Source organism: Oryzias latipes, chromosome 22 (assembly GCF_053564925.1).
Source record: "Oryzias latipes strain Hd-rR chromosome 22, Olatipes_Hd-rR_3.1".
Lineage (NCBI taxonomy): Eukaryota > Metazoa > Chordata > Actinopteri > Beloniformes > Adrianichthyidae > Oryzias > Oryzias latipes.
The window spans coordinates 10,117,818-10,406,175 of NC_136258.1; the positions used below are offsets into that span (position 1 = coordinate 10,117,818).

The window sequence follows — 288,358 nt, forward strand, 5'->3', positions numbered from 1 at the left end:
CAATAAAGATGAATGAAAATGGTCTGTTATATTAGCATTAGAATGTTGACAATCCCAAAAAGTGCTGCTCCTCCTCAGATGGAAGCGTCACACAGACGTAGAGACCTTTTCTTTAATGGAGGAAGAAAGGATTGAAGTGGACAGGTGCAGGGACACCGACGCCGTCGATGACACCTTCATCGGGCTGCAGAGATCCTGCAAACCACCCATCAATAAATAAAACATTAATAAATCGTAAATCCAACAAATGAGCTTCCAACATTTGTAATGTTATCAATAAACATTCAGCTCACCTGTTCAACTAAGTTTAGTCGGTCTGCTCTGCTGCTGTGCGGCGTTCACTTGCTGCTGCTCTGTATGCTCACCTCCACTTTAATCTCGTAAAATTACGATTTTTTTTCGAACACTTGCCTACGGAAAAGGATTAGGGCCATGGAGAAAGAAAAAAAAGGGCATAGAAAATTCTGACCTTTTTCTCAAAATTCTAAAACTCTGTTGCACCGAATACTTTGAAACTGATTTTTTTCTCCGCCGGTAGGCAAAAAAGTCCTCATTTCCGTTGTGCTGAGGTTAATGCTATTACTGCGGTTATGTCGTTGTATTGTGGGCAATTTCGTTGTGCTTTGGGTAATGCCGTTGTGTTTTTTCTTTTGTATGTAGTGTGAGCCCTGTCGGCCACCGTAAATTCATAAAAAAGAACAATTATACATAATTAACCCTTGTGCTATCCTATGACCCCACCCTTACATTGACGTGTCATTCCTACCATGACAAAGGTGGATAAAGGTGGAAAGGTTTCATGTAATCCATGGACATAATACATAATACCATCGTCCATCGTGATGGGTGACTGACATCACGATGGGGATATACCATGATATGAGATGAGATGCCACGCCCTCGCCACGCTGCGAGTAGACACCATAAACCGCGGTTACATGTGCAAAATATCTTGATCGGATCAATGGTCGGATTAGAATTCAACCGTGTACATGGGCCCAGAAAAACCATGTCCGATTATAACAAACGTTCACATGGGTCACACTTCCGGTCGTAATGAATCATTCGTACATGCGCAGTAGTGTTTGAAATACTGGAAGAGGAAACAAAGTTCCGCCGAGCGGCTACATAAATAGATATGTCAGCTCCGTAATATACTAGATGAACTTATAAACGTGCTTTTAATAATGTTATGGTTATTATGTAGCGCCTTTTTCGCTCATAGATTGAAATTAAATCAGTGTGGTCAGTGCTTTTTCTGTTGAAGAACGGAGCCGAACAGAAGCCAGGGTTAGCAGTATGCTAACACGGGCTAACAACATTAGCCTTTGATTAACATAAATCCATGAGGGAAATTCTGCTATCTGCAGCTTGGCTGCACGTAAATATGTGGGAATAACATCAGCCTTTATTTAGTCGGGACACGACTGGAAACACAAATCCACGTGATTGTTTGAACGGTTTCTAAGGGCTGAGCGACATTTCTGCTTTGAAAAGCTAACACACTAAACCAAGCAAAGCCGCTGTGTGTGTGCTGGTGGTCCAAGCTCTGCCCGGACACACACTTTTAGACCCGGTTCTCCTGAGTCCTAAGTTCGGTAGCTCGTTCACCTAGAGTTGGGGGACGGATCGCAGTCCTAAATCTCCCAAACACACCGCACATGTAACAAAGCATCCCCCCTTCCCCTCAAACACAAAGCTGTAAGTCATAAAAAATAAAAGCGCAACTTAAAAAGACGATTACAGAATAAAACTGCAACTCAAAAACAGGATTTCAGAATGGCGAGAAAAAAAATCGGCAACAGAGAAATATGATTTTGCTTTGGGTTATAGGTTTTGGTTGCAAATTATAGGTTTTGGTTCTCAATTTATGCATTTTGATTCTAAGATTTGGGGTTTTGATGCGCAGTTTTACGGTTTTGCTGTGCAATTCTTTAGGCGCTAAATTGACACCATAGAGGTTAATGCACGTGCACGGCAAATACGTAAAGACATTCTCAATCGAGCGCCGATTTACGGAGTCACCATTGAGAAAAAGAGAGAGCGCTAAACTCCAGTGGGAAGGAGTCTGAGATTTTAATGACGGCTTATGAAGATCATACGTCCATCAAAAAAGTAGTACGGCTGCATCATCAGCAAAAGAAAGAGTTTCTGCTTGGAGAAAAATAACAGACAAAGTAAACGCAAGAGGTTCTATCTCATTTCTATTTTCATTGTGACGCATATATATATATATATATATATATATATATATATATATATATATATATATATATACATTCTCTCTCTTTCTCTCTCTCTCTCTCTATATATATATATGTATATATGACTTATTCAACTTAAATGAATTACTTTAATCTGTAACACGTATTAAAATATTTTTTTACATCTCAAATTTGCATATTTATTTAACTAAATGTCATATTACTCCAATTCAAATAAATACTTTCCCATCTTAATTTATACTTCTTGAACTCTCATATGTCTAATTTTGAACCTGCAGATATACTCATTTTTATAACAATAAAATGACAAAAACAAAATGGATTTGCAACATGAAACATTATAACTGACATTTTCTCTGACTTTAACATTACACCACTAACCAGTAGTGGTACTAAAAAACCTCATCATTCTCTCCGTCCCTCTCACTCACGGTGCAGAAAGAATTAAATATAATAGGACCAAATAACACGGCAAAACACAGTAAAACAGCAAAACAACTAAACAAATTTAGACAAAAACCCACACAGGGAATGATCTAAAAGTAGCACCAAAGTTACACCTACTTAATTGAATTAATTTGAATGAAAAAAAAACTGTCTGAAAACTACCTGTTATTTTTAAGCTGACTTAACTAAAAAAATATTTATCTTAACTGAAGCAAATAATTAAGTTAGATCAAAGTATAAAAGTTTATTTTTCCAACATCCATACGTGGTCTTATCACCCTCTCACGGTGGAAAAAGTATTATCTGAGCTTCTTCATCCACTAAATCATCTTCAAATGGACACGCCATGCTGCTTCACCTCTCTGAAAACAAACTAACCTTCAACTAAACCTGCTCCAGACCAGGTTATGATCAGAGCATGAGTTGCCATGGCAACTTGACATACCCCTGAAACAAACCTCCATTTCTGGAACCAAAAGCTGAGGTTATCTGCTTCTTCAGCCTCAAACTTACCGTGGGAGCTAGCATAACTGGCTTTCTGGAATACCCCCCAGATTATGTTCAGAGCATGAGTTGCTATGGCAACTTGACATATCCTGAAACATACCTCCATTTCTGGAACCAAAAGCTGAGGTTATCTGCTTCTTCAGCCTCAAACTTACCGTGGGAGCTAGCATAACTGGCTTTCTGGAATACCCCCCAGATTATGTTCAGAGCATGAGTTGCTATGGCAACTTGACATATCCTGAAACATACCTCCATTTCTGGAACCAAAAGCTGAGGTTATCTGCTTCTTCAGCCTCAAACTTACCGTGGTAACTAGCATAACCTGCTTTCTGGAATACCCCCCCGAAATTTCTACTTTTGTAAATTCTCCCATAAATTTTGGAACCAATTGGAACGTTTTGTAAACACCAAATTTAATTGTAAAATTATTATAAATTTCAAACAAATTGTCAAATATTTCAATTCTGATGATAAAAAAGTAGAAAATAGTATTCGTTTGTTACTTTTCCAATCTAAATTTTACATACAAACATGCAGATTAAAAAAAAAAACAATTCCAAATTTTACTGTATTTAAGATAGAGAAGTTTCAGTTTTATGAATACATTAAAAAGATGAACCCAACAAAGGCAAGTAAAACTTGAACAATTTTTGCTTTTTTGTTTGATATTTAATCCCCTCCTCTAAGAAAACTTTGTTTTGTAAATATTATTATTATTTTTTTGTGTATTCTATTTATATATTTTAAGATATTTCTTAGCAAACTCTATTTTTGACATGTCTATTACTTACTGTAATTGAATAAGTTTGGAATGATAACATTAGTTATTGCGGCTGATGTTCTATTTGATTCCTTGATGTTGTGTTTTGTACTTTGATATTATGTTCAATAAAGCTGAAAAAAAAAGAATCCTGTCCCGTCGCCTATTAGTTCAAAGCCCCACATCCACGTAAAATTAGGCTCAGCTCAGCAGTAAAAATGCGAAAAGTATAAATTATAATTGTTAACTGAGAAGTGAAAGCAAAAAAAGGAAAGAAATGAAAAAACAAAAGTTGAAAATACAAGCATGCATTTTTCATTTGGTAGAGTTTAAAGTTTTTTCTTTTTAATTCAAGTTTCATGTGTACTTGTGTCTTTAAAAATAGTGAATGAATGAATAGAAAATAGCCTTGATAGTGCGTTCATTTTTTAAAAGAAAAGAGGAATATTATGATTTGAGAGATATTTTTACATTTAATCGTGTAGAGCAAGAACAAATGTAAAATGGAAATGTCCTGTTTTTGGAATAAAACTTTGGAATTGTTTGGATAAAGATACTAAATTAGTTAATATTGTTAAAAAACGGTTACTGTTAAAAAAGGCCAATTTAGTTAAATCAAAATTTGTATTGGTAAATGTGTATGTATTTTCTATCTGTGTACATATGTCTGTATGTGTATGTATGGGGTTTCATTCACTTTAAGATTATCCTGATTTGACCACATAAACGTTACCTGCACGGTTCAGTACTCAGGTATTTTTCTCTGAATCACTGACTGACATTTGCTCAAGATTTCCTGGATCGATTTTAAGTGAATTGAATCAAATCAGATTATTCAAAATGAACCAATTTCGACTATGAATCGTATCTGCAACCTCAAATTGTGAAATGAATCAAATTATTGTTAATCTGAATCGTTACACCTTTAATTTTAATGTATATCCAAACTCATGTTTGGATATTTTCTCTGCTGGTAAATTAAGCATTGAAATGATTTAATTCACACATTAAATCTACTGTTATTTGGTGAGTGCCCAGCAAGAAACATGTCAGCATCAAGACTGTTTCATTTCTACACCACACTACACATGTGACAATAAAAAAAACCTGCTAACATAAAAAAAATGTGCAAAACAAAACAAAAAACAATTTAAAAAAAAACAGTTGTTTATTGTAAAATAATAGTAAAGACCGCCAATAAAGTTATTTTTAACTGTTGCTGGTTCTTGGTATAGAAAGAAAAAAATTGTATCTTGATTTGTGCAATAACACAAACTTTTATTTTGACTTGTGTTTTTTTTCTTAATAGAAAAATAACAAAACAACTTCTCTTGCGTGAGCTGTCATTGCAAACCGATGCTCTCTCTATCTGTGAGGGGGGGACAGATGCGATCACCTCTCTCCTATGCCCCCACCCCCACCCCCCACTTCAAAGGTGCTCTTGAGTGGGCTCCGTACTCTTGTTCTGCCCGTCTGCTGGTTCCACGCGTCCCGCACCGCGATGCCTCGAGGGTTCTTGGTGAAAAGGAACCGCAGAGGAGCGGTGTTTTACCGCTCCCACTCCCAGAGCACCAGTGAGCGACCCGGAACCACCGAGGAGGGCGCCCTCAATGAAGCAACACGCGCGGAAAAGCCCGGGTTGCGTGGAGTAGAATCCGCGGAGTCCCGCAAAGACTCCGCCGGGGTCAGCGAGGCGTGGAGCCCGCACATCGAGTCCACGCTGGAGGCGGAAGCAGAGCGACGCGCGCAGCTACCGGACACCGAGGAGGAGGTGAGCGTGGTGGACGTCTTGGGTTTGGACGGTGACTTGTCCTGCTTCTACGCTCCTCCGCCTCCAAACGGCGTGACTCTAATCGAGTCCTGCAGCTCGGTGAAACCCGTGAGCGCGAGGCTATTGGAACATCAGAAGCACATCTCCTTCACCGGGAGCTGCCTGACCTCCTCCCCGGTGCCGGAGGTACCGGACCTGGCGTTTTTGAGCAACCCCACACCAACTGCAATTCCCGCGTCCATTGAAAAACTCCTGGGGGACAGCAGCCGTCCCTTTACGCAGCCCCACGGCATCACTGACAAGTATGAGATTTCTCACATGCACGTGTTCCCGCCACTGACTCTGGTGACTCCGGAGCAGCAGCACGCGGCAAGAAAACGCTCATTCCTGCAGGAGCCCCACAGCAAACACCACAGCAAGCAGGGCAACCCATCCAAGAAGCCTAAAATCAACCGGAAACTTAACTTCGAGGATGAGGTCACCACCTCCCCGGTTCTGGGGCTGCGCATCAAGAAGGAGAGTCCTGAGGTGAGGAGGCAGAGGGAAACCACGTCCACTCCCACGGCGCAGCCGCTGGGGGAGTTCATCTGCCAGCTGTGCAAAGAGGAGTACCCCGACCCCTTCTCTCTTGCGCAGCACAAGTGCTCCCGCATCGTGCGGGTGGAGTACCGCTGCCCAGAGTGCGACAAAGTTTTCAGCTGTCCCGCAAATTTGGCCTCTCATCGGCGGTGGCACAAGCCTCGCCCCGTGATCAGCCAGGGAGTAGAGACCAACCGGGTCTCCCCGTTAAAGGAAACCCGCGCGCTCCTGCAGCAGGAGGAGGGTAAGGAGAACGAGCTACTGCGCACCAACCTGCACCACGGTGCCGCTGACAGCTCCCGCAGCAGGCGCGAGCAGCCTCTGCTCCTGTTTCACGGGCGCTCTCGGGAAAGCCCCGACCGGAACCCATACCGGAACCCGTCTGAGAGGTGCGGGGAACTGCAACAACCGCAGATGAGAGCCGCAGACAGCCCGCCGTCTAGCCTGCTTCTGCGGAACGGTGACCCACATGAGCGCGCGGACGTGCTGCCCCCGCCGTCACTCACGCACCCCCATCTCTCCAACCCCCCGTTCATTCAGGCCCTAACAGAAGAGGAAGTGTACGAGTGCCGGTACTGCGGGAAGAAGTTCCGCCGGCAGGCTTACCTGAAGAAGCACCTGGTTACGCACGAGATGTCGCGGCCCACATCGTCATACAACCAGAAGGTGAACGGCAGCCAGAGCCAGCAGGTGTTTCTCTGTCACCTGTGCGGCGCGCGCTTCCCGTCCGTGGAGATCAGGGACAAGCATCGGCTGTGGCACGCAATGAGGGACGAGCTGCTGGTGGAGACGCTCCAGGGACGCAGAGCGGACGTTTTTCATGCGCACGCAGACGAGAGAAGCCCCGGCGAGGGCGAGCACCAGCAGATCTTCACGTGCAAGTACTGCCCGTCCACGTTCTTCAGCTCACCAGGACTCACGAGGCACATCAACAAGACGCACCCCACGGAGAACCGGCAGGTGATGCGGCTCCAGATGACGGTGCGGCCGTGAAGCGCGCACGAGCCCATCCATTCATGGAAACGTGTCCGTGACTGTTTTGCTTCACTTTAAAAACGATAACTAGGTTTCTAAAATGGAAAAGTTAATTTGATCCATAAGTAAAGTTTACGTCATGAAAACAAAAAACGCTTTTATAGGCACAGCAATTCAAAGGAACTGTCCAGAGTGCTGAAACGAAATCCCTCCAAACATTTGCAGTAAATCTATCTTCAATCCTGAAAAGTTTGGGACATTTTTTTAAAGCCCCCAGATTATATATGAGGAAGAAAATACTGTGAAGTAACGCACTTATTTACTGCTTAATTTTAATATAATTAAATAGTGGAAAAAACTCCAAAACACACTCCTTATACTTTGTGTCTGATTTAGAAAATATAAAACATAGCACAATCATAAGAACACAAAAGTTCAGGAAAAGTAGCTCAATACCTGAACAAATTCAAGGAGAAAAAAATGTTGAAGTGCTTTAATATAAAGATAATCCACATTGAAGCTCAGAAACAGAACTTAACTGTTTGTTAAATGACTCAATCAGTTGACCTCTCAATGTTTTATTTTCCAACATAATTATTTTAATGTTCATACTACTAGTCAAAAAGTATCGTCTTTATTGTTATTTTGGTCTGAATATTTGCTAACTGCCTTTAGCTTTAGACTATACCTGGTTCTATGAAGCCTATACAGTAATATTTTAATATGTTAGAAAATGGATGTGGAACTTATGAGTGTTATCAATAAACGTCTGAAATGATCAATGAGCGTTGCCTTCGTTCAAAAAGAAGCACCCATGTTGAGAATCAGGCAGTCGCCACAGATAATTTATTGTCAAGGTCCATCATCACACCTGAAACAGATGATCCACCCTAACAGAGCAGATTCAACAGCAACACTTTGTGTGGAGTATGTGAGCATGTTGCTGCTCAGGACATGCAGTGGGAGCTGAAGTCATGCAGTTTGGACATCAGTAGTGATGCAACGGTTTGTCCTCCAACACACACACACACACACACACACACACACACACACACACACACAGATCTCAGCTCAATTTGCTGTTACAATACTTACAAAAATGCTTTGGAAAACCTGCAGACTTTGGTTTCTGCCTTTCAGAGATCTTAAATAAAACCGAATTTTTTGAGGAATATTTACAGGTTATAAAACTATATTCAGTGAATCATCAAAGCATCATCAAGGCTCAATTTTTGTTATGTATATTCAAAGTGGAAAAAGCATGTAAGAGCATAAACATGTTTTTTGTTCATGCGCTGCGACAAAGGTTGTGACTGAACAGGAGTTATCCGTTTACAGCAGGGTCAGAACCAGCCCAGGAGGCAGCAAACAAACAAACATAACAGTTCAAATCATCCACAGTTAAAAAGAGCAATACTGAGCTGACTTCAAACAAATACATTGGAAAAAATTATTTGACCAAATGTAAAAAGAACATGACACTTTTTTTGCATTCAAATACAGCAAATTCCCACAACATGAAAAAACAAATTAAGATAGAGAGATGACCTTATGAAGATGTAAGCTGTCAATATTTTTACTTTCAAGTCAAGTAGCACAAAGTAAAATCGAGAGGCCCTTTTCAGGTGAGGACAAGAGAGATTTCTTTTCCAAAACTGCAGTTTTCAGAAAAAAACAATGGATCCCAGATACGAACGAATTAAATACTGACATTGAGGTCAAACCTTCACCCAAATCCAAACAAATGTTGAATCTAAACAATGGTTTTCAGTGGTCTTTGTCCTCCAGATTAATATGGAGAACAAGAACTAAAGTGACGTGGGGATGTGAATGTTTGGAGTGGAATGTGTGAACTAATTCTGATAGATGTACCACAAAAACAAACAAATCTTGTAGTGTGAATTTATTATTAGTCGTTTCTTTTCTGTTACAGGAAATTTGGCATTTTTTCGCTCATATTTCTGCAGGTAGAGCGACGACCTTTCCTTACACTGTACATATTTCAACAGATATGCATATATTTACTAATGAGTATGTGCCAATGTTTCACACAAACAGACATATTTTTACGTATGTTTATATATATATATATATATATATATATATATATATATATATATATATATATATATATATATATATAAAAGACAGTATATGACCTTTCTGTTCTGAGTGAAAACACAATTTACAGTAAAAAATAAAATAAAAGAACTAAAAAGAATTGAAAGAACATCAGTACTTGTATATATTTTATAGCAACATTTAACAGAAAAAAGCAAACCATAACCATAAAAAACTGTAACAAGTGCTTCCTCCTTGATCATTTCGTCCTTTTCAGGTTGTAGTGTCTTTTTCTGCTTTGTGAAAGACAAACACCTTTGTCTTTAAGTTAACAGTTTCTAATAATAGCTTCTTTTCAGGTAGGCTGGGGATTTACTTAAAATTCAATTATAACGGCTTTGTTTGGTTGAATATCTACAAATTTATGGAGTTGTGAAGGAAAACTCTGGTTGGAATAAGTGTCCTTTATCTACGAGAGGACTGACCAGAACCAGCCTAATGGTGAATGAACAAAAATAGACTTTTACCTTCCTTTCTTCATACAACACTCTACATCCATGTTGTTGCATGCGCACACACTGATGGCAGCATTAGTACAAATATACAGGTTCCTTATGACCACATTCACAGCGCACACACACACACACACACACACACACACACACACACACACACACACACACACACACACACACACACACACACACACACACACACACACACACACACACACACACACACACACACACACACACACACACACACACACACACACACACAGTTGTCCCTAGGTTTCTCATGTTGACAGTGTGGCAAACATCTGGGTTACATTGGTGTTTACGCAGATCCTCACATGGCACAAGGTTCATTAAACTAATACTGCACTGCTTCAATGTGTCCAGCTTTCCTATGGAGGCATTTCCAGCATGCTGCCTCTACTGTGGCTGTTCTTTAAGCAAAGCTGCAGCTCTAAAATACAGTAACTTGTGTATCTGACAGTGTAACAGTAGCGATAAAGGATATGAACGAAGCTTAGTAACACTTTAGATGGTTATAATGATGAAGCCAATCACTTTTTCACCTTTAGAAAAATCTGAATTATTTTCATTTATTTTTAACCTGTGTCAATTTGATGAATATGGAGCATGGACGGTGTGTGAAGCTTAGGTCTTGTTGGCAGATCCAGACGACCGTCGCAGCTTCATCGACATGCGGCTTTTGCTAGTCCGAGGAGAAATGGGGGACGCTGAGTCGCTCCCGGCATCCCCAAGAGCCGGACTTTCTCCCCGAAGAATCTCTAGGCAGGAGCCTGAGGAGGGGAGAGGTGGGAGGAAGAGGAGGAGGCATCAGGAGTGGGAATGTCATGGAGCAGGAGGAGGAGGAGAAAGGGGATGAATGGGTGAAGGAGCAACAAGAAATTGACATCTCATTCCATGATGCTCTGCAGAGGCAGGCTGTTGTCACATGAGGGACTCGAACACACACACTGTACGGTACAGACACAGACAACACAGGACCTCTGTGAAGGTATCGCTCAAATCACCAGACGTGTTTGTAAAATCTGGAAAATGTTTAAGTATTTACGACAAACTGTTTTAGAAAAATAGATTCCAGCTCATATTTGCAGTTCCATCAGTTGTTAGTGACAGAAACTAAGACTATTTTATATATTTTATCAAATAATCCCTTCTAAATTCAAGCTTACTTAAGGTACAGAACTAAATATAGTTTAAAAAAGTAACCTTACCTTGACAGTTAACGCAAAAGACTAGTATTAAATACAACTCAGAGTTTTTAGGCTAGATTCCAATTTAGTTGCCTTAAAATGGTGGATCCCCCCCCCCCTTTTTTTATACTACATCTGGTTCATTGACTGTATATGAGAACTGGACAGTGACCCCTCCCCCTGGCGTTCCAAACAGGAAGTACCTGCTGGTTCCAAGAAGCAAAAATCCCATAGACTTCTATTGAGAAATAAACAGCTGTTACTCAGTCGATCTATTTGTCAGAATAACCATTCTTGCTCTGATACCTTTTAAACATGTTCTTGCTAATTCTAATGTCTTTTTCTTGATTATTTTTTAAGTTATTTAAGTTATAAAATAACAATCACTGATAAGTGGCTGGTGAGGCACTGATGTCATCGTCAGTTACAAACAAATTAACCTTACAGAGTAGCTTAGTCATCATTTGATTAAAGTGTGTTGTTTAAATTTTAATTTCAACATTTTTCTTCAGTATACAAACTGTGGCATAGGAAAAAAAAATGGAACATTTTATTATTAGGGGGCAGAAGTCGTTGGTAGGGAGGCAAATGGGAACACAGAGTGGAAGGCCATTAAAAATGAAAGGATCAAAAGTACAAATTTCAAATAGTTTTATTTTCGTTACAGTTAATATTAATTTTAAGACAGCGGTTCTTTTAGCTGAAGTGCTATTACTAATGCTTAGAAAATAATGCTAAACAAAATTAAAGAATAACTGGACGGCTGCACTTGACTTGCTACCGCTAATTCTATAATTTTTTAGCCGCAGTGTCACATTCTCTGGGATCATCAAAGTGCCTTTAGACATGCGTACTGCATAACCTCACCTAGTGTATTTTCTAATGTGCATTTTTACCAGATAAAAAGGCTTAAAGGGTCACAAACTGGCACCAACGTTATCAGACAGTTGGCCAAAACTACGGAAAAGAAGTGATTAAAAATAAAGCGTCTTTTATGATGTTGGAAAGACTGAATTAGTAAAGCGCATGCGTCAGCTGCAGCTCCAGTCAGTGTGTGTGGTGCAGGGGGCCTCACCTGCCTCTGTCGTGTTTTTCAACAGGAAATATATAAATTCGCTTTTTTTTTTTTAAACCACAAAAATGTTGAAAAACCACAAAGAAAGTATTCATAGAATACACGTCTACAAATACCTTTTTGATTTTTAATGAAAAAAAAATATTTTCTTTAATTTATGTTTTTTTTTAAGCTGTATTTTTCAGGTGACGCTGTGCCTCACCTGTCCCCCATGACTGCATCTCACCGTGTTGAACGTTCAAAAGATTCTCCCAAGCCCACTGTCAGTGTGGACTTCCAACAAGCTCACTCCTGATTGGTGTGTCGGGCTGCCATAGAAACGTTGACTCTGGCCAACTCGGACCAATCACTACCTCACATCATCTGACTCCAACATGGCAGCGTCATGTGACTGAATTGCCTTCATTTGATTAGCTGGAAGAAATCCATTTTCTTTGGTTGATGTCACTCAGTCCAGTTCTTTTGTACAGTCAATGGCCCGGTTATGAAGAATTTGCAGTTATATCCTTTAATAAAGGATGCTAATAAAGTGGTTTTAAAACTAAATTCTCTATTTGTAGGCATACCATTCACAGCTAGCATGAATAACTTTCTGCTTCAGTCCCTTTCCCTTCACCCTGAGCAGGTCAACGCCTTCTAGTGGTTTAGGGACCAGCAGATAAATAACACCATGGTCCTCTGATGACAGGACTTGAGGAAAGGAAATATACATAAAGGGATAGGAAGTCAAAGATAACAAGGATAGGGAAAGAAATGTAAAAAATAAGAAGACAGGACAGGGAAGTAAAATCAGGAAAGGATGTAAAGTTTGGAAGACAGGACACAAAACAAAAGTAGGGAAAAAAACAAAGGAAATGGAAAAACCAGATAAAAAGCCAAAACAAAAATAGTCAGACATGATGAAAAGGAAACAGCGTTTAACAGAATACATAACAGTTAGGAAGCATGAGACAGAAAAGCTCGGTCTCTATCCCATAACACTGTCAAAAGGGAAAAAGTACACTGAACAAATAAAGACAATAAAAAGGCATTTAAAACAGCCTGTGTTCATGTTCCTTACTATGCTTCATATGCTTACCGGTCCTAGGTTTGCCTAAGTGTGTTTATGTGTGTGTAAGCAGTGCTGCATCATATTAAACCCCAGAACAGAGGAGCATAACAGTGAGGTTAGAGGTAGAGTTTCACAAGGTCAGAGCTTTGTTTCAGGTTTACAAAAACCAAACACCCAAAATTACAGAGCAAGTGAACAGAAAGAAGAGCAGAAACCTCTTAGTGTCCGAGAAGGTTGCGTGTCACCTTCAACCCCCCCCAGAGCCAGTTTAGCATGAGTATGACAATACAAACAGAGCTGGGTATCCAGACAATTTGTAGGACTACTGAGCATTAAAGAAGTCATTTTTGTTCACTATTGATCCCCAACGGAATCATTTAGTTACTGACAGAACAGACAGAAATGCAGGATTTGTGATGTTTAGCAGCAAAAAAATCTCACAAACACCAAATTATTTAGAACTTTTCTAATTTGGTTTCAACTTTGTGCAAATATTGTTTATTTTGTGTTAGTTTCGCCTGTGAAGAGTAAACATTAAAAAAATAAAATGAAAGTTTCTGAGAAAAGATCTTAGCATTCTTACTACAAAAATCCTATAATTTCCTAAAATCAATAATAACGTTTTCTTGTTTGAGAAGTAGTATTGCATTTTGGAGTGAAATCAGTCTTTAGTTAAAGTCAAATCAACACACCGATAATAAGTAGGTACTGGATTTTCAGAGAAAAACAAAAGCAGAAAAAGAATTTTGAAGAAAAAAAAACTTTTTCCTTTTTTTTTTTTTTTTTACAGGAAATTTCAATAATTAAAGATTTGAAAGGACTTTGAACTGACAAATCAATCCCAATACTGAACGGCCCTCAGTGAGGAGCTGAAAGTGACACCACCTTTGAGAAGGTCCCTATGAAAACATGCAGACCTGTTAGAGGAGAAAACACTCAGGAAAAAAACAGATAAGCACAACATAGAGGAATCAGCGGTGAGTATAGGTCAGGCTGAAATGTCAGAAGAAAGAACCGATCAGAATGGAGCGTGCCGATCATGTGACCAGGCTTACCTTTCAGCCACAGGCATACAGTGAGACAAAATGATCTAAAGGAAGGGGGGGGGGGACAAAAAAGATATAAAGAAAAATAAATTAAAAACAAAGGGTTAACAGTGGGGAAAAAAAAAAAAAACAGGAAGAGAGAAGAATCATCATTGTGCTGTTATGGGAGTAAATCAGCTAACACAATAAAATGGGGAGACAGGAATCATAAAGATCAAGGTCATTAAAGTGGCCACGGACTGCTGACGTTTGGATCAAGTGGAAAAGTTGGGTCCACTTTATCCAAATACTGAGGCCACGAGAGCGCACTGGTTAGCACCAATGCCTTGCAGCAGACACACCAAAACTGAAGGATTTAAAGCCCAAATGAATGAACATATAAACAGAACATAAGAGGTTCAGGTTATGCCAGATGTTATAGAGCTTAAAAGCAGCTCAATCATTATTTAGAGGGTCATGAAAATACCTGACAGATACGTTTGTGAAACAAGGAGCAGCTGGTGAAGAAAACCAAATTCACACCATCACACATTTCTTCCATCATGTCATGGAGTCTTTACAAAATGTACAAAAAAAAGCACGTATTTGTATTTATTGTTAAGGTGAGTGGAACAATGGGCGGTCAGCGGTGCTGATTTTTTGCTGGATAATGTGAAACATCGGAAAGCCTTTGCATCCATGAAGTTTCCCTGGTACTTCCTGCTGACAGGTACCAGCTAACGTTTGGAGCAATCGGAGTTAAATACTTACATTTTTTATAGATTTTAGAGCAACAAAAGAAAACATACCAAACAAAAACGTCAAAGAAGAGTAAAAAGCAACTGACACAAAAAAACGAAAAAAATCAATACCAAAGCTTTTTAAACATCTGCATCATCAACACACAACTATGTTTCTTTAAAGTCCCACTCCAATCATCTTTTGATCTATTGTAAAAGTTTTCCCAGTGGTATTTTAATTATGTTAATGGTGGTTTTAGCCAAAATAAAAGAAACTGTGTTATTTCCTAGGACATAGTTGTTGCAGAGCGGCAATAGTTCATTAGAGTTATGGGAGGGACTGTTGGCATGGAGAAAACCCATCCCCTCTTCCCCTCCTGGTTGCTGAGAGCTCAGAGCAGGGAGCTTGTGACGGCCCAGCGTATTTTTTGTCACAAATAAGCTCTTCTTCAAATTTTTAAGCAATTTTAAGCTCAATTTTCTTAATACATCTCCTCCTTTATCAGAAAAATGCCAAAGGAATTAGGGCTGTGTACTGGCACGATTCTGGCCAAATGATACGTATCACGATACGTTACATATTGCGACACATCCAAAGACAGTACCTAAAAATGTTTCCATTCATTCATCTTCTAATCTGTTTGTTCCCTATGGGGGTCACGGGGCTGCTGGAGCCTATCCCAGCCACTTGCGGGCGAAGGCTGGGGACACCCTGGACAAGTTGCCAGTCTGTCGCAGGGTCACGACCACACACCCATTAACACTCACACCTAGGGACAATTTAGAGTAACCAATTAATGCATGAAGCATGTTTTTGGACAGTGGGAAGAAGGCGGAGTCTCTGGAGAAAACCCACGCATATACAGGGAGAACATGCAAACTCCAAACAATAAAAGTCCCCCATTGGTTCTGTTTCAGGTCCCCCAGCAGGGACTTGAACCAGGGGCCTTGTTGCTGTGAGGCAGGAGCGCTAACCACTGTGCCACCGTGCAGCCTTTTCAATATTTTTTTAAGAGTCTGAATTAGAAAAAAACTCGATCTGAAATTTAATACGCCTTTCATTGCAACAAAAATGGCAAAATTAATTTTATTAAATGATCACAGCGTTAAGCACTGCTACTGTATCTCAAGTTGCTTTTTACCCAAGCAAATTCATGGTGCTTTTCTTGTGATTAATTAAGAATTATTTGTTCTTAAAGGGAACAGAATTTAATTTGACTTAACCAATAAGGTTCTAAACGTATGCCTGAGGAAATAAAGTGTTGTTTTTCCCCCAACATTGCTTAATGTAGCTTCTCCAGTACTCCAGTGAACGGGTGCTTCAAAAATAAACTACAAAAAAAGCCAATTCTTTCCAGAAATATTAACTTGTGATGAGGCAGCATGACAGGGTGAAGGATGGTGCTTCAATGTTGCCAAGATGGTTTATAAATTTGACAGTCTGCACTGCAGCTATAGCTCCCCTTTCTCACATGCGGAAGTATAAAGTATTTCACCACTCATCGCCACGACGATGACAGCGTTGTGCACATCACTCTGATCCATCAGATCACTGAATAAGAATCTATTGCTGTGAGGTTCTGCAGAACTTTGGCTCGTATTGCCGACAGCATTTTGAAGGAGGCTCCATGCATGAGTCGCTGCGCAGCTGCACTGTTACACTCGTTCTTATTTTAGCCTGCTACGAAGGACCGCAATCCACGTTTTTATACGTTACTGGCAGCAACATGACACAGAGTTTCAGTTTGGTACCCATCCCAAGTAAAAACTAAGTAGTGCAAGTCTCATAATAAAAACGGCAAGGCTGAACATTTATCACCAGTTGGTTCTTGTGAGATCTTGTAGTTGGTTTGTGCGGTGTAGAGCTGCTCAAAGAGGCTCAGTGTGTTGTGCTGCCAAATAGCGGTGGGGGTTAAAGTGGAAAACAAGATTCAGACACTGAAGGACGCTCATACATAATTAAATAACAGTATTTTAAATCAATATAAATTTTGCCACATGAAATATTGTGATTTATCGCCAAATTGATTTTTACCGACACCCCTAATGTTAAAAACACCAAAAACACTATTTTCATTGGAGTGGCTCTTTAAAGTATCAAGACATATTTATGAAGTGAATCCACAAACTGTGAAAAAGGGCATTAAAATTAAGTTTAGGTAAATAACTTTCATTCATTTGATTCAATGTTAGTCAAAGAATAAAAAACCTGATTTCACATTTAACATAACCCTCCATGTTGGAGACAGATGTGATCAGTATCAATGCAGAGTCAACAGGCTGTGTTTGATAGTCAGACTCAGAACTCCTTTTTGCTCGTCTGACATCTCTTTGTCTGATCAGATGTCAATTAACTCCTCAGAGATGCTCTGTACAGAAAGTATTGGGCTGAAATCCGTTTTGGACAAAAAGCAGAGCTCATCAGCTCCTGGGACGCTTTGAATCAGACTAGAAGTTGGCAAAATTGTGTGTATGGCAGCACTGGAAGCTGATTAGACGAGATTGACTTCAAAATATATTTTAAATAGTTCTGTTTTTTTCCAGGTTGTGACTAAAGTGGTCGATGGGATATTCCTGAAATGCAAACGTCAGGTCTTACCTGCATCTGAGGGTAAGTGAGAGCAGGGAGCTGGACTATACACCCGAGCGGCGTAATCCTCGAATGTAGTTTGCTCCTGGTGGTGCTGCACTATGGTTTCCAGGTAGCGAGCTCGCTCCTCATAACTGGGGTGACAGGTCAAGGTCAAAGTCCAAAGGAGAGGCAGGAGATAGTGACAAAAGAAAGCAAGGTTTAGCTGCAAAGGGGAATGTCTTGGGGAGGGAATTTGGGTAAAAACGGTGACTACAACCCAGCAAACCTTTATCAATCATCAGAAATATCCAAAAACGTTTTTATCTGTAATCTCAGTAAGTAAACATCAATGAGTCACTTTATTTGTAGAGAACCTTTCACTAACATGCTGTAAAACACACGGTGCTTGATATCAAAGACTTATGTCACATAGGTTAACCCAGAAGAACCCAGACCAATTTTTCCTTAAAGGAAAATTATGTAGAATATACCACAGACCAAAAGCAAAAAAACAAAAAACATCAAGAGCTGCTCCAGTCGATTTTTGATTCATCTTCTATAGCCTGTAAATTTGCAAAAGCTGAAAATGTCACTTAAAACATTAAAAACTTCAAAATTTGAGACAAAAGATTACTTTAAAAACAAAAGCACAAAAAAAACAAGAACTAACAGAAAAAACTATGGCTGAAAATTTGGATTTTTGCAAATGTTCTTTTATTACATCCTTGTACCTAAAATTCTATAGTACAGACAAAAAGGTTTCTTTATTTTCATGACTATGAAAATTGTAGATTCACACTGAAGGCATCAAAACTGTGAATTAACACATATGGAATTAGATACATAACAAAAAAGTGTGAAACAACTGAAAATATGTCATATTGTAGGTTCTTCATAGTAGCCACCTTTTCACACTTTTTTGTTGTTATGTATCTAATTCCACATGTGTTAATTCATAGTTTTGATGCCTTCAGTGTTAATCTACAATTTTCATAGTCATGAAAATAAAGAAAACTCTTTAAATGAGAAGGTGTCCAAACTTTTGGTCTGTTCTGTATGTAAATCCACAGAAAATATGCAAATAGGAAAGAAAAAACAACCAAAATGTTTTTTTTTTAAATCCTAAAATCTGTGGTTAGATTTCAGTGTTCAGCAGAGTAAAAGTAAACCAGGACTTCAGCCGTCCATCTATCAGCGATAATCTAACTGGCAGAATGACATTTGCCCTCTCATACATTCAACCATGACAGACATATGCAGGACACGCCTCCAGGACACGCACACAGACAGCCCAGCATGCACACATTAGCCCCATCATCCCCAAACAGCATTACATTTTCGCAGCAAGCTCTTATAATGAAGGATTTTCATTGAGAGCGGAGCGTTTGTGTGTCTGTTTGATAAAGTCGTCCGTCTGTGTGTATGTAAGTGCAGTTAATGTCTTGCGTATGTGATGGGATTAGACCAATGAATCTTCAGAATGAAATCTGTGCATGTGTGGCTGTGTCACAGAGTGGCTCGGCCATCTGTAATAGCGCCTATGGGTTTTCTATTGAGTTAGAGAGCTGGTCTATGGGCCTCAGAAGGGGAAAGATTCAGGTCTAATGGTAACTGATTCAGTTAGACCCAATGATAATAACAGCAATATGGCTCCTTTAAAGAACACTGGCAGAATCCAGGAGAAAGAAGAAGGGTGAAGACGGGAAGAACTTAGGTATACTTCTGATGGACAAATGGGGCTGTCAAGCATCTTTCTCTGCATCCACCATCCTTTATTTCACAGGAGCTTATTGTTTCAAGCCTCTCGTACTGAGAAAGTGAGGAAATTAGGTGGGGAGTGATGTTGGGTTAGAGGTGCAAAGACGGTGAGAGGCTGATGAAGGAAGAAAACTTGCAAAAAAAACAATGGGAGACAGCAAGAGCGAGCAGGAACAAGGGGTGAAAATCCTGCTGAGGACTGCAGAAGAGGTGAGAGGTGAAGGGGAGCATTTACGTTAAAAAACAAAAGGCAGTTTGAGTCCATATGTGCACCTCCTTCAGAGAGGAGTAGGAGGTGCACACCGAGCCACCACCTCTCACTCCATGTGATCTCACCATTTGTGCTTTTCTTGATCTCCTCACCCCCATGCATGGCACTTATTTCCCCCTTTGGAGAGTCAAGTGTGTTGTGTGAAAGAGGGAGGTGTGTGAAAGTAATTCACTTAGGAAAAGGCAAACCACACCTAATCATTTTCATCAAGTTTTAATAACGTACAGCTGTATAGAGCAGCAGGGAAGGGTGGGACAAAGAAGAAGATATCTTTTGATAAGGCTGCAGTTTCATAGTTTCTGAGGCGACCAGGCATAAAGGCAAGGAAGAAAGAGGTCTGAAGACACAGGGATACACAGGGAGAAATCAAGGGGAAAAACATACAGAAACACGGTGCCACTGCTGAGATAAATGACAAGAACATCCCTTTACCTTTCTCCACTCTCTTCCTTTCTGCCTCTGTTCTCCTTTGTTCCTCTCAGTGAGGGTTTCTACCTGTGGACTTATGTCACTGTGTCACAAACTCCCACAGCGAAGAGGCAACTTCAACAGGGGCTGACATGCAAAACCCTTTTTTGGCTGTGATATCACTGTCATCAGTGCTGGAGGCAACACAGAAGGCAGACATAGCACAAGCAACCAAGGTGTTGAGTTTTTTTCCCCCTCTTTTTTTTGTAGTGTGACCAAATTTAAAAACTATTACTGCTTGAAAGTATACTCCTTTTTGTCATTTAGAAATATAAAAAAAAAACACAGAGTTGTGTGGAGGGGAAAAACAGAAGCATCAATGTGGGGTTGTTGTCATGACAACTCCCAATGAGGTCTATTAATACTGTGCTGGTCTCATTTATGATCACCTCACAGTAAATCCTGACATGCCTGGTCACTTCATTTTTCTAAGCAGAAGTCAGATAAAAAGAAAGTCAACTGTTTCAAAAAAATCAAAGATCTCTCCAGCATGAGAGGGCTGAAAAAAGGCAAATGTTTAAAAATACATTAGCAATAAAAAAATGAATTAATAAAAATCAAAGGCAGACTATTTTTATAGGTTTTATAGGGTACAGCTAACATAAAACACAGAGAACCAGATGCAGAATAAACTTCAGCATCTACATGCAAATGATTGAAAGCAGGAATCATATTTTCAGTGAGAGTTCAGTTAAATGTGAAAGAACTTACATACATTCATGAACCCATTTAACTAACTTGAGGAAAAATACAAAAAAATTTAAGCACCACTCCGATCACCTTTTGATCTTTTTTTAAAGTGTTATGATTTTGCTGTTTCAAGCCAAAACTAAAACACCTGCGTCGTTTTCTAAGACATGGTTTCTGCAAAGTGGCCTGGCCTCTTTAGAAATTCATCTCTGAGTTGTCGACTGTTGGCCCTCATATCCCATCATCCATCCCTTTGTTTACAATCTCCCGGTAGTTTCCAGCCCCTCCCACCACCAATCTAACATTACTGGAGCAACAAAAATGGCAGTATTTGAGCTATCCAGCTGTACAGTTTCGAACCAGATGCCAATTTAGACAACGAAAAACAAAGATATTCATGGCTCTAGTCGTCTACAAGTGGATGCTTTAGAATGGAGTGGAGCAGGGAGCTTGTGGCCTGCCAATTGTAGTACCCACATTACACCTACAAGCTTTTTTAAATAGCATTTTTCATCGGCATAAACTATCTTTAAAGTTGTAATTCATGAAAATAGTGCTACAACAGTGACGTGCACAGGATTTTAGAGAGGCAGCAAAAACCCTTTTTTTTGTCCATTACACAATATGTAAATTAAGACAATTTTTAAAATAAACTAGCACCATATTTTCTGGACTATAAGCCTTTACTTTAGGCACATGCTTTGGACCCTGAGGCGTATTCAATGATGAGGCAAATTTATGCATTCTTTTTACGGCCACTAGGGGAGCTCGAGCAGATGAGGTAAGTGTGGGACATGGGGAAGATGATGTACATGTTGCTGCCTCAAACAATCTCAGAGAGGTAGCTGAGTGTATAAACCCATTTCCAGCAACAAGCCCATTTATTTTGACAGACCCACAAGCTGCCAAACAGCATGGAGGTCAATTCTGCTCTTAGACCTCTCAGTCATGGTGCAACAAAAAGAAACACCCATGCTCAGCGGCATCCCACAATCCTTTGGTGCCATGAGACCCAACGTGCACATGACCACCACTACAATATGACGCAGCTTTCAAGTTAAAAGCAATCATTAAAAGCAGGGTGAAAAAATCCACCATCACCAACGGGTTTGTGAAAGATGGTCTGCTGCGTGACGGAGAGGACAGCGCGTTGTCATTAAACAAATTAATGTAAATAAGTTCATTCACTTTATCATAGATTTGGAAGACAACCGAAGCAATAAAATATTGGACGTTATTTATTTTGGCATTGTACTGCAGGCACAATCACCATGAAGTTTAATACAGATGGTAATATTTTAAACATATTTACAAGTTTTATCCCCAGAATGCAGAAATTATTAATCAAATTTAATGGTATTATCATAACCTGCGATCACATGTGTAAAATATCTTTGATCGGATCAAAGATCGGATTAGAATTGAACTGTGTACGTGGTCCCAGAAAAACTTCATCCGATTATAACAAGCGTTTACACTTTAGTTTGGAATAAATCATTTGGACATGCGCAGAACTATCCAAAATGCTGGAAACGACCGTAGAAGAAGAAATAGCGAGTTCCGTTGTAAACAAACAAAGCTGCGGAATAGAGGGAGATGATCTTCTTAACGTGCTTTTATTACTGTTATGATAATTTTTAAGTGCCTTTTCGCTTATAATTTTTTAGATCCTTGCGGATGATTAAATATTAGCGTTTCTGCCTCCAGGCCCAGTCCTGCACTTAGGGTCCTACACCTCCAGTTCCTGACAGCTGCACCCAAGATTGGGATTCAAAGCCAGCTAAACTCTTTTGCATCTGTCTGTCTAAACAGAGACTTCTGTTGCGATTTAAATGGAAAAGATAATAAAACTGAATGATACAAAATTTAAAGAAGGCAATTCTAAATAGAAACTATTGCATAAACACATAAACTTAGTTTCAGACATGTAGCGAGGAAGCTTTGAACTCAGTTGAGCTCCTTGAATAAGTGGATAGCGACTGGTCACGTGTCTTCAAGTCTCCGTTGGGCAGCAGCTTCTCTCGTTGTCCCTCACTCTCTCCCCCTTTGGTGACTCCGAGTACGAGTGGAGCCACAAAGGCAGAAGCGGCTCAGAATCCCCGTATTACAAGAAAATGAGGATGACAGAACACCGGGGGGTGTTATTACCTACGATTTTTCCTTAAATCTCTAACAGGAAATTATTAATGTTAATACTAAATGTTTATACTAAAAATTAAAAAAGGCAAAAAAAATACTTATAATTATGAGGCAAAAAGGACAGGTGGTCAAGCACCCCTTTGGCCCTATTTGTGCATGAGCCTGTGCCACAAGAACACGTTTAGAAACACCAAAAACACAATTTTCATTGGAGTGGATCTTTAAAGTAAAACTCTAATTAAATAATAGATAGCAAATTTTTAAAAGTGGAAAAAATGTATCCAACGTGCCCGAAGGCAGCATTAAATTCAAATACTTTTAACAGTTAAGAGAATAAAAAAGCTGAGATTTGCTTATGTAGGTAATTATTTTAAGTTGTTAGTAATTTAGTGAAGACAAGTTATTCCAAATAGCTCAGTTTAAAGTTTGTTCAAATTTGATTTGATTTCAGACAACATAGCATCCCAGTTCATCTCAAACCTGTTAATACTCTCAGACAAAAACTGGCTCATCCTAAGGACAAAATTCTCAGTTACAAACAGAGCAACGATGTGTACTCTATCCACTGCAAAGAGAACTGCAATGACCAATACAAAGGAGAAAGCAAACAACCTCTACACAAGTGGCTTTACCAACATCGCAGAGCCAACCCAAGTGGACCTGAGTCTGCAGTGCACCTCCACCTGAAGGCCACAAACCACTCGTTCGAGGACAGTGAAGTCCGAATTCTAGCCAGAGAGAAAGGATGGTTTGAGCGACGAATGAAAGAAACCATCTTTGTCAAGAAGGATAAACCTTCTCTTAATGAGAATGGTGGTCTCAGGTTTATTCTTCCATCCATCTACAGCAGTGTTTTGAAACCCAAACAAACCAGTTCCACAGAGGTCATTCACAGCTGAAAGAGATGACCAGGTTGGGGAGGGTAGCTACTGTCGCCCCAACCCCAGCTTAGGACGAAGGACTCCTAACGACCCAAAACCATGTAGACTAAGTAGACAATACTATCCCGTTTCAGGTCTGACTCCTCCCCCATGAGCACATATAAACCAGCTCTTTTAACAGCAATTTCAGAATTGACAAAGCCTCTTGGATAAAAGGTGAAACGTCTTCAAATTTAAAAACTAAGTCCAGATGACAACCTTTAAACCTACTACTATGATGGACTCAACCTGGATGAATGAGAGTCTCCATAGAGATATTTGATTAAATATATAATTATGAATTTTGAAACACTTATTTGAGGTCACATTTGATCATTTTAAGAAAACTCTAAGGCTAAACTAAAAGACTTGTGTTTTATTCATTTTGATGGTGGCTGGGATAGGCTCCGGCAGCCCCGTGACCCCTAAAGGGAATAAACGGAATAGAAAATGAATGAATGGTGGATTACTTCTATTTTTCAAATGAGTTTTCCACAAAACCTACTATCCAAATCAAGTTATCAGTCGCAAACTTGTGAGAGGTCAAAGAAAGTAGACATTCACTGCCTCTCTCCATCAAAATGGTCGTCGACACTAGAAAATCCTCTGTAATTGGATTTCAGATAACTCCTCTTATTAAGTCATTAGTTGAAAAATATCTCTTTTACAGAAAGAACCAGAGAAAAAGGAAAATTATAATGGAAGACAAATAGGGAAAAAAAGAAAAAAGGAGAACAGCAGAAACAGGGGGGTGGGGAGGAGGAGGGGGTGAATAAAGAAGCTCTTTTGTGTCCAGTCAGAAACTCATTTTCTTTTTGGTTGATGAAAAGAGAGGGAAGAGCAAAGTGGTCATGCAGCAAAACCTCCACCACCGCCTTCCACATACACACACATCCACACAGAATCACACTTCTGCACCCCCACTGTACTGTGGTCGACATAATTCTTATGATCACCTAAAACGAGTCAAAAAGATGTTTAAGAGGCCAAAGAAGATAAATTGACCAAAACTGGGATAAGCTCATGTTTTTATGACAGTTTCTTATTTTGAAGTATTTCTGCTTTTAAATGTTATTGAGTTATACCTATCCCACATAGTTTAAATTAAATGTATTTCTTTATTATTGAAAATGATAAAAGATTAATAATTTTCATATTCAGTGTTGAACTTATGTCTTATTTTTCTTATGTCTTATTTATACTTTTGCAAATATATTTGGTGGAAATCATTACATTTCCTCCAGTGCTGTATTTGCAGTACTTTTAACACAAAATGATTATATAAAAAAGAAAAAATACATTCTGCCTTACCTGTTAGAGATGAGACAATTTTAACAGTGGATCTCATAAAATATAACAGAAACTATAGCTTTTTGCAAATGAAAATATAAAAATGTTTTAAAGAGCTAACTGACATTTAGTTGTACATTATTCAAAAGCAAAATATATAATTTTGCTGTACTCATTTTAAAAAGAAAAAAATTCTTATTGTGTTTTGTAGTCATAATGACCTAAACAAATCAATTTCGTTGCAAAAAGACACAAAACAAGATTTTTTTTACTCCTCATCTTTTAAGATTAATGAAAAAAACAATATGTGTCAAATATACTGCTTGTTGAAGGGTTTAATACCTCCAAAAATAGGCTAATTTAATGTTTTTAAATATCTGATTTAGTTTTTACATACAATTAAAAGTTAAATTAAAAACACTAAAAAGAATTAGCTGTTATGTTATTTTCTATTGTATTTTACCACGACAACCAAAACTCATGCAACTCACATGAAGACTGATGAACAGAAAAGAAAGACTTTAAAAATGTACACAGAATAAATCTTTGAAGCCTCTAGAAATGTAAAAGGTAGAGAAACGTGAGCCAGCATGAACAGCACAGAAAAGCCAAATGTAAATAGAATATCAAAAAATATTTAATGTATTGAAAATATGTAAAATAAATCAGTGTACTTTTCATTGGGGTCAGATGATGCATTTCTAGGAGTGGTAAATTTTAAGTTGTACAGACATTTTCAGGAATTGGTTTAGCCAGCCGAAACCGGTCTTATCTATCTGGAACAGCCTCCCTGAAGTCGTAAGACAGGCCTCTTCTGTGTTCATGTTCAAATCTAGACTTTAAACATTTCTGTTTAGCCGTGTATATGACTGAAAGGTCCTATCTGCACTTTTCTTTCCTTTTCTTCCTTTATTTTTAATTCAATTTTCAAATTTTTTCTTTTCTTTTAAAGTAAATTTTACGTTTATTATTTCTATGATGTATTGTGATTTTAATGCATTTTTCTGTTTTGTGATGCACCTTGAATTACTTTGTGTACGAATTGTGCTATACAAATAAACTGCCTTGCCTTGCCTTATCTATATTTCAGGGTTGCCAAAATTCTTTGGCATGCAAACTACTTTTAAAACAAAAGAAGAAGTGAACAGCGGCCCTGCTCGGCGGAAACAGGCATGTGGGTCTAAGCAACACTGCTGCCTGAACAGGCTCGGATCCCTCAGTCGGAAACCGTGAACACGACTGCGGGCGTCGCGGCAGGACGGCTGGGTCAGATGGGGCCTCCTCGTTACGCTTCCGATCGAGGAGGCACACAGGTTGGCCTGGGCTTAAATAAACACTTCTGCGTGCTGTACTGGGCCTCCGCCAGGGACCCTGCACGCAAGAGGCTTTCCAACGGCAGAAAGAATGTGTGCTCAATCGACTTTATTAGCACCCCTGATCTATATTGTACTCTAAATAGGAATTCAGATTGTGACGAAGCATCACATACAGTAGGCGTGCCTCCACACATTTAACTCCCCCCACGTTGAGGCAAGCCTCGCTCTGCAGACTGCAGCCAGGGGCTTCTCGCCTGCTTGGGACTTCTGAGCCTTATGGAACCAATAATAAAGTGATCCACTGGTTTGATTCTTGTTTTTGTTTTTCCCCTCTCGAACTAATGTGGAACAGCGACGGAAAGCGGCCATCAATCAGACCCAGCTACGGCCGCCGGAGTGAAACTCACCATACTAAGAGAGACTGAATAATCTCCTGAACCCAGAGATGAAAACATGATTACCGATGCTTTGTAGAGCTTTTAAAAATAAAACCAATCTCTAAACATCCTTCATGCCTTCAATGATATATACACAAACACCGTTCCATGTACCGAAACCATTTGGTGGTTTTTGGACAGGCGTTGAGCCTCACCTTTGATGCGCATCAAAAGAGAGGTATCCGACGTGAATTTGACGCGCAAATTGCCAAGAAATAGCGAAGAAATCTACAAAAGAGTAAATTCGTAAACTCGTGCCGTCCTATGTAAATTGCCCATAGGTCACGTCCTTCAAAAAAATAGATATTTTTTCTCTTTTAGCTTTCAGTTTTTTTCTACCATATTAAAATGAGTGAATTAACGATCTTTGTATCTTTTCACACATTAAAAAACGTATTTTAAAAACATTATTATTATTTCTAAGCTTTTCCAGCAGACATCTCACCTTCAGAACCTACAATCTTACTTTGCATCTAAACCCAGACACACACTATCTGTCCTCTCCACCCCAGGCACTGGAACACACAACAGAGGACATCAGAGGGATAATACAATTGGAAAAGCTTTACAGCGTGTAATGATAAACCTGTGCATGCATGTGTGTGTGTCTGTGCCCAAAGGAACAAGCTAATGGGTTTATATCTTCCCATGATAGCAATGATATGAAGGCTGTGTGATTTCATTAGACGTGTGTGTATGTGTCCACGCACGCCGAAGATGAGGACAGAGATAGGCTGGTCTAATGCACTACATTCATTGACAAACAGTGACACACACAGGCACACACAATTGCATTTCCCCCTATTCATCTGCTCTTTTACCTAATGTACAGGCAGGAGCTGAGGATAAAAAAAACAGATGTGATACATTAATTGGCCCCTTGTCACCCCAGTATTTCAACCTCTGACATAAGCGTGCAAATAATCGCACACTCTTAGACTCTTGCTGTCACCATCGGGAGCCCTAAAGCTGCCAGTGCAATTACAAGCTTTGTTTAAAGGGCACATAGGCAGCATGGGTGTTGGTGACTGTCACCAACGACATAATAATCATTTTCTTATTAAGGTGAAAGATCCTTTGCTTATCTGCAGGCTGCGCCACATTATTCCTTCTCCACTAACACTTAACATAGTATTAATTTGCACACAAATATTGATCCTCACATAAGAAATAAGAAGTGACAGACTTCATCTGCACTATACAGATGCTTAAATCAAAAGGTTTTAAAAATGCAGATCAAATTACACACAAAAGAGCCAGAATGATTTGCGTCTTTTAACAATGATATGATTACTTCAGTGTAATCTTCTTTGCCTAAATGTTTTAAATTCATGTGGATGTGGCTGAAGATATATAGAGCAGATCAGCAAAGGACAGAAAAAATAACAACTAAAAAGCAGTCCTTACAGATGTGTCTTGTTTAGTTGATGATCTGTGAAATTTTATGTTAAAAACCCATCTTTTGATCTATTGTAAAATCCTTCCTAGTGGTCTTTTAATTATTATGTTGTTTTTAGCCAAAATCTAAAAACGTACCATTTTGTAGGACAGCAACCTTTTTGAGTATGAGGGTTATTTTATGGATCTGTGTGGTACAACGGGCTACAAAGGATTAGTTTACTGCAAATTTCCCAAAAAACTAAACCACAGACTAGTATATTAATAGTAATGATAACAATAATTAGCAGTAACTATTTTACACTATGAATTTATTGCTCACAGCAATTGACAATTCTAATCAATGATTTATACAACAGAAATGACAAGAAAAACAAGTATAAACATGAAACATTGATTTATTTATGTTTATCTGCTCAAACATTTGAAGGTCAGGAAGGACACTAGTTGTATTGGTGGTAAAAAAGTCACTTCTAACATTTTTTTAAGTCAAGGAAATTACAAATCTTGTCAAAACAAGTTTTTGAGTTTTTTGAATATTTATGAATGAAAATGTAACATCTCGTACAACATTTTCAGCTTAATACTGTTAGTTTTAATCAATAGTTTCTGTGATTTGTCTGTTCATCTACTGTAGGTGGAAGGCCTACAGAAAGGCCTAACTGGCATTTTTGCTCTTTATCAAAAAAGGTTTTGACAAAAGCTCCTCCCACAGAGCTTTGGGTTAAAACACTTCTAGACAAACGTCAAGCAACAACTTTGACACATGTTAAAACAAAGAAAGTAAACGTGAATTTAAAGTTCATTTAAAAGAAGTGCATAAGAGGGGCGGGGCTAGTGATCCATTGTGATCCATTGTACTTTTAAAAATTACCTAATTTCCGGACTACAAGCCGCTACTTTTTTCCTGCGCTTACAGCCCTGCGGCTTTTTCAGTGACGCGGCTAATTTATGGATTTAATTGGCGGCCTAATTTATGGATTTAATTGGCGGCCTAATTTATGGATTTAATTGGCGGCCGCCATGTACGTATTTTCGAACTCAGTGAATAGTTTGTATTCTCTATCTAACACCAAGCACGAGGCATTTTTATTCAACACACCTCTTAGCAGCCAAACAGCATGGACTTGACTTCAGGTCTTAGACACTTCAGTCATGGTTCAACAAAACGAAACACGCATGCCCGGCCGCATCCCAGAATCCTTTGGGGCCATTAGACCCAACGTGCACGTGATCGCCGCTACAATATGATGAAGCTTTCAAGTTAAAAGCAATCGTTAAAAGCAGCGTAAAAAAGTCCACCGTCACCAACGGGTTTGGAAAAGCCGGTTTGCTGCGTGACGGAGAGAACAGCGCATGGAGTGAATTTACACTCCATTTACGGTTTCTAAGGAAACCGTAAAAGCGGAATTTTGCTTTGAAAAACTCACAGCCTCCGTGTGAGCTGGAGACATCTTCTCCTGCTGATTGAGCTGCGGGGCCGATGGCAGTCTGAAGGCTCCCACACGTAACAACGCACCCGCCCCTCATACACAAAACGTACAGTATTAAGTCCGATTGCTTTGCACAGAAACGATTTGCTCCATCCACCGGCGCAACGGGGACGAAGTGCTCCTCCTTGAAGTCGCCCTGGCCAGAGGTGTCGGAGTAGATAGGAAGGGGAGACAAGGAGCGCGCGGGGCGGGAGCGGAGCGCGGGGCGGGAGCGGAGCGCAGAGGCGTCCGCGGAGTGCAGAGGCTTCTGAATTCTGCCGCACGCGCCGCACTGAGGCGCGCGTATCGCGCTGAGGCGCGCGCTTTTCAGTCGCCGCTGCTTTATTTTACCGTTGTGTTTTCTAACCAGCCTGTTACTCCCATAACGCTGCTGCGACACAAGCGGAAGGAGAGCTTTTCCCGTTCACCCCTCCATGCACTGCTGCTAATTCTTAAACACGTACAACAGAATGGCGAGCCGGGCGTTGGCCCCGCCTTTAGCCCCTAAGACTCATGGGAAATGTGGAATCGCGGATGTAAATTTCCTCATTATAACTGAGGGATGTAATGTTGATTATATGGTTACTGTTTGTAATTTTATGTTAGATACCTAGATTGTCAATAAGTAAAAAAAAAAATGAAATAAAAACACCATAACTGAGGGACTTGTGAACAGAATAGAGCTCCATGCTGTTTGTCAGATGTCGATACACTTAAATACGTGACCCAGAGGCAAAATTGGCACCACCCACAATGTGCTAATGAATTGCACTCACTCTGGGATGCTGGGCGTGATCTGTCAGGATGACAATATCGGCTATCACATGCGCGGCTTGTACTCTGACGCGGCTTGTGTATTGTGTATGTATAAAAGCAGTCAAACACGTGAATATGGGTGGGTGCGGCTTGTAATCGGGTGCGCTTTGTAGTCCGGAATTTACGGTATATTAAATTCCGTTACAATATGTGATGTTTTTAAAGCAGGTCTTGCCGGCGCTTTAAGTGGTCCTCACAGGCAACCATGCACCCGCGGGCACTGCGTTGGTGACCCCTTTTGTAGGACATAGTTTCTGTAGAGCAGCAGTGGTTCATTCGAAATTTGGCCCGGAATTGTGGATTGGACCATTGGTGCGGAGCAACCCCGCCCCTCCTTCCCCTCATTGTTTCTAAAAGTTCTCCGTTTACACGCTCTTCTCCTAGCTTAAAGCCCCTCACATCCCCCACCTAACATTACCTGCCCAACAAAAATGGTGAGCAATATTCTTCTTCTTCTTACTGCCTTTTACGCCTTAAGACACTTAGGGTAGCAATGAAATCTTTCCATTTATGACAGTCGCGGGCCAATGGTTCACCAGCTGTGTCCAAATTCTTTTAGCTCGGCCTTTACCGTTCGGTACCCCCGGTGAACTTCAGCCGTCCTCTTTTTCTTTTTCCATCTGGTGTCCAGTGTTGTGCTGTCTTTATGATTGTGTTTTCTTCACTCCTGAGTATATATACAATCCATGTCCAGTGTCTTTTGAAGATAATTGTTGACATGTCTTCTTGATTTGCTGCGGGACAATAGATCTTTATTGGAGATCTTTTGGGGCCAGAAAATTCTTAATATCCTCTTCAAATTTCTGGTGTGGAAGTTAGAGCGTTTTGTCGAGTCTTGCAGTGTCATTCTCCAACACTCTGCTCCATACAGTAACACTAACAGAACACAGTTGCTGTAGAGTTTCAAGTTGGTCTTGGTGCTGTACTGTTATGACTTCCAAATATTGTTTATGCTGATGAATCTTTGCTTTGTTAATCCTGTTCTGTATTTCCTTTTTACTTCCACCTTCTGACATGATGATGCTACCCAAGTGAGCAAAGCTTTAGGTGAATGGTAAATACTGGTTATTGACCTTGATGGGGGGCTGTGACGTGGTGTTAAAGGATAAGATCTCTGACTTTCTCTGGTTGATTTTGAGACAGACTTGTGATCCAAATCGGCTCAACTGGTCAATCTTGTCCTGCAAGTGTCGGTGAATGTGAGAGAGCAGTGCCAGATCATCAGCAAATTCGAAATCCTTGAGGGTAGAGAAGAGCGTCCATCTAAAGCCAGTTGGTTCCACTTAAGTCGTGCGCCGCATCACCCTGTCTATCACCAGGTTGAAAAAACGAGCTGACATCACACATCCTCGACAGACTCCAGTTTTCACGTCAATCCAGATGTCACTTCCTAGCATCTGTAGTTATTATAGAAGCTTCTAATCAGTTGTATCGTGTGGGTCGGTACTCCACAAGCCCTCAAGATTCGCCACAAGCTGTGTCTGTGCATGCTGTCAAAAGCTTTTTCAAAGTCTATGAAGTTTAAGGAGAGCTGTTGCTGCCATTCAGCAATTTGTTCTTTGATGTTTTTGAGAGCAAAAATCTGTTCTCTGCATCTCCTCCCTTTTCTAAAAGTGGCTCGTTCCTTTCTAAGTGTTGCATTCACAGTCCAATAACCTATTGAGGATTATCTTGGCCAGGATCTTGCTGGGGATGGACAGAAGGGTAATACAGCGCCTGTTGTTACAGTTGCTGAGTGTGCCTTTCTGTGGAATTTGATCATTACACTTTTAGCCTATTCCTCAGGTATGTTTGCTGATGTCCAAACGGTCTTGCAATATTGGATCCATTAATCTGTACAGTTTTGAATCAGATGTCAGCTCAGACAAGGAAAACTAAAATGTCCCGGTACATGGATCATGTTGTCTACAAAGGGATGCATCAGAATGGAGCAGAGCAAGGAGCTTGTGCCCTGACCAAGATATTTGCAACATCACAACAACAATCTTTTTCAAACAGTTTTTTTTATCTGCTTCTGATTCACAAAAATATGAATAAAGAAATACTCAGACATGCAATTTTAAGCTTGATTTTCCTTGCTGTACCACTGTGGCGGCAGTGACCTCCTGCTCCACCTCATCTAGTGGCTATACCACATTAGAGGCTGTAACCTCCCACTTCACCTCATCCAGCGAAGTACCACCTCTGCTGCTGTGCTGTCCTGGCTCTGCCTCACCCAACCTCAGCTGCTGTGACCTTCTGCTCCACGTCAGCCACAACCTCCTACTTTAGCAGGTGTACCACCTCTTTGTGGCTGTGACCTCCTGCTCCGTTTCACCCAGCGATTGTACTTCCTCTGTCTCACCAAGTGATAGGATAATGCCATGGGTACTCGAGGAGTGTGCTTCTGAGATGGCTGAGCGCCTGCAGACTTTGTTTAATTGGAGCCTCCTGGCAGGTCAGGTTCCTGTTTGGTGGAAAACCTCATGCCTTGTCCCGATTCCCACGGTGTGAAACCTGGTTGTGGTAGAGGATTACAGACCAGTGGCTCCGACATCAGTCGTTATGAAGACTCTTGAGAGGCTGATATTACGGCTGCTAAGGCCACAAGTACAGCAGGCTCTGGAGCCTCTGCAATTTGTTTCATCAGGAGAACATTGGGGTGGAGGATGCATTTCTTTACATGCTTTACACAGTACAGTAATGTTTAGACTGTCCTGAACGTTACGTTCGGATTATGTTATTTATTTATTTATTTTTACTTGTCCTGTCCAACAGCTGAGCAAACACATGAGAGCTAAAGGCCTCTTGTGTTAGATATATTTTACTTTTACAATAGGGGTTATATATGCTCTGACACACCAGAGGTATGTTTGAATAAACGTCTTTTGTAATTTAGGCCAAACTTTAGTCCTCTTATATTTTGTGTTGGACTGGACGAAAAAGAAAAGAAGTGAGGAAAAGAGAGAGATGTTAGAGAGGGGGGAGATAGGAGGATGATTATAGAAGGGAAGGGGGGGGGGGGGGGGTAAAACCATGAAGCAGCATGAAGCAACAAGTTGCTGGATGGTTATACTCATTACAGTGAGGTTCAGATGTAAAACAAATCTAGAAGGGGCGTGGCCTGTCCACACACACACTCACATGCTACCAACATACCTGTTGGCTCCAAATATGTTCACATACAGACATGTCAACATGTACACAATACAGTTAATGTTCACACACGCATACTTATGCATTCAGACTAGCAAGTGTGAAACATTTCATTCAGTCACGCAAACTATTTGTGCAAAGGTGAGCTAATACCTGTGCCCGAGTGAGTGTTTATGTTCTTTTAAGGTGGATGATGAAATGTAAGAAAAGGGTTATGGTTTTTGATTTTCAAGTGCATTTAACACTATACAATCAATGTTACTGAGCAAGAAGCTAAGATAACTGGGTGTTTTTATGTCTTAGATTGAAAACTAATTTACAGAGAGGCCTCAGTTTGTCAGGTTGGGAAACACTGCATCAGGAACTGTAATCACTAGTAATAATGCTTTCCCCAGCCCTGTTCACCTTGTACACTACCGACTTCACATGTATGTCATCTACAGAAATACTTTGATGACACAGATGTAGTTGGATGTGTGAGGAATGGGGATGAGCGGGAGTACAGAAAGTCATCTCTGATTTTATCGTCTGGAGTAAACGTAATGGACCCCTTTCACACGCATCTAAGACAAAGGAGATGATCACATGAGCCTGTCAAAATTGATGACAACATCATTAAGATTGTTCCTACTTTTAAATACCTTGGAGTTCCCCTGGACAACAAACTTGACTGATTGATACAGGTAAATACTTCTTTTAAAAGACTCTTCTTTTTTAAAAGGCTTGAATCATTTAAGGTTTGTAATCTGATGCTAAAAATGTTTTACCAGTCAGTTGTTGTCAGTGCAGTTTTTTATGCAGTGGTTTGTTGCGGGAACATGATCACGGCAAGATGGCAACTTTTGTACAACACAATTCTTTAATTCACAAGGGACTTTAATAGCCTTGAAGAACCCATACGCATTGTGACAAAGTGGAGTTCAAAGCCTTGCCAAAAGACACTGAGACTCCCAAGACGAGGACTTGAACCTCTAACTTTCAAATAAGCAGACATTTGCTGCTCCAGAGAGAAGAAAACGAAAGGGCCTCAGTAAAGTGACTCAAGCTAAAGCTTTTTTCAGTTTCTGCAGCACTAACACCAAAACCTGAAACCCAGAAGTGCCAGACTTACATTTTTATTTTAGTCTTAGACTTTTTTCCTCAGAGTTTTCTTATTTGAAAAAGAATTAAACCTTTTGAAAATATTTCATTACTACTGCTAAACATCACTGCATCAATCAAACCAAAAAAAAATACATTATTAGTCATAAATTAGAAAGTAATTATTTAAAACTACAACCACAATGAAATACACACTCACCTACAGCACTTCCTTATATGGTGATGTTTTAGACTTTACACCCAATGAACAATGATTATTATAAAATAATTACCTTTCTCACATTGATTAAATTTTGATAAATAATCTCACCTTTTTCTCCAAGGCTCTCAAATTTTTTATGCCAAATTCACAACGGCTATTAGAGTTAATGACACCAAACCTGATGGTTGCACTTCTTGCTCTATGTTATTTTTCAGGTCCCCTCCTGAATCCTAAATATCTGGTCACATAAACGTACTTACATTCAAACACCTTGCTGCGGTGTGCATCTGCACACCTGAACACACGCGCATACGCAGCGCAGATTAGCTTGTTTATCAGCCAGAGGGGGTCCTGCTCCATCAAGGTGTGATCGAGTCATTGATGGCTAAAACTCATGTGTCTGCACAGCTCTCTTTGACAGGTGTGTCGGTGCACAGACACACAGCTCGTCTTTGAAGCATGACCGAAAAAACAACAACACATTTTTTTTAAATTAAACCCTAAAAACAAAATATAAAATACAACCTTCTACATTTTTTCCCTTTACAATTCATTTAAAGGGTTTGATGCCAATGTGTATGATTTTCCTTTAATCCCCTTGATGCTTGAATATATTTCCAGAAAAAAATGAACGTACGTTTTAGCCTTTTAAGCAGATGCTAAACAAGGTAATTTTGGAGCCGAAGTGGTTTGATGCATATTTGTATCAATAAGCATCAAGGTTCTGTAATTACCTTCTAAAACACCTAGAAACTTGCTGACAATTGCAAAGTGTGATGAAACTTACAACCATTTTAGGCAACTATTGGCAATATTTGGGGTATTTTATGGAATTAACCACTCCGCAACTCTTACTATAGATCTTTTCACTTTAATAACTAAGGAGAAAAATGAAAAATAAAACTAGTCTGATTAATAAAATAAAGGGAAATACTGTTAATATTTCAGGGCACATCAACTAAATCTTTTTAGTTGTACAAATTTGCTAAATGATTGATAGAGGCATCAAACACCCCTTACACCATGTTTTCTTCCATCCATCAAAACAGAAACAAATATCTCTAAACCCCAGCATGCATTTATAAACAGACACAAACTCAGTCACTTATGCCACTAAAACCCTTACCCTCACCCTAGTTATGTCTCAAATCCAGCTGATGGATCAAAAACCTGTCACTTTATGGTGCTAATTTGATCATCATTTTGTTAAAAACAGCAACATGCTCACTCTTTCTTTAGCTGCTCTTCTGTAAACTTTATGTCAGGCACTAGCAATGCATAAATTACTTCAGTTTTTAAGGTTCTGCCTTCACCTTGTTACGGCCGTGAGAACACGCTATCCTCATCACGCGCAACAGAGCGGGGTCTCATTGGGACAATAGGCTCTATTGTGAGTCGGCATAGAGAAGCCAAGCAGGCCGCTGGGCGTTTGGCAGCCCTTGGTGTGTGCGTCTGTGTGTGTGTGTGTGTGTGTGTGTGAATGTGTGAATAAGGGGGGATAATAGTGCTACATGCCCAGAGCTGCCATCATTTTACTGGGAAAAGAGTGTGAAAGGGAGGAAAAGGTGGTGACACACACTATGCACACAAACACAGCATCGCTATCACACTGAGCCATATGCTGACCCCAGCCTCAGTATAGCTATCTCTGCCAATCAACCACTAGAGGGGATGTCCCACACATGCACACAAGCCCTAATCCCGAGAGTGAAATTTATACACAAACATCATTATCAGCACAAGTGTAAATGAATGGATGATGTGCGAATGAAATCTGATCCACACACACAGATTCTGGCAGTGTGTGTTGTGCCTGCGTGCAGCAGTCCAGTGTTTCTCCAACATTGTTCTCCAGAAGCACCAATCGCCCAGGAGCAGATGGAGGGTTGCCACAGTTTGCTCTCTCCCACAAACAATTGCACAAAATCAGCACAGAAATCACTTTCAAGTTATTCTTTAGCTTCCTCAAAAACATATAAGCTGTTAATGTTGGAACAGAACTTTTGGGGATTCAATTTTGTACATGACAGAAATCTATATTTATTAAAAAGTAATAAAAACACTGCAGCATCATTAATGTACGTGCTTTTTTAGTTATACATTTTAGTCTATTATTGTACATTAGATATATGAATTTAACGATTTCGTATTTTGATTAAAAAAACAGTGTTATTGGATTGTAAGAAAAGGTGAATTGCCTCATCTGACTACATAAATCAGATTTCCTCAGATAGAGTAGCACCTGAAGCCAAACACTATGATATCAAGTTGAAATCGACATTCGCCTGATATGAACCGCATTCATCAGCATTAGGTTCTAAACCTTTTTCCTGTAGTTAAGGTTACGGTGAAACCAATTTACCACCCAGCAGGCCTCTTATTTTATTTTTTATCTTTGTCTGGTTTCATTCATGAATCCAAGATATTCTGTGTGTTGAGTATAGCTGTGCTGCTGTTTGTGAACATGCAGAAAAGTTTTATAAATTGTTGCATTTTGAGGGGTACTTCTTCAAAGAGCAGTGAAACTGTAACCTATATAAAGGGTGTGTGTTTGTGTGTGTGTTTGTGGATGGCTCTTCTTGCTGCAATAAGCTGATATGTGAGATAGAGCTGTGCTCGCAAACAGCTGCCCCAGCAGGCTGGCACTCTGGGCGGGTGTGCTGTGTCCTGTCTGCTTTTGGATGGCTCTGGGCATGGTAAAGGAAAGATCAGACACAGAGAGAAAAGGCAGATGGACGGCCCTGAGGGCCAAGACACAGAAAAGAGGGAGGGATCAGTGCAGACGGAAAAAGGAAAGAAGAGAGAAATGCCAGTTATCATTGACATGTTTTGCCTCGCCAACCTGTCTTCTGTCCGTCTGCTTCTCAGTTATTTCTGTGCGAGATCCCTTTATCATCCTGCGCAGAACACTCCAGTTCACAAAGAGTTATGAATCACTTCCAAAGAGTTAATTATTGATTCCTTTATGTAAAAACATTATGTGTTTTGAATACATTTTAATGACTAAACTCTAGTAATCGTCAGTTATTTTAAGTTACATTTGAACTTCCTTTCATTTATGTTTTAATAGTTGGAATATCCTATAATCTATGGAAGCAAATTGTTTTCAATTGAAAAGCAACACCCTTTCTTTTGGTTGTAATTTTGTTTTTTTTGTGCACATCTTTTCAAGAACTACAAGCAGGCTGGGTATTACCTTCACCTGCTCATGAAAACAATTATATGACGTGCAATTAAAGTTGAAAAGCTACAATGTGTCCATATTGTAGACATGATCTGTGTTCGTCTCAATATCACCGGTCTGTTTTGTTCCTCCAACTAAAGTTATTCACAAACATTGCAGAGCAAAAAACATTGGGGAAGTATTAGTTATATTTACCAGTTTGAACTGTTAATTTCTGTTTGTGATTCGCATGTTCCGACTCCGGCGACTCCGGCTTCTTCCCACCGTCCAAAAACATGCTTCATAGGTTAATCGGTTACTCTAAATTGTCCCTAGGTGTGAATGTGAGTGTGCATGAGTGTGTGATTTGTAGCTCTGCAACAGACTGCGACCTGTCCAGGAGGTGCAGGATGCCCACGAGTGGCCGGGAAAGGCTCTAGCAGCCCCATGACACCGAAAGGGACAAATTGGGTTTAGAAGATGAATGACACAGATCATGTCTATGACATGGACACATAGATAGATAGATAGATAGATAGATAGATAGATAGATAGATAGATAGATAGATAGATAGATAGATAGATAGATAGATAGATAGATAGATAGATAGATAGATAGATAGATAGATAGATAGATAGATAGATAGATAGATAGATAGATAGATAGATAGATAGATAGATAGATAGATAGATAGATAGATAGATAGATAGATAGATAGATAGATAGATAGATAGATAGATAGATAGATAGATAGATAGATAGATAGATAGATAGATAGATAGATAGATAGATAGATAGATAGATAGATAGATAGATAGATAGATAGATAGATAGATAGATAGATAGATAGATAGATAGATAGATAGATAGATAGATAGATAGATAGATAGATAGATAGATAGATAGATAGATAGATAGATAGATAGATAGATAGATAGATAGATAGATAGATAGATAGATAGATAGATAGATAGATAGATAGATAGATAGATAGATAGATAGATAGATAGATAGATAGATAGATAGATAGATAGATAGATAGATAGATAGATAGATAGATAGATAGATAGATAGATAGATAGATAGATAGATAGATAGATAGTCTTTTATTGTCGTTTGCACAGCTTTTACACTGACATACGATATTACTGTAATTGGGGCTTTTCAACTTTTAATTGCAGGTCATCTTATAGTTTTCATGAGCGGGTGAGGTTAGTGCGCCCAGCCTGTTTGTGGTTCTTAAAAAACATTAGTAAAACACAAAAAAACTAGAACAAAACACACCCATTTCTTTTAATGAATACATTATCCCTCCATAAAAAACAAACTTTAGAGCAAAAGAAAAAAATGTATTTATTGAATTTGAAATTTAAAAATTATCTTTATTCAGAGATTGTGTTCCTTTTTAAAACCTAGTTTTGTTATAAGCATTCACATATCTTATTTCAGACAATGAGTTTGTACAGACAGGAAAAATACTCAACTAAGAAGGGAAAAAAAATCTTAGGAAGAGGGAAAACAGACAAGATTAAAGAGACAGAAGGAAAAAGCTTCACTGACATGAGAAAATTAGATCCACTAGAGAGGCAGAGCAAGGACACAGAAAATGAAAACGTAAAGAGGAAAAGCAATCCAAGTTAAAACAAACAAAAATTGCAGCAGCACTTAAAGAAATGACAAATTTGGAGCTTAAGAGTTTAAAGAATTAAAAAAAAGGAATGAAAAGGATATAAAGAAGTGGGAAGCAAAAAAGAGGAAGAGAACGAAGAGGAGAGCAGAAGAAAGAGAGTAGTAGAGAGATGAGGAGTCAATAATGACTGATTACTGCATTTCAGCCTGTCAGAGATATCGACCTGCTGCTATCTACAATCAATACACACCAGGATACTTGCAGACATGCACAAACAGCCCCGAACAAGCGTATGCGACACGTGTCATCATGCGATCACACACACACACACACACACACTCTCTGTACAACAGGCTCATGAAAAACTGCAAAGGTCTGAAGGAGTGAATGCACACCAAGCACACACCGTGTGTGAAAGAACGTGCATGTGCGCACACAAAAGAGCCTGGGGCTCTGAGCTGGAGTCTCAAGCTGTGCCCAACAGTGTCGCCGTCTTACAGGTTGACCCACCACCCCCACCTCCTGTCTTCTGAACTGGCTAACATCACGTCCTCTAAATATAAAGTATTAACTCTTTGAAAGGAACGCCTGAAGTTAGAACTGATGCTTCACGGCGCCAGGATTCACGGCTCAAATCGAGTAAGCAGGTCTCATCCACATCCCCCCCATGAAGGGACATGGGGACATGGACAGAATGAGCAAGGGACATAGGAACACGGAGGGGAGGAGCAAAAACCAGTTGAAAGGCATATGAAGTGGTAACAAAATGTAAAATAATAGATTAAAAAAATTAGATCAAAACATGACAAGTGATGGATTGATCAATAGGATTAATTAAAGAGACAAAAACATGGAAACTGAAACAGGAAAGATTCTAAAATACAAATAAAAAAATCTATCATCTAAAGGAAAAGGAAAATATTTTTGAGAAGAAGCATAAATACATTTGTTTTGCGCTTTTAACATGAGTATTTGTTGTTGGACTCTGATGAGGAAAACTGACAAACTCCACTACAAATTAGAAATGTATACTTGTTATATAGATATTCTCTCCTAAAAGTGTATTAAAATCTGAATCAAATACTTTACATACGCTAAAAATTTCTTTAACTCTCTCAAAAGTCAACAGAATTTTTTTAAGCTGTAAATTTCTGCATTTAGATTTTAACAAAACAACCAAATTATTTGGTTTGCAATAAAAGTCTACACAATTTAGAGAGACAGATGGACCATTCAGTGAAACAGCTTCAAATGCAGTTTAAAATCAACCAAAAGGTCCGATTGGATCAACGCTCTAAGTGATCAATAGGACGTGTTTTAAGTGTCAGATTTGCTTTTATTTTTAGCTCACCTGAATCCAGACTACAATTCCATGCATGTGAATGCAGTCGTGCCTCACTCATCCGTCTTTGGGTGTAAATGAATGTGTGTGTTTATAAAACCGAAGAGCAAAGCCTCGGAGGCACAGAGCAGAATCATCGATAGGCATCGACTGACAGCCAACTAAACTACCATCACACCGGATCAGGCAGACAAACTCAACACACTGCAGTTTTTCTCTTCTTCACAACCATGTTCACGCACAACTACACAGAGGAAATGTGTGAATACCAACTTTCTACCCTTGTCTGTGCACGACAACTGTGCACTTCTTTAAATGTGACACTTAATACCGATTAGCTGCAGCTTTATCACACTAACACGTATGGCTTGAAAGCTAAACACCACTGGTCAATGATTTGGTATCCTTAATCCATGGTCTGACGATAACTAAGATTCTCACTCAAACAAAAGGATTTTTGTAGCTGTGTACGCACACTTCTGAATCCTAAAGCTGGGCAAACAACAGGACAAACATTTAGGATTTAACGTTTATGCTAAGTTTCTTTTAACGAACGATCTGCATTTGATTCAAAGAGGTGATTTTCAGCTCAGAAATAACACTGGACGAGAACATTGAACATAACTGTCCACTGCATGCATATCCAGCAGTGCAGACTTAAAAGAGAAACAAGAGCTTTGCAAAATGCCCGGATTCTTGTAAGAACAACTGAAAGGACTTTGGTAAAGAAAGCCCCTGCTTGTGGTTTAGAGTGGTCTCAATGATTAGTTTTCTGTTCATTTATCAGATATTAAAAGCATTTTTCTTTTTATTTAGCCCAGTCTTTGTGCTTGAACAGCTTCAGAGAACTTTAATGAGCTTCTTTGCTCCATTTTCTGCTTTGTGTAGAAACAAAATAAAGTCATCCCTTTGGTTTAGTTGCTTGATTAGGCTAGAGCGAGGCAGAACTTGTTGAAGTAGCAGCATTTGCAAAAAAATAAAAAATAAATATGAAATGCTCTGGAAGGGGTAAAATAAAATAAAGATAATTAATTTACAAACTTTTTAAAGAGGACTTCTACTCTAAATCACAGGTTTCTTGTATTAATTTCCATTTGAATGAAGGCATATTCTGATCAACAAAACAAAAGTAGAAAGTTGCAGCAGTGAAACTACAGCAAGAAGAGTTTAGGTTGCATTAAATCAAGCATGTTTTTCAATATCATCAAGATAGCTGTCATGAAAGGAACCATGTTGACTTTGTTGTAAAGCCACACGTTCACTTTTTTTGTTTGTTAGAATCACATGATAGATTTGATCAAATAGGGTAAAATACCAAAGTGTTATAAATTGCAGGAAGGGGATTTTTAAAGTATTCTAATGAGAATGTAAGAAATATTTTTTTAACTATAGCGATTACGTATAGTATCATTACTAAACTTTACATTTAGCTTTATGTTTTTGTGTTTTGTCTTTTAATATGCTTTAATAGGAATAACAGTTATATAAACTAAAAAAACTGAAAGAAAATCCAGAAAAGTGTATTTAATTCTTCAGGGCAAACATGCAGTAAGGAGCAAAGAAATACCTTCAGTGGCTTACCTTTTCCTAATTCTTGCTTTCATTTAAGATCATTAAAGGATACAAATTCTGGTAGAGTGGGATGAGGGATTTCAGAGCTCGACTGGCATTGATTGCGGTGGCTCTGACCATGGTGGGTAAAATCTTCATGTCCACAATGGCACCATCAAAAAGCGGACCAAAGAAGGGCACCTGGAGTAAACCAATAAGGAGGACCAGGCAATAATGGTATTAGATTAAACATAAGTAGTGCAAAAGACAGAATGTCTGCAGTTCTTTAGACCAGGCAGTTTTAGTGAATAAAAAAAGTCAACTGATGATTGACAGAACTGTGTTTGATTCAGGATTTCTTATTTAATGTAATACGTTGCTCATGGAATCCACCAAAGACAATAATCTCAGGCCTTTATTGAGTTTGTTTGTAGACCAGGTCTCCAAGTACCGAGCTCTGTGGTTGAGTACATGTGCTTTCAGGACAACAACAGAAGATATCATATTTAAATTGTTCTTGAATTCAGTCTAATTTAATATATTTCTCCGCAGAATGAATGAAAAAAATATGATTATGTTATTAGTGCTATGGTATCTATGTCTTACAGAAAAAAAATGCATTTTTTTATTGTGTTAGGTCTCGTTTGAAATAGAGTTATGCCATCATTGCTGCGGTACTAATCTCTGTGTGTTTTAGACTGATACATTAGCCAGATCAGAAAGACTTGGGGGCAAGATTCTCTCTTGGATTTTTAGTTCATATGGATGCATATCTGTGTGGTCTGCTAGAAAACAGAGTCTGCACAGAAGGAGAAGATGTTTTACAGTCGTTTACTTTTCTAATGAAGTGAATTAACTAAACTTAGCTTCTTCCAAACATTTTCTGAAAGGCTTTTTACAAATTTACTCAAAGGTAAACATATAGAGTCAGCATGTGGAGTTTTATTTTCAAAATCAAGATGAATTTCAATTGTGTCTTTACTTTCGTCTATTATTCTTAATTAATATGGTTAAAAAAAACAAAAAACGTCGACTACTATTTTGTATAATGTAGTTGTCCGCTGTGCCAGGTCAAGTACACTTCAGAAACTAACTCTAATGGTTAGCGACTTGAAAATTATGCTGGCTGTCATTTGCATTGAGTATTCAGAAAAATCATAGAATAATATTTGCATAATAGTTTGAACCATGGTGTATTGAGGAACTACTGAATTTAGCTCTGGCAAATACACAACTGCAATCTCTGTGTTTATGCTCAAGTGTCAGAAAAGCTGTACCGCCACGAGCCTTCATGTCAGCAGACACTTCTACCTAAATTGCCTGATCTGAGTCACTGTTCGTCTAGGCCTTTGAGAAGTAACCTTTTGTACAAAAAGTGCTAAAAGTGGGCCCAATGATATACGGTCTATCCCTTTAAACCTTTAACACCAGCAACCACCAGTCACTGGCAATAGCTAAACAACACACGCTCTTTGGCATACTGTAAATCTTTGACTGTTTATGCAATCACTGTGAATCATCTGATTCTGACGCAGAGAATTGGCTATGGACTGCTAGCAACTTTATGAATGTAAAGAATTGTCTAACAGTGCAAAGCCGCTTTTCTTGTGTTAAAATCAACAGATTTACATTGATCACTACGCACTTCACTTCTGTAAAGTGTAACAGTTCGGCGCAAGGCTGCTTATCTCTGGGTCAGAATCCACTAGAATCCACTAATTATGTTAATTGCATAAACACTTGAAGACTTACAGAAGTTGAAAGGATGTCAACACTGGTGTGATTAAAAAGGGTTGAAAACCAAAGGGAACATAGCAATCACATGTTCAAAAATCTCTCCTAAAATACCTGATTGATTGAAAGGGAGATTTAATATAAGCCTTACAGGGAATGTAAAAAATTAATCCTCTGGGATGTTGCTAAATTACTGTATTGACATGATAGAAGCCTTGGCTCTATTATTGAAAGATTTACATTGATTGGCCAATGGTTTCCACAGCAATTACAGCTTTGAAAAAGGTGGCATATCTAGTTACAGCGGATTGGCACAGCAAGGGATTAATCATCGTCCCCGATTGCAGTGATAAGTTTAAATATCCCACTGATAATAGAGGTATGTTGATGTTTCTGATATGTAAAGAGACTGACAATCAACAGAAAGTGTTGGCAACTTCTATTGAGGTGTTTTACCTCAGGTTTTTTGAGTATATGGATGGAATACATGTGGTTCTTCATGGGGTAGATGATGATTAACACATCTCCAAATTCGGTGGGGATAATCCCTTGACGGTAGTCTCTGGAATGTTCCGACCAAATGATGTGGACTTCATCGTTGCCAAGGTGTCGAAGCTGAAGAGGGTGAGAACATTTGGCAAAAAACAAGACAGAAAAAGAGTTCAAATTAAAATCACAGGAGGAAAACATCTTGTATCAATCTCTGTATCTTGGGGAAAAAGGGCTACAAACTACAGAGCTGATAAAAAGCACTTGTTTGCAAACTTAGAGGGTTTCAAACAATGACCTGGATAGACTGTATCCATCATATCCCAAGGCTTTGATTTGGATGTGCGCGGGTACTGCAGGTGTCCCTGAGCATGATGGAGTGAGTACGTAAAGATGGAGAGTTCTTGATAAGACGGAGTGAACCCTTGAAAAGATGGAGTATCAGATAGAAGACAGATGGGATAATGTGTGAGGCTGTGTAGGGTTACAGGAGTGTGTGTGCGTTCTTGTGTGCACTCAGGGGGGCTCCAGTCAGTGTTGCTGACATCAGTCATTAACCTTGATGTTCGCCAAAGTAAGCACAAAAACACACACACCGGCACACACATGTGCCCTCACACTCCTTCGGTTTGTCAAACACCTTCAGATTGAAGTCAACCATGCCCCTGGGGCCCAAAACAACGACACACACACAACGACATTTCCCTTCTAAATAGCAAAAATTCCTTTTTTATTCTGACTGGAGAACAAGCATGACAAATATTTTTTGTAAAGCCTGTTTGAGAAATGCCTAAAGTCAGTTTTTTAAACTCGTAGGTACATAAAAAAGTGAATTTTTTTAATGAAAATGTCCTTAAACAGATTATGAATGATTACTTTGAATTATGGGCATAGTCTTATTTATCATCAAATATTAAGATTGAAATGAAACTCTCAAACTCTACTTGAATTATCCTGTGGCATAAAAGTCATATGCTGTGTTCCTTCGTTGTATTGTGGTTAACCTCTTGTGGTCTTGTTGTTTCACAGATTTTTTTTCAGTGAAATTTTGCAAGTTTTTTCCCCCCATAGTGCACGCTGTTCTAGATCATGATTGGCTGATTGACCTTGTTAATAATCAATCAATCAATCTGTGACAGGTCTCCTGTAAAGAATGGGAGCAGATTGCTACACTTTCATAAATCTTTGATCGCAATCTAGGGCTAGCCTGTCACTAATAATTATTTCAGTAGTCAATTAGTCAATGATTATTTTTTCCATTAGTCATCGATTATTGTTTACGTAAAGTGTTCGGCAATTTTTTTTTTTTTACAATACTGCTGGTACTCAGTCCGTGGAGGTTTGCGTCATGTATGGTACCACTAATAGTTGGCATATGCATCATACGCCAAGCATTAGCAGAAATTGAAATTTTACATGTATAGCTCATGAATTTCAATTTCACCTTATGAAAGATAAAAAGTTGAAGGCCCCAGGCAAGCTATATGCTAGCACAAAAGAAGCCATAATTGGCTCGCAAACTATAGGGTCCCTGATCTCTGTGCTAAAATATTGACTACACTTACTCTGTAAGTGTTGCAGCCACCTCTGGTGAGCACTGGCTCCTCCCAAGTCTACAGTCAATAGCGCAGACCAGAATTTCGGGCTTCCACGTCCAAAACCTCCATTTTTTCACATTGCTACATAATTTTGGTCGCGAGCTTTACTTACATATTCATTGCGTGCTGATAGTTCAACCAGTTGCACATTTTCATGCTGAATCGGAGCAATGCAGCACTGTGACCACTTGGGGACTAACATTTAGTACTGATGTGTGGGTGGCGTACGCTTCAAAACACGGAGGTACCAAGGTTGTAAACGTGATCATGAAGGACACATTAATTATTGCGGTTTGTGTCCGGTCGGATTAATATAACTCCAGGAAGGACATTTATTTGAACAGAGCTGTGAAAAAAAAATGTCTGAAGAAAGATTTGTGCTTTGACTTTGTGAACTGAACCTCTTTCCATTGTGGGTGGCGAACGAGCGCTAAACAGTAAATACACAAAAGAAGATGAGAACACATTTGGCTGGATACACATTCATAAAACCGAAATAAAAATACAAAAGTGGCATTGATGATTTTTAATAGTTGACAACGTTGACTAATTGTTGACAACCGTATCAAGACCAGATCTTTGTTTCTAATCTACAATAATGGACTTCTTTTTCTTTTAAGGTTTGAACTTTGAGTGAGAGTTGGAACAAGACAGAAAAGTGTGAAAATGTTCATGTCTGTTTGAGAATAGTGTAATAAAGCGTAGTGAGGAGTTTTACAGCCTTCAAACATTTGTAATCCTAATTTCACATATATCCTGGGTTATTTCAATACTTGAACATTTTCATGCTGAATCGCACCAATGAAGCACTGTGACCGCATTGTATGATCTTTCCACTGCTTCGAAAAGAACTAAAGACTGCGCTTGTGGAGGATTTTGACGGCATAAAAACCGAACTGCAGGCGGTGAAGACGGAGTTAGCTAGCAATACACCTACAATGCACTCCGAGGTGGAAGAAATTAAAAAAGCAATGGCTGACGTGGAGCAAGTCATGTCCTCTGACTCTGATGATGTGACATCTCTCCAAACCAAAGTGGGAAAACTCATATCCCTCATAAGTGAGCAACCTGCAAGAGAAATGCCTCGACATGATGAATAAGACGTTCCAACGTTTGTATTGATAACATCCCCAAATCCTCCAGGAGTGTGCAAAGCAGTAATCAAATCAAAAGGTGGCTACTATGAAGAACCTAGAATATGACATATTTTCAGATGTTTCACACTTTTTTGTTATGTATATAATTCCACATGTGTTAATTCATAGTTTTGATGCCTTCAGTGTGACTCTACAATTTTATAGTCATGAAAACTCTTTGAACGAGGTGTGTCCAATGTACCGGTATACATATATGTATAATATGTATACGGCTTTACGATTTCATCGTATTTCATAGGGAGAGACAAAGTTAGAAGATGACACTACGTCCCCACATTCTAACACAGCTGTTGCACAGTTACTCAAATAAGTGCAAATATAAGGTACATGAGAACAGTAAGGTGTAAATATAAGGTTAATGGAAACGATGTATAAATGACCACTGAATTAAAATTAAAGTCAGATGATCATAAAAACATGACTAATGAAAACTCGACCCAAACAATCCTCACACATGCAACATTTTTACACAATAAAAGCAAACCAATAAAGCAAAGAAAGCTAAACAAGAGCAATGCTACTGACTGTGGTGGAGAGATCGATGCCAAAGCAGACGTGTATGTTTGTCAGTGTATGTTTTTTACCTTTGTGAACGTGTGCTAAAGCTGGGTGTGTGTGGTAGGTGAACATGCTCTGTAACTCATGTTAGATGTGTTTGTGTTCCGCTTTCCTAAAGATTGAAAAAATGTACCGTCAAGTAATTTACGCAGACTGATGTGGAAACAAAAAAAACCTTTCTGGGGGTCTGTGTGAAGTTAAACAAATTTAAAGTCTTAACGTGTGTGCATGTGCACGCCTGTGTCTGTGCGTGACTATGTATGTTTGATGGGACCATCAGCTGATCAGGGAGACGGATGGTGTCGGGGCAGGCGCCTATAATCCAATCAGGAGCCTAAAGCCATGTGATAGGCAGAGAAGCAGGAAGTATGATCAGATTAAAGGATCATTATGGCCATGTGCAGAGCAGCAAGTGCCTGGGGGGGTGATAGGTGTGATTACACACTTACACATACGTACAATACAACCTACCAGCGCAGGCACTGACACAAGCCCAGTCCCCATACCATGCACGATCAATGAAAAAATGGAAGAGTTTTGAAAGCAATACACCAAGAAACAGGAAAAAAAAAACAAAAAAAAACAAAAAACACAAGGAGACCATTTAAACGCCTTTGAATTAAAACCTGACAAAACATTAAACATTTAAACCTGTGAAACAGTTAACTTAAAAAAAATGCTAATCTTAAAAAAGCAGCTTTTTAAAGATTTGGTTGAGTCTAAAATATTGTCATCATGATGATAGACATTTAAAAAAAAATTGTCAGTATGGTTTTATATCAGTCTAATATGTTGGCAAAGAGGCATAAAACAAGAAAGCCGATGCATAAGAGGAAAGATGAACTGTAGAGATTTTTGACATTTTAGACAATAGATGATATTAAATAAAAAATAATCTTTTTGAAGTTAATTACATCATGTTCTATATTAAAGATACTGCTTTTGTCTTCAAATCAATAAAAAACAAATATTTTACTAACCTAACATAAAGAGCATGTTAAGTTCCAGCTGAGTGTCAGACATTGGTCATTATAATGAAATGTCACAACGTTTATATACAAATGCCTCTTGCACCATTTATTGAGTCTGAAAATAACAAATGCAATTCAAAAATCCATTAGAAAACACAAAACACTCTCCATTGTTTATGTAGTTTACCTTCTTAGTAAGGTTCTGGTCCTGGTCGTGAGGCATACGAGTTGACACATGGTAAATTACTTCAGTGGTGGATGTGGCGTAGTATGGGGTTGTCTGGCCTGTACTACGGTTTCTCTGAAGGCCCCCCATGAAGCCACAGTGAGTTGTGAGGTCCACCTAACACAAAAAACAACATGCACCATAACTGAAGAAAGTTTAGAAAAACAGATTATATTGAGCCCTCAGACTACTTTAAAGACACACTCCAATCATCTTTTAATCTATACTATTTTACCAAAAGTGTACGCTTGGTGAAGTCACACACTGGTGTTGGTTGAGAAGGCCTGGCTCTCAAGTTTCTGCTCCAATTCATCTCAAAGGTGTTCTATCGGGTTCAGGTCAGGACTCTGTGCAGGCCAGTCAAGTTTATCACACTAGACTCTCATCCTTGTCTTTATGGACCTTGTTGGAAGAGGAAGGGGCCCGCTCCAAACTTTTACGACAATGTTGGGAGCATAGAAATTGTCCAAAATGTTTTGTATCCTGATGCATTCAAAGTTCCTTTCACTGGAACCAAGGGGCCAAGCTCAAGTACTGAAAAAACAATCCCACACCATAATTCCTCCTCCACAAAATTTCACACTGGCCACAATACAGTCCGAAATGTACATTCTCCCTTCAACCTCATCCATCAGATAGCCAAATGAAAAAGCGTGATTCATCACTCCAGAGAACCCGTCTCCACTGCTCTCGAATCCAGTGGTGTGCCTTACACCACTGCATCCAACGCTTTGCATTGCAATTGGTGATGTGTGGCCTGGATGCAGCTGCTTGGCCATGAAAACCCATTCCATGAAGGTCTCTGCGTACTGTACTTGGGCTAATCTGAAGTTCACATGAAATTTGGAGCCCTGTAGCAATTGACTGTGCAGAAAGTCGGCGGCCTCTTTGCATTATGCGCTTCAGCATCCGCTGAACCCATCTCCATCAGCTTACGTGGTCTACTGAGTTGCTGTTGTTCCCAAACTCCTATTGTTGACAGTTGACTGTGGAATATCTAGGAACGAGGAAATTTTATGACTGGATTTGTAATATAGTATATTAGTGTATTAGTGATCTTTTAGTTATCATTAAAGCAGCTTCAGCTGAGGTTTAAAAACCTGGATTTTTTTCTAGGACATGGTTTCTGCAGAGTGGCACTAGTTCATTAGACATTTGCCTCTGTTTCGGGCATGGCTGTTTAGCACCCCATCACCCATACCTGAGAGCTCTCTGTTTACATGCCCCCCTGCTAGCTTACAGCCCCTCAGATCCCCAGCCCAACATTACCGGTGCAACAAAAATGGTGAGCAATGTTGGAGGTATCCAGCCGTACAGTACTGAGACAGATACCAGCTCAGACAAGGAAAACAAAGTCGTACATGGATCTAGTCGTCTACAAGTGGATGCATCAGAATGCTGTTAAACACTAACTGGAAGCAACTGATTAGTCATAATTGGACATCCGAGTCTCTACCAATGGTAGAGACTACAAAAAATGCACTAAAACTGTGTTTTAAACCACAAAAGGTCTATCATAAAGAAATGTATTATCTATGAAAAAATATGGATATCGAATCTACTTAACAAAATTAAATAAAATATTAATTTTTATTGCAATATGTCCTATTTTGGTGGGTTTTTTTTACACCAGAAATGACGAGACACAGAGAGCAGGTCAATCAAATAAATTCATTCATACCTCCCAGCCAAGTCCTGACACAAAGTCTTCATAAGCCTGGCTGCCAGCAGTGTTTGTTAATATGGAGTGTTTATCTTCTTGACCCTCAGCTACGTAAAATACAGCAATTTTATGGGTTTCACGGCTGAAAGACATCAAAGAAAAACAAGGACAAACATCAGCAACAACATTGTTTTAAAAAAAGTTAAAGCTCAAGCACTCAGCTGGTTGAAACTATTAGCTGACAAATTATAAATATTGAAAGCTACAATGGGGCAAGAAAGAACCAAGTCAGCCACAAATTAAGCAAGTTTTCCCACTTAAAAAGATGAGAGAGGCCTGTAATTTTTATAATAGGTATGCCTCGACTATGAGAGACAAAATGAAAAAAAAAAAAAACAAATCCAGAAAATCACATTGTCTGATTTTTAAAGAATTTATTTGTAAATTATGGTAGAAAATAAGTATTTAGTTAATCAGAAAAGTTCAACTTAATACTTTGTTATATACCCTTTGTTGGCAATGACAGCAGTCAAACGTTTTCTGTAAGTCTTCATTAGGTTTTCACAAACTGTTGCTGCTACTTTGGCCCATTCCTCCATGTAGATCTCCTTTAGCAGGGGGACATGTCTGGCATTGCAGGATGTGGTGGTGTAGTGTGTTACTGATGGTAGCCTTTGTTACTTTGGTCCCAGCTCCCTGCAAGTAATTCACTAGGCCCCCCCTTGTGGTTTTGGGATTTTTGCTCACCATTCTTGTGATAATTTTGACCCCACAGGGTGAGATCTTGCAGGGAGCCCCAGATCGAGGGAGATTATCAGTGGTCTTGTATGTCTTCCATTTCCTAATAGTTGCTCCCACAGCTGATTTCTTCACACCAAGCTGCTTACCTATTACAGATTTAATCTTCCCACCCTGATGCATGTCAACAATTTTGTTTCTGGTGTCCTTAGACAGCTGTTTGGTCTTTTCCATAGTGGAGTTTGGAGTGTGACCGTTTGAGGTGGTGGACAGGTGTCTTTTATATAGATAGCAAGTTCAAACATCCATCCATCCATCCATCCATCCATCCATCCATCCATCCATCCATCCATCCATCCATCCATCAATCTTCCTCCGTTTATCCGGGACCGGGTCGCAGTGGCAACAGTCTAAGCAAAGACGCCCAGACTTCCCTTGTCCCAGCCACTTCCTCCAACTCCTCTGGGGGGACCCCCGAGGCCTTCCCAGGCCTGCCGAGAGACGCAGTCTCTCCAACGTGTCCTGGGTCTTCCCCAGGGACATGCACGGAACATCTTTCCGTTCCGTTCCATCTGTCTAGGGGGCATCCGGAGTAGATGCCCGAGCCACCTCAACTGGCTCCTTTCAATGTGGAGGAGAAGCGGTTCTACTCCGAGCTCTCCACGGGTAACCGAGCTTCTCGCCTTATCTCTAAGGGAGCGCCCAGCCACTCAACGGAAGAAACTCATTTTAGCCGCTTGTATTCAGGACCTCGTTCCTTCGGTCATGACCCATAGCTCATGACCATAGGTGAGTATTGGAACAAAGATCGACCGGTAAATTGAGAGCTTTGCTTTCTGGCTCAGCTCTCTCTTCACCACAACGGACCGACACATGCGAACGCTGCTCCGATCCGCCTGTCAATCTCACGCTCCAGTCTTCCTTCACTCGTGAACAAGACCCCAAGATATTTAAACTCCTTCACCTGGGGCAGGGACACTCCACCCAACAAGAGATGGCAAACTACCTTTCTCCGGTTGAGAACCATGGCCTCAGATTTAGCGGTGCTGACCCTCATCCCAGCCGCTTCACACTCGTCCGTAAACCGCCCCAATGCACGCTGGAGGTCCCGGCTCGATTAAGCCAACAGGACAACATCATCTGCAAAAAGCAGAGAGGAAATCCTGTGGTCTCCAAACCAGACGCCCTCCGACCCCTGGCTGCGCCTAGAAATTCTGTCCATAAAAACTATGAACAGAACTGGTGATGAAGGGCAGCCCTGCTGGAGTCCAATATGAACCGGGAACAGGTCTGACTTACTATGCGAACCAAGCTCTTGCTCTGGTCATACAGAGACAGGACAGACCTCAGTAAGGCTCCCCGGACCCCATACTCCCAGAGCATCCTCCACAGGATACCATAGGGGACACAGTCGAATGCCTTCTCCAAATCCACAAAACACATATGGACTGGATGAGCGAACTCTCACGAACCCTCCAACACTCTAAAGAGGGTGTAGAGCTGTTCCACAACCAGGACGGAAACCGCACTGTTGTTCCTGGATCTGAGGTTTGACTATCGGATGGATTCTCCTCTCAGTACCCTGGCATAGAGTTTCCCAGAGAGGCTGAGGAGTGTGATTCCACGTTAGTTGGAACACACCCTCCGGTCCCCCTTCTTAAAAAGGGGAACTACCACCCCTGTCTGCCAGTCCAGTAGTACAGTTCCCAACTGCCACGCAACGCTGCAGAGACATATCAGCCAAGACACTCCCACAGTATCCAGAGACTTGAGGTACTCAGGGCAGACTTTGTCCACTCCCGGAGCCTTGCCACTGAGGAGCTCATCGACTACCTCAGTGAATTCAGCTTAGGTGATAGACAGCCTCACCCCAAAGTCCCCATTCTTTGCTTCCTCAAAAGAAGGTGTGTCAGTGGGATTGAGGAGATAGTCTTTCTCCATGGCCTCACCGAACTCCTCTCAGGACCAAGGTTTTGCCTCAACAACAGTCCGGGCCGCAGCTTGCTTAGACTGCCAATACCTGTCGGCTGCCTCTGGAATCCCACAAGCCAGCCAGGCCTGGTAGGACTCTTTCTTTAGCTTGACGGCATCCCTTACTTCCAGAGTCCACCACCGGGTTCGGGGGTTACCGCTGCGGCAGGCACCTGGGACCTTCCGACCACAGCTCCGAGTAGCAACAGAGACAATGGAAGTGAAAAACATGGTCCACTCAACTCATTGAACCCAACCTCCCTCTGTAACTGTTTGAAGTTCTCCCAGATGTGGGAGTTAAAGATTTTCCTAACAGAGGCTCAGTCAGACATTCCCAACAGATCCTCAGAGTGCGTTTGGGTCTCCCAAATCTTTCCGGCCTCCTTTCCCGCCAGCGAATCCAACTCACCACCAGGTAGTGATCGGTGGACAGCTCTGCCCCTCTCTTTACCAAAGTGTCCAAGACACAGGGCCGAAGGTCGCATGAAACAACTACAAAGTTGATTATTGACCTCCTGCCTAGGGTGTCCTGATGCCAGGTGTATTGATGGACACTCCTGTGCTCAAACATGGTGTTCGTTATGGACAAACTATGACGAGCACAGAAGTCCCCCAAGAGGACAATGAAGTTCCCCGTTGTGGCACTTTCCAGTACCCCTTCGAGAGACACCAAGAAGGCTGGGTACTCCAAACGGCTGTTCAGCCCATAAACAGAAAGCACAGACCGAGACCTGTCCCCCCCGGAGGCAGAGGGACATGACCCTCTTGTCCACCGGGGCGAACTCCAACACTTGGCGGCTGAGATGGGGGCTCATGAGTAAGCCCACACCAGCCCGCCACCTGTCACTATGAGCAACTCCAGAGTGGTAAAGAGTCCAACCCCTCTGTAAGGACTGAGTTTCAGAGCCCAGGTTATGAGTGGAGGTGAGTCGACTATTTCTAGACGGTATCCCTCAACCTCTTGCACAAGCTCAGGCTCCTTTCCCCCCAGAGAGGTGATGTTCCATGTGCCAAAATCCAAGTTCCATGACCGGGGTTTGGGTCACCGAGGCACCCGGCTTCGACTGCCACCCAAACCACATTGCACCGGCCCCTTTTGAGGTCTCCAACGGCTGGTGGGCCCATGGGAGAGTGGTCCTACGCCGCTCCTTCGGGCTGAGCCTGTGGGAAGAGCCCCGGTCACCAGGCACTCGCCTGCGAGCCCCAACCTCAAATCTGGCTCAAGAGTGGGGCTCCGGTGACACCAATCCGGGCGACGTAAATAGGTCCTTGATTGAATTTTTCATTAGGGGCTTCTGAACCGGCTTTTGTCTGACTCGTCACCCAGGAATTGTCTGCCATGGGGGACCTTACCAGGGGGTTTAAGCCCCAGACAGCTTAGCTCCTGGGATCACTCAAGCTCTCAAACTACCCCACGTGGTTCACAGGGGAGCAAGGGGCAAACAGGTGCCATAAATACAGGTAACGAGTGGAGGACAGAGGATCCTCTAACAGAAGAAGTTACAGGTCTGTGAGAGCCATAAATCTTGCTGGTTTGTTGTTGACCAAATACTTATTTTCCACCATAATTTGCAAATAATTTTTTAAAAAAAATCAGACAATGTGATTTTCTAGATTTTTTTCTTCTCATTCTGTCTTTCATAATTGAAGTATACCTATGATGAAAATTACAGGCCTTACTCGTCATTTCAAGTGGGAGAAGTTGCACAATTGATGGCTGACTAAATTCTTTTTTGCTCCACTGTCCATTCACACCGCCTACAGCAACGTGCGTTTAAGGAACCACTTTCAATGAAATATATTATATATATATTTATTATGCATAAATGTGTTTTGGGCTTTCCCGTTGAAAACTCTCAAGATCAAGTGTAGCTACGTACATTTTTAAGAACGTTTTTGGGCTCTGCATACAAATGTGTGGCTGTTTAAACCGCATTTAAAGTAAACCAGTTGAACTTTGACCAATCGGGGACTCGGGTTTGGTAGTGACGTATGGATGAAGTCACTTTTAAATATAAAAGTGCCAACCGTTCGAAAGTTCATCATGAAGGATACATTAATAATTGTGGTTTGTGCCCAGCAGGAATTATATAACACCAAGTCCTTCATATATCGGAATGCAGCTGTGAAAGAGAAAGCCTCGGGCAAGATTTGTAATATATGCACTACTTCGACATTTCGCACCAAGCCTCTTCCAACTTTAGGTAGCTGGCAGACATGTGCTAGTAAACAGTAATAAAAGAAGAAAAAGCCACTCCCTGCTTGTCAAGTCTGAACATCATGGGTTATACGCACTTTCAAGAATGCGCATTTAGCCTGTTAATGAACGTGCGTCACATGCCTGATGTGAACATAGCAAAAGAGGTGAAGGGAATGTGGGGAGGAATTTGGAGAAAAGTCTGAGGTGCTTACCACTGCCGTGAGTCCAGGTTCTTCAGCTCTCTTAGTAACTTCTCATTCTTCTTCAACAAATGAAAATTACTCCTGTAAGACACAGAAGAAATATTTAGAAATCACCTGCAAATGATTTTAAATGTACCTTTGTGTTGCTACATGGTTCATAGTGTCTACTCTGATCAGTGGGTTTGGCTCTGAATCGGTTCAAAGGAAAATCATTTTTTCATGTTAACTAGCTTTTTTAAAGAATGGAGAGTTTTCTGGTCTGCTCCTGATTCACGATTTAAATAAAGAAATACTCAGAAATTCAATTTTAAAGTTTAATTTATGTCTTCTATCATCAGAGATATCCCACAAACACGCTAAAAAAACCAAATACACAATTTTGATTAGAGTGGATCATTAATTAATACGTTAGAACCAGTTTAATAAGATACCAGGTTCAAGTATCAGGTTACAAAGTTCAAATCAAAGAGAAAGGTGAAAAACAAAACAAAAAAATCATATTTCTCACGAAAACTAGAGCTTTTCGCGCAAAAAAAGTTTTCCAGATATTGTTAAAAATAGGTCAACATGCAATCTATCAACCTCTGCTCGCTGATATAAAGCCAAGGCATGAGTAGTGACGCTTGGAGTGGATCAATAATGACATGCCATTCTTTTCACGCTTAGAGAAGGGGAAAAAAGGAGAGAGTGCAGGAGATAAAGAGGGAGAGAGTGACCAATTTGCTCTTTATTAAACTGATACTTGGTAATGGCATCATTCTCTGCTCTCAAAGACTCCATTTACACCCTGTATTAGAGGGAAAAGCATAAAAGAGGAATACACATGCACACACATGGCTGACTGTCAGTATCTTAGTATCTGTAAAAACCCACATGAATACCTGGAGAGACATAAAGGAACAATAACAGATGATTAGACAATCTCTTCTCCTCTGTCATCCCTATCCATCCTTTTTTATCCAAGTGTCTTCAGCCTCTGTTTTTTTTCTGATGACTTTCCCTTCTCCACATTTGCATTTCCCCTCGTTCTCTATCCTTTCTAATTTCCCGCAGAACCCTCAATCACGTGCATCTTCAACTACTCCCTTTCATTCTAACTCCAAATGGCTTGAGTTTGATCAATAGAGCACACACATCATTACCACACACCTTTACACAAATGTGCACACACGCATGGGGTTCTGAGAAGTCTATTGTGTGGGCTGAATGCAGAAAGTGTAATTCCCTGTATAAAGTATAAAGAGCGATGAGTGTCCATTAGCTGGCCAGACACATTTAAAGCAATACCCTGACATTGTGTATTTTAGCCTGGAGTCATTGAGAAGATAAAATGCTGCACTGTGTGAATGGGAAAACCGTGTAATGAGCTCCAAATACTTGAGTTTTTTCCCTCTTCTTTTTCTCATCTGTATTCAAGCAAACATGTGGTTAGACTAAGAGAAGAATCTTATATAACATCCCACACATGCCATGAAAAAGGCAACCACATAGGCACACAAAGCATGTCAAAAAAGCGCCTCTTTTGATATCTGCTGGGTGGAGAAGGTACACAGAAATCAGGCAAATGTTACAAAAGAAATAAACAATGAACCAGAGATCTTTAGGTTGGTTAAGTGCAGTTCTTTCTTAAGATGTGTTACATCCTAAGATGTACCACAATCCAATATTTGATGCTCAATAGTTTCTGATCGTAAACAAACTTAGGATCAATTTCCACCTCTACGTGTGTTTAAGGCTTTTATTTAGGTTGAATTTCTCACCTTTTCTCCCAGGAGTTGAGTCCGAGGATGTTGATCATCAGTCTGCAGTAGTAGAAGGCGGACTGCGGTGTCTGAGTCTCTGGTTCGCTTTGCTGTACGGCTCTCATGTTCAGCTCCTCGCCCCTCTGGAGAAGCAATTTCAAACAGAAATCATTAATGGAAAAGATACCATTTTTATTTTCCTCAAAGCAAGAAGGCCCCCGGTTCAAGTCCCGGCTGGAGGACCAGAAAAAGAACATCAATGGGGGTCCTTTCTGTGTGGAGTTTGCATGTTCTCCCTGTGCATGCGTGGGTTTTCTCTTGGGACTCCGGCTTCCTCCCACCGTCCAAAAACATGCCTAATAGGTAAATGGTAATTGGTCAACCTAAATTGTCCCTCGGTGTAAATGTGAGTGTGAATGGGTGTGTGATATGTGACCCTGCGACAGACTGTGAACCCCCAGAAGGCTGCTGGGCCCGACGGTGTTTGGAAAGGTGCTCCAGGCCTGTGCAAACCAACTGACAGAAGTGCTAAGAAGTATATTCAACACTTCCTTGGCACTGGCCACTGTCCCACCCTCCTTAAAAGTAGTCCCAAAGAAAGCAGCCATTAAATATCTCAATGACTGCAGACCAGTAGCACTTACATCTTTGGTTATAAAATGCTTTGAAAGGCTGGCTTGTTCTAGGGTACCTTAAATCCCTCATTCCCCACTACCTTGATTCGCATTAGTTTGCCTTGGCGTTTGACACAATTAGCCCAGACATCCTAGTGGAGAAGCTGGCAGAATAAGAACTCCCGCATCTGCACCTGGATTAAATACTTTTTAACCAACAGATCGCAGATGGTTTAAGTGGGACAGTTCTCTTCCTCCACCCTGTCACTGACCAATGGCTCCCCGAGGGCTGTGTGCCAAGTCCCCTCCTCAATGTCCTTTACACACGATTGTTCTCCCATTCACCCCTCAGACACCATCATCAAGTACGCTGATAACACCAAAGTAGTGGTCTTGATTATGAGGAGTGATGAAACGGCATACAAAGAGGAAATCTAGAAGCTCACAGGTTGGTGCATCACAAACCACCTGAAGCTGAACACCACCAAGACCAAAGAGATGGTCAGGAAGCAGAAGAGGGATCATGGGAGCTTTAAAGTATGAAGCCTCCTTTAAGTTCCTAGGGACTGTCATCTCTGAGGACATTACCTGGGTCCCCCAGTTATAGTAACTATCAAAATCCAGGAGTTCAGTGAAAGGAGGTGGTTTGGCAGTAATATCCCAGTCTAGCTTACTTCTTGGCACTAAAGTCAAACACGTTTGTAACTCCTTTGAAATCATATCGTCACCAACAGGAAGAGTCAAAAAGCAGCTTTATTCATAATTATTTATCGCCCTCCCGGCCCGTATTCAGAATTTTTAACCAAATTTTCTGACTTTCTATCGTCTACTGTTTTATTTATCATTCATTTTCTACCGTTTGTTCCCTTTCGGAGTCATGGGGCGGCCGGAGCCTATCCTGGCCACTTATGTCTGAGTTTAGACTCACAGTTCAACCAATACTTAGTAACAGCCTAGTCAAATACTTTGAGACCAGCTCCCGTTGCTATAGCCCCAGTAAAAAGGACCTGTTGGTTAATGATGCCTTACAAGCCCTCAGTAGAACACTCGATGTTGTTGCCCTTTTGAAACCTAAGTTTGTTACAAAACGCAGCATAAGCGTGGTTTAATGGTAGAGCATAATCTCTTAAACAAATAAACCATAAGTTTAAAAGAGAATGGCACCGCTCTGGCTCAGAGCAGTCTCTGAATACCTGGAAATATAGCCTCTTAAATCACAAAAAAGCTCTGCGTAGAGCTACAACCCAGTACTATTCAATCTTATTAGCAGAGAACAGAAATAATCCAAGATTTCCTTTTGGCACAATAGCCAGACTAACGAGTGATCAGAGCTCAGTAGAACCACGTATCCCTGCTATTCTCAGCTCTAAAGATTTCCTTAAATTTTTTGATGGTAAAATCTTTATTTATATATCAGGAAACACAGCATTCATTTTTACTGTTATGCGGATGATACACAGTTGTCTTTATCTATTAAACCTGACCAGAATGGCGATATAGAGCAGAGGTGGGCACAGAGGGCCACATTCCTGCACGTCTTCCTTCATACCCTGCTCTTGCATGTTCTGAGTGGGTGGACACACCTGAACCAGGTAATTAGCCACGAGTAGGGCAAGAATATCTGGAAATCAAGGCCTGGAATTGCCCACCCCTGATACAGAGAAACGTAATGCCTGCATCAGAGACATCAAGACCTGGATGACAATTAATGACCTCCTCCTAAACCCCGGAAAAACTGAGGTCATTATAGTAGGTCATAGCCCCCAATTCCACAGTTAGAAACCTTGGGGTTTTATTTGACCAGGATTTATCATTTAAGGCTCACATATCAACGGCTTGTAAAACTGCATTTTTCATCTGCGTGATATAGCTAAGATCAGAAATATACTATCTAAAAGTGATGCTGAAAAACTCATCCATGCATTTGTTACGTCTACGATGGATAACTGTAACTCTTTGCTAGCAGAGTGCCTAACAGTTCCTTAAAAAGACTTTAGGTTGTTTAAAATGCAGCAGCAGGATTGTTAGCAGGAACTAGCACAAGAGATCACATCACTCCTGTGTTAGTTTCACTTCACTGACTCCTAGTTAAATCTAGAATCAAGTTCAAAATCCTCCTGCTAACCTATAAAGCCTTAAATGGTATGACCCCATCCTATATTAAAGATCTCAGTGCCTTACCGACCAAACAGAATATTTCACTCAATAAAATGCAGGACTGCTTGTGGTTTCTAGAATTTGTAAAAGTACAGTTGGAGGTAGAGCATTTAGCCACCAAGCCCGTTTAATGGAATAAGCTCCCAGCTCATGGAAGAGAGGCCGACACAGTTTCTACATTCAAAGTTAGGCATAAAACTTTCCTTTTTGGAAACGCTTATTGCCAGGCTAGCTAGTAATCAGAGAATATTTAACTTATTGCTCCCCGTACTTCACTGTATTGAAGTTTGGGGGAATGAGTACAATTTTCATTACATCCATTATACATATTTCTCCGCAGAGGGAAGACTGTTTCATAAACCAAGCCAGGGCAACGCATTTCCCCTGCTTAGATTGTAATATCCTAAAAATGTAGATTTTCTATTATTATTATTATTATTATTACCATCCGCTATGAGTACCCTAGTGCAAGCAACTTACTATTTACATGTTTGAATTAAATTTCGATAACAATAACAATTAGTTGCTAGAAGGCTGCTAGAAGTTAAAAGCTGGGGAAAGTATGGTGCACTGGGGTTCTGTCCTCTATTCTCATCTACTTCTCCTCTCCTGTATTCTTGATCATTTATATATCTTTTAGTTCTCCATGCATCTGTTTTGTTTGGTGCAGTGTATTTCATGTGCTGTCCCTCTTTCCCAGTCCCCTCAACAACATGTAGTTGTAGAGTTTGATAAGTGAATTCTTCTCTAAGGCTACGTTAACACTGCAGGGCTTAATGCTCAATTCCGATTTTTTGAAAAAATCCGATTTTTTTGCAAGGCCGTTCACATTTCCAAAATCCGAACTTCTGTGATCTCCTGTGCGACCATGAAATGACCCAGAAGTGACCCGCATGCGCAGAAGAGTACTCAACGATGAACAACGTCACTCGTTGTTTGCGGAAGTGGCTAACGTTAGCAATGGATGTCAACAACAGTGTTGTCAACAGCGGAGCTCTTTATGCATTAATAAATTTATGTTAACAAAGGAGCCAGCACAATTACAATCTTCTCATTTTAAGAAGGCAATGGAGCCAGGATCGTCTGTACCCACTGTTGTGGAATGGGGATGTTTATGTGCTGCGGCCGCACGCTAGAGTGTGTGTGTGTGTGTGTAAGAGAGAGGAGAAGAGCGCGTGCAGCGAGGTAGAGAATGAGGGGGGCAGTGTGGGCGCGCATTCATGTTGTGTGTTAGGGAGGAAGGAGAACGATAATAAAGGTTTCCCCCAGAATTAATGCTATGGACTCTTTATTAACCCGCTCTGGAGAATCCTGGAGAATCTAAGGGTCCGAAAGGGGAAGTGAACCCTGGAGGAGGATCCGCCTTGGGTCCCCCGCGCTTCTGACCACGGTCGGAAAGGGAAGAAAAAAAAGTCATCGCGGGAAAGGTTCAACACCACGCTCGGCCATTTCATTGGAAATATTTTCAAAACCCGCCTGGTTGCGATAAGAGCCCTGGAGTTTGGCCTGAATAGAGCTGTCACCCCAAATATTAATCCAATCGGTGACCTTGCTTCCCTTCCACTGACTGGTCTCAGCAGCATCGCCCGCCATGGTTGATGTTTATGTTCTCGTTCCCGCCTACTTCAGTGCAGAATTATGAAGTTTGTAGCGTATCAATGACGTACGGGTCGGATTCATGTGGCCTGGCCGGTCAGACGGTGGTCGCATTTGAAAAGATGGGATACATATCGGATTCAGGACCACATACCCAAGTGGCCTGAGTCGCATTTGAAAAGATCGGATATGTGACGTTCAGACTGTCATGAAAAGATCAGATACAGGTTGCATAAGGGCAAAAAAATTGGAATTGGGTTGTTTCAGCCTGCGGTGTGAACGTAGCCTAAGAGTTCTGGTACATCCCCTGTCCGTCCTGGGAGAAGATAGTTCCTTCATGTGGACACCCCTGAGGTTTCTTCTTTTTTTTCCGTAATAATTTTTTTTTAAGGAGATTTTCCTTACGGAGAAGGAGGGTCTCCATTGAGATGACTATTGTTGTACTTTCAGGGTATTTACATAAAATTGAATTGAATGGGGCTGCCAACACATCAATACTGGTAGGAAAGGTGCAGCAGTGACTCCACTTCCTATGAATACTATGGAGAAACCTTCTAGAGGAGAAGCTGCTGGTGTCCTTCTATCCAGCCATTGTAAAACCAGTGCTGATGTATTTCATGTCTGTTTGGTTCGCTGCTTGCTCGGCTGCGGACAGGAAGGCCCTGCAGAGGGTGTCCAAAAAAAGGGAGCAGTTGCCCTCTACCCCCCTGAATAACATTGCCAGCACACAGTGCATCGCCAGAGCTAACAAAATACTAAAAGACTGCTCTCACTCCAGCCACTTCTTTTACAAACTGCTGCCATCAGGGAGAAGATACAGGTCCCATAGAGCCAGGACCAACTGACTTAAAAACAGTTTCAATCCATGGTCCATCAGGCTCCATAATGATACTCTGAGAACACTTAGTCACACTTTATGTAAATGAACGTTTATACGCTTTTGTGTTGTTTTTAATGTTGTTTCACTTATGATCTTAATGCACTTAGGCATGTCGGCTGCTTTCCATTTTGTCATGCTCCCGGAAGCATGATGACGATAAAGCATTGCATTCCATCTCTGATAGGGATACAAAATCTGATTCCAATAGTCGCAAACTAAAAGATCAGTTTATGACCACATGATCGGATCAGGACATCTCTAACTGAAATTATTTAGATATTAACAGGCTGCTTTGCTGTTGAGGCTTTAAGTATTCCTTATACGATTCACTTATATTACAGAAAAAAAAAAGATATGCGACAACTTATTTTAGTTTGCCATCTTATTTGTTAAGTTGGTGATGTTATCAAATACGTACATGAAGAACAAATTCTCTCTCAGCAGCACTCTGTTTGAGGATGGCATTGATAACATCGTTCTCCTGCTTCTCTGTGACACACGTGGGAGGAGCAGCTGGGATGTTGAGTGGCATTCCTGTGAAGATTAATGGAAACTCAAAGTTATGGTGATTTTTTTTTTTTTGCTATTTTATGCATTTTTAGATTTCACTATTTCAATAACATGTAATTTGTTTGCAAGAAATTCACAAAAAAAAACAGTAAAGGAAAAGAGGTGCTGATCCTTTCATACTAAATGACAGAACTTGGAAGAGACAGACAATGTTTTTTTTTTAGATCCACATTGTAGTAAAACTAAATCACCTGCTCTTTGCAGACACTCAGGACTGGAATATCCCAAGTACTGCAACATTTCATCCAGCGCATCGTCTCCTTCTCTCAGTGAATCCCACGCTGGCACCACCTCCCGACACACACGTTTAGCCTGCGGTGGCGCTAGTAGATGTTCAGAGCCTGGTTCCTCTTTCAGTTGCTGCTCGTTCTTCTTCTCCTCCACCAGACCTCTTTCTGTTTCCCCAAAATCTTCATATTCTCTTTGCTCCTCTTTATCCCCGCTGGCTTTCATCCCTTCTCCATCCCTTTCCCCCTGAAGGTCTGGCGTGTCACTCTCACTCCTTTCCTCTTCCATGCACCCCTCCTCTTGGCCTTCATCATCACCATCTTCTGTTCTTACTCCTACATCGTTTGGTGGACCTCCTGTTGGGCTTGGTACATGTAGGTCTTTGTTGTTAGGGGACTGTAAATGAGTCAACACAGAGTGTGCCGGGCTGTTTGTGGAGCATGATGGAGGCCCGTACAAAACAGCAGAGTCCCAGGAGTGCTTTCCTGCTACATCTCTGATGATGACGCGAACGCATGCAGAGGCGGACGACAAACCAGCTGTCATTCCACCTCCGGGAATATCAGACTCTGATCGGATCTGTAGATGGAGAGAGGGGGAACAACTGATGAAACCCAGAAGCAGACTTAACATTAGGCAAAGGTAGGTGATCGCCTGGGGACCCCGACTTTCTAGTGGCCCAGAGTTGAACAATTAATAAAAATGTCTAAAATACATTTTACATCCATCATTATTTAACTCTGTCATGAAAAAACACCCACTGAACTGGCATAAAATTGATTCTGTAAAAGTGTTTGGTCCTCCCCCGTCCTTCTGCAGCAATGGTATATTCCAGTTGACAGCAAGTCTAGAGTCTCCCAAGTTAGCGAACAGAAGCAGCATTGAGAGAGTGGGCAGTTTTTATTCTGACATTGCGGACAAAAATTGCTTTAGGTGGATAGACATCATTTGGGCAGGTTTGGGATCAGTTAGGGAGTTTTCAGTTCCTAGTTGAAATATGTTCCAAGCAGGTAAGTGTGGTCTGCTTCCCCTATCATCTTTCTCACCTGCAAGCATGAGTTGTAAAGTCTACTGATAATAAAATAAATGTGTTCACTAACCTGCTCCACAAATGCAATTTATGGGTTTGATTCTAATTATTTTAATCATTTTTATCCTCAAAATCGCTATTTGGCGTATTTCTGACTGCAAACATGGTGAATGCAATCTCATAAAAAATGTGTTAAAGTTGGACTTTCATTCAAATCAGGAAGTAATAAATAATGGATGTTTAACTACTGCTAATTAATCGTTGATTAATATTTTGAGTAGTTTTTTGTTGGGTTTGGTGTAGGGCTGGACGATATGAGGAAAACTTGCGATATGCAATATTAGTGAGTAATATTGCGATGACGATATAACTTGCGGTATATGAACATTTGGCAAAACAACCAAAAACATCATTTCCATTTTACTGCAACAGTTAAAAAATTGCATTCCAAATGACCCACATCTACATAGGAGACGAACTCCATCTGATTGGTCTATGATGTAAAGGAGTCCATTCAATTGGTCAAATACAAAAAGGGATCTGTTTGTTGCGTGAAATACTTCAAGCATCCATAAGATTGTTTTAGCATATTTAAGGTAACCATTTATTGCGATTTTTGCCGTCTTTTGCGATATGCATATTGCACAGCTTGATATTGAGATAACGATAAATTTGCGATATATTGTGAAGGCCTAGTCTGGTGGTTTTTAGATGACTTTTAGCCTGGTAAACCATAACTCAGGGTTCATCAACCTGTACCTCTCAAAGAGCCATTTGGATCAGTTTCCCACTGAGATGATTCATTCATTTTACACGGAAATGGGTGGTTTTAGTCTAGGGGGGCAAAAAAACGTGTTTTTTTTTTTTTAAGCGCTCATGTGTTCGAGATCGCCACTGACTGTCTTTGTCTTTTGTCCTGCCTGCTTGCTCTACCTGACGGTGTTAAAGGCACCACGAAAATCTAAGAACATGATAGTTATTTTACAAAAACACAGAGAGCCGCAGCACAGGCATGAAAGAGCCGCATGCGGCTCCGGAGCCGCTGGTTGCCGACCCCTGCCATAACTCTATCTGGCAACATTGGCAGAGCTTAAATGATGATTCAAAGCAAATTTTTTTTTTTAATTGGTCAAATGAATCGCAGTGATCCAAGGAGTTGTGAAAAAAGGAAAAGACAAAAAGAAAGCAAGACATTTTCCAAAAGTGCTGGAAGACAGACATAAAATAGGAAAAACAAGAAAAGAATAGAGAAAAAAACTAAAAAAAACTCTGTTCTTTTGTCCTCTTTGGTAAACCCTGACAAATTTAAGAAAAGAAAGAAAATCGTCTTTCGTTCTTTCTCGGAAGTGAGGAATTAACAAATCAGTGCATTTAATAAAGGCAATGTTTTTTAAAGTAAAAATAAGGTATATAATATAAAATAAATTTCTGTATCGTTTACATTTCATTTTAGTTTCTTAATTCCTATCGAAACATTTGAATTCTCGACATTGATGTTATTTATAAGTGGACCAGTAGGAAGTTATTTGACGTTTTACACTAAAGCTAAGGATTTAAAAAAATATATTAATACATGAAACCGAAGAGGGCCCCATGTTCTTGTTCGCCTGGTTCCCCCAAACTGCTACGTCCAACACTGATGAAACCTTGGTTCTTCTAAAACTGACACCCAGCTATCGTTTTCACTCCCTCACAATGTCCACAAACTGTGTCAGACATGTATGCAAGAAAAGAAGAGCCTTCTCCTCCTACAAGCTAAACCAGGATTCCATCCCTTTTTCTCATCAAAATTTTGGAAATTTTTAAAATTAAAAATAAAAACACATTTCAAAAGGCATCTTTGATGTTTCCTTTGTTTAAAGGCATTAATTGTGAAAAAAACAGCTCATTTATTTTATAACTAGTATAACTTTTATAGTATTTTATTTATAGAATTTATAGTATAACTAGTTATTACACTGAAAAAAAACCTCATGTTGCCTTTCCTGTGCCTTTATTTGTAATGATAACAGAAAAAAAGTATTATAGGAAATCCTGCTTTTCTACTCTGCAAAATAAAAGTTGCCATCAGAAAGTTTAGCTGCATTTACCAACTGAAAACTACAATTATTTTCTATTTTAAATTACCTGGAGCACTGAGAGCAGAGTGGAGCCGTTAAAAACAAGGAACTGCAGGTTTGGTGAATGAAAAAGTTCTGGTCCGAGGTCGGTGCTCTCACAGAAAGGGTTGTCTTGGTTTTCACACACCTGCAAAATGTGAGAGACCCCATCACCAAAACATATTAAACGCAGGTTAAAAAATTAGTTATATTACCTCTAGAAAAACACAAAAAAGCTGTACCTGACTGGAAAGAGTTGCAGGCCCTCCAGACATGGGATAATGTCCTAGATGATTGACCAGGTGAGTAATCACTGTTCTGGCTGCTATGGAAACCAGGCCCTGCTGAATACGACTCCGAACTGCAAAGAAACAAGGGCATGATAAAAGGATAGCCAGTTAAATCAGAAACCCCATCTTTTTCTCTTCGTTTTTTGCTGTTTTTGGTGTAAATTCGGGGATACAAAATCGATATAAAACAGATTTCCAAGGCAAAAACTTTATGATGTTCACATCTCAAACATTCTTCACTTTGTGTTCCAAAATGTAAAGACCCACTCCGATGAAAATGATGCTTTGGTGTTTTAACACGTACTTGTGTCATTTTTCTGATGATGGAAGGCATATTTGAAGGAAAACTAAGCTTGAAATTGCATCTATGAGTATTTCGATTTTCAAATCATTGTCATTCAGGAGCAGACAAAAAACATGCCATTTGAATAAGGTTGTAGTTGTGAGGCCAAAGCTATGATGGGCGTGATGCATCCACTTGTAGACGACTAGACCTATGTACGTCTTAGTTTCCCTAACCTGGGCTGGCATCTGGCACAGAACTGTACGGCTGGGTAGCTCCAATATTTCTCGCCATTTCTGTTGCACCGGTAATGTTAGGTTGGGGGTGTGAGGGCTGTAAGCTAGTGGAAGAGCGGGTAAACAGATGGATGATGGAAAGTTGTGGCAGGCTTACTATGCACCAATATTCCCGCCCACATTTCAGAGGTGAATTTTTAAGGAACTCCTGTTGCTCTGCAGAAGCTATGTCCTAGAAAACCCACACAGGTTTGTTAATTTAGCTTAAAACGCATAATAATAATTAAAAGACCACTGGGAACGCTTTGAAAATGGATCCAAAAGTGGTTGGAGTAGGTTTTTATGAAACTAAAATGCAAAATTAGAGTTTTAAATTGGGTTAAAAGATATGAGTGTTTTTTATGAACTATTGATAGTTTTAACAAAAGTCAACAAGTTTTGCTCAAACTAGAAATGGCTGAAAACTAAAATTAAAGTGAGTAGAAGCCAATGCCATCACACACTGCTGCCAACAGATCTTGGTTAATCAGCATCATTACACACACACAGGGACACAGGCACTCTCCCCTGAGTTCCTTATTGACAGGGTGTGAGTAGAGAACAAATATGTATTGATCCTAAATTCCCTGTGAATCCCTTAACCTCGGGGGGGCTCAGCAGGTGAAGAATAGTCAAAATGAGGAAAACATAAAATAATGGCTGAAAGTAAAATTAAAAGGTTTCAGTTGAACGTTACAAAAAAAGGTAAAAAGAAATAAGAAGAAGCAAAAATAGAAGAAAAAAGACAGAAACGTGGTCCATCAGTGCGGTCCAGTCATTATACTAGTGACTGAGTCCCAGTGGAGAACAGCAGGAGACAATCAAGACTCTCACACGAATTCAGGCAGCACTCCATACATACACATACTTACCTTATCAGTCATATTGTGCTGAGATTTTGTGCATTTGTGTGCGACTGCAAATGCATCACTTTACATGCACATTAGCCATATCGGCTCATTAAAGAAAAAGGCTGTGCTAAATATGCCCTTCCTCCTAAATAAATTACCTTCAGCGACCGGCTGCAGTTTGCTGGAGCGCTCTGAGTCCGGACTGTGCAGAGGTTCTGGTTCCCTGAGACTCTCCAATGGCAGGAATGGGTCATAATCAGGACCGGAGAGGTCTGACAGTTGCAGGGGAAAATACTTCGGGTTGCTGAAAGACTGGGCTCCATAAACACAACCATGAAGCACCTAGATGAAAGTTTAAGAGAAAGATATATAGTTTAATCTATTCCCTTCAGCATTGGCACTGAAATAAAGCAGCAGGAGGAGGTAATTCACTATCAAAAAGGTGAAAAAGGTTAAACAAACATCACACAGTTGTAAAAATTGCTAATAATCTTGTTTTCATGTGCACCAAAATCATGTAATTGGTGGTAATCGGATATAAGTAAACCGAGTGTGGATGTGTGACTACCAGAAAATTAATTCTTTTATTTATGTTAGAGAACTATGACCTAATTAATGTCAAACTTCCTGTTACCTAATAAAGCATTGGAGAAGAAAAGCTATGCTTTTTTTTCTCAATAAATATGGCAGCATTACTGGTCATAACATTTTCTTTGCTAACGTGGGAGCTAATGTCTGCAAAATAGACGACACTTTGCTGCTGTTCTCGGTTTTCTCCATAAGGAAGAGATGTTGGTTGCCCTGAATAAGATAAGATAGGAAAAATTATCATGACTGTACATCATTTTGACCAAAAATGGATTCAAGTGAATTAAAAAACGGAAAATAGTGTTTTTAGTGAGGAAACTACATGAGTTCATAAGTTGATTTATGGGACAACTGTTGTCATCCAACTATCTTGAAAAATCGGATTATTCAAGAAATCAGACAATGATCGGATACTTTGTGTGAATAAAGGGAGGTTTACTGTTAAGACTGTTTGAAATACAACATACCTTGTAAATACAGTTGAGCAGGGACTTTGTGGGCTGGTCCTTGTCAGAGGGACTTTGAGTTTGAACTGGCTGGAGAAGAGTCTTTGGTGGCAGAGCCATCACCCAATCCATCAAACACAAAAGCAGAGAAACTACCAGCTGCAGTGCACACAGATGTAGAAGTTACACAGAAATAAATACATTGTTTTAATCAATCAGATTTGTTGATTTCTGTGTAAAAATGTACCCTTTTATCCAGTTCATGAGGAGAAGAATCAGTGCTGGGCAGCAAGTAAGTGATGGTGGCAATCAGAATCTTTAAAAACAAACCAAGATTATTTCAAAAACATAATTATGTTAATTCTACGTTTATTTGCCCTTTCTTTTTTTTTTTTTTTTTTACATAGGGGGAGTAGTAGTTGACTGAATTAGGTGGGCCAACTTAAAAAAAATGATCACTGATGTATCATGGGTAACATAAACTACTGATGCAATACATACAGAGAATAAATAATATCTAAAGCAATGGCAGACTTTAATTTTAGTGCATCACCTCCACAATCTTCTTTGGAGTGTAGGTGGGGAATTTCTCAAGATGATCCACATAACTGATCAGCAGGTGAAGGATGTCAGATGCCACCAGGGCCACATTCTTGTTGGGGTACTTGGAGATAAAATGCACGTAAATACCAATTAATTCTCTTTTAGTGTGGCTACATTCACAAATCAAAATCACTCATTCACAAATCCCAACACTTTTTTTTAAAGACCCACTCCGTTCATCTTTTCACCTATTTTCAGGATTATGCCATGTTTAGCCAAAAAAAACACAACTGTGTTGTTTTTCCAGAACAGTGTTTGTCAACCATATTTTTAACAAGGTCAACTTTTTCCTTGACAAAAATCACAAGGCACACCTGCATCAAAAAAAAATGACGGACGGATTTACGTCTCTGAGCGTCATTATTTATTCACTATTTACACGGTGTGACACCAGATCCTGCAGGAAGCTGCAAGGGGTGCATGGGTGATGCGTCCGGACCACTAGCTCTGGTTTTGCACAGACGTGTGCCGAGGAGTGTCCCCCCCCCCTTCTCTTTCCTCCCTCCGCCACGTCATTTTTCCATTCACATCAATCGCAATTCGCGCATCTGATTTCTCGTCCTCCGGCTATGTTTTAACATGTGTCAAAGTTGCTGCTTGACGCTTGTCCTCAAGTGTGTTTAGAAACCTGACACTCCTGCCGTGCGTTGGAGGAGCCACCATCAAAGGTTTTTCTCGCCGTCCTTATGAAAGACACACGACCTTGAGAAATAGAGTGCATTTATTTTGAAGAGCTGCACAAAGGCATCGGCAAAGTGTGCATTTTTTGGTGAACACAGAGCTGATATTCTGGTGATGGTAAATGTTTATAGATCAGTGAAAGTTAGTAATTTCCCGCGGCACAGCGCAGCGGTTTAAAAACACTGTTTCTACAGAGCGGCAATAGTTCATTAGAAATTTGGCTCTGACTTGGGGGCGGGACAAAAAGTGTTACAGATAGCTCAGGGCCACAAGCTTGTGGCCCCCCCCGTGTAATTTTTATGTCACAAATCGCTCTTTTCTTAAACTTTTTTTTTTCACGGTTCTGATTTGAATAAAGAAATACTCAGGAATGCACCTTTGAGCTTAATTTTCTTTATACAAGTCCTCTATCATCAGAAAAATCCTACAAGCGCATGTTAAAAATGCCCAAAACACAATTTTCAATTGATAAAAAGCCCTAACTTTATATTATTTGAATGCATTCGAGTTCAAAGACAAAAATAAAAGTCTCTGCATGTTAGTGGCAAAAAGAAAAAAAAAATCTGTCAAAAGAATCACAAAAATTATCTATTTGAGGCGTTTCTATAGGTTAGTTCATTCAGTGTGCCTAATTAACAGCACAACATGATTTTAAAAAAAACATATGACTGCTGGTTTTTAGCTTTTCTAGTGAGAAAATATCCAAAATTCTCTTTGTGGATTCTGCAACGGAAATAAGTAAGATTACTTATAATACCAAAGTCTTCCAGGAGTAACTCCAGTAATTTGATTTTGCTCATAAAGATTTTTTCTTTATTGCTTTTTCAGTAAACTGATCATATTGTGGATAATGGAACATCGAAAAAAAAACATATGGAAAAACACTTTTAAAGGGTCAATATCATGCAAAATTAACTTTTTTGAGCTTTTACGTGTATTATAATGTCAAGTGGAAAAAGGAAAAGTTTGCGCTGCCAGGACCGCCCCCAGGCTAACACACACACACCCACTTCCTCCGCAGGGCTAGCGGTGTCCAGCTAAACACTTTCCCTTTTATGTGCACAATATGCACATCCATGTTTGCAAAAGTGTGGATGTTCTTCGTTTTCATCGGCAAAACACAACTGCTTGTTTTGAAATGACCTTTTCTAAGTGTTCGTGCAAGTTGAGGTCATGAAAGGGGCGGAACCCACAAGAAGCAAAAGGCGGTGCCTCAGAGGTCGAGGCGTCTTATTTCCGGGTAGGAAAAGGAGCTCGCGAAAATAACTCATATTTGCTAAAAAATGTGTTCTTTAAAATGTCAAAGGTAGTAATATATTAGCATATATAAGGATATAGTTAAATCTAAAAGGCTTAACATACCATGATATAGGCTCTCTAAATGTCACAACACAGTAAATGTTGCACAGAGCATGTGCAACATAATGAAACATGGGTTTCTGGTTTGGCCAAGCTTTCTTTGGGATTACCACATTGGGATGAAAGAGATGAAAGACAACGAGGCCATCAGGAGGAAGTGGTTCTGCATGAAAATAACAATCCCTCAGGCTTTGTGCTTGTATGTTCATGTCACGGAGCCCATGGCTGAGGCTACTGGCTGCTGCAATGTAGGCAAGAGATTCAACAGTGGACAAGATGTGCATGGGTCTACATGTCAGTGTGTGGGCAATATGTTTGTGTAAGTCACAGCTTGCAGCATTCCCCATGGATTAGTCTCCTATTTGAAGGAGGACCAAACATATTTGCAGTCCAGGGTTTGCTACCAAGAGCAAGTGAATGCTAGTGTGTGTGGCTGCAGTGTCTTAGCAGACCGTTGGCTGCCGATACACATGGTAGGGATTCCAAGGTGGACAAAGTATATGTGTGTGTGTGTGTGTGTGTTGTTTTGTTCATGAAGTGCCACCTGGCTCTCGATGAGACAGTAAATGTTGGACAGCATTCTTCTAATCCATAAGCAACCCGCTGTACTTGTCTGAATCGGACTCTAAAAGCTAAAGAAATTCACCAATAATAGCAATAAGTTAGCATCATCTTTTGGCTTCCTGCAGACTTGCAGCCTAAACAAATCCAAAACCTAATTATTCAACATTAAGACTGCATTTTGGTGAACCAAGATGATCCGTAATGCACCTTTAACCCCTCCAGCCACATCTTTTTTTAAGACTGTCATTTCAAATGTGTGATGCAAAATATTAAAAAGTTCAATAATTTGCAGAAAGTAACTTACTTTTAGGGTTACACAGATGACATTGAGAGCATCTTTAATCTGCGGATGCAGAGTTCCATGAGCCAGCTCCTCACAGAGCCAGATTCCCAGACTGCACAGAGCAACACACCTAACAACACGTAACACTACTATTATCAGTCATGGACGCAACATGTATTTTTCACATAATGGATTTTTCAGTTTAACTACTGTAGTCTGATGCAGGGAAAATACAGAAGAATTCAATCATTTCTAAGTGAGAAGCACTGACAAAATTCTATTTGAGCCGCTGCTGCATCATTTTTAGGGGTTTATCTGAAATCTTGGCAACATAACACTGACCTTGCAGGAGCGGAGGGTTCATCCTTGGCAGCAGTCAGAATAGTTTTAATAATGTGCTCCTAAAAAGACAGTAGAAAAAGGTTACTTTCCTTTATGAACATAAATAATATTGGCTTTGGGGTCTTAGCACCATTTAATAAAAAGATAACATACTTATGTATGAAGATGATTAAAAAAAATGCTTGAAAAGTTCTGCACAAACACTTAGAAACTGACATTTAAAAACACAAAAAACTCTTTTGGTGTGTTGAAAACCAGACTAAAATATGTTTTAAGATGTGGGTTATGGTTTAGACTTTATTGGTACACTACATTTCGTGTAGGAACCATTGACATGTACTATAGATTTTCCCTTAACCCATCCATAACTATCAAAGCGGAAGCTAAAAAAAAATTAAAAAAATCAGACACCAACTTCAGCCTTGTCAGAGTTTTAAGGTGCAACGGCTAAATACAAATACAGTTATATTAAACAGCCAATAAATCAGGTATTTTCTAAAAATAATAATACACATGAATCCACTTTATTAGCAGCATCCTCATGACATTAGACAGCCGGTTGGCTAATATTATGCATTATTATTATGGTCTGTGGGAACAACTGTCGCAATAAACCTATATTTGGATCTAAGACTTCTGTTAAATGGAGCTTTCTTTTTTCTTTGAAGTCAAAGGCTCTTCTTCAGTTTCCTCACTCACTCTTTTCTGCAAAAAGAAACTTTTCCAAATATGTTTGTCATTTTATAACTTTGCCAGCTTGGAGGTTTCCATTTAGCGGTCGTAGCAGCCACTTTAAGAATGTCATTTTTGACACGTGACTGAGCGACTCAACATGAGTCAAGAATGAGTCAGAGGAGAATCCAATAGTTTCCCGAAATAAAACTTCCTTCAGAATCTGGTAAAAAATAAAACAGAAAAGAAATCTAGGTTCTGTTTTTTTTTTCTTAACAGCCTTGTACCAAATGTATGGCACCGCCAAAGGACCTAAAGGATTAAATTAATAAAATAAAATCTGAAATCTTCAATCAACAGTAGAGCTGATAGATAATGAAGACACTGAGACTTTAGATGACTAAAAAACTGAAACGATAACAATACGAGGAGTTCAGATATGTATTTTACACACAAACACAGGCGCTGACATTCAGCTCGAGTTAATGACTGCTTAGCGATTCAAAACCAGTTTCATCCTCATAAAAACAACAGTGAGCAAGACTGAGGTACTACCATGCATGGCATTAAGTGTTTACATAGTCACATCAAAAACAACATTACTCTAATCGTCTTGAGCCGCTACAAGAATTTCTGATGAGACATTAACCTATTACTTTGTTCAGAGATCCTCTGTGGACATCAGACATGACAAACATCAGACATGACCCGTTTAATCCAAGACTTTCTGTAAGAAGCTGTTTAATTTCATTTGTGTTTTTGTACCTTGACATCAGGGAACTTGGTGAGGACCACGTCAGCAGTGGTAGGGTGAAGAGCAGGAAGTTCTTCATACAAGTTGGGAAAGCACACCAATGACCCCAGAAGTATCTGTGCCTCCACTCTCGGGGCCTTAAAGAGATGAAAGTGTGAAGGAATAAAGTGGCGAGGAGTAGACCAGAAATGCTAATATTCTTCCACGTTTTATACGTTAAGTGAGGAGCAGGCGGTGACTCTGGAGGCTGCAATGATGAAATCCAGGATGAGCATGGTGGCTCCAGGGAGTCCGATACTGAAGAACCTGGGACTGCAATGCTTGATGATGGTGTTCACAATATCCTGTGGTGAGAAAACCTCTTTTTAAGAACTATCATATATTTAAAATTCAAAAGAATGGTTTAAGCAACATAAAGAGCAGAGGCTTGTATTTTCTAATCATATTCTGGTTTATTCTAATGTGAGATCTGGATCAAGTATTATTCCATAGCATTTTTCAAACTCCTGACTTTTTTTTATGATGCTACTTTATTCAAGGAGCAACCTAACCTGCTTTTCTAAAGTCTGCTGCTAAACATGTTATTGCATTAGGGCTGGGCGATGTGGCTCAATTTACCATTTTAATGGTTTTTACCCCCTCCCTTTACTTTCCTTAACAAAAATGACAGCATGGATTTAACAAAAACGATTTTATTTTAACATCTCCTTTAAAAGTTGGATTCAGGCAATTACAAGCAGTAAAAATGTTAGGAAAGCAATGCAGCAGGTGTTTGGTGAGCTGCCGCTAGCTTGAGCATCTTTCCAGAGACAAACACGTCTCGCACTCAACAGTCTACGTTTCAGCCGTTAACAAATTCATCCCACTCCCACTTTTGGGAGCAACAGCCTTCAAACAGATTTTGCAGCTCAAAGTCTGAAGTCACAAAACCGAACCAGCTCTAAAAACCTGAAGAAACTATTCCTGTTTGGGAACAAGCTCTTCTTTCCTAGCTGTCATTTTCACGTCTCCTCCAAGTGAGAAACGGATGGACTGACCTTATTCCGAACAATGGAAGCCCCAGAAAGCAGAGTGCTGGGAAAATAAAATCTAGATTTTCCCAAAAATAAATCTTCTTAAACGACAAATTTGAATTTATTGATAAAATCAATTCATTGCCCAGCCCTAATTTGTATATTTCACAGTAAAAGCCCAACTTAATTAAAATGTACTTTCAACCATTTAAAAAAACTTAAATATGATCAAATCCTGCATGGAATCCATGTGTGTGCATAGCTATTTTTCAGCTAGAATATCAGAATGTCCTAGAATATAAGGACGTCTCTCTGCAAACATGTTCAAATGTTGATAATCATTTGAGGTAATTCCAGGTGGAAAAAAAAGACAAATCTAACATAGCAACATGAAATTACAGGAATAATTATAATAAATAAATAGATAAAAGTGGTCTGTTTGTAGCAAAAATATAGACAGAACTCTGAAGGAATTGCATAAAAAAGCAATAACTAAATCTGAAAAAAAGGCCCCACCTAGAATGATTATTGGCGAATAAAGCTATGGTTTTCTATTCTTTTATCTACAGTGCCTTGCCAAAGTATTCACCCCCCTTGAAGTTTTCAACCTTTTGCCACATTTCAGGCTGCAAACATAAAGATATAAAAATGTATTTTTTTATGAAGAATCAAAAACAAATGGGACACAATCATGAAGTGGATTCAATTAATTGGTTTTTTCAAACTTGTTTAACTAATAAAAAACTGAAAAATTGGGCGTGCAAAATGATTCAGCCCCCTTAAGTTGATACTCTGTAGCTCCACTTTTTACTGTGATCACAGCTGGAAGTCTCTTGGGGTTTCTTTCTATCAGTTTTCCACATCCAGAGACTGAAATTTTTATCCCATTCCTCCTCGCAAACCAGCTGGAGCTCAGTGAAGTTGGATGGAGAGCGTTTGTGAACAGCAGTTTTCAGTTCTTTCCACAGATTCTCCATTGAATTCAGGTCTGGACTTTGACTTGGCTGTTCTAACACCTGGATATGTTTATCTGTGAACCATTCCATTGTAGATTTTCCTTCATGTTTTGGATCATTGTCTTGTTAGAAGACAAATCTCTGTCCCAGTATCAGGTCTTCTGCAGACTCCATCAGGTTTTCTTCCAGAATGGTCCTGTATTTGGCTCCATGCATCTTCCCATCAGTTCTAAGCATCCTCACTGTCTCTGCTGAAGAAAAGCAGCCCAAAACCATGATGCTGCCACCACCATGTTTGACAGTGGGGATGGTGTGGTCAGGGAGATAAGCTGCGTTGCTTTTACTGCAAACATAATGTTTTGCATTGTTGCCAAAATGTTTGATTTTGGTTTCATCTGACCAGAGCTCCTTCTTTCACATGCTAGGACTTTATTACATCCAGGTTGATTCTATTTATCATCATGAATCATTCAGGTCAACATTGGATCATTCAGAGATCCTCCCTGAACATGTGAAGAGAGTTTGCTGCTCTGAAAGTAAAGGGGCGGAATAATTTTGCACGCCCAATATTTTAGGTTTTTATATGTTAAACAAGTTTGAAATATCCAATAAATTTCGTTCCACTTCATGATTGTGTCTTTGTGTTGATTCTTCACAAAAAAATTACAGCTTTAAATCTTTATGTTTGAAGCCTGAAATGTGGAGAAAGGTTGAAAAGTTCAAAGGGGGGACCAAATACGTTTGCAAGGCGCTGTAAACGTGCACGGTCATGAAAGTATGCATTGCATCTCAAAGCAAACCTGGTCTTGGTGCAGTAGTCCTTGATGCATGATGTTGTAGAAGTGTGTGAGAAAGTCTGTGTTTGGGGAAACATCTTGTCGCCTCTTCATGATTCTACAGATCAGCTTGTAGGCATGAAGTTTACCCTGCTTGTAACGCTCTGTCAGCATGGTTGCCTTCAAAAGAACGTGCACACAAGTGAACAAGAAAACAGAAAAAAAAATCGATTGGAAATGAATTAAACTCATCTCATTAATTCTCCAAAGATCTGAAAACATTTGTGAATCTGGAGAAATTGACCAAACACATCTTAAATGACGCTGTTTACTTACTTTAGACACACAAGGACATATATTCTACTGAATGACAGAGAGTTACTGTTATAAAATGAATGGTTTCTACATCACACCTACCTTAAAGAGCCAGGGGGTGAGGATTCTTAGTGGAGGGATCAGAACAGGCGGCGGTGGTGAAGACTGATTGTCTAAAGAAATGCCCAAATTATCCCTGATCTGGAATGAGAAGTATGCTTTAAAAGCAAATCAAACCAAAAGAAAAACATTTGATTTAAATACTGTGCACAAGCTCCGTTTATTATGACTTGCCTTGGCTAGGTTTTGCCAAAGTTCACATAAGTAATCAAAGACTTGAGCGTGGATCTCAGGGTCCTTGATGCTGTTGACATCCCCCAGGATACCAAGCATCCTCCGCCACATCACTGTGGCAACATCTGCGTGCCATCCAGTTAGAGAACCACCAGCCATTACACTGCAGTCTTCACTGGGGAAGTCATTTGTTTCTAGAGGAAATCAATAAATCAAAAAGAGATCATGGTGTCTCATTAAAAGCTGAGCTAGAGTAAGGCAAAAAAAAAAAAGTAACTGGTTCTGCAAGTTGTTCCACTTAAAAAGATAAGAGAGATGTGTAACATTCATCATAGATACACTTAAATTGTGACACAATGTACAAAACTGAACCCAAGAATTTTTTAAAGAATTTATCTCTCACAGTTGAAGTGTAACCACTGTTTGTATATAAAAAACAACAACAAGCATCTATAATTTACACCAAAACAAACTAGTATTATGCAAACCTCGTCCTATTGTATTACCTAGGTCATCTGGGGTCTGCAGGACAGAGTTGTGAAGTTTCTGATCCAGCTGTAAGTGTGTGTGATCAGTGTGTTCTGCTGTCAGCGTGGCAGGGGAGGGTGTCTGGGAGCGAGAGCCCCCAAGTGAGTGCATTGGTGAGGCACTCTCAGAACCTGGACAAGAGAAAGCCCACATCAGTAAAGACATGACACGTGTGTTTGGGACTGACTTTCCCCGCTTTAGGAATTGAACTGTAGGAGTTTGTTGCATCACAGGAAAGCACTCAAGTTCCATACCAGTAACAGTGACAGTGTGGCTGAGGCTACTATTCTCTGAGTCGATGTGAAGAGTGGTTAAACTGGCTACTTCATGCTCATCGCTGGCAACACCCCCACCCAGACTGTCCTGGTCCAATGAGCTGCCCCGACCGCCTTCTCCAACTTCTCCAGATCCAACTCCACATGCATCTGAACTAAAAGTAAAACCTGTAACAAAAAGAGGAAAGGAATCAACTTCAATAAATGAATATTATAGCAAATTAGAATTTTTAAGAAAAAAACGCAGTCCCTACCATATCTGATCAACATCAACCACAAAACGTTCCTTTTGAACAGTCAGAATCAATAACTGTATTTGAGAAATCAACCGAGTGTGATGTCGCCCATAGAAAATTACGGTTCCACCGACATTAAGTATTAAGATATCGGCATGAGGGATCCAACGTAATCAGTTAGTAGTGATTGGTCCAAGTCAACATTTCTATGGCAACCGCTCTCACCAATCAGGAGTGAGATTGTTGAAAAGCCACAACCATAGCACATGAAATGGACTTTGGGAGAATTCGTCAATCAAACATTTTAAACGTGAGACCACATACTTTTATTGAGGCATCCAATTTGTCAGTTTATTATTTAAATAACTTGCAATAAAGAAAAAAATATGAAAAAAAGCTAAGATTAGTAAGAGCGTGTTAAAAAAGGTAGCGGAGCAAGAATGGGTATGTAGACAAATACGATGATTAAAATTATATTATTATATAATTTTACTTCCTGTCTGGAGCACAAGGGGGAGAGGAGTAACTCTGCCCAGTTCTCATATTCAGTCAATGGTCAGAACCAGGAAATAAATCCCCCCATGTATTAGTAATTTTCTTTTCTTTTCGACTTTAATGATGTCGGATATCTGGCATTTGGGATTACTAAGGGTTGGTTCAATGTATTTGTTTTGTTCTTACTGTCAAACTTGCAGGTTGCATATTGAAAGGCATTAAAGGAGTCCGGCTGGCTGTCTGAGCTGACACCATCAGATCCACTGGCACTTGCAGGTGAAGTCCACTCAGAGGGAACCCCGGGATCATCAGCAGGCCGGAGATCATCCGAGGGCCGTGACTTGGATGTCTGGCCAGCTTCCAGGAGCTCTGGCAGGTCTCTGGGAACCTCCAGACTTCCAGGGCTGCTGCCACGACGACCCTTATAGTCATAGCCAAAAATAGAGTTAAGCGTTTGAGCCCTTTAAAAAGAATGAAACACAGTGTGGTACTGACCACTGTTCCCCTGGCCCTTAGTCTCTCCTGAATAAACTCATCCATGAGATCAGAGAAGTTGGGGTTGCTGCTTCCCACATCACTGGATACCGGTCGGGCCTTGGGGACCACTTCCTCTTTGTTGGCTACACACATACATGGACAAGCAGAAAGACTCTGAGACAGAGGTCTGACAACAGTCGAAAATAAATGATGGAAAACCACTCAAGATTTAAAGGATAATAATAATTCTATTTTTACAAATATGTCACAATCTACAACTAGAAATTAGGTTTCATCTTAACTTCTTATAACCACTGGAATAGATTTTTTTTAAAAGGGATTTGAATCAAATCTTGATCAATAATGGACATAATGAATCCCAAAGGTCCCTTCAGGTTTTGTTAGTATGAAATCGTACATCTGCCATTTATCTTTGATCATCTGTTAAAATACTCCATATACATAAAATACTTTCAGATTAGGTCATTAAGTTTTCCCTGACTGTAAGAAAACTCATAATGTGAAATGCATGGGAGAGGCTTGAGGTTGTCCAGAACTAAAGGGGAAAAAAAAGGAAAAAGAAGCAACAACAGGCATCTCAAACCCACCGGACAAGCAATGCAGGAGTCAATTCACTTCATGCACGAAGAGCAAGTGCCAGAACAAACCCTGTTAGCTAAAAACAAGCAGCAAACCTCTATTTGTGTAGTTAAGTTTGTATGGGATACATCATTGTTAGTAGCTGTGTGGTGCTGCTTAACAGACTAATAGAAAAAGGCATCAACAGAAAAAAAAATTAGTGAATCAACTGCTTCCAATTTTGATAAAATAATTACAAATTCTTAGTGTTTAGCTGCCGAGACAATTCTATTATTTTCTTGCTCAATATCAGGACATCAGTTGACAGTAAAAGTTGTCCCCAACTTCTGAGTAACTTACCACAGAACAAGATGCTGTTTGTTCTAGATGTCACACCCTGCAGGTAAGCTGCATTAACAAATCTATTGTGTTTTGAAAAAGTATTCCAGTTCTTAAATAAATAAATGAAAATAAAGATTCTCTGTCATCTAATAAAACCTGTAATAACAGGTCAATTTTACTTTTACTAAAAACATATCTTTATTACAAATGAAACACAAGGTTAATATTTTTAATATCTTTGCTTCTAAACCTTTTTCAACTCCAGGATCTCGCTAACCGAAATCTGTTACCTGATTCTAATTAATGAACTGCTTTGTTGTGGTTATATTTCTGCATGTTCACACCCAGACTAGCCTGTTGACCATGATCTCCCTCGAATAACATTAATCTAATCATGCTTGTTGTTAAATCACTTTGGAACAGCTTTGATTAAGTAAAAGCCAGCTTTCAAAAGTCCCTAAATTGAAAGAAAAAGCTATCCAAAATCCTTTTAAATGAAAAATCTAAATGTTACTAAATAAAACCCACATTGGCAGACAAAGGTGACCTGCTGCAAAATACTAGTGAAGTATTTATGGAATACAACAAACAGTTCATGCTGTTCCACAGGCTACTAAAGCCTGAAAGCGAACAGTAAGATCACAGGCTGCAGGGAGAAACCAAATACACAGACTCTCAAAGTTTAAGGAGGACTTAGCCAGGAAAAACACAACTTTAGTAAGCGTGAGGCCTTTCTAAAAGCAAAGCCATTAATCATGTTAATTGCTCAAGCATTTTCAGAAATCTTTTTTTTAAAACTACAACTTTAACTAGCCTGACACAGCCTGTTACGGCGCATAATAAGTGCATCAAGGCTTTGTGGATGGACGAATAACTGAGGTTGAACTCTTTATTCTTCCAATTGAAAAATAATAATAATTTGCCCCATGCAAGAGGGATTGGTGCGTTTAAAAAGAAAAAGGCCAATTTGTGTTGCAATCACATTATCAGATGATTTGCCAAAGCAAAAAAAAAAAAAATAATAAAATTGGAAGAAAATACTGTGACTAATAAATAATGTCACATTAGGACAGAAGTGTCATTACAGGGAATGAATCACAGGGTTCTTGTTAAACATTCACAGCACAAATGACTGAAAATAATAAAACTTCAGCAAAACTAAAAATTACAATAGAGTTTTAAAAATATAAATTAGTAAGTTCCACTAGGAATAGTTTTGCTTGACTTTATGAATTTATATCTGTCAACTTACATGGAAAATCAAAAATTCAAACAGCTAATTTTGGAAAGGCATATTTCTTCCCCTTTAAAATTCTGCATTAGTGCTTTTACCTGCTGATCGTTCTCATAAGGTTTTATGCTGCCATCTAGTGGTCAGAAAATGAACTACAAAAGCTTATCTAAATATTTGATGTTGCATTAAAATTGGTATTTTTTTAAAACAATGAAGAAAATTCTTAAACCAAAAAATCCCCCAAGACATGACATACTTGTACGTTTTCATTGGTTTTCTTGACTTTGCTGTTTTCTTCTGTAAAAATGAGTAAGATCCAAAATCCAGGGAGGAGATGAAAAAGACAGGGAAGCTGCATGCAAAATTTAGGACAGAGGAGGTGAAAAATAGGGAACAGAAGTGTAAGGATTAAAATCCCCAAGCAAAAAAAAAAAAGAAAAAAAAAAAGAAGAAGAGCTAGGGAGCATTTGTGCTACAAAATCATGGGAAGGAATGGGAGGCGGTGGGACACTCGACAGTCGGCAACTACGAAGAGGGGCTACTTCAAGAGGGAACTTCAGTCCAGCAGCAAGATGATGAGTTTCAGCCAAAAATAATAATTCCAAACCAGTTAAAAACAGCCAAAAGGGGAGAGAGACTTGCTGGAGTTGTGTTGAAAAGTGTTTGTTTCCACAGTTGTTGTATCTGTGGTGTCCTCTGTGCGCACTTGCGACGCAATCCTCACCTGGCGTGGTCGTCTTTCGTCCAAAGTAGCCCAGGACGTGTGAGTAGAGATCCTTTAGCGATGCGTCACCCATGGCAGCCCGACCCTGCCTCTGTGGCGATGAGCCCTGGGATGACCCCTGACCTCTAGGTCGAGGTTTGGAGGACAGAGCATGGACAACAGTCTTATAGACGCCACCGAGAAGAGCCCCCTGGTGGTGCCGTGAGGTAGTGCTTCCGGGCTCCTGGGAGCGTGAGCGGGAGACTCGAGATCGCAAGGCAGAACGGCCCAAACGTCCACGCACTCCAGAGGAGACGGCTGCGGAACCTGAACTACCTAGAACATCTGACTGGACATCATAGCTCAGGCTACATCCAGTGTGTGATCCAGAATGCTGCCTGCCCTTCTCCCCTGCAGTTCCAAGCCTGCTCTCCACAGCCCAGCTGCCGTCTGAAGCAGCCCCGGAGGACAGGTTGTCATGCACTCCTGATTTATGTCCACCTCCAGCTACAGAGCTAAACTTACCTGAAGCCCCTGCTCCCTGCTTTCCTGCAGCTCCAGACCCTGTCCTTTCTCCAGCTGAGTGACTGTAGGTGTGGAAGTGACTGAGTCGTCGTAGCCTGGCTTTCCAGTGAGCCTCCTTGTTTTCAAGTGGGTTGTGAAACTGGACTGATTCAGTTGAGGGACGGAAACTGACATGAACATTTCCAGGATTGTGCTTCTTTGTGCTGCTGCGGGATATCTTTACTTTGGTGGGGTCTGCGTTTTGGGCAGTTGACTCGGCGGTGGATTCATCAGCAATTGCGTCTTGTCTAATGAAACTGGACTTGTCATTTGCTTCAACTTCTTTATCGTGTGGTTTTTCTTGGCCAATTTGACTGTGTGTGTCAAATTTCTCATTTAATTCTCCAACTTCCCTTTTGTTCAAACTCGTTTTTTCAAAGCCAGAGGTGGCTTTAGCACTAGGTGACTGACACTGCAACTCCAGAAACTCATAGATACTACGCTGCACTCCCTCATTCTCCTCTGTGGAATCCCCCCTGCTATGTCTTACTGACTTACTTACCTCTCTGCCCTCCCTCAACACCTGCTTTGCTTCTCGTGGTTGTCCTGCATACTCCAGCTGTGATCTAGCCACCCCTGTTTGCACCAGAGGAGATGATGCAACCACGTTTTCTAAAGCAGCAGCAGGACTATTCGTCTCTCCAGCTTCGTCCTTTTTCTCACCTCCTTTTTGAATGAGGTAATCCCTAATTGCGGAGAATAAATCCTCCTCCTCCACCTCAGCACCAGTTTCACCATCTTCTGCATCAACTTCCTTTTCACAGGAAAAGTTGAAGGCAGAGTTCCAGTCGCATAAGAAATCGGAACTAGAACTGCGGCTCTGAGAACCAACCTGGAGCCGGGGTTGGTCATAAATACCAGCATCATCTTGCGCCTCTGGAGGCGAGGAAACAACACCATTAGGGAAGGTAAAGGGGGTGGGAGAAGAAGAGGTAAAGGGTGGTGAGATAGACCGAGTTGTGTGGTTGTTGGTTGCAAGTACGGAAGTAGCTGTGGAGCTGCCGTGGGAAAAATCAGGGATCAAAACGGCATCCCTTTGCGAGTCTTCACCTTTGACCCGCTCTGCGATGAAGGGCTCCATGATGTCAGAGGCACTACTGCTACGTGCGAGGGAAGATGGGGCTGGAGGATCTAGGTCACAAGCCCCTCCTTGGAAGACCTCAGAGCAGGAAGTGGGAGGGGCTTCATCACTCTGAGACGAATGGCGAATTCTAGAGATACGGGACGTCAGGGTGATTGGCGGATCCTCAAGGTCTGGTGATTACAAGAACATAAAGGATGCAATCATTTGTTTTGAATGTGCAAATTTCTCAGTGCAAAATGTCACTTTAGAGAGAGAGAGAGAGAGAAGAGAGGTCGCAGAGGTCAGCAATCAACAAAATAAATACAATTCTAGTTTACGTTCTGTTCTGCTTAAAAGAAATCTCTTTTTGCCTACACGTGACCTTTTTTAAAAAAATATTTAAAAGAATGAATTTATACTTACGAAATGAGCAGGAAAATTTTGCCACACTTTCATGACTATCTGTGGTTTATTTTTTAAGCTCTGAAAATGTTATTTCTTCCTTAATAAATATGCATTTTTAAAGTAGCTACAGTATTAGTGCTGCATAGATTTTCAAATCTTTGTTTTTCAGGGAAAAAGTTGATCCCCTACAGCATTTTTTAAACCTCAATAACTATAAAGCAGTGTTTTTCAACCGGTGTGTTGCGGCACACTAGTGTGCCGTGGGAGATGACCCATTCACTGATCTAGAAACATTTACCATCTCCAGCATATCAGCTGTGTTCATCCAAACATAACTGATAAAACACTGAGTAGTTAGGAATATGAAAGATCATAAAATACTTTTTTCTGTTTATTTGATTCTATTAAAGACAATTTGATAAAAATGAGGGTATCGCGATTTAGCTGCAGCTTCAGCTCTGTTTTCAGAAAAGTCCCGCCCCTTCAACTGTCTCCTCCAATCATTCTTGGAGGCTTAATCACACGTCATCAGTCTGACCAATCAGAAGTGGTTAGAGTCTTCACTTCCTTGTTCTGATTCTGTTCATAAAGTCTCTCAGTTCCTACAAAAATATCAGCTAAAGCTCGTCTTTAGCGGTGGAGCCTTCCACAGAATCCGGTGTCAGACCGTGGAACAAGTGAACAAAACAATGAAGCTCAAAAAAGCGAGTCTGTCTGCAATCTGTGGCAGTTTTGCAATACATCTCCCATGATGCATTGGGTTAAAGTGACAGCATATCTGCGCTACAATGAGTCTTTCCTGTTAAATGTCTTGAAACCACAACGAACACACATCAAACAGTTTTTAAATCTTCTTGATGAAATCAGAGGTCAGCAGTTTAGTTCCTCCAAGTCATCTTTCTAACTGAAACCCTTTTCTAATAACGTCTGGATTATTTTATATGTTAAATTTAAGAAGAAGTAACAACAACATTTAAGAAACAGGATTAAGGTGAAGTGGCCAACAGACACAATTAGACTAAATTGAAACAATTTCATAATCTAAAAAGAAATAAAACATTTTGTTAAAGTTTTCAAATACTTCATTTTTTAATAAGACAAGAAAAAACTAATAAAACTTAAACATTTTCACTTTTTGTGTAGCTACAGAAAACAGAAATATTGTGATCATATAATTGCTCAAAAATTACAGTTGCCTTTCCACCAACATTGAAATAAATGTTTAAAAAATAAATCACTATTTAGAAAGAATCTATTTGTTTTTTTGTGAGGTTACATAAAATTGCATGTTAATAAACTGGAGGAAAAAATAATTACCAGGGTAAGATTTCTAATAATTTAGTTGAAAATTATTACTGAAAACTAACTTAACTTTTATTACATCTTTTAGAAAAAACAGCTGCAACTTCCAGCTTTTTCTGCCACAATTATCACAAAAATGCACGTGAGATCATGGAGGGACTGTACATCAATACAGACTATGAGTTTGTTCTTTTTTAATTATTGAATGCTGGTGTGCCGCGGGATTTTTGTCAAGGATAAAGTGTACCTTGGCTCAAAAAAGGTTGAAAATCACTGCTGTAAAGTATAAAAGTTTTGATTACACTAGATCAGGGGGGTTAAACTCATTTTCACTGAGGACCAGCATAGTGGTTGTCCTTAAAGTCCCTTTAACCCTTGTGCTATCTTAGATGACCCCACCCTTACATTGACGTGTTCTCCCTACCATGACAAAGGTGGATGAAGGTGGAAAGATTTCATGTAATCCATGGACACCAGTGAAGATCACAAATCATTGAAGAAAAAAGGTTCAGAGCACTGTCTAGTGGGTCTAGATGACCCAACTCCCAACGTTAAAGTGCCTAGGATAGCACAAGGGTTAATTAATGACAACCACTATGCTTAGACATGTAACTAGACATGTAACTAAATGTAATGAAAAATAAATGTAACTACTCCTTAATGTTAAATAACTCATTATTTATTTATTATAACTTTTTAAAGTGACAATTTTATAGAAAAAAATATGTTTGCTTGTTACTATAGGATAAATCCCTTTAAATTTGATTCTGCCAGGTTAGGTTATATGGACAGTGTTTAAGTTCTAATGTATAGTTGCTCAATCCCATATTTCAAATCAGGTTACCCCTAGATATGAATAAATACACACCAATTTTTTTATTTTATTTTAAGAGAATAAAAACTTTTATGCTCTCGCGGGCCACATACAATGACATGGAGGGCCACATTTGGCCCCCGGGCCTTGAGTTTGACACAAGTGTTCAAGTGAAACAAGACTCAGTTGTGAACATTTGTTATTTTTATTTCCATTTATTCCTATAATATGATGCTAAGTATGAAATGTGTATCCACTGGTTTAGAGAAGCTATTAGGAGATATTAGGCAAAACTTGTCCCTACAACTCATATGTTTGGTAATTTAATCCTAAATCTATTAAATTTTTGCAATACAACCATTTTAAAAAAGGTAATATTTTTACAAATAGGAGATGTTTTTAAACTTCTCTCGGTAAAAGCAAACAGATGTGAAAGATTTGCTCTATGGTGGTCTCTGTGAAAAGAAGCATTATAAATAAATAATAATGGAAGAAAGGATTTTGACAAAGATGACCAGATTACTCATGAATGTGTTTTTTCACATTTCTCTGTTAAAGTTCATGTGAGATTCCTAATGTGCCACGTAAGTGTGTTATTATGTACATGAGCATTATAATTAATTGAACTCGTAACTTTCTTCCTGCCTTCAAATAAAGTTTAATTAAAAAAGATAACATACTTGTGAGATCATATTTTTGACAAACCATTTATGTTTTAGCTTTTACAACTTTTTTCTAAATCAAACTTCACCAGTATTTAGGTCATTTTTAAAACCAGACCTTCCTCTTTTTTTTTCTTTAAACATAAACTACAACCGAATCCCTATTGATAAAATGATGTGTTATTATCTGAACATGTCAAGTAAGAAATTGGTGCAGTTTTAGTAACATTTTATAGTTCAAATCCAATTAAAAAAAAAGAAATCACAGAACAGCAACTTCAGCTAGAACAATGAAAACGGCTTCATCAGTCAAGAAAAACAGCGACACAAGTTGACATTTTCAGGTTCCAGGCAGACAGAAAGTGTACCTGCCAGATGGTCAGCAAGGGGGGGTAGAAAAGGGTGGTGTTGGTGAAGGAGGACAGGAAGAGGCGGAGCCAGAGCAGGAGCACTCTTAGCACTGCGGATAAAGGCTGAAGAGATCAGAGAGTCGCCTGTAGAGCAGCTACGCAGGGCTGAGGAATTAGGAAGAGAAGAAGAGAAATAGCGAAGAACAGGATAGAAAGAAAGCCAAAAGCAAAAGAAAGAAGTAACTTGAAGTGAGTAGGAAGGTGAGGAGGCATGAGAAAGACGACTGAAGATGCAGTGACCACGAAAACAAGGAAAGCAGATCAACTTTAGCAAAAAAAACAAAAAAATAGAAGAAAAATGTGTGAGAAAATAAAATGTGTTGTTTGTTTTGCTAGAAAACTAAACCAAAAGAATGTACCGTAATTAAGTAAAATGAGAGGCCTCCTGCACAAAAATACAAAAAACAGATGCAAAAAACAAAAAACAAATGCTCCGCAGTGCCATCCCATTCCTAACCCATAGAGTTCTGTATGATGTAGGTTGACCTTTTGCAGCTATTACAGCTTCAACTTTTCTGGGAATGTTTTTATAGGAATTTTTGACCATTCTTCCAAAAGCACACTAGTGAGGTCACACCGTGATGTTGGTGGAGAAGGCCCAACTCTCAGTCTCCACTTTACTTCATCCCATCAGGTTCAGGTCAGGACTCTGTGCAAACTTCCTCCACACACGACTGTCATCCATGTCTTTATAGTTCTTCCTTTGGTCACTTGTGCACAGTCATGTTGGAAGAGGAAGGGGCCCGCTCCAAACTATTACCACAATGTTGGGAGCTTGGAATTGTCCAAAATGTTTTGGTATCTTCTAGCATTCAGAGTTCCTTTCACTGGAACTAAGCCCAAGTACTAAAAAACAACCCCACACCATAATTCCTGCTCTACCAAATTTCACACTCGCCACAATGCAGTCCGACATGTACCGTTCTCATGGTAACCTCCAACCCCAGACTTATCCATCAGATTGCCAGATGGAAAAGTGTGATTTATCACTCCAGAGAAGGTGCCTACACTGCTCTAGAGTCCTGTGGCGTGCTTTACATCACAGCATCCGATGTTCTGCATTGGACTTGGTGATGTGTGGCTTGGATGTGGCTTGGAAACCCAATGAGGCTTATTTATTAAACTAAAACAGAATTAAACTTTTAAGAATGATCTTGGTCCCCTGACAGAAAACTAAAAAAAAAACTGATTATAACAGCAATGTCCTGCCACATTTTTTGTTACCATGCGAGAACAGCTGATCGTATAACCCCGGGGGTCGGGAACCTTTTTGGCCGAGAGAGCCATCAACAACACATAATTTTAAATGTAATTTCGAGAGAGCCATACAATAAGTTTAAAACTAAAAATACAAGTGAATGTGGGCATTTTATGTAATTTCAATACTTTTAAAGTCTGTAGATTCTTTTAATAACATTGTTATTTCTGGCACCATGTTGAACACAAAACTTTCTAAGTTGCAAATGAAAATATTAAATATTTGCTTTTAAATTATTTTCTTTTTTTGCTTTCACATTTTCTTTTTGCTGTAGAGGTGCCTGTCCTGAGAATAAACTGGACATGTCCAGGTGTACCCTGCTTTGGATAAAGGACATGGTGGGTTAAGAAAATGGATGGAAAATAATCAAAACAGATAAGCTAACTCTGAGCTAAAGTAGGTTAACTGGTAGCCGACCATAGTGATCGTCAAACGGTCGGCTGCCAGTTCGTCTACTTTAGCTCAGAGTTAGCTTGGCTATTTTTGTTTCATTATCCTCTTTTTACACCAACTGAGTAGAGTGGTATGTCTGCAGCCACTTTCTGGGCAGTTTTCCTCCACTGCTGGGTATGAAACTATCCACTGATGCGTTGTTTACACGATCAGCTGTTGACGCCTGCCGCTGACAAAATGTGGCTTGTGATTGCTGTATTATAATCTGTTTTATTCCGTTTTCAACAGAGCTATGGTTACAAGAGAATTTTCCCATTATGGGATCAATAACTTTCTAAAAAGTTCAATTTTTTAATGTTTAATAAAGAAAACTTAATACACATGCATATTGAGGTTCTTGGACCTTTGTGCATTGGAACAAAGATCCTATGGTAAAATGTTAACTTCACTTTTTTTTTGAAAAAAGGGAAGTTTGCTGTGCAATCTGCAGCACTTGATCAATCCAACACTTACAGACTCATCAATCTAACTTCTTTCCAAAAGAATGTGAGGTTCTGATTAAATGTTTCAAATTCTGTCACTAGATTTCCTAAGTGCACAACATGCTGAAATGTAAAAAGAAATAAACTGAGTCTAAAACGTTTTAATAAAATGAGTCATTTTAACAGTACTAGACATTGTAAAATGAGCCAGAGTGTAACTCATAATAGAGTTCATTGGTTTCCAAGTATGTAAGACACACATTACTGACCTACAGTCTTTTGGCGAACAATACTCCTCGCTTTTTCAATGCCCGGAGAACCAGCAGTGGTGGCACTTCGCTGCCTCATTGCTGCTGCCTGACCTGACTGGTCTCTGCTCCAGCCTTTGGAAAAGGAACGGTCCACTACTTGCCGCAGGCCCTCTGAACCGATAGCTGGCGAACGAAAAGAAGGCAGGTCAGGCTTACGATCATAATGCACGGGAATATTTTCAGACACCGTGTGTTGTTAAATGTCTGTCTGTACAGATCTCTAGTGAGGAGCGAACCTTTGCCTTTGTGTTTCTTCTGTTTCTGTTCGCTGAGTTTGTCCAGGGGCAGCTCATTCAGATCAACACTGTACAAATTTCTTGCCAAGACCTAAAAATCAAGATAAACATTGCTTTAACATTGCCATAGTGCATTTTTCTATTCATTTAGTCTCCATTTCTGACTCTACAAACCTTTTTTGATCAAAGGTTCAATTCAAAAACATTGATTGGGTTTTTCCCAGAATTTACCAGTATCCATTCAAACATTTTGATGGTTATAGGGGAAACTCCCTTGTGTTTTCATAATAAGTTTAAATCATGTCTCTGGAAATGACTGACGCAACACTGATATAGATTCCAATTAAAGGTCAAATCTAAAAAGATGGGAGTATAGGACCTTTGTGAGAGTTTCCATGGTGAGTGACCACTCAGTTACCAGCTCCTCCCAGAAGGTCAGAGAGGAGAGCACAGACAGGAGGTCGTCCCACAGCTCTCTGCTTATGTAGACATTCAGGTTTGCCTTAATCCAAGCTACTATCAGTGTCTAAAAAGAAAAAAAGAAAAAGAAAAACACACAAATAAGACTATAAATTAGAAAAAATTCCATTAAAACTAGCGGCATGACAGTGATTACGATGAGGGCTGTAAAATACATTTTCATTATGAACCACTCACATATTCTCACTCATACTAACATTCTCGCTCTCACATACATATATACTCACTATCACATACATACAGTGGAGCAAAAAAGCATTTAGTCAGCCACCAATTGTCCCAAGTTCTCCAACTTAAAAAGATTTCATTCAGTTCTGACAGACAAAATAAGAAAAACAATTCAGTAATACATCACATTGTCTGATTTTTAAAGAATTTATTTGTAATTTATGGTCAAAAATCTTTGGAGGGAGTTGAAAGTCTGTGTTGTCCAACGACAGCCCCAAAACATCACTGCTGTTGAGCATCTGAGCACACTGTGAACTGGACTTAGCATTCCTGCACACCAACACCAAGATGCTACTGACTTAACATCTCGTGGACACTGAATGTCTTATGTTTCTTGCTGTGTTTCTTTTTGTACTCATGCTGCACTTTGGTTATTTATTTAACTATTGGGTATTTATTTTGGTGAATTGAACTGAGAGGCTGTTGTTGATGCTCCAAATGAATTTTCGTTGTTTCACTGACAATGACAGAATAAAATCTTGAATCTTGAATCTTTTGCTCTAGAGGAGATCTGGATGGAGGAATGGGCCAAAATACCAGCAACAGTTTCTGAAAACCTTGTAAAGACTTACAGAATACGTTTGACTGCTATCATTGGCAATAAAGGGTATAAAACTAAGTATTGAATTGAACTTTTGTTATTGACCAAATACTTATTTTCCACTATAGCTTATTGATAAATTCTTTAAAAATAAGATTTTCAGGATTCTCATTTTGTTTCTCATAGTTGAAGTATACCGACACTGAAAATTACAGGCCTCTCTGATCTTTTTAAGTGGGAGAATTTGCACAATTGGGGGCTGACTAAATACTTTTTTGCCACACCGTATATACTCGCTCTCACATACAGTACAGACCAAAAGTTTGGACACACCTTCTCATTAAAAGAGTTTTCTTTATTTTCATGACTATGAAAATTGTACATTCACACTGAAGGCATCAAAACTATGAATTAACACATGTGGAATTATATACATAACAAAAAAGTATAAAACAAATGAAAATGTCATATTCTAGGTTCTTCATAGTAGCCACCTTTTGATTTGTTCACTGCATTGCACACTCTTGTTTATGTGTAGTTCTCCAATATAAAACCATATAAACCAGAATTTTCTAATGAACACTAAAAATTAGTTGCAAATATTTATCTGATTTTTTTTTATGGACATGTAAACAAATTGATGGTTTTGTTTTTTTCAGCAAATGGGTGTTTAAGGTCGAAAAACCTTTCAAGAAACTCGTAAGATGCTTAAATACCTAAAATGGTCTCCTTCTTATTTCCTGCAAAGGAGAGAAAGCTAAAATGTTGCCTTAGTGATATGCTGGCAGTGATGTACCTGGAAGACCGGTCCAGCAAGTCTGCCTGAAAGCGTGTTGTTAATCTTTTTGCCCAGAGGCATGATGGACGGTGGTCTTTTCATCACAGATTCTGTCACCCTCAGCAGAACTAGTAAGATCTGCTCCCTATGAAGAGATAAACCATTTTAGCTAGTTAGCATTTGTGACTGAACCTTTGTAGTATTTAGAATTATGAGAAAACAAGAAGTCCTTCAGTACGTTGGAGTATTCTTACCAAGTTTTCTGGTCCATTGTTTCATGCATGACAAGGCTGCGGTAGATGTTCAGGACTCGCTTGCACATGTCCACATGCTCCTCTAAAAGGATCTTGATGTCATTGGCAGGTTCCAGGAGGAAAACGTTGGAGGAGTGGGTGATAAAAACCTGCAGAATGAGCATGAGCTTTTAATGAAAACAACTAAGCAAACAGTTTTTCTTCATTTTTTTTATTTACAAATCCAACGAATGTGGATGAGAAGATTGGGGGAATTCTTGGGAGAAAAAAAAATCACTACCTGGAGTGTAGTCTGAATGCCAGCATGAACACTGTACTCAAGTAATTCTCTGTCAATATCTTTGTCCATTCCCTAAAAAACAAAACACAAGTGTTTAACAGAAACGTTTCATTGAGATACATGAATGATTTCAGGAGACTTTTACCTCATCTTCTTTTTCTCCCGGCTGTGAGCCAGTCTCTAGATTACAAGGGGCAGGTACGGGGTATGGGCCTTCTTCGGATTCTTTCATGAACACAGGCTTGTCCTCCATGGAGATCCATTCTTGATAAACACGAACCACTTTTCGCATTGCAGCTGCTTCACACATGGGGAGGAGAAAAGCCTATACAGGTGAAAGCAAAGCAGGCCTAGTTTATACGCTGAAAAAAAGCTTTTGATGATGGAAACTCTCAAGTGTTCAAATAAGAGTCAGAAAAAGGAAAACAAAGGGACAGCTGCTCTCACAACCATTAGGAAACACTGAAAAGTAATTTACCATCTCCCAGCTGTTAGTAGCTCTAAAGATACTTGAACAGGTATGAAAAATAACTATTTATTTCTCACCTGTCTAAAGATTTCTGTGATGAAGTTGACATTAGTTCTGCAGCTGGTCAGTACTCTCCGAACAACTTCCATGTCTGTCAGCTGCTCTTCGTCCATTGAGCACAGTGAGGAGGAGCTGGGCTCTCGTTCGGTCAGTGTTGAGGTGTTGGAGTGGCTCTGTTCGGGTTCTCCTGGAGCATCGAGACCGCCACAGATCCCCATGCTCGCTCCTGCTGGCCCTGAGGAGCCTCCGCTGGCTTCCAGGTGACTGTCGCAACGCAAGCCTCCCCCAACGCTGTCATCAGAGTTGCCCGCGGAGCGTGCAGCCATTCCAGCTGCTGCTCTCTAGACAAAGTGGAACGGTAAAAAACAGTTAATAAAAAATAAGAGGCACAAAAGTATGAACTATTTTGCAGTTTTTTCTTATTGAAATGTCTACAGAATGTTTTAATTTGAAAAAAATAAAAGATGGATGCAGTAGTGAAACAAAGATACATCACTTAATAGTACAATGTCTGTAATTACCTGTATGTTCTTTGGGACACTTTCCCCCTCTGTTCCTGGGATGTGTGCTTGTGTGTTGGGTCGTGGTTCCAACCAAAAGGAAACTAGCCAGCGAATAAAGATGACTCGGGCCTGAAGGAAACTCTCCTTGTTACAGTAGAGCATTTCCCCACCATCCTGCTCTCTGCGCACCAAACTGTAGGATGGCTTGGGACGCATTGGAGGCACATCTGCAAGGGACAAAAGTAAAGCACTCTCGTTCAGTGAATGTACTCCAGTATATGTGAAATTTTTACTCTTCTTTCTCCACCCTGATTATGACCACTGACTGACCCAACATGGGATTGTAAAGGCTCGTTTCCATGGCGAAGTTGGGGAATATGTGAGGAAGATAAAACTTCCTGAAGTGATCAAAGAGGAAGCTGAAGCCACGTTCATGGTTCTCTTTGCACCGCCACTCCAGAGATTTGGCCTGTTCAAAGCACAGATGCAAACAAACACAGAGAAACAAAGAACTTAACTTTTGATACAAAGAGGCTATTTTGCACTCAAACAAGATTAAGCAAAGAGGAGCCCCATTGTTTCAGAAGAGAGTGGTGTCAGTGTGAGGACACCAACAGTAAGCAAAATGAGACTGAAAACAGGGAACACAATGTGTATTTAAGGTGGTAAATAATTCAATTCACTTCAATTTTCTGTACTTCAAACACAAATTAAAATAAACACAAGAGTTTAAAAAAGACAGATAAAACAAGACAGTGTGCTTGAAAAGGAGTGGACTTAAGAGAAATCTTGTATGATCCCACCCCTTTTTTACAGCACCTGATCATCTGCGTATTTCTATTTACAGTTTTGTACATGTTATACATTCACATTACATTCTGCATTGCACCTATGCAGATGTGACATTTTTGTTTTTATTAATCATTACTTGCCTTGTACAGTTCCATCAGTGACATCTTGTAGGTTTTTTTGAATGCATGTAAACTTTTGGGTTTGTTTTAAACCTTCGTCCAATCCATTCCATAAATCCACACCATAAACTGATAAACACATTTTCTTTTTTGAAGTGCGAATGCACTGCTTTTTGAAGCTTAGCTGATTTCTTAAAATGTAACTCCCATCTCTTTCCTTGAACATTTGTTGCATGTTTATTGGAAGCAAGTTATTTCTGGCTTTAAACATGAGTGCTGTTTTAAGTTTTACTAGTTCCCAAAATTTCAATAAACCCAACTTTAGAAATAGTGCATTTGTATGAGTCCCATAATCCACATCATGAACTATTCGTATAGCCTTTTTGTAAGATATACAAACACTGTAGATTTGTTTTACGAGTATTTTCCTAATCTTCTACACTGTATGCTAAATGTGGTAGTATTATCAATGAATATATTAGTAGACGTGCTCTGTGAGTGAGTGTATGATGCATTTTTCCCAACACTGCTATGTTTTTAACAAGTTTAGCTCTGACTTGATTTATATGTGGCTTCAAGCTTATTTGGTCGTCCATAATTACTCCAAGGAACTTGATTTCAGTGGCTCTTTCCATATCATGATTATCAAAAGCAACTTATATTTCTAAATTTGCAGGAATGTGGCGATTTCCAAAAGTCATGAATTTAGTTTTGTTCACATTGAGTGACAGTTTATTTTTGTCGAAACATTGTTTTAGTTTCCCTAATTCTGTGTTTACTACTTTTACAACTTCCCGGAGGTTCTCCCCTCTACAGACTATACTTGTGTCGTCGGCATATAAAAAGTATTTGAGTGTATCTGACACCATGTATACATCCTTAATGTAAAGGATGAACAGTGTTTGGCCTAATACTGACCCGTGTGGTACTCCACAGCTTAAATTTAGCAGGGATGATTTTTAATCTTCCAGTTGGACAAACTGTTGCCGGTTTTTAGTGCAACTGTTCAACCAATTTAGTGCCAGTCCTTGTATTCCATATCTTTCCAGTATTTCTAAAATGTTATGATCAATAGTGTCAAAAGCCTTTTTCAGATCGACGAACACTTCTACTGTGAGCTCTTTATTATCCATGCCATTTATAATTTCTTCAGTTAGTTGTGTAATCACCATGGATGTTGATCTGTTTTTTCTGAAACCATATTGGTCGTCGGACATGAGTTTATGTTTCTCAACAAAATTTTCCAACCTTGTGAGGAATACTTTAAGTATTTTTGAGAATTTGCAGAGTAAAGACACTGCTCTGTAGTTTGTTAGTTGATGTTTGTCCCCTGATGTGTGTAATGTATTTACTTTAGCTATTTTCATTTTTTGTGGAAATGTTCCTGTTTGGAAGGATAAATTGCAAATGTAGGTTAGCGGGTCAAAAATGGAATCAATTACCTTTTTTATCACCATCACATTATTCCGTTACAGTCGGTAAATCTTTTGTTTTTGAATTCTTAGACGATTTTTAGAATTTCTTTTGCTTTCACGGGTTTCAAATAGATTGAGTTTGGATTTCTCTTTATGCAGTGCTCAACAGTTTCCATTTCTGATTTATTAGTACAGTTTATTTCAGCAAACTTTGGCCCTATTTTTACAAAACATTCATTGAACTCCTTAGTCATATCCTGAATTTTGTTGCATATCTCATTTTTACCAGCTACAGAGTCTGGACCATTTGTTTTCTCTGTGTCTTTTCTAATGACACTGTTCAATACTTTCCACATTTCTTTAGTATTTGATTTATTTTTTTCTAACATTTCTGTGTAATGGTCTTTTTTGCATGTTCTCATGATACTGGTTCATTTGTTTTTATATTTTTGTATCGCAGCTCAGCTTCAACAGTTCTGTTTTTTAAGAATTGTTTGTATAAACTGTTTGTTTTTTTTTGCACGCGTTTCTCAGTCCAGTTGTCATCCATGGGATTTTATTATACTGTTTTCTATTACAGAATTTTATAAGTGGGTATTTTTTGTCGTATATTGTTGTAAACCCCTGCATAACTTTTTACAAGCTGATTTAATATTGTTGCTTTCATACAGGTTTTTCCAAGTGTCTGCTTTTAGTTCTGATTTAAATGCATTTTTTGATTCCTCTGTTAGCTCACTTCTGTAAACTACTTGCTTCTTCTATACAAAACACATTCATATTTTGCAAATAGTGGAAGGTGGTCACTGATGTCGGTCATCAGTAATCCACTTTTTATTCTGTTTTCTAGGCGGTTTGTAAAAAAAATATTATCCATCAAGGTTGCGCTGTTATTCTGTTGGGTTTGTTGATTAATGGATGGAAGCTTGAACTGTACATTGTATGAGTAAAATCTTCTGTCGTGGTGTGATTGTTTGGGTTCAACAAAGAAATATGACATTTTTGGAGATATTAGCAAACATGTTTTCAATAGCACTTGTGAAAGTTTCCATGTCTGATGCAGGGGCTCAATACACACAACTGACAATGATGTTACTCTGTTTCTCCATACTAATCTCTACAGATTCAATGAGGTTCATTGTGTCTATAAATTATACTAAGTACTTAAATTCTTTTTTATCAGACACTGGTTTGCTTTGGTTTTTTTTTGGTAAAACGTACCTACATGTTTCGGTGGAATACCTTCCGTGAAGGCGTTTTACAAAAAAAAAAAAAACAGTGTCTGATGAAAAAGAATTTAAGTACGCAGTAATCCTTACATATATTTATTCCGTGACATCATCAATGCAGCCAGACATTGTTTTCACAACTTTGTGTTTAAGACTGCTGTGTATGTAAACCCCCCCCCCCCCCCCCCTGCTTATTTTTCCTGCTCACATAGTGAAAATCATAGCTCTCAAGATGGAAGTGCTTTTCTGCTGTTAGCCAGGTCTCTGAAATTGCAATTATTTTGAAAGGTTTGTTGAATTGGTGCAAGTATTCTTCAACGGTGATTTGCATATAAGCTTTTGCTGTTGAACTGTATGATTGAGAGTTCGTGATTTGTATTTCTATTGTATTCTTCTTCTGTGTAATAACTGCAGTGGTTACTCACAAAGTCAAAGAAATTAATATGTGGGTCATTGTCTACATCTATTGTTGTGTATTTTTTTCCCTTTTTGGTATGGATGTGTGCGGGGAGGACTACAGTGTTGTTGTATTCTATCAAAATGTGTCCAGTTCTTCAATTTCTTTGATCGCGATGACTTTTGCCTGTTCAGGTGGGCCGTTTAATTTAATGAAGACTTTGCAGTTTGTTGTCCAAGTCGATTGTATTTTTTTTTCCTTTTCTGAGAAACCGTGCTTTTCGTGCGATGCCAGAATTCTTCTTGGTAAGATGCTCATGCAGGTAGACATTTGTTCCTTTTAGTTTTCTTCCTTGCTTGAAGAGAGTATTTTCTGTTCGAAAATCGCATTCATTCCAGAAAGGAATTTGATCAATATTTCATTAAATGTGTGCAGGAATTTAGCATTAGTGGTATTAGTAAAGTCCTCAAACATACAGTGCAAATCACACCAACAAATCACTCAGTGCTAAAAACATTTTAAAAGATCACGACGACAATTAAAATGCAAAACAAATGATGAAAAAAAACGTACATTTTAGAAATCAAAACACAATAAAAAAAAAAGAAATAAAATTAAAAAGATACGTTTTGGAAAACTAAAGTAATTTCCAGAGAGCAAAATGAAATTTGAAAAACAGAAATGTCCTATAGTACGTATCTTTTCTGATTTCTTCTTTTGTTTTATATTTTAAGATTTTATTTTGATTTCTGGAAATTTTGTTTTCCGAAATGTTTTTTCTTTTTTTTATGGAAACTGGAAAAGGTGAGTGCTGTGGGACATCACTGATTGGATGATGATGTCTGTTCACCATTTCAACCGAAGGTTATTTGTCATGAAGAGATACTGAATATGATCTCTATATATGAGGACATTGAAGATGCATTTAAAAAAAAAACACACACAAAAAACCCCACGAAGAACCAAACGTCATCATCCAATCAGCGATGTCCCATAGTACCTACCTTTTCCGGTTTCTCACTGTGTTTCAATCTTTAAACATTTCATATTGATTTCTGGAAATTACTTTTGTTTACTGAAACATTTCTTTTTTTTTTTGTTGGGCTTTGGTTTCTAGAATTTAGTTTTAATTTGTATTTTTTTTTTTTAATTGTCTCGATTGTCTTTAATATGTTTTTGCGTTAAATGATTTGTGGATGTGATTTGTAATTCAGAGTCACAGTACAAACATCTTCTCCAGGTTTTTTTTTGTATTAGCTCTGTTAGTAAAGAATGGTGAGAATACCTGGTTTACCATGTATTTTAGTAGAGCTTCCAGGAAGTATGCAGTAAGATCCTCCTGGTTTTTATCACCAGATTGGGGAGCAACTAATGGTGTGATTTCTTCTGGAGTCACCTGAGCTGCAGGGAGAAAAGGCAGAAAAAGAATGATGGAAATATCCATTTCTTGCTCATCTTTATGTAAATGCTGCAGAAAACAATATATATTGTTTCAGCTGTTACTCTAAATCCACAGCTTTAGTCGGTTTGATCTACTAACTCTCTGTCAAACTGAGGGGTGGGTTGATCAGCGTTTCCAATGTGCGTGGGATCCCATGGAAGAGTGGAGCCGGGAAGCCAGGAATCAAACAAGCAAACATGCAGAGCTGCTCGTGCTCAGCATTGCTCTGCAGTGCCTGCATCCACAACAAGAACAATCGCACACCCTCACGGCGGATCTACAGAGTTGATTGAAAAGTGTTAGAGAACAAGTCACCACAAAATATACAAATATCAGGACAAAAGAGAGGCATTAAAATCAGGGGGATATGAGTGAAAGTCACCATAAAGAGTCAATTAATCAAATTGTACCTTTAGAGAGTTCCCAGTATGCAACAGCTTCTTGAGGATAAGCCCTGATAGAGAAAAGAGGCCAGATTGATAAATACTCACTGCGTTTTTTTAAATCCTAAATATCAAATCTTAAAGCAGACGAACATTTTTCAGAAAAGCTGTGTGAACATTTGAGGTTAAATGTGAACAAATTCAGACAGTAGGGCTGCTCATTCTCGGTCCTGGAGATCTACCACCCTGACTGATTTCCAGATCTCCAAGCACTGCTAGCTGCTGGTTAGCTTAAGCAGATGTGTCCACATTCTGACTGAATGAACACGCCTGGTCCAGGTTATCTACAGCAAGCAGTGCAGGGAGGGCTGGAAAACAGGCAGGGTGACAGATCTCCAGGACCAGGGTACTTACGTATTGAGGAACTATTCAAACAGATCGAATTTTTTTTTTTTAAAGATGTCAAATTACCAATGCTGTGGAACTGCCACCTGCTTTGGATTCTCTCTGGTAGGAGCTGGAGGATTTTCTAAACGAGAACATATTTAGAAAAGAACATTAAACAATTCTTTATGTCAGAGAACTGTATATTTATCATCTTAAAAAAGATTTCAGACAATATGTTAGTCAGAGCTTTTCTCTTAATTAGGCCAACTAGGTGGAAAAGTAAGGATATAATGTTGCTGGGGTTATGCAGTGAGAGAAGGATTTCCACATGTACACCGCATCGCTTTCATGCATGTGTTCACTTTCAGGCCGATTCATATATTTTTTTCTGTTCTGGTCAGATTTTCACTTTCTGAAGGTCAAGGAGATCAGTCACTTTATCTAGAAAACCAAAAAAAAAAACAATACTGCTGCTGTTGAAAGAAGTCACCATCAGTATTGTTTTGACCAAAATCTGCAACACAACAAGCTCCAAGAAAATAAGCATATATATATATTTATATATAATTGAGCTCTTCCATGCAGCCATGCTGAATCCTGATAAGAGGATATTTGGGAGCAGTCAATGTTGGTTTTAGGAGACAAAAATAAATCTGAATTTGGCACATGCCACTGACAGTGAACGCTAGCCAAAATGTAAACGAAATGCAAACAAACTCATCAAAAAAGATGTACCAAAGCAACAGCAGCTCTTCTGTGAAGCATTATATTAAAGACATGCGGTTTAACTGAATTTGAACTAGCAGGTTTGAAAACTTTAGCAAGTCGTGGCTCAATCAACATCCTCATCAGACACAAACAGGAACCTGAGAACACTTCCCATTTGTCGGAAACATTAAATACTCTTTTAACAGTAAACGTAACCCTTTCATTGCGGCTGGGTGGTACGTTTTTCTGTTAAGTGACAAGCTCAAAATGTACCTTTACTTTCCACATAAAACTGCTCTTCTATCTGAATAAATACCTTCTTGCTGCATTAAACTGCTGTGTGTATATAAAATATTTCTCCGCTTTAAGAATACACACGTGCAAACTATGATTTTACTAACCTCAAAGATGAAAAGGATCGAGTCCAGCTCCTCCCTCTGAGACTTATGACCTTAAAAAAACAAAGAAGTCTAAAGAAAATACAGTTTGATGATAAATACAATTTATTATTTTAGCCACTGGGAAAGCTTACCTTTTTGTTTGAGGCTGATCTCAATGGTGACAAAGTTTTCAAAGAAGACATAATAGATATGGGAATAGTACAAGTCGAAGAACTGCTTTAGATCTGCTGCCTCAGAATTTTCTGGTAAACAAAAAAAAAGAAAAGAAAAAAAGTTATTATTTATTTTACAAGACAGATACATTGTAAACGCTTTCAGCATCTGGAAAAGCGCAGATACATCAAATCCAATATTATTATTATTATCATTAAAGTGAGACTAGAATAGAATCCAGAAGGAAATGGATCATTTCAATTTGGTGACAAATTTGTTTTTGGTTTCTTCAAAATGAACTTTTTCGTTATTCTGCCAAACATTGTTTAACACGTAAAAAAAAAGACTTAATTCATTTTGTTAAGATTTACTGTGGTTGAGCAATTCACTTACTTAAAGGCAAATTAATGCTTTATTTTTTTTTAGAAAGCAGTCTTAAAAATTTGTTATGGATTATGTTTTACTTTAGATTGAAAGAAAGATCCCAAAACCATAAGACATCAGTGTTATAACTTGAAACAGATCAACAAAAAGTTACATAACTGCTGCTTTAACTGTTCTTTAAATCTACCTCAGCTCCTTGAAACCCTAGTAAAAAAAAGGACAAACACAAGCCCAAAATCGGATAAAACAAAGTTTTCTAAGTTCAGCCTCATGCAAACTCAAGGTAATATTTCAAAAAGTTTAGAGTTGACTTTTTTTAGGCAAATGGATAACTTTTAATGTGTTTTCACAACGCCTACAAGGACGTCATGAACAAAATGGGCAAGCATTTCCTGTCCTCATTTAGCCTGTTTCCTTTTCATGTCACAATAGAAGATTATAGTCTTGCAATAACTAAACACTAACAGACTTCTTAGACCCCCTATAGTTGCTTCTAAGTAATAAATTCAAGCAAAGAAAGTACAAAACTTTTCGTCCTCATCATGATCTTGGATTCAGGGTTGAGCACACCCCTTTGTCTCAAACACAGACATGGAACCCAGTGACTCTTAGAATAGACATAGATAGGAAATGAGCCACTGCCAGAGGAAATACTGGAGGTTATTTCCCTCTCTGGTTAGTTTGTGAGAGCAGATCAGGTTATTTGTGACTCTCACTTCCATCTTCCACCACTTCATTTTGGGGGCATCCTAACAGTTCTCCCACACATTCCAAATCAGCTGACTTTCCACCAAATCCATCTTAAAGGGGGGGGCAGTAATTCCTGAATTGTCTGTATTTATCATGCTGTCACTCAGTCAGACCAACCTGGTCAACAAACGTGGAGCATCACAGCTGACACTTCCCAGTCAGCAAGAGGTCTCTTCTCATGTCATTTTAAAGGTCATAGTAAAAACTGAATATACAGCAATTTACCTATTAGAAACCTAAACATCTGACCATCATGTACTCTGATCTTCTGTATGCTCAGTCTGTAATCTTGAGGGCTTCATTAGCAACTGTCGTTATAAATAAACAACACATTGCATGCGTAAAAATATCCACATTTAATGTATTGTCTAAGTTTTTCCTGTACACACTCATTTAGGGGATTTGACGTTACAAGCACAATCAATGTGAGCGAACTGGTGTGCAAAAGGCTAGTCTATTATAAATTAATAATAGAGAGCTTTTAACTTACCTATGACGATTCTGAGATGTTTGAGTCTTGTCAACACATCTTTCTTTGGGTCCAACACTTTCTGTGTCGATTTTTTAACGTCTCCATGAGGCTTTTTTGAGAACATTCCTGAGGTTAGAGACGTTGGGACAGAAAGGAGGAGCTAGCTAGTATAAACCACTAAAACAGCCTGCTAGCGTTAATCTTCCAAACTGGGACGAAAAGCAGTCGTTCTCGTTCTTTTAAATAATTTGTCAACGCAGCCCCCCCACCACCAGCAGCACTAACACGTATGGGGAGTGAGACGACACATTCCGCTTTGGCTATAGACAAATATATACAACGTAGGGACGATAGTACATACATCCCATCCCCAGCATCTCCTTTCAACTGTAGTCCTCAGCTCTGGGAGCTAAACTAACTGGTTAGCTAGCTCTCCACTCGAAAAACATCATGGCGGTGGAGTGAAGCGGGGAGGGGGAAAAACAAAGTAGTTGATTAGCAGATAAACAAAACTACAACATTGCTCTTTGACTAAACCTCATTATTTTTTATTGTAATCATAAATGAATGGAAATTCATATTTTAAAGCAATTTTAAAAAGTTGTTGTGAGTGACTAGTTTTGTTGCGCTACTGGGCTTGCCTCCCAAATGTTGGGTAATGTAGTTTTATGTAAATACTTCCCGTTTAAAAGCTGCGAGTTTCGCAACATAAAGACTACATGTCCCATATCAAATCAGAGCGCTTGTGGGAATTTGTTTTTAGCATGGTTTTAGTCACTTATGAAGCTCTTATCGACAAAAAGGAAGAAATTTAACAAAATATGTCCTTGTTTTCTATATTTTTAAAGTTTTGGTGATCAACCTGTATTTTTTCGTTTGTAAGTTTTTGTTTTTGAATTGTTTTTAATAATGTTTTGGTTAGTTTGTGGGTGAGAATATTGTTTGCTGCACAACTTGACTGCTATCTTGCTAACAAAATGCTAACAGCATGTGTTGTTCACTTTAACGTTTAATAGCGCAGACAGCCAAAAACTTTAAATTTTGCCTGCGAAACTTTGATTTCCTAATTTAGAATAGGATTTTAAAATTCTGTTAATAATATTGAATTTCCATTAAAGAGCTTAGTGGCTAATTCAGTATGGTGTTTTAAAACATAAATATATGTTAAATATATATTAAATATAACGTTTTAATAGTTTTACGTAAAAACTATTATATATATATATATATATATATATATATATATATATATATATATATATATATATATATATATATATATATATATATATATATATCTCAAAATAGTTTATATTGCAAATGAAATTAATTAGTTTTGATAAATGAAATTGATAATTTGTGTGCAGAATGTTCCTCAGAGTCGTCTGTTTTTACAGATTTGGTGTTAATCTGATTTATTTGGTGTCATGCCGGTGCACCGTGACCGGGAGAAGAAGGAGAACACAGCTGAGGAGATGGAGGCGGAGGACCAGGAGCAAGAAGCATCAAGTTTAGATGAGGAGGATTCTGACAGCTTCTCTGTATCTGACGATGGAGACAGCTCTGGTAGGAAATGTACTGCACACACACTCACAAATCTCTGTTTTTTAAGCTATATGGTGTGAAAGCATTTTCTCACAAGACTTATTTCCATATTACTTGTCATGATCATATGAGCTGAGTCTATATTTTGTTACATTCCAATATCCACTAAATCAGTGTTTTTCAACCAGTGTGGGAGATGGTCAGGTGTGCCGTGGGAAATGACCCATTCACTGATCTAGAAACATTTACCATCTCCAGGATATCAGCTGTGTTCATCCAAACATAACTGATAAAACACTGAGTAGTTAGGAATATGAAAGATCATAAAATACTTTTTTCTTCCTGTTTATTTGATTAAATTAAAGACACTTTGATAAGAATGGTGGTACCGCGATTTAGCCTCAGCTTCAGCTCTACTTTGGGAAAAGTCCCGCCCCTTTAACGATCTCCACCAATCATTCTTGGAGGCTTAATTATACATCATCAGTATAAGTGGTTAAAGTCTTCACTTCCTTGTTCTGATTCTGCTCATAAAGTCTCTCAGTTCTAACTAAAATACCAGCTAAAGCTCGTCTTTAGCGGTGTAGCTTTCCACGGGATCTGGTATCAGACCGTGGAACAAGTAAACAAAGCCATGAAGCTCAGAGAGTGTCTGCGATCGGTGGCAGTTTTGCACTACATCTCCCATGATGCATCGGGTTAAAGTGACAGCATATCTGCGCTACAATGAGTCTTCCTTGTTAAACGTCTTAAACCACAACGAACACACATCAAACAGTTTTTAAATCTTCTTGATGAAATCAGAGGTCAACAGGTTAGTGTTCCTTCAAGGTTTGTGTTTATTAACAGCCAAACATCCCAGAGTTTGGTCCAAGTCATCTTTATAACTGAAATACTTTTCTAATAACGTCTGGATTATTTTATATGTTAAACTTAAGAAGAAGAAATAACAACATTTAAGAAACAGGATTAAGGTGAAGTGGCCAACAGACACAATTAAACTAAATTGAAACAATTTAATCATCTAAAAGAAATAAAACATTTTTGTTAAAGTTTTCAAAGACTTCATCTTTGATTAAGAAAAGAGAAAAAAGAATAAAACTTCAACATGTTCACTTTTTGTGTAGCTACAAAAAACAGAAATAAAATGTTAGTTTTTTGGTGTAAAATGTATCAAACATATTGTGATCATATAATTGTAAAAAAATTACAGTTGACTTTGAAACCAACATTAAAAAAATAAATCACTATTTAGAAAGAATATATTGTTTTTTTGTGAGGTTACATAAAATTGCTTGTTAATAAACTGAAGGGAAAAAAAACAACTACCAGGTTAAAATCTCAAATAATTTAGTTGAAAATTATTACTGAAAACTAACTTAACTTTTATTACATCTTTTAGAAAAAACATTGCGGAGAGACTGTACATCAATACAGACTATAGAGTTTCTCCTTTTTTATTTTTGGATGCTGGTGTGCCGCAGGATTTTTGTCAAGGATAAAGTGTCCCTTGGCTCAGAAAAGGTTGAAAAACACTGCACTAAATAGTATAAGAGTGCTTGTTGCTGATATATTCTTGATCTTACAGAAATGGACGAGGAGGACTGTGAAAGGAGAAGAGTTGAGTGTCTGAACGAAATGTCTAACCTGGAAAAGCAGTTCACTGATCTCAAAGACCAGTAAGACCTTCATTAAATGATGCGACACCCCTTGAAATGGAAAACTATAAAACAAAGTCTCTGGTGATGATAAAGGTTAAACCCTGGGATTCTGTGCAGGTTGTACCGAGAGCGACTCAATCAGGTGAACAGTAAGCTTGCAGAGGTTGAGGCCGGGCGGGCAACAGAATACCTCGATCCCCTGGAAGTGTTGCGAGAGAACATGCAAGTTCGCACCAAGGTGGCAGGTAACCTATCAAAATAAAATATGAATAAATGTTGCCATCCTCTGGTTTTGATCAGTCTTTTCTCACATGCCATCTTTCTTAATCTTCACCAGGTATCTACAGGCAGTTGTGTCTCGAGTCTGTGAAGAATAAGTATGACTGTGAGATCCAGGCAGCTTGCCAACACTGGGAGGTCAGAGACATTCTTAGACTACACTTTGCTTGGAAAACACATTGTCCTTCACACAAGAAAAAAACTGGTTCTCAACAAGCAAAAGTTCGGGAGTAAGAGATTAACTAATGCTCACTATGTGTTACTGAAGTGCAGCTAACATTATTAGAAAAGAACTTGGCCCGGCTGTTTAGGTTAGAAAATTTACATCTAAGCAAACCACGAATATTTGACAAAAGTCTGTTTAAAAATACCAAAAGGGGAAGTGTTTATCCAGGATTAAGGGTATAACAATCAATCGATGTCTATTCCTACAATCCAACCAAATTGATCTAAGGCAAAAACGAATCGGGTTGACCTATACCATTAAAAAAAAAAAAAAAAAAGAATAGTTTCAAATGAGATAAATTGATAATCGAATCGATATTGGAAAATACCATATGGATTGAGACGTGGTAGGTTTATTTTACTCCAACGTAAAAACAACTAAGTGAATTCAGCAAAGACATGTGACCATCCAGTGTCTAGAATGTTCTAAGAATGTTCCCTTTGGATTATTGGGATGTGGAAAACAACAGTGGTGAACTTTAGGAAACTAAAATGTAAAGGGTTTGTCATTAATTCTAGTTTACTTGTTTGTACACATATTTAATTTACACTTGAAGCAGACGCCCCTTGTATTGTCCTTAAACTGTTTTACATACACTTATCTTACAAGGAATCTGGACAATTTCCCCTGCACTGTTCAGGTCCCAGGTATTTGTCTCTGAGTCCCACTAGATGAAAGATATATGATCATATACGTGGATATTGTTAAGAAAAGAAAAAAGGCTATAGAAAAGCATGTATAGGCTCTTCAAATAGTATTTAGTTAAAGTGTTGTGAATCACGAACAGACGAAAAAGGGCTGTAACAACTACCGTATTTTCCGGACTATAAGTCGCACCGGAGTATAAGTCGCACCAGCCCAAAAATGCATTATAAAGTAGAAAAAAACACAGATAAGTCGCACTGGACTATAAGTCGCATTTTAACTTTCACAACCTTATATGACACAATCATAGCAGACTGTTTATCTAATAATTTCACAGTAATTTTTTCTCAAACTTATTTATTTATTCCTTTCATGAAGCATCATTGGCTAACTAATACTCTGTTTTCATCCTGTATTTGTAGAAACAGTTTTCACTTTTATTGCATTTCTGAATCTATGAAATCATTGGAAAATAGAATATTATGTTGTTAGCCTTCAAGATCTTACTGTAAAAAAAAGTTTGCTGATTCTCTGAGTCACTTAACATCCTCTTAACACTTAACATACCTCATACATCAAATTGACCCAGAAACATCATCTCTGTTCCTCACAAATGAACATAACAGGAGGGTTAACAATGTATTTATTTCAAATTATTTCTAATATAAGTCGCTGCGGAGTATAAGTCGCACCCCTTGCCAAACTATGAAAAAAAGTGCGACTTATAGTCCGGAAAATACGGTACAAGTTTTTTCAAACTGCATTTTTTTTACCAGAGAACCAAAAGATAATAACGTTTTTTCCACTCGACTGAAAGAGCCTCACTTAGCTGATGGAGTTGTTCTTAAGTGACTGTCTTCTCTCCCTATGTGTGTGTAGAGTGAGAAACTGCTGTTGTTCGATACGGTTCACAGTGAACTGGAGGAAAAAATACGACGTCTGGAGGAGGATAGACACAGCATAGACATTACATCAGGTACCTCTGCCGTTACTTTGCATGAATAAATAATGGAGGTTCAGCTGTTTACAGCATGTTTCAGTCCTTTTGTCGCTGTTGCTTTCTCAGAGCTGTGGAATGATGAGTTGTCGGGAAGGAAGAAGAGGCGAGATGTTTTAATTCCAGATAAGAAGCGGAGACGACCTTCGGTGGTGTCAGATATCCTTTTTGCTCACATTGGTACTTGTTCCCTTTTATAGAAAAAATCTATCAATGTAACCTCATCCCTTTTGTGTAAAATGAGTGTTGGTGCATTGGCAGCTAATATCACAGTATAATTGTAAAAATTATGTAATCCTAATATATTCTTAATACTACAACTACATGAATTCTCAAGATTGAGATAAAACAATCAAATCAAGAAATCTTAACCCCTAACCACCAGAGCTTTGGCTCCAGTGTTTACTTTCTAACATTTAACCGTTTATGCAGTTAACGTAACTCCAGCAGAACCTGAAGCTGAGAAAAGCAGCTTTGCACTGATATGCAATACTTTACAGTAGTAAAGTGTCTGAGCAATCAGGTGATTCTGTTGTGGAGAAAAGTGGCTTTGTGCCATTACGCAACACTTTACGTTAGTAATGTGTTTCATATCACCACAAAGCCGATATGACTAAATCGGGGTGTGTTAGTTTAGGCAACAACTCTTGTGTTAAGGGGTTAACTGCTGATTTGCCCAAGGGGAACCTTGAGCAACGGCCACACTGGGCATTTGACGTGTGTTCAACAACACGCTACATGCGCATTCTTGTTGTCGTTTAGCCGATGGTGTTCACACTGGACAAGCAGGGGAGGGTCGTCTTTTTCTACTCTTTAATAGCGCATGTCTGCCACCTACAGTTGGAATAGGCTTGGTGGGAAATGTTGAATCAGTGCAAATGTTGTGCATTTTCTGAGGGCAGTGTGAACGTAGCTTAAGGATTCCTAGTTGAAGCACACCTAAAACCGACACCAAGCCTGGGCAATTCTTGATGTGTCCACTAGGTGGTATTCATATAAATAGAAAATGAACAGGCATCGGTTCACCTCTGTGGTTAGAATCAAAATCCAGACGTATGTACTCAGGGTGAATCACATAAACACGACAAGGCTTTTCTAAATGCCTTTTTTCTGACATACGATGGCAGATTTCAGTCAATCAATCTTTATTTACAGACCATTATGTATTTGTAGAAACCTGGTGAATCCAACCTTTGCTTGTCCTAGATTTGCTTAAATAGTGGACTCCAAAATGCACATGGTCCCGGTGTTGTCCTTAAACCGTTGTACGTCCATATATTGTCTATATGCTTCCTGATCTGGACATTCTAGAGGACTGGACAAATATACGAAAGGTGAGCTTGCATGGAAGCCTGCTAATGTGGAATCAGTCTTTTGTTACATGTTTTTGTTTTTATGGAAACCTTTTACAGTTGTGTGTTTTTGCTTTTTCTGTTTTCTTTAGGCCGTGGCCACATTGGGCCCCCACAGGGGAAGGAGCAATTCTGAGAGCTCTGTGTTTCCATTCAGATCTGAAAGAAAAAGGCCAATTCTCAACTGCTGAGACAGCCAGGAGGAAGCCATCAAACAAAGCACAGGAAGACCGTGAACACGCATTTACATGCAAACAAGCATTAAAAACGTAACAGTCTGGAACTCTTCGCTGTCATCAACAGCCTCAGATCTTTGAGTGAACAGTAAGACTGGCAGGTTTGAACATAAACAGAAGCAGTTTTGATCCCCTCAGACAGACATAGCTGCTTACGTTTAAACTCAGGCTCTCTGGGATTTGTTCAGTCAATTCAGAATCAACAAAAAAAGTTTAGTGTCGCATTTGCCACCTTTTGCAACTTTTTTTGTCAACTTTACCTCAAATTTAGCTTTTTTCAGGGGTTAAGACCATCATAGAAGATTCACAGATTTTTTCTGATTTAACAAACTAGTTGATTCATTTAAAAAAACAAAAAGAACTCAATGTTCTTGTTTAGAAATTAGATTTAGTAAAAGTAACAATTTCTTTTTTTTAAACCAGTTTTTAAACGTATCAAAATTCTATTAAGCAACTTTTTATTTTTTCTTAATTTTTCCTGGTATCTTAGAAGGTAAGCAAATGTTGATAAGTAACGTTTTCTGACCTAAACGTAACTATGGACCTTTTTTGAGTCATAATTCAAAGTAATATGCAATTATCAATTCTTAATTCAATTTGCAATTTGACCAAATTGGTCATATTGAATTGTAATTTTTTTTTTAATATTGAATTCTAAATTGCAAACTGTATTTTTTTATATTCCAAGCCTGAATTGCAAATTAAATTGTCAATTGCAAAATGTATTGTCACTTGAGAACTGCATATTACTTTGAATTTTGACTCAAAAAAACTTCCATAGGTAGCAGATGAGTTAACTCTGGGGTTGGTTTATTGTGCCATAATATGTTTTGATTGTTTAAACATTTCTGTAAGTTTATGAAAATGTTAATTATTTAGATTGTTAATTAGTGATTATATGCCTATCTTTTTATTGGAAAAAACATTGTAATTTTTGGGCAAAAATTACCATTTTCTTTAGCATTCTGTGGGTTCAAATTAGTATTTTGTGCAAACAAATTACTGCGTTGCATGAACAAACTAGTATTATGTGTCCGCAAAATGCTAATACAATTCCAACTTATGGCTACAATATAGTATTGTTAACTTGTTTGCACAAAATTCAAAATCATGGCAACAAATTGTTAATTTGAGGGAACATTTTTTTATTTTCTTTTTTTTATTCTTATGTTCTGGGCTCCGTACACGTGATGCAGTGAAATGCAATACTATTCCTGATCTACCTCCTCTTTCTGTAACATCGACTTATGTGGCACCATATTATTATGGATGGATCACCTTTTATGCTTCCGTGTCAATGACTTCATCATTTAGTCAGTGTTTGGACTTGTTACTCTAGGGTTGGAAGCTTAATTGTTATTTTTGACAGTTAGTGTACATTTTTTTTCTGATAAGGTTTTCGTTTCTTGTTTAAAAGTTGTGTTACAAATCCTTGTAGTGTGTGTGTTATTAGAGTAGGCTAATGGAAACGCAGAGTTTGACAATGACTCAAATAGGCAGAAATCAACCGTCTGTGCTTCAGGACCTGCATTTTCTGCATCTCTGCTGGTGATGAACTCATTCACAGAAATCAACAGCTATTCGATATGATCTAAAACTAAGTAGTCAGGAGCTTTAAGGTTTAACCACCAGACCTGCTGGGAGAAATCTATAAAGGATCCCAATAAAAGCCTTCACAGAATTAACAGAAAATTCATGTTTTTTTGGAATGAAGATGCTTAATGAAATCCACAAAAAACTGCTAGTTTTTTTAATGAGATATAGATAAAATTAGTTATGATACATTGGGGGATTTGATAAGTTTTTGCTAGCAACTATCAAAATCAGAATATTTTATTATCTTTATGCAGTACAAAACAAAATTATTTCCAGCCAGCAGCTCTTTTCAATAAATGCCTAAACATTTAAGACTACAGTAAAATGAAATGATTATTGCACATAAATTTAAAGTGACGCCAGAGCATGTCAACATTGTAATGACAGAGGATTAGTGGGTTATGTTAAATCTGTGTGTGTGTGAGGGGGGGGGGCCTAACAGCTCTGGGAAAGAAGCTGTTTCTCAGTCTACTTGTGTGAGTTTTGATGTTCCTGTATCCCTTTGAAGAGGGCAGAGGTACAAACAATTAGGGTGGGTGGGGTCTGCTGCTATACGACCAGCCTTCCGTCTGACCCGCCTGTCGTACACTGAGTGGAGTTGTGGGAGAGGTCCTCCCACAATCCCCTGTGCAGTTTTTACCACCCGGGCCAAGTCTTTTCTGTCTAGAGTAGTGCAGCTCCCGTACCACACTGTAGCACTCAGACAGAGGATGCTTTCAATGGTTGCTCTGTAGAAGTTTCCCAGAAGTTGTGTTGAGAGTCCAGTCCTTTTTAGCTTCCTGAGGAAGAAGACTCTCTGTTGAGTCTTCTTCACCAGGTGGGATGTGTGCAGCGACCAGGTGAGGTCAGATGTGATGTGGATCCCCAGGAACTTGATGTGGTCCACCCGCTCCACCTCCTCCCCATGAATGAGGAGAGTGTGTGTACCACCTTCCTTCTGAAGTCCACAATGACCTCCTTGGTCTTTGACGTGTTCAGGATGAGGTCGTTGTCGGCACACCATCCTGTTAGGTGCTGGACCTCCTCTCTGTAGTGGGTCTCATCGTTGTTCAATATGAGATCTACTATGGTGGGGTCATAGGCAAACTTCACAACCATGTTTGCTGGATGAATGGCAGATCAGTCATGGGTGAACAGAATGAAAAGGGCCGGGCTGAGGACAGACCCCTGTGGTCTTCCTGTGCTCAGGATCAGTGTGGATGATGTTGACTCCCTGATTCTTACCACTTGAGGCCTGTTGGTGATAAAAGTCCCTGATCCAGAGACACAGAGAGGTAGGCAGTCCCAGGTTGTGAAGATTCAGCGTCAGCTTGTTTGGGATCACAGTGTTGAAGGCTGAGCTGAAGTCTACAAACAACATCCTGACGTAGGTGTCAATATGCTCCAGGTGGGACAGGGCAGCATGTAGGGTTAATGAGACTGCATCTTCTGTTGATCGGTTTTCTCTGTAGGCAAACTGATGACTGTCCAGTAGCAGGGATGATGTCCTTGATGTGGCTCAGGACAATCCTCTTAAAACACTTCATGATCACCGGTGTCAGAGCGGTAATCATTCAGGCAAGAGACAGATGATTTTTTTTTCGGCACAGGCACAATGACGGAGGACTTGAGGCACACAGGAACCGATGGAAGATGTCCAGAAAAACTCCGGTCAGTTGATGTGCACATAGCTTCAGAACACGACCTGACACCTTATCTGGTCCTGCGGCTTTGCTGGTTTCAATTCTCCTGAGGGTGGAGCTCACCTAATGTAGCAGGAGGACGAGAGGCTGGGACTGTTCCTCTGGCTGTAAAGGACCAGTGTCCCTGCTGCCCGGCGTGTCAAAGCGAGCAAAGGTGTTGGTTTAAGATGCAAAAATATTAACAAGTGTTCCAGAACAAAAACGCCTTGTTTATTTGAAACTTAGCAAAACCTTTCCCACCAAAAGTGTTTTTGAGATTTCATGGAAGCAACCATTTTGAGGTGAGCAGGAAAAGCTCTTCTACTGCTCCTAGTGGAATGATGATGAACTGCAGGGCAGAGAACATGGAACAAGTTCTGGACAATGGATTTTTAAGGAAAGTTTTTCTAATGAGCTAAGGGTGTCAGAAGTATGTGTATCAAATGTAATATCAATATTTATATAAAGTTATAACAATATGGGGGCCCCAATATCCATTTTGCAAAAGTAAAAGTTCTTGTTAGTGTAACAAAATTTAGTTGAATAGATTTAAAACACTATAAAATCTGATGAATATATACTGAACATAAAATATATGGACAAGGTGAAAAGCACAGGTAAGTAATCCATATCCAATATAATCTATTTTTAATCTATGAATTAAATATTTAAATTAATTTAAATGTGTTCAGACTTTATAAATCAATTCTACAGTAAAAAAGTTTTTTACAGTTCACAGGTGAGATGTCTTTATCTCAGGTGAGGTCATAAAGCTCCACCCCTTTCTCTTCCTAGTTAATCTCAAGTAATGACTTTACTCCACCATCTTTGTCAACAGTTGTTTCATCCTCTCCTGGATTAAGCAGGGTGTGGAGTCCTTCCCATGTAGTTAGGTGAAAGGTGGAGTACTTCCATATCTCAGGGCAACGCATTAACAAAAATAATGTATACACAAACACTCAGACCTAAACATACATTCATTGTGTAACCCTTGTGCTATCTTAGATGACCCCCCCCCCCACATTGACGTGTTCTCCCTACCATGACAAAGGTGGATAAAGGTGGAAAGATTTCATGTAATCCATGGACACCAGTGAAGATCACAAATCATTGAAGAAAAAAGGTTCAGCGCACTGTCTAGTGGGTCTAGATGACCCAACTCCCAATGTTAAAGTGCCAAGGATAGCACAAGGGTTAATATCTAACACAAATCAGTAACACAAATATCAATTTTGTGTTACTGACTTAAACTATCAGAGTAAACATGTTTTCAGGCATTTCCTATCTTAACACATTGTGTATTTGACTTGTTGCCATTTTCCAGTTTATACCATACAGCTAAATGGAAATGGGATTGACTAGATGTTTGAAATTGTCATATGCTGGAAAGATGAAGAGTGTGGTGCATTCACATGTATATCTGTGAAATCTATGTGTAAAAAAAAAAAAAGAAGTTAAAACATGTATACTTAAAAAGTCTTAGCAATTCCAGTCATATCACTGTTGGTTGCTGCAGAAAAAGCATCAACAAGGTTGGTAAAAAATGTAATTTGATACATCAGTGAAATATAGAGACACTGACTGTTAATGAATCTTTATTTTTCCATCATGTTTTTAATTTTTTATTTTTTTTACAAAGTTCACAAAAGCTTTTTGATTTGTGGCTTTAAGATGTCTCTATTGCAGTCAGATCATTCCTTTTACCTGCATTAGACATTCCTGCTTTAAAAAACACCAGCAGGTCTGAAAGCCACTTTTCAGGATGTGAGTCCAGGTAACAGGTTTAAAACCTCTTAATTGCAGGTTTGGCGTTAAGGAAACAAAAATTATGAAAGACACAGAAAGTTATTAAAATTCAATGACTTGCAGAAACTCTTGACTTTTGAGAGATATTCAGAGTTTTCATAAACTAGTCATTGATGGGCAAAAGAAGACCTCATATGAGCAAACTAAAGAGTCAAATCATGTCAACGACAAAAACAATATTTGACAAAACTTTAAAAATTAAAATAAAGGATGCATTTTAGGCCTAAAACTTTTTTTACTTTAGTCTTTGAGTTGCTTAGCTGACAGCTGGCTCTATTTTGTATTTTATCATGTTGAGCAAACAAGAATAGCAGTGTTGCTACACACTGAAGTTGCAACTGAGCGGGAGCCTGTTTGCAGTAGTTACAAAATAAAATGGTGTGGTTGGAGGAAGCAGAAGAGAAGACGTTTGTGTTTGGAGGTGAAGAAAACAAATGCAGAATGAAATCATGAAAATTGCCTACAGAAAGCTGCTGTTTCTCCTCCACTAACACCCTTTATTAAATAAATTCTCTTCAGGAAATAAATAGTTGTGAGATGTGCCCTTCCGTCTTCCTACCACTGATTTGCATGTAAACCAGACGTCTCTTGGACTCAGATGAGGTCTTCAGGAGGTGGTGAGTTTTTCTCCTGTAGCTGGCTGGGCTGTGCTGACGGGATGGGCTGTTGAGGAGGAGGAGGAGGAGGGCCCATGGAAGGAGGAGGAAGGCTGTTGGGAGGAAGAGGTCCCATCAAGGGGCGGTATGGAGGCATGTTTGGATGAGATGCAGGAGGAAGAAGAGGTCCACTGGGAGGAAATCGTGGAGGGAACATCATTCCTGAAGGAGGGGGCGCCCACACTAGAGGAGAAGGAAACAGCGTCAATGTTTTCTGGAGACAGTACAAGCCACAAGAACGGCCGGCTATCTTACTGGGCCTCATAAGTGGACCGCCCATTCCCCTGGGAGGGTAAAAATCAGTGGGAGGTGGTCCTCCATAAGGGGCAGAGCCTCTGCGAGGAAAAGGTCCATCTGTGGGCCCCAAAGAAGATCTAGGAAGAGGGGGGCCACCCATCCTTGGATCCAACTCAGGGGGAGTCCTCCGATCACCGGGGCCAGACTAATAACAGTTACAACAAAGGCTTTAAGGAGACTGGACAGCAGAGATTCACACTGAAATCAACACTTTGCTTACTAGTCTGCCATCTTGATCCCCAGGTACAAAGCTGTCTTCTCTAAATGCTCCGTCTTCAGGGACAAACATTCAGAGCATTAGACGTAAAAACAACACCACAAATATTTACAGCAGCTAAAAACAGACTAACCAGCCATATCTACAGGATGAGGGGGCCCTGGGGGAAGGCCTCTGGGGGGGAGGGTACCGGGAGGAGGTAGCAAACTCATGCCTGCTGGAGGAGGTGGATGTCTCCTGAACATGGGAGGCCCTGGCTCTGGGAACATATAGCCTGGAGAGAAATATTTAAAATGTCATTAGCTACAAGAAAGAAAAAAAAACAACAACAAAATGTGTGTTATTTATGAATTTGATGTTGTCTTTACTTAAGAGTCTCCTTCTCACTGCAAACTAAAGTTTATATAACAAAACCTAGAAATTCTTTTACTTTTTTACTGTAATTAAATATGCCTTCAAACAAGCAACAGTAGGAAAGAGTCAGACATGTTAATAAGTTGAAAATGGCTTTCAATTACACAGACTTTTAAAAACATTAAAATATGAGCATTTTTCTCACAATATTTACTTTGATGTCAGTATCAGGAAAAAAAACTGACTGCTTTTAGCTTCTTTATATGTGGCAGTTAAAAACAGGCCAGAAGATCCTCAAACAGACAAAATGTGAAATAAAGCACAATTTTCAAGCATCCTGAGGACCATACCATGATCACAAAACACACAAACATGCATTTCCATGTGCATTTTCAGACAACTTTTAAGATTTGAACTAACGTTTGATATTAGAGTTAGAACCATACTGCTGATTTATTATAAAAAAAACTTCTAGTTTGAAATCATTTTAATTAAAAATTGCTTGTTTACTGTAGTTCCAGAAACAATCAAACAAGTAAGTTTTCAGCTCTCTGTGAGTAAAGAATAACAGCTGGTTGTGGTTGACATGATGAAAGCCTTTTTTCATGTCAGCTTCAGTGAACTGATCTACTCCAAGTATTGAACAGCTGATCCAAAGATCCTCACCATCAGCAGCTGCCTCAGGAATATGTAGGAGGATAGAGAGGAGAGCATGTTTTGGAAACTTGCTTCTCCTACATTTGATTTTAGGACAGTGGAGAAGCACATTTGATTGTTGTGTGAGTTGAATATTATAATAAAAATTATATAGGAGGGAGGGAAAAAGCAAGTAAACATTAGAGATACAGTTAACAGGGTCCAATAAAGACTAACTTTTGATTTACTGGTGGAAGATCCCTCATCAGATCTAGAGGATCTGATCATAGAAATAGATACAACTGATGCTTTGAAGGCTTTCTCCATTTAATCACCAAAAGGTTACTTCTTGGGGTCCAAGACATGTACTTCACATCCTAATCAAGGAGCACCTGCATCGGTTAGCAACAGTGTAATGACTTATTGATGGTGCAGCAGAAATGGCATCATGCCATGTGCAAAACTCACAATGAAACCCAGAAATGACTGATATGAAGTTTTCTTTGCTGCAGTATGATGACTAATGTTTGTTAACAACATGCAAACCAAATAAGATGAAGACTATTATCCCTTGTGCTATCCTAGGCACTTTAACGGTGGGAGTTGGGTCATCTAGACCCACAACTAGACAGTGCTCTGAACCTTTTTTCTTCAATGATTTGTGATCTTCATTGGTGTCCATGGACTACATGAAATCTTTCCACCATTATCCACCTTTGTCATGGTAGGGAGAACACGTCAATGGAAGGGTGGGGTCATCTAAGATAGCACAAGGGTTGCACATATCTATACCTTCAAAACATGTATGACTTACCTGCTCTAATTTTGTTTTAAAATGAGAGTTTTCATTAACTTATAGAGAGCTTAATCAAATTTCTTGCTATGGTTAGTTCCCAGTTGTGGCGATAAAGCCTTGGAGGTTTTCCTACTCCTTTTTTTTTAGCCTGACTCCACACACCTGGGTGTCCAAGAGGACCTGGGGGACCTTGAGGGGGTCCTGGAGGGGGTCCCCTGCGATCCCTCTCCCATGTAGGAGAAATGGACCCACTGTCTGAATGGGGACCTCCGCTGTGCTCCATCTCTCCTTGGCCACTTGGGGGCTCCCCTGGATTTCGCATCACTGGGGAAGAAAAAAAAACAACAGAAGTCCATAAGAAAACAGAAGAAAGAACAAAAAGATAATATGGCAGAATATACATTGGTCAAAGAAGATGAGAGAAGAAATGGCTCAAAGAAATTAGGTTAGGTCCAATTAGAGAACAAAGAAGGCAGAAAACTGTTTTTTCCATTAAAAAAGATACATCAACAGCATGAGATTTGTATTTGTTTGGTACAACCCAGACTGGAGGCAGCATATCATCAGAGAAAGCTACAGCATGTGCCATCATTTGCACTTCATTCTGCTCCAGTCATCACCAACATGCTGTATCTGCCCTACATGAATGATCCAGAAGAAACGTCTCTCCAGCTGTTTACTGTACTTTACCTCTGGGGGAGAGTCTTGCAGGCGGCTCATCCATAAGTACAGGAGAGGAAAGGAAAGCTCTGTTTTCAGAAGATGGTCGACCTAGAGGAGAAGGACCATAAGGTGACCTTTCACCTACGAACGAATTAAAAAAAACAAAAAGGAATTTCAGGGCCAAAAATAAGTTTACAATCCCTAAAAGACACAATGTTTCTATAGTAAATGACAAATGTTCAATAAAGGCAGGAAAATATGCTTAACAAGTGAGAGAGAGGATAACGCACAGTGAACACACACAACCACTGGATTTGGTTGTGTGGTATTCAAGTCCCACTCCGATCATCTATTTTTAAAGTTTTTCCAGAGGGCTTTTGATTATGATTATGCTGTTTTTAAAAAAAAACAAAAAACTTGTGTTTCTGCAAAGCAGCAGTAGTTAATCAGAAATGCAACTCCACCCCCACTTCCCCTTTCCATTGCAATGGGGGGTTAAGAACAGGGAACTTGAAGCCTACTCAGCATATTTTCTATGACACAAATGCCCTCTTTTTGAACAGCATTTTTTCGTCTTTTCCTGATTCACAATAATTTGAATGAGAAGTACTTAGAAATGCAATTTATAAGTCGATTTAGCCACGAAAAAAAAAAACCCACAAAACAATTTTCATCAAAGTAGATCTTTGAAGTAACAAAAAGAAGGGGTGTTGTTTTTAAAACTAAATTCCATTTGTTTGATGACAAAAATCTTTAAGAAGCACTTCAGACGAAATTACTGATAAGCCGCATCTCCTCAAAGCTGTGTGTGTGTGTGCGTGTGTGTGTTTGGGTGTGTGTGTGCTTACCTCGAAAAGGCAGCGGTCTAGCAAGGCTGTTCAAGGCATATAGATCTTTGTCAAGAGAATCCAACTTATATTGTGTGTCTGTGAGTCTGTAAACGAACAATATTTGTAAAATCTGGGATTTAAAAAAAACAACACAAGAATAACTAAATACATAGTATTATCTGCGTTTATGCGTGAGTGAATGTTGTAAATTGAATCTGGCCACTGAATACGCTGAAGTTGATGGCTAAAAAAAAAGCTAAAGCTGATAGTTTGCTAACTGTTAGCCAACAGCTCCAGCAGTTTCAGCTCTCAGTTTCATTTTTGTTCTTTTGGTTTCAGTATATTCAGTGGCCAGATTCACACTTGCATTTTCACAGGTAATGCTATCCATCTAGTAAAATCTACTTTAAAGAAAAGCATTTGGACCATAGTTTTTTTTGTATTGCTTTATAATTAGTGCAAAAGGCTTACATTTACTTTTAAATAGTAACATTTTGTACTTTTGACAAAGCATAAGGAATACACAGCTGCTTTTATGGTTCTTGATCCACTTACTTTTGTCGTAGAAGAGCGTTCTCTCTTCTAATGTCTGACAGCTCCCTCTCTGCTGCTCGGGCTGCCAGCTGACAAAAAAACAAAGATGGATTAGGTTTGGGGAACCTCCCAAATGGATAAATAAAGTTGTCTATGTATATTCAAGTATTTTGAAAATAAGGAAAAATTGTTGCAGATACAATGCTCCCTCGTTTCTTACAGGGGGTTATGTTCTAAAAATAACCCAAGATAGTTGACATCCCCGAAGTAGGATTACAGATATTTAAGGATGGAAACATAACACACTTTTCTGAGACAGAGATGAACATTTTTGCACTTTTTCTATTTTAACATCTCGAAGCTCAGACTTTCATAGAAAAATAATTCCAGTATTACAGAATGAAAACAAAGACTTGAACGCGATAGAAGATTTAACAGATTTGACAAGATACGCATTCTGTACAGGAGACTCTGAGATTGACGTCTAGATTGATAGACAAAAATCAACAGCCAATCAGGACGCAGATCACAGTGCACTGAAAAAATAAAAAACACGCAAAATTGGTCTAGAAACGAGAAACAAGTATACTGCAGGAAAATGAACCACGATATAGCGAGGGAGCACTGTACATCACGTTGACATTAACTGACCTGAATATTGTAAATTACAAGACTAATCTCTTTTGTAATCTAGGGTTTGTTTTTAAACTCAGCGGAAATGAGTGGTTTACTTCATTTTACCCAGTTATTATGAGCTTTCTTCTCATGTGCTGATATCTGAGTCTCGTAGGATTGTTTTGTTTTCTTCATCTCATCCCCCATTTCTTCTGCTCGTTGTCTAAAACAAAAAAGCATATTAACCTTTGATGAGAGGCTCCCTTATGCTCTCACTGGTATTTTATCAGCGACATATACCTGTAGTTATTAAGCTCTTCAATGGCCATTGCAATGTTTTTGTCTGCTTTACTCAGCTTCTCCTCTTTTTGGTGACGCTCCCTCTCTTCCACAGTCAGCAATCTATAAAAGCATAGGGTTGACACTAAAAATGCTATGAAATATTTATAACCAATCCTCACATACGGTACAGACCAAATGTTTGGACACACCTTCTCATTCAAAGAGTTTTCTTTAGTTTCAGGACTATGAAAATTGCAGAATCACACTGAAGGCATCAAAACTATGAATTAACACATGTGGAATTATAAACACAACAGAAACGTGTGAAACAACTGAAAATATGTCATATTCTAGGTTCTTCGTAGTAGCCACCTTTTGATTTGATTACTGCTTTGTACACTCTTGGCATTCTCTTGATGAGCTTCCAGAGGTAGTCACCTGAAATGGTCTTCCAACAGTCTTGAAGGAGTTCCTACAGATGCTTAGCTCTTGTTGGCCCTTTTGCCTTCACTCTGCAGTCCAGCTCACCCCAAACCATCTGGATTGGGTTCAGGTCTGGTGACTGTGGAGCCCTGGTCATCTGGCTCAGCCCCCCATCACTCTCCTTCTTGGTCAAATAGCCCTTACACAGTCTGGAAGTGTGTTTGGGGTCATTGTCCTGTTGAAAAATAAATGATGGTCCAACCAAACGTAAACGGGTTGGAACCAATCACCAAAATCTCCAATCTGAACTCCTCAGACCAAAGCACAGATTTCCACTGGTCTAATGTCCATTCCTTGTGTTCTTTAGCCCAAACAAGTCTCTTCTGCTTGTTGCCTTTCTTTAGCAGTGGTTTCCTAGCAGATATTCTAGCATGAAGGCCTGATTCACACTGCTTTTTTCTTGCCATAATCCAAATTCTAACAGTTTATTCAGTAGGACTATCAGCTGTGTGTCCATCTGACTTCTGCACAACACAACTGATGGTCCCAACCTCATTTATAAGACAAGACATGACACTTATTAAACCTGACAGGACACAGCTGTGAAGTGAAATACATTTCAGGTGACTACCTCTGGAAGCTCATCAAGAGAATGCCAGGAGTGTGTAAAGCAGTAATCAAAGCAAAAGGTGGCTACTATGAAGAACCTACAATATGACATATTTTCAGTTGTTTCAAACTTTTCTGTTATGTTTATAATTCCACATGTGTTAATTCATAGTTTTGATGCCTTCAGTGTGAATCTAGAATTTTCCTAGTCATGAAAATAAAGAAAACTCTTTGAATGAGAAGGTGTGTCCAAACTTTTGCTCTGTACTGTAGCTTTGGTTAGTCTGTACCTGTGTAGCTTCAGCTCATTTTCTTGGTACATTTCTGTCATAATCTGGAGCTTTTGTTGTAACTGTTCAACCTGAAGACATGAAAAAACATAGATTATAATAAAAGGAAAAAAAGCATTAATAAAACAAATATTTAAAAAACAACATCACAGATCATTTACCTGTTCAAAGTAGATCTTAGTATCAGACTGCAGAGACAATGTCTCATTTTCCAGCACCCTAATGCTGTCTTAAAGGGAGAAAAACAACAAACAGGCAAACAATTAAAATAAAATTGCATCTGTAAGTGTTTAACTGCATAGACACAAAATATGTCCACTGATTTCTTTGTAAATAAAGTTTTATTTTAGTTTTCACATCCCATCATCTTCGAGTAAATCTTCACTTTGTCTTTAGAATTACAGGCCTACTGAATCCCAGTCCACATGAGGTTCTGTTCTGCTGGTTTTACAGACCCTAACCGGCTGAAGATGACCTGGATCAGGTGTGTGTTTTTCTAATGAAAAACTGCAATTGGGGGGTTTTATTAGAAAACAATAAAAACACCACCCCTTGAAGACTACATTTTGACACTTGTGCCAAAGGCTAAAACATTTTTTTCCAGATGTGTCAAGCTGCTTCACAAGATAACAGATTATTAGAGTTTCAAAAAAACAGCTTTTACAACTTTTAGAGTGAACTTTTCTATGACATAAGATTGTGCGAGCAAATGATGAGCACAGAAACTGCTGTTCCAGGGAGTCTCAGAACTTCATCTTTGGTCAAACTCAGAAGAAACTTCAAACGTGACAGAAAAATTCGGAAAAACGTGGGGTCAGCTTACCTTGCAAGTCTTCCTTTGCTTTGACTTCATCATTAAGTTTGGCAAAAACTCTGTCTTTATCTTCGTCCACTGATTTAAGATCAGCGTTCAGCTATCCAAAAAAAAAAGGAAAAGAAATTACAGTATAATCTGTAGCTAAACTGAAAGAACAAAAGCCTGTCAGCAAATGTGCAGAGCCACACACACTGATTTCAACAGTAAGTGATGACATTTCCATTAATAAAACCATGGCAACGTTAAATTATTTAACCAATTAAGCTATGCCAAAAAGAACTTTCTTGCCCAGCAAGTACATGAAAGAAAATAAAGATTTTATCTTTGTATTTGCCTTCAATGTTCACATGAATCAGCATGTACAAATACCTTAGCAGCATAAATAAGCTTCTGGACTTTCTGAAGATGTGTGTCTGTGAGGTTCTCATTTCCACTTTTCTCCCATTTTCCTGATCTCCCCTTGGTTGACCCCTTCTCGACTCCTTCCTCTTCCTCTTCCTCCAGGCCTGAATCCCAACCCTTCATCTTGAGTAGCTGATCTGTAAGAGACTGGAAGTAAACAAATATTAAAATATTTAATTTTTCAATCCATGCAGTCTTGGCTCTAATGGATCAGTCATATTATCAGTGTGTCCTGGGAACAAGAATTTTGCGAGATTGGGGTAGTTTCCACCCCACATGCAGACATAACTACAAAAACAAAAACTAATTCCAGCTTGAAGACAAAGTTTTCATCTGGTACTAAGCAGAACATCAGATGGACCTGGGGGAAGCAACCATACCTTTATGCGTTCATCTTTGTTGCCAACATCCTGCAGCATTGCACTGTGAGCAAACTCACATCTTTGCATCTCCTCCTCCAACTCACTCACTCTTTCTGCCCATCCCTCCACTTCCTGTCTAAACTGCAGGTTCAAACAGAAAAAGAGAACAAAAAGGTTAATAAACAAGCATAAAATCACAAAATAAATAAACATGATCAGTATTTTTTAGATACATTTCTGATCAAATACAGTTGGATACACTGCACATGTGAAAAAGACAAGGCTAAGAGAGCAAAAAAGAAAAACCTTTTAACACGGTAACTCTCCTAGCTTCCTTGGAAGGTAATTGAATGAAAAAGTATCCTACATGCATGTTGGTCTCTTGTAGCAGTTTGTTCTCCTCTTCTGCTGTTTCCAGGTTCCTCTGGAGTCTGTCACTGTTCATATTGTATATCTTCAGAGTGGTCTGTGCCTGCAGACCAAAAACATAAAGAGATTTTGCAATTCAGAAAAACTAGAGAGTTAAAAAAAAAAACAAGAAAGTTTTCTTTCCCCCTTACTTTATTAATAACCCACGAGGATTAAAATGGTACGTTTAAATTTAAATAAAGACCCACTCAGATGAAAATTGTCTTTTTGATGTTTCGACATGCTCTTGTCACATTTTTCTGATGATAGCGGAAGAAAATTCTGCGTGCAATTGCAATTTCGAGTATATTTCCTGTGAATCAGGAGCAGACGCAAAAAATACCGTTGGAAAAAGATCATATTTGTGACTTAGAAATTTCCCTGAAGGGGCAACAAGCTCCCTGCTCCACTCCATTCTAATGCATCCACTTATAGACTAACAGATCCATGAAAGTCTTCGTTTTCCTTGTCCGAGCTGACAACTGGCTCAAAACTGTAAGGCTGGACAGCTCCAAGACCTGGGGCCTCATTTATAAAACTTTGCGTAGGATTTGCGTCAGAAGTGGCGTACGGATGAAACATAGGACGTGCGTACGCACAGAAACATTCGGATTTATAAAACCGTGCGCACGCACATCCTACGCATCTTTCCCTTAATAAATCACAACCAATTCTAAATGCAGCGCAGCTTTTGCGGCTTCATGACACGCCCATAGTTGCCCATAAATAGTCCGTGAAACGCCCACAAATGAATATTCATTGATGGCGAAACCATGGCAAAACACCGTGAGGAAATGAAAAAAACGCAACTTCACTCAATGTGAAGTAGAAGTTATCGTTGGCGAGGTGGAAAGAGGAGGAAAGTGTTGTTTGGAGGGCACAGTGTGGGCATTACTAATGCCTAAAAGCCACGTGAGTGGCAGACGCCGTTAATGCTGTAGCCTCACAACCTCGGACCGTGGCCGAAATGAAAAAGAAATGGTCGGACATCAAAGTCGAGGCAAAAAAACGTCTGGTGCTGCATCGCCAGAGTGTCTCTGCCACCGGGGGGGGGGACACCGGAGCTGACCCCTCTTGAGGAGAGACTGGCGGCAATAATTGGGGAATCCCTTAAGTGGAGTGGTGACTGAGGCGCAGGGGGACACCGACGCGCCAGATGCACCGGGTGACACACCCCCAAAAGCCTGCAGAGGTCCAACAGGACGGCTCGAGGAAGTCAGAACCGGCTCACAAGCTCACAAACTCGTCCTCGTTTGCCAGCAAGTCTCCTTGCTGTCTAAAGATGCGTTCACTCCGAATTCTTCCATTTGCCACATCTTCTAAGAGCCCAAGATCAGCCATTGTGCGTCATTACGCATTGTGATGGGGCATTTATTTCACTCCATTTATTACATCTGACAAGCTACAGATGTCGGTAATAATCGACATGGAAATGGGAAATTGATCAGCGCAAATCTAATTTCTTGTTGCTTTCTGAATGGTTGAGACATACGCCATACATTGTTTTATCAAAAATAAAACAAACTAAAGGCATATGCATGAATACCATAATTCTGTAGTTTATGAAGAAATGTTTTACTATGAAAACAACTTTCCCCAGTGGACAATTAATGCATCTCTCTCTATCTGTCCATCTGTCTGTCTGATTGCACCTATATCGGCTCCGCCAGACGGACACATTAACGAGAATATCAGTTTTGTACATTATTTCGTTCTGTTAACTATATTATTTATGAGGGTGAATTGTACAACATGCCAATATTGCAGAACATATTTCACTTTTCTTTTTGCAAATATGTGTTCATTTGAATTTCTGTTGTAATTTTCGTTTGATTTTTTTTGTTTGTTTCACTGCTGATCGATCAAACGGGTGTTCGTGTAGCTGTTAATTGTAAGACTTGCTTTGTGAAGTTTTCATGTTATTTATGAGAGGCAGTATTGTCATTTTCACTTTCACGTGTTTCTCCCATCTGCTGACGGCGTCGCCATTTCTCATTTCACCCGTTTTTGTGCGTACGCCTGGGTCAGAGCTTGCGTGAAGGGCCGCACATTTTCCCGTCAAGTTTGCTTTTTATAAATCTCAATTATTGCGTAGAGAGTGGCGTACGCCTTCTTTTGTGCGTACGCAACGTTTATAAATGAGGCCCCAGCTCACCAGTTTTGTTGCACCAGTGATGTTAGTTTGTGGGTGTGAGGCACTTTATGCTAGCAGGAGAGTGTGTAAACAGATGGGTGATGATGAGTGGGGTAGAGTTACTTCTGCGCCAGCAGTCCTGGCCACAACTAAAAGGTGAATTTCATATGAACAAGTGCTGCTCTGCAGAAACTATGTCCCACAAAATGACATTGTTTTTTTTTGCCTACAGAACAGCATAATTATTATTAAAACAAAAACACTGGAAATGCTTTTTTAATAGATGGAAAGATAATGGGTCTTTAAGTTGAATTAAAAGAAACGTAGATATCAGGGACACTGTACCTGCTCTTCCTGAGACTGGAGTTCTTTGGCTTCTTCTTCCAGTCCTCTCATGCTCTCCTCGAGTGAGGCAATCTAGAAAAACAGAGATTAAACAAGAAAAAAAAAAGTAAAAATGTTGTTTTGAACACTCAGTCAACAAAAGGAGTTGAAGTACCATTGTCATTTAAGATCCCATTCCAACCATAATTATTTTTATCTTGAAATCGTCCAAGTGGTTTTTTAAAGTTGACGTTTTTAGCCAAAATCAAAAAGACTTTGTCGTTTTCTTAAGACATGTTTTAAAGCTGTGTTTGCACTCTCACCCACGAGCTTATACCCTTGAGCTAATATTAGTAGCACAGAAATAACAATAAGCAATATTGGATCAATCCAGCTGTACATTTTTCAGCTAGAATCACAATTTGCTACAGCACGAGTGTTGGAAGCTCATCGTGTCTTGCACACCTGAGCGTCTGCGAGCCAAGGGGAGAGGAGACTTTGGCACACCCATTTCAGTAGTTGGGCCGTTAGTCCGAGCATTTTCAAGCATTCGTTTTTCATCTACTCCTGATCCAACAAGGTTTGAATTAATACCAAGAAATAATTTAGTCAGCCACCAATTGTGCAAATTCTCCCACTTAAAAAGATGAGAGAGCCCTGTAATTTTCATCACAGGTATACCTCAACTACGAGAGGCGAAATGAGGAAAAAAAAAATTCAGTGTTTGATTTTTAAAGAATTTATCTGCAAATTATGGTGGAAAATAAAAAGTTGGTCATCTACAAACAAAAGATTTCTGGCCGTCACAGACAGACCTGTAACTTCTTCTGTAAGAGGATCCTCTGTCTTCCTGTTTAAACCTGTTATCTATATAAAAGACACCTGTCAGAGACAAGGCTGAAGCTACGGCTAAATGGTGGTACCGTCATTCTTAGCAAAGTGTCTTAAATAGAATCAAATAAACAGAAAGAAAAAAGTATTTTATGATCTTTCATATTCCTAACTATTCAGTGTTTTATCAGTTACGTTTGGATGAACAAAGAGATGAAATCCTGGAGATGGAAAGTGTTTTTAGATCAGTGAATGGGTCATTTCCCACGGCACACCTGTTGAAACACACTGGTCTAAGGACACCAGAAAAAAAAAACTGTACCCTCTTTTCTTGCTCTGTCCTGTGTTCCCTTTGCCGGTCCAGTTGATCTTTAATCTCTTCCAGATCCTTCTCCAGCTCAGTTTTAGCGTTTTCTAGCTGCTTGGCTTTGAGCTGCATTTTAAAAGACAAAAGAAGGTTGTCAGACACGTTTGACTCTTCAAGACAATTTCTGTATTATTGGAAACATTCTAATTATTTGACCATTTTAGCACTTTTATAAATTATAATAAAAAGGGCCATTTAAAAACAAAACAAAAAAAAATTTCTTCAAATGACTCAAATATAACATTTTAAAAATGTTTCAAAAGTACATGTAAAAATTAGGGGTGACTTCCTCTTTCAATCACTCTAAATATGCAATTTAAAGGCAATTTTTTTTTTTACATATATATATCGTAATAATCTTCAGACAGACAAATGAAATTGAGGTCACAGTGGTCCATCACTGTCTCGCCTAAAAAGAATTTTTTTAATGGAAGAACTACAATTTAATTCAATTTAAATCAGTTTATTATAAAAACATTATCCTCTTCTGAACACGTCTTCCAAACATTAAGAAATCTTGCATCTCAATGTGCAAATATATAGATAAATATTGAGTTGTTATAAAATACCAAATGTCACCTTACTGTTGTTTTCCTTCGCCTTACCTTTAGATTTTCTGATTTTTCAGCTTGGGCCAGGACACCACTGTCCCTCAAGGAGACGTCCAGGTCATCATACTGGGGAGAACACGTCAGAAGAATATAAATCTTAGTGAGGAGTACAATCAACCCGAAGCTGCAGGGCCACACAACACAATTTATAATCTTCAATCAACCTATAAGCCATGTTTTTGTGCTGTGGGGGTGTGTGTGTGTGGGGGGGCAGGCTCCACATGTGGGGGGACCAGTTGGGATTTGGACCAGCGTCTTCACACTGTGAGGAGAAGGTGCTTACCCTATATCTGATGAAAATTGTGTTTTTGGTGTTTTTAACATGTTCTTGCAGCATTTTTTTCATGATTGAGGAATTATATAATATATAAAGAAATATAAAGAAAATTACGGTTAGCTTACGATTGCATGTCTAAGTATTTCTTTATTTAAATAGTAGTTAATCAGTAGCAGATGAAAACATTTTATTTGAGAAAGACCTTATTTGTGACTTTAAAAAATACACGGGCCTGGCCACAAGCTCCCTGCTCTGCTCCACAACGGGGAGGAAAATGGGGGACAAGGTTGCCCCACGCCAACAATGCCCCCCCACAAATTAGAGCTGAACTTCTAAGCCTCTTCCAGCTGCAGGTAGCAGACATCCTTTGGTAAACACTAGTAAAGGTTAAATAAATAAATAAATAAATAAAAAGCCTCTCCATCCTTCTCCAGTGTGAACACTGGCTGTACTCACGTTCAAGAACCCACATTTAGCCCGTTCATGTACGTGAATCAAATACCCGCTATGAACGTAGCTTAATAGCCCCTAGTCTTAGGTGACTGCAGGTCGTATTGTTCCCAGACAGCGAGCGGTAACCAACCTGCCCAGAGCACTCACCTCTTGTTGACACTGACTGAGAGTTTCCAGGACTTTACACTTCTCATCGAGCAGTTGAGCAACCTGCTCAGCCATCCATCGCTCCTTACCTAGAAAGAGAAGACATTCGGATAGAAGACTTTTTTTGTTATAATCACAAGATAGTCAAACAGAACGCTGATAATCTTTTGTAAAAATAAACTGTAACAAGGTTATACATTGTGTGGACTTACTTAGATAAATTCTGCTTTTCACCTGCAGTGAAGTAAAAAAGCAGACATGTAAAAGAAGTAGTCACTGAGGTTGCCAATAAAAAAATGTGCATTGTTGCAATGTTGTGAACTCACAGAGCTGTAGCATCTACACATAAACAACAGGACTGTCACCAGCCCAACCAAACATGTTATGATGACCGGCTCCCATGGCACACCATGCAGGTCTGGCCCTGGCCTTATGTCCTCTGGCAGCGATGATACAACCTGGAAGAGAGAGAGAAAAAAATGTAGCTTTAAAAGTGGTTTGCATGAACAATAATGAAATAAAACAATCCTTACAAACTTCAAAGCTAAAACTTACTGAAAAAAGGTTAGAGTCAGGTCAAATTTTGACAGTATTTATGTTTCTAAGAACAATTATTCAACACAACTGGATATAATTATAGTTGAAATGTAGGTGAATACTGGGTTGAATCCTTTTTTGGAATTAACAAAACCTATTCCTCCTACGATTTTTCATAATATTTCAATCATCCTCATTATTTAGACAAATTCTTTGTTTGGGTAACCACTTGATAGTAACTTAAGCATTGACTTTGAAGTATTCAAGCTGTTTCATGGCCAAATGTTGTACAGAAATACGACTAAAATATCCCAACACGTACAAATGTATCAATAATCTGATCAATATTCAAAAAAATACTGAAGCAGAAAAGAATAAAGTGAATATTAACCACAATTCAGCATAAGAAACAGCTAACTACTAACCATGCTAACAATAATTAAGCTAAAAACTAAAAGAACAATATAAAAAGTACAATATAAGAAGATATTAGCAGCACACTAGAGGCAGAAATTTCAAGAGGACTTTCTTACAGATTGACCAATTAAGTGTTTTATAAAAAGACAGCCCGTTACGTTATTTCTCCTGTTCGGCTAACTGGGAAAAGCTAACAAAACCTGCCTCATAACATACATACATCTTTCACTTTCTCCACCGCGATACTGTAGAAAGTTTCTGCCGTCTCTTGGTCGACGGCCAATTGATCACTTGCTGAATGTCTCTCCATGTCAGAATGATTTCATGGGATCTGTATTTTTAAAAATATTTGTATTCATACAGAGTAGAAAGTAGAGCTGCCAGCTGGGTTAACGGCGAATTCACAACAGTGACCGTCAAGCATGTACCACAACACTTCACCTCGTAGGGAGGAGCAACATGTAAAACTTGTTTTGTAAGATCATTCATTTTGTTTTTATTTTTTTTAATTCAGTCTCTAACGTTTTAAAATCAATAATGTTTAAACGTTTTTTTTGAAAAACATAAAGCATACACAAAACTTTACGGATTTACAAAGTGAGCGAGGACTTCACAACCCCCCCGCCCCCTTGTGCATATGGTATGATCCTAACGTCACCAATTGTAAAATGCCACACTAGCAAGTCGGATCTCTTTCAGAGTGACACCAGAGGAAACAGGTGCCAATCACAAAACAACACTTTACTAACAGATAAAAAAATCTCCCACGATATAACTTACTTTCAATACAGTCGCTAAATATGATAAATATAAATGTTATGAACAAAGATATACACATTTTTGCGATGATTATAACCTGGAACCGTTGTATTATAATAAATTAAACTAGATAAATGTGAAAACAAGTTGAAAGGTTAAAGCCATCCAGACCCAATCCTTATCATTCAATTTTTATTTCTCTAAAGAGACAATTACCACTTACTCCTGATACCTGTAACCCACACTCCCTGGCCTACTTCGTTTAGTTGAAAGCCCAGCTGGCTCACAGTGTTATGTACTCGGTTGTCAGTTGTGCTGATCAAGTTTAGTCAGGCCAACAATCAAGACGAGGGCAAATCTGAATGCCAGACAGCTGAAGATGTCGTTAAGCAACGTTTAAAAGAAAAAGATGCAGTATTGCAAACATATGTCTACACACTTTCTATCAAGACCAACATGGCTCTAACTTAAAAATAGATATTATGGGGTGTATGACTGACTCAGGATGATATCGTAGGTTGAGTGCACAATTGTCATCCGAGTCGGCTATTTGATTATATTACACAAAAATGTTATAGTTCTATTTTATCGGGATTCTATGTACTCCATACACTATCTATTATGTTGAGGTGTGGGAAAACATATATAAAACGACAGTAACTCTGCTTTTCTTCAAAAGAAAACTTTTAAAAATAGCCATAAGAATAATCACCATATCATCTATAAAAAGCCAACTAATTCAATGTTTGACAAATAAAAAATGTTGAAAATAAATAAATAACCAATTACCAAAGCATGTCCAATGTCTCCTCCATCTTAGAGAAATAAATACAGTCTGAGAGGATCAAACATGTTTATGAAATCAAATGCTAAACTTTACTGCATTTCCGCCACAAGAAGAGTTCAGATATGGAATAGCTGACATTGAAAAGGGTCAATATATAAAAATTCAAAGCAATTATAATAGGTTATATAAAAAATAGATAAAAGAGACTCTACAGGATTAATTGATAGGTATTTAAAAACATTTTCCTTTTACCATAATTGATTGTTTTCAGTGGCTTTCAGTGTTTATTTCTTGTAATTTTGTAAAAAGAAAAAAAAACTGTTTGTATAAACATAAGATTAGACTGAATTTAAAAAAAGGGGATTGACCTCGATAAATTGTCAAACTTCATCCAAAGCCCTTTTTAACTTTGAATATAGTATTAATAATTATATTTCTGTTTATGATTTTTTTTAAATTTTATTTGTTATAATTAAACAAAGTCTTCACAGCCTCACAATTTATTTTCTTGAATCTAATGAACACGTGAATGTGTTTAAACTGTATTTTAAATGCCAAGTATTAGGCAAATATGGTTCATCGTGATTTTATCAGGTAAAAGAAAAAAAGCATTGATTACAAAAACTTGCATTCATCTTACATGTAGTGATTTCCTAAAAATAAAAAAAGAAATGTTTGGAATAGCATCATAGCATTATTTGGAGATAAAGAAAATATTATCTGGACTTTACATTATTAACCCTTGAGCTATCTTAGATGACCCCACCCTTACATTGACGTGTTCTCCCTACCATGACAAAGGTGGATAAAGGTGGAAAGATTTCATGTAATCCATGGACACCAGTGAAGATCACAAATCATTGAAGAAAAAAGGTTCAGAGCACTGTCTAGTGGGTCTAGATGACCCAACTCCCAATGGTAAAGTGCCTTGGATAGCACAAGGGATATAAATAAAAGTTGATTTTTTTTCCTCTTACTTGCATGGTAAGCCAAAGAACGATCACTCTCGCATGATGAAGTAGGTCCATGATGTGCCTCATCGCTTCTGGAATTAAAGAGGTTTTAAACTGTATTAACTTCTGTTGTCACAATGTTGAATAATTACTGAATAAAAAATTGGAGAGAAAAAATAACAAGGCAATCACTGTTAACAGTTTTTATAATACTGAATAAAAATAATCACTGGTTTTTAAACATTGCAAAAGTTGTTGTTTTGGTTGTTGATTGGTTCATCTAAAAGCATTTATATAGCTTTTTCTGTGTCATACCTCCCCAAGTCTGAGAGTGAGGAGGTGACTGTCTCTCTTCATTTCTTCTTTTTTCACCCGTTTCTTTTTCCACTGAATTTCTCTTGTCAACCATGTCCTTGTCCATGAATCCATTGGCCTTCTCTTCTACCTTCTGTTCCTCTCTGGGAATGTTGTCATCCTGGGTTGCAGATAAATCTTGGATGTTTGCTATGTTGTCTATGTCTTCAGCGAAACATGACGTGCTGTCACAGACGCTCTCAGCTGCAGACAACAAAAAGACGTTATAATTATTGAAGCAAAATGAAATCAAAGCCACTAGATTAACTAAATCACTGCAGAATTTGCAGCAGCTATTATGATTAAAGACCCACTCCGATGAAATTTGACTTTTGGGTGTTTTTAACATGTTAATGTAGCATTTTTTTTCAATATGGAGGACATATATAAAGAAACTTCTGCTTCTGCTTAAAATTGCATTTCTGAATATTTCTTTATTCAATTTGTTGTAAATCAGGAGCAGACAAAAAATGCAGTTTGAAAAAGCTTATAGCTGGGACGTAGAAGCTAACACGGCAAGCCACAATCTCACCGCTCAGCTCCGTTCTGAGGCATCCCTTTGTGGACAAATAAATATGTCTTCGTTTTCCTCCTCCGAGCTGGTGTCTGGCTCAAAACTGTATGGCCGGATAGCCCTGATATTGGACGCCATTTTTGTTTGCTCCGGTATTGTTAGGTTGAAGGTGTGAGGGGCTGTAAGCTAGCACGAGTGTTGGGAAGTAGGTGCAGACTTACCCCCTGCCCACAACTCAGAGGGGAATTTCCAATGAACTACTGCTGGTCTGCAGACACTATGTCCTAGAAAACTACACAGGTTTTTTTTTTAACTATGGCTAAATACAGCTTTTTGGGAACGCTTTAAAAAAAAGATCTAAAGCTGATCGGAGTGGAACTTTAAGACAATGTAGATTAAATAATGCATATACCTTTATGATTATTAATATCTGAAGTCTTTTTGACAGTTTTCAACAACATTTCTATCTTCTGAAGTGCAACAAGGGTTCTGGTCTTTTCTTTGTCCTCCTGTGTGGCATCAGCAGTCCTCACGCTGGAAGAAACCAGAATCTCTCTGTGGTAATGTAGAAGGCTTTCCATATCTGACAGTATGGACAGATCCACTTTCTCAGTTTCTGCTTCTGGACTTGTTAGAATGTCATCTAAAATCTCCAACCTGTGTCGCCCAAAAAGCTCCGTCAGAAAAGTTAACGTGTCCATGTTCATGTGGTGGAGGAGGTTATTGTACTGTCCTGTGAGGGTTTTACTTTCAAGAAGTGCATCTGTTGTCAAGGCTGCTGCATGGAGAATGTTGATTTCTGCAGAGGGAGGATGAGGCTGCTTCGTTGGGGAGGGTGTGCTCACCTGTTGAGGTTGGGGGAAATCAGTGGTTGGGGGTGGTTCTTGCATTAGTTGCTCTGGTGTCTCACCTGAACTGTTTTTGAAAGTATTGGTTAGTTCAACAAACTCATTTGAGTCAGTGGTAGGTGTTTGTCTAAAAAAGCTAAAAGCCGTTCTGAAAAGACCAAAGGTTTCTTTGGTTTCACTTTCTGCTGCTTCACGTGTACTCAAACCCCTCTTATATTCTTCTGACACATGGCTAGTTTGACTGTCAGCTTTGTCAAAGGGGGCTTCTGAAGGTTCCCTTCCATCACTGTGAACGTCACTTCCAGATGTTGAACCATCGATTTTAATACCTTGCTTTTCAGAGTCATCATTCCCTCTTGACTCTGTAACCTGCCTCTCTCCAGTATAATCTCCTCGATCTTCTTGTTCTTCTACTCCCACCATTTCATCTGCTGATCGTCCTTCCTCCTCATGTTCTTCAGTCACTGCAGTCTCTTGTTCCTCAGGACAATTTGGACATTTCAGGGGGTCAGCTTCCACAGGTATCGTCTGCCGCTTGTCGTCAACTTCATTCACCTCCATTCTTTTATCAATCACTTCTTCAACATCTTGAGTCTCTTTCTTATTTTGTTTCTCGATTTCCAACTCTTGGTTTTCAGACTCTGTTACTGTTCCAGTGGTGGATGACAAGCTATCGCCTGTTCCTTCCTTCTGATGGCTGTCCAAGGCTTTTGTACTTCTGTCACTATAAATCCTTTCCATCTCTACATTTTGTAGGTTTTTCTTTTCGTCCTCCTCTTTTTTATTTTCCTCTTCATATTCCATCTTATCCTCCAACATCACCAGCTGTTCTTCCTTCAGCAGCATCTGTTTCTCATTATCTGCTTGTTGCTCATCTTTCTGCTTCACTTTATTCACTTGGTGTCCTTCTTCTTCCTTCAGCTCTGCTACCTCTTCATCTTTACTTGCTGATGTGTCCTTTTCCTCCTCCATTGTAGCTTCCATTTTTTTCCCTCTCACCTCCAACTCCATGTTGTCTTCCTTTTTCTTCCCCTCTGTGTCTGTTTGTTGTTTATCCTTCATTTCATCCATTTCTTCGTTGTCACCATTTAGTTCCTGCTGCTTCTCCTCCTTTTTTGAATGGTTTCCTTTCTCGTTTGTTTCTATCCCTCCCCTTAACATCTCAATTTTCTTTGTTTCTGTTTCCGGTCTTGGGGTTGATTTTAAGTCACTCTGACTCAAAACATCTTCCCCAAAGCCTAAAGTCTCTTTTTCCACTTGCTCATGGGGATGTGTCATTTCTTCATTGTTAATAATATTAACAGCTGGTTCCTTGTATATTGTTGATGTTCTATCACTGGAAGACACTTTCCCATCATTTTCCTTTGAGGGATATTCAGACAGACTTTCATCATTTTGAGCGGAAATGGATGATCCAGATTCCTTACGACTACTCCATACTGATTTTGCTTCTTCTTCAATTTGAGACTTGTCCTGATGGCTCCCTGTGTCTGAGGTATCGCTATATATAGCTGTTAAATTTAGTTTATCATCAGGTGTAAAACTGACATCATCTTGGATGAGTTCAGTTGCTGCCTCTGTATCACCACTGACTCGGTTTTCCTCTATTGCTGTCTCTTTTTGAGTGAAATCTTTACCTTCGACCTTTTTATCGTCACTACTTTTGCTTTCTATATCTGTGGATTCTGCTGGGCTGTATTCTTTAGTTGTGACTTTGACAAATTCCTTTTTCTCATTCTGTTGTGCATATTTACCTTCAGATCTTCCTAAGGAGTTTGACAATAATTCGTTAAAACTCTCTTCCTTCCCTGATTGCCTGCAAGATGATTTTAAGAAAAATGGATTATTATCTGTAGCAGTAACTTCTTCATCTGCAAGATCATTGGTAGTATCTTGCTCCCAATTTTTCACCGATTTAAAGATCTCCTTGCCCTTGTTGACCATTTCTTCAGATCTACTTTCTTTCACTTGGATTTCTTCTGAGTCATTTTTGTCTTTATTCTCTCTTAGAGAAATCCTGCTGTTCAAAGATGACATTTCTGCATTCATCTGGAACTTTTCATTAAGCTCATTAACCTGGAGTTTATCTTCATTCCTTTGAAGATTGATCTCATTTCTGTCTAATGCATCTTCATTATCTACTTTGTAATTGTCAGTATCAGTGCTGTCAACTTTCACATCCTCTGGAGATTGGGTATATGGATCCTTTTGAACACCTTCCTCTTGAGGTGATTTGCTGGTCTCAGTCTTTGCTACATCCATCTGTGGAGCCGCCAGTACTTTTGTCTCTACATGCGATTCCAGTGGTTCTTCTAAGACATTACCCTGCTCTTTCTCTCTTTTTATATCTTGATCTACTTTCTCATTTTCCTTTCCAAAGCCCAACATGTCCCCAATTCCTGTATTTGGCCAAAAACGATATTCTTGTTTTTCCTTTTCCTTATTTTCTTCACCTGCATTCTGATTAGTCAATCCATATCCCATCCCACTTGAGAGCTTGCTTCCCAACCAGCCTAGCGTTCCCATCTCAGTTTTCTCTTCTTCATGTAGCTGACTTCCTTCCAGGTCCAAAGACATCCGTCTGCCTCTGTATTTCTCAGCTGGTTCAACCCCTTCATCTGTTTCTTCTCCATCGTGCTTATTTTTTTCATCGTCTGATCTTTTCTTGCCCCCAAAACTGAACCAACCAGTCACAGTCGAGGCTATGGTATCAGTTGTTTGGTCTGGGATTGTCACACTTTCATCTGCATTGTCTTGTTCACTGTTTCTCTCAAAACCCAGCCATCCTTTAACAGAGGAGGTGAGTGAAATTTCATCCTTGTTTTCTGTCTTCTCATCTTCACCCTCTCCTTTTGGCAGTTCGTCCAGTTGCTCCACACCAAACCATCCTGTCACTGAGGAACTCAGCCAGGAAGAGGAGGCAGACCCACCTTGTTTGCTCGAGGCTGCATGAATCTCATGCACTTCTTCAGGTGGATCTGCTTCATCCCCAAATGTCTTTGGGACGTCTATTTGCTGTGCTGGAACTGATGATTCGGCTGAGAGATCATCAAAGGACAGGGGGCCTTTAGGATTTGTTTCATGCAAATATTTAGTGATAACATTGATATTGGACTCCTGTTTTGGGGTTTCCTGATTATTGTCATCATCCGAATCAATGGGGTAGCCAAACTCATCGATACAAAAGAAATCTGATTTCTGCAGGAAAAATGAAAACAACATCTTACATATCAGAACTTGGTACAAATGTACAAAGAATATATTTATTACTTCAAGTGTAGTTTAAAAAAATAAATCTGCTTTAAGTATTTTAAGATGATTATAATTTAAATTACCTGTGTTTCCACTGCTGTCTCCATGGTTGCAAAAACTTGCTCCTCTTGTACTGCATCCTTTGGAAAGTAGCCGAACTGTTTGTCAATCTGAATTTTTAAAAAACACTTTAGTGAATTTCCCTCAACAAACACAAACAACCTTTACAAGTGAATATAAAAGAAAAAAATAAAGTGATAAAAAAAGGAGACAGTTATTTTGATGTTGAATATTCCATTGGGTTAAGATTGGAATTATTGCTTTTATTTTTATCTTTTAAAGTTTTAAGACTTTTTTTTATCCATTAATTCTACTTTAATGGCAAAAGACACTGAAAAACCACAATGAGGCTGTGTCATTTTTTTCTTTGGAGATTAAAACAAATGTTGGTCCTTTTGATTTTTAGATCCAAGAATATAAAAGTAAGAAGTTCTGGGAATGTTTATATTTTAAAAAATTGCTTAGTTCTGGTATCTTACTTTTCTGAGATATGTGAAACTTAAATGCTGAAAAGCAACAAGCTTTTGATAAGATGCTCTGAAACTAAAGAAATCAAAATCTAATTCATATTTAACAGGTCAAAAACACAAAAATTAGATTAGATTCAATATTATTGTCATTGCGTGAGTACAAGAACAGGCATCAAAATATTAAATTCTAACAGAATTTTCAAATTAGTTTAAACATGACTATATTTAAACATTCAAAATAAAACTCTTCCATCCAACGGTTAAATGAAAGTCAAAGATGTCAGCATCCCAAATAAACACTAAGGCTTTTTGTATAATAAGGAATATTGTTTTGTTCAACCAAAGACCTTGGATAAGGGACAATTTACATTAAGGTTTCATGATAAGGAGGCGACAGAGATATAAAAGAGATGAAAATTGGACATACACTGCCTGCCCACAGATCCTCCCTCTTTCCTGTAAGTTTGTGGTAGACAAAAATGATATCTCCACGTCTGAAGCTTAGAAAACGGCAGTCGTTACTCTTGTGGTCCCTTATGGCCTGAACCCTGCTCATTAGGCCTACACACACAAACACAAGTGATCAGTTGCATTAAAATGATTAAAATGTCTTTAATAAACCAACTAAGCTAAATTCATGCATAAAATATAACAGTATTTTTTAGGAACTTCAAACTATTTTGACACAAGTGTTTGGACTTACTTTCACACTCAGAATCTCCACAGATCTTGTAGTCGGATAACATTCCTGGATTTATAAGAGGCAAAATCACAAACGTTAGACCCACAATCCAACAGAATTTATGTAGCAGGGAAACATCCATTTTGGGTGCTTTAGCTGGAGTGTATCATAGAAAAAGTCCCATATTTGAGAAGAAATCCCTTTGACCTGCTGTTCAGGAAAGTGGACATTGACTCTGTGCTGTTTCTCTCATGAAACCTCACTAGTGGTAAACGAAAGAATGGAGATAAGATATAACGCTAGCATGAAGCTAATAATTAACAACGTTGCTCGTAACCTGATTGCAGAACAAAACAATTTAGCTCTAATGTCAAAAGTTTATTTTTTTCATTCACCAACTTGATTTGAAATTTTTTTATTTATTAAACAGCTTCTGCGGTTGAATTGAGGTATAATAAACGTGTTTAAATGCGCAACATAAAATGCTCGTGGACTTCGTTCCTTGTCGCTGCCAAAGTTTCAGGCGCTGTCACGTCACTATGGAAACAAATCTCGCCTCGCGCACAAAATTGGCGTCATCAAATCTAGTTTGAAAAACAAAATGGCGCTTGTTGGACAACAGTAAATACTAGCATCTGCCTAGTCTTCGTTTTAATGTCCTGATTTCGCTTAAGAGTTTTACATTATTAGCGGAAAATGAAGTCGGATGTTGAGGAGTTAATGCCAAGGCTGCTTCCGGTGGAGTTAGGACAAGACACCGAGCACGTAGACCTCAGCGGTCCACCGAGGAACCCCCAGGAGTACTTGCGACAGGTCCAGTAAGTTCTCCCTTCTGTTCTCATTAAAGTGGAAAGCCAGTGTTTTCATAATTAAAATGCTTTAGAATAGCAAAGCATTGGTATAAAAAAAATTGTATAAAACCAAAGTTCCTATTTACAGTCTATGTATCGAACCGTGGAATTAGCTCTCCACTTAGTATATTTAAGTGTTTCTGTTGTTTCTTTTCAACAAACTTTATTATCAATACTTATTGTATTAACTGAATAGAATAATATAGGTAAAAGAAAACACTACACAGGTTGCACAACACGTGCCACCTGTACTTTAATAATCAGTCCAGTCCAATTATTTTTGAACATAGAATATAAGTAAATAAAATATAATATGCCGTTTCTTTAAAATATCAAATGTTCTTGTCGCCTTCAATATGGACTGCTTATATGTATGAATGAGGAATGTCCCAAAAATAATGAACAGTTCAGTAACAAAACTTACCTTTTTGGGCAAACCATGTAATTAAAAATATAATATGACATTAAAAAAAGAATTCAGAGAGTTATATTAAATTTTGTGGTTATAAATTCACGCAGATCCGACCAAAATTGCTTGGTGTACATAGAAAGAATAAATAAATGAAAATTGTCTCCTTACTTGATTGGCAAAAAACAAAATTGTTCTGTTTATTTTAAATCTTCTTAGTGTATCTTTAACTGGGTAGAAAGCAAAATAAAACCTATTTTATTTTAATATTAATACAGTATTTATGAACAGAAGTATTAGTCTTTTCCCAATTTAAATCACCCATGGTTGAATACCAAAAAGATTTAGCAGCAAGAAATTCAACTTCTTCTAATAAAAAGATTATTGATTTCAACATCTGTGAATGACTCGTTTTAGAAATTGAAGAGAAGATATTAGCTGTGTTTCCCAGTGACCCCTCACCTCCTTGTGATGTAGGTTGGAAGCGTCCATGTGTCCAGAGGTGGTGGTTGCTCAAATTGACCCTAAGAAACTAAAGAAGAAGCAAACAGTCCATGTATCTGTAAGTGAAAATCTATTTATTTGGTCAAATCTTTATTTGTTAAGGCTTTGTCTGTGTGGTGAGGTCATGTATAGTTGACTCTGCAGCCAAGAGACATGATAATCTGGAAAACCATATTTTCTGTCTCAGGTAGCTGGGTGCCACGCTCCCCCAGTAGGTTTCTCCCCCAGCCTTCACTGGCAACAACAACAAGTCAGTAATTTTTCTGACGTGAGACGGGTAAGAAAAACTAAAAGAACAGTGTGTTGCTTTTATATCTCACTTATATTTCTGCTTATAATGTCTAATTTTTTAATTTACTAGAGCATCACCAAGAATAGAAAACATTGGAGCAGCCAGACTCTGGATAATAATGTACGCATGGTAAGATGTCAAATCCCGCTGCAATGTTAGCAAAGGTCAAAGGTGCTCATTTGCATAATATTTAAGTGTGATCTTTTACAGCCAAACCTTACAGATGAGGAGGGCTGGAAGAAGTTTTGTTTAGGAGAGAGGATCTACTTGGGCGCATCAGCCTGCCCCACAGATGCAAAACCAGAGGCAGAACTGGACTATAGCAAGGTTGTCAACTAAACTGTTGTTAGAATTTTTAAACGCCAAAGTTTTGAAACAAAAAGTTTCAAATAAGACTTTTTTTCTTTTTTGTTAACTTGTTCTGTCCAACAGCTGAGCAAACAGATCAGAGCTGAAGGCCTCTTGTGTTTGAGAGATTTTACTGTTACAATAGGGGGTCATGAATCTTCTGACACACAAGGGGTATATTTATTTAAACTCTTCTGTATTTGAGGGTAAACTTTATTTATATTGATTATGTTTGTATACCTGTTTTGAAAAGGGAAAAGGGGGGGGGGGTTAAAGGAAGTTGGAGCATGATCAAAGAAGTAGAGTGGGGGTAGATTCAGAATCATAAAGCAAAAAGTTGCTGGAGGTTTATCATTATTACTGTCAGATTAAGGCATTAGTCAAAAGGAGCTAACAGGTATGTTACAAACATACCTGTGTGAAATCTTCACATTCCATATGTCAACACATACACGATACAACTACAGCTCACACAAAAATACTTATGCATACATAAAGAGAGAGGAGCCAAGAAAGCACACCAACTTGACCGAGGCAGTTTGACCAGCCAGGGCTCTCCATGATTGTCTCATTGCTGACCCCAACCCTCTGTAGTCCCATCCTGATGGAGGACCCCCTTCCCAGAGGACAGAGCCAACCAGTCTACCAGCCCCCCCCCCCCCCCCCCCCCCCCCCCCCCCCCCCCCAGATCCTGCAGCCATGGCAGGTGTCACCCAGAGCAACTGCAAACCCCAAGAGGGTTGCCCCACCCCGTCCCAGGACCAGAAGAGTGCAGAGGTGCAGGCCCAGGGTCTCCTGCACCTGGGCCTGCACCTCCTCCTCCTGTCCTAACCCCCCCTGAAAAGACCACTCCCCAAGCCAAGCCAGACCCCCTCAACCGCACCGACCAAACTCTCCCAAGACCATGCAGTACCCCCACCTGCCCACTTCCAGGCGCCCAACCAGGTCCCCCTAACTAACGAAGCCTCCACTGCCCCCCTCCAGCCCCAGAAATAAGGCACTTTAATAGGCATGTTACATTGAGGGACAACGTGAAAACTAGATTTTACTGATGTGTTTGTTTTCATTTTTTTTCAGGTTGGGTTTCCTCCATTCTTAACCATCGTATGCAGACTAAACCAGGTAATTGTTTTTTAACTGAACAGATGATAAAAAAGTAATTTCAATCTTCTTTTGAGTAAATAAGCTTTATAAAAATGTAGAACATAAAGGAGCAGGGATTTGGCAAAATCTCAATTTGTGGATGTGAAATGTGAAGTAAAGACCCACTCAGATGAAAATTGGGTTTTTAACATGTTCTTGTGGTATTTTCTGATGATGGCCTTGTATGTCACATAGCCACTACTTACATTTGCATTTTCTTCATATGAAATTTTGGTCTTTATGTGAATTCAGTTTTGAGCTATTTACATATTTTGGTCCGTTAAGAAATTCCGCAGTACATGCGTGTTCTACGTAGTTTATGCACAATTATTATGTAAATCTGCATATGCAAATTTGTGTCTTTCAACGACCGTTCCACATATATCTAACAGACTTTTTACACACGTGCCACCGATGTATAACTTTTCAATCACGTATACGGCGCACATATCACTTTAAAATTACATAATTGACACACAAATCACGAATGAATTGGATATAAACAGCGCAATAATCACGCACAGTTTGTTGTCTATAGATTTTATGCATTTTTTGCGTGGTTCATTCGTACTTCTTCCGTGGTTTTTGGTAATGCATCTGTGAAAATTTTGTGTAAAGACCACAACTTTTTTTCATTTTTTCCACGTATATTCATATATGACCATTTTTCATCCATGCAATATGGGCAAACTTTAAGTGTGTACACATGGATGACAGGAATTGTGGGTGGGGTTTCTCCATGCTAACAATTCCCACATACAACTCACCCTCCTCCCTATCTATAAGCATGTTTGACATTCTGTCCATAAGGGTGAATGTCTCTCTCCTTTGTGAATTTGTGGAGATTCAGTTGCTTAAAGAGAAACAGTGATGACGGATGTTCTTTTGTGTTCAGTCGACGGCTCTGATGGTGCTGGACGTTCTTATTAGCTGGTTTGAAGAGCATGAACTAGTCCCTCAGTTGGTAAGTTATTTAGATTTCCTGGTGATTTATTTTACAGCTTATTTAAAGTGTGAATTGTTCTTAGTCCACAAACTGCTACAAAATGATTTGAAAATACACAAGTGGTATTAAAAGACAGATGTATTTATCAGCTTTCCCACATAGAAAATTTTTCTGCTGTTTTATAAACGGTTGTTTTGTTTTCCAAGGGTTGCTGGTTGTATGCTTTGTTGGCCTGCTTGGAGAAGCCATTGCTGCCTGAAGCACACTCCTCCATCCGCCAGCTGGCGAGAAGATGTGCCCAACTCCGCAGCACTCTGGTAAGACTTTCACACTGCTTTGGGTCTTAGAGCTGCACGTCCCTTTGTGTTCACCGTGCGGCTTATCCTGTTAGGGGCTGAAACAGCGAATCAGCTTTCACTGAATTTGCACAGGCGGTTTAGCAGTTTTTATGCTGGATGCCCTTCCCCACACAACCCCGTATTTTCAAGGCACAGGGAGACCCTGATAGGGAGCAGCGCAAAGGGTCTTGCCTAAAAACCCACACTGGATTCCCTACATCATAAAAATATATATATATACAGATTTATGAATGGAAACTAAGTCCATTCGGAATTTTTTTTTACTGTATCTTTTCCATTTTGCTTTCATCTTGACATACTTAAAGGCTGTTTCTAAATAATGTATTTTAAACTGCAGTTACTATATCTACAGATTGATCACATTTTTAAATCAATAGACACAGCGCCTTTTTTTTTTAGATCCTAACAGTAAGTTGTATACAAGTTTTATTCTGTTTAATTTATTATTTATTTGTTGTACAGGAAAGCCAGGATGACGACAGACTCGCTCACCTCAACCTCCTCATCTGTCTGGCTGCCAGGTAACCTCACATAAACTGCACTAAAAATACTTCAGTTCTAAAAATATTCCCTCAGACATTCAAGTAACTCAAGTCAGACTTTCATGATCAACTTCATGGCCATGGGTCAATAGTCACGTAGGCTGCTTCCACAAAATGAGCTCAGTGAATTCCATTGTGGATTGGAAATCCTTTCCAGCAGCTGACTTGCCCCGCTTCTTAATTCCAGTTAGTTTCAGCATACAGAGATGACGCTTAATTCGTTGCTTCCAACTTTTTAGTCCGTTTAGAAAAGAAAGATTCATGTTTCAACATGACTCCACAAAAAGCATTTATCATTGTAGAAACTTTAGAATAGTTTAGGCCATGTGAATAACTTATGAAGTTTGCTTTAGTTTACAACTTTTTAATGTTTTTCTTTAGAGAGCTGTGTGTCTCCAGGGCCTCAAGTTGCAACGCCCTAGTTTGGACAGTGTAAAGCTGAATGGACAGATTGTTAAACTATAGATTATGAACGGCATGTAGACAGTTCACATACGTAGAGCTAATAGTTTTTCAAGGCAGTGTACATTTTAATTTAGCCTTAAGATTTGGGACAGAAAAAAATAAATCCATATCAACTTTATATACATGACATTGACAGATTTTTTTTTACTTTACAGGTACTTTGAACAAAATGATTTGGCAGACCAGGAGTGAAGCTCTGAAGTATTTAGCCGTTTTTATGGACTGGCATCTCTTGTGGTGATGAACTCAATTTTCCAAGAAAGGTTGGAGAAGAACTATGGGTAAAGGAACGCTTACTAAAATGTTTTCTTTCAAGCATGAGTTATTTTTGTAAAAGACGTTGCATTTTTCATTTTTTATCCTTTCACTGTTGTGACTTTCAAAATAAAGATTTGTGTAGAATGTTTTGGATGTTCATTAAAGTGTAAGCCTCTCAAGGAAACATTTGATTTCACAATAAAGTTTAGGGAAACTGCTTGATAAGCAAAACCTCTGAAAAAAAATTTAGCAGGAATGAAAACACATTTCCACTCACAGCTCAACTTTAATTTGAAGCAAATTACAAGTAAAAAAAATTCGTAATCAATTCAAAACAAACAAGTCACACTTGAAATAGATCAAAGTGTCAGAGTGGATTAACAATTTCGTAACCATTTTAACAACCTTTGATTGGTCACTCTTCCCACAACATTCACGTAAAACACATTTCCAAAGCCCCAAAAGACATCTCATTCCCAAATGTTGGGCTGCAATTCAAACATATTGGATGCAAAGATGCTATGACGTTTCTCTAAAATCTTTAGAAAAGGGCTCAGACACAAGCTGACGGATGCTTTGTCCAACCACATTACATGAATGTTCAAAAGCTGGAAAAGAAATTAAAAAAAAATAATAATTTGACATTTAGACCCAACAGGAAGAAGCCCAACCACGAGAAATCCTCCCATGGTTTTAAAAAAAATAAACAAGTTTTAAAAACAGAAGACTGATGACCACTGGACGTCTGTTTACCATTCACCGTTAATTTTTTTCTAAAAATCAGAACCTCGCATCACATCAGCGTCTCTTGTCCTTCCCATCTCTATCTTTATGTTCCCCTTCGCTCCGTGAAGACCTGCCTCTGCCTTCTTCGTTCCTCCTCTTCTTCTCCTTTGATTCTTTGGAGTCCTTTCCTCTACTACTCCTTCCTCCCTTGGTGCTCTTCCTCTCCTCCCTCTTCTTGTCTGTACCTTTCTCTGATGGCCGCCTCTTGTGGTTGCCACCATCTCTACCGCGGCTGTGACTGCTGTTAGAGGACGAAGATGATGAAGACGAGGAGCGGCTGGATCCAGAAGAAGAGGAGGAACTTCCACTTGAAGAGGAGTCTGACGAGGACCCGGAGGAGGACGAGGAGGAGCTTTTACTGCGGCGTCTACTTGACTTGGCCTTCTTCCTCCCCCTGTCACCATCACCATCATCTTTTTTAGGGCTGACGACAGGGGCCTCTTGGGAATTGGGCACCGGTTGCGGGGCCTCAGTTGATTTGAGCTCCTCTGCCCGATTCTCATTGGCAGAGTCCTGGACATCAGCTGTGGATGATGTCTGGGCTTCTTGGGCTGCATGTGCGTTCTCTGTCAGAGGGGGCTGCTCTGGTGGACCCTCTACAGCGAGGCTGGGTTGGGGCTGATCTGCTGCTTCTTGGCGGTTTTCCCTCGGTTTAGAAGCCTGGGTTTCTACAGGTTTCTCTTGTAGGTCTACAAACCCGTGTCTGCCATCTGTTTTGACTTCCTTCATCTCCTCTTCCTTCTCTGCTTCTATTTCCACCTCCATTTCCTCTGACTTTGGGCTTGCTTGCTTCTCCTCTTTCTTCCTCTCCTCCTCAGCTTCTTTTTTCTCACTTCCTTCCTCTCTAAACTCCATCCCTTCCTCCTCTTCTACTTTTTCTAATATTTCCTTGTTTCCCTCCCCATTATCCCCTTCTATCACAATTCTATCTCCTTCCCTCTGACCTTCCTCATCCTCATCTTCCTCCTCCTCCATCTCTGCGACACTCCTTTTACCTGTCAACTTGGCTGCCTGACCTGCTGGCTTACCCTCCGCCGGATGGTCCATCCTTGCGGCAGTGTTGGTGTCCTGGTCGCGGTTTATCTGGCGCCGGGGACGTGACTCCATCTTGTTGAGTTGCTCAGCAAAAGCTTCACGCCTTTCCTCAAACACAGCTGTGGAGAAAACGGTAAAGCCAAACAGGAAAAAGGTCACGTTATTTGCCTTCTTCAAATAAATAATCTCATTCTGTAAATTTAAAAAAAAAAAGCTTCTTTCTTTAAAAAAAAAAGACCAGACTGACCATTTAGTTTCTTGGTGGACTCTTCGAGGAGTTTCTGTGATGCGGAGCACATTTTTCCAGGAAGGTAGAAGATGTGAGGCTTGGTCTTTGTGCGAATGAATTTCAACAGGTTGTTGTTGTGGCTGGTCCACTCCTCTTGCTGGTATTTGGAGAAGATGGGATAGACATTTATAATCATCTGTGTTTTTTATATTTTACTAAAAACTAAGAACAAGCAAGTACCTGCTAGTGGAGTAACAAAAAAAAAAAAGTCTTTATAACCAGTATATAAAAAAATCTGTCACATAAACAACTACTGTACTTGTCAGAGTACAAGTCGCGTTTTTTAGCAGTTTGGCCTCAGTTGCAACTTAGTGTATTCAGACTAGGAAACAGTTTGTTCCAGACCCAGTCCGCATCATGTGGTCCGGATCGAGCACTCAACCTTGCGTTTGCTCTGTATTCAGACTGCCGTCAAGCGGCCTTTCCTGATTCCAACCAAAGCTAGTAAACAAAACCATGTGAATAAAATCTCTTCACTCACTGGTCAGGATTTAGGAAGGCGGAGCAAGTCAACTATACTGCAGTCCTTCATTCAAACTTTATATTTTGCTGAACAATTTTAAATGCCTGTTTCAACAGACAACACTTTATACTGCTGCTTTGATCTGGTGGAGGCATACTGCAATGCAGTAGAAGACGTCTAAGAAGCTACACTGATAAATGTTTGACACAGATTGTAGGGAAAACGATGAGAAGCAATGTGTATTATGTTAAAAAATTAACTTAAACCTGCATTCATCTGATCACATTTTAATGAATTGCAGTGTCTATGGTGTCAATGGCATCGTTTTGAGGAAAAGGATGTCGTCACATTAGCTCATGCCGTGTAACGAGACACAGAAAAGAGTGTAAAACACATTTTTAGCTGTGTTCAAATAAACCTAACAAGGAGTTGGATCCTTTTTTCCCTCTTTGATAATGCGACAATCGTTGCTCCACATTTGTCCGCGGCGCATCTGTTGCTACATTCTAAATGTGTTTACATGACGTGACCACAGGCTACGGTGGCCTTTTGGTCCAGTTGTTCCACTCCAAGGACAGATTGTATTTAGACTGAGGAATCTCACAGCAAACCGAAGCCCAGTCCGATTGGAAACAAACCGAGACCACCTTGAAAGGTGGGTAAGGGTGCGGTTCCTGGTACCAGTCCCGGGGTTCGCTTGGATGTAATCAGACTCAAAACTTGTTCAAGAGAAATTTCACAAGAATTGCTTCGACATTATCAAATAAAAATTATAAATCAATAGATATCAAATAAATAAAAAAAGACTAATGTTTGTGTTGATGCTTTTTATCTTCGTTATGGTTATTGTTGTCTTTAATTTTGCTCTTGTCTCAATGTTCTGATGCATTCATGCCGTTAGCCATAACTTTTATAGACTCTACAATACTGTATAACCAATTGTAAAAACTTTGAAAGATGGAAAAGCATCTCTTGTCTTTAAAACACATTTTACTTCTTATAAATTAGCCTTACCAGCTGAGCTAATTCCACTTTTTGTTCCAGAAGTCTCAGCTCTGTCTGCTTGGCTCTTCTCTCCTCAAACAGCTCTCTCCTTTCATTCTCTACTTTCTTCTTCTCAGCTTCAGCCTGAACTTCCAGTTTCTGCTCAATCTCAGAACGGCGTTTTTGCTGGAAGAAGCGGAACAGAATGAGCCTGGATTTTGTGTGTGTGAGATGCTTTACAAACCTGCAACTCACCTTTTCTGAAGATACGTTGGACTCCTGCTTAAATTTTTGCAGCGTACCCATCAGCAGACCAAACATGCGCCGATTTCTGAAACAAAATATGGGAGGAAATTCCAACTAGTTTAAAACCTTTGTGAAGCAATATCATAATTTTGTATTTTGTGAAATTCATATCCAAGCTTTTCTATCAGTAGCCGTGGTTACATGTGGAAAATGTTTTGATCAAATCACAGATCAGATTTCAACCCTGTACATGGTCCCAGAAAACCTTTTTCCGATTATAACATCGTATACATGGGGCACACTTTCTGTCGGAACAGATCATTTGCACTTCTCTCTAAAATACCGGAAGAGGAAAGGAGTCCCGCTGTTAACAAGCCGAGCTGCCACATACATATATGGATATGCTCGGTAATATAAGAGATGATCTTCTAAACGTGCTTTTATTATTATTATAGTTATTATGAAGCACCTGTTCGCTCATCCTTTCATTTTTAATACGTGTGGTCGGTGCCTTTTTTGTGGCGGAAGAGCTGGAAGAAGGGTTAGGAGAAGGCTAACACGCGCCAACAACATTAGCCTTGGATGAACATAAAATCCAGGGAAATGCTGCAATCTGCATCTTGGCTGCACGTAAATATGTGGGAATAACATCAATCAGCCTTTATTTTGTCGGGACACGACTGGAAAAACAAATCCACGTGATTGTTTGAACAGTTTCTAAGGACTGGGCGACATTTCTACTTTGAAATGGTCGCACGCCGCTCCAAAGCCGCTGTGAGCTGGCGGCCCGAGCTCTGCTCAGAGACACAGTATTACCGGGAGACACAGTTCTGAGTTTAGCAGCTCGTTTACCTACAGCTGCGGGACGGATCGCAGTCCGTAGTGTCCCACACATAAAGCGCACACGTAACAAAGCATCCTCCTTTCCCCTCAAACACAAAGCTATAAGTCCGGCTGCTCTGCTCAGAGACACGGTTCACTTGGTCCACCAGCAGCCAAGCCCGGACGGCGCAGGGTCCAGGGGCACGAAGCGCTCCTCGAGATGGAGGGAAGTCAGAAGCGAGGAGCCCGCGGGCAAGGGCGGAGAGCAGAGGCGTCCGTGCGTGTATCGGGCATCCGCAGAGCAGCCGGTCGGTCGGTCCTGTTTGCGTTTCAAAGCAGTCTTTGGAGGGAAACACCTTTTATGTACTATGTAAAACCAGAGCAATACTGACCAACGATCTGAATGAACCTTTTACATTCACAACGATTGGATCAACAGTCGGCATAACCCACCGATCTCGATCGGAAATAAATTTTGATCCGAACGAGTCTGATCAGGGCAGAGTATTCCGAACACATTTTTCTTCTGATCAGGCGTTCTATCCGATTACTTTTGTCCATGTAAACGCAGCTACTGTCTGAAACAGATTCATGTCAGCCTACCTCTGTTTGCCCTTCTCATCCATGGTTTGATCTTGAATAAGATCTCGGCGTGTTCTCTCTTTGGAGGTAGCTACAACAGAGGACTGCAACGCTGGCTGAAGAAAACAAGCAAATCCTGTTTTAGTCATGTTTTAGTATTCGTTACCCAAAAGTCCAAGAGTTCATTTTTGAAAACCGGTTTTGGAATCAAAACTGGTTATGATTTTATTTTCCTCGTGTAATTAACCCCATTACACCTATTGATGCGAATATGCATCAAACCACCTTGGCTCCAATAACATGATAAACAAACACGATAAAAATAAAATATGTTGGATTCTTTACAAAATATAAGCGGGACGTCACCCTTTCCTCAGTCTAAAAACGCTAACCTCTTGTTGCTCAAGGCAAGAAGGTAACCTCACTCATGCTTCAGAGAACCAGGGTTCTCAAAATTTTTTCAATATTCATTCGGTATCTAACTAAAGGATATATTGTCAGACAGGCTTACTTGAAGACTAAGAAGCACCCAGATATTTCACACGCAAAAGCCAAACCTAATATTGCATGAGAGTCTGTGTGGTCACATCCTATTCATAGGATCCGGTGAAAGAATGGGGTAATACACAACTGGCATCAACCTTGCATGTCACCCACCCAAATTCCCCTAAACAGGGCTCAAGAAGAGGCCGTTCCACGTGTGGAATGAGTCAGTATACTAGCCAGGGGTTCCAATCCCGTCACAAACAAAGATAATAGCCTCCATATCCAACATGACATAGTTGCTTCGTGGGAGGATTTCCCTTGTGCAGAGGATTTTTTTCACGGCCCACTAGTTGGCGCTCACAGACCAAGATTGGGCCCCATGGTCAAGAATCACTGCTCTAGCTGGTCACCTCAGCTGACACCCGTGTGAAGTGTAGTGAGCCGTGTGCAGTATTCACAAGGGGGACCAGAGAAGTGAATGCATCCTGGGCATGTAGCAGCAAACACAAAACAAAAGCAGAGTGGGTGCCTGCTCCAGAAATCTTGTTCCCACACGCTCACGCTCTCGACAGCAGCCTGACTGTGTCCATGGTGAGGGCAGGGTTTGGGCTCTGCTTGCCCTTTTTGGACCGATTGATTAACTCGCCCTCAAGAGCTCTCAGAGAGTATGGTTCTGGGAGTGAGAAGAGACCCACTCTTATTTATCCATCCTTCTAGAGTGGACGCCACTTTCCGTCTGCCAGCCAGGACTGGCGTAATGTGATAAAGCTTCTGAAGACAGCGAACAGAGGGGTGTGGCCCATAGTGAGATACTGAATGAACCCAGATCATTTTACCTTTTTGACATCATCGTCATCGTCGCTGTCGTGGCGCATGTCTCTCCTGGCCCTCTGGTCTCCTGCCAGCCTAAACTCGCACAGCCATGACAACAAAGAGGTAATCAGTGCAAACAGCTTTATTAGATTCTATAAAAAAGAAAGAAAAAGAAAAAAACAAAAGAAAACCCTGAAATACAGCGATTTCCCGATCCAATCACCTGACTAGAAATCGGCCCGGTCACATGGTTGATTACTCAATTGAAAAATTGGAAAATCGAATGTCTCCTAGAAGTATCAAATATTTAATTTATTTTTATTTTGATCAGCACTTTACATTTCAAGCTCACTATTACAGACAAATACTCTACTAGGAGTCTGCATATTATGAACAGATCGCAACAATTTATTGCGGTGCTAGTTTGAGTAAGAGGTGCACAAAGCTAGAAAGATGTACGGAGTCAGTCGTCTGGGATCAATGACTTCAACATTTTAAACACCTGTGGCCAGTCCAAGTGTTTAGGACACCTGATTCTAATCACTTGGATGGGTGAGCGAATACTCTTGGTAGTATAGTGTTTGAGCTACTCGCGAATACTCATATTTATGCCAAGAACAGCAATTTTTTAAAGAAAATCATTAATGTGAAATTTTAATGGGCATATGAATCACGGCTGTTCAAAAATGTTCAATAGTTCTCAAGTCACTAAAACTTAACTCAAATTTTCTCTGTGTAAGTATAAGTATCTGTTTAAGTATTAAATGATAAAAGTCCAATAAAAGAAAAAATAGGGGGGGGGGGGGGGTCAGCAGATATTGGAAATCAATTGACTGTGGGCCAGATAGGGCACAAGAAAACATGACCAGGACGTCCCTACTGAAATAGCTAGAAATCCTTATTTCTAGCAGGAAAAAACAAAACAAAAAAACAAGTCACCTCAGCAAGGCTCCTTCGATGTCCCTTTGCTTGGCAGGGGGGCCGCCAGTTCCCATGTCCGAGAGACTGCGCCTGAAAGAACATATTGGCAATCAAAAAATAACTTCTCCCTAGGGGGGGGGGGACCTTATAACACCCAGATCTATGTAAGCCTTTGTTTTTCTCATCCGAGCTGGCATCTGGCCCAAAACTGTACGGTTTTGTACGACCGGATAGTAATTATCTGCAGAGCTAGCAGTAATCGGCTAAAATGCTTTCCTTTTATACGCACATTCATCGTTACAAAAGGCTGGAGGTTGTTCGTTTTCCTTAGCAAAACGCAGACACACTGCCGAGGCTGGCTCTGGGTTGACGACATTCAATGGGTGGCACCCACACGGAGCAAAAGGCCACGCCTTAGAGATTGAGTCGTCTTACTTCCGGTTTGGAAAAAAAAAGCTCAGAAAAATAACTAATATTTAATTAAAATAAAATGTTCTTTTGTGTCCCAAAGGGAATACATCATGTATATGTACACTAGATAAGGCGTAAGAATAGCGTGGTATAGGCCAGGGGTGTCCAACTCATTTTCACCAAGGGCCACATCAGGATAGTGGCTGTCCTCAAAGGGCCAGAAATAACTTTTACATGTAACTAAATGTAAGAAAAAATAAATGTAACTACTACTTAATGATAAAGAACTCATTTATTATAACTTTTTAAAGTGACAATTACAGTTGCATAGAAAACATATGTTTTCTTGATCTATCATAAATCCTTTTAAATTTGATTCTGTCAGGTTAGGTTATATTTACAGTGTTTAAGTCCTAATGTATAGGTGCCCAATCCGATATTTCAAGGCAGATTCCCCCTAGATATGAATAAATACACCAATTTTTATTTTTTATTTTAAGAAATTAAAAACTTTTATGCTCTCGCGGGCCACATAAAATGACATGGAGGGCCACATTTGGCCCCCGGGTCTTGAGTTTGACAAATGTGGTATAGGCCCTTTATGTAGTCCATTACCATAATTCAAATGAAAGCCTGGTGGGTGTGACATGATTATTAAGTATCAAGTGGCATTTCCTTATCCTATCACTTTCGATCTCATACCTAGAGCATCTGAGTCAAAGACCGGTGAAAGGAAAAGTTCTTTCTTTATTTTTTTTTTATTTGATTTACTGCAAGTGCACCAAGTTAATCTCGTCACCTTACCTGAGCAGGTTGATTCCTCTGCCTCTACCTCCGCTGAGGCCTGCCATTGGGCCGCTGAGCCGACGGAACTGGCCCGGTCTGAAAAAGGATGAACCACGTGAGAAACAAAACAGTCCCAAACAAAAGCATAACGAGCTAAAACAGAAAGGCGGTTTCAACTATTTTTGCAAAAGCATAGTTTAAAAATGTATTAAACTGACTTACTAGGCCTGCTGGCAGTTGGGCCTAACACAGACTTCAACAAACAACGGTGTATGTTTACGCAAATACATCATCGTTAGAATTCAAAGGTAGACAATCTGTTCGTTCATAATGAAACAAGCATTTGGAGTAGCAGGGGTTTGCAGAGTTTAATTAATGTTGCTAGGATGTGACAATTCGCTTAGCCGCCTCCTGCTAACAACACGAGACACGCCGTTTGTCTCGTGAGTTTTAGCACAAAAAACAGCACAAAACTTAAATAGCACCAACGCATTTCAGTCTGTACACATTTTTACCTCGACTCGTTTGGATCTCGGCCCGTAAGTTTTCGAATATTATCGTCCACATTTTTCAAGCTTTCTTTGGCTTTTTCGAGCTGATCTTGCAAACTCCGCACAACCACCGCCATCTTGTTGCTAGTGATTACTGGTCACGTGCTCGGCTCGGTTTCGCCTTTAACTCCCGCCTATCTGTCAATGCGCCCGCCTTCTGTCTTCTTTGTGTCACACGGTCAAATGTGTTGATGTGTGGTCAAGCATGCTCTTTACCGCCACCTTCTGGTTTATTAAAAAAAAAAATTGGTCAATTTGCTTCACAATTGGTCTTAACTTTCTAGACTTTTGTACATTAAACAATACATTTAAAATAAATTGGCTAAGACATTGTATTAAGAATCCAACTTCAATCTGGAATTTCATACCAAATTACATTTTCTCCAAATAAGGAGGCATAAACTTTCTTTTATTCTGTAACTATAATGTACAAAAGATCCCAATTAAGCTTTCTTCCTTCCATAAACAAATGTTACTTTCCTGGTCACTTATCTACAAACACAATTTTTCTCCTCACAGATACTACATATGGAACAATAAAGACATTACTTATAGATATAAATCTTTATTTTATCCATCATGGTTTAATCAAAACATCCTTTTGGTTCATCAGCTGTTTAATTCAAACGTAGCTTTAATGTCACATGAAGAATTCTGCTTCAAATACTCCATCAAAATACCAAAAACTGAATTTAACTTTGTTTTGAAAGCAATTCCTAAATGTATTATTACATTATTCAAAAGTTCATCATTGCAAAATCCAACTTTATTGCCAATTGATCCAACTAAAATAGAAATAGGTCAAATTTGTTTTTCTTCTTCACGTAACACAAATCGCCGTATACGCTCACTCTTCCAGAAGGATGTTGTCTCCATTCCTTATGTAGTTCCTTTTTGGAATAATTTAGTTTATCATTTAGAATGGAAAAAGATTTGGAAGTTACCAGCAAAATACTTTTTAACCAATAAAGTGAAAGAAATCTCATTCAAAGTAATTCATAAATTCTATCCAACCAAACTATATCTGCAAAGGTTCAAAGAAGATATTGATGTTACCTGTCTTTTTGTCAAGAACACCCTGAAAATGCTGTACATTTATTTTGGTCATGTCCCTTTTCCACTACTTTTTGGTCTAAAGTTTGTCATTTCATTTCCGCCCACATTGACCCAGACTTCCGCCTATACTTAGAAAATATTATGTTTGGCATCACCCATTGTCCATCTCATAAAAAAGAACAGTTGTACCTCACTAACATTTTGTTGTTTTTATGCAAATGGCACATTCATAAATCAAAAGTAACGAATCATACCCCTCATTTCTCAATCTTTATCAATGAGTTCAAACAATACATTAAGACAATAAGAAACTCTGATAATAAGAAAGCCATCAAAACATTAGATCTGTGTGTTAGTTTCAATATATATGCATAAAATGTATAAACCCCCTGGCTTGTTCCTTCGTTGTTGTTCACTGTTTAACATTGTTTTGTATTGAATTTTTACATTCAATAAAGTTTGAAAAAAAATTTTTTTGCTTCACAATTACCGTATTTAAACAATAAAACAATAGTCAAATTTGCTTAAACTTTTTGTTAAAACTAAACTAGAGGTCAAAATCGTGCTGATTAATGCAGTTCATGCTGGGGGTCATGATTTTTTCGGTATTTGTTTGAATCTCTGACTGATGTCTGGGACATTTAGATTATTTCGATTACAAATGTCTGAATAAAATAACACAAAAGATAGTCAAATACTCTCTAATAGAATACACTGATGTTCTATCTTGCGTTAACACATTAATCTCAATTATGTTTATACTACTGTCTAAAACCCCAAGGTGGTGATATTTGCATTTTAGCCAACAAGTGTGTCAAACTACAAAACTGGCAAGCCTAGTTGTAGCCTACATATGATATAATCCTACTCATAACATTGATGACTATGTCATTATATGGTTAGCAATGCATTGACAAAACAGGCTTGCACAACTTTTAACGAGTCCTCCATAAACACTGATGTTATAATTAGTCCAGGGATCTGCAACCTGAGGCCCTGGATTCACATGTGGCTCTTTTATCACTCTGTTGTAGCTTTTTGGCTTTAAAAGAAAAGGGAAATGCTTTGAATAAATAATTAAAAATAATACTTTATTTAAATTTTGTCATTTATGTGTAGAGGAAACTGAGATAATATTAGTAAAATTACTTGGGATGAAGGTTCACCAAAGTCACAATAATAGAAAATGCCAATGTTTGACTAGACTGTCTTATTTCATTTGTCTTAAATATTCTTCTTACATATATTTGTCTTAATTTAAGTAAATCTGCAGCACCAGGAGGAACTTTTTTGAGACAGGGTTTTTTTTTTATATATAGAAGAAACCCATATGTACTGCCATCTTTCATCAGTGAAAGCAATTTACATTTATTATACAGAAAAATATAACTAATAATTTAACTATTGTAGGCATTAAAAGCTACATTTTTTTTATAAATAAATGGCTTAATTACTACAAAACATAAAGTGTATTTTCTAAACAATAAAGTGGGGCTTTGTGGCTTTTTCTGGGTTTTAGTCAGTAAAAAAGTGACTAAAAGGCTCTTTCAGGGTTAAAGGTAGCAGATCCGTGGGTTAGTTCTAGGGTGAGTTCAAGGACACTGATTGTGTATGGGTTTCATAAGCTGATTTTACTATTTCAATAAAAGTATAAAGTACAGGGGATGGTTAACAACTAATGTACAATAAATGAATTCTGGTTTGCTGCCCTTTCCTTCTGTTAATTAAGCGTATTTACCTCCATAACACCATACCTGTACATAATTGGGGTTTATTTATTTCCACAAACAGTAAAGTCCATGTGTTGGACTAAATCTAGCCACAGGGGTTGCAAGCCAGTTGCCTCTGTGCCGGTCCCAAGCCCGGATAAATAGAGAGGGTTGCGTCAGGAAGGGCATCCGGCGTAAAAATTGCCAAAATAACCATGCGAATCATCCACAACACTTTAGACATACCGGATCGGTCGAGGCCCGGGTTAACAACGACCGCCACCGATGCTGTTAACCTACAGGGTGTCGGTGGAAATTTGACTACTGTTGGTCGAAGAAAGAGGGGAGGCAGAAGGGCCCGTGGCCAGAGAGAGAAGGGAAAAGGCAGGAACATAGGTTTGAGAATAGGGACTCTTAACGTTGGCACAATGACAGGGAAAGGCAGAGAGCTGGCAGACATGATGGAGAGAAGGAAGGTAGATGTACTGTGTGTGCAGGAGACAAGGTGGAAGGGCAGCAAGGCACGTAGTATTGGAGGAGGATACAAACTGTTCTATCATGGTGTTGATAGGAAGAGAAACGGGGTAGGAGTGATTCTGAAGGGGGAGTTTGTAAACAGTGTTCTAGAGGTGAAAAGAGTCTCAGACAGGATGATGAGCTTAAAGTTAGAAATCGAAGGGGTGATGGTGAATGTAGTCAGTGGGTATGCGCCACAGGTTGGCTGTGAGTTAGAAGTGAAGGAGAGATTCTGGAGTGAGTTGGATGAGGTCATAGAGAGTATCCCCAGAGGAGAGAGAGTTGTTATTGGAGCAGACTTTAATGGGCATGTTGGTGAGGGCAACAGAGGTGATGAGGAGGTGATGGGCAGGTTTGGTGTGAAGGAAAGGAATCTGGAGGGACAGATGGTGGTGGACTTTGCGAAGAGGATGGAAATGGCTGTAGTCAACACTTACTTCCAGAAGAGAGAGGAACATAGAGTGACATACAGAAGTGGAGGTAGGAGTACTCAGGTGGACTACATCCTATGTAGACGAGGTCATTTGAGAGAGGTTATTGACTGCAAAGTGGTGGTAGGAGAGAGTGTAGCCAGACAGCACCGCATGGTGGTGTGTAAGATGACCCTGGAGGTCAGGAAGAAGAAGAGAGGGAAAACAGAAAAGAAGACCAAGTGGTGGAAGCTACAGAATGAAGAAACTTGTGAGGAATTTAGGCAGAAGTTGAGACAGGGTCTGGGTGGTCAGGATGAGCTTCCAGATGACTGGGAAACTACAGCAGAGATTATCAGGGAAACAGGTAGGAAGGTGCTAGGTGTGTCATCTGGAAAGAGGAAAGACGGTAAAGAGACTTGGTGGTGGAATGAGGAAGTACAGGAATGCGTCCAGAGGAAGAGGTTGGCTAAAAAGAAGTGGGATGTAGAAAGGACTGAGGAAGGTAGACAGGAGTACAAGGAAGCGCAGCGTAGAGTGAAGAGAGAGGTGGCAAAGGCCAAACAGAAAGCTTACGATGAGCTATATGACAGGTTAGACACAAAGGAAGGAGAGAAGGACTTGTACAGGCTAGCCAGACAGAGAGACAGAGATGGGAAGGACGTGCAACAGATAAGGGTGATTAAGGACAGAGATGGAAAGGTGCTAACAACCCAGGAGAGTGTACAGAAAAGATGGAAGGAGTATTTTGAGGAGCTGATGAACGTGGAAAATGACAGGGAAAGAAGGGAGGAAGATGTGGTTGTTGTGGAGCAGGAAGTAGCAGAGATTGGAAAGGATGAGGTTAGGAAGGCTCTGAAAAGGATGAAGAGCGGAAAGGCCGTTGGTCCTGATGACGTTCCTGTGGAGGTATGGAAGTGCTTAGGAGAGGCAGCAGTGGAATTTCTAACAAGGTTGTTCAATAGGATTCTAGAGAGTGAGAAGATGCCTGAGGAATGGAGGAGAAGCGTTCTGGTTCCGATCTTTAAGAACAAGGGTGACACGCAGAACTGCAGCAACTATAGAGGAATAAAGTTGATGAGCCACACAATGAAGCTGTGGGAAAGAGTAGTGGAAGCCAGGCTTAGGAAGAAGGTGGAGATCTGTGAGCAGCAGTATGGTTTCATGCCCCGTAAGAGCACCACTGATGCCATTTTTGCTTTGAGAATGTTGATGGAAAAGTACAGAGAAGGTCAGAAGGAGCTGCATTGTGTGTTCGTAGATTTAGAGAAGGCGTATGACAGGGTGCCGAGGGAGGAGCTGTGGTACTGTATGAGGTCGTCTGGAGTGGCAGAGAAGTATGTCAGAGTAGTTCAGGACATGTATGAGAGAAGTATGACGGTGGTGAGATGTGCTGTAGGGCAGACAGAGGAGTTCAAGGTGGAGGTGGGACTACACCAAGGATCAGCTTTGAGTCCTTTTTTGTTTGCTATGCTGATGGACAGGCTGACAGATGAGGTAAGACAGGAATCTCCCTGGACAATGATGTTTGCGGATGACATTGTAATTTGCAGTGAGAGTAGAGAGCAGGTGGAGGAACAGCTAGAGAGGTGGAGGTTTGCTCTGGAAAGAAGAGGCATGAAGGTCAGTCGTAGTAAGACAGAATACATGTGTCTGAACGAGAGGGATCAAGGTAGAAGCGTTAGGTTACAGGGGGCTGAGGTGAAGAAGGTGCAGGAGTTTAAGTACTTGGGGTCAACAGTTCAGTGTGATGGGGAGTGTGGAAAAGAGGTGAAGAGGCGAGTGCAGGCAGGTTGGAGCGGTTGGAGGAAAGTGTCAGGAGTGTTGTGTGACAGAAGAGTGCCAGCAAGACTCAAAGGAAAGGTGTACAAGACAGTGGTGAGACCAGCTCTGCTCTATGGGTTAGAGACGGTAGCAGTGAGACAGAGACAAGAGGCTGAGATGGAGGTAGCGGAGATGAAGATGTTGAGGTTCTCCTTAGGAGTGACCAGGTTAGACAGGATAAGGAACGAGTACATCAGAGGGACGGCTCATGTTGCCTGTGTTAGCGACAAAGTCAGAGAAGCCAGACTGAGATGGTTTGGACATGTTCAGAGGAGGGATAGTGGATATATTGGTAGAAGGATGTTGGAGATGGAGCTGCCTGGCAGGAGGGCAAGAGGACGGCCAAAGAGGAGATACATGGATGTCTTAACAGAGGACATGAAGTTGGCTAATGTTAGGGTAGAAGATGTCCATGATAGAGTGAGGTGGAAAAGGATGATTCGCTGTGGCGACCCCTGATGGGAAAAGCCGAAAGAGAAAGAGTAAAGTCCATGTGTTGCTTCAGATGGACAAAATCCTATACCAGGTGATAAATATCACTGGATTTGGATTTCTAAATATGCACACCCTTGCTTTACTCTTTGTGTAGGACCCTCTCAAACTGCAGAAGAGGACACGAGGACACTGACATTTTGTTTCTTTACTTTACATGACTTAAAGTGTAAAGTGTGACACAACTATCAATTGTCATTGATACAGCTTACTGCTGTATAGCTTATTTGTCAGATGGAAACCAAAATGTTTAAAAGCTGACGTTTCAATGTCTAATATGGGATTCCGTTTTTGAAAGTCACTGAAGTCTTTAGTTTATGGTCACCTGTTCTTTTCTTACAAGTTTCTGCTGCAACCGACTTTAGGAGAGAAAAAAAGGAGGCCTACATTACAGAGAAGCCAATGTCAGAGGTCTTGTCAGTGTTTAGATAGACTGAATCACACCAATGTCCTTGTGATTAGGTCATCATGACGTGGTGCCTTATAAACCTGTACATCTCTGGGAATTTTTCTTTTTGAAGGCCTCATTTCATTTCTTTCAAGTCCTGCTATTTAATCAAGTGTCTCTTTTTGTCATTTTCTCATGTCTGTGTTCTTCTTTTTGTACATTTTCTGTTTGCATTTTTGATGAGGTAAAAAAAAAAGTCTTCCAGTCTTAGCCAAAACATTTCTTTTTGCATGTTTCCTGTCAAAATTCACTTGCCCCTGGATAAAGCTAAAACAGATTAAAGAAAGACTTAACACAATGGATTTTTCCAATTTTTTATTCACTGACTAAAAGAAGAAAAGCTTTCATTCAACATAGCTACAAATTCATTCTCGGCAGACTGACCCTTCGAGTATATGCAACCAATTGTGTCAGAGATTTTTCATGGAGGTTTGCAAAGTGGTCCCCTTTTTATCAACAACAGACCCACAGATCAGCAGTTGTTTGTTAAATCTCGTCTGTAGAGGGCTCTTTCACTGCAGACTAAACAACAGCTGGAAATATGTCAGACTCTCTACTAAAAGATCTTGATGGGCTCTTTAAGGTTAGAGCTTTGCTTCGTTTGGTCCAAGCAAATCCCCATCCACCTTGTGGAGTTAAATCATCTCCAGATATTTCTGGAAACATTTTGTAGAAAATCTGTTGAACAAAATTCAAAATCTCTCCAGTAAAATTGTGACTATGGATAAGAATTGAATATGTTTTATTATATATATATATATTTTTTTTCTTTAAGCTTTCCTCCAGCTGATGTTTTTCATTAAGTCTGGGTTGTAGTTGACAAAAAGAAGGGAAAACCCAGAACTATGTACTCACATTAGCAAACAGTAGAACAGGAATCTCAACAACACATATGGTAAACCATCTTTGAGAGACAAAAACAAAACAAAAAAACCTTGTGATTTAAAGTACAGTTTATAGTTCCAAACTGAACCCAGATGTGTGTTGCATTAGAGTATTCCATGATGATGCACTATTGATATCTATGAACTATGCACTGTAACTTTTTTATATATCTATTTATATACTGAATATTTCTTCCTCTAAAGGTTTTCTAAAGACACAGTCAGGCGCTGTCAGCACTGCTTGCGCCCCTTTGTGGCCAATAGTAAGACTCCTGTTATTGCAAACTGTCCTGATTTTAAACAAATGCACAACATTCGTACCACAATAAAACTGGGGCCTCCTAGCCAGTCTCACAGAGACCAAGAGTGAGCCTGCCATCACTGCTGCTGTCACTGGGCCGGCTGTCCAGATTCAAGAGATCCTAAAACGCAGGGAAATGTCAATAAATTTCACAACTCGGCATAAGGCCAAGTACTCTCATAAGTTCTTCATTTCAACGATGTGACAGAAAGAAAATGTAAAAATATAATAATTAAAAGAAACATTTTGATCATATACATCCCTCTTGCATAGTTGTGAGGCTGGACTGAACGGCAGGGTTTCCTGTCTGGTTTGCTAAGATGTTAAGTCCTTTAGGCTTGAGAAAGAGGCCTTGTGATAAAGATATCCAACAATGTTCTCAATATCCATCTGTTCTTTGACATATCCAGCTGTCGCATGAATCTTCATTATGCAACCATGAAAGTGGTGTGATTTGGCCAAGTTGCATTAACAGTGGCATTTTCAGCAACTGTACACATTTCCCTGAAACCACGGTTGCTGGGATTTACCTCCAAACACCACCTTTGATGACTACACCAGTGTCAAAACATCGGCTGTGCTGCACCCGGTCACACAGAGCTTTACACACTTCGTTTTACTGATCAAATCTAGCTTACATAACAAAGTAATGCACATTATCAACATATCAGCACATTGGTGGTACTACTCATTAGGAGGAAAAAATTTCTGATTTGAAAACAACTTCTTGAATCCTTCAGACGTAATAAACCAAAAAAGTGTTTAGTCTTTTAAAGAAGGGTTTGGGCATAGAACTACCTTAGTACAAGTCTGTTTTTCCTCTTTCTCCTCCTTAATTTCTATTTATTTCCACAAAATATCTAAAGAGTCCCGAAGACAAACTCCTGAGTTGGCAACAATGTGGAAATGAAGCTTGTGGTGTTTAATGAGCGATGGTTCTAGGTTTGAGACTGAAAGAGGTTTCACTCAGTCAGCTGCTTTGGTACTAAAACATCACACTCGTGAAAGGATCACTTAATGGCTAGTAAGTGTCAACACATAAGCTAAGTTCTTTTCACGTTGGCCCCATTCCAAGACACAGAACTTCATCCATTTACATCTATCGGATGGAATTCATTAGAGGCCAGCTCTGTGGATTCAGTTACATAGGCCATAGGAGCCATGCTATTTTTCGTAACTCCATGAAAGCATATCTGAAGAAAAAAAATATTATACACATCCCTCTTTTACCATTTCCACTACCAGGACTCTGAAAATAAGGCTCTGCTTGCTCTGTGCCTCTCAATATTTACACAGTATAACAAAGTTAAACATCTGTTAGCACCTGCTGTTTAATTCAGTTCTGCTCAAACTCCTGTGTCACGGTAGTGAGAATGAGTTGTGCGTGCACTGATCTTTGCCCGTAAAGCGGGTTCAAACCTCCTGAACCAACTAAACTGATACACAGAGCAGTGGCTATCTCTGGATTGAAGTCACAGTAGAATATTTACATTTGTGACTTGTTGTGTACCGGACACACAAAGGCCTCAAAAGTGGCCTGAAAGTTGACGCAGCGGAAACGTGGTTGACCATTCAGAGAGAGCAAACATCACACCTTTCCTCTCCTCAGACCAGCTGCTAAACCCCAGTGTGACTCCGTCCTGCCAAAAACAGACCCAAGTAAAAAATCATATATGGTACATATGTTCATTCTCACACACGCTTGAAATATGAAGTCCAAACATTTGGCTAATCAGACGGCCAATGCCAGCCCTGCCCCTCCCGGAACGTATGGAATGTCCTGTTTCTAGCAGCAAATGAAGAGGCCAGGAGCAAGTGCTTTCCACCATACAGAACTTTTCACAATCAGGCACTCTGGTCTTTTCATGGTCAGGAAGCTTCTATTACAGAGTAACTCCATCTGTGATAATAAACCCTAAATGGCTTTTAACAAGGGACGTGCTCCTCTACTTCCACAGTTTTTTTTTTTTTTACATTCACTTGCTCCTCACAGTGAGACAGGTGACTGACAGGAGAGGGATAGAGGAAGATGTCAGCGACCTCTTTGATTAACCCCATCAATGTGCTGCACTCAACCTGGCAGGCCTGGCTTTGATGACTCAGCAACAAACACTGTAGACCCTGAGAGCCAATCAGAGGTAAAGCGAATAGCCTACGTGCAATTATGTCGCTTAAACCCTTATTGTGATGGAGATTAATGCCATTAATGCCATCTAAACTACACATTCTTGAGTTTTTTTTTGACACACAAAATAAAACACAAGTGTCAAAACCGTCGTCCACTTTGGTCTGCATTCACCCAAGCACAAAAACACTACCAACGGTCTGATGCAATGAGGTCCAAAGAATGGAAACGTTAACATTGGTAACATAAAATAACTGCATTAGTAGGCAGAGTTTCAGCAGAGCACAAAAGTGCCAGGTGAGATGTGGAGTCAACAATACTGCGTGACAGTAGATGAGAACTGCAGTCAGTTACAGTCAGTTTGCTTGGTCTACCAGCTTAAGATGTGTCCATGAAGGACAAAATATCCAGTGACTCCTGAAATTCATAAGTGAGCTAGAGAGGCTGTTGTTACGTTCCATCCACCTCTTCATATCTGAAAACTGACAACACCCTGGGAGCAAACAACTTTGTGCAGCATCAGAGGTGATGGGGCTACACCGTCCAACGCCAATGCCCTCTATTCCCTAAATACACGCACACTGTTAGGCATGAACAGACTGAGCGATGGTTAAAGGGCCGATCATTTCTTCATCTACACGCCCTATATGTACATTTCTATTGGATACACACAAAAACATGAGCAAAGGGGGAATAAAACCACTACAACGGAAACCTTAGCTACCATAGCTTAAATACTACTTCCCTAACTAATAAACAAAGTACACAAAACGAAATGCTGATGACAGAAAGTTGAGATTTAGAATCCAGAGGCTGTCAGACACAACACAACAGGAGATATAGCGGGAGTCACTAACAGAATGCAATCATTTGGATCAGTATGAGTCTATTTTATGGAGTAACTGTTCCAGAATATTTTCACATCACAAACAGTGACATTCCCAACAAAAAATCTACCTGCACACAGCATAAACTATTTAAGGTGCGTCAGAATGACCTTCATTCCGTTCTGAAACTGAAACCTTGTTTCACAACAGATTTTTTTAGGTTAGCGACTCTGCGTTCGATTGCAGAGTCAAACTGCATTCTCTGTTCAACCTGTTAAAATCTGCTGAAAGCCACAAGCATTTCAACACAGACGACATCTGACTTCACGGCCAGTAAAACCTCACATCCACGTGGAAGAGATTAAAAAAAAAAACAGAACAGAAAACAGTAAACAGACAGGGAGACGGAGCTTGTAAAGTCAACTTAAAAAAAAAAGGAAATGTCTAACTGATACCAAGTTTAACATTACATTCAATAACAAAGGATAAACCCACAACATTCCACCATATTTTGGTCTGAATGCATAAATGTTGCTATTTTTACCAAGTGTTTTACAGCGCTCCATTCAGCAACAGAGAGCCTTTAAAAACAAAATGATGGTACCAAAGTGCATTTATCCTGAGATATGAACCAAGAACAACAAAGATCATCATGACAAAACCATCAAGGTCTTTAAAGCAAACACTTGGTAATCATAGGCCCATGACTAGAACAGATTCACACGGAAGCTAGTAAAGTGCTGGGTGATTTTAGGACAATGGTTTCACAACAAAGGTTTCAAAACTGCACGATCTGTCGTGTAAACTACAAGTTTTTACAGGATCGTCACGCTTCGCGGTGTCATCATGTCTGAGGTGAATGCGATGGTTTGAGGGTACAATTCCCAACAACTTGTAAGATTGTCAAGTACCCTGAAAGCCAAACCTGATGTTCGTTGCTACACGAGCAACTTAGTTCAAGACTTGTCTGCATAAATCCTCAGAAGACAATGACTGTCAAAACAATTTAGCAGTCCAAACACCTTAGCGTCCTCTGTTACTGTGTCAGCTATTGTCTAAGACAAACAAAGCTTTTCGTCATTTGCCATAAGCCTTAAACATGTTAGCACTCCGAGAACAACCACGACAAACAGGATTCATCATTCTAGGCATACGTGCTCTCCTCAGCTAAATATTTGAGGGTAACACGTTCTCCATGTACAGCACAGGTACAAATACACAATGCAGAGCTAGATTTTGCCATTCTCATGTTTTATCAACCATAATCTTTGAAAACATATGTATGATTAGGTTTTCCCTGCTGCTCAAAGGAGGCAGCAAGGTTTTAGCAGATGGCAAGAGAAAACAAGGTCATCAACAACAACACTAACTACAGGATCTGGAAAAGTAGGGCCTGTTTCCAAGGCAACTGTGACTTAAAAGGGAATAAAAGAAATTGATTGCTTTGCACACCCGAGTCAACATCACCATCGCTGTCCAGGTCATAGTGATGTTAAGAGCCTACCTGAGGTGACCGCTTCGAACACAAAAACAAGCCAAATGACACAAAAGCTCATTGTGCTGTGCATGTCAGTTTGCAAAAAAGAAGGTCTTGGCTGTGTTAGGAACCGGGCCATTCAGCCACAGCAAGAAACGTCACAAACATCTGTGGCAAAAAAAACACAGCAACCCTCCATTTTTCAACACAAAGCAGATGGAGGAATCCAAGTCTAGTTACATTCACTGCAGACTTTCCCATTTAAAAAGCCCCTCACCCTCAAAATGTCCTCATGCTTACAGCACTGATAGCATGACTGTAAAACCTGCCAACTTAAGAGAACTGCACCTGAAGAATACTGCTTATCTGCTGTTTCAGCACGAGCTCACCCAAAAATACAAATGACAGTGTGGAATCTATATGTGCCGTCTTAACCTTAGAAGGTTACTGATCTCGAGGACCTTCTAATGCCTCAGTGATAGCATTTAAATAGATTTATCTTCGGATAATAACCGGTGGATATAAAAGTGGATAAAACAAGAGGGCTGTAAAACCACCATCACTGATCACTCTTTAAGCTTGATAAAGGTCTAAAGATCACAACCAATTCATTAGAGATTGTAATACAAAACATTTGTTACAACACATTTGTTGTTTGACACCAGTTGACCTTTTGAGCTCTGGAGTCTTTCACCTGAGCTGAGTTGTAAGGTTTGCTCTTAAAAAGTAAGCAGGGTGGGAAGTTTAAGAGCCGGAAGCATGTAACAACGTTCTCCACAACTCGATTGATGAGGTGCTCAGACCTCTTACTAAAACCTCTTATTTTTAAGTTTAGCAATGCCACTCTTTCACAAGATGTTTGAGTCATGGCACTAACATGGCAGCTGTTGAAACCTGCACCAAAGCTGATTAACAGCAGAGCTTCCTACCCTGCTGGGTAAGGCTCTCGAACTAGCGAACAAGTGCACAAGACGCTCTTTCCGAGAAAAAGGAAAAACCAGCAAGGTTTTGCTTTGTTCCCCAGGAAGTTGTTGATGGGTAAATTTACACATTCACAAAAAAATTAAAAAAAAAAAAAGGCTAAACACACAAACCATTTTTCTTCACAAGTCAAATCCCCCAATCTGCCTGCCTGTCCCATTTCAGCTGTGAGCAGGATTAGATATTTGCATTTAAATACATACAAAGCCCATACAGGCTAGGAAACTACCACACAGCTAAAACTAGCTAACACACAGCGCAAGGAGAGACATAAAAAGGTCAAATATGAGAAGGAAGGAGAAACAAGGTAAATGTCAAAATTACATTACACAGAGGGTCTGGAGGTTTTAAGGTGATGGAGGGAGCACTAACCACTGGAGGGCAAGACCAGACCAGATGTGATTGGGCTGGGCCTACTGGCCTAGTAGTGGAATGACTGATAACTCAGCAGGCTAGGAAAAATATTGTTCTTACAACCACACTTTTCTTAGTCTGCTCAGAATTTCAGGGGTTCCTTCTTTTTTAAGGAAATAATGAGTTTTCCTTAATGGTTTAGTCTAAACGTCCAAAGATTTGAAGTAAAAAAAAGACAGGTGCTGGAAGAAAAAGAAAAGGAACAGCACAAAGAATTAAAAAAAAAAAACGGAAAAAAAACAGCTTGGTTCATTTAAATTTAATTTTGTAGACCGTTTGACTTGGGGGTGGTGTTCATGGCTGATCTGGTCTGGTCTTGACAAAGTTTCAGCGGGTATCTGCCGGGGCACAACCCTGCTGCCTAACTGCCTGTGCTGAAGGCGTGCAGCTCCCGATGGAAGTGTTGCGTGGGTTCGCACAAAACAATGCTGGAATCCAGGCAAGGGTGCCAGACACGGCCAAGGCCCAGTGAAACCTCCTTGACCAGGTTGTGTACAGGATCTCCTTCTATGTACAGGGACTGGTCGGGATCGAAGTCGATGCTCTCCTCAGAGACGGTCAGCGTACGCAGACTGGAGCCTCGCAGCCTTGAAATGGCTACCAGGTTATGTGACCACACAATGTAACCTAAAAGCATAAAAATGTATTCATAGGGTTGGTTGTTAGTTTTCATTGTTTAAGATCTTCTAAATTTGTTACTTTAAGTCTACTATGTCCAATCTTAGTACAGATGAGCAAAATGATCCACATATATCACTTCTACTTCATTTTAAACTCTAAACTCACCATGTATGACCAGGACAGCTAGCTGAGTACATCTCCAAGCCAAAAGAACCAATGGATCTTCGTTGCGATTGATGCTGAGGTCCGGGAAGTCAGGGCCGTCCCTTAGCAGTAGGAAGTGAGTCAGCGTTTTGTTATACTGCTGGGAGATGAGCTCCAAAGTGCCATCAGTCACAAGTGTGCTGTAACTGTCGAGGTGAAGACGCTCCAAGGGAAGGCTTGGTTTTAAGACCCTTAGGAGTTCTGAGCTGTCCACCTCCAGAGCCATGATGTACACTCGCAGGTTGGCACTTACACAAACCTGCAGAAGATCAGGCAAATCTCTTTGATACAGATTCTGAAACTAATATCTATAGAAATCCCACCATTTTTATTATGTCCCTCGGCAGTCCTAGACTGCAAGGACCATATTGTTTCTCGCAATACTTCTTTCTCACTGCAGCTTTGAGCAAACATTTGGCTACCAGCACATACTCAAAAACATAACAGAATTTGCACGAACCAAGTACCTGGTGAAAATGGATTTTGGGGGTGGTGATTGATGGCTCCCAAAAAATTATGACATCAAAGCGAGAGAAACCGTCAAAACAATGAATAGGAAGTTTATCACTGAAATCAAAACACATGTCTGCGACATCCAAAGGAAATTTTGAAATTATTATAGCATGGCCACAGGACCTACGACCTTGTGGCCATTTGGTGGCAAATTATGAAATTTGCTGATTATATACAACACGGGAAAAGAAAACTTTCGTTCAAGCGAAATTTTACTTGCCACCAGCTTAAGTCTACAATGTCAACCAAAGTTTTGTTGACTTGTAACCTCCAGGAAAGGCTGCCATCCTGAATCAATCAATCAACTCCAAATTCAGATTCAGATTCCTCCAAGGGATTTAAATCTATCGCCTCTTAACTTCTTGAGCATCTTTGGAAAGCTACTAGGCGAAAAATGTTGGAATTAGAATTTGTAGATTTTAAAGTGTGGCGAGCTTGCAAAAGCATATTTTTTAACATGAATATTGTGAAAATATCTTACATTAATCATTAGCTCAAAATAAATGAAAATATATGACAACTAGGGGTGTAACGGTTCACGTAGTTGGACCGAACCGTTTCGGTACGGCAATTTCAGTTCGGATCACTTTTGTACCATTTTTTTTTTTTTATTTTTTTGTTTGTTTATTTTTACCCCCCAAATGTATTTGCTTTGCGCCGAGGCAGAACTAATGGTTTTTTTCTTTTTCTCTTTCTAACTTGTTCTGTCCAACAACTGACGAAATCGATGAGAGCTGAAGATATTTTGTGTTGGACAGGTTTTACTATCACAAAAAGAGGTTATATAACTTCGAAAAACCAGAGTGTAAATTTGTATAAACCACTTTTTGTTATTTTATTTGTTACATTTAGTGTGTGTGGGGAGGGAGACGGGCAGAATGTGGTCTGTCCCACCCACCCACGCACTCACGCACACATGCTCACAATCTTCTGGATGCCCCCCACCCCCCCGTCGCCATGCAGTAACTAATGTTAACCGTGAGTTTCCGCCGAGACACTCAATGGTGCGAACCTCTTTGGTCTTTCTCTAGACCTCTTTCCTGGCAGCTTTAAACTCAGGATCCTTCTACCAATATATTTACCGTCTCTCCTCTGGATATGTCTGAACCATCTCAGTCCGGCCTCTGACTTCATCTCCAAAACCTCCAACATATGGTCTCCCTCTGATGTACTCATTCTTGATCCAATCCATCCTGGTCATTCCCAAAGAGAACCTTAGCATATTCATCTCTGCTACCTCCAGCTCTGCTTCCTGCCTTTACCTTAGTGACAGTTTCTAGGCAGAACATGGCTGGTCTCACCACAGTTTTGAACAGGTTTCCTTTCATCCGAACTGAAACTCTTCTATCACACCTGATACTTTTCTCCACCCATTACAACCTGTCTGCACCTGCTTCTTCACTTCTTCTCTACACTCTCCATTACTCTGAACTGTTTACTCTAGGTACTTAAAATCCTCCATCTTTTTTTTTTTACCTCTTCTCCCTGTTACCTCACTCTTCCACTTGGGTTCCTCTCATTCACACACACTCTGTCTAGCTGTAGCTAAACTTAATTCCTCTACTTTTCAGGGCAAACCTCCACCTCTCTAGCTTCTCCTCCACCTGTTCCCTACACTCACTACAAATCACAATTTCATCTAGAAACATCATAGTCCATGGTGACTCCTGTCTTACCTCATCTGTCAGTCTGTCCATCACCATGGCACACAGTAAGTGGCTCAGAGCTGATCCCTGATGTAATCCCACCTCCACCTTGAACTCCTCTGTCACTCCTACAGCAAACCTCACCACTGTCTTACAAACCTCATACATGTCCTGCCCTGCTCGAACATACTTCTCTGCCACTGCAGACTTCCTCATACAAGACCATAGTTCCTCTCTGGGCACCCTGACATAAGCTTACTTCATATCTACAAAGACACAGTGTGTCTCTCTCCCTGACCTTCTCTGTACTTCTCTATCAACATCCTCAAAGCAAATATTGCATCAGTAGTGCACGTTCTTGGCATGAAACAATACTGCTGCTCACAATAAATCCAATATGGCTGCTCGATGCAAGGATTTTGCTCTAAACTTCCATCAATTTTCTTACCTCGCTGGGGTCGCAGGGTTGCCAGAGGCGGTCCCTGTTACTGCTGGGAGAAGGCGGGATCCACCCTGGCCAAGATGCCAGCAACCGATATGACGGCAACCACGTATTGGGCATTGCATAAACCAACCACCATCTGTCCTTCTATGTTCTTCTCTTGGATACAAAACCTTAATCAACCTTCAATTTTTATCTTCAGACTCATCACTCTGACACTCTTTTTACCTCCACAACACTCATAATAAACTCCTCCCTTAAGAAAACCATGATAGAAAAACTTTGACCCTGTTCCTAAGATTTTCACCTTGCTACCTTTCTACCTGGTCTCCTGGACACACTGTATGTCTACTTTCCTTCTCTGCATCATGTGAACCAACTCTCTACCTTTTCCTGCCATAGTTCCAACATTTAAAGTCCCTACTCTCAGTCCAGCACTCATGACTTTCCTCTTCTCTCACTTCATACGAACGCACCTTCCTCCTCTCCTTCTTTGATCAATAGTAGTCAAATTTCCACCGGCACCCTGTCAGGGAACAGCATCGATGGCAGTCATTGTTACCTTGGCCTCGACCGATCCGGTATGGATATCACAGGTCTGATTCGAATATTTGGTTTGGCAAAGATTTGACGAACGGCACAACAAGGCCCCTTGTGTTTACAGTCACCACCAGGAATCCAAAGTATAAAATGATGCTAATGAGATTGATGATATGAATTTGTCATGTGCCGCTTTGACCAGGGTGGCTGGGGCAGAAGGGGAGTGAGAGGCATGCAGCAGCCGCTCAGTCAATGAGGGCAGGTTACATGGGGGTGGCGAGGGCGGGTTTTGCCTGCGGGTCATACAATGCCGTTTACGGCTTTAATTTACTTTTTATATGTTTATCGAAGAAAACCTGAACAGACTCACAAAAAGGCATTTACATCAAATATTCTGTATCTAGCAAAACATTAGACATTGTTAAATTACCAGTGACTTCCAGTCATCTTCAGTAGCTGTCCCTTCCAATCCTTTGAACTCCAGGGCAGCACCGTTGAGTAGCAGAGAGAGGCGATGGAGTGGGGTTCTCTGAGGTGAAGCCAACAAATCACAGAGCTCAGATTTGAAGTCTGAGAAATCAAGAGCCAGAGAATGAAGGGTGGAGAAGCGATCCAACTCTGACGGAGAGATGAGGGGACCTGATGGGAATGCAGAAACGGTTAAAAAAAATGTTTTGACTGTATATTAAGTAACTAAACAGATTACAAAAAGCAAAAACAAAATAACATACCCAGCTGATGGTCCAATAAACTGAGGTGGTGAAGGGTCTCGGCAGAAGGATTTGACAGACAGGCTAAGGAGCAGGGGGTCACCAGACTCAGCATGAAACTACAGGACAACCATCTCAGCTGCCTGCTGTTGGACAGAAACTCCATGAACAGACGCTGAATTCTGTTGAGAGGAAACCAGACGGGTTACAGTTAGCTTCAAATGTCTAAAGCACAGTTCATTCAAATCAAATGTTTCAACTCAAAATCCAATACAGAGAACCCTGAACAGAATTTTAAGGTAATGCTCAATTTTGAAACCTCGGTGGAACCTCTAGATAGAACACTGGCAAGAACACTGTGGCAATTTCCTTTAATTATGGAAATCTACCATGGTCCGGCTGAAAACTCTATTCTGAAGTTCCAGTCACAAAGCCCAAATGTTCTATATCACTGCACCGGGTTCTTGAAAAACCAAGTGGTAACTCTAGTAGGCGGGGGGTGGAGCCAACAAGGAAACAACAAATGTTGCAGTACCGCAACTGACCAGAGAGGCTGGTGCTTAGCGTGAGCATTTTGCCATTGACTTCTATGTTCTATGCTTGAACTTTTCTTTTCCTCAATGGTTGCATATATTATTCTTGGCAAATCTCGGGGGAATTCATTTTTTTCTGAGTTCATAATTTTTTTAAACCATTTATTTTTGCTTAATGAGGGGCATGGTTTTATGATTGGCAGATAATGACTGCAGTGTATTCTGGGAACAGAACTCCAGTGTTTAGCTCAATTTAGCCGTTTTCACCTTAGCATCAGCTGTATATTTTGGCTTGTGTTGTGCTGTAAACTGTTCTAACATGCTCTCTGAGAGTCCTGTTACCAGTATCTATTTTTTCAGCAAGAACTAAAACAATTATTTTATATTTGACATTTTTAAAACCAAAAAAATATACATTATGGTCATTTCTGTTAGTTTCAGTAATTCAGTTTGATTATTTTCTTTACAATAATATCTTTAGTTAGTTGTCATTTTCTATATATATATATATATATATATATATATATATATATATATATATATATATATATATATATATATATATATATATATATATATATATATATATATATATATATATAGGATTCAGATATGCTACAGTAACACCGAATCTCTTCATGCAAAGCAACTGACATCACACAGATCCACATTTTTAAAGTTGAAACTATGAAGGCATACAGAACATTTTCAGAGCCCACACCAGGGGGGCTCAATACTTTGGGATGTGACGGTAGACTGCGGGCCATCAAATGTATATAAAAAAAGCGGTCAGTGAATCCTCATCCTCGGCATGAAATATGTTCTCCAGAACATATGTCAGAGTGTTTAACTACACTTAGCACTCTCTTTTGTTCAGGGGTTCCGGCAAGATGGCGAACCACAAACATTCCGTGATTTAAGTTTGTGTACCAAACCTTATCCAAAATCCTCAACACAACAAATGAATATGTTCTCGGACTGTTGATAAGAGAACTTACTTATTTTCTCTGGGAGTTCCTCGAAACCGATTTAAACCCAACTCGATTTAGCTTCTACTGGCTAATGCTATCGTCATGCCGACACGCCATATGGTTAAAGGGAACACGTTGGACATGGATGAAGAGTACAGTGTGCACACCCTTGCATGATTCTCCTGTTTTTAAGTCCTCTATCAAAGAAACAGTGTTCAGGAAAAAAGGAATAAAATTTGTCAAACTGCAATCCACAAATTTGCTTTTCTTTTAAGAGAAATCAGTAGAAATACTGCCGATATTGTAAGCATCAGAGAGGCGGTGTAAGGCTTGGATCAGCAGGTTAAAAAAAAGCGAGGAAAGGCTGCATGAGGTGAATCAACGATTTTTGGATCAGGAGTTGAAGACTGGTGAAATGGAGAATTACAGTTGCAGGTGGAATCTGAAGTTTTCCTGAATCCACAAATGAAACAACGGAGGAAACAAAACGGAAAAGTTTTGGAAAAACAATAGACTTTAGAATGGGTCTTAAAGTAATTTCATATCCTAAAGCACAAAAGAAGAATTGTATATCGGCTATTTTTTTTAAACAACACCCTTTTTAATAAAACAATGTCCTCCAAAAGAAAAATTAAAGCTAAGTTACATTTGTTACATTTGCTGGTTTTGAACAATCTTATTAAAAATCCTCCCATGACCCAAAACACCTAACGCTGTTAGCAGCATAAAGGAGATTTTGTGGTTCCTTACTCGTTGATCTTTTTGTCTCCCAGGTGAATCTGATGCAGGTTCGAGCTGTCCAGCAGTCCCTCCTGTTGGAGAACAAAGGTGTCTCCATATAGACTGAGGTTCTGCAAATGTCTAGAAAAGGAAAAAAAATGTTAATTTTTTCATTATCAACAAAACAAAACCACAATCTTGGTAGAAAACATATGTGACATTTATGCATTGTAAACATTTATAGAGGTTAAGCCTTAGAACATTTGTTTGTCCTAAAATATTTGTGTCAAAAAATGACCAACTATTAAAAGAGCTGCTTAAGTTAGTGTTTTTCAAATAACTGAATAGGTATAAAAGAGGAACATCTTTAACGTTAAGCACAGTCTTAGCTGAACACAATGCTTTATGTTGCTTAAGTGCTTTCTCTCCTGCACTGCTGTCTTTAAGCACTTTATGTCCTGATACCCAAAATAGATCCATCAGCAGCAGGCCATGCTCTATAAGTTGATATGTTCGGAAGTCAGTGCAGTAAAGGCAGGCAGAACGGCGGGGAAAAAAACAAACAAACAATTGTATTCTTTGATTGATTGATTTCAAGCATTGTAGTGAAAACAAAGAATTCAAAAAGATTTATCAAACTCATTACAAAAAGAAAGAAATTCATAGATTAAAAAAAAACAAAGACACACTTCATGATCACTATATTTAATTAATCAAATGTGACTTAACTTAAGTCATGTAGAGCTTGATTCATTGTTTAAAAAGAAGTGGAAAGAAGGGAGTTTATATAATCCCACCCCTGAGTTAATTCATTTTATAGTTTTAAATGGTTTTTGTGATCTGGTTCTGATCAGATAGATTCTTTTAAAGTTACAAAAATCAAGTGCATTTTCATAAAGGTTTATCTTCAGAAAACATTCAATCATGGTTACAGTATTTTTTGAACACAAAGTTTTGACTATGTCAGAACAATGGCCAATGTAAATGAGAGGAAGTGATCATACGCAGCTCCAAAGACAAAGATGAAACGTGCACCATTCCTTTACAAGCAAGGGGAGTATTTGGTCTAATGTTCCCATTTCCTCGCTGGCTCCCACACTGTGCAGTTCAAATGAATCGACTTTCTAACCAACGAGGCACTAAAAAGAGCGGTAATTTCTTTATAGCATGCACAGAGACGTTGAGTATAACATAACAGATTTTAATTGTTTTTTTTTACTAACTTGAGCAAATATATATATATATATATATATATATATATATATATATATATATATATATATATATATATATATATATATATATGATATATATGCAGTAATTGTACAAAATGTACATCAAATCACAGACACCAGTCGAAATAAAAGTACTTTTGCACAATCTTCTTTTCTGAAACTGAAAACAAAAACACCAAAAATCAAGAGAAAAATAAAACAAATAAAAAATAAAAAAGAGAAACACCAACCCTCTCTATTAAAGATTTAGAAAATATAATAGATTCCAACAATTGTACCTTAACACATGCCCAGATTTATAAGTTAATTTTTAAGGCAACTACTATGCCACTGCAGACATCTTTTAATTTTAAAAGCGTTCTCAGTGGTTCTTTAATTATGCCATTTTTTGTCAGAAAACACAGAAAAGTATCAATAAGAATACAGATAAGATACCAGCAGTATCAATAAAAAAAAAGTAACATTGATAGAATCTTAACGATACTCATCCCTACCCTCAACCTAACATTACCGGTGCAACAAAAATGGCTAGCAATACTTGAGCTAGATTCCAGCTCAGACGAGGAAAACAAAGACGCACATGGACGCATCAGAATGGAGCGGAGCAAGAAGCTCGTGAACCACCCCCCGAAATTTATGACCTCACTACTACTGCTACAAGCTTTTTCCAACAGCATTTGCACCTGACTCACGACGATTTGAATAAATAAATACTCAGAAATGCAAGTTTAAGCCAATTTTTGTTTTGTTTGTCCTACATCATGACAAAAATGCTGCAAGAACATGTTAACAACACAATTTTTTTACCAGAGTAGGACTTTAAGAATAGACTATTTCATGCGACACAAATCATGAGAAAAATTGTCAGACTCATGTTGGTTTTTAAATGAAAACTGAAATAAAGTGAATTGTCAAAAAAGTTTGAATTCTCTCGGCAGAACAAAGACAAACACTGAAAGCATCTGACTAGAAAGAACAGAAACCTTTTATAGCCTTTTAAAAATGACAGCAGTGCAGAGAGAAGTGAAGAATGTTAGAGAAGGTCAAAATACAACCACAGATGTGTCACAAAACAGGGAAGCTAAGAGAAGAGAAGAGGGGAAAAGGAAATGGAAACAAACAAAAATATCTGTTTACAAAAAAAGGTTTTAAAAAATGAGTTTTTCTTTTAGTTGTTTGTTTAAAAAAAAAGGTTATTTTGTCTGTTTTTAGACTTGTGGTGACATCTATTTAAGTACCGTAACCCCTTTAGACTTCAGAGAAAGTCTAGAACTAGACAGGAAATTCTCATTAAGACAAACACAAAGTAGACTTTCCATAAGAAGAAAGCAGCTCCATAATATACAGAAAATGATGTCTGCTGTTGTTTAAGAAAACAGGTAAAGTGTTGAAAAATAGCATTGATACTAAATAGGAAGAATCAGAAAACATAATTTTGTGGCTCTCCTATTCAAAATTAGAATGAAGTTTTACATCAAGTAGGAAATTTCCAATATAGATAGAAACGAAACACTACAATACATACATATAAGAGCTTTTTATACGTGGATATATCTACAAAATAAACATTTTATAAATAAAATACAATAGACAAATAAAATAGAAAAACCTATGAGTGCTGATATCAGCAGGTCATAGCTGACAAAGGCTTCTCTCTGGCCGCCACTAGCGCTGCATTGTGCTGGTGAGGACACCAGTGAAACAAGATAAAAACAAAAGAAACTCCAACAAACGTTTGACCCAAAACCGAAGAACGTACAGCTTAAACAATGGCGGAAAAAACCCTACCAGAACGTGGCCCTGTAACTGTCTGAAGACATACAGTAGCTCCATCGTAGAAACCCTAAAGATTGCATAACTCATCCTAGGACTTGTTTTTAGCTAACCATGCTAGCTAGTTAGTAGCTAGCCTAGCAGCGCAGCAAATATTCAACAAGTAAATAAATGACGTTACTAACAATTGATACAAAAAAATGAAAGCAAAAGACTCGAATATGTTTTATATATAGCTTACCTATTGTTTCGGATGCTTGTCAGAACACACAGAATCTGGTCCAAGTAGGTGGATGTGGCGTTTTTCCATCTCTCCGACAGCTGCGAGTTGCCGTCGGCGTCTTGAGGCTGCTCCATCCTGGTGGAGGTCGGGTCGTTGCTCAAGGAGCTGAGGTTGCCTTCCACCGGAGCGATTTCCAGCTGCAGCTCTCGCACAAAAGAGCCAAACTTTCTCATGAGAAATTCCAGTTTCTGGCTTTCTTCGGAGCTAGAATCATTACACCCCCCGCCTATCCGCAGTTTGAGCTCGGTCCACAACGCGGGGTAAAACAGACACTCCCTCCATCGCGAACACACAGCCGAGGCCCGGAGCTTGTCTCGGTCGGACAGAAAGGAAAATATGTGCACGATAAGCTCGCTGGGCAAAGCCATGGCTCCGACACCCCCACACAGAGCCATGGCGAGCTAAGAAAGAATTGTCAAAAATATACCAATTATTAAAACAACTGCTCAACCCGTTCTTTTTTTTTGTCAACGGGGCTGCGGCAAACCTCAGAGACGCTTCCTTCTCTTGGTTGAAAACAAACCTTTTTCAGTTTAGCCTTCAATACTATTGGAACACTCCATTTTTTCGGAAATTACGGGGGGGAGGAACCAAATGAAAAACTGACATAGACTTCTTATAATATTTAGCATGAGGCACGATTTTCATTTTCTCCTTTCAATAATATCAAAATTGTGTGATTTATTCCCTAATATTTATATGGTTTTTTTTAATTTTTTAATTGAAAATGGCCTAAATGGTTTCGCCTGGAGAGCCATATTTTTGCCATACCACTGTAGTCCACACGAGGGCAACATTTTCAGCCTCTGGAAAGAATCGACAGTCAACATGTGATCGTTTTTTCAGTATGTTTTTTTAACAGATTTTTTTTAGAACTTCAAAAGATGAAATAGATATTCATATAAATAGAAAATAACAAAAAGAAAAAATGGAGAAAATAATAAAATACAATAAAATAACATTAGAATTGTAGTCCACAATACTAGGGATTGTCATTCAACATGTGATCTTCAATGAAAATGGACATTTTTATGGCATTTTGGTTTTTCATAAATTTCAGCGATTTAAAATATAAACAGCTCTCTTTAACTAATGGTTTAATTTTTTTTAAAAATCTACTCTTATCAAGGAAACAGTTCCCAGAAATTAATTAGTAGTAGAGTATTAAGTGCCAAATCAAATAAATCATCACCAGAAACTACTCGAAATAATGCAATGTCTTTTTGTAACTGAATAAAAAATATGAAAAAGAAACTTTGAACAGCACCAACATAAAAAATTCTCCAAAAAACGGTTAACATATATACATTCAAATAACAGATGATCAAGTGTTTCTAAATATTTATAGCAGAAAGAACAATTATTTTCTTGAAAACCAATACGTATATGTAGTAGTTCCTTGCATGGATAAACTGGATTGATTATTTTAAAATGGATTTCTGCATACTTACAAAACTGACTTCTTAACTTGCATTTTTCCTCTTTTGTGTATTGCTATGATTTTTGTAATGATTTTTGTAAGATGTTGGAAGCAGTTCTCTAACAAAAGTTGTATGAATTAGTTCTGAAGTTTTGAATTAAGCGATTGACCATCAAACAACAGAGATGGAAGCTGAACTTAAACATTATGAACCAGACTGTGGGACATTTGGATCAAAGTCTGAGGGACTGCTTTTATCACATTGGTGTTTTAAGTGTCACTGAAAAGGTTACAAGGTTAGTTTATTTTTTGTTTAAAGGGAGAAATACCTTTGGTTGAAAATTGTGTTATTAAAATGTGTAAATCATGTTTTATTTGATTTTATTGCACTGTATCTGGAAGTTGTGTATAACGATAATCACGCTAAAGCTAAACTTCTCGTGGCTTTTTTTGCTTCTGCTTCTTCCATAGTAATTTCTGCTTCACGTAATGTTTTAAAGTTTTCATCCACTTTGGGAGCCCAATCGTTGATATGATTAAAAAAGCTATCAGAATTTTGAGATGAAAAAGAAGAGGAGTACAACCTACTGTAAAACTGGAAATTTCTCTCTTAATTTCTTCTGTCTTTGTACTTTCCCTATGGTGTCAATTCAGTATTGCGCAACAAAACCGTAAAACCGCGAATCAAAACCCCAAATCCACGAATCAAAATGCACAAATTGAGAACCAAAACCCACAATTTGCAACCAAAAGATTTAGCACAATCATATTTCTCAGCTGCCATTTTTTTAAATTTTTATTTTATTTTTTAACTTGTCCTATCCAACAGCTGGGCAGGCAGATGAGAGCTGACGGCCTCTTGTGTTGGACATATTTTACTTTAACAAGAGGGGTTATTAATCTTCAGACAAACCAAAGGTATGTCTGAATAAACCCCTTTTGTAATTGAGGCCAAAATTTATTAATTTCAACCATGTTTGAAAATCTTTGGTGTTGGACCGGACGGAAAAGGAAAGAAGGGAAGAAGAGAGAGGGTGGTTAGAGAGAGGGGGGGGTAAGAGGGTGATAATAGGAGGGGGGGAATAAGACCATGAAGCAGCATAAAGCAACAAGTTTACTGGTTGTTTATCATTACGGTAAGGTAATGATAGGGAACAACCGCCCCCCCGGGCGACCCACCGCTCCAACCAGGCCAGGGCCAGCAGGACCGCCGCGAGGCCCACAGAGCCAGAGAGCAGGGAGGCACGGAGGGAAAGGGAGCGCCGCCCCAGCCCAACCAGGAGGGCAGCCCCCCGCCGCGCCGGGAGAGCCCAACGCAGGGCCCCACCCGAGAAGGGCGCCCACAGCCCCAGACGAGCAGCCCACCACCCCCCAGGAGTTCCGGGCATCCCCCCGCCCCAACCCCAGGTACGAGCCAGGACCCCCCAAGGGAGACCCGCCCCACACTCCAGGCAGCCACCCACCCGGCCCACGGTTGGTCCAGGGAGGAGCATGGCAGGGGCCAGCCGCCCCCGCCCAGGAGGGGAGCTCCCCGGGGAGAAAGGGGGCCCACCAGGGGTGTTGTTAACTTGGCCCGACCAGGCTCGGCCACAGTTGTAGACTTGGCGGGGCCCAGCACCCAGGGGCAAGGACCAGAACCCACCCCCCAGGGACACGGACACTGTCCAATTTGTTTTCTCACCATCCTGAAATCCTCGTTCTGAGTTGCGCTTTTATTCTGAAATTGTCCTATTGAGTCGCGCTTTTGTTTTTTGAGTTGCACTTTTATTTTTTGCGGTTTTGATTCTAAAACCTTTTTTTTTAAACTTTATTAAAAATTATTGCACATACAAAATACCAAACACAAAACTCCACACTGTGTGCAAAATACAATTTTCACTTTCACCAGGAAAAATGAACAAAATAAATAAATAAACAAAATAATAACAATGTAAAACAGGTTAAGCAAAAATAAAACAAAAATAATAAAGGCAAAGGAATCTGTTGGGGTTTCAAAAGAGACCATGTTTCAACTGTTCTGACAGCTTTTTTGTTAGTGGAGGATTTTATGCTGTTTACATACATTACCATTCTTTCTGGAAAACATAAAATATTCAGGTATGTCCTTTAATTGAAATCACAGATGTTTTCAAACCCTTCTAAAGACGTATGAAAAAGGGGGATTTTGTCGCTGTTGGGCCACCTGAATTTTGCTAAGGAAAATAATTTCTTGCATTATGGATGTTTGAACACTATATTTTGCCTGGTGGAAGCCTCGAATTATCGATGTTACCTAAGCTCGTATTGTAGTATGCCAATTGGAAGCGTTGAATTTATGGACGTTAAGCTCGTATCTTAGTATGTCTGATGGAAGCGTTGAATTTATGGATGTTAAGCTCTGTGTCGCCTTATAGGTCTTGTTTCACGGGGGTTCCTGTTAGAGTTTACGAGGCTGGACCCAGAAGCAGGACAGAACAGAGATGGTTGGTGGAAAAGAGTTTTTAATCAGTCCCAGTGGTGGTGGCTTAGGTGGCTGGATCCTGGACGGCAGATGAGACCAAAGGTGTGGAGGATGCTGGAGGCAATGTCTGAAGGAAACAGATTAACAGTAGATTAGGATTCTTGGCATAGGCATGAGCATAAGCATAGAAATGGTTTCGACAAGGTCTAGAGTTTAGCATAGGTCAGTACTCTACCGCTGAGAGCAGACGGACTGACATCGGCTGGAAGGTGAGGAGTCCATAAATAGGCTGAAGGTTGATGAGGAGACTGGAAACAGGTGAGGCGATTATTCCCCGGTAGGAGTGGGAGGAGCTCAATCCTAACAGGACCCCCCTCTCAAGGGACGCCACCCGGCGGACGAAAACGGTCAGGGTGCAGGCGGCGAAACTCCCGCACCAGAGCAGGGTCCACAATAAACGAACGAGGCACCCAGCAGCGCTCCTCCGGGCCATAGCCCTCCCAGTCCACCAAGAACTGGAGGCCACGACCCCGCCGACGCACATCCAGAAGGCGACGGACAGTGTAGACCGGATGGCCGTCCACCAGACGGGCGGGAGGAGGGGGTCCGGACGGAGGGCACAGCGGACTGGAGACCACAGGTTTGAGGCGGGAGACGTGGAAGACCGGATGAACCTTCATGGAGCGTGGGAGACGTAGCTTGACACTGGCAGGATTAATGACAGAGTCTACAATGAAGGGTCCGATGAAGCGAGGTGACAACTTCCGTGACTCTGTGAGAAGGGGAAGGTCCTTGGTGGACAGCCAAACCTCCTGTCCAGGAGCGTAAGGTGGAGCTGGAGAACGGCGCCTGTCAGCAGAGGTCTTAGCACGCTGTGTAGCACGTAGGAGCGACTGTCTAGTCGCCGACCAGACCCTGCGACAGCGTCTGATGTGATCTGCCACAGAGGGAACAGTTAAGTCAACCTCTTCAGAGGGAAACAGAGGGGGCTGGTAGCCCAAATAGGCCTCAAAAGGGGACCTTCCTGTGGCGGAAGAGACCAGACTATTATGGGCATATTCTATCCAGCTCAGATGGTTAGACCATGAACTGGGGTTCTGGGAACAAACGCATCGAAGGGCAGACTCCAAATCCTGGTTCGTGCGTTCGGTCTGGCCATTGGTTTGGGGATGGAAACCAGTGGACAAGCTGGCCGTGGCACCCAGTCCCTGGCAAAAGTTCTTCCAGACCTGGGAAGAAAACTGGGGGCCACGATCAGAAACAATGTCACACGGAATGCCATGGAGCCGAAAAACATGGTCAGTGAGGCACCTGGCGGTCTCAGTAGCAGTGGGAAGTTTGGGCAGCGCCACAAAATGAGCAGCCTTGGAGAATCTGTCCACAATCGTCAAGATGACAGTGTTCCCTTGAGAGGCGGGGAGTCCGGTGACGAAATCCACTGCTATGTGTGACCATGGTCTGGAAGGGACAGGAAGTGGATTAAGAAGGCCAGCAGGAGCTTGATGGGAGGATTTGCTGGTGGCGCAAATGGTGCAAGCAGCCACATAGGCCTTAGTGTCTGAGATGATGGAAGGCCACCAGAAATGCCGCTGGACTTGGAGTAGAGTCCGACGGAACCCCGGATGGCAGGAGAACCGAGACGCATGGACCCAAGTCAACACTCGAGACCGGACCGATGCTGGGACATACTGGTGATTGGGTGGTCCACCTCCGGGGTCTGGATCAGTGGCCAGAGCTTGCTGGATGGCGGTCTCGATCTCCCAGGAGAGACTGGCAAGCACACAGGACGGAGGGAGGATGGGACTAGAGGAGGTCTCTGGTTCTTCAGGGGAATGCAGGCGGGAGAGCGCATCAGGCTTCACGTTGCGTGACCCAGGGCGAAAGGAGACAGTAAAATTAAACCGGCTAAAAAACAAAGCCCAACGGGCCTGACGAGGGTTGATGAGTCTTCTGGCAGAAACTATGTATTCGAGGTTTTTGTGATCTGTCCAGACTATAAAGGGAAGTTCGGCACCCTCCAGCCAATGGCGCCATTCTTCCAAAGCCAATTTAATGGCCAGCAATTCCCTATTACCAACGTCGTAATTGCGCTCGGAGGGTGACAGTTTGCGGGAAAAGAATGCACACGGGTGAAGCTTCCCATCTGGAGTGCGTTGGGAGAGGACCGCCCCCACCCCGGTATCAGAGGCATCCACCTCCACCACAAACTGTCGAGATGGATCGGCTTGGGCCAACACGGGGGCGGTGGTGAACCGGGTCTTTAGAAGGTTGAAGGCATCCTCAGCTTCCTGGCTCCACAAAAAAGGAGTTTTGGGAGATGTAAGAGACGTTAGGGGGCGTGCAATGCTGCTGAAGTTGCGCATGAAGCGACGATAAAAATTAGAAAAACCAAGGAAACGCTGAAGGTCTTTACGGGAGGTTGGTCGGGGCCATTCCTTAATGGCAGCGACCTTCGTGGGATCCATGTTAACATGACCCTTTTCTATAACAAAACCTAGGAACGAGATCTTGGGGACGTGGAATTCACATTTCTCTGCCTTGATGTACAGTTTGTTTTCGAGGAGTCTTTGGAGGACCAAATGCACATGCTGGACATGGGAATCGAGAGAGGGGGAGTAGATAAGAATGTCGTCCAGGTAGACAAACACAAACCGATTAAGAAAGTCTCTGAGCACGTCATTTACGAGTGCCTGGAATACTGCTGGTGCATTGGTTAACCCAAAAGGCATCACCAGGTACTCGAAGTGGCCTAAAGGTGTGTTGAATGCTGTCTTCCATTCGTCTCCCTCTCTCACCCGCACAAGATGGTAAGCATTACGGAGATCTAATTTGGTAAAGACCGAAGCTCCCTGGAGATACTCAAAGGCTGAATTTAGTAACGGCAAGGGGTATTTGTTCTTTACCGTGATGTTATTGAGATGACGGTAGTCAATACAGGGCCGCAGAGACTTGTCCTTCTTCTCCACAAAGAAAAAGCCAGCCGCCAGGGGAGAAGAGGATGGTCGGATTATGCCCGCAGCGAGGGACTCCTTGATGTATCGTTCCATGGCCATGAGTTCTGGTCTGGAGAGACTGTACAGTTTAGAAGAAGGTAAGGTGACACCTGGGAGCAGATCTATGGCAATGTCATACGGTCTGTGAGGAGGAAGGGTGGAAGCCCTTTGCTTACTGAACACCGCTGCAAGGTCATGATACACCGGAGGGACGCCAGACAGGTCTGGGGAAACAGGTGGCAAATCAGTAGTCTGTAAATCAGGCAGGGCAGAGCGAAGACAGGTGGAGTGACAGTAAGGACTCCAACTTATAATGCAGTTTGTCTGCCAGTCAATGTGGGGATTATGCAAACTAAGCCATGGACGTCCCAAAATGATTTGGCAGGAAGTAGCCTGAAAAACATAAAACTGGAGAGACTCACAGTGGTTGCCAGAAAAACATAGGTTAACAGGAGTAGTCTGGTGCTGAATCAGAGTTAGAGTCTGTCCGTTAGCTGCACTGACCTTTAAGCAGGGGTCCAGGGGGAGGAGAGTTAATCCAGCTTCAAGGGCTAGGTTCTTATTGATGAAGTTGCCCTCAGCACCAGAGTCGATGAGGGCGGATATGGATCGGGACCAGGAACCAAAAGAGAGAGTGACCAGGAATTCAGTTCTAGCTGGGGTTTGAGAGTCAGAGACAGTGCCCTTCAGTGTCCCCATGATCACTGAAGGGCTCTCTCTTTTGGCCTGAGGGGGCAGACAGCCACTTGGTGATCTTTACTGCCACAGTAAAAACATTCTCCTCTTGTCCGACGCTCCTCTTTTTCCTTTGGTGTTAAACGCGTCCTACCAAGCTGCATCGGTTCCTCAGGGGTTAATGAGTGAGCAGGAATATCGGCAGAAGAAAAAAACAGAAGGGGGCGTGACCGGACGTGTCGTGGGTCTCGGGAAGGCCAGCTGGGACTTGTAGTTTCGAGAGCCGCGGCGCTCGCGGAGGCGGTTATCAATCCGAATGGAAAGTGTAATCAAAGACTCAAGGGAGTCCGGTTTATCATAATGTAATAGTTCATCTTTGATCGAATCTGTTAATCCGTTATAGAACACTTCCTGTAGGGCTCGCATGTCCCAACCTGCTTCCGTGGCTAAGATGCGGAAGTCAACGGAGTACTCCGCCACAGAGCGTCTCTCCTGTCGGAGACTGAGCAGTTTCCTGGAGGAGTCGTGGTACTTTTCTGGAGTTTCAAACACTTGTTTGAAATGCCCCAAAAAGGCTTGAAAAGATAATGGAGCGGAGCTGCGATTAGCCAGGAAGGCTTCTGCCCATTCCAGAGCCCGACCTCGCAATAAACCAACGACGAAGGCGATCTTTGCTTCATCCGAAGAATACATGGCGGACTGTTGCGAGAAGACTAGAGTGCATTGCAGGAGAAAACCACGACAGTGATCGGTGGTTCCGGAAAATGGATCCGGGTTAGGAATACGTGCTTCATGTACGGGCGAGGGACTCACAGGAGGCGGCTGAGGAGGAGGAGCAGCAGCTGAAGCCGAAGGTAAGTGCGTCGCGTCAGCGATGGTCTGAAGCAGAGATTGGAGCTGTGCTAGTTGCTGCGAGATGGTCTGTTGATTGTTAGACAGAGCGTCGATCATCTGTCCTTGTCGGTCCAGGGTGGAGGCATGGGTAGACAGAGTCTGGTTAATGGGGTCTGAGCCTGCTGGGTCCATAATGGTCAGTCCGTTCTGTTAGAGTTTACGAGGCTGGACCCAGAAGCAGGACAGAACAGAGATGGTTGGTGGAAAAGAGTTTTTAATCAGTCCCAGTGGTGGTGGCTTAGGTGGCTGGATCCTGGACGGCAGATGAGACCAAAGGTGTGGAGGATGCTGGAGGCAATGTCTGAAGGAAACAGATTAACAGTAGATTAGGATTCTTGGCATAGGCATGAGCATAAGCATAGAAATGGTTTCGACAAGGTCTAGAGTTTAGCATAGGTCAGTACTCTACCGCTGAGAGCAGACGGACTGACATCGGCTGGAAGGTGAGGAGTCCATAAATAGGCTGAAGGTTGATGAGGAGACTGGAAACAGGTGAGGCGATTATTCCCCGGTAGGAGTGGGAGGAGCTCAATCCTAACAGGTTCCAATGTATAATTCACCTGCGGCATCTTTTCGGACGGATTGGCTGTAGGTTCAATTATGCCTGGCTCACAAAACTGTTCTATTAGATAGTATGTACCCTTCGTGGTGCTGCACTCGAATGGGAGCGGCCCTATGGTCAATGGAGCTGAGTCACACATAGCAGTTCCATAGATAGTGTGTTCCCTTCGTGGTGCTGTACTCGAATGGGAGCGACCTCCTTTTGGGGGTAGTTTAATATCCCAAGTTTTCTATGGGGATCTTTGTTTTATGTATCTGAATGGAGCATTATGCCAAACTAAAAGAAATATGGAAATAAATCTTCTTTACTGCATGAGTTGTCTGACCGAAATAAAGATTTACAGCATACAGTTAATTAATCTGATAATTTCCATTTCTTTTTGTTTACCATCTTTACTCAATGTTTTGACTTGAGTTATAGAAATCTGTCTTGCTTTAAATTTGTAAAACGTCCATTTATTCTTATGAGTGGCGAACTGTCATTAGTTATCCCTCGGATTTCATTTATGATCCCCTGAGAATAAACTACATCCTCTGTTATACTATTGAACTTCCAGTAACCTTTGTTTTTAGAATTATTCAGAGGTTGAATAATGAGCTTAATCATACAATGGTCTGTTAATGGTGCAGCTGAAATATTAGCTATTGATGTAAAATTTTGTCGATTTTCATATGTCAACCAAAAATCCAATCTAGATTAAGCAGATCCATCTGGTTTAAATCAAGTGAATGCTTGAAGATCAGGATTATCACATTGCCAGACATCATAAACATTTAAATCTCTACATAAATTAAGAAGAACTGGATTATAATGATGGTTTTGAAATACGAAGGAAGTCTGTCAAGATATTCATCTTCCACCATATTAAAATTGCCTCCAATAATAAGATTACTATTACGATATCTTTGGTTTAGTTCTTTAACAGAGTTTGTGAAGTCTAAAAACATGATTTTGTTTTGTGCTGCAGAGTTGTATCCATATAAGTTCCCCAGAATGCCAAACTTATCATCTTTAATAAAAAAACAGAGTAACCAGTGACCAGAACCATCTCTTTTTGTAACTAAAAGCTTGCCAGAAAAATTATTTAGTAATATAGTGACTCCTGCTGATCGGTTGGTGCCATGAGAAAAGTAGATTTTGTCTCCCCACTGATTAGTCCAAAACCTCTCATCATTCTCATTGGAGTGAGTTTCTTAAAGAAAACAACATTCAACTTTTTGGCTTTTGCAAAACAAAAAAAGAGGTTTTCCCTAATACTCCTAGTATTTAGTGAAATAAAATACCACACAGAACTTAAAGACATAAATAAAACATTTTAAAAATATGTAAAAAGAGAAAATTTGAGATTAAACAAGCTGGTGTTTAACATTAAAGGTTAGCTGCGCCCGTAACTATTTACTAAATATAAAACTGAGAAGTTTAACATTAGATGGTGATTTTCACTGAAATGTTTAACTGAAAAACAATATAAATTGTTATGAGATCAATTAAGAAACAGTGATTAAGACCTCTCATCTTGGAAAAAATATATTTTTTCTAAGTAAAGGGAAATATTTAACTTAGATATGTTCTAATATGTAAACAAAGTGACTTAAATGTTACTAAGCCAGCAAACCTAAGAATAACTAGAATAAAATAACCTATTTCAATAAAACACTATGAATTCTCAATGACATAAATAAGTAATTCACCTCCTTGTAAATATTTCACTCCACAGGAACCCTAATTCCATTGATGTATCCCACATGGCCCCTGTGGTAGACGTTCTTCCCTTCTGCTCGGGCCTGCTCCATCTTCGGCCAGACGGCCGTTCGAGCTTCTCGGTCTGCTTTACTGTAGTCCTCCTTGAAGCGGATCCCTGGGTCTTTGCAGGTCTTTCAGTTCTTTGTGATCTTCCAGAAAGGATCTCTTTGGCGCCTCATGACGAACTGCAGCATCACCTGGCGATGTCTTCCTTCCTCCCTCCTCCCCAGTCGATGAACAGTGTCCACCGTCGTGTCAATCACGTCTGCCCACTGCGGTGCGATTTTGGACAAGATCCCAACCACAGTTTCTCTGATGTTCTCATCTTTTCTTTCAGACCATGAATTTTCAAGTTCCATCTTCGTTTATATCTTTCCAAATCGGCAATTTTTTCCTTGAGTTCTTGGTTAACCTTCACTATCCGGGGTATTTCTCTTTCCATCGTTGCAATCTTTGTCTTGCAATCCTTTATCTCAGCAGCATTCATCTCAAGCAGCTGGGAGATGTTTGGCACCATTACAGTGTTTTCATGAAGCTGACTTACAAAGTCCTCCATTTTGGAAGTTAGCCTTTCGATTGCAGCCAAAACAGCATCATCTGATCTGGAAGTAGATTCCTGTACCGCTTTTACCTTCAAAGGTGTTCCCGTAGATTTTGTTGGAGTTGTTGGTGGTTTCCTTTTTATGTTGGAAGCGACATCCATCTGAGTATAGTTATGCTCGCACATGGCCGATGGCTGTGATGTAGCTTGCTTTGGACTTGTTTTCTTTGACGCCATTTGAGCAAAATGGTAAACTTATCAAGATGTTTCCTCAAAACAAAGATTCAGGTACAGCCCAACCGTTTTTCAGTAAAACCGTTTGATCTCAGTTTTAAAATTCTGCCAGTTACAGTGCAAATCGGGCCAAAAGGCGAGAGCTTAGTGAGAGACGTTTGCTCAGTCTGCCATCCCAGCCGGAACTCTTTTAGCACGTGGTTTCAAGGACAACACTCCACAAGCTCAAAATCCTCTCATACATCGGGCAGTTAAAACAAAAACAGAGCACACAAATGCTTACAATTTAAAACAAAAAAATGACAAAGTTTTATTACTCCACATACATTACCCGGTCCCTGTTATTTGCACATTTAGTGTTTCTGCTATACCAGGGTTCTACAACCCATGGCTCCAGAGCCACATGTGGCTCTTTTACTCCATCATTGTGGCTCAGTGGTTAAAGAATAATACGTTTATAATTTTAAAAGGTTACTTCTAAGTAAAAAGTAAGTAAGTAGTAAAAAAAAAGTAAACTTTATTCAACTCATTCACAAACACAAGCCAAACAGAAAAAAGGTGACAGATTTTTGAGCACTGTGTGCCAAAGAAAATCAATTGGAGCTCAGTATGCACAACCAGAGTTAAGGCGCACCAGAGTATAAACAGCGTTTTTGATTTTTTTTTGCAAACTTCAGGACTTAAAGTGCACCTTATGTGACAGAGAGGCCAGGGGAGAAAACCCAGGAGCAGGAAGAAAGGACACAGATCCAGTCCCTAATGAGAATGGCTTTCATGCCAGAAGCACAAACCCTCCCAGTCGACCAGGAACTGCCGACCCCAACCCAGCCTTCTGGAGGTGAGGAGAGCCTTGACGGTGTATACAGGACCACCGCCCCCAAGACGGGGAGGTTGAGGGGATGCTGGAGTGGGTTGAAGCGGGGAATCTCTGGCAGTTTTTTTTTTACTGACATGAAACACAGGGTGGACTTGTGGTGAGCGAGGCAGTTCCAGTCTTACAGCCACAGGGTAGATTATCCGAGTGATGGGGTATGGACAATGAATTCTTTGGAGGGATCAGGCTGAGTCAGAATAGGAGCCGTAGAGAAATGTCTCTTCAGCACGGTAAACGCCTTATCGGCCCCCTCATTTCAGACAAAACGTACTTTGGCTGATGTGAGTTTATGGAGGGGTGCAGCAACACCACTGAAACCTCTGATGAAGCGCCTGTAAAAATGAGCAAACCAGAGAAAGCCCTGGAGTTGTTTTTTTCGTCCAGATGGAACAGGCCTCTCTAGAATGACTTTGACCTTAGTGCCGTCCATCTGGACACTCCCAAGAGAAACACATGACCGAGGAGCTAAGTTTGCGTGGTGTGGAACTCGCACTTTTTGGCTTCACAGTATAGCTGGTTCTCGAGTAGGCGCTGGGTGTCGGGATCTGGAAAGAAAATCAAGACGTCGTCAAGATAAAAAAAGACAAATTTGTCTATCATGTATTTTAGGACATCATTGATCAAAAACTGGAAGACTGCTGGGGCATTAGTGAGGCCAAAATGCCTAACCAGATACTTGAAATGTCTACTAGGAGTACTGAAGGTAGTCTTCCACTCATCCGCTGCTCTTTCACTGAACAGATGGTATGCGCTCCTGAGGTCCAGTTTGGAAAAGAACTGAGCACCGGTCAGCAGGTCAAAAGCAGTCTGCAACAGAGGAAGGGGATAAGTGTTGCAAACAGTAATACTGTTTAAACCCTGTAGTCAATGCATCCACCATCACGTTTCCCCACAAAATCCCTGCCTGTGGACTCCCCTGCAGGTAATTGTCCATAGCCTCCGGTTCAGGTGGAGACAGGGGGTATATGTGACCCTTGGGTGGTTGAGTGCCTGGCAAAAGGTCAATGGCACAATCATATGCACGGTGAGGGGGAAGAGATGGCTGGAAGATGGCTGTCCAAGATGGCTGCTGCTGCTTGCTGCTGCTAAATGGCTGCTAAATGGCCTTCTACAATCCTACTAAAATCTACAAGATCCAATGGAATTACACTGATCTAAAGCTTTCAAGTGCAGTACAAACTCTTAAAATATCTGAAGAGTATTGCGAGTTAAAGCTGGATATCCGGTGGAAGATTGGGGGATTAATTCACAGGCCAGTTCAGCCTGAAGAACACCTGGACCATTAAGACAAAGCAGCTTCACCAAATCTACCTACTAACTTGGACACGTGTGAGTAATTTGGACTGTAAAAACAATGGCAACCAAAAAATTGTCAGAAGAGATGGAGGAAATTAAAAAAATCACTATCCTTTATGAGTTCTGAGATAAGTAAAGTTGTGACTCAGCAAAAAAGTCTCATGGATCTCCCTGAGGATATCAGGCAATTGAAAGAAATAATTATTCAAAAAGACCACAAGATTGAACTCCTGGAGCAAAGGATTGATGATCTAGAACAACTAGCAAAAAAAAAAAGATGTTATCATCCCAGGATTTGAAACAAAACAATGAAGGTGAGGACAGTTGAGAGAGGTGAGAAGGTGAGGAAATTTCTAAACAACAAGAATATCACTCTGGAAAAGCAAAACATCTCCAGCTGCTACACGATTCCAAACAAAAATCCCAAAATGAAACCATCTGTTGTTGTGCAGGTAATCTCTGTAAAGCAAAAAATTGAGTTACTAAGACAATCAAAAAATTTAAAAGGCTCTGGAGTTTACATAAATGAAAGTCTGACAAAAAAAAATGCTGAAATAGCAAGATGTGCTCGACTGCTAAAGAAGCAAAACAAAATTCAAGCAACTTGGACCAGGAATGGGAAAGTTTACATCAGACCCAACGGAGTGGAATCTACACGCTCAATGATGATAAGAAACATGAAAGAACTGGACCGCTTCAAATGACTGAAATAAGAAGGTATGCTGGGATCGGGTTTGGGACTGTTCAAACTGGACTGGATGCCTGATAATTATGACAGACAATACAATGAAAAATAAAACAAGCTACAAAGTTAACTCAGCTACAAAGGATCACTTAATGCTGTGTACAGAAAATCAGTTTGTTTCATACATCCATGATCAATCTGAAAACACGAAGCATGACTTTGAAAATGACAATGACCCAGACTCAAACTATATTAATGATTTTGATATTAGTTGTAATTATTATACTGTGGAACAGTTTAACAACAATGTGGACACTCAATAAGGCTTATCAGTTATTCACTTCAACAGTAGAAGTTTATAGAAGAATTTTTCTTCTATAGAACTATTCCTTAAATCTTTAAAAAGATTTAATGTGATTGCTGTATCAGAAACTTGGCTTGATGATTACAAGATGGTGGAAGTCAACCTTGAGGGGTACGAGCTTTATACTACCAATAGAAATAAAAGAAAAGGTGGAGGAGTGGCTTTATACAACAATAAATCTTTTACAGAACGATTTGTGTATGTTTAGTCTGTTTTAATGTCATAAAGTTCTTTTTACAATCTTTATGCTTTGTGGTTGTTTGTGGTAAAATGCGTCCACACTTTAGATGAGGTGCTGCAAAACAATTAATAAACTATTAACAAAGTTAATTAATACATTTGTAAAGCTTATAAGCAGTTTAGTAATATGGATTTAGAAGACAATGGTCTGACTTTAGATGTTAATAAATCTTATTAACACTTTCAGGTATTTGCAAGACATCTATAATGCTAATAAATATCTTACTAGCATCTGACACATTAATAAAGCCTATTAATTCGTTAAGTTAGTTAATAAAACTTTTTAAGCTTATGAACACTAAGGCTTGTGTGAGACATCTATAATGCTAATAAATATCTTACTAGAACCCAAAACAATAATAATACTTCTTAATTTGTTAACAAAGGTTGTTAATAAATCCTATTAAGCTTATTAACACTGACACATTTGTTAGGCACCTATGGTATCAGTAAATGCATCATTAGCATCTTGAAAACATCCTAATAATAATGGTTGTAAATGTGTTAACTAAGTAATTTAATAAACCTTATTAGACTTATTGTACTAATAAATGTCTTACTAACACCCTATAAATTCATTTATAATGCTTGTTAATGTGTTAACAAAGCTTGTTAAGGAATCTTAATATAAATTGTTACCTATTATTCCAATTTTTAAAAATGGAGATCGCCATATATTTACAAATTACAGACCAATTTCACTACTATCTCAATTCTCCAAGATAATAGAAAAACTTTTTGTTAAAAGAATGAATAATTTTATTGGAAAGTTTAATTTATTGCATGAGGATCAATATGGTTTTAGGGCTGGCAGATCTACTTCAATGGCGATAATGCAGCTGGTTGATCATATTTCTTCCTCGATAGAGAAGAAGAAATTTACGGTAGGCGTTTTTGTTGATTTACATTACATTTACATTAAATCACACTGTTATTTAGTAGGTTACAGAAATATGGTTTTAGAGGAATAGCATATTCCTGGTTAGAAAGTTATCTTACTAACATATGTCAGTATGTTTATTTCAATAACGAAAAATCTGATATGTGTCCTGTAACATGTGGAGTACCTCAGGGGTCCCCATTGGGTCCTATATTATTTGTTTTATACATAAACGACCTTTGTAAAGTTTCTGATTTGTTAAATTGTGTTTTACATGCTGACGACACTACTTTGTATTTATCAGGAGATAATCTGAAAAAGCTTCTTTCAGACATAACAAAAGAATTATCCACAATCAAACATGATTTGATTCAAACAAACTGTCTTCAAATAAAAATAAAACCAAGTACATTATATTTGGATATAGAAAACTGGAAAATATTTCTGAGTTAAACATTGAGGATGTTGTTCTTGAAAGAGTAAATGAAATAAAATTTCTTGGAGTCATTTTGATTCATACATTATCATGGAAACCACACATAGCGCATGTTCTCTCTAAATTGTCCAAATCATTAGCCATTCTACATAAAGTCAAGTATTTTTTAAACACAGCTACATTGTATATTCTATATTGTTCCCTCATAATTCCTTATTTGACCTATTGTTTAGAAATCCGGGGGCATAGTTACAAGTCAAACACAAAACCTGTTTTTATTCTGCAAAAAAAAGCAATTAGAATTGTAAACCACTCTTCATACAATCAATCCACAAAACAAATATTTCCAAAATTAAGGGCAATTCAATTTTTGGATTTGGTTGATCTTAGAACTGGAATTTTTATGTTTAAAGTTAAAAAACAATGTGTACCTGCCAAAATACTGAGTTTGTTTGAAATAAAAGTTGATAATTATGATTTTCGGGGTAAAGATATGTTTAAAAAGAAAGTGATCAGAACTAATGCATTAAGGAATAGTATTTTTGTTCAGGGGGTCAATGTGGCAAGTAGGACACGCCCACTAATTGTGAGGCAGCAGAACACACTTATGTTAATTTGGTGGCGGTGCTTTAGAAGCTCTCCTCATCTTCGTTCAGACATGAATTTGTGCTGTGCCATACATCCAAGGCATCGGGAAGTAGAGCGGGGTTGACAGGCAGGTAAGCCGGGCTTTGAGTTCTCTGAACCGAATAGGGAGTGGGAGCTGACAAGTAAACTTGTTCACAGCTCCATGCACACAAGAAACCGGCCAGACATTGGCGCATCTGCAACGTAGCGGCAATGATCTGCAAGCGTGACGTGACTCTGTTTACCTAGATCCGCCCTCCTCTCAGTGACTGGTATGTTTAACTGGCTTCCACCTGCACATACAAGTGAGGCTCCTGCAAACTATTTTTCTTTTCCTTCAGGAACGTGTTTGAGGCTGCACAGCCTTCTCACCCCGCAAATAGGGGTTTAAGCTGCTGCTTTGCTTTTATTGTTTTTATTGTGATTTCTGTCCGGGTCCCACCCCCCGCCACGACGGAACCGGTTGGAGCGAACGCCCAGCTCACGGAGACGTCGTTGCTGTGGCATCTCACCTGACTGTGGACGACTCCCACCAGCTGATCGGCGGTGGTTGGGCGGCTTACCAGCGCCCCGGAACACTAATCATCTTTTTAATCTTTACTTTTAATTGTGTGTCTTTTATTGATATCGTCAATTTTATTCTTGATTCAGGAGGTGGGAGGCCGAGGTGGTGGACTGCTGTGTCTGGTGGTGGGTCCCAGTGTGCTGTGTGGTTTCCCTCACGTGTGCAGTGATTCACAAAAGGGTGTTTGCATTGTTTTTATGCTGTTTTTAGCCACCTCGGTAAGCTCCTCCTCCAGAACATTTTTTTAACTGACTTTTATCAAGGATTGTTTTATTAAAAGGTTTCTTAACATTGTTTTTAAGTGAATTCTAATAAATTATATTTTAAAACAAAACCACAGCCTCTGCCTTGGTTTAGAGCAGGACCTGCACCTGCCTTACTTTAAAATCTTTTCCTGGGGCTCAGCAGCCCCAGGTGGCGTTGTCAACCCGTTTTCTCGTGCTGCCACATTCTGGCGTTGTCGGCAGGATCTCTTTTAAACATTATAGGCAGAGGCTGGTGTGTTTTTAAAAGCGATTTTATGTTGGAAACCTTGATGTTTGTGTGTCATTGTTCTTAAGGCAAAGCAGCAGCATTTTTTTTCCCCCAGTCCTCGGAGTTTAGGATTTTTTACATTTTATTTTTTTTCCTGCTGCACAGAATGGAGGAAGCAACTTAGAGAATTGAAGAGTTTAGTGGCCCAGCTAAAAGCTGACAATGAGAGACTCCGTCAGGAACAGGTTCACACACAGCCGGAACCCATAGCGGGTCCGAGCACTGATGTGCATGCAGATCTCCCTCCAGCTTCTGGATAAGTAACCGAGAGACTAATTTTTGTTCCCAGGGATCGCAGATGCCCCATGTTTAGTGGGATGTCCAACCTTTCTCTGGATGAGTGGTTGGAGGAGGTACAAGCCTGTAGTAGGGCCAGACATTTGTCTGTGTCTGAACAGGCCTTTTTTATGTTTGATCACCTGGAAGGGGAAGCGCGTGCAGAGATAAAGTTTCGGCCCACTGCAGACAGATGTGATCCGGAGAAAATTATTTCTGTGCTGCAAGAACTCTATGGTTGCTCACAGTCCTATGTTTCATTGCAGGAGGCCTTTTTCTCTAGAAAACAGCAGGATGGGGAGAGCTTACTGGAGTTCTCCTTGGCACTGATGAGTATGATGGAGAAGGTGAAACAGCAGTCACCATGCAGGATGACAAACGCAGAACCGCTGTTAAGGGACCAGTTCACTGAACATGTGCTGGACAGCTCATTGCGGCGTGAGTTAAAGAAATGGGTTCGGGGTCATGCGAATGCTACATTGCTAGAGGTTCGGAGAGAGGCCATGAGATGGGAATGGGAAGGCTTACAGGGTGGCACTAAGGGCCGCAGTAATTCTCCGCCTTCGATAGTGGGTATGCAGTATGGGGTGCAGGGTGGCTCCCAGCAAAAGGCTCATACCCCTCCCACATCTGAAATGGCCGAACTAAAAGAGCTAATTAAATGTCAGCAGGAGCAGTTGAACGAGCTCACAAAAAATGTTAATGTTTTGCAGAAGTCATGCCAGCAGGGTCGTGTACAGCGCAACCGGCAAATAGTATGCCGGCGGTGTGAGCAACCTGGTCATTTTGCACAAGAGTGCGATGGAGTAAGAGTTCCCCATCAACCCTCCTCCCAGCCGCGTAAGGTTAAGCCTTCAGCGTCGGAAAACTAGCGCCCACCAAACCGCAGAGCCACAGTTTGGTTGGGGCAGTGATGGGCTCACAGCAGATGTCGGGTGACGTGGGTGATGCTGGCCGGCTGATCTCAGAGTGCCCCTACTTAAATGTAGATATGGGGGGTGTCCAGGTCAGGTGCTTGTTGGACACTGGTTCAATGGTGACTACATTCACTGAAAGTTTTTATCAAAACCATTTTGAGCCTTTAAGCAGAGAACGCCTCCATCATTGTAACTGGTTGCAGCTCAAAGCAGCAAATGGGTTGTCCATCCATTATGCTGGGTATTTGGAGTTGGACATTCAGTTTTGTGGCAAACTGATGCCAAATTGTGGTGTGTTGGTTGTTAAAGACCCACCCAGTACTACCACCTCTCAGGCACCCGGAGTTTTAGGAATGAATGTTCTCCGAAAGTGCTGTCATGAGCTGTTTGGTGGGCGCGGGATCGCCATGTTCGAGTCATCTCTCCTTTCGGGGGTTCCAGAATCTGTGATGCAGGCTTTGCAGCAGTGTCATCGTGTCATCACACAGGAGGCGGGTACGCCGACAGGGCGGGTAAAAGTCAGGGGGGCGAAGGTCTGGCGCATTCCAGGTGGGACCATGAAATTAGTGGGTGCTACCTGCTCCGAGCAGTACTCTGGTTGCACTGTGCTCTTTGATCCCTCAGACTGTAAGCTGCCAGCTGGACTCCTGGCGTCTCCCTCTCTGGTGGAGGTGGTTCGAGGTACTGCGTACATCCCCATTGTTAATGTTGGTTCTACAGATGTTTCGCTGTATCCTCGCACTCTTCTAGGAACCCTGGACAGAGTTCATGTTGTTAGCCTGCCCGCTGGGGTCACAGAGGTGGCTGTCGTAGGGTCGCAGGTCGCGTCAACGGTACCAGCCCAGATAGAGGGCCTGGATCTGTCTTGCCGGCTGAGGACCAAGGTGAGGTAAGGTCCCTTTTAAGCAGATATAGCTCTGTCTTTTCTGCTCACGATGGGGATTTGGGATGTACTAACCTCATCTCTCACGACATCCCACTCCTCGATGACACACCCGTCCGGCAGAGGTACAGACGAATCCCACCCTCGGAATACGAGGTTGTGAAGGAGCACATCAATCAGCTACTTAAAACGCAGATCATTAGGGAGAGTAAAAAAAAAAAAAAAAAAAAAAAATTTATACTGTATTCATCCCTCAATGGGGAAATTCTTCTCCGCATTTGACCCATCCCCTGGGGGAGCGGTGAGCTGCAGCTGAACCGCGCTCGGGAGGCAGTAGTGTTAAGGGCCTTGCCTAAGGACCCCCACTGGGTGATGTTAACTGCTTGCCATTGATATGGTAATTGCGCCCCAGTACCATTGCTTCCGGGAATCGAACCCTGGATTCCTGCATGGTAGCTTGTCACCTTACCAACCGAGCCACCCAGCCACATAGCAGCCCATATGCCTCCCCACTGGTGCTGGTAAGAAAAAAAGATGGCAGCCTTCGGATGTGTGTCGACTACCGTCCCTTAAATGCGAAGACCCGGAAATATGCGTTTCCTTTGCCCCGGATCGAAGAGACTTTGGACTCTCTGGCTGGTGCGCGTTGGTTTTCCACCATGGATCTGGCCAGTGGTTACAACCAAGTGCCAGTAACTGAAGCTGACCGCCCAAAGACTGCCTTTTGCACCCCATTCGGCCTATTCGAGTGGAACCGGATGCCGTTTGGGCTTTGTAATGCTCCCAGCACATTCCAACGTCTAATGCAGAGACTTTTTGGTGACCAACAGGGCCAGACTTTGCTACTATATCTTGACGATATAGTGGTTTTCTCGTCTACCATTCCCCAGCATTTAGAACGATTGGAGGTGGTGCTGGGACGGCTGCAGCTGGAGGGTCTCAAGGTAAAATTGTCCAAGTGTTCTTTCCTCCACCGGGAGGTGAATTATTTGGGACATGTCATCTCAGACCAGGGTGTTTCCACCGACCCAGCGAAGTTGGAGGCCGTGTCTGGATGGCCGCGTCCAACCACTGGTACGGAGCTGCGTTCGTTTTTAGGGTTTGCCAGCTATTACAGGAGGTTTGTGGAGGGTTTTGACAAGTTGGCAGCCCCCCTTCACAGGTTGGCAGCTGAGTGGGGTGCGAAGAAGTCCAGCAGGCGAAGTCCCCAGACTAGCACTGGCATGTGGACAGAAGAATGCCAACAGGCTTTTGACATGTTAAAGGTAAAGCTGACCACTGCTCCAATACTGGCATATGCAGATTTTTCTCTGCCCTTCATACTGGAGGTGGATGCCAGTTATGCAGGCCTTGGGGCTGTGCTCTCCCAGGAGCAGGATGGGAAAGTGCGACCCATAGCATATGCTAGCAGGGGTCTGAGGCCCACGGAGCGAAACATGTCAAATTATAGCTCCATGAAACTCGAGTTTTTGGCCCTGAAATGGGCCATGACCGAGAAGTTCCGGGACTACCTGTTGGGCCAGAGGTGTGTTGTCTATACAGACAACAACCCTCTTGGTCATTTGTTTACAGCTAAGCTGGGTGCCACCGAACAGCGTTGGGCAGCTCAGCTGGCCGCCTTCGACTTTGACATAAAGTACCGGCCCGGTCGGAGCAACAGCAATGCAGACGCGCTGTCACGTCAACACTCCCTGAACTGTGTGGATGTTGATTCTGTGGTTCCAGGTACATCTGTCCCACCAGCGCTACAGCAAGCATTGGGGCCGCTGTCAGTCGAGGCTGCTCAGGCTCCGATTGCTGCTTTTGTCGAACGAACGCCTGTGGAGCTGGGTAAGTTCCAGCAAACGGACCACACGATTAAAGTCGTTTGGGATTTTTGGAGGCGCCAGAGACGTCCGGATGCGGCAGAGCGGAAACAGATGTCCCCTGCTGTGCTGACTTTGTTTAAACAGTAGAGTCGGCTTACTGAAGTCAATGGTGTTTTATACCGCCAGGTGTTGCGCCCAGATGGGGCCGAACCAGTGATGCAGTTGGTTCTGCCAAGCTCTCTGAAGAATGAGGTTTTAACCCAGGTTCATCAGGAGCACGGCCACCAGGGGATCGAGAGGGCCTTGTCGCTTTTAAGATCGCGCTGTTATTGGCCAGGGATGGCGTCGGAGGTCACTCAGTGGTGCCAGGCATGTGAAAGGTGTCAATTGGGAAAAGATGCCCCCCAGCCGGCTCTTAGTCTAATGGGACACTTGATGGCATCACAGCCTAATGAAATTTTGGCCATTGATTATACCCTCCTGGAACCAGCAAGGAACGGTGTTGAAAATGTGTTGGTTATCACTGACGTTTTCAGCAAATACACCATAGCATTCCCACTCGGGACCAGTGTGCCTCCACGGTGGCCCGCGTGCTGGTGCAGGAGTGGTTTACAAAGTTTGGTGTCCCAGCCCGTATCCACTCTGACCAGGGTCGCAGTTTTGAGGGTTCTCTCATTGCGCAGCTCTGCCATCTCTACGGGATACAAAAGTCCCGCACAACCCCGTATCATCCGGCAGGGAATGGCCAGGTTGAACGGTTTAACAGGACTCTGCACAACTTGCTGCGTACTCTGCCTGTTTCCAGGAAAAGGGATTGGCATGCATGTTTGCCACAGGTATTATATTACTATAATACCACACCACATCAGTCAATCGGGGAGTCTCCCTTTTTCCTCATGTTTGGGCGGGAACCAAGGCTCCCTGTCGATTTTCTTCTGGGAAGGGTAAATGATCATGGTGGGGGTGGTGTTCATGAGTGGGTTCAAGAACACCAGGCCCGGTTGCAGGTGGCTTATCAGGGAGCACAGGAGCGCCTGAAAGCTTCTGCATCCCGAAGGAAGCATAACCATGACCAAAATACAAAGGACTCTCCACTGGCTGAAGGGCAACAAGTACTGGTCAGAGACTTTAGTGCCAGGGGCCGCCACAAAATTCAGGATTTGTGGAGTTCTGTGGTGCACAAGGTCATTAGAGCGCCACGTGAGTGGGTCCGTGTACACCATTGCTCCAGTTAGCAACCTGGCTCGAACGAGACAAGTCCACCGCTCATTATTGAAGGCATGGTTAGGCGAGCCTTTGGTGGAGAATGCTGGCCTTGGCGAGCCTTTAACATCAGCTTGCTCTAGCTTAGAGGAGGAACATGAGAGTGACTTTGACCTGGCGATTCAGAGAGCATCTCATCCATCAGCCACTATAGAACAACCAGTTGTCCCACCAGTGGTGGTCTCTGAGACTTCCCGGCCAGCGGCAATTCTGTTACCCGACACAATTGGTGAGGAGCTTGCGAGCAGGCGGTACCACCCGTAATATCACCGACCCGGCCCGCTTTACTGGAACATGGAGTTCGCAGGTCAAACCGGGCAACTGCTGGTCAGCATCAAAATCCTTATCACCTTCCAAGATCAGTAGCAGAGACTGTTAGAGGAAGTCAGCCATTTTCCAATACAGTTACTGCTTGGTTTAGACCTTGGGATGGAACTTGACATCGGGACGATGACAAAAGAAAGGGGGGTAGATTGTGGCAAGTAGGACACACCCACTAATTGTGAGGCAGCAGAACACACTTATGTTAATTTGGTGGCGGTGCTTTAGAAGCTCTCCTCCTCTTCGTTCAGACATGAATTTGTGCTGTGCCATACATCCAAGGCATCGGGAAGTAGAGCGGGGGTTGACAGGCAGGTAAGCCGGGCTTTGACCTGCACCTGCCTTACTTTAAAATCTTTTCCTGGGGCTCAGCAGCCCCAGGTGGCGTTGTCAACCCGTTTTCTCGTGCTGCCACATCAACATGGGGAATTCATCATCCTACGATCTGAAAAATGCAAAATCCATATTTAAGAAAATGTATAAATTTGAAATCTATCAAAAATACCTTCTGGACTGAGAGACTCTGGTGGTTGTGAGGTAATTTTGAAAGTGTTTGTGTTTTTTGTTTTTTTGTTTTTCTCCTCTTCCTTTTTACTTTTCTTATTTACGCTTCTAACAATTTGTACGTAGATGTGATGTTTGTATTCAGGGTTGGGGAAATAAGCTTTGGCTTCAACCAACACCTTTTTCGGTTAATTTTGTTCAATGTTTATGTTTTTTTTGTAAATGTTTATGTTGACATTGTTCAGTGTCAATGCTTATGTTGATGTTTTTTTTAAGTTTGTTTGTTTAACATAACCGAAATAAATATCTCTTAAAAAAAAAAAAAAAAGACTTAGCTTGAGCCTTACAGAAAACAGTACTCAAGTCGTGATAAACAGGAGGAACGTTACTGAGGTCAGGAGGATCTAGAGACTGCTGAATTTTAAATGAATCACAAACAGCAGTAGAGGAAAGACAATTAAGTAAGCAAAAAGATTTCCACGACAATACCCGTCCTGTGGACCAGTCAATGTGAGGAGTATGTCGGCATAACCGAGTGAAACCCAAAATCATCTGTGGGTTCAAAGACTCTACAACATAAAAACTCATGAGTTCAGTGTGGTTTCCAGAAGCAGAAACAGTGATATTGACTGTACGGGAGGACACTTTGTGGATGACAGACCCATCTATAGCGTGGATAACTAAGACAGGAGACAAGGGTTCAAAGGGGATTTTAAGTCTGTCTACTACCTCCTGGGAGATCAAATCACCATCAGAACCAGTCAATCAGAGTCACAATCTCCTCTTGTGCTCCTGCATGGGCCACTAAGACCTTGGTTAAAGGCCATGAGTGAGAAGAAAAGGATGAGTTACGGCTCACCAGTTTACTCATTACTGGTGAACCCTGGTGTTTCCAGGGCAGTTGCACACATAGCGTCCAGACTGTCCACAGTATAAACAAAGTCCCTCTCCCATGCGGCGCCGTCGCTTAGTAGGGGTGAGACGACCTGTTCCCAGCTGCTTGGGCTCCGGGGGATGAGGGATAACCTGTAGTTGAGTGCTGTAAGGGAGCAGGGGAACTCCCCCAGGAAGCGGTGGGCAGAAGCCTGTGTTGCCGCGTTGTTCACGACCCCATTCCCTCATCCTCTGGTTGATACGCACCGCCAGATCGATCAGCTCTTTCAGATTTTCCGGAATCTCCCCCGCCGCCAGTTCGTCTTTGAGAACATCGGAGAGACCCATAAGAAAGAAGTCCAGCAAAGCCTCGTCCAACCAGCAAGTGCTGGCAGCTAGAGTCCGGAACTCCACGGCGTAGTCCGAGACGCTGCGAGCCCCTTGCTGGAGGCAGAGGAGTTCAGAAGCGGCAGCTCGGTGAGGAGTGGTGGGATCAAATACCGTGAGGTGTTGGGCGGAAAAACTTCGAAAGGAGCGGCACAGCTCCGCTCCGCAATCCCACTCTACCTGACCCCAACGCTTGGTCAAGTAACTAGTTTGTGTACTGCAGGGGGTCCAGTGTTTCTGGAATGCTGCTCTGAATGTAGTTCGGCACCACTTTCTTGAAACACTTCATAATGATTGGAGTGAGAGCTACCGGTCTGTAGTCATTCAGGCAGGTGGGAGGGCTCTTCTTGGGGAGGGGGACAATGGTAGTGATCTTGAAGCAGGAGGGGATGGTTCTCTGGCTGGGGGAGTGGTAATGTCTACATGCTGGTGATATTTGGGAAATACGGTCCGAAAATTGCACTGATTAAAGTTGCCCGCAGCAATAAAAACAGCATCAGGGTGAGCCGTCTCTGGTGCGCTGATGACGTCATGGAGCTTGCCGAGTGCCGCTGCAGAGTTGGCTCTCGGGGGAATATAGAGGGCGGCTGAAAACACAGCTGTGAACTCTTTTGGCAAGTAATAGGGACGGCACTTCAGCATCAAAAACTCCATCAGCGGAACAGTGCTGGTGAACACTCCGTACATCCTCACACCACGTGTTGTTGATAAACACACACAGCGCCCCCCTTTGCATTACCAGAGACTGCTGTCCGGTCTCCCCGATGAATGGAGTGTGTTTGTAGCTGAACAGCGGAATCTGGGACGTTTTCTAAAAGCCAAGTTTCAGTGAAAATCAGAGCACAGCACTCTCTTATTTCCCGTCTTTGTATTAAGATTATTTGCTGCTGCTGATCTTATATAGGACAAGGGTGCCTTTTAGTTTGAAAGGAAGTCACGCAAACCTCTGCTAAAAGTTATGGACTATTTTGTATTTTGAAAAAAAGTCTATTTTCCTTTTATGTTTCCGTTTGATTTATGCCAAAAAGTAACCATAGGCATAGGGATCAACTGGCATGACTTTGAAAAACGATCTATGACTAGTTAACTAGTTACATGTACATTTCCGCAATTTCACTAGTAAGGCTCCTGTAAAGCTCACTAGTTCAGTAGTGTGACCAAAATACTGTACTAGTTTACTTGTGAAATTTCAAAATATTAATTAGTTGTCGAGTGAGACGTATGTAAGTCTAGTTAACCAGTAAAAGAGATAATCTGTACTAGTTAACTAATGAGGTGCAAAAAGCCCAAAAGTTAACTATTACAACCTGCTAAACAACGTAATGCTTAGTATTTTGAGCTTTGATACCTCACAAGTGTGTTGGTTTCCTCTCCCGCATACTCATTGAGTTTGTGGCCTTCATTAGAATATATGCCTGCATGGCACATCACCACCAATAGCATTCATTTTGATGCAGCTGAACAAAGAGATTTAATTAAAAAAAGATTACCTTTCTAAAATCTATCACATTAAAACAATCTTTACAGAGTTTTCTGCAGCACAGTGTACTGGCATTGCTTAATTTAGATTTCATGCTCCCTTCATCGAATATGATTCAAATAAACAATGTATTATTATAATAATACAGTTTATTAAAAGGTTAAAAAGGCCTCTGAATAGAACACATGAATGCCCTTTACATCCATTTTTAGTTGGGTCAGGAATTAAAGGATAATGATGTAAACTCAAAATAAGAAAAAGTAACAGCTTGTGCTGATAGGATTTTACAAAGTTTGGTTAGCTAGATTCCATGGATTTCAAACCGTTTTACGTGGAGTAATTTGTATTGCCTGTAGTTCCTCAGGAGAACTCTAGATGATGGTAGAGCTCCATGTTTCTGATGTGAAGCAATTGAAACAACATATTCTGAAACAAATTTATAAGATATTACTCTGAGGTGGATATAAAAAAAGGAATTGTGATCAATACAATTTAAAATCCTTCATGGTTAGACAGTCTTTGTCAAATTAATTATTTTTTATCTTGTACTAACAGAAACAGAAAACTGCAAGAAAGATGAAGAAATAATCTACAAATAACAAACACTAAATTGAATCAGTCACAAACTTACAAGTACACATATTTAATCCTTGTGCCATCTTAGATGACCCCACCCTTACATTGACGTGTTCTTCCTACCATGACAAAGGTGGATAAAGGTGGAAAGATTTCATGTAATCCATGGACACCAGTGAAGATCACAAATCATAGAAGAAAAAAGGTTCAGAGCACTGTCTAGTGGGTCTAGATGACCCAACTCCTAATGGTAAAGTGCCTAGGATAGCACAAGGGTTACAGCAATTTTTCTTATAGATCATTAAAGTTCAGTTTCTGAGCCTAATAGGAGCAACTTAAATAACTATTGTCACTGATGGAAAACAGTTGAGCCAACTTCAAGAGGTTGAATATGACATACTGCAGGCAAAAGAGCAATTATTTTAAGTGATTGACAAGTTATATTATACTATTTTCCACAAAATCTATTGTAATTTAGGAACCAATGTGCTAAAGCCTTTCATTCACATAAATTTCGTCATCAGATGTAGCCTTTTTTTCCTGAGATCACGGACTTCTACCTTCCCCATCGGATCGGCGCCCTGGACCGCCTGGAGGCGGTTGTTGAGGGGGCTTATTGTCATGGTGCCTCTGTCAGACTCCTCCCCCTGCCAGCTCTGCTCTGCTCCTGACTCACAGCTGTGACTACTCACCTTATCAAGACACCTCCTTCATAAGGAGACCCAGCTCCAGCATTCTTCGCCAGTTTGTTAACCCTGATGGTGCCTAGTCTCTTTGAGATCCACGTCTGGCTCCCCTTGTCTCGAGCCTCGCTAATTTTGTCTTGTCTTCTATGCCTCAGGTTAATCTCATGCCACGAGAGTCACCTGAGTCCTACACCACCTCGTGCAGCAGCTTCATTCCGCCCACACTGACGCCTTCCACCTTCAAGAGCCACAGTCTCTGTGCTCCTCAAGAACTCCAGCCACGCCACTCGCTAAGAACTCCAGCCACACCACTCACCAAGAAATCCAGCCTCGCCTCTCTCAAGAACCTCAGCCACGCTCCTCGTCTAGAGTGCCAGTCACGCTCTGCGCCTGGATCTCCAGCCAAGATCTCCAGCCACGTTTACCCACAGTCCTGTCTGGATCAGTAAAATAAATCATATTACTTACCAACCACTTACCTGTCTCCTCCTTCCAGGTTTCAGCATCTGGGTCTGTCTCATGTTCTGATCATGACAGAGACTTTTTAAAACACACCCATCAGCACTCCCACATTTGGGCTCAGAAAACTACTTTACACAAAATAAGGTGTGGAGGGGATGTCTTACTTAACCCTTGTGCTATTTTAGATGACCCCACTGTGTAACATTTATGCTAGATCTGCTGGAAAGACAAATATTACAGCCAAAAGTGAAATTCTGACACTTAAGTGGAGGATATGATTTGATTTGAAATGGTTTATTTCAAGCAATCAAATAGGAGTAACACACAAAAACATTACAATCATCAGTTATACATTCATACAATGTATAACTGATCCATACAAACTTAGGATAATTAGACATAAAATTAAATATTGCTTGAAAGGGAGTGGAAGGAAGCGAATTTATATAATCCCACCCCTGTTATATCGTAACCATTTTATTACATGTTTTATCATGATCCGGTTCCTAGCTTTTATCAGACATAATTTAAGAAACCTGAAATATCAATAAAGCACATGACAAAGATGAATTACTTAAGTAATAACTTAAGTTAACGTGTTCTCCCTACCATGACAAAGGTGGATAAAGGTGAAGAGGATTTCATGTAATCCATGGACACCAGTGAGGTTCACAAATAATTGAAGAAAAAAGGTTCAGCGCACTGTCTAGTGGGTCTAGATGACCCAACTCCCAATGTTAAAGTTCCTAGGATAGCACATATGTTACACATCAAAGAGTTTTTTTGAATTGTCTTGTTAACATGAGTTACTGTATTCCACACAAAGACATCCTTTTGTGCACCAGTATAAGAAGATGGGCACAGCATATTTTTCTAGGTTTACCTTGACCTTGCCTTTAAAGAGAATTTTTTTAAAATAATTATAATTTGATAAAACATGGGTGGGTTGTCTTATGAGAGACTGCATAAAACCACTTAGCTTAAAGGTTCTTGATTGCATAAAAACCCTCAACAATTTAAAGGCTTTAATCTACACCTTATTCAGTGGTCACACTTTATACACTTTTTGCTCTTGTTTAAATCTCCCGAAGTTTAAAAGTTAGCATAAAAAGAAGTCCTGCATTATAGAATAAAAACAAAAATCTGCTTAGATATGGCAAACAGAATGCATTCTCTAATGGATACACGTCATGGAAGAGATTGATTGATAAGGTGAACAGCCAATCAGGACGCAGAATACAGTACGCTGTAAAATAAAAAGGGAAATAAAGCAATATGGATTTCACTTAAATGACCAGAATTTTCGTTCGATGCTTACTAATTCAAGTATATGCCTTTGACCCCGTGACATATTTTTGACAGGGAGTTAACAGGGGAAATTTTGTATTCAAGACAAAGAAAAGTTGTATTCAAAACAAAGACAAATCATATTCACCATAGATATATTAAATGTAAAACTTAAAGTTGTATTCATATTTTTCTGCAAAGTTGTGCACAAAGTATTCATGCACAACTTTGTCTTTATGAATACGTTTCTTTTTGTCAGATTCCTTACCCCATAGGATAGTCATACTTTAATCACCCCAAAGGGAAATTATAGGGACTGCTGTAAACAACATACAAGATGAAAAGGAACAAAATTTAAATTAAAACATCAGAAAAGGACTCTGTGCAGGCCAGTCAAGTTTATCCACACCAGACTCTGTCATGCATGTCTTTATGGACCTTGCTTTGTGCACTGTTGCACAGTCATGTTGGAAGAGGAAAACTGTTCCCACAATGTTGGGAGCATGGAATTGTCCAAAATGTTTTGGTATCCTGAAGCATTCAAAGTTCCTTTTCCTGGAACTAAATGGCCAAGCCCAAGTCCTGAAAAACAATCCAACACCATAATTCCTCCTCCAAGTTTTACACTCGCCACAATGCAGTCCAAAATGTACCGTTCTCCTGGTAACCTCCAAACCCAGACTCATTCATCAGATTACCAGATGGGGAAAAGCATGATTTATCACTCCAGAGAACGTGTCTCCGCTGCTCTAGAGTCCAGTGGCGTTCTTTAAATCACTGCATCTGACACTTTGCATTGCACTTGGGGACGTGGCTTGGATGCAACTGTTCGGCTTAGGAAACCCATTCCATTTAGCTCTCTGCGTACTGCTTGGGCTAATCGGAAGTTCACATGAAGTTTGCAGCTCTGTAGCAATTGACTGTGCAGAAAGTATGCAATGTCTTTGCACTATAAAATGTAGCATCCGCTGACCCCTCTCCATCAACTTTTGTGACCTGCCACTTTGTGGCTGAGTTGCCATTGTTCCCGAACTCTTATTTTGTTATGATAGAGCTGGCAGTTGACTTTGGTATATATAGAAGCAAGGACATTTCCTGACTGGATTTGTTGCACAGGTGACATCCTATGACAGTTCCACGCTAGAGTTCCTGAGAGCGGCCCATTCTTTCACAAGTGTTTGTGTAACCCTTGTGCTATCCTAGGCACTTTAACGTTGGGAGTTGGGTCATCTAGACCCACTAGACCAGGGGTGGGCAATTCCAGGCCTCGAGGGCCGGTGTGTCTGCATGATTTCCAGATAGTCTTGCCCTACTCATGGCTGATTACCTAGTTCAGGTGTGTCCAGCCAATCAGAACATGCCAGAGCAGGGTATGCTGGAAAACATGCAGGAATGCGGCCCTCAGTGCCCACCTCTGCACTAGACAGTGCGCTGAACCTTTTTCCTTCAATGATTTGTGATCTTTACTGGTGTCCATGGATTACATTAAATCTTTCCACCTTTATCCACCTTTGTCATGGTAGTAGGAAGTACACGTTAATGCAGGGGTGGAGTCATCTAAGATAGCACAAGGGTTAAACAGTCTGCATGTCTGAGTGCTTGACTTTATACACCTGTCGACACCAAGTGATTAGGACACCTGATTCTGATAATTTGGATGGGTGAGCCCATACTTTTGGTAATATAGTGTATGTATTGCTCTATAAAAATCACGAAATATTTGTTTACCTAAAAACATAGAGGTGCTACGCCAGTGTCACTTTCACCCCATTCTTCCAACATTGGCATTATGGAGTCTGATGGATGGATCTGGGTACAAAGGAAGTTCTCAGCCTTTCTGTGTGACATTTTAGAGACATCATCCTGTTGCTGTAGGAGCTCTTTTGTTTGGTGAGGGCAGAGTTCAGAGGGTGGTTCATCAATGCTTCAAATTTAGTCTCAGTTCTTCCATCCACCATTGTCTCCAAAGAGTCCAGACTCACACCAACAATAGACTCCGCTCTCTTGACCAGTCTGTTCAGTCTCTTAAGGTAGTTTTTTCTTACACTGCGTCCCCAGCACACTATGGCATACAAGAGGATGCTGGAGACAACTTACTGGTAGAACATATATAAGAGCTTAGAGCAGATGTTGAAGCTGGCCCGTCTCATCAGGAAATAAATTCTGCTCTGTCCCTTTTTATATACACCTTGTGTGTGAGTAAACCAGTCCAACTCATTTTTTAATAATGTAAGCCTACCCAGGTTAAATGAAGATCAAATCATAAACTTAGACTCACCGCTCATTTTCTGAACTTCATGAAGATCTGTTGCTTATGCCTAACAACAAAGCTCCAGGGTCTGATGGCTTCCCTGCTGAGTTTTATAAAGAATATTGGGAACAGGTGGCACCAATGTTTTATAGAAATGGTTACATTTTTTAAAGAAAGCCAATCAATGCCACCTAACATAAACTCAACCAACATAATCCATTTTCTCAAACCAGAGAAAGATCCCACAACTCCTTCAAGCTATTGCCCCATTTCTCTAATCAACACAGATTTAAAATGGATTTGCAAAGCACTAGCACAGAGAATAGACAAATTCACTCCTCACATAGTTCATCTTGTTTAAACTGGATTCCTCAAAGGCAGACACTCGAGTGACAATGTCCGTAGACTTAACATAATAGACTTTGTCACTGGTAAAAACCAGGAAACTACCTTATTTTTGTTGGATGCTAAAAAAAGCATTTCAGTTAAAGTTAAAGTCAAAGTCAGCTTTATTGTCAAATATGCTGCATACATATGACACACATCACAGATGAAATTACTTTCCTCTCGCCCCACAGTGCAAGCAGCTTATAAAATAATAAAATGAAATACAATTTATAAGAAGAAAAATAACATCAATCTAAATAGTGCAAAAGAGCAATGAGATGGTTAAAGTGGGAGTTTAAAGTGACAACAGTACTAAGAACAGTAAGTAAATGAGTCGGAGATGGCAGTCTGAAGCAGGTATGGAAGTATTTCAGTATAAGTTTGTAGCAGGAAGTGGAGGGGGCAGAGGGGGGAGGGCAGGGAGGGAGTGGAGTTTCCTTACCGCCTGACGGAGGAAACTGTCCTTGAGTCTGCTGGTTCTAGCCTGGAGACTTTGCATGTCTCCTCCCTGATGGCAGCAGGCTGAAGTGTCTCTGGGATGGATGTGAGGGGTCCCCTGCAATCCCGATGGCTTTGCGGGTGAGGCGGGGGTGATAAATGTCCGAGAGGCCAGAGAGAAGGACACAGATGATCTTCTCAGCAGTTTTTACAATGTGCTGCAGAGTCTTCCGGCAGGACGCGGTGCAGGCTCCTTACCCCACGGTGATGCAGCTGGAGGATGCTCTCCATGGCACAGCTGTAGAATGTCTACATGATGGGGGAGGAGCTGACACATGTGCTCAGCTGAGTGTTTATGTTCTGCTGAGATGGATGATGGGGGGGGAGGGGGGTCACACTAAGACCCCCCCCTCGAGGCAGCAGTGGTAGCCAGGGTCCCCTGACACCCTTGCGATATAGAAGACAGAGGAAATCTGCCTGGGCAATCACGTCTGCCACCCAGTCCAGGGCCGGCAGGACCGCCACAGGGGCCCCCAACACCAGAGAGCAGGGAGGTTGTTCTCACTTGTCTACATCAGCTCATTTTTGTGAGTCCGGATGGGCTGGTGCTAAGAGTGCAAGTTTTTAGAGGAATACTCAGAAATGCGTGAACAGATCAAAATATCGCTTTGGGTTTTTTTTTCCATGAGGAATGACCTGTATAATACACTTAATAGCTCAAAAACTTGCTTTTGTGTGGTTTAGGCTCTTTCAACGTAAGCAGTAAAATTTTATTTAATAATCAGCATGTGGAAAGTGATTTGACATGATCCAGAACATTTTTACACTTTTTAATTTCTATAAACTAATGTTGTGATCACATCATTAAAAAACCTAGCTCCTAGTTAGTTAAAAGTTGAATGAACCTCCCCAAAAAATAATAATGCTTACATCTGTTAATTTTTTCACTTCTTTTGGCATATTCTCTTTACGTTACATATTGTTAGTCTGTTTTTCCATATTTCACATATCAAAGTCGAAATGGGGACAACGCAAGCAATGCGTGAAAGCCAAAAAGATTATTATTTTTAGGGAAAGCTCATTCTAAAATGAGCAAAGATGTGAATCTAGTTTGTCAGCAAATGTATTAAACATATCCAAAAATGTTCCAAAACAGAGCTACTCAAGGAGCAGACAGAAATAATTTACACATTTCTTTTTCTACAGTTTGTAATCTCATTAAATAATTAATGGAAGATTCTCTGCGGGTGAAGAAGAAACCTGTCTGTAGTGTCTCATTCGTTTTTAATTTCTTTTTTTTTATAACAGAGATCCCATAGAACCCCACGTCTTTGATAAACTCAAATGAGTGTGGGAGACCGGCATAAGGAGTTAGATTCACATTAATAATCTATTTTCAAAATTTTAATGAAGTGAAGACTCTCAAGGACCAATAAGCAGTTTAAGGGTTTGGTAACATCTTGTTTTGCCATTTTTCTAAATTCTGAGAAAAAATGTTTATTTTTTTATGAGTGATCTGTGAGCATTTGCTTAAAACAGTTGCAAACGTTTTCAGAAATGTAATGTAATTCATTCTCTAATGTTGTTGAGCAAGAACACACAGGGACCCTCCAGTTTGGGCTTTTCACCAACAAGGTGCAGATCAGATTTGATGGAAATTCAATCATTCAGAAGGGTTTTCTCACAAGCAAGGTGTGTCATTCAGTCTGCATCATCTTATGCCTTAGTAACAACTGCCCTCACGGGTGGATACGGACCATTTGTGGGTGGAAAATGGGCAAACTTGTGCAGGGTATGCAGGTGGTCCGCGTGAAATTTTAAAATCACAGACCCATAAACCCAGTGAGCCTGTAAGGCGAAAATGTTCAGGCACAATTTTTCCATGGGCATGCGTCAGATTGTAGTGAACACTTGGGCAAAACGTAGATACAGAGCACTGGATATGACATTTAAAAAAGTAAATAAACTTTCACTCAAATATTTGTATTTTAGTATCAACAATTCCTCCTACTTAGTTGTGTGCATAAAAAAAACAAATCTGCGAGCACAAATTCTTAGCCTATTTGTGCCCATTAAATACTAATTTGTGCCCACAAATTGCTACAAAAATGCTACTTTGTGCCAGCAAAAAAAACAATTTGTGCCTACAAAATACTTACTTGTCTGCACAAAATGCTAATTCTATCCCACAAAATACTCATTTGTGCTCAGAAAATACTACTTTTTGCCAACAAAATGTTAATAAAATGCTACCTTGTGCCCGCATAATACCGATTTGTGCCTACAAAATACTAATTTGTCTGCACAAAATGCTAATTCTAGCCCGCAAAATATTAAATTGTGCTGACAAAATGCTAATAAAATGCTAATTTGTATCAACAAAATGCTAATAAATTGTTACTTTGTTTATAGCCTCAAATATTAATTTGAGGGAACTATTTGTTTTTTATTTATGAATGTCATGTTCTGGGCTCTATACATAAGAGTAAGGAAGGGGGAACTAGTTTAGATGCAGGCACGATATGTATTTTTCACTTTTTCAGCATCCCGAAACCTGTGCACTGGTAAATGGGCCTGTTAGTGATCAAGTGTCAAGAGTGTGCTCCTTGTGCGGCGGTTGTGTGCTCCATGCGGCCTGACTGTTAGAAATAAGGAAATTAGACAATCAGGGCGTACATTGTGTGAGCATTCTATGGGCACCTAAGTATAGCATGCGCACCACATGCTGCATTTGCACATGGTCAGTAAAGTGCCAGTTGGTACCACTTACAAAAAACAGGAGCATTAGTCACCAACCAAGAGCCCACAAGCGCACGGTCGTTCGCGAGGATTACTTAAAGCACCTCCAAAACATGCTCCCCGTCCTTGTGCATGCATAATTTAAATCAACAGTCTGTTGACACCAAACGCAATTCTCGCGCCAAATTCACGTTCACCATCTTTGTTTTTTCATGTGTTTTAAAGTTGCTGCTTGACGCTTGTCAAAAAGTGTGCTAACCTGAAGCTTCCCCCACATGTGGGAGGAGCTTTTGTCAAAAGCTTTTCTCAATCTCATAATGGAGGACGCAGATGATGAGAGGATCGGGTTTATTTAGCCGCTGCTTTTATGTAACCAGTGGGAGGGGCTTTATAGCAGTAGGGGGCGCCGTGAAAGAATGTAAAGTAGCAAATTTGAACATCTCCTGATTCTCTTACTTTTTAAAATATCTTTTTTTTTCAAGACGCAATGTGTGCATTGAAGACTTTTTCCCCGAGGCTTGTGGAGAAAGGAACCGAAGCTTTGTTTAGAGCTGAAAAATCTTTGATAAAGAACAAGAAAGCCATTTAAGCCTCCATGTAGGCCTCCTACCTACAGTAGATGAGCAGACAAATCACAAAGACTATTGATAAAACTAAGAGTATCAAGCTGAAAATGTTGCACATAATGTTAAATTTTCATTCATTAAATCAGTCCCGACTTTGATATTTTTGAGCAGATAAACATAAATAAATCAGTGTTCATGTTATAGATGTTTTTCTTGTCATTACTGTTGCGTATATCATCCACAATTGTGGAAAATAATTACTTTTGATATGTGAGCAATCAATTTATCGTGTTAAAATAACTACTTCTAATTATTATTATCATTACTATTACTATTCTAGTCTGTGGTTTTGTTTTTTGGGAAATTTGCAGTAAACAGGTCCTGTGTAGCCCTTCGTAATACTCCGACCCCATAAAATAGCCCTCGTCCTCAAAAAGGTTGGTGATCCCTGGACTAGAGTGTACGTCACAATACCACAACACACTTACCACACGACAGTTGCACATTCATTCATTTTCATGATGTACCTTAAGGTGTCAGGATGAACCCCAATTGATCTGTTAGACACACCTGTGCCACCTTTCAGATGCTGACGCTCCTTTCTACGACCCTCCACTGGCCCATACAACCCAAAAATCAGCAGCACCTGTGAACGCTCTTACAGGTAATTGTGACTCAGGTATGACTGACACAGTAAGATCACAGTGTCAACATTTTTACGAGTCCCTTGTGATGTCTGTCCCGGATTATAAATGCTAGAAACTAAATAGCAGATGTATAACCATGAATACAAATTAGTTCAATTGAAAGTTAGATAAATGTTACAAAACAACTCGTTTACTGTGTGCCTGTGTGTGTGTTTTTTATCCAAGAGAATGGTAGCAGAAGGAGGTTAAAACAATTTCTAATGGGTTGCTACAGTTTATCTCTGGGGAACACAAACACAGACACTCACAGAGTCATTACTGCACTCACACAGCACTCCAGGTAGTTTGTAATCTTTGCTCCACCCTCTTGGACAACTGCAAAAGGAGTGGGAGAAGAGAAAAGTGTAAAAATGGATCTCCAGAAAAAAATCCTTGGCTCTGTAGGCTTCAAGTAGAAAGACTCCACTGGGAAACCCATTTTTGCTATTCTTAAGGCAACAACCAAGTCGGACTGATAAGACAGCAAAAGAGGGGCTGGTATTTTAGTAATAATTAAGCTAAAATCCAAATAAATCAGTTTAAAAACTGACATGCAAATCTCAGCATGCTGCACTTCTTTGAAGTGTCATTGCAATGTGTCCGAGGCAGAAGCACAAATTCAGCATGAGTCATTATGACTGATTACCCTGACTGCCGACGGCTCAGATCAGTTACAGTGAGCAGTCAGGACAGATGCAAACTCTGCAAGATCATGACAATTACAACCCAAGTGGTCATTTTCAAACATTCCTGTTTGTAGTTACGAGGCAATTTCGTGCGCTGCAGCAGCAAATATGTCACAGCTGCATAGAACATATAAAAAGCTCTTCTGTGAGGTACAGAAATTCTCTGACCTACATGGTGCGAGACAAGGAAGAGCTCTACTGTACTCTACATCTCATTAGTCACACTTTTAGTGGTGTCAGCAAGACAGGAGCCTTGCTGACACCACCAATTTAAAGCAATTTACATCCCACTGCAAATTACAAGAGGTACTGCATTGCTGGAAGGAGTTGCTGCACAATCACGACAGGTTAAGAATGTGTCTGTTTTTTTAATATATTAGACACCTCAGGTTGATCATGGTTTTAATATATTTAATAACAATTTTAAGTTGGCAACATTTACGAAGACTTTCTAGCTGAGCCATCTGCGGAAGGTTAAGAGGAATTGTTTGGGAGCTTTGACACACATCTTTTGGTTATATAATTTTTTAATGAAATATTTAAAGAGTAGAGCTCTTGGAAAAGATATCAGGTTGAGGTATTTTTCTTCCAGAAACCGTTTTTTGTTTTGTTGAAATGTTAGCAGAGAAGAAAACTGACCCAGTTTGATGTGTTATGGGAAATCATTAGTATAAACACTTTATTTATCTTACCTTTTTTTTCACAAATAGAGTGCCGCTTCAGTTCACCACATATTAGGTTATTTAATGAAGTCATCAGCTGACACTGAGTAGTAGATTTTTTTCCTTTTTAAAAATTTATTCCTTTATTTCATTTTTCCACCACAAGTAAATCGTCTATATATCATATTCTTATTAAGTCTTCAAACGGCTTCCACTGTTGAAAAGTTTATAAAGTCCTGGTCTCTGATTTTGTCTGGCTTTAGCCCAGATAGTCATTAAAAATTAGAACAAGCTTTTTTAATTGAACATCCCTAAATTTTCCTAAAGGAAGATCAAATGGAACAAATACATAACAATTTCTGTTGTTCACCAAATCTGCTTTCACTGATCAGCACAGGTGGTTTGGCAGAGATTTTTACGCTGGATGCCCTTCCTGACACAACCTGGTATTTTATTCAGGATGGGGATCGGCACAGGTGGCTACATAGTTGGGCAGTGGTGTGAAGTGTCTTGCCTAAGGAACCACACTAGATAAAGCTTATCGCAGCCCCTCGTAAGTGATCTTTGGTTTCCCTTTGGCCAGTCCTACACGCGGCCAACTGAGCCATCCAGCCACTAAATAATAAAATTTTAGTGGACGGAAATAATGCAAAATATCTCATTTAATTTTTTTCAGTCAAGTGTTTATGAATGCCAAAATACAAGTGCAACAATTTCACTTGGTGAGTCTAGTCACCAGACTCTAGTGTGACATGCCAGTAAAGCCATGTTCACACCGGGCATTTGACTCACCTTCTCGAACTGACATTTAGCATGGTGTTCACACTTAGCAGGGAGTGGCTTCTTTTCTTTTCTTGTTGTTTACTAGCACGTCTGCCACCTACGGTTGGAAGAGCCCCAAAACAGTCTTTAAAGGGCTTGTATCATGCTTTTCTCAAGCATTTCAGAGTAATTTATATCCATATACTGTACATGATAATACATTACCTTTGGCACACTAAAGAATAATTTTTTATAAAATATTAGTTATTTTGGAAGTTAATTGTCCTACGTGGGAGAAAGAAGACCCAAACTCTGAGGCACCGGCTAACGCTCGATGTTGGTGCCACCGATTTTATGACGTCAACCTAGAGCCAGCATTGGCAGCTTGTCTTCGTTTTGTCTTGTCGGACAACATCCGACCTTTTGCAAAGATGGATTTACATACTGTGCATATAAAATGAAAGTGATTTTGCCATTCACTCTCTAGCTCGGCGGTGAAAGTGGGTGCGTGGTTTAGCCTGGGGGTAGTGGTGCCAGCACAGTCGCTTCCTGGAAGGGGCTGTTCCCTACTTTGTGATGTCACAATGTGAGGACCCACTTATTTCTGTGGATTGGGAGAGGCTAAGGCTCAGAGCTAAGGTTTTTAGAGGAATGCTCAGCAATGCGTGAATGGATCAAAGTACCGCTTTGGGGTGGATTTTTGTTAGGGATTTCATTATAAGACGCTTAAGAGCTCAAAATGTTAAAATTGCATCACATAGGGTCTTTCGATTTTTTTGTAGCTGCACATCAAAGTTTTGAACGCAAAAGCCAGAAAAACTCAGACTTTTAATTGTAAATGGCCACTTGAACGTACGTTGCTGAGGGTAATGTGAATGTGGCTTACAGTTCAAATTATTCAGTTGTTTTTAATAACTGAGATCTTGATAACGGAATAACAAACTGATCAATTCCTTGTCTTTGCATAGATCTACTTTAAAAGAGAAGCACAAGTATAGACAGTTCTTATTTAAAAAGAACAAGCGGTAAGCTCAATGCTTTTTTCTTGATCAAGAGTATAAAGCCAGCTAAGCACATCAGGGCACAGAGTTCTTCTCCACTTCACTATTAAAATGTGTTTTGTTCCGTCTCTGTTTTTAATTGTCTCAGAGATCCACATTAGCAAAATGTTGTTAAACAAGCCATAGAAGTCTATTTTCCCAGTGGTCTTTTAATTATGATTATGCTTTTTTTTTTGCCAAAAAAAAAAAGGCGTCCATCAGAAAAATGACACAAGAACATGTTGAAAACCCAATTTTCATCGGAGTGGGAAAGGAGTTTTTTCTATTAAAACCCTGAAATATGGAGAATCCAAATGATTAAACCCCCTCTCAAGCTAACTTGCTATAAATCAACCTTCTCTTGATGTGCATTTCTGCAGACCTACCTTTAGGTTAAAAGGTTGTGTTTTAGATTCTAACTCTTCTTTTTCTAAAGGTTTATAGGCTAATTTCTAATGAGAATCTAAAGACACTGTAAATGTCAAGTCCTTTTTAGTATTCAGGCTCAGTCAAAAGTATACCATGATGAAGGACTTTAGGACTTGACAAGTTATGAGAAATAGAGTTTTCTTATTTCTGATGGCAAAAAGTTTATTACTGCAGTAAAAGTGGGCCTTTTCCACATAAAGATCTATAGGGACTAACTTGCATTTTGACAGTTTTTCGGCACGTCTGCTATTTTTTTTATGAGTGTCCTTCTGAAGATTTTTATAAATAAAAAGCCATATTTTAAGGAATCTGCTCAGCCTTGAGGATATGGTTTGCCTTATATACATAATAAAACAAATATCCAATGATCGCTTTAACTACTGGTGTTTTTTCTTTAAACTCATTTTTATGGCTAAGTCACTTGCAGTTGGGTTTTCTGTATTTTTATTAGATACGCCAAAACAGCTATTTGGATTTTTTCTGATCTGTAACATAAGTTAAGATGTGGGTGCATCAGCTTTCCCATACACAAACACATCCCTCAGTATAGACAAGCATGAAAAAAAATGCAATCATCCTAAATCAATCGTTTTTTTTATTTTTAAAAACATAATCTGGACTAAAAATGCCCTTAGAAACTAATCAATTAAAATTACTAAATGGTAATGAAATGTACAACAAAAATATATGATAAATATTAGCGTGTATAAAGATAAATGTGTGGGCATTAACGATATCAACCAAATATTGTTATGCACTGACTCTTGAGAGTCGGGAAAAATGTTTTAAAAGATTTTACCCTACATTTATTACGGTTAAATATTTGTGTAGATAAATCTTTGTGCTATCTAACGATGTAAAAGTGCAGGTACAATGTTAAGCATTTGAAACAAATTCACGTTAACTTTAAGTTTAGAACTATGCGATCATAATAAGCCAAAAACAATTCTAAGCACTGATTTATGTTTTATAAGGATTTAGTTACTTATATGCAATAAAGTGTAATATATATATCTATATGTAGCTTTAATTTCACATTTCGATTAAATACAAATTCTTTTAAAATTTAGCATTTTTAAACATCTTTAAATGGACAAAACACAAGAGGATGAAGAAATGCTCATCTTTTATTGCTTAAATGACAATAAATGTCATGACTAGCAAGGCGAGACAGACCCAGGCGCTGGAGCCCAGAAGGAAAACACAGGTGAGTTGATGGTAAGTATTTTACTTTATTGTTGGCGTGGGTTGGAGTCGTGGTGTGGCTGGAGCTTTTGTTGTGGCAAGGACTCTTGGCATGACTAGAGGTCTTGGCATAACTAGGATTCGTGGCATGGCTGGAGGTCTTAGCGTAGCTTAGAGCTCCCAGGATTTTCAGTGAGGTTAATGCTGCTCTTGGAGATGTCTTACTCAGGTGAACATTCATGGTTTGAAGTCCTGTAGGGGAGGCGAAAAAACAAAGTTAGCGAGTGGCAAAAACACATGAGCAAAGCATAAGCTCTAGTGACCAGACTAAGCACCATCAGGGGCAACGAACTGGAGATGAATGCTGGAACTGGATCTCCTTATGTAGGGCTGTTGGTTGATGAGATGAGTGGTCACAGCTGATTCAAGTCAGGGAGTAAAGCAGAGAGGGGAAGGGGAGGAGAGACTGCCAGAGGCACCATGACAAAAACTGAATAACAATTTTTATTTAACCCCCAAAAGTTAAAAAATGTACATCTGATAGTGTTGATGATGAACTTGACGGAGTTGACAAAATTAAATGTGCATTTCTAATTTATGAAAAAATGTTTTTTGAAACAAATTTAAAAAATAAAACATATTTAGAACTAGTAACTTTTTGTCTTGAACATATATTTTATCTATCTACAATAGTGGAATATAAGAGCTTTTTTGATGTTTGGATTCCTTTTGTTGCTGCCTGACAGCGTATTCTTAGTTTCCATGCCTGAGAGTCCAGTGTTGTTTTATTTTCAGCCTTGTTCGCCCATACATTTTTTTTCTTAGTTGATTAATAAATATTTGTCACATTTCTCAGCTTCACTTTGATTTTTTTTTTAAATTTCACTTGAATGGCTTTTTTTATAGGGGTGTAACATTAATCGAGTCCTAGTCTTACAACCAGATTGATCTGTCTGAGCCAAGTTGTTTATTAAATCAACCCATACCATTATAAAATGATTCCAAAATGACATAAACCCATAATCAATATTAGAAAATACAGTTTGGATTCAGATGCAGTAGATATATTTTACTACAACGTAAAAGTGACCAAGTGCCATCACAGCAACACAATGTCAGAAGCAAAAATGTAACCTGATAGCAAAAAATGATCAAGTCAACAGTTCAGTGTGGAAACACCTTGAATTTTGCAAAGACATGTACAAGAACATCTTGATATTAGTTCAATTAAGTTCATAGTGTATTCTTTGTTAACTGACTTCTGAGGTTCTTCTGTTATCAGACACGGTTGTGTTTTTTCACATACCTGACATTTTTCCATGGACCTCTTCCTTCAGAGTCGTCAACAGATCGTGGTGATGTGACGTATATAAAAAAAGATGATTGTAACTGAGGCAGAGTCCCCTGCCAAAGTTTGAGAGGGGACTCCGCCCTTTGATGTCAGGGGTTGGGCTAGGTGTGCTACCTTTGGTGGTGGTGATTGATGACTGAGTGACCGGAGGTATCACAGCGGGTATGTCGCTGACAGGCGCGTTGATTTGAAGGTGCGATATGATGGCTTCGGTCACAGAAATTAGACCAGGGGTGCTCACACTTTTTTTGGCATGTGAGCTACTTTTGAGACGGAGGAATCCTGGGTTCGATTCATGGGGGAGGGAATGAAGAATTAATGTCAAGCAAATGTAATGGGGTTACCATATCAATGGTGAGCAATTAACATCACCCAGTGAGGGTCCTTGGGCAAGACCCTTAACGCTACTGCCTACCTCTTAACATGAGAGACAATGAACCACATGTCATGCCAGTGGGGCAGGATTAATTGGCTCAGGTGCAGTGGAGAGGATAATAACAGGCAGTGGCCTCATGGGGCGCTATAAAAGGAAAAGAAGCCCTCACTTGGTGATGGGCAGCGTTTGGCCATTGGAACCGCCCACTTCATGTTGCACACCTCCGGTTAGCCTCACAGCTCTGGATGAGAACTACAGGCCCAGATTTTGTGCCAAATTAGAACCTCTGCATTTGAGCGCACCTCCCAGGTGACGAACAGTCTGTCTGGGACTTTTTGACGCTCCTGCTCGCCGAACAGCTGCCGCTTTTTATATACTGAGTTTTTAAGAAACATTTTAAGGAACTGTCGCTGCTCGTGTCCAGAATCCCTGTGGACTCTGACCAGGGTTCTGTTGGGCCTGTTGAGCTACGGAGGACTAAACGGGGCGTCACGCCTGAATCCTCCCTCACCATCCATGAGAACAAAAGCTCGGCCGCGCTCTCTTCATTGAGCAGCACCCTACGGGCAGATCTACTCTCACAAGAGTTTCTTTTATTGTTGTTTTAAGAATTTTTCTACAATTCTTGGATTAGGATGGCGGCGCGTACGGACGCAGCGGCTTCTCTCTCTCCAGTTAAAACGGCGTTTTCTTGTTTTTGTAAATCGGAATGTTATTGTTTTTGTAAATTTCCTTCGCTCCGTTTGGGAGCTATCCGGACATACAACCGTGAGTTTCTGCTCTTCATATAGTTGTTTATTGTGCAATTTGAAGGTGTCTCCCCGTTTAAACTGAAGATGAAGAGAAAACGCAATTTCAATTTCTATGTATGTGTCAACATTGTAGATCTTGACAAATAAAGTTACTTGACTTGACTTGACTTGACTTTACCTGTGCATTTTATTGGGTTAATCCACCTTTGGTTTACCCCTCCCTCAGTGCTGAGGACTCAGGTGGAGGCTTTGCCCCTGTTTGGAGAGACGTGTCCTTGGGTGAAGGGTTCACAAGTGTGTGTGGTCTGCATCACGTGAGTGGGGTGAAATTTTATTTTGTTCTCTGGGAGCCTCCACCTCCCTTAACTCTTCTGGTCCTCAGGGGACTGAATCTGTTTTTGTTTTATGTGCATGTCTTTTAAACGGGTCTATTTTTAATTGGTTTTAACGTTTTGTAATAAAATAATTTTAACCTTGGTACCTCCGTCTCCTGCCTTTTGTGTGCATCCGCCAAAAAATAAATTCCCTCGGGACCACACCAGCTCAGATGTCACCTGGCCAAACAAGGTCTTTTGGTCTAACTCTTGTAAGATTTGGTTTATGTCCAAAGACCTTTTCAAAGCTTTCTTTTTTTGAAAAATAATCAACAATTGCCAAATCTCATGACAAAAGTGTCATATTTCCTGGTGCAAGTTCTGACAAGTTCTCTGCACCTTCCCATCACCTGAGAGAGCAATGAGCTGCAGTCATGGTTAAGCCTTTGAGCCCCCAATCCAATCTTTGGTTCATATAGTCCAAATGTGGCCCCTGAGCTGGGTTTTAGAAGCCTTTGGTACAGTGATCTGTTGCTTTCCTTTTCTCTAAATATGACTGAAAAAGGTAGTCAATTTGGAAAGGCTGAGTGGGATGTTTGTTTGGTTTTCTTTACAATTGGGGGAGGGGGCAAATTTTAAGATTTAACATTTAAATTAATCAGTTTTACTTTAAAATCCCTATTTTTGTCTCTTCACTAGTTTAATTGTAATTGTTTGGGCTGGGATTTTTTGGTTTTGTTTTGCTTCTAATTTTCATAAAGTGCCCGTTGTTAATGTTTTTCTAAATTTGAAAAACATAAATATCCCTTATTAACATTTCTTAGTTATGGGTCTGATTCTCTGTGCCTCCTTCAACATTTCCTGAAACTGACTTGACATGAAAAGCAGTAAATTTAAGTAAAAGTAGACTGACAGCAGGCAGAATCAAGCCATAAATCCTGATAACCATATCAGAAGGTTTTATTCTTTATAGGCAGCAGGAAAACCAGATAACAGATTTGCTGATTGCACTTTATTTTACACCTTAGTACTGCAGTGCGTCTGAGATAAAGTGTAGATTAATGTCAGTATAATTCCAGAGATTAGCTGAGTTTACCTAACTGCATTTTCTCATGCATAAGACAATCCCAGTTTCTATGGAACCTGACAGAAGCAACAGGAGAGATATTCTTGTGGTCAGTGACTTTTTCACAAAATATGCATTTGCAATTTTGACTCAAATCCAAAGGCTAAAACTGTTGCAAAATGCTTGTGGGAAAACTTCATTGTACATTGTACAAAGCAACACATGATGAGGATCTACTGTATGTTTATCCGAAACCAGGTCCTTTGTTACCAGATCTGTCGAATATAATGTTGTGTTGACCCAAATGATCATACACATCCATCAAACAAACAGCCTTGCTCAGGCAATGTGATTGAATCACCTCTATCTTCTAAAGAACCGGCAGAACATGAAATTGAAAATGCATCATTGTCTGATGTAACTAACTTACTTGAAGAATCAGATTCCCTTGAAAATGCAGAAACTTGTGATCATAATGGGTCTCTAGTGACACAGGAGCAACCCACTAAAATTAAAACACAGGGAGCCGCAACACCCTTTGGAAAAACAGGTGTTTCCAGTGAATGGCATAATTTCACTCGTTTGTAAAAGTTTGTAAAGAGAGGTTCTTTTTTTTGTATCCTCTGTCATTTAATGGTTCCGATGAGAACTGTCTCCCGAGAGGCCACAAAACTAGCAAATATGTCATAATTAACCAGCAGTTAATCCGCTGCTCGAATCGATTTTTGTCAATAAACAACTTTTTTCTCATCTCGATAAGGATGTTTTTTGGCAAAAGCTGCATGTTTATTCTGGTATGTCTTGCTACATTTGAGACTTTATTGTTTTCCATTTCCTCATTATATATCTATTCATACTGGTAAAGTTGTTGAAAGCAAACAAATCTTCCCAGGTGCTCTTCAACGTACTGTTTTCTTCAGGAACTTGAATTTTTTTTCTCTACAATTCCCTATTGTTGTCCTACCTAGGTCGGAACAGTGTTGGGATTCCACGCTGCCGGGTGTCGTGGCAGTGCTGCAGGTCAAAAGTCACATAGAACTTTACTAAGAAATTGTCCACATTTAAATTTTTTTTAAACCTAGTACCCAGCTCACTAGTGTTTTGTTTTTTAAGATTATTTTTATGAACGATTCCTGCTTGTGACTGTCGTCGTCAGCACAGGGGAGCCGCTCCAGGACAAGCAGCTCCCCCTTTTTTGACCCGCTCCTGGTTCAGACCTGCTCACAAAAGTACAACAGCTGTCAGGTACAAGAGCTGGTGAACATGAGGACCCAAAAAGCAGGTGTTTGCGAGTCAAGGGGTTTTAATACTGAAAAAGAAAAAAAGCGCTGCTGAGCAGGGTAACAAACTAAACTAAGTCTTGTAATAAACAGGCAAAACAGGGCAGAAGAAGGGCAGGGAGATGACGGTCAGGGAAGAGACAGTATGGACCAGCACAAGAGGAAGGCAGAGGCAAGACTTAAATACAAACAGGACAGACAAGACACAGGTGAACATAATCAGGAGAGATTGGGACAGGGAAGTAAAACTCAAAACCATGACACAACAGGAAACCTTCAAAAAATTAAAACAGGAAGCAGAACTTAAACATGACAGAAACAAAAAGGAAGCAAAAACTAAGCCAAAGAAGCCTAAACCATGACAACAGCTGGCAGACTACCCAGAAATGATCTGCATGATGAGGCTTTTATTCACTTCTCATTCAAACATACTGTCTTTTTAGAAGAACTTTCCATCTCATAACAGACTCTGGTCCGCGTTCACAGCCGCAGACACGCCCCCTCCAACCACAGAGAGCCGCAGCACAGGGAAGAAAGAACCGCATGTGGCTCCAGAGCCGCAGGTTGCCATTTTTGCAGCTCATTTTCCTACCCAGAAGTACATGACTCTGAGACACCGGCTATCTAAGGCAGGATCTCTGAGGCATCGGCTTTGGCTCCTTGTGGGTGCCGCCCATTTCATGACGTCATCCTATAGCCAGCCTCGACACTATGTCTGCACTTTTCTCACAAAAACAAACCATATCTGAACTTTTCCAAAGATGAATGTGTATGTTGTGCTCAGAGCAAAGGTTTTTAGAGAAATACTCAGAAATGTGTGAAAGGATCAAAATACCACTTTTGGTATTTTGTAATTTGTCTAAACACTGTTTTAGTCAAATTACAAATGTTCCTAAATCCATCAAAAATCGTGAAAACTTTATTATGCGGGATGGCTGACATTATAAAAATGGAACGTTTGTACCACGTCAGAAGTGCGGCAGGTTTTTATACTTGCACGGTCGCCAGCTCCAACGTCTAAACCAGTGGATCCAGTTACGTCAATCGCGGTTAACCGGTCGATCTTCAAGGACGTGAGGGTAGATCGCAGACCAGCAGAGACAAATAATCAAATATATACAGTGTATATATATATATAAAAAGTCCACCAGCCAATCAAAATCCTCGCCGAAAAGTACGGTACTTGATTGACATGCAGAACGGCCAATCGAGCATGCTCTGATACATACGTCACTGCACGGGGGTCAATTCTTGAATTGACAACGCCCTTTGGATAAGAGGTAAAACATCTTCTAACTTTAAAAACTAAGTCCAGTTGACAACCTCTAAACCTACTACTATGATTTGTGAGGTTTTGCAAACATTAAATAATGGAATAGCTCAAAAAAAAGAGTTTTTTTTATTCAGACCAATAGACTGTACCGTAGTGTTTATAACACACGTGTCACTCTGTGCCTTAAAACTACGATACTCACTCCTCCCCCGCAGCACCTTCTTCGGACACAAAAGTAGAGGCAAAGTTTTTCCTAACATTTTTTTGCATTGAGTTCATGTGCCATTGAAATAGAGTCTCTAAATTAAAAACACTGAAATATTTCATAAAGAAAATAATATTTCAGGGCATAACATTTTGCTGTTTGAAAATCAAAGGTTAAAAAAAAAATTCAGAAATAAAATACAATGCTTTAAATAATCAGAAAGAAAATGTAGTAAAGGTTTAAATATTCAGAAAGAAAATTCAAAGTGTTATGGCTAGCTAAGCTAGTTCGGCGATGGCTCGTGACATGGCTTGAAGTTCGACGAAGCTCCGCGGAGAGGTTGGTAGCTAATGAAGCTAGGAATTAAGAGAGGACCAGACTAGCACCATCAGGGGCAACGAACTGCCAATGAATCCTGGTCCTGGAGCTCCTTAAGAAGGCTGGTGGGGTGATGAGATGAGTGGATGCAGCTGGGATGAATCAGTGGCCAAGCAGAGAGGGGAGGGGGAAGGAGAGCTGACAGAGGCACCATGACACAAAGGTTCAAAATATCAGAAAGAAAATTCAAATATTTAAAAAATTCAGAAAAAAAATTCAAAGGTTTATAAAATTCAGAATCTGATGGAACAGAAAAACTTTCAAATGACTTTGGAATAAAGGAAAGTCTAATGAAGAACAAAGGCAAACAAACAGAGAGCAGAAACAAAAAAAAAACAAAACTGAGTTAGTTCATCATGCTAGCTTACATTTTGATTTAATAAGCAGTGGTTCCAAACCTGCATTGTCTTCTTCATGGTTTCTATTTCCGTTATAAAATGTTGTGTCCTAAAATACGAGCACATCAGCATGGTGCTTGTTCTAATTTATGCTAGCTATAAAAATACCAATGAAATTAATGCAATTGTATGTCAGTTTGAAACACACGGAAAATGCATTAAACTGCGTTCACACCGCCCTGAACAAATCACTTTGTCTTTTCATCAATGAAAAGTTTTTGTAAACACCCATAAACGTGCATTTCAGGTTTCCACGTTCAAAACTCTTAAGTTAATGCGTAGCTGTTTTTGGGCTCTACGTAAAAAACGTGCAACCATTGATAGCGCATTAAAGGTTAAGCCAGGCCAAATTTTGACCAATCAAGGAACTTGGGTTTGGTATTTGTATGGATGGCATCCCTTTAATTTACGGTAGTGTCAACCATTTGAAATTTTTATCATGGAGGGGGAAATTAATCATTGCAGTTGGTGCCTGGCTGAAGGTATATGACATATATTGGAATAGAGCTGTGAAAGAAAAAGCTTGTAATAAGATTCTGAAGATTTGCAGAGCTTTTGGCATTTTACACTAAGACTCTTCCAACTGTAGAACAGGGTTTCCCAACCCGGGTCCCCAAGGCCCTGCCTATGCACACCTGATTCAACTCATCATCAGGCTCTACAGAAGCCTGACAGTGGCAGTCATCAAAGGCAGGTCTGCTTGAGAACTTTAGAAAAAGAAAAGGGAGAAGCGCCTCCCCGCTTGTCCAGTGTGAACACCATGGGTTATATGCATGTTCAAGAATACGTGTTTAGTGCGGTCTTGAACACGTGTTACATTGCAAAAACAAAGGCAGATTGTTAACCAACACTGTGATGGAAGTTTCACCAACATGTCCAATGAATTCTTGCTCAGAGTGTGTGGGCTACTGTCATTTAATTTCAATTTCTCCACTGGAGGCCTGTGACTGCAGCATTTCTTAGTCTGTAGGGATCTACTTGTATTAATTAAGTACAATCCAACCTTGGTTATAAAAATAATCACATTATACAACAAAACACTAAGTATGAAGTTGAAAAAGCTGACGTAGATTTCTCTGAAAAAGCAAAACCAGCCTTTCCAGTGTAAATTATAAAAAGCCCTGGTGAGCCGTGTTGTGAGGATTGCTCTATTTGACCTATACTGTGTATCACATAACAGCATGGACTCACAGACTAAAAGACTGAAATGTGTATTACTGACATGTATGTCATAGAAAGTGTGCTATTTCTGCATGTAGTGCACTGTATATCAAGGTAAGGGCTGACACCTGAAGGAACCCAACTGCACAGAATAGTGGCTTGTCAGATGTGGATTGTGGACTATTTTCAAAAGAAAAATGTCATTTCCATCTTTCCTGTTTCGTGTAGCTCATGTGAGTGTGTTTTACCATCAATTCAATTACATAAACAGAAAGTGAGGATTCTGTCCTTGAAAGGATCTTTCTCAAAAGAGTAGCATCTGCAAGTGAAACTTTAAAGATCTACTCTAATGAAAATTGTGTTTTTAACATGTTTTTGTGGCATTTTTCTAATAATAGAGGACATATAAAAATTAAGCTTAGAATTGCAACTCTGAATATTTCTTTAGTCAAATCGTTGTGAATCAGGAGCAGACAAAGAAAATGCAGTTTAAAAAAGGGCTTATATGTGACGTAAAAAACACACTGGGCAGGCCACAAGCTCCCTGTTACGTTCCTTTCTGATGCATCCATTTGTAGACGACTATTCATTAACATCTTAGTCTTCTTCATCTGAGCCGACATCTGGCTCAGAACTGTACGGCTGGATAGCCCACCATATTGCCCACCATTTTTGTTGCACCTGTAATATCTCGGGATTGTGATGGGTTGTAAGCTTGCGGGAGAGGGGGCAAACAGAAAACTCTCCGTAGGGGAGGGGAAGGAGCAGGGTTGCTACCACGCCAATATTCCGGCCCCCAACTGAAAGGTGAATTTCTAACAAACTACTGCCACTCTACAGAAACGATGTTCTAGAATAACGTTTTTGGCTAAAAATGACAAAATCATAATAAAGAGACCACTGGGAATGCTTTTACACTAGATCAAAAGATGATTGGAGTGGGACTTTAAGTGAATGATAAAAAGAAAAATCTGTATGTTTGCCCAAAATAATCTTCTTCTTTTAAATAAAGTTGAAGCTTAATGTAATTAAAAAAAGATCTTGTCATTAAAGCTAGTTTTGGGTGATCTAATGCCGAAAATTATTTTATTATCATACTGCATCTTTACATACCCCAGAGATCTGGTCTGCTTTGTTTGTGACATTTTGCTGCATAAGGAATTCTTTCATCAGATCCTGTATGTTTTTTCATGAAGGACCGAGTCCCATTTTTGTGATGTGCCTACTAACAAGTCTTCTGTGATCCGTCACACCTCTGTAACTTTTTACTGTAAAAAGAAACACTATCAGAAAAGGAAGAAAACCCTCTAGGAATCCAGTAAATTCTGAATCAAGTCGACACTGTGCAAAACACAGCTTGAGTGCTCATTTATCTGTGTTCAGCTCTGTTTTCTCCAGCCCCAGTTCCATCCTTTTTGTTTCCACCCCACTTCTCTTTTCCCCGTCTGTCTGCATCACTCAATTCCCTCTCTTTCAGCATCTGCCTGTTTCCGTCACTCTGGTGAATGCTCCTGTAATTCCTATTCTTATCTTCTCTTTGGCTGAAGGATAAGCCTTTCTTCGCTTATGTGCTCCTGCTTTCCAAGAAGACAAAAAAAATGACATGCATGGATTGACAGGGGTAAAAAAACACAAGTAGAGTTTAACACAAAGAGGGTTGGGAGATTAGCATAAGCAATGACAAGAAGGGGGACACTGAAAATAACCAACGATAAACTTGCATTCTTTTTTTTTTGAGGTCACCACTTTCTTGTTCTTTTTTCCCCGCTTAACTATTTTTTGGAAGGACAAATGGTAGAAAGAGGACTCAAAACTGCTACACTGCTTTAGTAAGCACACTGAGATGCAGGGGCCGTCCTGGCTAGTTTGACGCCGTGGGCGAAACACTGGATGGCACCCTCACCCCATTTTCTCCCCCTTTTGCAGCCCTGCATACATACAAACACAGGAACAAAATAAATGATTTACTTTACTTTATCAGTCACACAAGTAAAATATATGTGTATATTTTAATTCACAATTAAGATATAGTAGGTAAGTTGGTTCACACTTAACACTTAACACGCTTTCTTTTTGAAAGCTAGCTTTGGGAAAAAATTACCACATTTTTCTGCTTTTTTTTCTTGAGCTGAATACAACCCTGACATGAATGAACATCAATGGAAACTCGAGGACAAATTCTTTTGTTTGTTTAGCTAAGGTGTCACATAAAACTGATGAAAAAAAACCCGATACCAATTGTGTACATTGCGTCTGAAGCATTGACTATATATGAGAATGGAGGAAGAGCTTAGATGAAATCCATCAATAAGCTAATTAACAAGACTAGTCTATTAAACTGCAAACCTTCATTAACCATGTGGTTAATGTTGCTCAAAATTTGACTCCTCAAACAGTAAGTTTATTTAGCACAGCAATGTTAATTATGGACACTACCTGTATTCCTTGTAGCGTTTTTCTTCCTCTACTCTTTTTCTGTGTTTAAAAAAGGCACCTGATGTTTCCTTTGATCTTTCCACAACCTTGAATAGACTATCCGTCTGCCAAACACCCAGAGATAAGATAATTTTCCATGTCGATGTCACTTCCGGGTCGAGTGAACGCTGGCGCGCTTCTGGTTGACGCTGCTCCCCTGGACCAAATTTTCAGCATTTCTAAGCCTGTGGACCCTGCTTTTTGCTCCCAAGTTGTGGATATTTGTCTGTACCCCTTTTTGTCCAACTACCTGTGGCCTGTCAGCGGGATCTGTTCACGTCTGGCTCAGATCAACATTCGGCCGTCTGTGTGAACTAGCCTGCCTGCTGGCTTCTCGTCACGTCGGAAACAATGTGGATTAACTCTGTGTGGATTCTACTTGCCTGGACCATCCTGTCTCTGGTCAAGCATCCACTGACAGCCCTCCTTCAGTACTCTGCCCTTGACTTCGCTAAACACCGCCTGACTTACCTTGATGTACTAGCTATGATCTACCGTGAGAATTGGAGGGTCAAATAAGGATTTTATCACTGATTTTTCAGACTTTTTGACTCACCTCTCCACACTTTCCTCCAACCTATTAATTTTAGGTGATTTTAATATTCACATGGACAACGTCTGCAACACCCTCACTAAAGATTTTATATCATGTCTGGACAGCTTTGATCTTCATCAGTATATCAACATTCCCACCCATTAGAATGGACATGTACTTGATCTTGTTTGTTATTCAGGTTTTCACCCTCTGGACTGTAAACCGGATACTTTCCCTTTTTCAGACCACATGCTGTCATCTTTTAAAGTCAACCTCTCTCTCCAAAACCAACCTACTCCGTACTATAACCTTCCGTAAGATTAAGGACCTCATCCTGGACAACCCCCCCACCAGCAGTCTTTCCACACCGGACAAACTACTTCCACACACTACAGTTGCAACCTTCAAAGTCTCCTGGACAATCTTGCTCCACTTAAATCTAGATTTAATCTAGGCTTCCACGGCGTGTGTTAATTTCTGATAATGCACACTTCGTAGGCCGTTATCCCTTACTTAGTATAAATTGAAGCATTACTTCACAATTTATTTTAGTGGTTCAATCAGCCTTGACGCTTATATTGTCCCCCTGAATACTTAACTGCAGATGTCTTCTGTGTGGCAGGGTGTTTGAGGCAGCATACCAAAAACCTTTAAATTCAGCTTATATAAAGTTAATATATTATAAATTGCTTTTTGCAGTGTTTCTGTGTTACAATTCTGACACTTCAGTCCTCTCTCTCTGTTTTAACTAAACCACATAATTTCCTTGGTAAAAGTATGCCAGCATACTAGCAGTCTTGGGCGGACTTACCATTAGGCAAACATTCCAGGTCCACCATTATTATTTAACCTTGTCAAGTGTTACATGCAGGGGTTTTTCATGTCTTTCTTTTGTTTCTTTCCTCTGCATGTGCTTAACGAGCTGAGTGAAGACACCTGGTGGAGACCTGACCAGCTGCACAATCAGGCCCCAAAGCCAGCCACCAGGCCTGCATATAAGCTCCTGTGAACCACTGGAGGAGGAAGCTCTTCCTGGATCACTACCAGATGAATGTTTTGAGCTTGCTGTGTTGGAGATTGTGGGAGGTTTGTGGACAGGTAAGACAGGGTACCCTGTACACCTCATGCAGCTTGCGTTCTGTTAGACACACTAGGTAAGTTGGTTGGTGCCACCCCTTGTATGTTTTATCATCACTTTATAGATAAGGCAGTGAGTCTTTTCTTTTCTTGTTTTAGTTTTAGCGCTTTGATAGCCAGGCTGAGTTTTGTTCTATTAATTTCATTCCTTTGGCCCAACCTTGGTCCCTACCTCCCCATCTCCACGTCCAATAAAATCTTTAAAAGTTCCTCATTGTGTGTGTTTATGTTACGTACACCTCCGCCCTAGACCTGTTCGTTTGTGAACGTAACATCAAGAAAAAAATTATCATGTGTTTTGTCCTCCCCCCCATCCTCCTTCAGCAATGGTGAATTCCATTCAACTGAATTGCCAGACTGGGCCGTTTTTATTCTGACAAAAATTGCTTTAGGTGGATAGACATCATTGCTAGTTTTAAAATAAATGTGTCTCTAACCTGTTCCATAAATGCTATTTTTACATTTGAATTTAATCATTTTTATGCTTAAAATTGCTTTATTCAGCATATTTCCTGTTTAATTGGAGCACAGGCTGTGAGCTTCTGATTGTCCCTTTAAACTCAGCGTATAGTAATAATGTAAAGCTTATTGATTTCTTTTTTTTTTTTTACATATTAGACAATTTTATTCCATGTATATCTGATGTGAAGCTGCGCTGAAAAGACAAAATGAGGAAGGAAAACAAATGAGCTTTTTGCGATATTAATATAAAAATAACAGATCATTTGTTTTATCAATGCAATATAAATGTTTTTGGGATGAGTTTTACTGTTGATGTTGTGCAAAATTTTCTTGTAATATTCAATTACAAAAACAACAAATACTTTTTGGAGTCATCTCGGGTGATATTTGATTTAATCTTTAATGTTTTATTTAATACTTGGAAATTTTGTATTCACAAGAACACGTTTTTAAAATTCAAACTCCTTCTTTATTACGTTTCACAAGGATGTTTGCTTTTATTTTACCTTAGCTAAATTCAAAACAGGTAAAAAAACGAGCAATTTCCACTTTTGTTCATGATAGGCTAATAAGTTAAAGTAAAACTCCTATTGTTTTAAAGTCCCTCTATGAGAACTTCTTTAATAAAAACATTTCCAGTGGTGTTTTAATTATGATTATGAAGTTTTTAACCAAAATCATACAGCCTAAATGTCTTAAAAACCCATATTTCATGTTTATCTGAAGCCTCTGTTTCCAAAATCTCCCCTCCATGGACGTGGCTGTTGGTGCTGAGCTGAGAAGCTCTGTCCTTGATCCCTCTTTCTGCAAGCGGTGTCTTACATGAGTGAAGAGCTTGAAAAACGCGGTGGGGGGGGGGCAAATGACACTTGACAGTCTCTATTCTCTAAAAATATATCTTTGGTGACAAAGAAACTGGGAAAAGTGAAATCTATTTGGTTCCAATGTGTGTACCTGACGCTGCCGTTTAATAAAATTACACATGAAAAAGAACTTTGATAAGCCCATGAAAAATGCTTTGACTATGTGAAGGAAATTGTTTTGTTATTACCATTGTTTAAATGTATTTGGTTAAATGTATGTTTACATGTTAACTCAGATTGACCTTTTTACCTTTTTAGAAGCAGCTTTGTGTGTTTGTTCATCTGTTCCTCTTCCCCAGCTACGATGAGGAGGTTTTACGACACACTGTCCTGAGCTGATAAGGAATACTGTTTGAACTTAGAATCCTCCCAAATGGTTCATTATACGACACCCCCTAATAAACTTTTCTCTTTGTTTGAAAATTGTTACCTCCCACTTGAATTCTTAATAAAAGGTGCACTGCGAGAAGCAGACATTTTGAGAAGAGAAGGGTGGTGGACTTTCTTCCGTCACACTTGCTTTTCTCCCTTGTGCATAGGAAACTGGATTCTTGTTGGGGTTTGTTGTTTCTAATTGTGTTTTTCTTTAATGTCTAGATGCATTTATCTGACAAATAACATTAGGATTTAGGATAAATTGCACCAACAAGCAGCACTACCTGTGGCTCATAACTGATTTTATTCTAGCACATGCAGATTTCTTAAATTAACTTGGACTGCAAATAAAATGAAATGCCATTAAAAAGTGACTATTCGCAACTAATTTTCAAAATATGTGCAGCCAGTGCTGAACCTATTTCTTAGCTGCACCGAGCCAGAGGAAGGGTTCATTTTAGGATTATGGGTTAGGGTGACGCAGGACGCGATTCACGCTGCAGACCAGCTAGTTTCAATGTTAAGTCAATGGTACTGAGGGATTCTTAGGTCCAGAGGCGCGATTTGAGCGACGGTTGCGGGGCACTTTGGTACCTATCTGTGCCAAATCGGCGGGTATACTCTAGACCAGGGGTGTCAAACATACAGACCGTGGGCCGTATCTGGCCTGCCAGATGGTTTAATCCGGCCCACTCATGAAGAGTAAAAATTATAAGGATGTTTAAAAACAAAAACACGTTTCTAGTCCATTCTTGTGGCGAGTTGTGTTTTTTTTTATTTAAAGAAATAACAAATACATAATTCCGCCAATACGGGAAGCAAAGGAAAAGCAATATAAGTGAAACCCCATATCTGTGCACGTGCCAAAAGCTAAACCTAACAGTTCTGCGTATGGGTAATATCTACTTTGGTTTCCCGTGAGCCTCGCTGCTGATATGTCGCTGTAAGAATGATCAGTAGTGACACCTTAATTACCAAAATGTCAAAAAGAAAAAAAGGAAGTGGATTACCGAGCTTTCCAGGAAAAATGGATAGTTTTATTTGTCACAGTGCTCAAAGAATATAACATTCAGCACTCGTCATGTGATGTCAGTCGTCACTGATGGCGCCCCATCAAAGGTCAGAAAGAAGGCAGGTGTTTCCACAAAATTCAGGCAGCCAACCAGGAAGATTCTTTGGCATTTCATTGTGTTTTGCACACTTCAATGACACTGAAATGTGTTGCTACACAGGATCTGAATCTGAATAGCCGGGTTGAAGCTTCAGGAGAGAAAGGGAGGTTAACTCTAAATTCTTGTTATGTTCACAAATGCAAGTTTAATTTAGTTTAATTTTTCATTGATTTGCCCATTTACATTTTAGGGAGGGTGTTTCATTTTTTTGCCGTAGCCCCTCTTGAGTTCATTATTGGGATTGCTTCAGTGTCAGACGTAAAATATTCAGTCTGCATAAAATTGAATGAACTAATTTATTTAAGAAGTGACACATTTTATTTGAGATCCATTGGCTTCTGTGAACGAATGTATAATAATAAATGATAAGTGTACTATTTTGGTTGAGGCATTTTTTCCAACTGAGAAAAAAACAAAACAAACATAAAGCTACAGATAAAAAGCTGACCGGTTATTTTCTTTTTATAATACTGATTTGGCCCACTTGAAATTAGGGCTGGGAATCACTGGGTACCTCACGATATGATATGATTTGCGATACATTGCTCACGATAACGATACTATCACGATATGGCGATAATGTGATAATCGGTATATGTCGTCTCTAACAACTCTCGATATATCAAATGTGTCATGGTGGCCTGTCAGACTCCTCCCCCTCCAGCTCTGCTGCTCATCACTCTCAGCTGTGACCACTTGACTCATCAGACACCTGCTACTTAAGGAGACCCAGCTTCATCATTCTTTGCCAGTCCGTTAACCCTGATGGTGCTTAGTCTCCTGAAGCTCACTACGCCTGGCCCCTTGTCTCGTCCTGAGTTAGCCTTGTCTGTTTTCTGCACTTCAGGTTTTCACCTCATGCCAAGAGTGTCACCTGAATCTTACCACCTCGAGCAGCAGAAGCCACAGCCTTCCTGTGCTGACGGCACAATGGGAGCCACAGTCTCTGTGCTCCTCTAGATCTCCAGCCACGCACCAAGAACTCGAGCCACAAACTCTGTTTGGTCCCTCGCTCTTGGAGTTCCACACGTCTGGTACCAGAGCCTTCAATCAAGAGCCGCAGCCACGTTACCCACAGTCTCGCCAGGAACCAACAAGAACTTTATCAAACATCTTACTTACCTCTCACCTACCTGCCTCTGCCTCTGGGTTTCAGTATCTGGGTCCGTCCCGCGTTCTAGTCATGACAAAATGATAATGAACAACTTGTGTCCTATTTGGTGTAATGAATAACAGACTTTTGTGTAACATTGCTGAAATCAGTAATACTCTGTCTTTGACAAACAATGACAATTTTCATTAGGAAATATCTGTAAAATTTGGTTAGAAAAATGAATAGCAGTGCCATTATTTAGTACAAAATTGTTGTAAACAGGATAAAAAATGAATAAGTCAAGTAGCTGCCAGGCACATTGGTATTAACTTTTGAAAAACAAAACCATAGCCATCGCATTATTAAAAAAAAAATAGCTGTAAATCAGATATTAGTTCTGTGAACAAATTATAGTGTCTTTGTTATAAATAAATGACACCTTTTAGTGCAAATGTGGTGTAAACAAAAATAAAATTCTCCCAGAAAAAAAAAATCAAGTAGCTAGGAACTTTCCTTCAAGTTATTTAAGACATAAACTGCTTTCAAAATAAATGACCAGGGATTAAAAACATGAACTTAAAGTGCATCTAAAAGTAAACATCTTTGTGAAAAAAACGTTTTGGGAAAAAAGCTAAAAGTTTATATGTTCATGTTTTTCTTCAGGACCACAGGCTTTTTAGCGTCAAGACGCCGCTCGTCTACCACTGCTTTGGGAAGAATTGGGGTCTAAGCAGGGATGTCACTCTTTCTTCTGTTTCCAGCGCCATCTTAACCATGATTTTTTCAGTATTTCCGAGAGGGAATGTCAAATTGTGGCTCTGATGCATGTAACCCTTGTGCTATCCTAGGCACTTTGACATTGGGAGTTGGGTCATCTAGACCCACTAGACAGTGCGCTGAACCTTTTTTCTTCAATGATTTGTGATCTTCACTGGTGTCCATGGATTACATGAAATCTTTCCACCTTTATCCACCTTTGACGTGGTAGGAATAACACGTCAATGCAAGGGTGGGGTCATCTAAGATAGCACAAGGGTTAACTAGAGAAACAGCCTAAACAGAAGCTCCTAATGAGTTCTTTTTGTGGTATTGTCTGATTTAATGACATATTCTACAACTGAAGAAGACTCTAAGGTTAACAACATTGCGGTAATAATTGATGCTCATGTGTACTCTTCTGTTAGAGCTGATAAAAGAATACACTCCTTAATATATCTAATATTACAGTGTATATTGTATTGTATTTTTAGAACAAGCTCTATAGATAGAGGCAACATCTGATCCCTTATTGGATTATGAATACAAAGGCATTTGTAAAAGAATGTATTTTGATACTTATTCAGCATTTCTTTTATTTTAATTTTGAAGTTAATTAAATTTAAGATGAAAATACACTGGAGTATTGAAGCTGGAAAGTTAGGGAACGTCTGCTGGGGCTGAGGACAGCAATCACAGACACTCTTGTGCTACCAAATATTTTTACATATTATTCAGCGCAAAAGGAAAAAGTGAGAACAAAGACAACTATATACACTACAACAAAAGCAAAAGCAAGTCTAGTGAGTTCAGTTATCACTTGTGTGTTTCCGGTGGAAGCCGGGTCATTCTAGTAATAGTGGGTTTCAGTCTTGTGGATCATGTCATTGGTCCGTCTAACTGGCCTACATGCTGCACGGTGGCGCAGTGGTTGGCGCTTTTGCCCCACAGCAAGAGGGCCCCGGTTCGGAGCAGAATCCCCAACAGGGGACCTTTCTACGTAGAGTTTGCATGTTCTCCTCGTGCATGTTTGGTTTTTCTCTGGCTTCTTACCACCTTCCAAAAAAAATGCTTCACAGGTTAATTGGTTACTCTAAATTGTCCCTAGGTGTGGATGCGAGTTTGTATGGGTGTCCGATTGTGTGATTGTTGACAGACTAGTGACCTGTCCAGGATGAATGAATGAACCGGCCCAAGTGACCCACACACAGAAAACAAAAACGTACTGGAGTGCTGACATGTATTTGTTACAGTAAACCTTGTGCTATCCAAGGCACTTTAACATTTGGAGTGGGGTCATCTAGACCCACTAGACAGTGCGCTGAACCTTTTTTCTTCAATGATTTGTGATCTTCACTGGTGTCCATGGATTACATTAAATCTTTCCATCTTTTTCATGGTAGAATAGAATAGAACAGAAAAGGTCTTTTATAATCCCTGAAGAAATTTAAAAATGCCCATCTGCTCACACTCATAAAACACATACACATATTTTTTCTTTTTTTTTCTTTCGGCTTGTCCCAGCAGGGGTCGCCACAGCGAATCATCCGTTATTGGTGGAAGATTTGCATGGTTATCTTGGCAATGGTTTTCCGCCGGATGCCCTTCCTGACGCAACCTTATCTACAGAAGTAGAGAAGGGAATAGGGAGTAGCCTGTAGTCGACCCAGGTTTCACGGACAGAAGGCGCCGTAACCCAGCACGATATATATATATCGTGCCACAGTGAGTTGTTAGAGACGACATTTACCAATTATCACATTATTGCCATGTCGTGATAGTATCGTTGAGCAACGTATCGCAAATTGTATCATATCGTGAGGTACCCAGTGATTCCCAGCACCATAATAATAGTAAAAAAAGCAATAGACTAAAAAGATTAATAGATAAAAAGATTAATAATTTAAAATCAGTGGGTAAGAGAATGAAACAAAAATATATAAATAAAAACAAGAATTACAAGAAATTGCTTCTAAGATGCCCTGCCAGAGAATTGTATTGCCTGATGGCACGAGGAACAAAAGATTTCTTCAGTCTTTCTGTGGAGCTGTGCTGGGACACCAGTCTGTTGCTGAATGTACTCCTCCTGTTGGTGAAGGCCTCATATAGGGGATGTGAGGGGTTCCTCATGATGGCCCTGAACCCAGTCAGAGTTTTCCGTTCTGCCACCTCCTCCAGCTTCAGTCCCACCACAGAGCTTGCCCTCTTGATGATCTTGTTGAGCCTGGAGATGTTCTTCTTGCTGGTATTGCACCAGCACACATCAGCACAGAGGAAAGCACTTTCCACCACTGATTCACTGGTAGGGAGAACACGTCAATGTAAGGGTGGGGGTCATCTAAAGGCCCGTACACACCGGGACGAATATTCGCCAGGCGTTATTCGCCAGCATTTTTCGCCACGTTTTTTGTGTTCACACCCAGGCGATTTTCGCTGACGATGAGTGGAGTGAACATGCAATTTCATTCCCTGACATTAGATGGCGCTTAATGTAAACAGAAATACTCCTGTACACAAGGTGGCGCTGCGCAACTTTACGCTTCTTAAAGTCGCTTTTCACTCAGAAGAAGAGAGCAAGTATTTACGCGCTTGTCAGAATTATACAAAGAAAACATGAATATTTCAAGCACCAGTAGCTCCAACTGGTGCTTGGTTCGGGGATGTTTTAGAATGTCCGTCATTATTGCTTCGCGGCAGTGTAGACGCTACTTGGCGTCTATCTTCTTCGCTGGTATGTGTGCTCAGCAAGGCAGTTTTGTTTTTGAGCGCCCCCAAGTTGTGTTTTACTGTAACTTCAGAAGCTCCAGACACGTGAGCAAAAGCGCCATTCTCATTGGTCGAGTAGATTTCGACGCGACGCGTCGAAAAAAAAAAACGAACCTGAGGCGTTTTTTTTTTTTGACGCTTTAACGCGTGCCGTTTTTTCGCGTCGGTGTGCACACTCTCGTTGGTGCCCTTTGTTTAGTCACGAGGCGTTAAACGTCGGCGAAAATCGCCGGCGAAATTCGTCCCGGTGTGAACAGGCCTTTAGATAGCACAAGGGTTAAACTTGTGAAAATTCAAATTAACACCTTTCACTTGTGTTGACTTAGTATTTGGATGAGAGTCTTAATGCTTTGACTCAAACCTCAGTGCACAGGAACTACATTGGCTGCTGGTTTGTGAAGCAGCAACTTTGTTCTTCATCATCACCCATTAATCATGTGGACACACCTCCCAGCCTGAAGAAAACAGACGCCTGCTTGGTAAAAATAAAAGGTGCAGGATTAAGGTGCAAATTAGGTTAGACATGCGACACTGCTCTTTACGCTATGCGTTTGGTAAAAAAAAGGCATTTTGCTATGTGTAGGATAAAAAAAAACAAAAAACTGAAACATGGAAAGCTACGGGTTCTTTCTTGCTTACAGATTTTAAGGTGATGAGTCCTAATGTCCTAAAGAGCCAGAAAAGGTCAGCTAACCTTAAAAAGTATTGCTAATTCTTTTTTTTATCATCTTAACAATTAAAACTTGTTTTAGCTCAAAAATACAATAATTGAGTCATTGAAACAATAGATTTGTACTTTTATGTCAGTTACTTTCCTATCATAAGTTTTCTTGTCCATCACCAGTCAAAGAGGTTCAAGTTGATTAAAGAAACAAAATAAAGCCTAAAGCTCAAAACTGTTTTAAAGAAAAGATTAAATTAAGTTTCACGTGCTGGATTGATTGCATCACAAATATCAGAGTCCCTTGAAGGATGGTGTGTCTAGGGCAAAATCATTGACATAAAATAAAATTGATTTGTACATAAAATAAACTGCGATATATCTGTAAATATTTATGAATGAGTATTTGAATTGTATGGGGGTACACTTGGGTTTGTTGGGGGATTTAAGAGGATTTGAATGAAACTAAATGGTTTATACATGACAAATGTGTGTTGGATGTTTCTGTGTACGTATGTTTCTATGTATATTTAAATGTGTATGTATATGTGTATACACGGGTATTTGAAACTGAATTTGAATTCATTAGAGAGGAAATAAAACAATAATGTATAGTGGCAGCATTTGAACAAATGCATGGGGGTGAAAAATTCTGAAGTTTTAACTTCTTCCAACTTCCTTTTGGATATGTCGTGTTTATTTTTTTACCCTGTCCTATTTTTCCTTTAAAGCATATGTCCGAAATAAAATATCATCATCAAAGTAGTTATTTTTGCACATCCTCTGAAATTGGTATGAAGCTTTTACAACACGGTCATTGACAGAACCAGCCTCAAATTGTATACACACTCACCGGCCACTTTGTTAGAGTAGCAGCATGATGCTGCAGAGCTGCAGACAACCCCCTGATCACACTTATTACCTAAGAGGGGTATGAAAATGGTTTGCCTCAAAATGGTGGCGCTCATATCTTGGTCATTCCCTGGTGGCTAACCCTTTGAGCTTCCTGCTGAGAGAGAACTTTGGTGTCTAGAGAGGCGGTGGGCTACACCTGCAGCTCCAAGCTGCCAAATCCGGGCTGTGGTGCTCCAGCTGCTGCCTGTGAGCTTCGGGCTTCAGTCGGCGCTCTTGAGGTGCACTAGTGGTCTCTGTTGCTGACCAAAGAGCAGCGCCACCCCCCCTCTCTACTTTGTTTGGACTTAGGACTGGCTGTGGGGTGCCACACCCTCTCCAATCTTCCCTCCCCAGTGTGATAGTGTTTCTTTTTAATCAATTTTAGCCATAATAAAAATATTTTAAACTGCCAATGGTCCATATTAACACAATAGCATCATGCAGTTGCTGCAGATTTGTCGGCTGCACATCCATGATCTGAATCTCTCATTCCAACGCATTTCAAAGGTGTTCTAGTGGGTTGAGATCACATGAGTACATGAACTCATTGTCATGTTCAAGAAACTAGTCTGAGATGATTGGAGCTTTATGGCATGGCACGTTATCCTGCAAGAAGTAACCATCAGAAAATGGGTACACTGTGGTCATGAAGGGATGGACATGGTCAGCAACAATTCTCAGGCAGGCTGTGGCATTGTAACCATGCTCAATTGGTACTAAAAGGCCCAAAGTGTGCCAAGGAAGTGTCTTCCACACCATTACACCACCCTCACCAGCCTGATCCAGATATTATGCACTGCATCTTAATTTAGAGTACTACATACTGAATTAACAATGAAGAGTACCTTTAACCATATATATATATATATATATATATATATATATATATATATATATATATATATATATATATATATATATATATATATATATATATATATATAAACAAATGCATAAAATGTACATTTCCTGATAAAACTTAAAATCTGATGCAACGTTTGCTTGGAAGGTACGACTATGAGAGGCAAAGGTCTCCACTGTTATTTAAGCAGATGTTCACGTGAACTTGAAGAGGAAAAATATAGAAATAAATGGAGCCACACATAAATAACCCACAAGGAGGCCTAGGAGAGGCTCTGTGATAATGCAATGTGATAGAATTGGACATGGGAAACAGGACCAAACTGGATTATCGTTGAAGAAAGGATGGGAGAAATAATAGTGTAAGAAACACGGAGAAGAAGATGAGAAACCTTTTGGGAATAAAGAGGGGAGGTGTGACAACGAGACAGAGGCATTTGAATGCATGTGCAATGGGCTTAGTGGCAGACAGAAAACAGACAATGTCAAGACAAAACAGAGTAAGAACAGGTAGGGGGTCATCAAACATGTAAAGTAGGTAAGGTTAACACTCAGCCTGAATGCAATAGCAAAACAATAATTTGCACCAGGCAAAGCCCGGTGCCTGATTGAACACTCTGGTGGTGATTACTGAACCCAGAACAGCTGGTGAAAGGTCCCTGAATATTGAGCGGTGGCTGATGGAAGATGAAGTGAGGATACAAAATAGGGAAAGCACAAAACTCGGGAGATGGCTCCCTCTGGTGGACGGAGGGAGAAACGGACATCTGATTACTAAGATACTAAGAGCAGGAGAATGCAAAACAGTGAAGGATAAAGCATAAGGAGCGGAGAGGAAAATGAATAGTGACCAAGGTGAAAGAAAATTTGGTAGACGACATATATTAAGATCAAATATAGAATTTAAAAACGAAAACAGACGAAACAAAGATTGTGAGCTCAAAAGAATCTTGCAAAAAAAGACACAAGAAGGTAAAAGAACAGAAAAGATAGACATTTTGTGTTCAAGATAGAAATAGTAATGACAATAGCAAAAAGAACTAAGGATGAGGATGAATCATGGAAGAAAAGTTGGGTGGAGGTTAGAAGTATGATTGGCGTGACTTCATTGATTGAATCAAATCTCAATCAAAGCAAGACGTTCACAAAGAAATGTCTGTAAACATTTACATATCAATGCATGTTACTACTCCCAACACACTCACAAGCAAACATCTCATGTTTGGTGGCATTTCACTGACATTTTCAGAAACAGTGAAAGGTGAAAACTTTCCACCCGAGGCGACTGCTGCATTTTGATTCAGCACCTTTGAACCTCTGAGTCTCAAAGCTGACATGAAACATCGAGTGATACGTCAAATGCCCTGTTTGACTTGTCAGTCTGATGTCATCTGACCAGTCAAGAGAAGTTTGATATGATCAAAAGCAGGGCCCAGCAGTCCCTTAAAGGATTATTCACCCTTGCTTGCTATAAAACATGGCACAGTGGTACACTATGGATTACTGTGGAGTTTATTTTAACTATAATACATTTCAAAACAAAAAGTCGAGGACACTGCGGGGTAAAGTTTATCTTCATCCTCTGTAAAACATATGCAGCTGCTTTAAACTTTATACGTACACGAGATTTACTGTAGGAAACATTAAAATGTGAGTGTCGATTTTCCTTTAACCCATAACGGTCAAAGTGGAAGCTAAAAACTCGGACGCGAACCTCAGCCTCAACCGACTTCACAACAGATAAATACAAAAAAAAAGAAAAAAATTGGTATTTTTTAAATATAATCATAAACATGAATCCACCATTTGAGCAACTTTAGTAGCAGCATCCTTTTAATATTATACATTATAATTATGGTGTTTGGGAACAGCTGTCGCAGTAAATCTATATTTGGAGGAAAGACTCTTGGTTTTTGTCTGTTAAATGGAGCTTTCTTCTATTTTAAAATCTGAAGCTCTTTTTTTGTTTTCCTCACTGACCTTTCTGTGAAAAGAGACTTTACCTTTGTTTTTCGTTAACTTTACTAGATTGAGGGTTTTAGTTTAGTGGAGCAGTTGCTCTAGAAAAGTAGCGGATGTATTTTAGACACGACCGAGCGATTTGACATGCATCAAGAATGAGTCAGATGTAGTGAAGAGAATTCAGTTGTTTTTCTTACAACAAACAACATTAAGAACCTTCAGCTTCTCCAGAACTCTGCTGCACGAGTTCTCACAAAGACCAGGAGGCGGGCTCATATCACTCCAATTTTAAAGTCCCTGTATTGGCTCCCCATATGCTTCAGCCGCAATGTGAAACCTGACGCACTATCTCATCAATTCAACTCCTCCGATGACAACACTGAGTCTTCCATTCTCCCTTCCACCTGTTTTGTGGGTGTCCTTACTTGGGAAATTAAATCCAGGGTCCAACAAGCCCAAGGTAAGGAACCAAATCACGCACCCTGTCCTAACGGTACCCTATACGTGCCTTCTTCCCTGAGGTCTGACGTCATCACCTGGGGGCATTCATCCCGCATTGCCTGTTATGCCGGCATCCATAGGACCCTAGCCCTCATCTGCCGACGCTTCTTTTGGCCCACCATGGACAAGGACGTGCGTGAACACATCGGGGCCTGCTAGACCTGTGCACGAGCTAAATCACCCAACACTCAACCCTCAAGTTTGCTCCAACTATTGCCCATGCCCGGTAGACCCTGGTCATACATCTCTCTGGACTTTGTCACTGGTCTTCCTCCGTCCCATGGTAACTCTTTTATCCTCACAGTCATTGACCGTTTCTCTAAAGGTGCTCATTTCATTCCACTACCTCAAATTCCTACGGCCATGGAAATTGCCAATGTTCTCGTCCACCACATTTTTCGTTACCATGGGATACCTGCCGATATTGTGTCCGACCAGGGTCCACAGTTCGTGTCACAGGTATGGAAGGCTTTTTGCACTGCCCTTGGAGCCACTGTCAGTCTCTCTTCTGGATATCATCCACAGTCTAATGGTCAAGCGGAGTGGGCCAATCAGGAGTTGGAGGCGGCACTCCGTTGTGTGGCGGAGCAGAACCCCTTCGGACTGGTCTACTCATCTGGTGTAGATTGAGTACTCCCACAACATTCATCCCTCCTCTGCTACCGGTGTCTCCCCCTTCGAGGCCTCCCTGGGGTACCTACCACCTCTGTTTCCGGCACAGGATGTCGATTTGGTGGTCCCTTTTGTGCAGCACCATCTACAGTGGTGCCGGCACGTCTGGAGACAGACTAAGACAGCCCTTCTTCGTGCCAAGGAGGCTAACTGCAGGATCGCAAATCGACACAGGGTGGTAGGACCCTCATACTCACCTGGTCAAAAAGTTTGACTCTCGGCCAAGAACATTCCTATTCAGTCCACGTCCCGGAAACTTGCTCCCCTATTCATTGGTCCGTATGTTATTGACAAAATCATTAATCCTACCTGTGTCCGTCTCGGCTTGCCCGCTGCACTCAAGATCCATCCATCATTCCATATTTCGCAGATCAAACCCGTCCTGGATAGTCCACTTTGCCCGCCGTCCGCTGCCCCGACTCCCGCCCGTATTATTGATGGCGTCCCCACCGTCACTGTGAGTCGGATTTTGGACGTCCGAAAACGTCGTCGGGGACTCCAGTACCTCGTGGATTGGGGGGGTTACGGTCCTAAGGAACGTTCGTGGATCTCTCGTTCCCTCATCCTCGACCACTCCATGATTGACGACTTCTACCGGGCTCATCCTGATCGGCGTCCTGGACCGCCTGGAGGCGGTTGTTGAGGGGGTGGGGGTACAGTCATGGTACCCCCGGGAGTCCCCTCCCCCCTCCCTTCGCTTCCTCTGATTGGACCCAGCTGCCGGCAGTTCCATCATCAACCCTGCAGTATATCAGATGGCCGGTTTCCATCATTCAACGCCAGTTCTTTGCCAACTATGGTGAAGTACCTGGTCTCGTGCTCCTCGCTTTCTAGTGAACCTCTGATTACGCCTGAACTTCTGACTCAAGTTGTCATTCCTGTCTTTAGGACAAATCTCAGCAAACCAGCGCCTGCCTGGGTCCAGTTTCTGCCCCGATCACTCCAGTCATCACCACACCAAGCCCTCCAGCCTCGCTGAGCCACGAGCCACACTCCACCAACGCTCCGCCAGATCTCCGAGACCAAACCTCAAAAAAACTCCACTACTAAAAGAGGGATACTTACCTCCCGGTCAGCTCCTCGTCTCAGCCTCCAGCGGAACTCCAACTAACTCCAACGGATTCCCGTTCATCAGGGTTGGGTCATCTAAGATAGCAGAAGGGTTAAAAAGCCTATTGGGAATTGGTTCTAAAAGAGAAGTTGAGGTTTTGGAGGATGTAATAACTGATATTTCCGCTTGATCCACAGCAGTGAATCAGTCTAATATTACAGAGATTTCCATGGATGCTTTCAATTCTACCACTTCAGTCTGCTCTGGGCTGATATTAGGAATAACTTGATTCAATTTATGTTTAATATTTAAGATTTTACTATCAAAGAGAGAGAGAGAAACAGGAATATGTGGTTCTACTGAGCTCTGACTGCGAGTTAATCTAGCAATTGTGCTAAAAAGAAATCTTGGATTATTTCCATTCTCTGATATTAAGGTTGAATAGTACTAGGTTCTAGCTCTACATAGAGCTTTTTTTTTTTGTAATTTAATAGGCTATGTTTCCAGGTATTCAGAGACTGCTCTGAACGGGTTACTTGTTTGAGAGACCGTGTTTCAGCATTAAATCACGGGGCCTACTCGGTTTTGTCTTGGTTACAGGGGGGCAACAACATCGAGTGTTCTACTGAGGGCTTGTAAGGCATCATTGACCAACAGGTCTTTTTTACTCGGGCTATAGCAATGGGAGCTGGTCTCAGAGTATTTGATTAGCCTGTTACTAAGTATTGGTTGAACTGTGAGTTTAAACTCAGACACAGAACAGTCAGATAATGTTCTTCTAAGCTGTTTATTATTCGCTGGGGCAGTGGCATGTTCTACTGTAAACTGGAAAGTAATTAGAAAGTGATCAGAAATGATGGGGTTATGAGGAAGGACACTGAGCTGGCTAATCTTTATACCATGGGTTAAAACAAGGTCCAGGGAATGCTTGTGACAGTGAGTGGGTTTGTTTACATTCTGTGTGAACCCAGCAAGATCTAATAAAGCTACAAATCTATTTCATAGACAGTCACAAGGGTCATCAACAAGAATATTAAAATATCCCCGAACGTCACATTTTGATCAGAATCTAAAATAGTAGTTGATGGGAAGTCTGAAAACTTTGTTCTGAATACGGGCCGGGGGGGGGGGGGGGGGGGGGGGGATAAATAATTATGAATAAAACAGGTTTTCGAGTCTTCCTGTTTGGGTGATTTATAGACAATATGATGCTTTCAAAGGAATTATAAACATACTTTACTTTAGTGCAGAGAAATGAGCTAGACCATGATATTACTGCCAAACCACCTCCTTTCCCTGAAATCCTGGATTTCTGATAGCTACCATAACTGGGTGGGGTGAGGGTTGCTTCATTCAGTCTAACATAGTCATCCTGTTGGAGCCAAGTTTCTGTTAAGGCTAGTAGACTAAGCCTAAGTTTGTTATTATTAATTAACTCATTGACTTAGAGGGACTAGAGGAAATGGATCTAATGTTCAATAAACCACATTTAATTACTTTGTTGTTCTGCTTGTGGGTACTGGTATCTGTCACTGTTAGGTTTCTGTGAGGCGCTCCTTTCACTTGCCTTTCAGCACATAAGCTAAAGCTAGAAACTGCTCGACTTTCCCCACTTATAAAATTTTTTTTTTAAACTTCCCAGCAAGCAGGGGGCGTAAAACTACTAGAGCACTTAATTATTGCTAGAAGATTGATAACACCTCAGGAACTACAAGAAAAACATGGAATAAATAACTTCTTGGAATACCAGCAACCAGAACTAGTAAACTTTTTGATTAACTTTTCATTTAATAACTCTTTCTCCAAAATAAACAAACACTTATGCAACCTAGATAATAATGTTTCAATTCGTACAACAAAATGGGATGCATCAGCATCAGTACAGATCAAAACTCCCTGTCAGAAATTTGTCTAAACACCTTTGCTATCCTATGTGGTCCAGATGACCCGATCCTTACATTGACGTGTTATCCCTAGGTGAAGAGGATTTTATGTAATCCATGGACACCAGTGAAGATCACAAATCATTGAAGAAAAAAAGTTTAGCGCACTGTCCCAATGTGAAAGATCCTAGGATAGCCCCAGGGCTAAACTGACAAAAGTTCCAACTTGCAACTAATCCAATTTCAAAATTATTTTACAGAATTTACTACACTGGACAGAGGATGTTCAAGAGGGGTCTCAGAAACTCAGACATATGTGAGCACTGTGATAGTAATTTACCCGACAGTTACATGCATGCACTGTTGTTCTGTACACGTCAAGGGTATTTGCCAATAGGTATGCACTGATCCAGCAGTCTGGCTTAATTTTTCAATCACAACCCTACCTTCTCTTTGTGTGCTTGGTGACATGACCGCCATCGATACAGAGGTATGATTAGCATCTATAATTTTCATGACTCTTTTTATAGCAAAAACAAAAAGGCTAAATTAAAAAACTTTATTGTCCTATCCAACAGCTGTGCACACAGATAGGAGCTGAAGCCTCTTGTGTTGGATATATTTTACTGTTACAACAGGGAGTTCTGGATCTTCTGACACACAAGGTGGGATTTGATAGTGATGTATGGATCACACCCCTTTAATTCATGGAAGTGTCGACTGTTTTTAAATTGTTGATAGAGGTGAAATTAATAATTGGGGTTTGTGCCTGACTGGAATGACACTAAGTGTTTCATATATCGGAATCGAGCTGTAATAGAAAAAGTAGGATAAGATTTCGGCCTGGAGCTGCTAATGTAATCTCATTACTCTAATAGACTATTTATGAAGTTATTTGTATTATACATTAAAAAAACTAGTTTCAATATGTCCTGGTAATTGTGAATGCAGAATTAAGAGCACCTGCTCTTGATGATGCTCAGAAAAGAACATGAGGGGATTAGAGAATATGTGAGCAGGCAAACTATCTATGTCTGTGCATTCAATTAGACTCCCTGCTCTTGTTAGCTCAAAGTAGAATTAGACAGGACTTTCCTTTGGATTGACTTAAAAAAAAGATTATTCTAGCATTGTTAGTTGGACTAAAAAAGGTCACTGTTTCCTAATGTTAAAATGAAGACAGGTCACCAGAAATCAGGGAATAAAAGTTTCACAGAAACAGGCGAAGACGGAAGGACGGACACTGCACTGTTTTTCCTGGATCTGCGGTTCGACTTCAAATATTATTGTATTGAAAGCTTATGAAGAAGATGTATAGTATGTTCCAAATGATAAAGCAAACTGTATTGTAGTATAAAAAAGATAAAATTATTTGTTTTTCCATTAAGCTCATGGATGATATTGTGTCTCAGGGCTCTTTGGATCACTGAAATCAATCTCAGACACCTGTGATAATTAGCTTGCCAGGTGAGCTCAATTAAACAAAAAACTTTAAAAGAAGGATGTTCCACTTCATGAGTCTCTGCTGCAGATGCCCAATTAAAAAAAAAAACTCCAGGGCCGGAAGGCATTCCTAAAGCTCCACAAAGAATTCTGGGACATTTTGGAACCAGTTTTTAATAAAATGGTTATATTTATCAAAGATCTCAACTCATTACCAGCTGATATGAACTCAACTAATATTATTCTTCTCTTGAAGCCAGATAAAGATCCCACCATCCCATCTATCTGATCAATGCAGACCTAAATACTACATGTAAGCACTTGCTAGGACACTAGAGAAGATAACTCCCCACATAATTCACTTTGATCCAACTGAATTTAGTAAAGGAAGACATTCAACTGAAAATGGTCGTAGACTTAACTTAAAAGACTTTATACCTCTATTAAAAAACAGAAAACAACCTTAATATCATTAGATTGCTGATATTGCATTTGACAGGGTGAATTGGACATTTCTTTTTGCTGTTTTGCATAAATGTGGGTTTATGGACTAATTCATTGATTGGTTTAAAGTTCTATATTATAGTCCAAGTGCATCTATTAGAACAAATGTAGAGTCATCTGACAAATTACCCTTTCAAAGAGGCACAAGACAGGGGTGTCCACTGTTCCCCTCTCTCTTTGCCTTATTTATAGAACCTTTAGCTGCAGCCATACGACATTAATGTAGATATAGAGTGAATTAAAACAAAAATCATTCATCACAAAATAAGTCTTCATGCAGATGATGTGCAGTGGCAGGTATTGACACTTTTTCATCAACCTCCGAGTTCTCCATTTACTTGAGCAAATCAGTGCTTTTACCACTCAATGGTACTATGGAGCCAACTTAAAATATATAATTGAAGACGTGGAATATTAAATATTTAGGTGTCACTTACTCTTCAAGTATAACAGAGTTAGTGCAATTAAACTATTTACCATTACTTAAAAATATACAGGACGACTTAAAACGATGGCTAAATTTAGTGCTGGTTTAGAGTTTTCAAACTTCCACAACTACATCCATGTGCATAAAGTATATTTTAAAATGCTTTAATAATAATAATAATGTAGAACAGTCATTATGTAAGAGATTAAACTATCAGATCTCGCTCTGCACTTTCATCAGCCATACATTTGCGCTTCTTTGTGCGCTGGAGGTCATGTCTGTAGTTGTGGGAGACAGAATCGGTAATATTTCAAGCTGACCCTTCTTTGGAAATATTTTGCAATGCCTCTCTCAATTGTGAACAATATTTCCAAAGAGCCTTGATTCAGCTTTTAAACTCCAGCGAGTACCTGACAAAGATTTCAGTTTGTTTCACACCTGTATCATGGAACACCTTTCCCCACCTGTGTGTTGACGAGGCACAAAATATGTACATTGATTGCAGAAAGTCAAAGAAATGGCCAGCTTCTGGGCTACTGTCAACAGCATTGATTTTGATATAAGATGTAATGTTTCAGAGACTATATTTTTAAAATTTCAAATAATGAAAGAGTTTGGGTCATTTCAATTAAAATGTATCCAGCCCAAGTTTGTAGGTGGAGAAGACATTGTAGAACAAAGACATGACATTTTTTAATGAGTGACAAAAATCTAATCATGAATCATCAAGAAGCCCTTTATCCCTTGTGCTATCTTAGATGACCCCACCCTTACATTGACGTGTTCTCCCTACCATGACAAAGGTGGATAAAGGTGGAAAGATTTCATGTAGTCCATGGACACCAGTGAAGATCACAAATCATTGAAGAAAAAAGGTTCAGAGCACTGTCTAGTGGGTCTAGATGACCCAGCTCCCAAGGTTAAAGTGCCTAAGATAGCACAAGGGTTAGTATGAACATTTGCATTACTCGAATAAAGCGATATTCATTCATTTTCTGCTGTTTTATCCCTTTCGGGGTCATGGGGCTGCTGGAGCCTATCCTGACCACTTGTGGAAAGTTCGCCAGTCTGTCACAGGGCCGCAATCACACACCCATTCACACTCACACGTAGGGACAATTTAGAGTTACCAATTGACCTATGAAGCATGTTTTTGGACAGTGGGAGGAATCCGGAGTCCCCGGAGAGAACCCATGCATGCACGGGGAAAACATGCAAACTCCACACAGAAAGGTCCCCCATTGGTGTTCTGGTTCAGGTCCCCCAGCCGGGACTTGAACCGGTGGTCTTCTTGCTGTGAGGCAAGAGCGCTAACCACTGCGCCACCGTGCAGCAAAAAATAAAGAGATAACCCACTAAAAAAAGCTTAATCATAGCATTATACTTAATTCTTATTCTCATTCAGCCAAAATTACTAAACTATCCCCTTTTCCATTATCCACTCATCTGCGCATGTCTACAGCTTGTCTGTTGATATTTGGACAGCTGTTGTACCTCCTTTGCATGCACACACAGAGCACACAGAACATGTGGCGTGGCATAATCTCACTGGCATTAGATAAACAGCTTTGGGTGTCTGTGCCCTCATGCCATGTTGTTGACATTTGAGCTCTGTAAGCTCAAGACACACCTGCACTTATTTTTGTCTTTCTCACTCGATCACTCAATTTTTGTGTGTCTTGCAGATGCAAGGTATAAGAAACACATAAATGCACACAGTACCGCACACAGTCGCATGCATGGACGCCACAATTTTAGGGCTATAAGCAGCTAGCTGGCAGGTAAATTACTTGTCATTTTTTTCGTTTTTTACAGAGTTAAACGTTTTCTTAACTTCTCCTTCCGTTTTTCTCTCAATGGTGAAACAGGCACTTGAAAAAAATATTTTTAAGACCTTCCTGGTTGTGTGTTTTTGCACTTAATGTGGCTTTCTTTAACCTTTCACATATGACTCAGTTTGCAGTTTGTGAACATGAGCTCATTAACAACCACTGTTTTCCATTTAATTAACTCCCAGCACCACTTTACGAATGCCAAAAATCAACGTATTCTCAAGGCGTGAACACTAACAAGGAAAATTAATTGTTATGACAGTATCTCAGGAGGAGCAGCAATGGCAAAAAACTGTGTTTAGCTGCAATTTTCTGAGCACATAATTACTGCATTAAGTTGTTGGCAATCATTAAAACCATTAGAGCAGACGGTTCTAACCCAAGTGACAATCTCACACTCTTTCAGCACGATCTGGGCAGGAAGACTTGGGAGTTAATCTCCTCTGGCAAATAGCTTGATTTGATCAATAAGGAGGAGATAGCTTAACAAGCAGAATCTTTGTCATGTGGAATTTAAGGTTCAGCACCCCCCCCTCCAAGGCCGGAAATAGGCATGGGCACAGATGGGGCAGAAATGAAAATTACAAAAAAAAACACAAAAAAACCACATCAAACAGAAACCTACAAAACAACAACAAAAAAACATTAAAAGGACAAAAAAGATAGGATGCTTGGACAGACAATTGGACAAGTTGACAGACATAAAAGATAAATAAATGCAGTCTCAACAGGGCCTTATCAGTGTCTACTTATGGATGAGCCAAGCCCGGTAAATGCATAGGGTAGCGTTAGAAAGAGCATTCAACATAATATTTATAACAGATAAATATATGCAGGGCTGAAAGTAAGCCGGTACGGTCTGGTACTGCGTCACGGTATAAGATCTGGTGGAGGTACACTGTACTGGCTGGAAGATCAGCTGTGTGGCTAATCTTTGTTGCTTTAACCCTTGTCCTATCTTAGATGACCCCACCCTTACATTGACGTGTTCTCCCTACCATGACAAAGGTGGATAAAGGTGGAAAGATTTCATGTAATCCATGGACACCAGTGAAAATCACAAATCATTGAAGAAAAAAGGTTCAGAGCACTGTCTAGATGACCCAACCCCCACGTTAAAGTGCTTAGGATAGCACAAGGGTTACATCATTCAAAAGCAGCTGCAGGCTGATACTGTTAAAACTGTTAACCATGAAGCACTTTATCCCATGATTTTAGCATCTCTGTGGTTTTTAGTGTCTTATCATCACTACAACATGTGATTTATGTCCCTCTCTACTTTCACGTTATCCGCTAATTCTGTCGCTCCCCTAAACAAACACAATAAGCATGTGTGTCTATCAGGGTATGTTCAATTTGTCATGCAGGGACACTCAGTTCATTTACAGTCAAGAAGGCATTTAGCTTGAGGTTGGTTAGTTTGCAACGGGAAAAGAAAAACAATAAATGATTACTACAGTTTTCTTAGCACTATTGTGATTGATAGTTCAAGATAAAACCTCATTTAATGGTAGAAGTGAAACATGCAGCAAAGAAAATAATTTATATTTGAAAAAGTCATTAAAAAAAGAACAATTTAGAGGAAGATCGTTCAAGAAGAAGATTGCAAGGGAGGACGAAGATGTAAAAGCTGAAATCAGTAGAGAAGATGGAAAGAAAGGAGGTGCATTTCCTGCATTTACCAAGTACTTAAGTACAATAATCAAAGTATTTTTACACAAAGCCCTGTTGACAGTTGTATTTACAATCAAGATTTACTCTCAAATGCATTTATCTATATTAATAATAATGGATTGGATTTATCTGCGCTTTTCAAGACACTCAAAGCGCTTACATTGTGTCCATTACTCATTCACTCCTCATTCATACTTGGTGATGGTAAGCTACGGTTGTAGCCACAGCTGCCCTGGGGCAGACTGACAGAGGCGTGGCTGCCAGTTCGCGCCTACGGCCCCTCTGACCATCACCGGGAGCATTCATGCACATTCACACACCAGTGGAGCCACACTGGAGGCAAGGAGGGTGAAGTGTCTTGCCCAAGGACACACAACATTTTTGGCTGGTGGGAGCGGGGATCGAACCGCAAACCCTTCGGTCATTGGACGACCCGCTCAACCACCTGAGCCACTGTCGCCCTTGATATATATATTAGTCCTGTAATGATTCATTTTAACACGGATTCAATTCATATCATAATTTGTGGTCGCTGATCGGATTCATGGTCAATAGTTGTTCATAATGAACGATCCGATTTACTGATCTAAAATTAATTCAGGACATCTTTAGCCAAAAATTCAACCAGTGTGACTCGGACGTTTTCCAGATTCCTTGTATTTCTTGAAAGATAATAAAGTGTAAATTAAACATGTGTACAACCAAGCAAACAAAAATGAATGGTAAATCTATTCACATTTTAGTTCCATAAAGTTCAGCCTACTGTTGATTTTCCACATGAAATAATTTGGAACGGAACATTATCAGAACATTCAACCACACTGTATGGTCACATGTCTTTGCTAAATTCAAATTGTTTCCACACAGTGGACTGTAATAATGGTTTGATCATTTTTTGCTGTCATGACGTGTGTTGTCAGCTGTGATGCACTTGGTCGTTTTCACGTTACAGTAAAAGAAACCTACAGTGTCTCAATCCAAATGGTATTTTACAATATCGATTATAATCAATTTAATTCATTATTTATTTGAAATGATTATTTAATGTTATTGTTTGTCTTAATTAACAACTTGTGTCAGACAGATCAATCTTGTTGTATATATTGCACCCCTAAAATGCATTTCTTTAATTTAAAAAGATTTACGTTGACGTAATTTGTTATAGTACTGGCATAAACAAAAATCTACTTTAACCCCTGGATATATAGACTGTTATGAGTATAGCTTGGTTTTTTAAGCATTTTATGGACTCAGTGTCATGGTGCCTCTGTCAGCTCCCCTCCCCCTCCCCTCTCTGCTTGGCTTCTGATGCGACACAGCTGCGACCACTCAACTCATCACCTGCCTGCCTTCATAAGGAGTTCCTGGACCAGCATTCAATGCCAGTTTGTTGCCCCTGATGGTGCTTAACATTGTCGCCACGTTCATAGTAATAGTGTCTATGCCTCTGTCTAAATCTCGCTCTTTACCTTGTCTCCAGGAATCCAATAACACGAGTGGTCGCCTGAGTCCTCTTCATTACCTCATGTCACGTCACGAACCTCTGCCGATCCTCCAATCCACCACGAGCCTCTGCTGATTCTTCAGTCCACCATGAGCCGCGGACGAAGCCACCAGTGACGTCACGAGCCACAGCTACCCCACACCCTCGTCGTGGGTTCCCCCCGGATACGTCTGCTTCGCCTTCTGCCTACAGAATCACGAACTGACATTAAACCATTTCTAACTCACCTCAAACTCAGCTGTGTCTCCTTCCAGGTTCCAGCATCTGGGTCTGTTTAGTTCCTCTGGTCATGACACTCAGAAGGACACCCCAAACTTTTAGTTCACCCAGAAACTGAGACTTGACTGCAAAATATAGCTTAAAAATGCATAAATAAAATCAAATAAATATACCTTTTAAAATATAATTTTTTAGAGTTGTCTATTTTATGATTACTTTTTTCTGTGTGGGTTTTCAACCCCTGTTCAAGTACATGAGAGAGCGGCAGGGGAGGCACAAGGCCACCTGTGAATCCCCTGCACCCAGCATGCGCCGCACACGATGACTGGAGCTGCAGCTGACAATTGCGCTTTACTGTTTCAGTCTATCATCATAAAAGACGCTTTATTTGTAATTCCTTTCCTTATTTTTTACCAACTGTCCGATTACATCTGTGTGAGTTTTTGACAGTCTTTTTTATTAGATAAAAATGTGAATTAGAAATACACTTTGTGAGGCACGCAGTACGTGTGCCTCAAGACAAAAGGCGCTGGGGATCACAGACTGTGACACTGTGTCTGAAGAATAATAGAATTAGTGAGTCAAGTGCAGCCGTCCAGTTATTTTTTAGCATCATGTTTTAATGGAGTGTTACGTGTCTAAACTCTGGAATTTGTTTAGACACGTCACTGGCAGTGATTTCCATTGAGACAGAGACTTTTAAAACTGAAGAAAGAAAAGGAATACTTCAACAAACAGGTTATCCTTGTATTTTTTCAGAAGGAGTGGTGCATGGATTTCATTTATCCATGTAAAAGTCAATAACAATTTTGGTGATTTTTTTTGTGTGTTAGAGTTTGTTGAAATGACATTTTAAACAACAGACCTTAACTTTTGCCAAATGGTGAATAAGCTACAAGGTTCATGTTTGTAAAACTTTCTGACATCAGTGCCTTACCAGCTGTGATCCTCACCGCACGTCACTAGACAGGGGTGTTAGAATCCAGGCCCTTAAGGGCTAGTGTCCAACATATTTTCCAACCAACCTACTATTGAAGCTCCTTATTGGCTAAACACACGTGATCCAGGAAATCAGCAGCAGATAAGGCAGAATTTCTGGAGAACCAGCAGGAGACTGGCCCTCGAGGCCTGGAGTTTGACATAGTCTAATGATTAGACAAAACTTTTTTATAATTGTGTGGCTGCTGACTCCAAAATCTCTCCAAAAATGTGAGTGGCTTTAATTATTTAACTGAGTCATATACATTTAAAAGCAATTAATTTTCTTTAATGAATTTTCTAATTGATCTTTGCCAAAGTCCCCCTCCCCCAGTTAGGTACAGTTAGTCAGCCACAAATTGTGCAAGTTCTCCCGCTTAAAAAGATGAGAGAGGTCTTTAATTTTCATCATAGGTACACCTCAACTATGAGAAACAAAATGAGAAAATACGTTTTTGGTCACCTACAAACAAGCAAGATTTCTGGTTCTAACAGACCTGTAACTTTTTCTGTAAGAGGATCCTCTGACCTCCACTCGCCACCTGTATTAATGGCACCTGTTTGAACTTGTGGTAAAAGACAGCTGTCCACAACTTCAAACAGTCACACTCCAAACTCCACTAAGGCCAAGACCAAGGTGCTGTATAAGGACTGTTGACCAGGCTGGAAAGACTAAATCTGCAATAGGTAAGCAGCTTGATGTGAAAAAAATCAACTGTGGGAGCAATCATTAGGAAATGGACAACTGATGGACCACAAGACCACTGATAATCTCCCCTGGTCTGGGGCTCCCTACAAGATCTTACCCTGCGGGGTCAAAATTATCACAAAAACTGTAAGCACAAATCCCAGAACCTAGTGAATGACCTGCAGAGTGCTGGGACCAAAGTAACAAAGGCTACCATCAGTAACACACTACGCCGGCAGGGTTTAAAATTGCAGTGCAAGATGTCTCCCCATGCTAAAGCCACTACATGGGGCCACCTACAGTTTACTAGAGAGCATATGGATGATCCAGAAGAAGATTCGTAGAATGTCTTATGGTGAGATGAAACCAAAATAAAACTTTTTGGTAAGAATTCTACTCGCTGGGTTTTGAGGAAAAAGAATGCTAAGTTGCATCCAAAGTACCGCATACCTACTGTAAAGCATGGGGGTGGAAACATCATGCTTTGGGGATGTTTTTCAGCAAAGTGACCATGACGACTGATCCGTGTAAAGAACATAAGGATTTTTCATGTATTATCAGATTTTGAGTGCAAACCTCCTTGCATCAGCAAGGGCATTGAAGATGAAACCTGGCTGGGTCTTTCAGCATTACCATGCTGCCCATTTAATGAAGGAGTGGCTTCATAAGAAGCATTTCAAGGTCCTGGAGTGGCCTAGCAGTCTCCAGATCTCAACCCCATAGAAAATCTTTGATGGGAGTTGAAAGTCTGTTGCCCGGCGACTGCCCCAAACATCACTGCTTTAGAGGAGATCTGCGTGGAGGAATAGGCCAAAAATAGCAGCAATATTGGTTGACTGTTGTCATTGCCAACAAAAGGTATATAACAAAGTATTGAGTTAAACTTTTGTTAATGACCAAAAACGTATTTTCCAACACAATTTACAAATAAATTCTTGAAAAAAATCAGACAATGTGATTTTCTGGATCTTTTTTCTAATTTTGCCTCTCATTTGATGAAAATTAGAGGCCTCTCTCATCTTTTCAAATGGGAGAGCTTGCACAGTTGACTGAATACTTTATGCCCCATTGTATGTTTCCGATTTATCTTGATAGTAAGGTCTGATGGGAGTAACTTTTTCCCGCATTGCCTCAATCTTGCCTTCCACTGGGAACTCAAAATAGAAACCGGCACCTTATGGCTTGTGATGTTCATTTCAGTTAATTTCTTTTAGTTTGGCATAAAGCTCCGTTCAGATACAATAACTCCATTGAAAACGTCAGGGTATAAAACTACCCCCCAAAACCAACGGAGATCAACATGAGTTTAATGAGAATGTGACAGTGTTAAGATTAGTATTAGTGTGCGTTTAAATCTGATGCAGTGTGTTTTGAAGCTGCAAGCTTTTCAGAGCCATCACATATTTGAAAGACTTACCCAGTGGAACTGCTATGTGTGACCCGGCACCACTGACTGTGGCGCCGCTCCCATTCGAGTACAGTGCCACGAAGGGAACACACTATCTAGTGGAATGGCTATGTGTGCCCGGCATTTTTTTATTTTTTTGATCATAGGTGTCCAAGTACGGTGCCGCAAGGAAAATAATAGGGATGTGTATTGGCAAGAGTCTGCCGATACGTATAGGGAGAACTTTAGCCCGCGCCTCACGATACGATACGTATCCCGATATTGTACGGGAACACTTTTTCCCCCCTTTTTTTAAAATATGACTTAGAAAAAAACTCTACCTGAATTTCAATACGTCTTCCATTGTTAGAATAGATTTATACATAAGTTATCCTGTAACAAACTTTTCCAGACTTAATGTTGGAAAAGAGTACAATAAAGCAATTCAAAATATTAACTGCTTAAATTAAGAAAAACAGGTGCGCGCAACATAAACATTAAACAAAGAATGACAACTCAGAGGTCCCACTTGAGGTTTGTTCAGGTGTATATTATATATTCACCACGCCCAAAACCGTTCATCCGACAAAACATACAACCACCACCGTATTTTTACATATGTATATTTATAAGTCTCTGTTCATAACCTAGAGTCCAACTACTAATGGAGTTTGTAAACTCAGTCCCAGCAATGCATTGCAAACAAAAACAAAAAGGCTCGATCTCACCGGCGTTTTCCAGATCTATGACGTGTAGATTTCTTGAGGAAAGTTCCACGCAATAATCCGCCCTCCAGGAAGTGGGGAATATAATACAGTGTGTGGAGCATGAAAACGGAGCGGCTCTGGGACATCCGACGCAGTTTCTCAGACACGGCCCATTCGTTGTGTTTCTCTTTCGCGCTCCCGGTCTTTCTCTTTTTTTAAAGCATCAGCTGTTTGCCCTTGCTGCCTGCGCGTCATTGGCCGCCTCCCTCTCGTAGATCCGCTTCTTCTTAAAGGGGCATGCTGCTTTTCCTCATTCACCAAAGTCCATTCATAACAGTCCCAAAACATAAAGCTCTGTCCAGATAAAGTACATTAGCAGCATAAGCAAGTATTCTGCCCCTGCAGGGATTCATAACAAAATACATAACACAGTGCTCAGCATGCTATTTGTGGCAACGTCACAGATCCCTCCCCCCCCCCCCCCCCCCCCCCCCCCCCAGCCGGAGGTGAAGGGGACAACTGCCCAAAATAGGGTTTAATGTTACTCACATGGACTGTATCAAGTCTATCTGGTTCCTGCCATTTCAGCCTATAATTCACGGGACCCAGAATTTTCGTCACGGTAGCTGGACCTGACCATCGCGGGGCTAGCTTTGACGAGAATTTATCAGAGGCCTTAGACTGCGGATGTGCTCTAACCCAGACCAGATCTCCCACGTGAAACTGCGCATATCTCCGGTGGGTATTGTAGTAACTGGCTTGTCTGTGTTTGAACATTCCCACTCTTTGCCTTACCTCCTGTGCTATCTGATGTTGACGTTCAAGTAGAGAATACTGAGGCTGTTGGGGATCCAGTGCTGGCTTTTGGTGTATCAGTCTCTCCAGTGGTCCCTTCAGAGATCGTCCCAATGCCAGTTCAGCTGGAGTCCGGCCAGTGCTCTCATGCTGCGTGTTGTTTATCGCGAACCGAAACTCCGACAGCCACTTATCCCACTCCTCGTGTCGACTTCCTACATATGATGACATCATTGTTTTTAATGTGCGATTCACACGTTCTGTCAAGTTAGTCTGCGGGTGGTAGCTGGTGGTCATCTTGTGTATGACACCCCACTTCTGGCAGAGGTCGGAAATGAGTTGGCTGGTAAACTGCGGACCACGGTCTGATACCACATATTTCGGTACCCCCCACCTAGTAAAGATCTCATCTCGTAGAATCTGACAGAGACGAGGTGTCTTACTGTCTCGTATCGGAAACAGCTCTACCCACTTGGTGTAATAATCCACTACGACCAAGAGATAGTTGTTGCCTTTCCTGCTCCGAGGAAACGGGCCCATAAAGTCAACACCCAACATGTAAGCAGCCTCCTCCACTTGGGTGGTTTGCAGGAACCCAGCCGGCTTCTGGTTGTCGGGTTTGTACTGCTGACAGATGGGGCATGATTTGATGTGGCTCCAGACATCTTTTCTAATTGAGGGCCACCAAGCCACCTCCAAAATCCGCAGCAGGGTTTTAAGTCGGCCTCGGTGAGCCCCTAGTGGATTGTCGTGGAAATAATGCAAAAAGTTGTTAATTTGCTCTTTGGGCACCACCAGCTGGTATTTTAGTCCTACCCCCTTTGTTGGTACGGTCCGGTAGAGGATGTCCTGTAGAATCTCCCAGCCTATGCGCCCCTTCTGCTGCCCGATGGTCACGGATTTGCTTCTCATCTCTCTGACTTCGGGATCTTTAGTTTGTGCACGTGCGATGTCAGTCAGCGAGAGAGGCAAGCCAGAGGAACAGGTGGTTGCATCGACTGGGACATAAGAGGCCACTACAGAGGGTGGATCATCCCCGATGGCTCTCGAAAGGGCGTCAGGAACCACATTCATGCAACCTTTCCGGTAGTGAACATCAAAGGTAAACTGTTGTAAACGCAGTGTCCATCGTGTTAATCTGGAAGAAGTCTTGGGAGTATTGAATGCCCATGATAAGGCACTATGGTCGGTAAAGACTCTGAACCTGCCACCTTCCAGGTAATGCCTCCACTTTTCCACAGCCCAGACAACGGCTAGACACTCCTTTTCGGAGGTGGAGTAATGATGTTCTGCCCCTTGGAGTAGACGTGAGGCATAGGCAATCACCTTCTCCCCTTCTGGAGATTGCTGGGTAAGAACAGCACCTAAACCCAGATCACTGGCATCTGTTTGTATTTGGAAAGGCAAGGACAGATCGGGCTGTGCCAGCACAGGAGATGTTTTTAGTGCCCTTTTCAGCTGGTCAAAGCTCCTTTGGCAGTCCTCTGTCCACACCCACTGTACTCCCTTCCTCTTCAGGTGGTTTAACGGGGCGGCCAGATCTGCAAAATGTGGCACAAATTTATGATACCAGCCCACCAACCCCAAAAACCGTTGAAGGGCCTTGAGGTTTTGAGGGATGGGATAGTTTGTCACGGCTGAGGTCTTCTCTTCGTCCACCTCCACTCCTTTGCCTGAGACAATATGTCCCAAGAACTTGAGCTGATCTTTCAAAAAGTGGCACTTTTTCAGATTCAGCGTAAGGTTAGCAGCTTTCAACCTTGCAAAAACGGCCTGAAGATCTTTGAGATGCTGCTCTGCATTAGGAGAATATACAATAATATCATCTATATACACAAAACAAATGCGCCCCTTTAAGTCTCCCAACACCGTCTCCATGAGCCGTTGGAAGGTAGCCCCTGCATTCCTCAAACCAAATGGCATAACATTGAATTCATAGAGACCCATTGGAGTAATGACAGCTGTCTTAGCTCTATGGGATAGATTCATAGCCACCTGCCAGTAGCCAGACTGAAGATCCAGTGAGCTAAAACATCTTGCACCATGCAACGACTCCAGAATGTCGTGTATTATGGGCATTGGGTACGCATCTAGTGGAGTTTTTGCATTAAGTCTCCTATAATCTATGCAGAATCTGTAGGACCCGTCAGGTTTTTTGACCAACACCACTGGGGAAGCCCAGGCTGACTGAGATGGTTGGATAACATCATCCTCGAGCATTTGCCTTAAGTGTTCCCCAATGATGTCTCTCTTCATCGGGGATACTCGATACGCTCTGGATCGCACTGGGATCTCATCAGTGGTGTGTATGTAGTGTTCGATGACGTTAGTCCGTCCTGGCTTTTCTGCACAGAAGGAGAGCCATGCCTGTAAAAATGCTTGCATCTGTGGTGGATGCTCTTTTAGAAGGGCTCCACGAACCTCAGAAGTATTGGGGTGTTGCGATATGGAGGGAAACCAGGAAGGATCCATAGCCACATACAAATTAACAGGCTTGTTGGTGGGAGTCCACGTCAGGCGAGCGGGAGTTCTGTGAAGAAATGGATGTGTATACTGTTTCTCGCGGAAACAAAGCCCATAGGTATTTTCCCCAAAATCAATTTTGACTTTGGTTTTGTTAAGGAAGTCCAGTCCCAAAATCAAAGGGAAAGCCAAGTCAGCATCGGCCATAATGTGAGTCTCTATAGTCCATGTGGTTCCATGCCAGGTGTATGGGAGCGTTATTTTCCCCTCGGCTGTGTAGAAAAGCCATATCTGGTATCAGACCGTGGTCCGCAGTTTACCAGCCAACTCATTTCCGACCTCTGCCAGAAGTGGGGTGTCATACACAAGATGACCACCAGCTACCACCCGCAGACTAACTTGACAGAACGTGTGAATCGCACATTAAAAACAATGATGTCATCATATGTAGGAAGTCGACACGAGGAGTGGGATAAGTGGCTGTCGGAGTTTCGGTTCGCGATAAACAACACGCAGCATGAGAGCACTGGCCGGACTCCAGCTGAACTGGCATTGGGACGATCTCTGAAGGGACCACTGGAGAGACTGATACACCAAAAGCCAGCACTGGATCCCCAACAGCCTCAGTATTCTCTACTTGAACGTCAACATCAGATAGCACAGGAGGTAAGGCAAAGAGTGGGAATGTTCAAACACAGACAAGCCAGATACTACAATACCCACCGGAGATATGCGCAGTTTCACGTGGGAGATCTGGTCTGGGTTAGAGCACATCCGCATCCGCTAAGGCCTCTGATAAATTCTCGTCAAAGCTAGCGCCGCGATGGTCAGGTCCAGCTACCGTGACGGAAATTCTGGGTCCCGTGAATTATAGGCTGAAATGGCAGGAACCAGATAGACTTGATACAGTCCATGTGAGTAACATTAAACCCTATTTTGGGCAGTTGTCCCCTTCACCTCCGGCTGGGGGGGGGGGGATCTGTGACGTTGCCACAAATAGCATGCTGAGCACTGTGTTATGTATTTTGTTATGAATCCCTGCAGGGGCAGAATACTATCTTATGCTGCTAATGTACTTTATCTGGACAGAGCTTTATGTTTTGGGACTGTTATGAATGGACTTTGGTGAATGAGGAAAAGCAGCATGCCCCTTTAAGAAGAGGCGGATCTACGAGAGGGAGGCGGCCAATGACGCGCAGGCAGCAAGGGCAAACAGCTGGTGCTTTAAAAAAAGAGAAAGACCGGGAGCGCGAAAGAGAAACACAACGGATGGGCCGTGTCTGAGAAACTGCGTCGGATGTCCCAGAGCCGCTCCGTTTTCATGCTCCACACACTGGATTATATTCCCCACTTCCTGGAGGGCAGATTATTGCGTGGAACTTTCCTCAAGAAATCTACACGTCATAGATCTGGAAAACGCCGGTGAGATCGAGCCTTTTTGTTTTTGTTTGCAATGCATTGCTGGGACTGAGTTTACAAACTCCATTAGTAGTTGGACTCTAGGTTATGAACAGAGACTTATAAATATACATATGTAAAAATACGGTGGTGGTTGTATGTTTTGTCGGATGAACGGTTTTGGGCGTGGTGAATATAATAATAATAATAATAATCCATTTTATTTAAAGCGCCTTTCAAGAAACCCAAGGACACTTTACAAAACAGAGGTTAAAAATAGACATTAAAAGCACAATAAAAATAGTAGAAAAAATAAAAAGTGAATCAGGATGGGAAGGCAGAAATGAACAGATAGGTTTTGAGTTTAGACCTGAAAGTAGGCAGAGAGTCTATGTTACGGAGGTCAGGAGGGAGGGAATTCCAGAGTTTGGGAGCAGAGCAGCTGAAGGCTCTGCTTCCCATTGTGACGAGTCGGGCGGGAGGGACAGAGAGCTGAACAGAGGAGGAGGATCGAAGATAATGAGAGGGGGTTTTGAGATGAAGGAGGTCGGAGAGATAAGGAGGAGCCAGGTTATGGAGGGCCTTAAAGGTGAACAGGAGGAGTTTGAATTGGATCCTGGAGGTTATGGGGAGCCAGTGCAGCTGGTGGAGAATTGGAGTGATGTGACTGAAGGAGGGGGTTCTGGAGATGATGCGGGCAGCTGAGTTCTGGACCAGTTGAAGCTTATTGAGGGTTTTTTGTGGGAGACCAAAGAGGAGAGAATTACAATAATCTAAACGGGAAGTGACCAGACTGTGAACCAGGATAGAAGCAGAGGGGACAGTGAGGGAGGGGCGTAGACGATTAATGTTGCGTAGATGGAAATGGGCTGACCGAGTAATGTTATTGATGTGGGACTGAAAAGATAAGGTGCTATCTAGGATGACACCCAGACTCTTTACCTGAGGGGAGGGGGAGACAGAGGATGAATCAATGGAAAGAGTTAGACTTGTGGCTTTGGAGAGGGTGGATTTGGAACCTACTAGAAGTAGCTCAGTTTTATCGCTATTGAGTTTGAGAAGGTTTAAGGTGAACCAGTTTTTTATTTCAGATAGACAGGAGTGGAGAGAGGAGGGTGGAAGAGAGGAGTCAGGTTTACTGGATACATAGAGCTGGGTGTCATCCGCAAAACAGTGAAAATTAACATTAAATTTACGGAAGATATTGCCAAGGGGAAGAAGATAAGTAATGAAAAGAAGAGGACCAAGGACAGAACCTTGGGGGACACCAGAAGAGACAGAGGAAGGCTGAGATTTAAATGATTTAAGATGAATGAATTGGGTGCGGTCAGCGAGGTAGGATTGAAACCAACAGAGGGGGATGGACGTGATACCAAGGGAGGAGAGCCTTTGGAGGAGGATGGAATGTGAAATGGTATCAAAGGCTGCACTCAGGTCAAGGAGGATGAGGATGGTGAGGAGGCCAGAATCAGCTGCAATGAGAAGATCATTGGTGATCTTGAGCAGAGCAGTCTCAGTGCTGTGGGAGGGGCGGAAGCCAGACTGAAAAGGTTCCAGAAGATTATTATGTTTCAGATGATCATAGAGTTGAGAGGCGACTATTTTCTCTAGAATTTTGGAAATGAAGGGAAGGTTGGAAATTGGACGGAGATTATTGAATACGTTGGGATCTGAACCGGGTTTTTTCAGGATGGGTTTAACAGCTGCCGTTTTAAAAAGTGATGGGACAGTACCAGATGAGAGTGAGGAGTGAATAATGGCAGCAATGAGCGGAAGGAGAGAGGGGAGGCAGGCTATAACTAAAGATGTTGGGAGGGGATCAAGAGAACAGGTGGTCGGTTTGGATTTAAGGATGAGAGAGGAAATTTCCTCGTGGTCAGGCAGTTGAAAGGAGGAAAACATGTGATTGAGAGAGAAAGAGTCAGGGATGGGAGGGAGGAGAGAAGAGCTAAGCTGTTGATGGATGACTTGAATTTTCTTGTTAAAGAACGACATGAGGGAGTTACAGGTTTCAATGGAAAAGAAATGGGGAGGGAGAGAGTCAGGGGGGTTGAAAATAGTGTTCATCAGAGAGAAGAGAGTTTTTGAGTTGCCTTTGTTTGTGGAGATGAGTTCAGAAAAATAGTTTGTTTTTGTGGTAGAAACCAGGTCCTTATACTGAGTGATATGTGATGTATAGGTTTCTTTGTGAACGGTTAAGCCAGTTCTTTTATAGAGTCGCTCAAGCTGGCGACCTTTGGCTTTCATGTAACGGAGCTCTGGGGTGAACCAGGGAGCAGATTTGGAAAAGGAGACAGGGCGAGTTTTGACAGGAGCGAGATGGTTGAGAGAGTCCGAAAGAAGGTTGTTGTAGGAGGAGACGAGTTGATCAGGGTTTGATGTGTTAGGGATCGGAATATCACGTATGAGTGAGGAAAGTGCGTTCACATTGATATTTTTAACATTACGAAAAGACATGAGACGGGAGGGTTTAGTGACAGAGTGATGGAGATGTTAAATGACACAAGAAAATGATCGGTTACAAGAATTTCATCAGCAGAGCAGTTAGTTGGGGTTAATCCAGAGCAGCAAACTAAATCTAAGATATGTCCTTTAGAGTGGGTAGGAGAACTGACGTGCTGGGTGAAGTTAAGGCTGTCTAAACATGAGCTGAAGTCTCTGGTGAGAGGAAGAAGCCTGTTATCAAAGTGAACATTAAAATCACCCATCATTATGACATTGGGTGAGAGGGATGAGAGGTGGGAGAGAAGAGTTCCAAGTTCATTTAAAAAGTCAGAGTTTGTCTTGGGAGGGCGATAAACCACAGCCAGAACAGTTGGGGTGGGGCCAGGAAGCATGCAGGCAATGCATTCCATGGAGCTGAAGGACGGAATCTCAACCGGCAGGACTTTCCACTTCTCGTGGTGTAATATCGCGAGACCTCCCCCGCGACCAGTGCAACGTGGTTTGCAGATGTAAACAAAGCTGGGAGGGGTGGAATCGTTAAGTTGTGAGAAGTCATTTGGATGCTGCCAGGTTTCCGTTAAACAGAGAAAGTCAAACTTACGGTTAGAAATTAAGTCCTGCATCAGATGACTCTTGCTCGAAAGTGAGCGGATGTTAATGAGACCGAAGTTGACTGTAGCGGTGTTGAGATGAGCGGCGGCACCATCCGTGGCTGCCGGTCTAACCAGGTTAGCCAGAACGCTGTGGTCCACGGTGCGTCCAGAGTTTTGATGATGACGACGAGTGGATGACCAGAAGGAGCGGATGGGTTCAGATGAGTCCTTGTTGAAGTGCCGACGTGAACCACACCTGATACACCTGAACAAACCTCAAGTGGGACCTCTGAGTTGTCATTCTTTGTTTAATGTTTATGTTGCGCGCACCTGTTTTTCTTAATTTAAGCAGTTAATATTTTGAATTGCTTTATTGTACTCTTTTCCAACATTAAGTCTGGAAAAGTTTGTTACAATCCCATATTTACTCTGTACTTTCTAGCTGTAAAAGTGTTTTACCTTTCTGAGGAAAACAGCCCTGAGGAAGCGGGACAAATCTTTTGTCTGCATTGATCTGGGAACCAGGAGTCCCCTTCTAACCTTTGACCTACCAGGATGACCCTGAGGTCAGGAGAGCTGACCTTTTTATCTGAAGAAGTTGCCCTGATCTCCTGGGGTTAACTAAGGAATTTCCTGAGAATGGACGTTTCTTTGTGTTCTCATCATTATGAGCTGTGTGTGTATGTGTGTTTACAACCACCTCCTTGTATGCTGTATGTTATGTAACGCCCAGCTTGTAATAAAAGTGAGGAGGCAGACCTTTGTAAACTCAGAGCACACGGAGAATGGCTTGAGTATGTTCCTGTCTGCTCTCCTCGAGAAAAGATTAAATGAGTCTGTGTCCTTTCTTCCAGCTCAAATATAGTTGAGAAGTGTTGGTTTAGTTTTAGATCCAACATCCATTGAAATAAAATTGTCAAATTCCATTGATTTAATTATCACAATGTTAGGCACTGCAGCTGTATCTGATACATAAGTTGCTTTTGTGATTTTATTTTGGTAACTTAAAATATAGAAAAGTAAGAGTCAACATTGTCTGATTTCCACAACAAAATATATTTTAGTATAAGAAAAAAATGAATGTGCCCTAACCAATAAGGTTCTAAAGTATGATTGAGGAAATAAAGTGCTGTTTATTTCCAATATTGCTAACTGTAGCTTCTCCAGTACTTTCAAACGGAGCTTGAAACAGGACCCTGAAAGGTACTTCAAAGATAAAGGGGGAAACAAAAACACTAATTCTTCGCAGAAACAATAAAGGGTGATGATGATGCTGCTGCATCATCATTACAGGATAGAGACGCTTTAATGTGGCAAAGATGCTTTGTTTACATATCAGTCTGCTCTGCACCGCCGCAGCCACGCTTTCTCACAAAAACGGAAGTCAACTGGTAATGGTCATCGCCACGATGTTGGCCTTTTTCAGAGCGTTGTACACATCAGTCTGATCAATCAGGTCGCTAAACTAGAATCTATTGCTGGGAGGTTCTGCAGAACTTTAGCCCGCTTTGCCGATAGCATTTTGGCCGATGCTAAGTGCATTAGCCGCTGCGAAGCTGCAGTGTTTCACTGATTCTTATCTGAGCCCATTCCGCGTTTTTATATTTTGCTTGCAGCAACATGGCTCAGAGTTTCAGTTTGGTATCCATCCCAAGTACAAACTAAGTAGTGTATGTCTTACAACAACGAAAAAAGCTGCCTCTGGCTGAGGTCTTCCTGTTGTTTTGTGTGGTGCTGCTCAAAGAGGTTCAGTGTGCTCTGCTGCTAACTAGCGGTCGGAGGGTGAAGTGGAAAACAAGAGTGCTTCACAAATGATGTTATTTTGTTCTTTAGATTTCGCAAAACACCATGCCTTGGTGTATCCAGCTTACTGATTATCTCCAGTTCCTGTTCAGTTCCCCTACACTTTATGTTTGCATTGTGGGGTTTTGATGACCTGTCCGTGGTGAGCCATTGTCCTCTTTGAAGGACAATTTAACTAGAGAAACAGCCTAAATAGAAGCTCCTAATGAGTTCTTTTTGCGGTATTGTCTAAGTAACCCTTGTGCTATCTTAGATGATGCCACACTTGCATTGACGTGTTATTCCTACCATGACAAAGGTGCGTAAAGGTGGAAAGATTTCTTGTAGTCCATGGACACCAGTGAGGTTCACAAATCATTGAAGAAAAAAAGGTTCAGTGCACTGTCTAGTGGGTCTAAATGACCCAACTCCCAATGTTAAAGTGCCTAGGATAGCACAAGGGTTAAATGACATATTCTACAACTGAAGGTTAACAACATTGCGGTACTAATTGATGCTCATGTGTGCTCTTCTTTGAGAGCTGAAAAAAAAAATCCATACATTTGTCATGGCAAGTTTGTTGTTAAGTGGACAGAGAGATGGTTGTCGGTGAGCCTTTGGGTCTCAGGCAATGTGAGTAAGTGTTTGTTTGCCATCATCTGCCAATGTGTCCTATTAGGCTAGAGTGGAACCAAAAGATATGTTGTGTTAGTAGGATTTGTGTGCGTGTGTAAAGATAGAGAAGGGGATCTTGTCTGTTAGAATTACTACTCTACTACTACTTTTTTGCAGTATTACACAAAAACTCACTTGTGAAGTTGCCGGGGGAAACAAGGTCTGTCTTTAACAACAGAGACTGTTGTCTGCCAAAATGACCTGTCAAACTGCGGTATTGAGGCAAGACATGCCAACTGGATGACAAGGAGAGAGCAAAGAAAGATCTATTAGAGAAAACCCAAGGGGATAAATCCAAATCAATATAACCATCAAACTGACCAATGCCGTGACAGTTAATTATTAAAGTCTGGCAGCAAGCTGGACAGACAGAAACATGGAATCGATTTCACTTCCAATTCATTTAAATCAAAATGTCATTTTTATTTTCGCTCTTTAAATTTTATTCATTTAAGACAATGAATTTCCAAGGAAGTCCCATTAAACCAGCCTTTGTTAAAATAAATAATCAAATGTGTAATAGATGTAATGCGGGGAAAAAAAGACAGTTTAGTTCAATAGTTTCTAGAATGATCCAAGAGATATATATCTGACAAACAGGATTTTACAACACCTCAAGAAAATAAATTAACTCTCTTTTCTAAAAAAAAAAAAAGAAAACTAAAGAAAAGATATTCTTGCTTTGCAGACATGGTACTGCAGCTAATAAACTAAAAATGACAACACACTAAAGTTTGCAAAAAGGAGCAAACAAAAGGGTCTACAAAATAAATAGTGTGATAATTAGATTAGATGACTTTATTAATCCCACAATGGGGAAATTCATTTATATGTGGCAGCAACAACGACATTCAGAAATAACATCAAAAAAGGACATCAAAAATTACATTCGTATTAAATAAATAAATAAATATTAAATAAATACAGCTGCGAAAGTGTAAAAAACATGTGATCCACTGCAAACGTGATCAACTGTAAAAATCATGTACAACTTTTTCTATTTTTTTAATACAAAAATAAATAAGTTAATAAAGTACACATCAAAACAAACAACTGTTCAGGAACAAAAACAATTGGAAAACAGCAACAACTGCAACAAAAGTAAATGAATAAATGAAAAAAAAAAACTGGGACCGTGGAGTGTCACTGTAACACGGTGTTGTACAGTCTGATGGCTGTGGGGAGGAATGACCTGCAGTAGCTCCTTCTTGAACTGTGGGTGTAATAGTCTTGTGCTGAAGGAGCTGGTCAGCACCTCCACAGTTAGGTGCAGGGGGTGGGAGGGGGTATCCATGATGGATGATGTCCGCCACCATGATGTCCGCCACCTCTTCCATGGACTATAGTGTGCAGCCCAGGACAGAGCCGGCCTTCCTAACCAGTTTGTTAAGCCTTCTCCTGTCTCTGTCTGTACTGCCACCCGCCCAGCATACAACTCCATAAAGGATTACTGAGGCCATCACAGTGTCATAAAGGTCCTGAGCAACTGTCGAACGACCTCAGTCTCCTCAGCAGGTGAAGGCGACTCCTTTAGGCCCTTCCTTTACAGAGCATCCATATTATTGGTCCAGTCCAGTCTGTTGTTCAGGTGAACACCCAGGTATTTAAAAGTGTCCACAAACTCAATGTCTGAGCCCAGGATGTTCACTGGTGACTGTGGTGGTGAGGACCTCCTGAAGTCCAGGACCAGCTCCTTTGTCTTGCTGGTGTTTAGCAGCAGGTGGTTAACTTCACACCAGCCCACAAAGTCAGAGATGACCCCCCCTATACTCCTGCTCGTCCCCCCCGATATATATATATATACACCAAATTTGTCTATGAAAATTCCTGAAAACAGTGTTTCGTCTATTTTACTGATAAAAGTATTTTTAATCATATCAATGACTTTTATAAGTAACATAATCTGCATATATTTTGGATACTTTATTGCCATGTTGATTTCTAAAAGTTATTTTTTACAAAATAATTTAAGTAATTCAACTTTGTCAAGTGCTTTCTAGGAACCGGATATTGATAAATCATGTAATAAAATGGTTACAGTAGAACAGGGGTGAATGGTATTATAGAAGTTCGCTTCCTTCCACTCCCTTTCAAGCAATACTTAATTTTATGTTTAATTATACTAAGTTTGATTAGTTATTGTATGAATGTATAACTGACGATTGGATTGTTTTTTTTGTGTGTATTATTCCTCTTTGCTTAAAATAAACCGTTTCAAATTAAATAAAATATACTAAATATATATATATATATATATATATATATATATATATATATATATATATATATATATATATATTTAGTATATTTTGTTTTATGTTGAAACGGGACATTTCATCTGGAGGAGGGGGCGTATGCAACACTGTTTATTTCCACATTGGTGTTCGGATGACAGATTCGTGACGAGTTTTTTTCTTTTAAATTTATGACTTAAAAGTCGTAATTAATTCATTTTTTTATTTTTGGTAAACTGGCGCTAAAATTGTCGTACTAGTCACAACCCCACTGATCAACCTAAATTCTTTACTCACCAGCCAAGCTGGCCAGTAGATGAAAAGCAGCCTGGCAAATCTTTGCAAAAAAAAACTATAGGTGTTATTTAAAAAAAAGGATAGTATGAGTGGTTTTGAATGTACAGAGAGAGGACCTCACAACAAAATAAACATATAAGATAAAAACAACTGTTTTTAGCGACTCAGATTTCTAATGTCTTTGTTCTGCTTTTGTGGTTATCACACAGTCTAAGTGTTTTATTTTCTGTCACAAATATGTTTCTTCTCTTTAGCAGACAAAAAGCCCCCCTGTAGCCCCCATGAGGTGAGGGGTGTTGGTTAACCTGTAGTCTGAACCAGGGCCCGCTCTGTAATGTTATTACTGATAAAGTTTCATTCACAGTAAATTTGTGTCCGTTTTTGTATTTAGAAAATACAGTTTTTAATAAAAGTCATATGAATTAGCAGAACTTTAAACAAAACAGGATAAAAACTAAATCAAAAAAAGAATCCTAATCATTACAGTACCCCCCTCAAGGAAGCGCTCCGAGGCTCCAAAAAGCCAGCCCAAGGAAGGGTAAAGGGGGCCAAACCCAACAGGCAACGAAGTCCACAGAGACCGGGCACACAGGCGAAACTGTCCAAGAGGCCGGTCAGAGTCAGAGGTGGGTGTGGAGGTCGGCTGGGAGGCTGAACACACCGCAGAGGCAAGTGATGCGGGTCCACAGGGTGACTGGGAGGCTGCGCTGTCCGGTGAAGCAGACAAGGCAGGTCCGGAAGACAGCCGAGAGGCCGCACTCTCCGACGAGTCAGACAAGGTGGGTGCGGAAGGTGGCAGGGAGGCCGTCGGCTAGGCTTTTTACCGAAAGGTAATAAACCAAGCATTAACAAGTAACATTTTTTTTTGCAATTAAAAATTAAATACATTTTACAGAATGTGGATTTCAGTCTAATTTTGGTTATTTGTTTACCGAAAAACTGTTCTGAACTTGTTCTGTGTAATTGCTTTCAATCAGCAATGCAATAAGCAATCAGTAATTTTCCTCTTATTTTTTTCTCCCTGTTTCTACTTGGTGATCCTGAACAAATAAAGCAATATTTTCTATCAAAAAATAACATTTAACAATATAACTTTAGCAATGTAAGGCTTGAGATTTTTCCTGCCCAACCTGTGGTAAACTATTAAATTTGGTGTGATGAACCAGGTAAATACTTTGATATCTAAAATGATAGGAGACTTAAAAACCAGTATAGGAACACAGTAGTCATCGATGCTCTCAAATATACTGTAATATACGATGATATTAGTGTGGCTACATTATTTAGGCCTTTTGATCAAATTTGATTTCAGTCAATACGACTTCTCAGCCTTTTCAAGTGTGCGGTACCGATGGTAACAGGCAGGGAGAGGCAACTGGTAGAGGCACGTAGTACGTGAATGATGCTTTCAAGGATACTCTGACATGTGAAATTTGGTATCCTATGACCTATGACATTGACGTGTTCTCCCTACCATGACAAAGGTGGATAAAGGTGGAGAGGATTTCATGTAATACATGGACACCAATGAAGATGACAAATCATTGAAGAAAAAAGAATAGTACAAGGGTTACGACGTTGTTTAACATATAATGTGAAAGCAAGTTTCAGTGTCTCAGCTGGGGGGGCACCTGGGGTGGCACGTCTGAACAGTGGGTGTGGGGGCGTGGTCGCACCCCTGGCCAAACTATAGGGGAAAAAATGTGACTTGTGTTCCGAAAAAGACGCAAGAGTATATTTTCAGTTAGTTGACCTTTCTATGTGTATTTGCATTATGATTTGACAAAAGACAAATCTGTCTTTTTAAAATAGTCAGTGAGAAGTCAGGTGCTTTTCAGGATCCTTGTATTACTTATTCTGCTATTGTCACTTGGGATTGCGGCATCTATCATCACTGTCTTCTCCTGGAGTGTGTGTATCTGACTACTTAAACATCACCTGTAAATCTTTTTGGGTTGCCTTACAGGACTTCAGTTCTTCAATTCATCTCCACCCTTCAAGGTATGTCCTAGTTTAACTTTGAGGCTTCTAACCCCACACTACATTGCATAACCTTTCAAGCCACTTGGTCGGGATGCTCTGTGTACGCTGCACCTGCCTGCTGTCCTGATCTGAATAGTATTTAAACCCCCTCTGCGCAGCTGACAAATACTCTTCATATGATGTGGTTGTGTCGCTGGTTGTTGTTGTTTCTGTGCTCATAGCTGTTCTTGAGTTACAATAATTGGTGCCTCCATGGTTTTTGTCAGATGAAAACATTTGCAGCCACTGGTAGGACTTCTTATTATCGGCCTGTCTTTTGGTCTGCTGGCTTTAATTATCATGTGGGGACTCATCCAAACAAGTTAATGATTGCTGTCATTTTTCACTTTTGGCAGTTAATGTTTAATAAAGCATAAAGTATTCTCACTTAACAGTTTTTTAAGACTAATTTTGCCATAAAAAACCATAAAAGGTAAAGTGAAATACAGTTCCAACCCTAGGAAATTAGGCTAAGGTGGAAAGTACAAATTTTTATGCACATGTTATAAATACACTATTGTCTATAATTTATCCAGAAGAGCTATTTCAACATTTAATCCAGAATACTTCAATTTAGCTCCTGTCTGTTTAATGTAAGATGCCATGCTTTTAAAAAGGTTGCTGATTGCGGTCCTCTGGCACTGGCCTTTTTAGTTGTCCCTAAGGTGAGGACCAAAACACATGGTGTCTGTGGTCTAATAGGGGCCATGAGCTGCTGTGTTGGGTGGGTGCTGTGACAATGACCCTCGTGGTCGGACTAGGCCTTGGAATTAATGGATCCCCATTAAACAGTTTTTATTTATGAATGAATTCATTATTGCAAATTCTAAATCTACTTATTTTGCAATCGCCAGAATGGATACTCTGAGGTACTGTCAGCTGTGCAGACCCTGGTGTCTGCACTTCAGCAAAACCTAAAGCAGAGCCAAGCTGCACAGAGAGTGAACCAGGGACCTGGTCCAGTAGTACAGCAACAGATGGCTACTCCTCAGCATAGCCAGACACCACATCAAAGTAAAAGTTGCACCAGAGTTTAGTTGCTCCACTGGCAAGCAACTAACTGAATAAAAAATCCTAAACTTCTTTCAAGATTTTCTGTAAGATGCAGACCCCGAAGACCACGATGAGCCTTCTGTCCCTGGTGTGATGCAATGGCTTTCTGGCCAGGCTCACAGACATCTCCTGTTATCGGAAAGAGAAGCTTTTAAAATAGTTGTCCGTTTTGATCACAATTGCCTTGACAACATGCCCGGGCACACCATCTGCTACCCAATTGTCAGTGCCTGCACAAAAACAGTGACATTTCCAACGGCTCACCTCAACTCTTTTTAAGGAGTTATAAAAAAACATGTTAATTTCTCTGATGGCGCAGGATTCCACAGAATTTAATGCGCTTCAGTGTTTCAACGTTTGTTTTTTCTTTTTTGGCAAAACCCACAACCAGTCTTTTTTTTTTTTACAAAACAAATTTAATTGATCAAAAATAAAAAAGTGAAGTTATACAAAATTCCAGTGGTGATTATTGAAAATGTATTTGCTGGGGGGGGGGGGTTCTTTGAAAGGTTTAGATCTGTTCATAGTGTTTAACATCCTGTTGCGATGACATGCATAGTTTAGAACAGAAATGTAAATATCTTGGCCATGGTTTTCTGACATCCCACAAGGGTTGAACAGTTGGGACAAAAGGCTCCGTGCACGTAACTAAGGAGTTCTACTTCCGCCGCCTTGAGTGTGAGGCCGACCATTTCCGGTTTGCGACTTCTATAGCAGCGACACGGCAGATTTTGATTGCGAAAGATGGCATATTTCACCCGTTGTCTACAAGGTCTCCCAAAAATCGACGTGAACGACATCTACAGGATTGTCGACCAGTGCGTGGTTACATGGGCAAAATATTGTGTCGAATAAACCGGAAGGGAATGTGTCCCGTTGTAAACAAACCTCTGCTGTCACATATATTTATGCAGCAGCTCGGTAATATACGAGGCGATCTTCCAAACGTGCATTTATCAATGTTATGAATATTATGAAGTGCCTGTCCGCTCATCATTTTATATTTAATCCTTGTGGTCAGTGCTTTTTTTGTGGAAGAAGTACGGAGCTGGAAGAAGAATCCAGTGTTAGGATAGGCTAACAACACAGGCTAACAACATTAGCCTTTTGATGGACACAAAATCCAGGACTAACCATGCGGGAAACGCTGCAATCTGCATCCTGGCTGCACGTAAATGTCTGGGAATAACATCAGCCTTTATTTTGTTGGAGCACAACTAAAAACACAATTCCATGGGATTTTTTGAACAGTTTCTAAGGACTGAGCAGCATTTCTGCTCTGAAAAGCTCACACGCACTGTGTGCTTTGCTCTGTCCTCGCGAGTCCGGCAGCCGCTAACCCAGAGCGGCGGTTCGGCTCGCAGTCCGAATTCTCACACATAACAAAACAACAAAACGCACACGTAACAAAGCACCCTCCCCTCAAACACATTAATAAATCCGGCTGCTCTGCTCAGAGAGGTTCACTCGGTCCACTGGCACCGGAGCCCAAACGCAGAGCTCGGTTGATGCCGGGTCCAGACGTCAGTAGACACGCATCCTTCTGCATCTCCCTCATAAGGGGTGAAAGAGAGGGGAGAGCCAGCGGGGCGAGAGCGGAGCGGCGCTTTACGCGGGGCGTCCGCAGAGCAGCTGATCGGTCCCGTATGAGCTCCAATGCTTTCTCTCAGCGAAACACCGTCTATGCATGACGTAAACCAGAGCAGTAGTGACACACGATTGGAATGACCGTTTACATGCTCCACGATCGGATAAACGATCGGTATAACCCACCTATCTCGATCGGAAAGACATTTTGATCCGAACGACTCGAGTCTGACCGGGGCAAAGTATTCCGAACGGCATGTTTATGACGCATTTTTCTTTCCGATTGCTGCAAATACGAAACACGACTCGTCGTGCTTGGGGTGAAGTCCTCCCGCCGTGTTCACCATCCATTCGGCTCTCACCGACACATTATACTGGAAAGCTATGAAAGCTTTTAGCACTGTTGTACTTTGACAAATTCGCACACGGGTACACAACAATGTTGTAATGTCATTGTCACGCGTTGAAATACCAAACGCCTGTCTTTTACCCGAAATCCGCTCCTATTTACTCAAAACTAGCAACTCAACAAAACTCCCCACAACAATAACACGACCGACAGGAAGTTGTCGGCCTTACACTCGAAACACGGAAGTTAACCGGAAGTTCTATCGTGCACGTAGGCTATAGGGTCAGGTCTGTGTCCGAGAAAGGCCCGGTTTGAGTTAGACTGTCGTCCAATGTCCACAGCATCCTGCACACAAAGAAAAATTACAATTAAAATGGTAAATATATATATATATATATGTGTATATATATATATGTGTATGTATATATATATATGTATATATATATATGTGTATATATATGTGTATGTATATATATATATATGTGTATATATATATGAGGTAAAGGCCTCTTGTGTTGGACATATTTTACTGCTACAATAGGGGTTATGAATATATTGACACACTAGGTGTAACTTTGAATTAACCCCTTTTCTAATTTAGACTAAACTTTATTCATCTTACTTATATTTGTAACATTGTTTTGTTGGACCAGGCGGAAAAGAAAAGAAGGGAAGAAGAGGGAGGGATGCCGGGGGGGGGGCAGGAGGATGCTTATAGAAGGTGTGTTTGTGTGTGTGTGTGTGGGGGGGGGGATAAAATCATAAAGTAACAAATTGCTTTGATTATGAACACTTTTGCCACCCATGAAACTGCCTCTGTCACACCCACGGATTGAAAACATCCATCTTGCTGTGTCTACATTTTCACATCCTTGGTCTGCTCTAACCCTTGAGATGCACATAAACAGTGAGGATGGAACTCCACTGATCCCTGCTTTAAACTGAAATCATATGACCTCTGCTCTCAAGCATTTAATGTAAAACGTTTTGTAAAAAAAAAAAAAGGTCAAATGACACGAAGTTACAAGTTTCTGGTATAAATAAAGCTTAGTGGCTTTCTACACTTTTCGAGTCTGCAAGAGAGAATTGAAGTAATGACAGTCACAGACCTGTTAGGAACACAGTGGTCCTCTACTGAGCGCAACCCCCCCCCCCCCCCCCCCCCCCCAATGCTGTTGAAGCTTTGTTGTTTGTTGCTGCTCCCAGGTACATGATCTGTGGGGTGAGATAAAAAGGGGAAACACAGTGGAAAATATCACTATATGTCAGTTAGGTAATATCTAAAATCAATTACTAAAATACTAATGTGAATGGCATACAAAACATACGCTCACCTTTCCTGAGAAGCCATCTATAGCTCCAAATATAACAAAACCATACCTGCAACACATTCAAAATGACAACATATTTCAAGTGCCACCGATGAACTATAACATTTTGCAGATATTCTTAGATAGATTAGATAAAATCTGACTTGTCTTATCAGTTTATGGTGGGTACTGTATCTAGGTGAACTGAAGATAATGGAGCAGGTACACTGTACACCCGCCTCTTTACACATCCAAAAGCAGATCTTGCCAGTCTGCTTGAGACACCTGCACCGTCTATACGTCTCATTGATTTCCATATTCTCGTCCATGTAATGCGATGTCCGAGAGCCCGAAGTTTGCCTTTCATGATTCTAAAACCAATAGTGGGGTTGCCTTTTTTGATGCTGAAAACAAGTTGATCCAGCTGGTCGTCTGATATATCGCTATATGTGCTCTTCACTGACAATCCATGCCTTTTCAAGGCCCGATTGACCGTTCTCTTGGACACACCCATAAGGTTTGAAATGGATGGGATCGACAGGTCTTTTTCAAGCAATTCTCTCAACTTTTCTTCATTCAAGATGATTTCAGGATGTCCCACATTGCTTTTCTCAATTCAACTTCAACAGCTGGGCCATGCTGTTGCTAATATAGTTTCAGAAGTGAGTAGAGATTTATGAGATTATTAAAAACATCTTCAGGTATGCTGAGTTGGTTTGAAGCAGAGCAAATGAAGGCCAGCTCATGGTTACATGTAAAAAGTAGATGATCCAAATCCAGCAGGTGTGAAACTGCTCTCTCTCTGTCTGCTCCTTATTTAGGTCATACATTCTTCTGACTTCTTAAAAAACATTTAATTAATCATAAAAAAATTCACTGGCTTTTACTCTCAGTTTTGACATGACATGACATTGACATTCTAACACTGTCGTAAAAACCGACTTTGTTTAATCCTTAAAAGTCATGAAATAAGCCGAAAAACCCGCTAGCATTAAGCTAGCACAGCTGAGCTTGCACAGCAGAACGCTTTTATGGTGTTTATTCTCCGATAACACAGAGTTCATGTTTGATATTTTTTTTTAACATAGTAAAAGATATAAAAAACTTAACTCCGGTTGCTAGTTCGCCATGACTGCCTCTGCAATTGGTATTATTTTGGCGCTCTTACGTGGTGGACACTGACGTATGACTCGGAGTCATTCGGTAGCCAATGAGCTACTGGAAGTCGGGCATGTCCCGCGTCCCCTCCCCTTGACTTATTTTTATTAATAAAAAGCTCAAATTCAGGCAAAGCCATTCCAAAGACTGCAAAGACTTTATGAAGCAATGCTTCATCCAAAACCCAAGAAGGCGCCCCAGTCTGGAACGGATTCTGCTTCACCCTTGGCTCAAGTAAATTCTAGAATCAACTCCCCAGCCCAGGGCTACGTGTGTTCAAGTTACTGTAAAAACAGATTCCGTTAGAAAAAAAAATAGGACTTTGATCCCCAGAAGTAGCTGAGGTTGTTACAGGATCATAATAACATGCCAGACATAGTAGAATGTACTTTAGCATTACTAATTAAAAAGTATAAAAGTAGAATAGTATAGAAAACAGAAAAAACGGTAGTATTTAAAGAATGGGAATAAAGTAGCTGACAGTACAATGTACTTTAATATTAGAAACTCAAAAGATAAACTAAAAAAATAAATTAAAGACTATATTATAAATAGAATGGAAATAAGCCCGTCGACATAGTACATTGTACTTCTGTATTATAGTAATGGGTCAGATAAAAATTATACTAATCCAAACAAGGCAAAAAAACAATAAGACAATGAAATTAAAAAAAAACCTGCAAACACATCATAGTTTTAAATTTGCGAGCTCTTCCATTCATTAGCGGGTTTTTCTCCGGCTGCTCCGGCTTCCCACACAAAAAAAAAACTCCACCAGAGTGTCTTTTTACAAGCACTTTGCCGGTCCCAAGCCCAGATAAAGGAGGAGGGTTGAATTTGTAATTGTAAGAAAACTAAAAGTTAACATGAAAACAATCATTGGTTGTTCTCAACAAGTTGAGGCTGTTTTGTTGAAAATCCAAAGAGTTTAGGTCACTGCATCCCTACAGTGGCCCAGAAGGGCCGTAACATTACACTTTAGATTTCGCAACACAACACAAAATGACATGCTACAATTCGTCACAACACTAATAAAATTAACTCACAACACAAAACAATTAACTCACAACACAATAACTCACAAAGCAAAACAATAAATCACAACACAATAATAGGGGGAAAAAAAATAAAAATTTTCTTTTGAAATGCATTTGTGGTTCACTCTCTGTGCTAATATAAAATGATTGAAATACTTGCTGTCACATTTGAATGTTAATCAAAATAGTTATTAAGGCTGGAAGTCTGAATTTCTTTCAAAAACTGATATTTTCCTTATTTTCATGGCAACAATAATTATAATAGTACTGTCCCGTAATTTTATTTTTGTTGATTACCGATGTTTTAGCTCAGTGGAAATTTCAGAAAAAAAGCACTTCCATTGCAGATATTGTGAGTTATTGTGTTGTTCGTTGTTGTGTTGTGAGCTATTTTGTTGTGTTATGAGTTATTGTTTTGTCTGTGAGTTAGTGTTTTTTTGTGAGTTAAAATGTTGTGTTGTGAGTTAACTGTTTTGTGTTGTCAGTTAATTTTTTAGAGTTGTGACGAATTGTAGTATGTTATTTTGTGTTGCGAAATCTAAAGTGTTGTGTTCCTTCTGGGCATCCGTAGCCAACAACCCTAGCGTGCACTTCCCTTTATGTAACACCTGACTCTCATTCACTCGATCAATCTCGGTCTACTGAAGCACTGTACTGAGCCTCACTCAGTGCTAAGTATTGTTTGTGCAACTCTGCCTTCATTACCGAGCATTGTATTTGGATCTGATCTTCAGTTTCTGACTCAGTTTGCCTGCCCTCTGCCCTGACTCTCGCCTGGATCCTGACATGAATGAAATATGCAACCATTAGTGAAACAAAAGGTTTAAGCAACAGGCATTAAATGGGTTTGTTTTGAGCAGTAAAAATGATACACAGAAATAGTTGAAGTTAGAGCATGTATTTTTTTTCCTTCTGCGACCTTGTACCAAGTGACCCACGGACTGGTCTGAGGCCCAGGGGTTGGGGACCACAGGAGTGAAAGGGTTCCAATGAAATTTTTTTTTTTTTTAAATCTCTTCTTCAGTTATAGTGTTTAATACGGAGCCCGTGTCCTGACATGGAAAAAATAAAATATATCCCACAAATTAATATTTCGTTCCCACAAAATAATAATAAAATAATAAAATAGTAATAAAAACAAAATAGTTGTGCGAACGAAATAGCGTCTTGTTCCCATTAAATAATATTCCGTTCCCACAAATTAATTATTTTGTGCGAACGAAATAATTATTTACGTCATAAGTCAATTCATAAACACGGATTGCTGCTTCACATACCGGACTTAGCTCCTAGCTTCATAAACACAGATGTGAACAATAGTAGGATTCACAGCAGATACTTTCACATTTCTGTCTGTGTGTGTCTCATTACATTGCATTGAAGACACAGATGATGTTTAGATGTTTAGAGATAAGATTTGTTTATTTTAAAAGCACAGAACCATCGGTAATCACATTTTCATGTCTTGGTTCATTCACATCCTGGTACGCTCTCGGTCCATCCTCCTTCATAAGCCGCTTTCTGCCTCTACTCTGTGACCCACATTCGTTCAAGAGGGATAAAATAAAACAAGAATGATCAATCTATTATTGTCTCGATGAAAATCAGAAAAATATCAAAAGATTTAGGATGCAAAAGCTTCCTGCTTCGCCTACCGAACTTAGCTCCTAGCTCCATAAACACGGATGTGGGCAATAGTTGTATTTACAGCAGATACCTTCACATTTCTGTCTGTGTGGGTCTCATTACATTGCAAGCAAGACACGGAGGATGTTTAGAGATTAGATTTATTTATCTTAAAAAGCTCTACAAAAGCTTCATAATTGTTAGCAGTCGCTTTATATCCAAAAGGCTAGAAGTATACATGGTACATAGCCTATCATTTGTCCTATTGTCTATGAATGCATCACGGTTACAGGGCCACGGTGATTGGTCAAGATGCATTATGGGATATGTGTGATGCATGATGGGATACGTAGTATGTGGGCTTCAGGATGTTAATAAATAGACAATAATAAATAGATCATTCTTGTTTTTTTTTTCCCCCCTCTTGAACGAATGTGGGTCACAGAGACACAGAAGTGGCTTTTGCGGCAGGAAGGAGACCGTACCGGGATGTGAATGAACCCAGACATGAAAACATGATTACCGATGCTTTTGTGCTTTTTTAAATAAATAAATTTGATCTCTAAACATCATCCGTGCCTTTCGTGCAAAGTAATGAGACACAGACAGACAGAAATGTGAAAATATCTGATGTAAATCCAAATATTGCTCACATCCGTGATCATGAATGCCTTATGACGTGAATGACAGGTTAATGATGGGCTAGGTAGCATGTAGCCCACAAGCCTTTGGATGTAAAGTGACTGCTAAAGAGTATGTTAATAAAAGACAAGTCCTGAATATTATATTATTATTTTATATTATTTGACCCTAAACTACAATATCTTATACCGCAGCTGCCGGCAAGCCAGCTGCCCGAATGCCGGCATGACAAGCAAAAGAGCTCCGCGGCGGAGCTATGTCCGGAGAGTCGCTGCGGTATGGCGAAGGACAAAGCTTGGGCATCCTAAATAATATGATATTTTTCTGAATATTCATTGAGACAATAATAAATTGATTATTCTTGTTTTTCTTTTTCCTTTCTTGAACAAACGTCGGTCACAGAGACACGGAAGTTACAGCTGAAAGCAGCTTTTGCGGCCGGATGGAGAGCATTTCCGTGTTTATGAATGCTTATAACGTGAATAGTTATTTCGTTCGCACAAATTACTCATTTCCAAGGAACGAAATACTATTTCGTGGAAAAGGAATATTAATTTGTGGGAATGAGATATATTATTTTTTCCATGTCAGGACACGAACGCCGTAGTTTCATGCAAAGTTAAATTAAGCGTTTTTGTTTGGGTGTCACTGACTATTTAAACTGTTTCCTTGCTGTATTATGTAATGTAGAGCCCTCATTTCCACACGCTGACAGTGAACCTGTAAAATGTACATGTAATTTGCGAATAGTTTATGTGGAAGATCTGGGGCCTCATTTATAAACGTTGCGTACGCACAAAAGAAGGCGTACGCCACTCTCTACGCAATAGTTCAGATTTATAAAAAGCAAACTTGACGGGAAAATGTGCGGCCCTTCACGCGAGCTCTGACCCAGGCGTACGCACAAAAACGGGTGAAATGAGAAACGGCGACGCCGTCGGCAGATGGAAGAAACACGTGAAAGTGAAAATGACAATCCTGCCTCTCATAAATACCATGAAAACTTCACAAAGCAAGTCTTACAATTAACAGCCTACACGAACACCTGTTTGATCGATCAGCAGTGAAACAAATAAAAAAAATTAAACGAAAATTACAACAGAAATTCAAATGAACACTTATTTGCAAAAAGAAAAGTGAAATATGTTCTGCAATATTGGCATGTTGTGCAATTCATCCTCATAAATAATATAGTTAACAGAACGAAATAATGTACAAAACTGATGTTCCCGTCAGTGTGTCCGTCTGGCGGAGCAGATATAGGTGCAATCAGACAGACAGATGGACAGATAGAGAGAGATGCATTAATTGTCCACTAGGGAAAGTTGTTTTCATAGTAAAACATTTCTTCATAAGCTACAGAATTATGGTATTCATGCATATGCCTTTAGTTTGTTTTATTTTTGATAAAACGATGTATGGCGTATGTCTCAACCATTCAGAGAGCAACAAGAAATTACATTTGCGCTGATCAATTTCCCATTTCCATGTCGATTATTACCGACATCTGTAGCTTGTCAGATGCAATTAAATGGAGGGAAATAAAATGCCCCATCACAATGCGTAATGACGCACAATGGCTGATCTTGCGCTCTTAGAAGATGTGGCAAATGGAAGAATTCGGAGTGAACGCATCTTTAGACAAGAGGACTTGCTGGCAAATGAGGACGAGTGGCTTGTGAGCTGGTTCCGACTTCCTCGAGCCGTCCTGTTGGACCTCTGCAGGCTTTTGGGGGTGTGTCACCCGGTGCATCTGGCGCGTCGGCGTCCCCCTGCGCCTCAGTCACCACTCCACTTAAGGGATTCCCCAATTCTTGCCGCTTGTCTCTCATCAAGAGGGGTCAGCTCCGGTCCCCCCCCCCCCGTGGCAGGCACACTCTGACGATGCAGCGCCAGACGTGTTTTTGCCTCGACTTTGATGTCCGACCATTTCTTTTTTATTTAACCACGGTCCGAGGTTGTGAGGCTACAGCATTAACGGCGTCTGCCACTCACGTGGCTTTTAGGCATTAGTAATGCCCACACTGTGCCCTCCAAACAACACTTTTCTCCTCTATTCCACCTCGCCAACGATAACTTCTACTTCACATTGAGTGAAGTTACGTTTTTTTCATTTCCTAACGGGGTTTGCCATGGTTTCGCAATCAATGAATATTCATTTGTGGGCGTTTCACGGACTATTTATGGGCAACTATGGGCGTGTCATAAAGCCGCAAAAGCTGCGCTGCATTTAAAATTGGTTGTGATTTATTAAGGGAAAGATGCGTAGAATGTGCGTGCGCACGGTTTTATAAATCCGAATATTTCTGTGCGTACGCACGTCCTATGTTTCATCCGTACGCCACTTCTGACGCAAATCCTACGCAAAGTTTTATAAATGAGGCCCCAGGAGAGAATTAACAAGATTTTCGTAAGTCTTGATATCACGTTGACTATCCACTAATACATAAATAGAGTAAAAACAACAATTGTTTTCAGCCTGCAGTGTGACATCTTACAGCACAAATTCAAGGTCACCATAGCATTACAGATCCACTCACACATTTACACAATGATGCATACACATTTTCATAATGAGGCTTGCAGGTTAGGAGCAGGGATGATTTGTTTCACTGCTGATTGCTCATTATCATGGCACTGTTGAAAATGAGCTACTGACCTTCAAGGTGTGAGTCAGAGAGACCGTGGGTATTTGTGTGAATAATATTTGTCCAGATCATCTCAGGCTGAGGATAAGGAAATTCATTGTTGAGAGTTTATATATATATATGTGTAGGTAAATCAGTTTTGCCCTTCCTCAGACTGAGGAGGTTCAGAAAATGAGCTACAGCACTTTGATGGAAAATGATCTGTGCTCTTCATGGCCATTTAGATAATGAAACTCATTCTCTGTAACATACTCAACTCACAAGTGAGAATACATAATTATCTGATTTCCTGTGCAGGAAAAATAATTCATCATGGCTTAATAAACATGTTTTAGCTGTTTTCTAAAATTTTAAGGATCTTAGTCTCATACTTTTATTTATATATATTTTTACCTATTATTTTATATTTTTAAACCAGATCAGGTTTGTCTGATTCACTATGTGTGGCTTCCGTGGAATAAAATCGAATTTTAGATGAAAACTGGATTCTAGATCAGAACCATTACTTATTAAATCCTCTATGCCCTTTTTTACTCCTTTTTATAGTAAAAGCTTTCAAGTCATATTCTCACCATTTCTGGTTTTGGGTATGGAGCTGTTCATTAATTAGATCACCACAGCAAAATGTAGATTTAAACCAGTCTTCTTCTGTCATTTTTTGATTGAGCTCTGATTCCCATTTACTTTCAATGTAGTGATGACCTTTCCTGTTGGCAGTAAAAGAACGGTAAAAATGTTGAAATAACCCTGGGGTGGCTGTGGTGCAGCGGTAGGGCGGTTGACCCATGATCATAAGGTTGCAGGTTCGATTCCCGATTCCCGCCTTGCACGCCCATGAGTCAAAGTGTCCTTGGGCAAGACACTGAACCCCACCTTCCCTCTGGTGGCAGGCGGGCGCCTGTGTTTGGCAGCGGAGCGGCATGTGTGAGAATGTGTGTGTGTGAATGGTCAGTGACTGTAAAAGCACTTTGTCCTTGTAGAAAAGCGCTATACAAGTATACGCCATTTACCAACTCTTGTTTTACTGTTTTTATCAGCGTCTGATATTACTTTAGTTACGCTGTCTCTTTTTTTTTTTAAGTAGTGAGCAACTATTATTTATTTATGATGCAACTGTTTAAAGTGTGAAAAAGATTCCACTTTTCATATCAATTTCATAACAGTTTCTATATAAATTACATAAATCTAGTTATATAAATTCAAAATTAATAACAGTTTTACCAAGCTGTCTGTTATATTTATTATGCTTTTTGTTACTGATTTTTTAATTTGCAATGCTTTATAACTAAGAATATATTTATATTTTTTTAAACTCTGCAACTAATAAAAGTTCTAACTGTGATCTGTTGTGATTATTCTATTGCTGACTCCAATATGTAATGTCTTTGATTGCAAATGTTTATTTATTTATATAAGTGATTTATTTCCAGCAATCAAAGCAAGAGTAATGCACAAAACAATACAATCAGCAGTAATACATTCTTACAAAGACCTATCAAACTTAAATCAAAGATTGCTTGAAAGGGAGTGGAAGGAAGCGAATTTATGTAATCCCACCCCTGTTGTACAGTGACCATTATCATTACTTGATTATCATTATCCGGTTCATAACCTTTTATCAGATATTTAGGCTTTACCAACACAGTTTCAGGTTAATAAATGTGAAATGTAGTTTGAATTCTAAAGTTTTTATAAAGGTGACTTTTTTGTTATTATTCCATGGAGTGTTACAAACCCTTTTCACCATATACTTATTCACATATTGTCTGAGAACATGGTTTATAGTATCAAAAAGTGTTTCCCTTTCAACTTTATATTTTGATCTATACAATTCAGCCACAAAGAGATGCTTTAAAAGCATATATCATTTCTTTGTGTAATCCTATATTATATATATATATATATATATATATCTATATATATATAGATATATATAGATATATATATATAGATATATAT

The 288,358-nt window shown here is 40.2% G+C and overlaps 7 protein-coding genes across 27 annotated transcripts; 3 read left to right on the forward strand and 4 right to left on the reverse strand.

Moving 5' to 3' along the window:
- Positions 1–5,358: 5,358 nt before the first annotated feature.
- insm2 (insulinoma-associated 2) lies at positions 5,359–8,046 on the forward strand. Its single transcript, XM_004082708.5, has one exon. The coding sequence runs from the start codon at positions 5,441–5,443 to the stop codon at positions 7,280–7,282; it is 1,842 nt and encodes a 613-aa protein (XP_004082756.3). The 5' UTR covers positions 5,359–5,440; the 3' UTR covers positions 7,283–8,046.
- Positions 8,047–9,957: 1,911 nt separating this feature from the next.
- Positions 9,958–104,236, reverse strand: ralgapa1 (Ral GTPase activating protein catalytic subunit alpha 1). Of its 10 annotated transcripts, none has more exons than XM_023951898.2 (47): positions 103,792–104,236; positions 102,146–102,256; positions 102,015–102,064; positions 100,990–101,047; positions 100,546–100,589; positions 100,235–100,412; positions 99,980–100,095; positions 95,076–95,214; positions 94,764–94,972; positions 94,260–94,583; positions 93,859–94,038; positions 93,714–93,785; positions 93,434–93,582; positions 93,198–93,324; positions 91,532–91,678; positions 91,153–91,243; positions 90,875–91,039; positions 88,431–88,577; positions 84,867–85,070; positions 80,413–80,537; positions 80,104–80,338; positions 79,166–79,354; positions 78,890–79,042; positions 78,384–78,577; positions 78,192–78,290; positions 77,799–77,954; positions 75,245–75,373; positions 75,041–75,166; positions 73,604–73,662; positions 73,283–73,391; positions 70,325–70,435; positions 70,019–70,087; positions 69,793–69,930; positions 68,896–69,079; positions 67,281–67,399; positions 67,067–67,186; positions 63,873–64,488; positions 63,530–63,645; positions 57,883–58,007; positions 56,132–56,203; positions 51,029–51,152; positions 49,309–49,464; positions 44,805–44,963; positions 42,688–42,815; positions 17,542–17,666; positions 14,233–14,267; positions 9,958–10,634 (listed from the first exon to the last, which is right to left on the reverse strand). In XM_023951898.2, the coding sequence occupies exons 1-46, from the start codon at positions 103,895–103,897 to the stop codon at positions 14,236–14,238; spliced, it is 6,585 nt and encodes a 2,194-aa protein (XP_023807666.1). In that variant the 5' UTR covers positions 103,898–104,236; the 3' UTR covers positions 9,958–10,634; positions 14,233–14,235. The 10 variants fall into 10 exon arrangements, with proteins under 10 accessions (XP_023807666.1, XP_078796506.1, XP_023807665.1 ...); XM_078940380.1 differs by having other exon boundaries at positions 83,274–85,070; XM_023951897.2 differs by lacking the exon at positions 14,233–14,267 and having other exon boundaries at positions 99,989–100,095.
- On the forward strand, positions 104,221–112,406 carry brms1la (BRMS1 like transcriptional repressor a). Of its 3 annotated transcripts, none has more exons than XM_078940391.1 (9): positions 104,221–104,428; positions 105,171–105,339; positions 106,907–106,997; positions 107,097–107,224; positions 107,317–107,396; positions 109,009–109,105; positions 109,196–109,285; positions 110,396–110,460; positions 110,571–112,406. In XM_078940391.1, the coding sequence occupies exons 2-9, from the start codon at positions 105,201–105,203 to the stop codon at positions 110,667–110,669; spliced, it is 789 nt and encodes a 262-aa protein (XP_078796517.1). In that variant the 5' UTR covers positions 104,221–104,428; positions 105,171–105,200; the 3' UTR covers positions 110,670–112,406. The 3 variants fall into 3 exon arrangements, with proteins under 3 accessions (XP_078796517.1, XP_004082708.1, XP_011488951.1); XM_004082660.5 differs by lacking the exon at positions 104,221–104,428 and adding an exon at positions 104,487–104,651; XM_011490649.4 differs by lacking the exon at positions 104,221–104,428 and adding an exon at positions 104,500–104,651 and having other exon boundaries at positions 105,228–105,339.
- A 3,143-nt stretch (positions 112,407–115,549) lies between these two features.
- mia2 (MIA SH3 domain ER export factor 2) lies at positions 115,550–141,532 on the reverse strand. 9 transcript variants are annotated; one of them, XM_023951876.1, is made up of 29 exons: positions 141,468–141,532; positions 139,767–139,811; positions 139,491–139,624; positions 138,617–138,703; positions 134,846–138,479; positions 133,881–134,123; positions 133,590–133,657; positions 130,439–130,570; positions 130,325–130,346; positions 130,113–130,201; positions 129,230–129,301; positions 128,580–128,690; positions 127,448–127,519; positions 124,928–125,032; positions 124,579–124,701; positions 124,166–124,345; positions 123,803–123,893; positions 123,141–123,208; positions 122,980–123,050; positions 121,676–121,777; positions 121,502–121,598; positions 120,782–120,849; positions 120,245–120,330; positions 119,424–119,537; positions 118,896–119,057; positions 117,081–117,221; positions 116,951–117,003; positions 116,689–116,875; positions 115,550–116,616 (listed from the first exon to the last, which is right to left on the reverse strand). In XM_023951876.1, exons 2-29 carry the CDS (start codon positions 139,807–139,809, stop codon positions 116,372–116,374), a joined length of 6,600 nt encoding a protein of 2,199 aa, XP_023807644.1. In that variant the 5' UTR covers positions 139,810–139,811; positions 141,468–141,532; the 3' UTR covers positions 115,550–116,371. The 9 variants fall into 9 exon arrangements, with proteins under 9 accessions (XP_023807644.1, XP_078796512.1, XP_078796514.1 ...); XM_078940386.1 differs by lacking the exon at positions 141,468–141,532 and adding an exon at positions 139,953–140,276; XM_078940388.1 differs by lacking the exon at positions 141,468–141,532 and adding an exon at positions 139,953–140,271 and having other exon boundaries at positions 138,212–138,479.
- Positions 140,309–146,006, forward strand: gemin2 (gem (nuclear organelle) associated protein 2). 2 transcript variants are annotated; one of them, XM_023951882.2, is made up of 10 exons: positions 140,309–140,563; positions 141,483–141,567; positions 141,697–141,786; positions 141,871–141,921; positions 142,012–142,128; positions 143,227–143,271; positions 144,188–144,256; positions 144,445–144,555; positions 145,060–145,118; positions 145,760–146,006. In XM_023951882.2, exons 1-10 carry the CDS (start codon positions 140,442–140,444, stop codon positions 145,794–145,796), a joined length of 786 nt encoding a protein of 261 aa, XP_023807650.1. In that variant the 5' UTR covers positions 140,309–140,441; the 3' UTR covers positions 145,797–146,006. The 2 variants fall into 2 exon arrangements, with proteins under 2 accessions (XP_023807650.1, XP_023807649.1); XM_023951881.2 differs by having other exon boundaries at positions 140,310–140,563; positions 141,871–141,930.
- Positions 146,007–146,128: 122 nt separating this feature from the next.
- On the reverse strand, positions 146,129–155,200 carry pnn (pinin, desmosome associated protein). Its single transcript, XM_023951879.2, has 9 exons — positions 155,002–155,200; positions 154,505–154,582; positions 153,308–153,379; positions 152,392–152,461; positions 151,091–151,185; positions 149,675–149,750; positions 149,450–149,605; positions 147,931–148,069; positions 146,129–147,802 (listed from the first exon to the last, which is right to left on the reverse strand). Exons 1-9 carry the CDS (start codon positions 155,112–155,114, stop codon positions 146,661–146,663), a joined length of 1,941 nt encoding a protein of 646 aa, XP_023807647.1. The 5' UTR covers positions 155,115–155,200; the 3' UTR covers positions 146,129–146,660.
- A 6,592-nt stretch (positions 155,201–161,792) lies between these two features.
- On the reverse strand, positions 161,793–179,232 carry fbxo33 (F-box protein 33). Its single transcript, XM_004082659.5, has 6 exons — positions 178,651–179,232; positions 175,432–175,542; positions 173,199–173,359; positions 172,898–173,106; positions 169,288–169,585; positions 161,793–169,128 (listed from the first exon to the last, which is right to left on the reverse strand). The coding sequence occupies exons 1-6, from the start codon at positions 179,085–179,087 to the stop codon at positions 168,863–168,865; spliced, it is 1,482 nt and encodes a 493-aa protein (XP_004082707.1). The 5' UTR covers positions 179,088–179,232; the 3' UTR covers positions 161,793–168,862.
- Positions 179,233–288,358: the final 109,126 nt, after the last annotated feature.

Excerpts from the sequence above, each read along its gene's own strand:
- pnn (XM_023951879.2), bottom strand. The coding sequence starts at position 155,114 with ATGGCGGTGGTTGTGCGGAGTTTGCAAGATCAGCTCGAAAAAGCCAAA. Across the intron at positions 154,583-155,001 it reads CGAGATCCAAACGAGTCGAG|ACCGGGCCAGTTCCGTCGGC; the intron begins GTAAAAATGTGT and ends ATCCTTTTTCAG. Across the intron at positions 148,070-149,449 it reads AAGTGGAATTAGCTCAGCTG|CAAGAGGAGTGGACCAGCCA; the intron begins GTAAGGCTAATT and ends TCCAAATACCAG.
- fbxo33 (XM_004082659.5), bottom strand. The coding sequence starts at position 179,087 with ATGGCTCTGTGTGGGGGTGTCGGAGCCATGGCTTTGCCCAGCGAGCTT. Across the intron at positions 173,360-175,431 it reads GGAGACAAAAAGATCAACGA|AATTCAGCGTCTGTTCATGG; the intron begins GTAAGGAACCAC and ends TCCTCTCAACAG. Across the intron at positions 173,107-173,198 it reads TTTATTGGACCATCAGCTGG|GTCCCCTCATCTCTCCGTCA; the intron begins GTATGTTATTTT and ends CATTCCCATCAG.
- mia2 (XM_023951874.2), bottom strand. The coding sequence starts at position 139,887 with ATGGATGTTTCCCTGCTACATAAATTCTGTTGGATTGTGGGTCTAACG. Across the intron at positions 138,704-139,490 it reads AGGATCTGTGGGCAGGCAGT|ATTGACAAACAGTTCGGCTA; the intron begins GTATGTCCAATT and ends TTAAAAATTCAG. Across the intron at positions 117,222-118,895 it reads AGGTCCTCTTGGACACCCAG|GCTATATGTTCCCAGAGCCA; the intron begins GTGTGTGGAGTC and ends ATTTCTCTCCAG.
- ralgapa1 (XM_078940378.1), bottom strand. The coding sequence starts at position 103,897 with ATGTTCTCAAAAAAGCCTCATGGAGACGTTAAAAAATCGACACAGAAA. Across the intron at positions 93,583-93,713 it reads GCATTCAGACTACACTCCAG|GTTTTTATCACCCACTCCTC; the intron begins GTAGTGATTTTT and ends CTCATTCTGCAG. Across the intron at positions 63,646-63,872 it reads TGAGTGTCTGCAAAGAGCAG|GAATGCCACTCAACATCCCA; the intron begins GTGATTTAGTTT and ends TAATCTTCACAG.
- brms1la (XM_078940391.1), top strand. The coding sequence starts at position 105,201 with ATGCCGGTGCACCGTGACCGGGAGAAGAAGGAGAACACAGCTGAGGAG. Across the intron at positions 105,340-106,906 it reads TGACGATGGAGACAGCTCTG|AAATGGACGAGGAGGACTGT; the intron begins GTAGGAAATGTA and ends TTGATCTTACAG. Across the intron at positions 107,225-107,316 it reads AGTTCGCACCAAGGTGGCAG|GTATCTACAGGCAGTTGTGT; the intron begins GTAACCTATCAA and ends AATCTTCACCAG.
- gemin2 (XM_023951881.2), top strand. The coding sequence starts at position 140,442 with ATGAAGTCGGATGTTGAGGAGTTAATGCCAAGGCTGCTTCCGGTGGAG. Across the intron at positions 141,931-142,011 it reads TGGATAATAATGTACGCATG|CCAAACCTTACAGATGAGGA; the intron begins GTAAGATGTCAA and ends GATCTTTTACAG. Across the intron at positions 142,129-143,226 it reads CAGAACTGGACTATAGCAAG|GTTGGGTTTCCTCCATTCTT; the intron begins GTTGTCAACTAA and ends ATTTTTTTTCAG.
- insm2 (XM_004082708.5), top strand. The coding sequence starts at position 5,441 with ATGCCTCGAGGGTTCTTGGTGAAAAGGAACCGCAGAGGAGCGGTGTTT.